The 278,947-nt window shown below is 39.4% G+C and overlaps 10 protein-coding genes and 2 long non-coding RNA genes across 19 annotated transcripts; 7 read left to right on the top strand and 5 right to left on the bottom strand.

Annotated features, from left to right (window-relative positions):
• Window positions 1–21,379: 21,379 nt before the first annotated feature.
• Window positions 21,380–23,097, top strand: LOC144984416 (uncharacterized). Its single transcript, XR_013648067.1, has 2 exons — window positions 21,380–21,512; window positions 21,899–23,097. It is a non-coding gene; the product is annotated as an uncharacterized LOC144984416 (long non-coding RNA).
• On the bottom strand, window positions 21,517–23,765 carry LOC144984415 (uncharacterized). The gene is made up of 4 exons (XR_013648066.1): window positions 23,627–23,765; window positions 22,730–22,910; window positions 22,527–22,657; window positions 21,517–22,345 (listed from the first exon to the last, which is right to left on the bottom strand). It is a non-coding gene; the product is annotated as an uncharacterized LOC144984415 (long non-coding RNA).
• A 37,680-nt stretch (window positions 23,766–61,445) lies between these two features.
• mcl1b (MCL1 apoptosis regulator, BCL2 family member b) lies at window positions 61,446–63,475 on the bottom strand. Its single transcript, XM_004078348.5, has 3 exons — window positions 62,869–63,475; window positions 62,477–62,727; window positions 61,446–62,384 (listed from the first exon to the last, which is right to left on the bottom strand). Exons 1-3 carry the CDS (start codon window positions 63,305–63,307, stop codon window positions 62,268–62,270), a joined length of 807 nt encoding a protein of 268 aa, XP_004078396.3. The 5' UTR covers window positions 63,308–63,475; the 3' UTR covers window positions 61,446–62,267.
• hormad1 (HORMA domain containing 1) lies at window positions 62,658–80,021 on the top strand. Of its 5 annotated transcripts, XM_078932699.1 has the most exons (18): window positions 62,823–62,872; window positions 63,854–64,018; window positions 64,869–64,981; window positions 72,401–72,462; window positions 73,179–73,323; window positions 73,401–73,464; window positions 74,054–74,090; window positions 74,204–74,224; window positions 74,495–74,521; window positions 74,618–74,685; window positions 74,957–75,108; window positions 75,976–76,133; window positions 76,208–76,276; window positions 78,285–78,345; window positions 78,576–78,628; window positions 78,839–78,922; window positions 79,370–79,423; window positions 79,697–80,021. In XM_078932699.1, the coding sequence occupies exons 4-18, from the start codon at window positions 72,430–72,432 to the stop codon at window positions 79,793–79,795; spliced, it is 1,125 nt and encodes a 374-aa protein (XP_078788825.1). In that variant the 5' UTR covers window positions 62,823–62,872; window positions 63,854–64,018; window positions 64,869–64,981; window positions 72,401–72,429; the 3' UTR covers window positions 79,796–80,021. The 5 variants fall into 5 exon arrangements, with proteins under 5 accessions (XP_078788826.1, XP_078788824.1, XP_078788825.1 ...); XM_078932700.1 differs by lacking the exons at window positions 62,823–62,872; window positions 63,854–64,018 and adding an exon at window positions 62,658–62,797; XM_078932698.1 differs by lacking the exon at window positions 63,854–64,018 and having other exon boundaries at window positions 62,735–62,872.
• ensab (endosulfine alpha b) lies at window positions 64,145–71,765 on the bottom strand. Its single transcript, XM_004078347.5, has 3 exons — window positions 71,515–71,765; window positions 69,330–69,452; window positions 64,145–67,000 (listed from the first exon to the last, which is right to left on the bottom strand). The coding sequence occupies exons 1-3, from the start codon at window positions 71,569–71,571 to the stop codon at window positions 66,830–66,832; spliced, it is 351 nt and encodes a 116-aa protein (XP_004078395.1). The 5' UTR covers window positions 71,572–71,765; the 3' UTR covers window positions 64,145–66,829.
• Window positions 80,022–104,643: 24,622 nt separating the features above from the next.
• Window positions 104,644–117,150, top strand: onecutl (one cut domain, family member, like). Its single transcript, XM_004078346.5, has 3 exons — window positions 104,644–105,082; window positions 105,432–106,834; window positions 112,366–117,150. Exons 2-3 carry the CDS (start codon window positions 105,787–105,789, stop codon window positions 112,674–112,676), a joined length of 1,359 nt encoding a protein of 452 aa, XP_004078394.1. The 5' UTR covers window positions 104,644–105,082; window positions 105,432–105,786; the 3' UTR covers window positions 112,677–117,150.
• Window positions 117,151–119,368: 2,218 nt separating this feature from the next.
• On the bottom strand, window positions 119,369–128,441 carry ctss2.1 (cathepsin S, ortholog2, tandem duplicate 1). The gene is made up of 8 exons (XM_004078345.5): window positions 128,292–128,441; window positions 126,525–126,649; window positions 126,286–126,408; window positions 124,289–124,444; window positions 123,142–123,366; window positions 121,434–121,599; window positions 121,235–121,337; window positions 119,369–120,173 (listed from the first exon to the last, which is right to left on the bottom strand). Exons 1-8 carry the CDS (start codon window positions 128,311–128,313, stop codon window positions 120,074–120,076), a joined length of 1,020 nt encoding a protein of 339 aa, XP_004078393.1. The 5' UTR covers window positions 128,314–128,441; the 3' UTR covers window positions 119,369–120,073.
• A 2,006-nt stretch (window positions 128,442–130,447) lies between these two features.
• On the bottom strand, window positions 130,448–143,452 carry ctsk (cathepsin K). 2 transcript variants are annotated; one of them, XM_004078344.4, is made up of 8 exons: window positions 143,288–143,452; window positions 142,011–142,138; window positions 138,496–138,618; window positions 137,704–137,856; window positions 135,735–135,953; window positions 134,614–134,779; window positions 131,310–131,418; window positions 130,448–131,144 (listed from the first exon to the last, which is right to left on the bottom strand). In XM_004078344.4, exons 2-8 carry the CDS (start codon window positions 142,134–142,136, stop codon window positions 131,045–131,047), a joined length of 996 nt encoding a protein of 331 aa, XP_004078392.1. In that variant the 5' UTR covers window positions 142,137–142,138; window positions 143,288–143,452; the 3' UTR covers window positions 130,448–131,044. The 2 variants fall into 2 exon arrangements, with proteins under 2 accessions (XP_004078392.1, XP_020566036.1); XM_020710377.3 differs by having other exon boundaries at window positions 142,011–142,170; window positions 143,288–143,405.
• A 28,294-nt stretch (window positions 143,453–171,746) lies between these two features.
• On the top strand, window positions 171,747–189,036 carry lingo4b (leucine rich repeat and Ig domain containing 4b). Of its 3 annotated transcripts, none has more exons than XM_004078343.5 (3): window positions 171,747–172,158; window positions 185,970–186,071; window positions 186,159–189,036. In XM_004078343.5, exons 2-3 carry the CDS (start codon window positions 186,069–186,071, stop codon window positions 187,968–187,970), a joined length of 1,815 nt encoding a protein of 604 aa, XP_004078391.1. In that variant the 5' UTR covers window positions 171,747–172,158; window positions 185,970–186,068; the 3' UTR covers window positions 187,971–189,036. The 3 variants fall into 3 exon arrangements, with proteins under 3 accessions (XP_004078391.1, XP_011484039.1, XP_011484040.1); XM_011485737.4 differs by lacking the exon at window positions 171,747–172,158 and adding an exon at window positions 184,673–184,793; XM_011485738.4 differs by lacking the exon at window positions 171,747–172,158 and adding an exon at window positions 184,739–184,878.
• Window positions 189,037–192,523: 3,487 nt separating this feature from the next.
• si:ch211-113g11.6 (semaphorin-7A) lies at window positions 192,524–237,188 on the top strand. Its single transcript, XM_011485736.4, has 14 exons — window positions 192,524–193,236; window positions 202,967–203,106; window positions 207,002–207,064; window positions 210,326–210,421; window positions 210,627–210,729; window positions 214,377–214,484; window positions 215,754–215,893; window positions 217,789–217,967; window positions 218,470–218,578; window positions 218,791–218,995; window positions 228,431–228,546; window positions 229,545–229,717; window positions 230,090–230,145; window positions 231,999–237,188. Exons 1-14 carry the CDS (start codon window positions 193,158–193,160, stop codon window positions 232,343–232,345), a joined length of 1,914 nt encoding a protein of 637 aa, XP_011484038.1. The 5' UTR covers window positions 192,524–193,157; the 3' UTR covers window positions 232,346–237,188.
• A 2,324-nt stretch (window positions 237,189–239,512) lies between these two features.
• Window positions 239,513–259,289, top strand: tlr18 (toll-like receptor 18). Its single transcript, XM_004078474.4, has 4 exons — window positions 239,513–239,654; window positions 249,979–250,971; window positions 253,353–254,535; window positions 257,292–259,289. The coding sequence occupies exons 2-4, from the start codon at window positions 249,989–249,991 to the stop codon at window positions 257,745–257,747; spliced, it is 2,622 nt and encodes an 873-aa protein (XP_004078522.1). The 5' UTR covers window positions 239,513–239,654; window positions 249,979–249,988; the 3' UTR covers window positions 257,748–259,289.
• A 647-nt stretch (window positions 259,290–259,936) lies between these two features.
• s100a1 (S100 calcium binding protein A1) lies at window positions 259,937–261,438 on the top strand. Its single transcript, XM_023963844.2, has 3 exons — window positions 259,937–260,054; window positions 260,874–261,023; window positions 261,131–261,438. Exons 2-3 carry the CDS (start codon window positions 260,883–260,885, stop codon window positions 261,287–261,289), a joined length of 300 nt encoding a protein of 99 aa, XP_023819612.1. The 5' UTR covers window positions 259,937–260,054; window positions 260,874–260,882; the 3' UTR covers window positions 261,290–261,438.
• The last annotated feature ends 17,509 nt before the right edge of the window (window positions 261,439–278,947 follow it).

The raw sequence follows: 278,947 nt of genomic DNA, 5'->3' as shown, positions 1-278,947 counted from the left end.
TCTGCATCTTACAACAATAAATACACATTTTTGCTGCAGTGCAATATCTCTTGGGTTGGGGTCCTTGCTTTGAATTGGGGGGGGGGGGGGGTCCTGTGGTAGCATCTTCTGTAAATATGAGTGTGTGTGTGTGTGTGTGTGGTGGGGGGCTGACGTGGTCAGGTCTTCATTTCGTTTCATTTCAGGCTTCTTTTTAAGTTTTATATTATGTCGTGTGCGTGGGGGTCAGGAAAGTTAGGGTTAGGGTTAAAAGGTTCTGTATAAATAAATTTGATTTAATTTGATTTGATGATTAATAAAACAATAACAAACAAAAGAAAAATGATCATGTTCTACTTTCTCTCTTTAGTCAGTTATGGCGGCTTTTCTTTGACTTTTCGTGTCATCATACAGCATAGACAACCTCTTCCACCGTCTCTCCATTAGAGTTTTTGTCTTGATTTCTGTTTTCCCTGTAACCATTTGAAGTTTTATGAAGCTTTTTATGAATGACAAACGTGCAGTACTTGTTTTTGAATCATGTAAAGTTTTCAATAAAGAGTCAAAACTGATCTGTAATTTTAGAGTTTTAGAGCCACAAAAAAAACAAGATTTGAAGATTTAAATTTACGAGATTTTTCTCGTAAATTTTTTATTTTATTTTCGTAATTTTACAGTTATTACTTTTTTCTCGTGAATTTAAGACTTTAAAGTCATGATTGAAAAAAAACACGTGTTTGTAATAAAACTCTGTTGTAGCAATTCACATTTTTTACTGCTTCCTTGATTTTTAGATTTTTAAGTAATAGCAAAATGAAATTTCTAATAAAATATGACAACTATATTTGACTTTTTCTTCTCTAAATAGTTTTGTTTACAAAAAAAAACAACACTTTTTTTCTTTTCCACATGGGGGCAGCAAATGTTAAAATCTGAATTTTGAAAATTCAACATTTTAAATGTCTATTTCTGCATTGTCTATTCTTGAAAATGCTGCAACTGAAGGATAATGTAGACAGAAAATGTGTAAAATCAAACATTTTCACTCCCAGGTTATTGCCCGAGTGATAATTTATTTTGAAAAAGACGGATAAGTAATCTCTTCTATAATCCCATGAAGACCTCATGAATGACGGTTGACAATCCTCTCATAATCTCATACATCTCATGTATGAAATGTTAAAAATGCTATGAACAGTTCAGTCATCTCGTCATCTCATTCCATTTCAATGAACTTCCAAAATTCTCAAGTGAAGTTTTAAAACAATCAGCTGTCAATAATGGTTCTAATATTGATTTAAATATTGAGGGGCCAAAGCTTTTTGCAAGGGGGCACCTAACCTCGCTTGTCCCTCTGTAGTTCGGTCCCTGGTCAGTGTATGAACAGCTACAACACAAAAAATAAATAAATAAATTCCACTTTTGGGGGAAAAACAAACTTTGAAAAGAAAATAAACTGGTTGAAAGAATTTCTTTATTAAAAGGCAGGTTTAACTCTTTCATTTTTTGTTTTACACTCAAACACCCACGCACAAACTACTGACTTTGATTTAAATGTATTAGTCATTGTTACACAGGTTTTCCATATTAAAAGGCTTTTCCGAGGAACTCCTTACCGTTAACGTACATGCACCCACGTCACCCATCAGCCATATATATAGGTGTTTTCAGGAAATTAGGCTGTCAACTGAGAAAAAGAGGAAGTCGTTTTGGAAACAGGAAAGAAAAATAGCGGAAAGTAATATAGCAGATAGGAAAAATACATATCTGTAAAACATGTTATGCACAAAACGATGTATTTATTTTAAATGTTCACCCATCTAGTTGATGTAATTCTATCATACATTTTTTGAACAAAACTGATTTGACCTTTTAGCATCCCTAAATCTATTTTTATCCTGAAAAATAAAATTAGAAAATTATTCAAGCTTTCAAAGACTTGAGTCATTCAGTGACAGAAGATTCAAGGTTGCCCCGTTGGAGAAAAACCAACATGTCAACTTGCCACATGTTGAGCCCCTCATGGGTTTTAGGCAACCATCCATCACATCCAGCATTGTTGTATATTCTGTTTTTATTTACTTTCTTTTGATAAGTGATAAATTAAATAACAAAATAAATAAATGTTATTTTTGGTAAAGTGAACAAATTCAAAGTCCCACTCCGATCATCTTTTGATCTGTTGTCAAAGAGTTCCCAGTGGTGTTTTCCCCTTTCTGTCGCCCATAACTGAAAGCTTTAAATGATCCCGCACTAGATTACTGCTCCTGCCGAGCAATGTTGGAGCCATCCCGCTGAACAGTTTTGAGCCAGATTCCAGCTCAGATGAGGAAAACAAAGACGTACGTGGATCTAGTCGTCTAGATCAAGTGGATGCATCAGAAGGGACCAGAGCAGGTAGCCTGTGGCCTGTCCAACATCCACATCTTTTTCCATAAGTGTTATTTTTCCTCTGCTCCGGATTCATAACGATTTGAACAAAGACATACACAGAAATGTAATTTTCTCACAGAAAATAATAGACTATATGTGATAAAAATGGAAATCAAGTTGACAACAACATTTTCAGACTGAATGATTAACCTTTGCTGAAGCTCTGGGCCACATGGTAAAACTTTTGGATCCAATTAAATGGTTTTTTTCAAACATAATGACTTAAAAGCATGCCAAATCCCAAAGACCGGTCATATGTGATGTAACAATGAGTTTGTTCATCCATCCATCCATCCATCCATCCATTCATCCATCCATCCATCCATCCATCCATCCATCCATCCATCTTGTACAGACATGTTACAGATTCCAGGCGAGACTAAATGGTATCTTCTTTCCGGTCAGAAGGTTTTAACAGATGATTAGAAAATTTCCTGTTGTCGTGCTAGGCTTCAAAGCTCTGTGGCAGGTTAACTCCATTCAACTTTGACCATAATAAATGGGAAGTTGTGTTAAGTTAGTGACCACTTTATTACAAATGATAACACAAACTTGTCGAGAGCAGGATAATAAAATGGGAAATACATTAATCATCATTTCAGGTTCAGTGGAGTTCTCTGGAAGTTCTTTTTGGAAATTTAATGAAAAGGAAAATAAAAAAGCTTACGTAAAAGGGAATGTACTTATTTAGAAAATGTGGGCGGGGCTAGTGGTGGGATAGAAACTTTCCCTTTGAGTATAAAAGGATTTCTTTCTAACCTCAGTAAAGTCAAAAAGGGATTTTCCTCTTTTTTGTGTGGTTTTGCTTCACTCTGGCATAAAAGTCTAGTTTCATTGAAACTAGAAACCCCGTTTCTGATATCAGTTCCCCATTTACTGAAGCTCAGCTTTAATTCTCTGAAATATTGTTCCACCGCGGCTACCTTGGTGAAAGGTCACAGTTGTGTTTAGTGGAAACCAACTTCTTTAAATCATAGTAAAGTTGAAATGTTGCATTTTCTAAAAAGGCAAAAGTTGTATATAATATCACCACCAGGTGGAGTGTTGTGCTGCAAAAACTCAGGCTGTCCTCGCTGCTGTTTCTGCTTTTCTTGTCGTGAACTACGTGCAAGGCGTGCATGCAGTGTTGTTTTTTGAAACACACACAGTGCTGTGTCTTTCTCCCCAGTTACATAATCAGTTTGATACTTTGACGGGATTTTAAGCAATCTAAACGTTCTTTTGCATCTGTTTGCAGAGATGCATTGTTGCACAGGTGTTTTTTTTTTCTTTTGCAAGAAAGTGACCTGTCCACGTTGAAAGGCTGTAAAATGAAACTGTCACTGGTCATAAAGGACTGAAATTGGAGTGTAAATGTATTAAAGGTTGAAGATGAATGCAGAATATGGTTGAGTATGAGTATGAGCTGCGGATGCATCACAAAGGGTGCACTTAGGTCAAAGGTGGATGAGACATCAATGGACAGGTTCCTGATTGTACAGCTAGCAGCTAAGGAGTGGTCAGGTGTTTTTCCATGTCAAATCCTCTGACTTTCTTGCTGTTTAACCACATTTTTTTACCCTTTCCTTGAATATTTTTGCTACACTTTCAGAAAGTGAGAGAAAACAACTGAAATGCACACACAAAGTCTCAATAATGCATGTTTAAAGGGCTGCAAATGTGTCCATAGTGCTGAATTTCTGTTGACTTCTTGGTTTGAAAAAAGAAAAAAAAAAAGAAAAGGTTGGTTCTGAACTTGACAAAATCAGGTTTAGGTTCCTTCTCTGAAATGTCATAATTTTCATAGTGATACCATTTTTTGAATTGTTATGTCTGCTTTATTATATTAAGTATTATTATAGTTTTGTAGCATGATCAGTATGTGGCGTTCACATCTTCTAAACACCTTTAAAAGCCTTTTAGGGTGTCCTGGTTTAACCATGTATTCTTTTACGATCTGGAAAATTGTCAGATAAAATCACCGGAAGTTTTATCACAAGTGATAAGTTTAACTGCTTGCTTCGTATGATTTTAGCTGCAGGATTCACTTTGGAATGCTGATTAAAAATTAATAATTTTAAAAAAATCACCTGCTCTTAGTATATTTGCATCTTGGAATTTTGCAGAAATCTTTGTTTGATGAAGATAAAAAGAGGAACAATGCATATTAAGTTACTTCAGCATGATAGCCCCTGACATTTAACCGTTTTAAAGTTCAAACTGCAACAGGAAGAACAGGAAAGGAATAGCTGCTCAGTTGGCAACCCTGCTTAATAGAGGAGGTGCTTAGAAAAGGCAAAGAAAATGCTTTAATCATTAATGCTGAGGAAAAGAAAGAGGGAATTTCTGCTAGTTTAATAGTAAAAATAGGACACTATAGAAGGAAAACTGTAGCATCGGTCAGCTTGTCCTGAAAGCAGTTATTCGACCGACCCCAGAGCCTAGTGTTTCAGTTTTCAGAGCCACTTCCTAAAAACGTCTAACATGCTAAGAATGCATCAAGTCATTTAAAGATCTGCAGGCTGGAATGACTTATATATCTTCAAAAATTCAAGGAAGCATTTTTTCTAGATGAGTGTGCCGGAAGTGTGGTGAGGTAAAGGAAAAGGAATCTCAGATTCCAAAAATCTAAAAGACGTAAATGATGTTACAGATGGGTGAAGTGTGATCTCCCTTCATAATTTCTTTCATCTAAGGGCTGGGGGAGGAGAATCTTTTAGTTTTGTTGAGACTTTCTGAAATGTTTTACTTCACATGAGGAAAACTGCAGTTTTCTTTTGTGATTAAGTCGGTCCTTCGTTCTAACTCGATTGTGCAAACATTATTTTTTGTTCTGAACTGTAAACAATCACCACAGCTATGCAGCTTGCATAACAATGAACTTTTTTTTGCCTCTGTACATTGTGTTTCCAGCCCTGCCCAGATCCAAACAAAAGCTTATTCTTCTTTTAAAGCTACTTTTGGTATTTTCCCACATGACGTTTCCACCTCTAATAGATCTTTTTAGCGTGTTTATAATTACAGCTCAAACTACTTTCGGAAAGATAATTAAAGTTTCAGCAGCAACGGCTTGTGTATTAAAGATCTGGTTCCACCAAATGCATTTAAAAGCAGCTCTTCTATGACATGAATGTGTCCGCTGGTTTCTTTTTCGTGTCCTGTGGAGACATTGGTGAGTCTTTTTTTTAAAGTACATCTAACTGGACCTAGTCCACTGAGGTATCCAGTTGCACAAAATCACAGCAGACAGCCTAAAAGTGCTGTTTCACTGTAAATGGAGAGAGACAGCAATAAAAATTGAGCTTTTGTTTTCAAACTTTTGTCTCAACATTTTGTGTTTCCAACTGACTCCCTTAATTTCTTTAGAAATTTAAAAAAATTAGTTCAGCCGGTTTTACTTCCTGACCTTGCTCCCAATTTTGCTCTTCAATAACATCCAGTAAGGTTAATCAAACTGTATTTCTAAAGGGTAATTTCCACAAAAAAGAAGTAAAAATACTCAGAACACTTGGGTTGCAGTACATTTGACCAGTATTGTGTCTCTAGGTGATGTAAATAAAGCTGAAAGGAAAACACAGACGTTCATGATGTGGAAAAACCTTCCTTAAAACAGATTAGTGAAGTGAGTTGAGTACGTGGGAATGCTGTGGGTGTTTGCATCTGGGAAAAAAAAACAGATGTTTAGGCATGTTCAGACAGTGCAGATTCCTCATACCTTATTTCATCGTGTGACATCTTACTTGAAATTCCTTTTGATGTGTCAATAAAGATTGGTCTCACCTCAGTTTCGTCAACTGTTTGCCTCTCTTTTTTGGGAAGCAGTGGGTGGAGCTTGTGTGGAAACTCACACACCTGGATGGATGTGAATTGCTCATGGACAACCGGGTCTTTCAAACCCGTTTTTCATTGTCCCTGACGTCAGTATGATTCTGCTTCACTCAATAAAGAATGTTGTCATTATGTGCACCTTCAACCTCAGTGACATAGCTATGTCCTGGAATATCATTAAAATTCCATGTTTAAAGCCCCACTCCGATCAACTTTTGATCCATTTTCAAAGCCTTCTCGGTGGTCTTTCAATTATGATTATGCCGTTTTTAGCCAAAACCAAAAAACCTTCATTGTTTTCTTACATTCTGCAGACCGGCAGGAGTTCGCCTCTGAATGGACTGCTGGTGCAGTGTAAGCCTGCGCCAACATCATCCCTTTGTTTACACTCTCTCCCAGTAGCTCATAGCCCCTTACAACCCCAACCTAACAGTCACAAGAACAGACAGATTGCTGGATCCAAGTGCAGCAGGTTTATTAGCTCAGATAAAAATCCACATAGTTAAATCAGGGTCAGGACAGTAGGGGTCAATAACTGGCATGAAAGCATCAGAGGAGAGACAGGGGTAGTCAGGATCCAGGCGAGAGCCAGAGCAGGCGGCAGGCAAACAGAAACAGAAGTCCAACTAGTACACTTGGTGAGGAAGGTAGAGTGGCACAAACAATACTTTGCACTGAGTGTGGCTCAGTACAGTGCTTAAATAGATTGTGAGTGACTGAGTGAACGACAGTCAGGTGTGCGGCATCCAGGAAGTGCACGCTGGGGTTGCTGGGAGATGAAGTGTATTTAGTACTCTGGAGATGGTTCCTGCTGGTGACCAGAGGGGGAGACAGAGTTCTGACTTCTGACATTAACATTACCAGTGCAACAAAAATAGCAAGCAATAATGGAGCTATCCAGTCGGACGGTTTGAGCAAGCATCTTGCTCAAACCGTCCGACTGGATAGCTTCATTATAAGGACAATGAAGATGTACATGGATCATCAAATGGATGCATTACAATGGAGTGTATTTTCTACATCACAACTTTTTCAATCGACATATTTTCGTCTGCACAACGATTTGAATAGAGACCTACATGTAACTTTAAGCTAAATTTGATTTCTGTGTCTTCCAGAAAAAACCCCACAAGAACATGTTAAAACACACCAAAAATGTGATTTTCACTGGTGTGGGTTTTTGAAAAATGCATGGCTAAAACATATCACAATCCTTTTTTTTACCTTTATGCAAAAAGAGGTAAAAACCTAAATTCTAATTTCCACACATGGGGAGAGTCTTATTTCATGTACATGCAAATACATGTGAGCATGTAGTTGTAGCGTTAAATAAAATAATTATTCTTTAACAGTCAGTTCTGGGAGAGAACCCCTACTTCATGTGGACATCCCTGAGGTTTTTTGCCTGGAATCTGTTTTTTTTAGGAGTTTTTCCTCACAGAGAAGGAGGGTCTAAGGGCAAGGATGGTCAGTTTAGCTTAGTCTTTTTAGTTTAGTAATCAGCTATTGTATTTTAGAACTCATTTTATGTTTTGTACAATTAGTGAAGCCCGTTGAGACAACTGTCTTGTAATGGGTTGAATAGATCAAACTGAATTGAATTGACGTGAACTGGACTTGTACAGTATGTTACTGAGCAGATTTAGCCCAAAGGTCACAGTCTATGGTTATACCATGATAGCATCAGCAGTGATCCACAGCAGCTGCTGATCTGAACCATGTGTGATGTTGTGGATGTGATGATGAAGTGGCTAAGTTTAGACCATCATACTCTACTGAATGCGTGCTATAAAACAAAGAAGACCTTATTTAAAGTACAATGTCAGATATTAGGCCTCGTGATTATCTAATAAACTTTGTAACGACATATTCCGGGCCTTAATTTTCTTACAGTGTCCATATTTAGACACTTTTTTTGCCTTTTCCATTTTCTTTTAGTTATTCTCCTAAAAAGCTTTAGTTTTTACTCATTTTTGCAGTTGACTACCTTCATGCTGACAAATCTTTTCTCGGCCATTACCACATTGGTTTGTTTTTTTCTGTTTATTCCGTTTTTCTATGAACAACTTCACACAAAAGAAGTTCAATTCTCAGAACTATTTGGCCCATTTTTATTTGTGCCAAACACAGAAGGCCCTCCTGTGCCGTCCTCCTGCAGGTTTTGATGTTTTTCTCCAAACAAAGGTGTCATCGTACTCTCTCATCTAATTGTGGATGTCTACTGAGAAACCGCTCCATCAGTTACAACCAGTCCTTACCATCAACAGTTGTTGCTTACTCATGTGTAAAAGGAAGCGGCCTGACATCCTGACCTGAATGGATCCACAGCACGCGTTGAAGTAAGTTATATGAAAAACAGACCAAAGACAGAGTTTTGTATTGGTGGTAATCACTCTCAACTGAATCCATCAGCAGCATCTTCTAAAACCATAAAATCTAAGCATTTTCTATACCAAATTTTATTCATATGCCTAATCTATTGTGGCGTCAGGAAGCGTGAAGACTTGAAATGTTATTTGTTGACATTTGATGACAACAGGTGCCGGACACTGAGCTGTAGCTGCTGAGAAGAGGTAAAGGTCAGACCCTTCAGCACGAAGTCTCTACTTCCAGAATTAGAGCTCTAACAGGGCTACCCCCCACCCCCAATACTCTTACTGTAAAGTTTGCAGGAAGAGCTAAATGTCACAGCTTCACATGAGTAAGGCAACAGAAGGAACTGCCACAAACATTAAAGTATATGACCTGTGAAAGCAGAGGTGACATTTAATGACGGAAACAGGTGAATGAACTTGATGAAACATTGACTCATCAGTTTTGCTAAAATGCTCCCTGGTTCATTTTCAAACCGGGAAAGTCACCAAAGCACCAACAGTTTTTTGCTTATCTGTCCAAACTCAATCAGTGGGTATTTATTACTTTCCCTTTATGGCCAGCCAACCTGCAAAATAAGTAAAGGTTTTGACAGGCAACATCTGAGAGAATTGGAACAAAGCCAAACATGCCTTAAAATCTGTGATTCAGGTCATGTTTTCCACGAATTACGTTCTTAAGGGCAACTGCACTTTAAAGGGTTGATCTAGGAGCTGTTTTGGAATTGTCTGGTTGTGTTTTGGGAGATTTGTGGTAGCTCTTTTAAGTGCAATTTCACATTTCACAAAAGCAGACCCAACTATCTAACGGAGTGACATTTTATGGCAATCCCAGCCCAACACCCTGTTAGACTATCGTAGGGTTAAAACATGCAGCACATATGCTCTTCCTTAAGCTTTGTTCAAACCAGGCAAGTGATGAGCATCCAAGAATGCCCTGAACTTGGGTTCAGCAGGTGCTTTTAGCACATGGTCTTCACACTGGACTGTCACTAAATGTCAAATTGGTGCAAATTTTGCTTGTGGCTTTTTTCTTTCACAGCTCTATTCCAATATATGAAAGATTTGGTGTCCTAGAATTCCAGCCTGGGACAATCGTCAATGATTAATTTCTCCTCCATGATCAGTTTTCAAACATTTGGCACTTCCGTGTTCAAAAAAGGATGCCATCCTTACGTCACTACCAAATCTATTTCCTTGGTGTGTCAAAGTTCAGCTGGTTTAACTTTTGACGAGTTTTCAACGGCTGCACGTTTAATACTTACAGCCCAAAACGGACTTAAAAACTTGCGTTGTGACGTGTAAACGTGAGAGTATTGAACGCAAAAGCCTGAAACGCGGGTTCACATAGACTTTTCAGTGGAAGTGATTGTTTGAACGTTCGTTTCCCAGGCTGGTGTGAACGTAGCATAAGGCTTTTACTAGCAGCTGGTGCTGCTGTAGATCCTCCTACTTAGTGTATTATATAGGGACCACAGGCTACAGCAACTGTCCCCGTCAGCTGCAAACAAAGCAGGAAATGTTTACCTTTCTATTTAGTCCAAAATTTTAAGTGTATTTCTTTATTTTTTACAGGATTTAGTTGTTTAAAAGTACGAAAACATTTTCCCAGGCTTAATCAATGAGTTTTTTTAAGTGACTCATTTTCTTTTTCAAAAAAAGGAGGAAAACAGTCCCAGCATGACTGTTATACTCTAATTAATGACCTGTTGACATCAGTAACAGTGAAAGGAAGGAAATTCCCAACAACAGGCGAAAGAAAAACAACTAACCAATAAAAAACACTCGAGCATAAACTCAGGACTCATAAAGTACCAGCGTTTGCTGTGGCTGTGTGGCTCGATAAAGTTGAATGAGTGAAAAGCTGAATGGAGCCAGACGGAGAGGCATGCATGGCGTTCACGGTCACATGGCGGATCGCGTTTCCTTTGTCTCGAAAGCTTATGGCCTGCTTTGTGGAAAGAGAGGATCTAATTTCCTCCACCCCCACCTCCTCCCTTTGATGTCTCCTCCTCCCACGCTTCATGCCTATCCCCTCTTTTCAGCCTCCCACACACAGACGTGTATTCGCCTTGTGCTTACGGGAAACCCGACAGGGCTGCATGTGGTTGACTGACGCTGGCGCTCTGCCAAAATACCTCATCGAATGAGAGCATGTGGAAAATGTCTGAAACGGTAACAGAGCAGAAACCCCACTTGAGGCCTGTTTGAGCTTTGGGGCCTGAAATAGACACAAAAGCAGAAATATTAGAGCAGCAGCTCATTATGTTTTTTAAACTTTGACATTAAAACCAAAAAAGCAGTTTTGTTTAACACTAATTAGTCCCTGAAATACAACATGCGGACATGTTGAAATAAACAACCTTGACTTCTCACGTCGTTCTCCCTCTTTGGTTCTGCGGGACTCACTGTCATCTTTGTTCTATATTCGGAGGCTGATTTCCTAAAGCCCGCCTCTTTGGACTTCAACCGTTGGCTTCAAATGACAAAGATCCTTATCAAGGCGATTGCCTAGATATATTCGCAAAAGTTCTCCATTTCCTTCAGAGACCCCTAAACATTTGCATAAACTTTCTCTCTCAGATTTGTCATTGCTGCTGCTTTGAACAGTTTCATCTTGGTTAATCAGTAAGTGCAGGACGTGTAAAACAACTTTAGCACAAGGTTACGTATGAAACCAAACTGTGACTGATTGGAAACCAAAATGCAGTCTGAAAATGTGGACGTGTGACAGGAACAAATACCCCCTGGAACAAATCAAGCTCCTAAAGTTCCATTCCAATCAATATTTGATCTCCTTTCAAAGCGTTCCCAGTGGTGTTAATTAACTGTCATTTTCTTAGACAGTTTCTGCAGAGAAGCAGGAGTTCATTACAATTTTGCCTTTGAGTTGTAGGACTGCTGCAGAAAACCCTGCTCCCCTTTCCCTCCCAGATGCTGAGAGATCTCTGTTTACATTCTCTCCTGTTAGCTTACAGCCCCTCACACTCCCATCCTAACATTACCAGATACCAGCTCAGATGAGACAAACAAAGACGTACAAGGAACTTTTTGTCTACAAGTGGAAACATCAGAATGGAGCAGAGCAGGGAACTTGTGGTTTTTATGTCAAAAATGCTATTTTTCTAACCGCATTTTTCCATCTACTCCAGTTTACAACAATTTGAATAATGAATTATACAGAAATTCAATTTTAGTTTTAGCTTAGTTTTATTTACATGTGTTCTCCAACATAAGAAAAATGTCGCAAGAACTTGTTAAAAAGACCCAAAGCACAACATTCATTGAAGCAAGTCTTTAATGAAAGACACTAAATTGACACATAAAACACATAAAATTTAAAAAATTCTCACAGTTTGACTGTTATTTGGGTTGTTTTCATTACAAATATACCTAATACCTAATATTTTCTAATAGGCTCTTACGTATCACTATAATATTAACGTTACTTTAAGTCAAATGATTCTTAATAAAGTCATTAACTACATTCAGAAAAATTGATGTTTATTTCAAGTTAAGAGAAAATACTGTTGAAGGAGAGGTTCTCAGGTTTTATGATTCTACATAAAACAACAAGAAAAGAGCAAACCACAAACATACAAGCTCTGTGAAAGAAGCCCATGCCTTTTTCATTAGCAAACATGATCCGACTCCAGTCTGCTCTAACCACTTTACAAATTACATGAAGTCACACCAGTTTGAGGTCTGTGCGGCTGTTTTTGTCCCGAGCAAACAGGCTCTTTAAGGAACCATCGTAAACTATTAAAAGTAATATAAAATAACGTTCACTTTCTATTTAAGGAAGCAATTACACAACAAAACATGTTTTTAAGAATACTAAAAAAAAGCTTAAAAAATAGAAATATACCTAACAACCTATTGTTATTTTTCACATTTCAATGTCTGCTTGAAAATGAATTGGACAAATCCTGTTTTTCTGTGGGAAATATGATGTGTTTATGAAATGGAAAGCGACACTGAGGCTTTGACTTGATTTCTAGAGAGAAGGTCCAGAGGCTTAAACTCTCGACAAGCCACCAGGCTGCAGTTTTGCAAACCATAATATTTACATTCAGCATGTGACCTAAATTTCCATATGGCCCATCTAACTTGAAGGGAAGTGGGGAGGGGTGGGGTAATCCATCTTAACAATGACTGGGCATCTCCATCTAATTTATACAGAAAAACAACATGTGGCGTAGATGGCATCCCTTTGATTACATTGTTGTGGGGGCTTCTGCAGTCAGGAATGGCGGGGGACCAAACTCTGCCAGGGTACGCCTGCCAGACTGCTCGGGTCAAGGGGGCCCCCTTTCCACACACAGCCGTTTCACTGTTGAAGCGGCGTCCTTTCCTGCGGCCCGGCTGATGTCAGGGCTGAGGAATGTAGAAAACAGAGCACACTGGGGGGCCTTGTTCTCCCGCTCTGAATAGTCCTTGGACAGGATTCAAACCACATGCCACACACAGAGTGAGGGGGGCCACTTGCAGGAGACAGAGGAGCCCGCACAAGGACAGACTAGTGAAAGAATAGGGTAAATAAATATAGTTTAAAGGATGGAATCTTCAAAGTTCTTACATTAACTGTACAAGGGTGGTTTGAAACAAAGAAAACTACTCAGATATACGACCCTTTTTGGTTTCTGTCGGATTTTCCTCTTCACGTTAAAGTTGGTTCAAGGAATTTAAGGGATAAAATGCTGGGAGTGACTGGTAACTCAGCCCATGTGTTATTGTTTTCTGTGTGTTTGTGAGGATAAAGTCCATTATTGATTTTTTTGATTAGTGAGTGCAGACTCCTAAGGTTGTGTTCAGCAGGATGCCTTTATTTGAGCTGACTTCCAGAGTTAACTTTGCAAAAGCAGGCTGGGTAAAAATCTGTGATAAAGGCCGAATCCAAATTCCTTCCCTACCCACGCAGCTCCCCCCTGTTACTCCATTTGTAAGAACATTTGAAGCTCCAAATGTCCAATGTCCAAAATATTTTTTTCTAAGGAGGAGCCTTGGCAACTGAGGGCTGGGTATCCCTGTGCCGATAGGGTGAGCCGTGTCGCACTTGAAGCGTGGAGGAGAATCTCATATCTTCATGTGGGTGTGCTCTGAGTCAGAGACGTTTACATTTAAATGTAAGTGTTGAGTTTTTGCATGACTTTAAAGTTATAAAATCCATGTTATGCACTAACGTAGATGAAGACATCGAGCGGTACTACCGTCCAAATTTGAAGACACTATTTTCTTATATCTCTTGTCTTCGAGGGATAAATATAGTGACGGTAGGGAAGCTATTTGGATTCTGCCCTATTGTGGAGTTTAGGAAATTGTGTAAATCAAATAAACATGTAATTAATAATCAGTTTAATCAATAGCTCAATCAGTTTAAACAACAAACCCACATTCTAAACCAAATCTCTAAATATTAATGAGTTCTCTAAAGGATTGGACCCAAGCCTTCTCAGTTTAAACTCCATAACTATGTCCCAGAACACCTGGGACCCGAGGCCAGAGTAGCTATAAGGGTGGGGGCACATGACACGTGTAAAGGCGGAACCCCAAAAATAACCCTAAACAAACCTAAAAACAGACTCGGAGTGGTTACAGGGCGTCAGGTCTGCAGCAGTAAACAGAAGTCAATTCAATAAACGGTTGCGGTCGCTCCAGACAACACGGCAGTCATGGTCATGAGGTGGTCAGGATGTTTACGGTGGAGGTAAAAATAAACACGGAGTGTGTCTTCCTGCTCTGCAAAACTAAACTGTCATGTCACTATAGTTCATGGTAAAAACTCCACCCACTCCAAGGTATGCTTTAGGTGAAATGCATCATGGGAATTGTGGTTTCTTGTCTTAAGTTGTGTTAGATCGATTAGTTTTAGTTGGCATGTAAACAGGTTAATTGTTGATAAAGTGAATAGCTTAGGACTTTGTAAATACATTTCAGATATGAACGTTTTTTTATAATAATTGTTGTAAAAATTACAGTGAAACCAATATTAAGGTAAACTTGTAAATTACTGGTAGACAAAATATTGATAAATGATTGCACTTAAAATGAACATGTTCTTTGTGTTTCTAGGTTTTAATAAAGTTTCAAAATGTCTAATGTACCTATTTTTTCTGTAATGATGCTGAAAAAAACGCATTTTTGTGTATGTTTTTTTTTAATGAATTTTGTCTGCAGTGGTGTCCATTTGTGATAATTTCATTTATTTATTGTTTTAGGAAACTTTCACTTGAGATTGATAAAGGAGAAACTACATAAATGAAGTATTTGCAGAGGTACAGGTATATAAAATTAGTCAAAGATTGTTCTGTAGTTTTTTTTTCCATCAATATTTTGTACTTTCATTTTCAGTGTATACATTTCTTTAATGCTGCTAATTCTTTTTAAGATTTTTTGTCTGTTTTGTTGTTTTTTTGTTCCAAAGTTTTTTGTCTCACCTCAAAAAGCTTTTTTTATTATCAATTTATTTCCAACACGCAAATGATAAAAATAAAAAAAAGGAAAGAAATCTAAACAACGGAACTTTAACAACAACTAATAGAAACGAATTGTATGAAAATGTTTAACAAATCAAGCTTTGTTTGGGGGTATTTTTCTGACATATTTTTTGATGAGGGGCACATAAAAAAGATTTTAAAAAGTCAGAGACTTCCACATGTAATTCTTTAAATCAAAATCCTTTTTTTCTAGAGAGAGGAAATGTTTATTTCAGAAACTGCCAAACAAACAGAGCAATACCAAAGTAAAAAAGAAGAAGGGAGTTTCAAAAGACACAATAACCCTTGTGCTATCTTAGGCACTTTACCATTGGGAGTTGGGTCATCTAGACCCACTAGACACTGCGCTGAACCTTTTTTCTTCAATGATTTGTGATCTTCACTGGTGTCCATGGATTACATGAAATGTTTCCACCTTTATCCACCTTTGTCATGATAGGAAGAACACGTCAATGTTAGGGTGGGGTCATCTAAGATAGCACAAGGATTAAAGAGGTTAAAAACCAGATTAAGAAATTACAAAACAGACTGAAAGAGAGAGGAGGGAAAAAAAGCAAAACATATCTATGATAGGAGCAACAAAATGAGATCATGCAGAACCAATAGTGATGAAAAAAAAAGGCTTGAGGGAAAAAAAATGAAATGGCGTCTCCCCAAACTGATGCAAACATTGGACCACAATCAAAAGAGCCCTGAGGAGTGACACAAAGCAAAGGCGGGTTCAGCTTTGATTAGGAGTTCTGCTGGAATGAATACGGGGAAAATAAAAAGATTAAAAATGAAGATTAGGACAAGTTAACAAAGTCAAAACAAAAAACTATGAGCTCAGTGAAGATTATAAAGCTTTTCAAAATAAAATCTATTGATATTAAAGCAGCATATCAGCGAATGTGTCCTTTGACTAAATTAAGAGATTTTTATTTCACACCCAGCAACAGAACTGATGTACAAATAAAAACAAAATGACTCAGCACTTAAATAGAATAGACTGTGCATGCCTTGATTGTCCATTGTTTCAAACACAATATAAGTAGACACTGACTCACTTTGAGTTCACCCATGACGCAGAATGGCTACTCACTCTGTATCTTTGGAAGGAGCTACACTGTGGGACTACAGAGGGGCAGCATCAGAGTAAAAAGTAGTTTTGGAGAAAAACTTTTTTAACCCTTGTGCTATCCTATGCACTTTAACATTGGGAGTTGGGTCATCTAGACCCACTGGACAGTGCTCTGAACCTTTTTTTTTCAATGATTTGTGATCTTCACTGGTGTCCATGGATTACATGAAATGTTTCCACCTTTATCCACCTTTGTCATGGTAGGGAGAACACGTCAATGTGAGGGTGGGGTCATCTAAGATTGCACAAGTAAATCTGGGTGATATGCCTATGGATGGCCTTGCAGCACATCTTCAAATGTCCCTGCCCTCTTTTTGCTAATGTGTCATGAGTTGGGTGTGAGGTATACATTCCTGTGCTTTAAAGGGAGTCTTGTCTGACATCTGGCATTACAATTTAGCTGTTACATAAGGGCTGAGTCCAGACATGCCTATTCCAGGCCACTCTGGTCATTACATTCTCAGACTGTTCCAGATAACTAATAATGCATTTGCCATTGCTATGCAGACGTAAACAATCTATTGTTCTTTATGTTTTACTTCTTTGATGCAAATGATTTTTTATGCATTTTAGTGAGCGACAACCTTGGTTTTGCATACGGTCGTGAAATCTTTGGCTTTTAAGGGTTTTAACCCCAGTCAGTGCATCCAAACAGATCAATTGAAGGACATATTTGATCATTATTGGGTTATCAGATTTTTTTAACCCTTTACTATTGAAGCTTTAGCTCCAGTTTTGACATTGTTTCAGCTACCGTCACTCTTCAACCGCTACTAACGTAATTCTAGAGGATTCAGAATAATTTGCTGATTCTGATACAGATAAAAACTCTGTTATGCAACACTTTACATTTGCAAAGCAAAGCTCTACCTTTCTCTGAGTTTTTCCACATGTTCGTCCAACAGATGAGGTCTGACAGAGATTGCTGTCAGACCTCATCTGTCAGTCTGTCTATCTCCACAAAAAGGAGCTCAAAGCTGATCCTTGATGCAGTCCCATCTTCACCTGGACTTCTCCATCACACCTGCGGTATATCTCACCACTGTCTCACAGCTGTCAGACACCCAAATAAATGATAAAAACAGACTTCCTCATCCAAACTACAGCTCCTCTTTACGTTTTGACTTTCTCCAGATCTAGAATACACAAAGCAGTTCCTTCTGACCTTCTCTGTTCTTCTCCAGAAGCATCCTCAAAAATAAATATTATTTATGTTTGTCTTCTTCAGCATGAAACCTGATTGTTGCTCAAAAAGTGCTCATTACTGATCTCAGCCTTCCTGAAACCCACACAGCACTCTTCCTTTTTTTCAACTTCCACCACTTGGCCCTCTGCTCTCCTCTTGTCCTCCTCATCTTCCTCATCATCAGTCATTCTACACACCACCATCCACAGTCACAAACTGATCTTCCTCCGATTACATCGTCTGCATAAGATAGAATCAACTTGTGTGCCCCTCCCTCTAGGTCTTAAGTCACTCTATGCTACTTTCCTTTCAGGAAGCATGAGGTCATCACTGCCATTTTCATCCTCTGAGCAAAGACCTCCAACATCTGTCCCTGACTGAATACATAGAGGGATGGAGCTTTTCCGATTGTCACTTTTCCAAAGGTAGTTTAAAAATTACTTTATTCCCACTTCTTACAGTTTTGCTTCACAACTTTTGAAAGACAAATATATATTTATGACAATATATACATGTTTATTCTATTGAAAATAAGGACCAAATGACTGACCAAGAATGAAGATAATGGAAAACAGTTAATGCCCAGCAATTAATGAGCGCTCACATGCTAATTGAGCTTTTCACCAGCAATAAATCACAAAAACTCTTATTTTCAGATACTAATACTGTGAAAATTATTCACATATGTCATTCCGCCACTTTATGGCAGAAACTGGTGGTGTAGGACCCACCATGAAGGAGACCAGGATTAAACAATGAAGAAAGAAAACAAAAACTTCAACATAAAACAAAGGAGCAGGACAAGCTGGACAAAGCAGCTGAACATAAAACTAGACACTTAAATACAGTGAGGACAATTAACTAAAATCAAGACAGCTGTGGATGATTGGCAACCTGAATCTGGTGAGACTAACATGGAAAACAGCAATCAGACCCAAAACAAGAACACAACTGAAAAACCAAACCAAAGTGCTCAATCTCCACATTTTACCCTTCACTTTTGTTTCAAAGTTAGTCTTGACGTCAGCTGGGAGACTATCTCATCATGAGGGGACATACCTCTGATTGCTGTTGTTCATTTAGATAACAAAGTAGGCCACAGCTTTGTTTTTAAAGACTCCTACCATCTTCTACATTGTAGTTCAGTCCAAATGATGCAACCCTTTATTATGCACAGCTTACAGTCTAAGAAGACGACTGTTAAAAAATGCATGTAAACAGCACTTAAGGCCATGTTGACTGCAGTGGCTTTGTGATTGGTTGATGCAATAAGAAACATTTTTGCTGCTTCCGAAAAAAAAAAGTGGTCCTTACACCACCGAAATGCAACAGAAATCCCTTTTTTAATCCAAGAGACACCCCAGAGACATTCATCAACTGTAGAGGGGGTGGGGGCAACACGCCCGCCCACCAGCTTTGAGTTGCATTCAAAGCATTAGTGGCTGCAAAAGAAAAGGGCTTTTGGGCAACACTTCTGATTCCAAAACCAATGGTTTTAAGGATGTAGGGAGGGATTTAGACGAGATAAATGTTTGTAAGAAGTCTACAACACGTAAACAGCCTGATTTGCATTTGTGGAGACGCATCCACTACAACAAAGAGATGAGGAGTTTAGTTCCAGAATGAGACATCAGCCCACGCGCACAGGAAAAGCCATGGTTTAGTGTGTGACCCAAATGTCTGTTTTTTTTTTCAATCAGAACGCAATATCAGCTTCAAATAAACAAGTTTCGAGTCAGAAAAATTATTTAAGATAGTAAATTGTAAAGCCAAATGCCTCAAAACATTAGCTGCGTTTACATGGACAAAAGTAATCGGAAAGAACGCCTGATCGGAAGAAAAATGTGTCATGTAAACACACCGTACGGAATACTCTGCCCTGATCAGACTCGTTCGATCACGATAGGCGGGTTATGCCGATCGTTGTTCGTGTAAACGGTTCATTCTGATCGTGTGTCACTTCTGCTTTGGTTTAACGTCACGCATAGATGGTGTTTCGCTCCAGAGAAAGCTTAGGAGCTCAAACAGGACCGACTGGCTGCTCTGCGGGGGCCCGGCGCAAAGCGCCACCTCGCTCTCTTCGCCTCTCCCCTCACTTACACCCCTCACGAGGCGGGTGCAGGGAGGGAGCGCTTCATGCCCCGTGACGTCTGGACCCTGCGTGGTCCGGGCTCGGGTGCCGGTGAACCGAGCGAACTGTGTCTCTGAGCAGAGCAGTCGGATTTATAACTTTGTGTTTGAGGGGGAAGAGAGGAGGATGCTTTGTTACGTGTGCGTTTTGTTGTTTTGTTATGTGTGGGCGAATTCGGACTGCGATCCTTCCCGCGGCTCTGGGTTAGCGGCTGCCTGACTTAGGAGAACCATGTGTCCGAGCAGAACTTAGGCCATCAGGTCACACAGCGGCTTTGGGCAGTGTGTGAGCTTTTCAAAGCAGAATGTCGCTCAGTCCTTAGAAACCGTACAAACAATCACGTGGATTTGTGCTTCCAGTCGTGTCCCGACTAAATAAAGGCTGATGTTATTCCCGCAGATTGCGGCTTTTCCCGCATGGATTTTATGTTCATCAAACAAGGCTAATGTTGTTAGTGTGTTAGTCTTCTCATAACCCTGGCTTCTTCCACACAAGTAAAAGCACTGACCACACGGAAAAAAATTTACTGATGAGCGAACAGGTGCTTCGTAATATTCATAACAGTAATAAAAGCACGTTTAAAAGATCGTCTCGTATATTACAGAGCTGCTGCGTAAATGTATATGGCAGCTAGGTTTGTTTACAACGGGGTCATTTCCTCTTCCGGTATTGTCAACACTACTGTATGGTGTCAAAATAGCGCCTAAAGAATTGTGCATCAAAACAGTAAAACCGCGGATCAAAACCCCAAATCTGTGAATCAAAATGCATAAATTGAGAACCAAAACCTATTATTTGCAACATGCCCAAATGATTTATTCCGACCGAAAGTGTGACCATGTGAACGTTCGTTCTAATCGGAAAAAGTTTTTCTGATCCCATGGACACGGTTGAATTTTAATCCGACCATTGATCCGTTCAAGATATTTTGTGCATGCAACCGCGGCTATTGGCGTTTTTGGTCTCAAAGGGCCTGTTCACCAAATACAAATTAAACTATATTATAAACTTGATTTTCATTCTCCACACTGTAAACGGTCCATAAAAGCTTCCTGCACATTCCAAAAGACCTGAGTCTCCCCATTGTGTGGAACCACCTGTTTTTTTTTACGTTTTTGTTGTTTTAATGTATTATTGGAATTCAACTAAACAAGCTCTTGGTCATGTTTGTGTAGGACAATTTTTAAGTCAAATACGTCTCAACTAAACAAAACTTCTTAATATGAGATTTTATGTGCAATTGATTCAACATAGTTCACACAGTACACAGGTTAATCTTCTTTTGGCCCTTCCAATTTACAACCATTAGATGGCGTTAAGTTGGAAAATGTTTGCTTTTTGCTCAGAAGAAGAAGCCTCATGTAGACTCAGGCTGTGTCCGAATTACCGCCCTAACCCCTAACTACTAAAACCCTATATAGTGCGGCACGGACACCCGTGCTCACTAGTTTTCTCTTTCGGGTGTTTTCAAATGGCGCTTGGCACGGAAACAAAGTGGCGCATTACTGCCACGACCTGGTCTGGAGGGGAACTACTTCTATTTAACGCGGAGAATGACACCCATTTGTCAAATTAAAAATATAATAAATATGAACATTTTATGAAGACTATTTATGAATCTGCTGAGTTCTGATCATGGAAAATGTGGCTGATTTATAAATAATAAAATTACAAACACATTGGTGTAGATTTTATGTATTAGTTGATAAATAAACCCCCATGTTATTACTCCATGGCAATATTTATTTTTGTGCCGCTGAACGATTTACGGGCTCTTGCGAGGAGGCATTTTTTTTCTGTAGTTTTCTCTTCTACCTTACTGAAAATAGCTTTAAATATGAATCTGTCCGTGTTCCTGGCAATAATTCAACCGTTTTTGATGGGATCAAACCAAAAACGAGCAGATATGCACCATCACAGGACGGCAAGGAGAAGCAGGCGTCTCAGAAGATTTCCTCTGGAAGCCCTGGCCAGACATGAACAACCTGTGAGTTAAACTTAAAGTTTTTTATTAGTTCAATTTAAGCATTTGTCACTAATTGTGCTCAAGGTTACACAGTCTGCTGGGTAAGAGTTTAAAATTCTTTTTCAACACTGGACTATTAACTGTATAGTCTAACTACATGAAACACTTGTGAGATCAAAGTTTAGTATTTTTTATTCAGAGTCAAACCATATAACTTGATTTAAACAAAAATACTTTAATTTTTAAATATTTATATAAAAATCCAAAAACCCAGCCAAAAAACACGCGATTTTCCAGCATTTATAAATACGTCATAAACTAAAATGTAAGACATCAGAATAAAATGAAACATTAAAAAAAATCAGATTTAATTTTCTCAATGAAATAATTATTTTTCTATTTTCCAGGGTCTTCCACGTCTCTACTGCTTTGCCAACATAAAGGTGTCTGTCGTGGCCCTTCACGCTGACGCTCAGTCCGACACAAAACCAGACCGGCAGACCTGCAGATCGGTTGACCCGCAGGACCATTGAGCATCTGGTGGAGCAGCTTCGGGCTCCTCACACTCTGGGGGGGGGGCACAGGAGACTGAGGTCCTGGTGTTTCTTTTCTGGCTGGCATGTGGCACATCTTACGGTGTGGTAACCAGGGCCTTTGACATGCCACGGTCCACTGTGAGCGACGTTGTCCACAGGACGGCAGACCGCATCCTCCAGCTGATGAGCAGGGTCACCCAGCATCCAGTGGGAATGAACTACCATAAGTCACCTCTGGTTTTATAGCAGCTTGCTTGGTCTTCCACCTTCCAAAAGGTCGTGGGGAGCATTGAGAGCTGCCACTGAAGAATAAAGGCCCTAAAAGAAAATACAGCTTGTTATTTTAACAGGAAGCTTTTTTATTCCATTCAACTGCAGGCTGTAGGTGACTCTAAGCCAAATTTAGAGATATTTTTGTTGGGAATCAAGTTCAAGGATCAGTCCACAGTTCACAGGTTCTACGTAAAAGCCCCATTTATGTAAATCAAACATTACCCACCTGAAGGATCCTTTTGGGTGATGGTGGGTATCCCTGCATTGCTCATCCCATCACGCTGCTGACACCCTACAGAGAACCCATGAGGAATGCGGTTCAGGCCCGTTACAACCAGAACCACTCCAGAACACGCTCTGTGGTGGAGAGAGCATTTGGCAAATGAGGAGGAGAGCAATATTTCTGGGGGCACTGGAAGTAAAACCAACCTTTGCAATGAAAATCATTGCCTGCAGTTCAGTTCTGCACAATCTGTGCATCAGCGAAGGGGACTGCTGGGAGCCACAGATGTTGAGCCACACCAGGAACCAGTAGGACGGGGAAAGTGGCGTCCGTCTGCGAGGACAGATCTCTGCTTTCCTTTCAGCTCCAACTGTGACACACATGACTCTAGAAGACCAGGATTATTGTTAAGATGTATAAAAATAAATGTTAACATAAAACGAAAATGTAAATATGTACATTTGATATTTATATGAAAATCCCTTTGAGATTGTTAAAAATGGCTCAGATTTAAATAATGCATTTAAATAATTCATTTTTGTTCATGCATTTATTAAACAAATTGCAAAAACAACGACGACGTTACATTTTTGAACAATATTTTAAACTCAGGTAAGCTTAACAGACTCTCCTGTCACTCTTTGTCCCTTCGTGCTCTTTCCTCCTCTCCTCTTTCAACAACAACCTTTACCCCAACATGACAACGATTACAGTTTAATGATAAATAAATACAAATCTGATCAAGTGTCTCTCACTCCCATCCGGCACGAGCTAGCCTGATAACAAACAGGCTTTCTCCATCCACAGATGGATCAGATTTTCCTTATCCTCGTCTGTCCCTACATATATAAACACATTTTAAAAATGTGTTAATAACTTATGACTACGGTTAGAACTCACTGCTTTTTGATGTACTATCAACAGCGTTTGTTTTTAGCCTTCAATGCTAATTCGCGCTAGCGTTAGCTTTAGCATTACCGAAATTGATGAGCTTCAAAACAATGTAGGTTGTCGATTGAGGAATATAACATATTAAACAAGTCATCTTACGTATTTACAAATATATTTTACAACATATACAAGATACTTTTAAATATACTTACATTTTTAAGTCCTCTTTCTAGCGCAACCGTCCGCCATCTTTGAATAATTCAAACGCAGTGTATTGTGGGTCACACGCAATGCATTCTGGTATGAACGCAGTGCATTCTGGGCAATATTCGCCGATCGAGTGAGCATCGATCCACACTGGTTTTTCGTAGAGAATTCTGGGAAATTTCTAGTGCACATGATTTTTGAACTGTAGATTCGGACAGCACTACAAAATGGCGACCGCACTATATAGTGCACTATATAGGGGTTAGGGCGGTAATTCGGACACAGCATCAGACTCCAGGGTCTGCACAGTGGAAAAGTGGTTAGCGCCCTTACCCTCCAGCTCTGGTTCAAATCCCAGCCAGGACCCTTCTGTGTGTAGTTTGCATGTTCATTCTACCTGTGTTTCCTCCCACACTCCAAAAACGTGCTTCATAAGTTGATTGCGTATTCTAAATCGCCCCTTTTTGGAAATGATTCATTTGATGTATTTTAGTGGTGTCCATAACGAGGTTGGGCCTATTTTGACATCATCCTCTATATTTAAGGTTTTTGTCATCTTTTCCCTTTTGACATAAGTGGCTCAAATGAGTCTTGTATTTGCACAGGTTTCTTAAGAAATTGAAGCATGGAAAATTTCCATCCAAATTTCTGTACCCAAATCTTTACCATGTTAATAGTGAGTCAGTGAAATAGCACTGACGACAAAGAGGGTTTCTTTTTACAGTTTCATTAGAGCTAATGAACAAGTACATTTTCACTCCAAATAAATGATATGAACAAAGAGATTTCAAACAAAGCAGGAGTTTTGCTGAAAACCATGTTTGGCTGAACCTTTTGCCCCACCATGGACTGGGTCAGGAGGGAGCTAAAGATCAGAGCCAGGAAGACCCAGATTGACATCTCAAGCTCAGTGAGCTGGTTCTGCTCATGTGTGGCTCCATTTACCAAAATTGTTCAGCCCAGAGAGAAGAAAAAACCCATTGCCTTATTTTCCTACTTGAAGAAGGCCATGGAGAGGACTTTCCTCAGAAAACCTCCAAATGCCTGGTGAATTCTTGACCTGCTATAGTTTAAATACAAAACTTACATTACAGGGCGAATAATGCCATTTTCTCAATATAATCATAGACGTAAATCTGCCATTTGAGCAACTTTATTAGCAGCATCCTCGTAACATTAAACAGCCAGTTGCTGAATACACCCAAGTGGAACCTGGTCTGGGAGCAGGAACCACTCTTGGACCCATCTTTGGAGGTGCTTTGGGTTCGTTTCCAATCGGACTGAGCTTCGATTTGCTCTGAGATTCTTCAGTCTGAATACGATCCGTTCCCGCACCGTAGCCAGTGGTCACGTGATGTAAACACAGTAGGAATGTAGCAACCGATGAGAAATGGACAAATATAAAGCAACGATTGTTGTTTTTTCAAAGAAGAAAAAAAAGGTTCCAACTTCTTGTTAGAATATTTATTTTAACACCACTGAAAATGCTTCTTACGTGCTTTTCTGTGCCTCGTGACACGGCACGTGCCTGGTGCTGCTGTGACGTCATCTTGAAATCTACCTTGTAGATCCTCTTAAAACATTGCCATGACACCACACAGGTGAGTCACAGCAAATCAATGTGATTGGATGAATGCAGGCTCATCAAAACAATATTTTATGTGATACACATTGCTTCTCAATAAATCTATATGTCATAAACGCTTATCAGTGGACCGTGTAGTCATCTTCTTGCCAGAAACCGCCCACCCCTGCCAGCATGCCTCCACCGGACCAAAGAAGTGATTAAAAAGTGTTGAGCCTGATGTTGATACTGACGTTCAGAATTAGTCAGCGAAATATAAAGTTTGAATGAACTATACCGACAAGGACTGCAAAGCGCAGGACTTCCATAGTTTCTGCCTCTAGTTGCTTTGCCCTGCCCTGGCAATTCCAGGCCAAGGAGAGAAAAGATCTTTAGTCATGTGGTTTTGTTTACAAGCTTTAGTCCGGAAAAGGAAAGTCTGCTTGAAGGCAGTTTAAATACAAACACAAGGTTCAGGATTTGATCCGGACAAAAGTAAGCAGATGGGGTTTAGACCAGGAGTGTCAAACTCATTTTCAACCACATCAGCATAGTGGTTGTCCTTAAAGGGCCAGATATAACTTATACATGTAACTAAATGTAATGAAAAATAAACATAACAACTCCTTAATGGTAAATTGCTCATATATTTATTTATTATAACTTTATTGTATAAGAAAAAACTCTAGCATAAATCCTTTTAAATTTGATCCTGTCAGGTTAGGTTATATGGACAGTGTTTAAGTCCTAATGTACAGTTGCCCAATCCGATATTGCAAGTCCAATTCCCCCTAAATATGAATAAATACACACCCATTTTTATTCTAAGCAATGAAAAGCTTTTATGCTCTTGCGGGCCACATAAAATGACATGGCGGGCCACATTTTTGTTTACTTTGTTCAGCTGCCAGTGGAGCCACTTTCAGAAAGGAGCAGATGGATTTTCGACATGTGACCGAGCAACTTGACACGCATCAAGAATAAGCCTGATGTGCTGGAGAGAATCCAGTAGTTTTCTAAACTTAAACTTCCTTCAGCATCCGATTATAAAGAAAAGTTCATGATTTTGTGGTCTGGTTCCAACAAGGGTCTATGCTGATGTGTGCTGAACAGGGGGCAACATGGACAGAAATAAGACACTTGACAAGCCACCATTAGGTATCACCTAACCCTTAAGGCCCGTACACACCGGGACGAATATTCGCCAGGCGTTATTCGCCAGCGTTTTTCGCCACGTCTTTTGTGTTCACACCCAGGCGATTTTCGCTGACGATGAGCCGAGCGAACATGCAATTTCATTCCCTGACATTAGATGGCACTTAATGTAAACAGAAATACTCCTGTACACAAGGTGGCGCTGCGCAACTTTACGATTCTTAAAGTCGCTTTTCACTCAGAAGAAGAGAGCAAGTATTTACGCGCTTGTCAGAATCAAACAAAGAAAACATGAATATTTCAAGCATCAGTAGCTCCAACTGGTACTTGGTAAGGGGATATTTAAGAATGTCCGTCATTATTTCTTCGCGGCAGTGTAGACGCTACTTGGCGTCTAACTTCTTCGCTGGTATGTGTGCTCAGAAAGGCAGTTTTGTGTTTGAGCGCCCCCAAGTTGTGTTTTACTGTAACTTCAGAAGCTCCAGACACGTGTGCAAAAGCGCCATTCTCATTGGTCGAATAGATTTCGACGCGACGCGTCGAAAAAAAAAAACGAACCCGAGGCGTTTTTTTTTTTTTTGACGCTTTGGCGCTTGGCGTTTTTTCGCCTCGGTGTGCACACTCACATTGGTGCCCTTTGTTTAGTCACGAGGCGTTAAACGTCGGCGAAAATCGCCGGCGAAATTCGTCCCGGTGTGAACAGGCCTTTACTGTGGAGGCTCTAAGCAGCAAATCCACCACTAGATTGTTACAGCCTCCATATGTAGGAATGCAGTGTTGATCATTTCTCCCCACACACTATGCATGTGCAATACAAAGTGAACATCATGAATGTAACTACAAATCATGCCTAAATATCTCTACCACTACATTTGTTTAATGTTATAATTCCTATTATTGTGTTTTTTTTCTGCTTTAACGCTAGATTTTCCACAAAGTATGATCAATACAGACTCTGTTCTTCTCCCAAAGTTAGGAATGAACTAAAACTGTAGATGAGTGGAGTTGAAAAGTTCCACGGAATGCCAAAATAATAATAATAATAATAATGATAATAAAAATAATAATAAAACCCCGGCATGAAAAAGGGTTAGCTTGTTGACAAGAAACTGAAAAATTGAATCATAATGTAAAACATCTCCTGAGTTTCTCAGATTTCTCCGCTTTACTTTGCGAGAAAGTCAATGATTCTGAAGTTGTTTCACTTCTACAGAAAATATAATACCAGCTGTTACAGCATTGTTTAAATGTGTCATTTCCTTATTAGACAAAGGAAAAGGTGAGTCTCGCTGTTGCATTCCCAATGAATAATTTATATCTAAATGAGCATGTTTAAAATATTTATTGGCAATTGATCAAACAATATGGCACATGACAACAAGAGTGTCTTCTTCTTGGAGCCTGCACATGACTGTAATTTAACACTGTGATCTATGTTTAAATATCTACCCTGTTCTTTACAACCAAATTGCACTTGGCGTGGTTCTGTTTCAAAGGTGATCCTGTGCGTGGGCAGCAGCTGAGAAATGTGACCTGAGGATGAAAGCAAACATGGATGAGATGTTTCATCCTTGCAGGGAAAAAAAAAAGAATCAACACTTTTTGGAGTGTCTCGTGCGTCTTAGGTTGTGCAGTGAGAGATGAAATCTCCACAGCAGTGCACTGACTTCACGGTGACTCAATGCACGCTTTAAAGTCCCAATGGTTGGCTTTGCAGTGATCATGGTAAATGGCGTCTACTAATACAGCACTTTACTAAGGTTTGAAGTACTTCGCAGTCCCAGTTCCATTCACCCATCCACACACTGAAGGCGACTCCACTACTACTGCTGGCGCCAACCACTAACCACCATGAGCAATGAGGGGTTCAGTGTCTTCCTCAAGGACACATGGGCATGTAGAGCAGGAACCAAACATGTGATATTTCAGTTAAAAGGTCGACCGCTCTACCTCTGCACCATAAAGGTAGTAGAACTCATGTAAACAATTAATACGGGTTAAGACATAAGTTAGTGTTGGGTCAGCACAACACAGCAGCTGCTGTGTCAACAAGGATCAGGAGACTTGGATTGAAGGAGTTATTTTACTTCTGAATGTTTTTTTCCTTCAGTCTGTGTCATTGCATTTTCTAGCAACTGCCGTCTTCACCAGAATCTTCTCTGAAAACGTCAATATGCAAGAAGGACCACACAACATGAAAATAAGCTATTTCTTTTTGTGCAGCATCCAAAAGGCTTTCCAGAGACACATAAGCATTGACAGCATCAAAATTGTAAAACCATCTTTTCAGCAGTAAGAAATGGAAAAGAGTGAAAGACATTATTGTTGTAGAAAAAAAGCAAAAGAAAACAGCATAAATGTGAACTGAAAGTAAGATAAACATTTGAACTCATAAGGAATCAGATCCTACAGGATAAGATAAGATAAGCTTTTGTTTATCCCTCTGTGAGGAAATGTGATCATTGACAAGCCACCAAGAAGAGCACAAGAGCAAAAGAACACAGAAATACAATTCAAAAGAAAATGTTCTGCATGTTATAATTACACAGGAGAAGGTATTTGAATATTATTGTACCATGAGTCATAATGTCACCAGCTGTCTTCTTCTTGCAGTCCTGAAACTTCTCAGCGACTGCCTTGTTTAAGTCATCCTAACAGGTTTTTTTTGTTTTTGTAAAAATCAGACGACAGAAGACGTGATGGGGCCTGCAGGAGATGAAGTCATGAATCAGTTTCTCCAAATCTTGTCTGACCATAGAGCTTCTCAGTCTCAATGTTTGACTAAGATGAAAAAAACAACTGTTTCTGGAACTTCAATGAGTGACTGATACCTGGGTTTGAGTATTTGATGTCACAAAGATTTTAGAGTTTACTTTTGGTTTGTTGTCCCTCAGAACTAGGGTCAGTTGTAACATTTCCTGTTTCCCAAAAAGCATGTCGTAACTGGAGAACGTTTGACTCCACCTGGTTTATCTGAGCCCCAGATGTCAAACTCCAGGCCTCAGGGGTCAGTGTACAGCATGTTTTCCACGCCATTGGCGCTCCTTGTCGGCGGAACACGGCTTATCCAGGTGGTCAGCAGTAGATGTGGCCCTGTTTGGTGGCAGAGCTACATAAAATAGTGTCATCTGCATAAATATCATATGAAACATTATGAGTGAACATGATCTGACCCAGAGGGAGTGTTGTATGTACAGGTGGAACAGCTGATGTCCAAGAATCAAACCCTGTGAAGCTCCACCAGTCATGATGACACTAACCATCAGGTCTTGATCTTACAGCGTTCACACATCAGTTTCCATTGGCGCTTCAAAGGGTGTCTACAGTGTTTTTTGTTATCTATTCTCCACTTTGGGCTACTGGTATCAGATCCTAATCTAAGCCATCATCAAGTAATCATCATCACAGTATTTATTAAAATTACCACCAGTTATCCTTATTTGGGGCTTTGAATGTAGAAGTTCATCATCATTCCTAACAATTAAAACAATACTGATCAATTTTGAAGTTTAAAATCTGCTGAAATGTGAACAGCTTTTATTAGTGGTCCTGAAATGATTCAGATCATGATCAAATTACCCTGGACATCATGATGAAGATGACCTCACTGTAAGCCAGGGTCACCATTCTTGACATTTGCTTTTTTGTTTCTCTTCACTTTACGCCTCCAGGCTGCTTCTAACTCGCACCATTAGTTTGTGTACATGTTTATGGGGGGACGGTTTAAAAAGTGGTCATGACGCTCATCATCCAGCCTTCTTGACAGGCTGTAAACAAACAAAAACATCCACATCACGTTTTGCATCATGTCCCTCATGCCATGTGCCATTGAGACAGTAACAGCTCATTATTGTGCACATGCTTTAAGAGGAAACCTTCTGCAAACACCTAAAAACATGTGGTGATGTTTACATGTAAACATAGGAATAATTGCATTTCTATTTCTTCAGTGTTTTCTCTTTCACATCACATTTTTTAAATGCAAATCTATTCCAGTGGTGCTGAATGCAGGGATGCAAATGAACAGTTTTGTGCAGTTCATGGAGCCAGCTTCAAAAAATGACCAAGGAAACGAATGCAGTGAGGCCTCCTGCTGAGCGTCTAGACTGCCTCATCCATCATTTTAGGCATGCTGAGATGAAAAAACAGCTCCAAAACACACTTATCTCCGTCCTGCCCTATCAAACCTGATGCTTTTCTGGAGACTTTCCAGCTGTCGGATGCTCTCCTGCTTTGAAGTTTGCCTGTAAACAAGCAACTGCAGACTGTGTTTGGTGTGGATCCTCGGTGTGATCTTTAGCTTGAAGGTGTGAAACAGGTTTCCTAACATGCAGAACAAACAAGTTGAAAAAACGCCAGCGCCACAGAGTGTGTTAACTTTCTAGTGACAACCTTAAAGAATCTTTTGATGAATGCATCTTCACAAGAACCTGCTTTGGCTTGTTTGTTTGTGCGTCTGCTTTGCCCTGATTACATAGAACTATTTTGCCGATTATCTCTAAAGAATTTTCTTCCCAAATTGTACCGACATTTTGTAGCAATTTATAAAAATCTTATCTAATCTGGTGAAAGATCCTGGGAGCTTCAACAGAATAAAGCTGTTCTTTGGTAGAGTCACATTTGGGGATAGAGAAAGGTATGTGTGGGTATAATTTACAGATTCCAGGACACAAACACTTTAATCACAATAACAATGCAAACAGATGACGCTCTCTGGGTTTTCTTGTGATTTCATGTTTCGTTCCATCAGCTCAACTTGTGCAGAAAGGTTTTTCCCAGATCACGTTTACGAAATTCTATCCACATTTAAAAGAAAAGAAAAAAAAATCAGGATATTTTATTATTAACATTTGCTCATGCAATATTTGAATGCCTAGTTGTCTGAATTATCACTGTACCACAGCTGTTCACTACAACACCTATCATGCCTTGGTTTTTACTTTGTGACTACTTCTGGAAGTATAAAGGAGAACAAGCAAAAAGGTTGTGTAGAACAGCATTTAAAAAAACAGTAATAAACGTAAAATAATATGTAGTTATAAACAAGGATGTTTCAAATAGATCGGGAGGCAGATTATAGACGCATGGGTGGGAAAGTGTGAAAACTATTTGTGTTTTTGGAATAACCCTGCTCACGCACCAGTGTGTTTGCTAATCACATCAATCGTTTACAATGACGAAGGAGTGACGCTGACCTGCCATTAGTGTAGTTTTCATTTGAAATTAAGGTTACAAAAAGGTTATTTGCTCAGAAATGTTAGGTTTAAAACAAACATGACGAGAGTTATGACACATAATTGTGACCCATTCTTTTGACCTACTATTTGTTTAGTTTTTTGATTCATTAATTTTTTTTGTATCTCTGTTCCTTTGATATTTGTAATAAAACATAAAAACACCTTGTTCTCAATATTTGTGATTTTTGCATTGTGAAAAAGACACAATTTACAACTTGGACTTGAGGTATTTGCACAGTTTCTAGTTTATTGTGCCATATAACAGAAAATATCTTTTCTTTACAGATATGTTTTCCTGTATTGCACAATATAACAAAAAATATCTGTAAAGAAAAGGAACCTGGGATTGTACTATCATGCCTTGCCTCTAAAAATTGTTTTAAAAGTAAATTATCAAAACATTAGAGTAGTGAAAACGTTTAAGGGTTACCTGTCCTTCAACACATCCTACCAATACTCATCATTGCAGATGTTTCGATGCCAAAGACGGCGTTCATTGTGCTGATGGATAAAGAGATGCAGCCATTGTTGTTAGAACTCACTCATCAAAAAATAAGGTAATGGGATAAAAGGGTATCAGGGTACTGGATGACAGGTATTGTTTTTTTTTTTTTTTGTGGTGTGCATTCCTGGTTTGAGCCTTTTATTTTGAGTGTACTCTATCATTGAACTCTTGATCCTGTTTCATCTAAAGGGAGACAGCTGCACAAATTCAAGGCCAAATTTAAAACAAACTTCTGACAAATGTTAAAGGCCCACTCCAATGAAAATGGTGTTGGTGTTTTTAACATGTTCTATGTGGCATTTGGAGAACAGATGTAAAGAAAATTTGGATCAGATCTGGATTAAAATTGCGTTTGAGTATTTCTTTATTCAGATCAAAGGGGCAGACAAAAAATAACTCAGTGTTTTCAGACTTCTTGGCAATATTCACTTGTGATCACAGAAACAGATACAGAATAATAAGAAGGCAAAACTTAAAACTGCTTTTGGTCAAAGGTGGGAATTTATGAGGTATGTGTAAGGGTTAATGGCAGTCAAAGCGTGCATTATCAGAAATTACCGCACGCCGTGGAAACCTGAACCACAACACTGTCTAACAGCAGGTGTTGCCAAATTGTGGAGTTTTCTGCTCAAATTGGGCTGCTTTTTTTCCCAATCTTGCAACACTGGAGATCGACAGAAGCTGCGCTCACAAGAGATGCATAAGTAAAATCAAGCTTTTTTACTTTACGTATTGAAGAAAACCTGCAACAAATTATCAATGTCATCACACTATTGATACTATCGATGCTCAGCTCAATCCGCCCATCCCTACTCTAAAGTAATTGCAGTCAAGCCACAATTACTCCCTTTTGTTCAATCAAAAAAGAAATGTTTTCGTCTTCAAAATTGTGTTTGTTGTATGTTGTCTTATTACATTCTGGGACATATCTTTGATTTGCCAGAGGTATGAGTACTTTTCAGCTTGACTGTATTTTGTTTAGTACTTTTTACTTTTATTTGATTAATATCTGAAATTTAAGCTATTCTGGCTCTGTTACAGTTTTTAAATACTGTAGTCGTTTTTTCTTTTTTTCTTCTTCTCATAAATGACTTACAGAAAGACACGCCTCTGACAGTAACAGAGCTTGGCACGGCCAACTCCTTTATTCTGCAGCTGCAGCATTTTCGGTTGCATTTATTCAAATTTATTGGCGAAGGAAGATCCCAATTGTTTTTTCTCTAAAGGCTTTCTTTCAGTTCCAGTTGAACTGATCTCTGCATTGGGGTACTTTCCAATTCACTGAAAAAGCACCAATTGACGGGGCTCAAAGAGTTCGCTAAATGTCCCACCCAGTTTCACCGGAAACTGTCAATTATTTATGATTTTATCTATTTAACATTTTATTGTCATTAATTTCAAACTTGGATTTGTTCTGACGCTTTGCCTTCTTATTATCCTGTTTTCTTATATGAGGTTCCTGAACAGATCACAACAGTCTGTGGTTTCTGAACATAAAGAGGGATTTTTCTGGATCCTCACGGGTATTTCAAGAAGTTAATTTTAGAGCGTCGTGGGCCACACCGGGCTGATGATGAGAGATAACCAAAAGCCACATCTGTAATCCAACCACAAACCTAAAAAGTTGCTTTCAAAAGAACCTGTTGCCCTACCTGTGTCAAACTTAAATGCATCCAAATACTCCCACTCAAGCGGTCTTAAAACTACAATCCTTCAAACCGTCTCTCTATTTTTATACAAACTATGGTGCAATTCCCTGATTTGCAGTGAAAAAGCAGCAGCATAATGTAATCCTCTAAAGCTTTGTTTTTTCTTGAATGTGGGGTTTAAATAAACACCCAAAGGGACCACAATTTTTTAAAACTGCATTATGTGGTGTAAACACGTAATAAGCTGAAATGATGTGTCTTCACCTGCTTTGTGCTGACTATAGTAATGGAGCCCATCATTACTGCCATGGTGTCACCTTGTTTGTGCCACCTTCAGCAACAGTCTGTGTTGATGTTCATAAATGTTTTGAAACTCATCTTTAGGAAGATTTTACTCTGGGCTTCTAGGTAAGTATTTCCTCAGAGTTCAAATTGTTTGAAAAACCTTTTAAAAAAGTAATGCAGACCATTTAAATGAACTTAAATCCTCCAAAAATGAGGGTCTATTTTCTTATGCAAGTGAACTGTTGTGTGATTCACTACAGTGTGAATGCAAAGTGACTTTTCACTTGACCAAAAAGGGTATTAAACCAAAGGAGGAGATTTATGTAAAAGCTATTGCTTTGCGAATAATAAAAATACTTAAAATAAATAAATAAATCTGCCCACTAGTTATCTTATGTTTTTTTTTTTTTCAATGAAAACACTAAAAAAGATATTTGTATAGCATCTACAAATTCTACTTTTGTTTTTGAGGCAGGAAGCCTCAAATTTTGGTTCTCTTGGAAAGTGGTTAATACTTTAACATTTATCATTTATGTATTAAGCAGATATCGTTATCCAAAGCGATTTACAAATGAAATATCAAGCCAATGGCCAATGTCTGTCAGCATATTTAAATAAATATTCGGAATCGTCTTTCTCTCATATAATAGAATGCAGGTGATTCCCGAGTTATTTTGTTTCGTTTTTTATTCCAACACATCATTTCACCAAATTAGTATTCAGTGCGGTGTTGGCAAAGTCCTGTTGTTTCGAGAAAAAGACTGTGGTTCCTGTAAACGCGCTTGGAGCAGACCAAGAGGAAAGTACCTGAAATTCCTCAACGGTCAAAGCCAACATTTTTTTTTTTTTTTGATTCAGCGATCTAACTATTGACTATAATTTTCTTATTAGAAGACAAAAGTCGATTTATTATACAACAAGAAAAAAAAGAAATTGTATCTGAAAAAGAAAGTACCTAATTTACCTCACAATTTAAAGCAGTTAAGCAAGTTTTAATATTTTTTGCATAAAGTCGGCACTTGTTTGGGAATCTTTTTTTGTTCATTCCAGAATTTAGACTTTTTGGTTTATATTTTGCCACAGCATGCCTACAGTGTTTAGGTGGTCAATCCTCTTATTTTTTACTTCAACATTTGAATTAATGTATTATTTGGAATGCAGTATTTGGGATTCAACCAAATGAATCACAAATAATAAAAAATAACGTGAAATGCTGTGGAATCATGTATTTGGGTTGCGTTTCCTTCCTTCCGAGTGCTTTAATCACATTCCCATCAAGCAGCTCAAAACAATATCTAAAGATTTGGGAGGGTCCCAAAGTAATCAACCTGCACAAGCCCACATTTCTTCATCCTTTCTCTGAAGCCCCATGCGAAGTGAGGGGTGCAGTTATAGTATAGCTCATTCTGGAGTTTGGTAACCGTTAGATAACTGTCATCTACAAGTAACTTTTGGGCCAAAGCCCAATTTACCTTAAGCCTATCCCAATTTTTGTAGCCACTTAGAGTTGATCTGTCAATTCAACCAATTTGTGTAAAAAAAAATTCCAGGACCCTTAAAAGGTGTGCAGTCATACATAAAAAAACAACTCACACTAAAAAAATCTGGCCCCTCAGAAACAGGTCAAAAATATTTGCCCCAATAGCAGATTTTCTTCAAATGAGCAAAAAAAAAAACATCTGCCAGTTACAAAGAATTCTTGTTTAAAAAGATAAATTCTTGTCACTTATACAAACAATCAATCAATCATAAAGCTTTATTTATAAAGCACTTTTCACATAAAAGGATAACACAAAGTGCTTTACATTAAGACAAAACAAAATAAATAACATAAAAACAAGCATTAAAATAAACCTCCCACCCCCCCTTACTGATGGGGAAAGATAATGAGAAATAGGCTGAGTAAGAACACAAGATGTTGGAAACGCTAACTTCCCTCTCTGTGAACAGCGGCATAACCAGCCAAATGCAGCATCACAGGTGTGGACCGCTCCACCACAGCTAAGCAGTGATGCAGGTTCCCATCCAGAGCCACAGTGACTGAACAGCAGCCGATCCAGAAGGAGAGGTCCCAACTGAGGTTGTTTCTCTTTCGGCTTTTCCCATCAGGGGTCGCCACAGCGAACGAGTCGCATGGTAAACTTGGCAATGTTTTACGCCGGATGCCCTTCCTGACGCAACCCTCTCAAAGCAACCGGGCTTGGGACCGGCACAGAAGTAGAGAAGGGAACAGGGAGCAGCCCGGAGTTGAACCCTGGTTTCACGGACGGAAGGCGCCGCAAACTAGCACGAGCTAAACCGGCTCCCTGAGGTCCCAACTGAGGAAGCACCGGAAATAAAAATGAAAATGAAAAAGAAAGCATATTGATAAAAGCAATAAACAATAAAACAGTGAAACAAGGTAAATTAAAATTAGAATAACATTAACAATCTATTGTAAGTTCATAAAACAAAATAAAATGGATAAAATAGATAAATAATAATAGAAAAATAAATAAAAATAAATGAAGAAAGATAAATAAATAAGTAAGGTAGTAAAAAAAGATTAGCTGAAAGCCAGGTTAAAAAAATGGGTCTTTAGCCTTTTCTTAAAAACTTCAATGCTCTCTGCGGCTCTCTGGTCCTCTGGCAGACTGTTCCATAAATGGGTATCACAGTGTTGAAAAGATGCTTCTCCGTAGGTTTTTGTTTTTACAGTCGGAATGGTTAACAGACCAGTGCCAGAGGATCTCAGGGTCCGCGAGGGTTCATACCTTACTAAAGGATTGGATAAATAAGAAGGCGCAAGACTGTTAAGACATTTATAAACTGTTAAAAGTATCTTAAAATCAATCCTGAAGCATATGGGGAGCCAATGCAGAGATTTTAAAATTGGGGTGATGTGAGCCCGCCTCCCGGTCCTGGTGAGAACTAGTGGAGTTCTGAAGAAGCTGAAGTCACAACAGTCTCAAACACAACTGCCACCATGTGATGGGGAGGCATCAACAGAAGCTTCAAGATTAGCTGCCACTGCCCGATTCTTTGAAAGATTGTTGGCGTGGTCATGAATGTAGTGGCTCCAGTCAAGCGGCCATCAGGCATCAGTCAGTCAGGTGGGGATGACATCAAAAGGGGTGCGCCACAGGGCAATGGGAGCCGGATCGGCAGCAGCTCTGACTAGATGATGGATTAATATCTCCGGATGGCTGTCAATATCAAGTGTCACCGTCTGCCAGCCGCCTGGTGGCCTAGGGGTATAAAAACTGTCTCTAGCACTGTTCAAACACCACCTCACCCAACAACTTCCTCTTCTTTTATGACGTTTCATCGCTGCCATATATTGAACAAGCGCAAAGACAACTGAACAGGTGTATTCAGGAACTGAGTGAGCGAACCTTACAACCGCGCAGGCGCAATTTTAACCGAGTGACCCCACATTTTACAACAGCACGCTTGCAATCCTAATGGAGCGGTGATCCTGCGCGCTCACTTCACTCCTGTGCGTTTGCTGGGTTTGAGCGAAGTGTTAAGGGGGGGGTTTGTCACTGGGGGCGGTAACTTTTATGTATGATCTGATTGGCCGAAATTTGCATGTCAAATCTGGCGAGGCCCCGGGTGGGACTTTCAAGAGCAGGGGGTGGCTCTTGAGCTGCATGCGGCTCTCTGCCTTTTATCATATTTTCTATACTTTCACAACCATAAGGCACACTTAAAAGTCTGGCCTGAATGGAGCTGTCACCCCAAATATTAATCCAATCGGTGACCTCGCTTCCCTTCGACTGACTGGTCTCAGCAGCTTTGTCCGCCATGGTTGTTGTTTATGCCTTCGTTCTCGCCTACTTCAACGCAGAATTATGACTTTTGTAGCGTATCAAAACGTACGGGTCGGAGACATGTGGCCTGGCGGGTCAGGCGGCGGTCGCATTTAAAAAGATCGGATACTTATCGGATTCAGGACCACATACCCAAGTGGCCTGGGTCACATTTGAAAAGATCAGATACAGGTCGCATAGGGGCAAAAAAATAGGAATTGGGTCGTTTCAGCCTGCAGTGGGAATGTAGCCTTATAAGAGTAAACACAATTAACTGCTTTCCCTTTCACACTTCAAAGCTGTTTTCAAACTGCATCACTCAGACTGTTAGGTCTGTGCTTGAATCAAGTACAATCTAGAGAATTTAGGAACTGAAATCTTGATATATATATATATATAAAAGATGGTGCAGGCGTGTGTAGGCCACACATACATTGTGTTTTAACTATGATAAGATTCACAAACTGCTTCTTCAGCACATGTAATAAACTGTCACAGGAAGATGACTAGAAACAAAGACACTGAAACATTTATTTTCTTCTAAATAATCCAGCACTCTAGCTCATCTCAAAAACATGCATCAAACACTGAGAAATGTGTTTTCTGTGATCCATTTTACTTTGTACACCCCCACAGGGAATGTCCCAAGTATGGCAGATAAGTTGGAGGATAACACCTTTAGGACAAACATAATATATCGAAAGTACGACTGAGGTTTCCAGATGGAGTTTTTTCTATATTATTGTTTACAATCTTCTGGCAGATCTGAACTGAAGGTCTGAATCTCACAAAGCATAACAGAATAATATTTTTAAAATAAAATACAAAATGTAGACTGGAACACTTACAGAACAACACAACCCTCACATGTCAACCCTGAGAATTTCCTGGATTTTATTTTTATTTTACAAGGCTACCAGCTGCAGATATATCAGAGTTTGCAAGGCTAAATAGTAGACACATCCACTGACTTACTTTAAGTACAGATCTCAGTTTTGGCCAGAGGCACACTTGGCAACCTTCACCTCTGCACCACAGCATTTGCAGCACAGAAAGGATTGTGTGTTTTTGTGTCTCGGATAGAATATGGTAAAATATAAATGAGAAGAGGGTTAGCAATACCTCTACCTCAAAGGTTTGAGTCCTTTCCCAAATGTACCACACATGCCCTTGTTACTGTAGTTTGGCCAGATAACTATTTTAGTTATTTTTATTTGTCTTTATTGTGTAATTGGTGTTATTTAAAGCATTTTGTTGCACTTTATTAACATATTAAACCGAAGCAAGCATTTTATATTTTTAGGATTGTTCCTGTACAGGTTGGCCTGATGCTCCGCCTCTTTTCTGTGTTTCTCCGTAGAGCTGTCACAGCTGCCTGTACATCAGGACATTGTTTCAGTGTTTAAAGACCCAATCTGATAATCGTTTCAGCTATTTTCAAAGCATTATGGTTATGCTCAATTAAAAAAAAAAAGTCATTTTCTGGGTCATAGTTTCTGCAGAGCGGCAGTAGTCCATTAGAAATTCAACTCAGAGTTGTGGGTGGGACCGTTGCCACGGTGCAACCCCACGCCCTCTTCCCCTCCCCGTTGCTGAGAGCTTGGAGCAGGGAACTTGTTGCCTTCGTAGAGGTATTTTCTACAGTACAAATAAGATCTTCTTTAAACAGCATTTTTGTGTTTGCTCTTGATTCACAATGATTTGAATAAAGAAATACTCAGAAATGCAATTTTCCGCTTAAGTCTTTTTATAATAATAATAAAAAAACTTTATTTACAAAAATTCTTCTTCTCACACTTGCGCAGCTCGAAGTGCTTAATAAGTCCCTCATCATCAGAAAAATCCCACAAGAACATGTTAAAGGCACTAAAAACACAGTTTTCATTGGAGTGGATCTTAAATAACTCACAAAGACTTCACCGTGATTCAGTCATTACTGATTTGTTACAACTTGAACCAGACTGAGGTAACCATTCAAATGGGTATGTTGCATTTTTTTCTCATTACTTTTAGCTTATCTCCCTATTGTGTAAAACTGTAAATTTAAGTTGTTTGTGGAGAATGAGATCACATCCAGCAGAAAGTCCTGCAAATAACCACAGAAGCATTTCATTATCAATTGCAGCAGGTATTTTCTGCAGAGAGCGAAAGGCAAAGTAGATTTGAGTTGGACAGGTGCCCTGAAAAGGGGCACGGTTCTCTCTGGCTGACAAAGGTGTAAATAAGAAATTGTCGACTAACGAGTTTTCAATCCTTTAAGACACTCCTGCTCATCGTGAATGCTGGATAACTATTCTTTATCTTATGCAGAATCAAGCTCTCTTCAGCTGCCACCCTCCTATTAGTCAGATGAGACTTTTTATCAACATGCGGATGACTAGCTTATTTATCAGTGCCATCGTACCAGAGAAAGATAGGAGAAACCATGCAGAGTTTCTCATTTAGCCTGCAGTTAAAGTGCGTTCCACATAATTGATCAAATGCACACACATCCACAAACATGTCCTCCTGTGTATCCAAGACACAAAAAAAAAACAGGAACGCCCAGATTCCACTTTAAAGACTCTGAGACTGCAGCTTTATCAAGCTATCAAGGCCTTGCTGATTTACTTTCAGTTATAAAAAAAAACAAGGCAGCTCTTCAAAGTCTACTTTGCTTTTCAAAGCAGGGACAAAGGCCGAGGCCCAGAGGCCTTTCTGAAGCGCAGATGGAGCACAGGCTCTTTCTGTTCCTGTTCAAACCTGCAGGCTCTAATAGATTTCAAGCAAACACAAAATCTGGCTTTCTATTATAACCCAGGACTCGTGTTTCATATGAACACACACTCTTGTGTATTCGAGTTAACCTCACACGCTGTGAGTTTTTCTTCTCATCCTATTGGTGTGGGTTTGTGTGTCATTCCAAGTCAACGGCAAAAAGATCAGAACACAGCTGAAATGTTCAACAAAATAGAAAGATTGTTGCAAGATCGAAGACAAAACACATCTAGAATGTTGAAATGAGACTAAAACAAAACAGAAAGGCTTTACTCAGAAAGCTTTTATTACTAACATTTTATCTGAAGGAGCGCCAGATCAGTCAGCTGACGGATGAGCAAACAAATGAGGCGACATCCTTGGAAAACACTGACATCACATCCTGTTCTTATCTGTTTATGCAATCAGGAAAAGGGAGGTTGATGGGAAACGTCCTCCAAAGGCAAACTAATCTCTAATAATTGTGTTTTTGAACAGCTTGGACCGGTTTGGGTCTGGGTAAACACATCCAGGGAACGGGTGTCTGGAAACGTGAGAGCAGACCTTCCTTCAGCTGCAGCTGAACATTACATAAGGACTCAGGCAAGCAAGCACATGGGTTTGGTTTTTCGGACCTTGTGCTTCAACTGTCAAACTTTGAAGATCTAAAGGAGTGTTGACCGTACAGCTGAGGAACAAATACCATTCTGCAATGAGGTGCTCTGTCTGAACGCTCCACTGGGTAATCTTATGCACAGACAGGCGGGGCAGGAATAAGTCACAAACCCAACCACATGCCAGGAATTTTAATTACTGTAGGCAGGCTGGATGATCAGTTCTTTCAATATCACAGAGAACACAGATGTATTATAAGGTCTTCCTTTATGTTCTGCCTATAGATGCTACATTAGAAAGGGTTGTGGCTGCCATGATTTGTTCAAGGGGTAATAAACTTGACCTTTTGCTTGTTAGGTTCTTGGTAATATCTGATTAAGGTTGTAAAAATAAAAATGACTGATTATGATTTTATATTTGATCTAAGATCTTTATTATTGCTCTGGGATGCCACGTTCACACCGGGCTGCGTTCAAGTGTCCACGTCCAATGAAAAGTCTATGTACACACGTATATGTGCGTTTTGAGCTTCCACGTTCATGCATAGCTATGAATAGGTCTCTTTTTGGGCTCTATGTGCAAAATGTGCGTTGAACGTGCGTTGAAAGTTAAATCAGTTGAACTTTGACCAATCAGGGACCAAAATTTAGATGTGACGTATGGGTGGTGTCCGTTTAAGTTCACGGAAGTGCCAAGTGTTTAAAAAACGATCATGAAGGACAAATTAATAATTGGAATAGAGCTGTGAAAGAAAAAGGCTGGACCAAGATTCCCAAGATTTGCACCGCATCAACATTTCGCATTATACCTCTTCCAACTGTAGGTACATGCGCTAGTATCCTAAAAGCGCGTTAAAGAACCTGTGTTCAGCGCATTGTTGAATGTGCGATACATGCCTGGTTTGAACATGACACCAGTCAGACAGCAGAGGTGCCTTACCCTGGTTCTTCAAATCAATCCTGCTTAGTTCACACCTAACCCTGCTCTACTTGATTACCTGGATCAGGTGTGTTCAGTCAGTAAGTCTGAAATTCCACGATTCAGCCAAACAGTATACAGCCACATCAACTGGAAAACCAACAAGGTGGTACATTTTACCCAGCATGCTGGGTAGACCTTCTGCAGACATTCTGTGAAAGGTGCAGAGACACCACAACTTTCAGTTAGCGGGTCTGAGTGCGATCACACTCATCCTGAGAGAGCAGAAGTGTTCAATCATTGGAGGGTTTGATTTTCTGCTGTCACACAATCCTTTTCAGAGGTTATGATAATCTGCTGATCAAAACCGTTTTAAATGCAACTCAACTGTTTTTTTTATGAGTCACACACTATATCAAAGCATAGACAGTATAAAATAGGGCACTTTGACCCAACTCATATTTCCCTTACCCTTAGGGAATTGACTAAGTCATTAGAAAAGAAAACTTTAAAAAGAAAGAGTTTTGTTTTTGTTTTTAACAAGAAAGTCACGAAAATGTTGTGTTGTGCAGAGTTGAAAGTATAGGCTGTCACCATCCACTCCCATTTTTTACTCAAAAGACAGTATTTGCGTGAGTCAAGTCAATTTCACAATGATCTCGTCCACATAGAAATCCGAACTTGTTTTTAAGCCTTAGTCACCCTCACAAGTACAGGGAGGTTGACACATAAGGGGTGCTGCAGGTTTCTGAGTGGTTCCGGGCTAGTAAAGGGTCGTAAAGTCCAACTCCAATCATCTTTTGATCTATTTTATATGTTTTTTTTTCTTCTCATCCAATTGGTGTAGGTATGTGTGTCATTCCAACTACAGGTAAACGAAACACAGCTGAAACAAAATAGAAGAATTATTGCAAAATCGAAGACAAAACACATCTAGAATGTGGAAATGAAACTAAAACAGACAGGCTTTACTCAGAAAGCTTTTTCACTGGCACTTCATCTCCAAGTCTGATGGATGGGCCAACAAATGCAAGAAACAACATCCTTGGAAAAAACTGCTCAGAGTACAGGGAGGTTGACGCATAAGGGGTGCTGCAGGTTTCTGAGTGGTTCCGGACCAGTGGAAGGTTGTACTTGATGGTTTTATGGTTGTAAAACATGTGATTGAAAGAAACACCCTACAGGACACTGAATGGTTTATAGGTGGGGAGGATAATTTCAACTCACAGGTATGGTTTTAAACAGCCATGTCATTCTTGTAGGTTTCAGGTGTATTTGACTGAAGTTTAATAAATAAAAAAACTCTGTTTTATCAGCAGGATTGAATTGATTTTTCTTTTTTAAGAATAGGTCCATGAAGACTTGACAGATTCTATGCAGCTGACCAAAGTACACGAGAGGGCCAAACCTTCCATGGGTGTTCTGAAATGTTTTGGTCTTTACGGGATCGTTTCAATCAACACCCCACACGGTTTTCTGTGATGAAACTTAAGCTTGTTTTTTACAGAGGTTTTAAAGACCAAAGGGGATTTTTTCTGAGTTGAAAACATGAATTGTTGTGGGATATCATATCTCCCCAGCTTGGCTCTTGGGTTCAGAGTGAAACTTGTGTGGGAGTGCTCAATACTATCCGCTCTGGGCTTTTCTAAGCCATAATATGAAACCAGGACTTTTTTTTTTCTTTTAAGAGTGTGGGCAACAGAAAATCTGAAGGAACGCGCAAAGCAAGAAGTGTTTTTCTCAGACTTCAGAGTCGGAGCTTTAATTCAGACAGATGCCTGTGTGGGTTGCAGAAATTGGCTGAGGTCACACCAAAAGCACTTCAGGTGTCAGATGTTTGTTTTTTCTTAATTTTCCAGGTGAAGCGGGGAAATTTTGGAGTGGAGGCTTATTAAAAAAATGATGCATTTCTGGTAGGATTTGAAACCATGACAGGAAAGTAACAGACTTAGAACGACGGCACCGCAGAAAGGCAGCTGTTCGTAAGCAAAGACCCTTGCTGCAGAAGCACGTTTAACCTCAGCTGGATGCTACAGAGTGTGCTTGACACGTGGCTTGCTTACATGACACTGCTATGAAAATGGAAACCCGTGTGGGTCATCATTGTTTCCGGGTTTCCAAAGAATATCATCCGATGTGTAAACATTGTCTGAGTATGTTTTATCAATGCAAAAACCAGTGTGGAAGCAGTAACTCTACCAACTTCTTCTTTTAAGTCCCTGTAAGACTCACACAACCTTCAAACTGAAACCCAACACTGCTCCTGCAGTCCTTTCTCTCCTGCAGTGGAGCCTCCTTAGGGCACATCAAAGGACCCTCTGCATTCCAGCACACTGAGCTCACGGTTTTCTGGGCTGCCTCTGAATTCCAGACATCACTGAAATCTAAAAAACTTCTACCGGTACTCATCGGGTAAATGCGGTCCTGAGGCCCAACTGCAGGCTCTAAAAAGCTATAGTTAAACCACCAATGAAAATGATCTGCACAAGGACAATGGAGCAAACAAACCTGTGAGGCTCGAGTTTGTTTTGGTAACAAAGACCAAAATTGCTGCAGGATTCATTTGGAAATTATGATAAAGTACAGAAAAACACGGAGCATGAAATTGTGTTTAAGACTGACAAATGTTTGTGTGGGTTTTTTTTTTAACAGACATGGAGACACACTCATTTTGAACTGTGTTTCTCCTTGCTGCTGTCCTTGACCAGACAAACTCACTATCTCCATTTGCAATCCCCTCATCTTCTCATGGGAATGTTCTCTCGAGACTGCTTTGTGCCTGTCTCACGCCTCTCACCTTTCATTTCCACAACATGAGACAGCTTCAGTCAACATTACACACAACCCCAACCCGATTGCTTCACATCTCTTGTCATTTGCATATATATAAACATCTTAATATTATAAATATGCAAGTTTCCCTCTCTAATGAAAAAACTAAAGTAAATGAGTTTCAGAAGAAAAGAAGAGATAGTTTTTTATGCTTTACACACTTTACACGCTCATAGAAATTCACCTCGAAACAACATTGGTGAGTTCAATCCCTTTGACTCTCTTTTTAGATGGATTTCTAAAGCCTCTGTAAATAAAAAAAAGAGAAGTGTCAGTGACTTGCTGAGGGGCTCTCCTAAGGCAGGACGATTCCTCAGAGACACCTAAAATGCTGCGCGCTGCACCTTCAGAAGCAAACGCAGCAAGAGCTGTCGTTTGTTCGCACAAAGGTCAGATATCATATCAGATTAACCAGTCAGCAACAACAGAAATCCAAAATCCACCTTGCTGTCACAAAATAAACTGAATGACAAATAAAAAACGAACAGAAAAACATTTTAAATTGAAAAAATTCCCCCTGAGAGGAGGGTGGGGGTTGAACGAGGTGATAGCAATTATTCACCCAGCAGTTGTACGTTGGAGGATGTAGTTTATAGTTTATTTCCGGTAAAACACTTTACAGTAAATACATGAACGGTTTCCTGCATGTGGGGGTAGCTTTCTGTGAGACCACCCACGCATTTGATTGACAATGTAATTCAGGAAAAAGGTAAAGTTAGTAGAAACGTAAACAAGGTGATCAAAGGTTTTGAAATAAAACCAACTGAGGTTTGTCAGTTGCTAATACAGCTTCACTTAGCAATTGTTTTAAAAAAGGTTTTTAATGGAAGCTCTGGCATAGAAGTGTGGATTTTATATGTAAAGTAACATCTTACTACAGTCTTACTAAAGTGATGCGAGAAATCATTGATCTGTTGGGGGTAGTAATATCTGATGTCTGCATCAAGGTCGAGTCCCAACCTCATCTTCCTGTTTGAAGCCACTTTAAAAATGAAAGTAACTGTAGCCAGTTCCGGTAATACAAAAACCATGTTGGCAGACTTATGACAAAATTCTATTTGAATATGGATTCAACATACAAGATAAAAAACTGTGAATCTTTAACTTGCCTCATTATATACATTGTAGTGGCAGGATGGCTCAGTTGGCTGCGTGTCGGACTGATGCATGAGAAACCAGGGCTTGGTTCCTTGGACAAGACCCTTCACAATACTTTCTAACTATGTTGCCACAAGGTGGACCCCGAGTCTGGGTCTCCCTGTGCTCGTCCCCAGCCCGGGTAAAATACAGAGTTGTGTCAGGAAGGGGATCCAGCGTAAAGATCTTTGCCAAACAACCTGTACGAATCAGTGAAAGCTGATTCGCTGTGGCAACCAATGAAGGAATATGCCGAAAAGTGATCAACAACATTATACATATTTTATTTAAAATCAACAGGGAGCACTATGATTTGTAGGTAGCTGCTGAATATTGAGCTTTTGACCTACCCCAGTGGGCTTGTTCCAACCACTGTCAGGCCGATTTGACCCGATTGTTTGAACATTTCCAGGAATGTCAGGGATTCTGTGATGTTTATGGAAACCAGGATGTCAAACCTGCCTTTCTTGTTACCAAAGAATTCACAGGACAAAGAATTGATTTACCAAAATAAAGGAATCTTGGAATATCTTCTCAAAATGTCAGTGTTCCAGAAAAGTAAAATGAAAAATCACGAGGAACTGTGTCAGTGACGGTGCTCATTCTTCTAGGTGACATTGTAGGGAAACTTTGGCGCATTTTCAATAAGGAAGATCTACCTTCTCTTCAGGTATACTGGGTCTGCTGATTCACCATTCTACACACCACTCATCAATTAATCTTCACTCTAAGCCAAAAGCTAAAGTGCTCACTTCCCTCACAGCCAATTACAATCAAATTCCTGCCTTTAAATTAGTTGAAGTTTGTTTATCCACAATCCTAGTTATTTCGCCGACCCGCCTCTGTCCCGTTTTCCTCCTGGCTCTTCGATTTGGCCCCATTCGTCTGGCCTTCACCGCCATCAGCGTCTGGGCTCTGGGGTCTCTTCACATGCTCAGAGTTCATCACAAACATGCAAGATGTATGCGGCCCAGAGCCCAACTGCCAAAAGACTACTGACTGTCCACGTTGCACTATTAAATCTTTCAATCACACTCTCAGTATCTCTCCTTATTGAAATAAAGTTATTCAATGTTTCACCAGTCAGACTGATGAAGCCACTTGGATGAGAGGTGAGAAATTTTAACAAAGAACATTTTTAGTCTTGTTGCCATGACTCAACGGCAAGACACCAGCAACTGTCAATGGCGGAAAACAGGAAATACTGTGCCAATTGTTTTAATGGCAGGTGATGACTAAACTTCTCATGTATACCTTCTTCTTGACTTCCTTGTTCCTTAAACATTGAGTTAAAAATAATCAATATAATTAAAGTTTAGCCTAAATTACAAAAGGGGTTTATACAAATATACACCTTGTGTGTCAGAAGATTCATAACCCCCTGTTGCAACAGTAAAATAGGCCCAACACAAGAGGCCTTCAGCTCTCATCGGTTTGCTCAGCTGTTGGGCAGGACGAGTTTAAAAAAAAAACATTGAGTCAAGAAAATTTAAGTAAACTCAACGAAGGAAGAAGAAGCCTTTAAGCTTGCAGCACCAGCTAAATGTTCCCAGAGATAATATTCAGCATTATTGGGGTTGATCCCAACTAAATTAAGAAAATCCTTCAAAAGAGTTCAATCTACTTTGGAATATTTGTTACATGCAGCCCGTGGCAGCAAGAGGAGTGTAAACAACTGCAGAGATACCCTGATCATGTGACACTGGTTGCCAGTGGCAAACATGGTGCAGCTCATATGCTTGTTTCATGCCTCTGTGAACCAAATAGTACGTGGCAGCTCTGAGTGTGTTTGTTCATCAAGAGGCTAACAGCATTAAATCAACCCGTCAGCTTTTCTGTACTTTTGACGGTCTGCAAAGCGACACGCAGGTGGTGTTTGTGCCAAAGCTGCACATCCATTTTGTACTCTTTCACACTTCTGTTAGTCCGGATTTCAGGAGCAGTTGGGTGTTACAGGAAATGGTTTAAATCATAGGTAAAGAATTTTGCAAGAGCTTGTTTCCTCTTTGTGGGTGAGAAAATATTTCTGGAATCATTAAACTGAAAGAGCGCACATCTTTCCCTACGTTTCACGTGTACTGCCGCTTGCATGTCTAAACCATTTGCAGGAGATGACACGTGCAAGAAGTTGTAATCAAACAAGGAAAGGGACTTTATGGAACGAATAGGTTAACTACATCCCACGCAGTCATTTGCAAAGTATCTGATAAAGCTTGATGAGCTCTAGGTTCTTGTGATGCAAAATTCCAGCTCTTAAGCCACACTTTTGACCTTTAAACCCCATGCACATTATGAGTGAGTGATTACACAGTGGGAGATTTATAAATGTAACTCTACCAAGAACATTAAGGTTTTTCACAGTTAATTTGCACAATTCCTTAAATGATTGGATAGTATTGAAGCTCATTTGTCTGTATTCTTGTGTTTTAATGGTAAAAATGTCATCTTACAGTTCAAAACTTTTCTTTCAAAATCAATCATTAACCACTTGTCCAGAAAAACCAAGAATGCTTCTTGGTTTTCTAAAAAAGATCGCAACCATTCAGGACTGGATTGAATCACAATTCCTGCAATTAATTTAAGCTGTTTTGATGTTTTTTTTTTTTCTTGCACATTAAAAAAACATGTTTTTTTTATCTGCTTAGAAGTGCAAAGCATGCACTGTATTTATGCAAAAAGCAATTCTAAATGCTAACTTGCAGAAATCCTTATTTCCACAGATTAAACTTGACTGCACCTTGACTTTTGTACATCAGCCACAAGAGCCATGCCAGAGACCCATGTCCAGGACCATGAATTTTAAACAAGCGGAAGGAACAGAATGAGGACCATCCAGAATGCAACAAAAACTCAGGTGGTTTTTAAGGTGTGGGAGTAATCGGAGAATGAGGAGCACCTATGCCGATTGTAAACAAAAAAGCATTTCCCATTCAGCAAACAGATAACTAGAGGCGAGCATGGGTAAAATACAAAAGAGCTCATAGATCCACATACATGGCTTTAACTTTTTGGATCATCCTTTTAAAACCTCTTCAAAACATTTACAGCTGATGAAGCAACCAGTTCCCAATTTTACCTGCATGAACACCAAATCTGAAAAAGTTTAACCTGTCAGATGGTGACCCTGTGATTAAAGTATTATGTGGTGTGTAAAACTGAAGTTTTCTTGTTTACAGATTATAATCAGATTTCTAAATAATGTACTGTCATTGTCAGACACCATGATGATGCACTGTCTTCTCTGGCTTCAACTTTTATCCTGGCCAAGAAATTGACCACTATCTGGTTTGTGATATGTTGCATCATGTTCTCAATAACTCTGCGGCAAAAACACAACGTCTCAAGATGACAAGTGAAGCCGCATTTGGCCCACACTGTTTACAGACTAGACAGAAAAAAAACTGCTCAAAAGTCATTTCTTCCACAGAAACCATTACAACCCACGATTCATTCTTTAGCAGCCCTTTTAGTTATAGGTTTGTTTGTTTGTTTTTAATTCTTGATAAATGAAGTCGACGAAGGTTCCTATTTATCTAGGTATGGTTGTCTTGTATTACTTGTTTTTCCCTCTGAGCTGCCATGATGGGTGAATGTCTCTTCTGCGAGATAAATAAATTCAGTTCAAGTTGAATCACAATATTAAAATCTTCTTTCTAGAAATGTTCACCACTCATCTAAGTGGTTTCCTCCTTGAAGAAACAGAACATTTTAAAACAAAACTTGCACTTCCTGTCTGTACACATCTTATCTGGAGGATTAGGTCCAAATCCCAGTGACTGTTTATGAGAATTGGACTGAGTCAGTGTGACGTCACCCATAGAAAATGGCTCATCTCCGGGTCCAATGAAATGAATCAGACGCCATATTTTCACAGTATGGATGCCGCCACGTTGGAGCCAAACGCCGTCAGTAAGCAGTGATCGCTCCATTTCAGTATGAGTCATTGTTTCTATGGAAACCACTCCGGCCAATTGGGGATGAGGTTGTTGTACATTCACAACGCAACACTTAAAAGCGGGCTACACCAAATCTGTCAAACTAATTAAACGTTGGGCATGGGAACCAGCGGACACCGCCTACTTTTGTTGAGGCATCTGATTGGCCAGTTTATAATATGAATAACTTGTACTAAAGAAAGAAATATCATGACAAATGAAATTAGGATTAAGAAGAACTTGTTTAAAAAAAGTTACAAAGCAAGAATGGTCATTCTGACAAATAGAATGACAGCAATAGCCGTTTATTTCTCTATTGAAGACTATGAGATTTGGGCTTCTTGGAGTCGGCCGGCACTTCCTGTTTGGAACACCAAGTGGGTGAGGTGTCACTCAGTCCAGTTTTAATACCCAAATATGAACACATTACAGCTAAGATAATCAAAAAGACCTTTTTAACTGCTTTGTTTTAACCTGGATTTTCCATGTTTTTGGTTTTTCTACCTAAACACAATTAAACAAGAAAGCAGTTTCATACCTCATGTCCATTAGTTTCTACTAGGAGTTTTAAGAGTTTATTGATTTAAAACAAAGAACAATGCACAAAACAACATCAGTCACATGAATTGTGAAAACACATGTTGTGCCAGGTTATAATTTCCACCTGTAGTCCCTACAAAATTCAGAACAGGAAAATAAGAACAAGTAAAAGCAAAAACAAATAAAATGGTTAGAATATAACAGAGTGGGAGGAAATTGTGGTCTATTTTTTTCCTTCAGCATGATTTTTGTAAAAACAGCTGAAACATCATCAGATTGTTGGGGCTGTTTTCAGCTGTGGATTATCACAGATTCGGGTTCCATGCTGAGTATTTACAGTAGGATAGTCCAGATATATGTAACCCAAAGAGCGCTGAAAGGAGAAAAATCCTACATTTGCAGTTCATTTCTTTGTTATTTTCATGCCATTTATAATACTTGAAAAGGACATGTAATCTTATTGTCCTGTGAATTCTTTAAAAACCTTCAGAGGATGTTTGGGGACACCTCTGATCTTCTTCTAAACGGCTAAACCTCTTTGCTGATGTTAAGCAGCTTTTCCTGAATTCTAACAATGCGGGATTAAAGTGATAGGTGGGGTTAAGTCATTGCCGGATACTTCATATAACCCATTTTCCTATAACACTAATGTCTGACATCTGAGCATTCATTGCAGAACTTGAGAGGATTATTTTTTTTTTCATATCATTACAATAATGCAATGTTTTCTTTGTCCTCAACGTTTCACCAAACAGCTTCCTTCTGGCAATACGAAGGCGGCAGGCCAGGGCTGGTAGGCCTCTTTTGTGTCTAAAGTTATCAGCTGAGCTTTTATTTTGTCTTTGTGCTAATCCCTTATACCGTCATGTATGGGGGAAGATGAAAGCCTTTAGCCCTGACCCAAATTCACAGACAGACCTTGAGACAAAACAATAACTTCAAAAAAAAAAAAGCTTCTAATTATGGTTTCCATAGGTGTGCACTCCCACTCTGGGGAACCCCGCACTCAAAACAGTCATTTCATTGGCTTTGAAAAACGCTTATCAGAGCCTTGAAAACATCTATCATACTGACACCAAGCAGGAGGATCCAAAACGTGTAATTAGAGATTCTATGCCCAACCTTAGCAGGCTGAAGCCATCACAGTTGCTGTTTGAGGCTGAAGAACGGCATTACTTAGTAGTATAGGAAAGCTGCTTCTTTCCATCAACTAACGGAGCAGTGGTCCCCTCCCTCTCCAATCATATTTTGATCTGTTGTGAAACTATTCCCAGTGGTCTTTCAATTATGTCTGGACTGTTTTCAACCAAATTTCTCTAAAAAAAACTGTCATATTCCAAGACATATTTTCTGCAGAGTGGGCAGGAGTTCATCAGAAATTCACCTCCGAGTTGAGGGCGAGACATTTTGCACCAAAGTAAGCCTCCGCTGATTTTCCATCATCCATCTGTATACATTCTCTCTCTTGCTAGATTACAGCCTCTCATAACGCCAACTTCACATTAGTGGAGCAACAAAAACGATGAGCAACATCGGCGCCATCCAACCACACAGTTTCGAGCTAAATGCTAGCTCAGGCGAGGAAAATAAAGACGAACATGGAGCTATTTGTCTACAAGTAGATGCATCAGAATGAAGCGTTACAGGGAGACTTTGGCCCGCACATTTCTCTTGCTGTGCCACAAAAGAGAGTTTTTTCAAAAGGCATTTTTTCATGATACATTTGAGTCAAGAAATACTCAGAAATGCAGTTTTAATCCTAAATTCTTTTGTATATGTCCTCCATCATGAGAAAAGTGCTACGAGAACACGTTAAATACACACATTTCATTGTAGTGGGTCTTTAAAAACACGTGAAACAATTACAAATTATAACAAATATGTTTACATAGAATTTTATTTTCAAACACAGAAATGTAATCTCACTATATTTGGGTGAAATTTAACGTCCGCCGTTTATCTCTACGTTTCAGTTTTTAAGAATTGCTTAAATCTTCAAAATCTGCTGCTGAAACAGCACAACTGCATGAATGCAGAATGTGCTTAGTCTGTAACAAGTCAGCAAGCAGCACACGTCCTCACTGCTGGCTCTTGAGTCTGCATCTGAAGGTTAGAAACTGGGATGATTGATTCACAGACTGTGAAACCTAAAATGAAAACAATTTCTACAACTAATCAGAGGACGGCCACGTGAAAATGTTTGAAAACCAGAAACTCCACTTTAGTAAATCATCGACAATACATGGACACAGCTTTACTGAAGGCAGGGCATGGTAGTGACTGAAGATCATGGGAACCACTACCTTCTGGGAGTGTTTGGGGAATTCTACCTCTGGCAGGAGAAATTTCTCAACATTCCCTCAAAAAATATTTGATTTTTTTGCGTCAGCATTGTTTCAATCACATTAGTGGCTCCTAAAAGTAAAACATGGGGAGTTAGGGTTGGGATGTAGTGGAAGAACACCAACCAGAAATGACAAATGCAGTTTCTACTTGTAAATCAACCTTGGAAATGTTTCAAAAAGACTGAAAGTTTGTAAGCACTAGCCTACTCTTTATTTAGAAAAACTTAAGCCTAAAACAACTGCACTTTTTCAGCTTTTGTTTTAAGGGTTTGAATGCACGTTTTTGTGAGATGTGACAAGAAAACACAAAAGAGGGGATTTCACAGTTTTTAATTTATATAATAACTATTTCCCCCTTTCATCCATATACTGTATCAATCAGGAATGTTGTCTCCTTTATAACATTTTTAGCTTGTAGTCTGAAGGAATATTAAAAAACAGACAATTTTAACCAGTTTTTGCAGGTCACGGATGACAGAAAAGAACCATATTCTATGTGATTCCTTATGCTTGGTGGGCAGCAGGCGGGCTTCTGGTGTTAATGTGCACTTTATTATTCTTATCATTGGAAAGCTAGCAGCAAGAAAGCTTCAGTCAGTTAACAAACAACTAACTTCACGAGTTTAAATGTAACTGTTGTCAGCTGTAGAAAATATTTCTACCTTGAAAAGATGCTTTTTCTCATTTAAGGTCAGAAATTATTTTTCACTTGTTCTTATGATTATTTAAAACAGAGGAAAAGTTAAATCAGTACCCTAAACAGTGGAAACATTTGCAAAATTAAATTGTAAATGTCTTCTCTGTATTCTTCCACAGATGATATATTTGTTAGGCCTTACACTTTTGTTCCATTTAGTATTTCTTGGTCAAAAGCTTTGGTTTTTGTTCAATTACAGGTGTGTTCACACCTGGTTTCAGTCATCCATGAGCTCAGCTGCTTTGTGTCAGTTATTCAGCATCTGTCTTTGTGACTATGGTTTTCAGCTGCTCACGGGTTTGTGTCATGAATCTGGGTTTTTTTCTGCTTAGCTTCACATTTCTTTTTTATGACAAAGTTCATCATGGTTCCTGTTCACGAGCTAAATCTACTGCAATTGGGTCGTCTGAACCACAATTCATGACAACATTCAACTTTCGGGAAAAACAAAGACCTCTTTAGTTTAAGAAAATAAACCATTTAATGAGAGTCTATTTGAGCTAACTTAAGGCAGAATAATCAGTTGCCAAAACAAATGTTTGACAGTGAATTTTACTTTCTTTATTCCTAGAAATCCCCCAATGTAACAAATTCTCAGAGAAGATTCTAACTGGAAAAGAAAGCGAATTTAAAATGACCGTTATTGGAAAATGGTTCAAGCTCTAGCGTGGAGTTTAAACTTTGAGCTTTGTTTGCTATCCTTGTAGCCATGCCAAACCAGAATAATGAATGATCAAGCAGGCCAACTATGACCTCATCTAAAGGATGACTCGTGGTGTTTGAACCAATCTACGGCAGAAAAACTGTCCTGCTTCTCAGTTTGTGGCTTTGCTACTTTTTCCTGCGATACTGCTGAGCTTTTGCTGGTCAAGCGAGGGAACAGGAAAAGGCTGTATGTAACTTGTCAGCTGACAATGAGATCATCACTTTAAGTTCCCCGAGTGTCACCCCTGATCCGAAAGACGGTTTCGACACATATTTTGTATTCAGACGGTCCAAAAGTCCAGACATCATTTGATCGGAGATACGTGATTGCAAATGAAATGAAAAAAAAATTGGTCATATGAGTTTCCCCCCATACGCCGAGCTTGTCCAAATGACCACATGAACGGGTGACTATCAGCCACCATGTAGCTGTTTTTAACCACAATGACTCCCATTCATCCGAGTTCAATGGCTTTTGGCGCTCCGGGCAGCACAAATTGTTGTGTGGAATGTCGTAGACGACAGGCGGCAACAAACAGCCATCAATGCTCGCCAAACATGTGGCCTCCAAACAAAAGGTGAAGGGTGGGGGCTGGGCTGACAAGCTGTAACTGAAAGTGACCATTTGAACCCCCCCTCCTTCCAAATCACCTGATGGTTTTGTTAGGACGCAACAACATCACACCTCAGAGCTCTTAAATTAAACAAGTTCAGACCTGTTGGAGGCTGACCCTGAAATACCAAAAGTCAACAAAAAGCGCAGAAAGTTACTGCAGGTCAACAAAGACGCTCCGCAGCAACTCTGTCACAGTTCATGGGTGACTTAAAAAGGAATTGATCACCAGCTTCTCAAGTGTTTGTCATCCAGTTATTGTTTTACAGTTCCTTAACAACATCAGCAGTCAGTAACGATGTGTCCATGCTGTTGGTCAGTCCGGTTGCCTCACGACCAAAAGGAAAATTTGCTGGGGAGTTTTACGTGTTGGGAAACTCAATCTGCACTGTTTCGACATTATTGACAGAAGGCCAGACTTACTCAGAACTACTTTGATCGTTTCTGTGATCAAGAACACAGTCACTATAACCGAGCTGTACCTGCATGTCAGACTTTCAATGGACCAAAGTGGCCGCCCTTTCGCCTCTGGACTGAAGCACGTCTGGCAACGCAATCAGATGAAGTTCGTAATTAAAATGAACAAAGCAAAGTGGGCTGTTGACATGTTTTAGGTTCATTTTTCAAATGTTTTTATTTAACATCACCATCTTGACTGATCAGCAACATAAAAAAACAAGCTATATGTGGAGAATGAAGGAGAAAAAAAGAACAAGAATTATTGCTCTGACACTGTTTTTTATTTTAGATTTCCCACATGAACTTTTAATGTAGCCATGAGGGGTTTTGGATCTCTAAGGAGATCCAAACAGGGGTATTGTGGAGGTGAACAGGGGTTCTATTATATTTTCTGTATTCTTTTTATTATGCATTTAATGGATTCTATATATGCATGTATGTTTTATTGCAGAAAAATGCTTGATTCCTGCCCTCAGCAGCAGATAATATGTGCCGAGGTCACCAGTAGGGGTCTGTTTTCTTTCTGTACTGGAGTGTTTATGGAGCCACGACACCTGCGATGCAGACTAGACAAAAAGACACCATTCTAATGATGTATTTTGTCTGTTTTCATTTTCCCTTACTGAAGAATAAAAATAAAATAACCTTTTTGCCTTGAGGACAGGGAGAGCGGACAGCCACAAAACCTAACAGGTCGTGGTTCTCCACCTCTCTACTTTGGCAAAAGGTTTGAAAATTCATGCAGACTCTTGTGTGTCTTTTCGTTTCCAAAACTGCACATTTCATTTTTGGACGTCCTGAACCATCCGAATCTGCGAAGGCCGGACGAGACGGCAACAGGGGGCCCAGGGCAGGGTCTCATTGTGCCGGCCCCAAGCCCGAATAAACACAGAGAGTTGGGTCAGGAGGGGCATTTGATGTAAAATCATTACCAAACCAAATATGCAAATCAGACCTATGATATCCATTCCGGATCGGTGGAGGCCCGGGTTAACAGCGACCGCCATCGGTGCTGTTCACCAACAGGGTGCTGCTGGAAATTGGACTATTGTTGGTTGAAGAAGGAGAGGAGGAAGAGAGAATAGGAAAGTTACGACTGAGAGTAGGGACTTTGAATGTTGGAGCTCTGACAGGAAATGGATGCAGTGAACGAAGACATGAGGGTAGCTGGTGCTAGAGTAGAGGATGCAGACATGATGCAGAAAAAAATGTTTTTAGTTCAAGGATTTAAATGTTAAGACTCCCAACTTGTCTAATTGGATCAACACATTATTAAATAAAAAACCTATTCTGTTTGCAGCCTCCAGGTTTGTTCCCTGGTAGAAGTTTGCATCTCTTCTCTAGCAAAGGAGTGTATTCAAATTTATAGTAATGTTAGTGTTGTATTGTCTTTTGCACCAAATCTTTTGTAGAATTTAGAAAAAAAACAACTAAGTCCTCTCATTCTATTCTTTTTTTTGTACTTTGGTGCATAGAAAGTCTGTGTAAAGCACATCCAGATTTGGTGCACATTTTAAATAAGGAAGACCAAAAGCATAAAAAACTGACCGAGAACCTCCCTGGCTCTGAGTTTAAATAGCAAAATGAATAAACATACTGGGCGAGCTGTTCCACAAACACTGCAGGGCTTTGGGGTTTGTTCTTCGACAAATATCCGGCTACTTCCTTCCTGTTGGTAATGAGCCGGGAATTTTGCTGGGAAGATCCCGCCCCTTCTGGACAGAACGCAGCCTTATTGCTGAACTGGAAAGCATCCAGGAGCCAAGAGTAGAAAGAACACTCTGTGCTGAGAAAGAGCAAACAGTCAAAGCAGCGTCTGCTTGAGGAACATTTTTTCTTCTTTTCACAGAAGCCTGGGACATGTGGTGGCTCTAAATACAGCAACGTGGACTCACAAGCACAAGGAAAATAAGCGCTGGCAATGTGTGGCATCTATTGTGAAAACAAAGTTTGTCACTTGCTTCTTGCAACATGTTGCTTGAGGTAATTTGAGACTTTGTAAACCTGCTTCAGCCACTCGTCGTCTGCAGGTACGTTCAGTAGATGTATCAACTCAACAAGTCCATTTAGAAAAAAATTCTCATGTTTTGCAAAGCAAAGTCCCTGACCAAGTCAACGATGGAAATAGTCACTCCTTCCTGTAAATTTGCATGAGTTTTGCATGTGATTTTCAGATATGGTGAAAGAGAGGGAAGAAAATCAAACATCATTTTAATAAATATCAAAGCCATCACATGGAAAATGAAGGCATTGAGTGGAAAAGGGAAGAGGAAGGTTGTTGCTTAATAATATCTGGAATCTTTGACCTACAGCACCCAAGTTTAGAGACAGGCAGTGTTTTCCTGTGTTTGCTCAGTAGACAATGGAGCAAATTTATTTATAAGAGAGGATGCTTGCTGAAGATACGTGGAGAGGGTCCAGAACTGAGCTCTAAAATAAAACTGGGAACTTGCTCAGCTGTTAATGCTGCCATCAATGTTTTGATCGTGTTAAACCTGATCCATTTTTTTATTTTAAGACCCACTCCAATGAAAATCCTTTTTAAAAAAAAAGTTTTTGTAGAATTTTTCTCATGATAGAGGACATACATACAGAAAATTAAGCTTAAAATAACATTTCTGAGTATTTCTTTGATGCATCCACTTGCAGACAAATAGCTACATTAAAGCCTTCATTTTTCTCGTCTGAGCTGGCATCTGGCTCAAAACTGTACGGCTGGATAGTTCCAATATTGCTCGCCATTTTTGTTGCACCACTAATGTTAGGTTGGGGTTGTGAGGGGCTGTAAGTTCACGAGAGAGAGTGTGTAAACAAAGGAATGATTGGAAATGAGCGCCAATAGTCCCACACATCACTCAGAGGTGAATTTTAAAATAAACTACTGCCACTCTGCAGAAACTGCGTCCATTCATTTTTGTCACAACTGATAGACCACTGGACAAGCTTTTACAATAAATCAAAAGATGATCGTAGTTGGACTTTAAACTTGATGCATTTATTTAAATCCATAATTCCTGTCTGAACAGGTTTAATCACATGAGAGATTTTTCACTGGTCTAAGTCCATTTTCAAGATTGAATCAGAAGTCTTCCCCTACCCTTCCACTTTCTCCCTATCCATCCAATTGTGGGGCCATTTGGAGGGATAGGGGTGTCCGAAAAAGGGGAAGCCCTTCAAGTACATAAAACTGATGTTATTTTCCGAGCGCTGGCAGATACTTGCTAATGTGGATGAGCGGCGACTATTGATGACGTCATTGAGCGGGAGTAAAGTCTGAATTAGAAGACACTAGGGCTAAATGTAAAGGTGGGGAGAAGCTGTAGGAGAATTCAGATTCGGCTCAAGACTTTTAGTCAAGTTCAAGAAAAAGGAATCAGATGGAGCACCTGGGACTGGCCAAATCTTCACTTGGTTTTCTTTCACTCTGCCGCTTTGAGAGTTGGGTTTAACCAACAAAAGAGCTTCACACCCATAAAAGCTGTCTGTTTAACCCTTGTTCTATCCTAGGTACTTTTACGTTGGGTCATCTAGACCCACTAGACAGTGCTCTGAACCTTTTTTCTTCAATGATTTTTGATCTTCACTGGTGTCCATGGATTACATGAAATCTTTCCACCTTTATCATGGTAGGAATAACACGTCGATGAAAGCATGGGGTCATCTGAGATAGAACAAGGGTTAACTCTTTAAGTTGTTGCCAGCAACGCCTAAAGAACACACGCTCTTTGACATACTGTAACTCTAACAGTTTACGCGATCGTGAATCAGCGGATTCTGAAAAGCGGCCATTCACGTAGACTTTGTCGTCAATGTGGCAAAGCTGTGACGTAATGTATTGTATAACGGCGCAAAGTCCCTTTTCTCTCTATGACAAAATCATGATGAAGTGTTTTATGTCAGCACAACGCTGGTTATCTCTGCTTCAGAATCCACTGGAATTAAGGTTAACTGAGTGAACGGTTGAAGAGTTACGGTAGTCGGAAAGACGTCAACACTGGAACTAAAACTCTGTCTGACGTTAAAGGGTTAAAAGATGGCGTGGTTCTGAAAAGAACTTTGACCCCCTGTTTGCGGCTGTTGTAAAAATGAAAGCACATGGTTTCACCAACAAAAAGCAAATTTACTAGCCAACTTCCAGTCTTAAACCATATTTACTATGAATGGACCTGTTTAGCTCAGAATGGTATGGAATGGAAATCTTGGGTTGTTTGAAATGTAGCTGCAGCATTTAAGGCAAAAATCATTGTGCAAATGTACATTTAATGATAAAGACTGGAAACATCTGTTCCCATAGCCTTGGAATGGTAACAGAGAAAGTAACTGCGTCTCCACTGACAGCCACATGTCACAGCTCTGGACACGCACGAGCAGACGACAGCCGTGCTTTGGTCATCGGACGCAGAATAAAGTTTCAGCAGACAGGATGACTCCTCCTGGAGGGGAGCGTGACATATCAGCCAGCGGGTGGAATTTGATCTGGCTCACAAAGCAGATCTTCATGTTCAAGAGTTCAGACTTAGTCACAAATAAATGGGAACCATTTGTCCTTTGCTCCAGATTTATTTTAGAACCCCACCCCCAACTCAATTAAAGCAGATGGCTAGATTGATGTTGACAAAGCAACACTTTGTTCAACAGGCAAAAGATCATGAAAGTTCCCAAAATAAACAGAAGTGATAAGTGTCCAACACAAAGACTATAAAAAGCTGAATTTCATTTTGGATCTTCAGACATGATTGGTCACTTTGCAAAAATGTTCTTGTGTTTTAAAGCAAATCAACAGGTCTGCATACTTTCTGTCTGTGTGGGATCAGCGTCAATGCTGCAAGGCCAAAGAGCTCTTCCTTCCCCGTCAAAAAGCATCCTCATTTATGGCTGACTGGAATCTAAAGGAGGCTTCCATGCACACACAGGAAAAACCACAGTGGGAGACTGCAAATGCACGCCTCTCCATTTTGCACACGTAGTTTGCAGGCAGCTGCAGCGACTGATAGTTTCCGTTTGCCGATTCCATAGAAGTCAGTCGCGTCATAGATAAAGACGAGCCCGGGCCCCAGCTAGTTAAAAAGTGCAAGGCTACAAAGACGTATAAGTCAGTAATTACTGTTTGGGACCCAGCAAAGATGCAATAACCCCACAAGCACATGATCTAATGATTATTTACAACAATCCCCTGAAACATTTTAATCATGTTTGCTATGACATTCTTCAAAGGAGGAAAAAAAACAACCTAAGGTTGAACCGTCATGTGATTAAATTACACAGAAAAGCTCAAACTAAAGGCCAACCTTTAATTAAAAAGTCCTTGGAGCTGAAAGGCCCCATTTTTACTTTGAGAACTACAGGCACCCAACTTTCTAATCTGACAAAGTTGGTCGTCTTTCATGCAGAGCTGCTGCAAGCTGCAAAAAGTTGAGCCAATCTGCTGCATATCAGGGTGAGAAATTCTGAGAATTTAGGGCTGCTCAGTAGAAAAGCGCAGCCCAAGTATTCCTGTGCGTCATTCAAGTTCCCAGAAACGGTTTTAGATTAAGGGGTGTGTTGTTACTAAGCAAGGGGAGAAACTTGCAACCAATACCGAGCCAGTCTGACGCATTTCCTCCTATCTCGAGTTGTGAAGTCTGGTAGAAGCAGGAAGTCCTTTAAAAATGGCCATCATATCTGAAATGCCAGAAAAGCCACATTTTCGTAAAACAAAAGATAAAGCAACAAAGCCGAATGACTTATCCTCATGGCCTTTGATAGGTGAATGCATGGAATTTTTGGGCAGCAGACTTGTTTAGGTTTCGTAACCGCTCCTTAAAAACACCCACGTTCAAAAGAATGCGAGTCAAGTTTCTGCAAAACTGCATTGCTCAAACTAGGCACAACTTTGATCAAATACTAATCATTTTAAGTACTTCTTTACAAAATCATTCCTGCACTTGCTAAATGCTGCAAACAAAACCAAGTAGAAACTAAAAAGTTTGCACACGATTTCAGCTCATTTCCTTTTCCAGGTTCATTTGAGTTTTTAGGCTAAAGCTGAACATAGGGATCCATAAGAAGTTAAGTTTTAAGTCTGTTCTCAAATGCATTGAAGGATTAAAGATGCCTAATCAAACCATTTAACATGTATCAGCAACAAAAGTAAATTTATTTACACACATAAATATACAAATATTTATACATAAATATACAAATATATGATGTATGTATATATACATAAACATATACATATATATATATATACACACACACACAATTTTAAAAAAATAGTTGTATGTAAGGTGCAAATAGTTCCAAACTAATCTGAAAATCTGCTTTCTGCACCCATAATCCACTTGGTGGATAAGACAAACTGCTCTATGACATTGCCTCAGTCCTTTATGCCCCTGTGGTGTCACAAACACTGCAGAGGGGTAACTAGGGAGGTGGCTAACATACTGAGCAGCAGGAGCAGACAAGGGAAGGCCAAGTGTGGCTCATCACCTTGGAGAGGCATGAGGAGTGTTCGTCCTGAAGCCCGATGCTGTGACAGGATCAGAACACACATCTCCCCCTGAGAGAGGCTTCTTCATCATAGAGGCAAAGGCTTCAAACATGTTACATAGGAATCATTAAGCAAGACAAAATTATGCATTTATCAAATCGGAACTAAGATCTACACGTACGTTTCAGCACAAAAATAGTTTTATTTAGGTAAACAGTGCTAACAAAAGTCAATCAAGAAGTAGAGGGCGAAACTGTATGCAAGGCAATGGCTCTGCAGGTTGAGATTGAAAATGTCCATCCATGGTCAAAGCAAAAAGTCCAGAATGGGAAGGGTTTGGTATCCGTGCTGGGATCTCTGTGTTGCAGTGGTGCAAATCACCGCTCCTCTTTCATGCGACTTAAAAAAGAAGGCCATATGGAGACCATACAAGATGATGTGGAGTCCCAAATAAATTCACCTACTAAGCTGGGCCAGTAAAGCCCCAACGCCAGCAATTCCAAGGAAGGCCACCAAAGTGTTCCTGACTGTCGTTTCTGGGTCTGAAACGCGAAAGAACTCTACGAAACCATCCTGAGGGGGAGAAAAAACAAACACCATCAGTGGTTCTGAATGCAGAGGGAGTCAACGTGGTTATGCAACCGCACCATGAAGCAAACACTCACCCAGGAGTTGTTGTTGACCAGCCAGTTCCGCTGCTCACTCAGCAGGTACGTGCAGATCTCCTGACTGACCAGGTCCACGCAGTGACCTCTGCCCTTTTCCTTCAAGGACTGACACACCGCCGCCCCGAAGGCCAGCAGGCTGACGATGCGGCCCCAGTTGGTGGTCCCATCCGCAAAAAGGCTCTTCGCTACGCTGCTGACAAATGACATATCATCCCCCTGGTCGTCCAACGACAGTCTGACGATCATACCTGTGTGGAAAGAAAGTCGAAATCAAACTTAGTTTGGGGCCTAACGTCCAGAAGAAACGGCCGTTTGGAGGTTAAGCTCGTTACTTCCTCATTCTCTGCTAGCCAAACTAAAATGGCCTCGTTCCTTCCTTGTGAACTTACCGTTGTAAGTAATCTTGTGTTTCTCTAACACGTCGTTCACCACTCTTTTCGCGGTCGACATGTATTTATTATCCCGGTGCCGATACTGAGAAATTCCAACAAAGTTCCTAAAGAAATTGGTGAGGAATTCCGTGGTGTCCTCGTTTAAAGCGTCGATTCCCGAGTTGTCGCCGGAAACGCTGGCCTCGCACTCCAACTCCGGGGTGTTGGGGAGAGAGCCATCGTCGTCGACGTCGTGAAACCTCCTCGCGGAATACTCGAGGTCCTGCGGTCTTTTGAGCTGATCGGACGGGTCGGGGTTTGCCACGTGAGAGGCTAATGTGGACGGCAGAGGCACGCGCGCGGACATCTCTCCCGCTCTGCTGCCGAGGATGTGTCCCGTAAATCCACAGTTAGACGTGATGTAGCTGTTAACCATCTGTTTTTGCAAAGGAAACATCTTCTTCGTTCGACCGTTTGCGCCTAAAGAATGAGTTGGAGTTTGTCTGAATTTAAAAAAAGATGTTGACGTGAGTTTGTTTCGTGGCCGAATCACATAGTGGGCAGTCTGTAAGCGGAAGTCTTCGGAGTTGCTGCCCTTCTTTAAAGCAGGGCAGCAACTCCGCCCACACTGTCGGGTCCGCCCACACTGTCGGGTGTGGGCGGAGTTAGCAGGAGTTTAGGGAGATGGATTGTTCCACTTTTCTTTCAAACTCAAACTGTCAAGGATGTTCGTATGTAAAATGATGTAAAAATGTAGTGTCCAGTATTTAAAAATAGAAATCTAACAAATAAAAATTATAATTGTGGGATATGCTTTTGTGTCAAAGTCAGGTAATTCCCCAAAATTGTTTTTAATTGCAACAATTTGCCAATAAAATATTAAAGATTTTGAAAATATTTCAATATAAATTATTGAATAACTTAAAAGCTAAGTTATAGGTTTTATTACTTTAGAAAAAAATAAAGTCTATTACAGTCGGATTTCGTGCTATTTTCTTCACAGGTTTTTCAGCTGAGGCTGTCGAAAGAAAAACCCCTTTTTTAACAGAAAATTTCCACTCTTCGTGTAAACCAGAAGCACCTGGAAGTTTCCGCCTGTTAAACATGTGGTTTGTACGTTGCTGCCCTCTAGTGTTCAGAAATGGTCACTGCTCCTGTTCAACTTCCGGTTTGTCTGAACGCAACACTTCACCCACATTAAACTGATTTTTTACTTTTAACTTTTTGTTTTAAAGTTGAATGTTTTGAAAGAGCATATAATTCAAGAACAGATGTCAATAAAGAAAAACAAGAATATATTAATGTAAAAGTTTATTTCAAATACTGACAAAAATCCTCTCAGCTTTTTACCACACATGTGAAACAGGTAACCCCTGCATGATATTTAGTCTTAAAATCATTCTTTCACTCACGTGAACCCACTTCATTTATCTTAGAAGGAAGGCTTCTCTCATTTCCCTGCAATTACTTTGAGATGGGATGAAATGTAATACCATTAAGAAACACTTTCTTGCCAAACAAAAAAGGGGAACCCCCCACACAAGGTAAAAGCAGCACAAAATGTCATATTCTGGCACGTGTTCTTTGCAGCCGAGAGACACCTTGTGGATTAGGCGGCTTGGAGCAATTTCCTCACCAACTGCCCATTTTCAAAGCCAGTAATGCAGTAGAGCTACTTTACATTTGTTTTATAGCCTGTTTTAATTTTGTTTTTAGCAATATTTTCCTTTTTCTTCTTTCCAAATGCTGGCGGTTAAACCAAAACATATTTCTCAATGAAAGTGTTAACTTGACATTTCATACTGAAATAAGAAATATGATTGAAAAATGCATTTTGAAAATATAGCCCCAAACCAAGCAGATTGACGTAAGAGCTGCAGAACTGAGACACTATTCAAAGAGGTGACAGAATCAAGAAGATTGGTGTGGGTTTTTCTTTTCTTTTCTTTTTACAGGGTAATTTTTTTTGTATTTGTCTTTAAATCAGCAGCATTTACACTTATTTTCATATGATACAGATTCACAGAGCCTCTGCGATACACCAGGATACAGCAGAAGTAGTGTTAAACCGAGAGGAGAGAGGAACCATTGAATCGGACGTGGCTCTGACGGTGAACACATCGACAAGCAGGTCTGTGTTGAGATCTATTTACAATCGCTGGAGTAGAGAAAAGCATTCCAACACCAAAACAAAAAAAACAAAACATACTTTCACTTCCTGAAAATTTGACACATTTCAAGGTGAAACTGCAAAAATAAAGCAGGAATCCACCTTTGACGTAAGAAAGACCGTTTCTGACTCATGTGACAGATGAGCACATCTCACACGTCGCACCGGATGTCATTAAGCGTCATAAAAATGCTCCAATAAACACCTCTCTCGTCCACACGGTTTACCTTCAAACACCTGTCCGATCAAAGTTCAGTCTCTTTTTTGAGTCACATCGGAGAATTGACTCTCCAGAGCAGATTTATGACACAGGAACCCTAACAGGGAACCGAACAACTGATTTATGTCCTTTATCTTGTGGAGGCCTGAGAAAGATGGAGTCAAACACGAAGCATTACTTCCCCCACGCTCAAAATTCCTCTGGTCAGTCACACAAATGTACAGACCAATTTTCTTGAGACTCAAATGAGCAAACAGGGGTGATTGGATTCCTGCTTCTGAGGAGCATGAAATTCTGTGGATGGTCATGAAACCACCTACAGCCACACGCTTCAGCTTCCACTGTGACTTATCGGAACACGAGTCGGATGATTCCAAGGTACCAAAGGGACGTTATGGGCCTGATGCCAGCTGGGAGAAATCTGGAGGACTGAAATCCTTGACTGTCATGCAGGACTTAGCTGTACTAGTTCTCTCAGGCGGGTTACCGAGCACCAGGGCTGATGACCCATCACACGCTTACATGAGAAGACACCCCACAGAAGGCTGCTTCCATCCATGATAAATCTTTCAGACACACACATCTTGATGCAACCAACTAAACTAAGACTGAGCTCAGACACTTGGCAGGACTTCCAGTCTTTAAATAAAACACAGGGACACACTCGGCTAGCTCCAAGCCCGGGGAGGCTAACACGAGTGAGTGTGAATGGATTGTCAGGACAGCAAGAAGCAAAGTGGAGGAGGAGGAGGAGGAAGGCTCGACTGTGGACACTTTGGGACTCTTGCGCTCCTTTCTTCTACACAAATGCTCACCAAGGGAAAGGAAGTTAAAAATAAAACATTTTCTCTTTGTGTTTTGTTACAATCATGCAGCGTATTTAGAAAGAGGAGCGGCAGACACTCAAAACAAAAACAAATCCCCGTCTGGCTGAGCTGCAGCAGCTGATCAAGTTCTATTTGACTAAGGTCACTGGAGCGTGAAGTAGCATTATTAAAAATGATCTTGCATTCTTCTGCCAACAATCGAGGGTCAGCCCATCATCCCCTCTTAAACCAAACCGGTGTTCCTTACTGACTGAAAACTAGGAATCACACACCAGTCCTGTCCTGAAACGCAGACCAGAGAGACTGAAGAGAGTTGCGACCATGGTTCCCAACTCCATAAATCACATCGTTTTGGTGTCATTCAGAATGCAAAAGAGAACAATACATACTATACAGAATACAAAGTGCATTAACATACCCCACCCAACCCTGCCTGATGACACACACACCCACTATAATGCATCTTGGACCAGTGAAAACCAAGATCTGAGGAGGGGGGCAGTCGAGTGTGCAGAGGGGGCTGGGCTGTGCGTGGCAGAAAGGCAGAGAGGGCTGCGGCCTGGCGGCGACGTAAACCTCCACCCCACCCCGCTATCATACAAGCAAAATGGAGTTTTTTTATTTTTTACTTTTACAACTGTCCGATATGTTAAAGCCAGTGATGCCTGGGGATGAAGAGGGAAGCAGAAGAGGGAAGAAGGGAGGAAGGGATGTTTCCCAGGAGGCCCAGGAAGGTTGAGGGTGACCCTTGAAGGATGAAGGCTAGCCCGCTAGCTTGCTGGTCACCAAGGATGACTTCCTCTGCGGTAGATCCTGCGGCGTGGGGATGTGATCTCCGGTGACGAGGTTCTTGTCCGGTCCCGCCACAGGAAGTTGCTTGTTCTTCATCTTGGCCTTGGCCATGTTGTAGTCGCCCGAGTCGAAATATTTTTGCTGTTTCAAACACAGAACGACATTCTCAGTGTGTCAGTCGTTTGTTCACATAAAGGCACAAGCAAAAGCTTGGAATGAAACTTTTGGATGTTTCTATAATTAGAAGTAACAGAAGGTGATGAACAGAGAGCTGACAGATGTAAAACCACTAGAGGCGCACAGCCGTCACTCTCCTCTGTGCTCCTAAGTAGCACCAATTTCAAATAGACTACATCGTTCCATTATGCAATTTAAATCAACAATAACACTTGGCATCCATTCCTATCAATTGTTTTGTGTATTTGTTTTTCTGTATACTTTTCTATTTTCTTTACTATGTCACAGAAGCAAATTTCCAACTCAGGCTAATGTTAAGACTGAAGGATTTAACAATTAAAGCAACTTTATGTTAGAATATTTGGCTCCTTACTATAGAATAAAGTAGACGTTGCTAGATAATTGTATCCCATTTAAAAAGATGTGTCTAGAAACGTACAGAGAAAGAAAGGCCTGAATGCTTTGCTGTTTAAAAAAACAACAGACATGCAGAAGATACAGAACATTATACTCCATTGAGGTCATAATGAAGAAAGCGTTGCTTTGTTTCGACATGTTCAGTTTTCAGGCACTGATGAATTAACAAAAAATAAAGAGATTTGGTTAGAAACAAACAGCATATCTGTTTTATTTAACTGAGAAAGGGACTTAAATTTGTTTAATTTTTGTGTCAATCCTTTAGTATTTTAGTAAGTACAGTGTTCCCTTGCTATATTCACAGATCACTTTTCCCACTCTTCTTTTGTGGATTGTATTTGCGCAATTTTGTATGATTTTTTTCCTCAACAGAACATTGTGTTTTACTTCACGACTGGCTGTGTATCAATAGCTGCGTTTACATGGACAAAACTAATCGGAATGAACGCCTGATCGGAAGAAAAAAGCGTCACGTAAACACGCTGTTCGGAATATTCTGCCCCGATCAGACTCGTTCGGATTCGAAATTTCTTTCCAATTGAGATAGGTGGGTTAAGTCGATTGTTGATCCGATCGTTGTGCATGTAAACGGTTCATTCTGATCATGCTTCACTACTGCTCTGGTTTTACGTCATGGATAGACGGATGTTTCGCTCCAGATAAGGCTTTGGAGCGCAAACAGGACCGACCGGCTGCTCCGCGGACGCCCGGTGCAACACGCGGATGCCTCCGTGCTCCGCCCTCGCCTCTCCCTTCCCTTCGTGGCCCCCGACGTCCGGACCCTGCGCATTCCGGCTGCCGGTGGACCGAGCAAACTGTGTCTCTGAGCAGAGCAGCCGGACTTTGAGAGCTTTGTGTTTGAGGGGAAGGGAGGATGCTTTGTTACGTGTCCGCTATGTGTGGGAGGCTTCCGACAGCGATCCGTTCCGCAGCTCCAGGTGAATGAGCTGCTGAACTCAGGAGAACCGTGTTTCCTGGTAGAACCGTGTCTCCGAGCAGAGCTTGGACTGGTGGCTTTGGGGCGGTGTGTGAGCTTTTCAAGGCAGAAATGCAGCTCAGTCCTTAGAAACACCAAACAATCAACATGGATTTGTGTTTCCAGTCGTGTCCCGACTAAATAAAGGCTGATGTTATTCCCACATATTTACGTGCAACCAAGATGCAGATTGCTGCATTGCCCGCATGGATTTTATGTTCGTCCAAAGCTATTGTTAGCCTTCTCCTAACTCTTCTTCCAGCTCCGTTCCACCACAAAAAAAGCACTGACCACACGGATTAAAAATAAAATGATGAGCAAACAGGCGCTTTGTGATAACCATAACAATAATGAAAGCACCTTTAGAAGATCATCTTGTATATTACTGAGCTTGTAATCATTTCCTCTTCCGGTATTTTAGAGAGAACTGCGCATGCGTGGCCCATGTAGACGTTTGTTATAATCGGAAAAGGTTTTTCTGGGCCCATGGACACGGTTGAATTCTAATCCCATCCAAACATTTTGCACATGTAACCACGGCTATTGTCAATCAATGCTGGGCGGTTTCCTCTGTACAGAAAGCATTCAGTTTGTCAAACAATCTTGTTTTGTGATCTAAAATATCCGACTTATTTTTCTACAAAGGTTTGAACTTAAACAAGAGGCAAAAGAGTGAAAATGTTAAAGTATGTCTGAAAAAAGGGGATAATGTGTGTAGTGAGGAGTTTTACAGCCCTGTAATTATTGTAAAAAAATTAAGTTGACTACTTTTCAGATTTTATATATTGCGGTTTATTTTTACTGTAAACATTTATAGCTGGAACACCAAAATAATTGGTGAACCATCTCTTCAGGGGGTCCACAACTTAGTGGTTTGACTGAAAGCTGCAGGTTACCGACCCCTTTCTGTAGCCTCTTCATCAAGAAGTCGGAACCACCAGGTTTCTGCCCCAGACCGGGGTACTTGGCTTTCAGCTTGGCCTCTTCCACTTTCACAGGGTTTCCATTCTTCTCCTGTGAGTCCTGCAAGCACAGGAATGGACTTAAAACATCTCCAAAAAACAGACTACAGTACTCAAGGGGTTAACTGACAAGAAGACATTTCAAGCACGACAGGAACAGATGTGATGCGCTGTACACTCTCATTTATGGCCGCTCTGCAATTTGAAGAATTTAAGCAGAAACACATCTTAGAAGATAAGTTGAAGACTGAAAACATCTTTTTAAACGCATCACTTCACAGTTAGGTAATGCAATTACAAAAACAGAGCAGGACAATAAATGATTAGAGCTAGTAATGCTTCATAAAAGCACGAGTCATTAATGTTTCTGATGTAATCTGTAAAAGAATAGTTTTAAAGTACATTTATTAACTGTGAAAACAGTAACACAATCAGAACCTTTTGCGTCACAAAAACTTGACAGCGACAGGCAGCAGGTTGGACCCATAAATCTGAACATACCTTACAACAATTATAACAAATATTTTGGCGCAACATGGTTGCCTCAGGATTCTGTTTGTCACAAAGACTGACCCCGAAGAAACCTGAAGCTGACATAAGCACAACCTCGGACAACGTTTGTTGTACATTGAAGAGGCATTTTATATTAATATTTTTATACTTTTTCTGAAAAAAAAATCTGTGGGAGCAGTTGTGAAATGAACAAACAATTTTAAAGCTATATAATAAGGAGTAATCATCCCAGCTAAAGCTGCCAACTTCATAAAACTAATAAAGCCGTTGCTTTGGCTTCAGATGACTAATACTGACCAAACTGGTAAGGTGCCATTCTAAGCTGCTGTCAGGTAAACACTCAGGTCACTCATTTAGGCAACGCCCTTAAATGAGTAAATCAAGAGTTGTGACAAGAAGCTAAACATACAAACATTTACAATTAAATAAAACACAAATTAGTAATGGATTTCTGCACAGACATTTTTTAGCAATCCAAGGATACAAAGGTCTGCTGTCTTGTTGAAAGAGACCACAAGTCTGTTGTAAAGCCTGCTGGGACAGGGATAAAATGTGACTCAGGACACAGAAGCTGATGAACAGTTTCCCCTAGGAGGAGGAGGATGAACACTGATTCACTTCTATAAGCAAGTACTTTAAGAGCCGCCATATCTGGTACCAGTGGAGCCGTTGCTTCAGCCTTTATGTTTACATTTATAGTTTATGGGACTGGTCAGCATTCAACTAAATTTTATTAAAAAGACTACCTTCAGTCCTGGCAAGTCTCACCCTATTCTGTGCATTTATTTTTTTGAAATGAAAAACAGATCACATCAGATTTAAGCTGCATTTATGGTCCCTTAAATCCCGGCATTTCTCTTTAAAAAGATATTTAGACTTTATGCAGAAAAAGCGGTCAGAAAAATTACTTTTCTACGCTTTAGTGTGTGTGTAATTCTTCTAAATAGGCTCGATTGTGCATGTCCATTGCGTGAACGTTGCAAAATTTCATACATATCTTCTGAACCAAGTACAATAATAGAAAAGCCAAACTAATATGTACTAAAACAAATTGATTATGACTTGAAAACTGGATCTAGGAAAAGAACGATGAGGTCATATGATGTGTTAGTGGCAGTCCCTAGTAAATACTGCAGTTGGTCGGTGCATCGGTGACAAAAACATTGGAAATCTGGAAGCCATGAAGTGTTCCCAGCAAAACCTAGGGAAGTCAGTCTCGATTTCAAATCATACCTTGTTTAAAAGCGAGCAATATTAAATCACCAATATTTGAAAAGCTTTACCAAGCCACTTTTGGAGAACACTAATGAGAGCAATTATTAGGCCTGAGCTGCTGTGGACCGACCAGCCAATGACATGATCATAAAGCAAGGGACAAAACAAAGTGACACATGATGACGAAATAAACGCGCACACTAACAGCGATAATCAACACAAATGTATAATTTATTGCACTGCTGGTCATAGTTGCGCATGTCTTTCCAGTATTTCTCATTAACCGCTCACAAAACAGTACACATAAAGCAAACACTTCACTTGAGCTAGCCCATGTTAGCCACCTCCAGCTATGAGCTAGCATGCTAGGTTAGCAGTCTGAGAAGAATCCCCACCTGTTTTTCGTCTTCATAATCCACTTGTGTGTCCGAGTCGAGGTTTTCTGACGACATTGTCTTTATGTGATGCACAAACAGGTGTCCTGTTTGACAGACAAGTCGACGACTAAATTTAACGAGGTACCGTTAGACGTACCTGCAGCCGACCTAATCCTGCCTTTCTGAACGCAACTGCTCCCTAACAAAAATGGCGTAACCGATTGTGACATCACCGCACGAGAGGCGGGCGCTTCCTGCGACCCACAAATACAGTAACCAATCAAAACGTTGGATTTGTTTGACATCGAACCAATAGAATGAAGCCGATTGCAGAGGGCTTTAAGATTGACATGCTGTCGTCCAATTAAAAAAGGGTGTCTACACTGCATTGCGTCAACACAAATGACCTAAACAACACAGAAACAGGTTAAAAGTTTATTTTAGTCGCTCAAAAACATATTTTTAACATATTATTTTTTGCATTTTAGAGATCTGGCAGAAATTTATGTTAATTTTGGTATTATGTTTTCTTAAAAACGCAAGACTAATTTCCCGCTCTGTGATTGGCTTAAACTGGCCGTTGTTTTTCAATCAACCAACAGCAAAGGGAAGAGGAGCGATTCAATAACGGTATCTATGTGTTTAATTCAATATAAATATTTGAAAACGCATTTAAATATGACTATAATATATTTTAGTGTGAAAACTATATTCTAGTATTTTTATTTAGTGCCGTATGTTAAACAGATGCTAAAGCATTTTTGCTAATGGGAGTTAGCTTAAGTCGTAACAGCTTTGCAATAGAAATATAATGTTGGATTTTTTTCTGAATCATAATGGCTTTGCAAGAAAAAAAAGTCTTAATATAAGTCTTCCTTACACAAGTAATCTGTTTTGTTTTCAGACTTTGATTTTCTACAGCAAAATCAATCAATGGCTTTTGCTCAACGAGTAAAGTCATCACAGGTAAACTGAACACGTGTTTTTTAGCATTAGCGCCATTAGCATATAACAAATAAAACCATACACATATGTTCTTCCTTTGTTTGTATTTAGTTATTTATTTTTCCACATAATTGTTTGTTTACTATTAATAACAGCTTAATTAAATGCACAGTTGAGGAAAACGTGGCTTGTAGGAGTTAAAGCTGTAAAAAATGTATACAAAATATAATATAATGTATCACATTTACATATTAATCAAACTTTTCCTAATTTTTCTTTACGGAAAAATTACAAATGTTAGTTTATTTTGCTGAAGCCATGTCCGATTGTAAATTTCATAAGAAAAAAAAATATAAAAAATTTAAAAAATCTATCTATCTATCTATCTATCTATCTATCTATCTATCTATCTATCTATCTATCTATCTATCTATCTATCTATCTATAGATTTATATATATATATCTATAGATCTATATATATATATATATATACACACACACACACAAACACATCAATAATGGATATTTTGATATAGAATGAGATAGAATGTATAATAGTTTCTTACTATTGTATGATTGTGATATAAATCATAAATAAAAAATGAGAAAGTAAAATAAATGTAAAACCTTTACCTATATAGTTTTTGGGCAAATAGTAGAGGTAAAAAAATAAATAAAAGCTTACACAGGGGAAAAAAATGACACTCTGTTGTAATCATTTTGCTAACTCTTACAGGTGACTCAGTTGTTGCCAAATGAGGTGGTCACCGAACAACAGTCAATTGTTGTCGTGAAGAAGCTTTTGGCCATTGCAGTTTCTGCCATTACATACCTCAGAGGGATATTCCCAGGAAAAGCCTATGGGACCAAATATGTGGAAGGTTTGAGTCCATATAACTTTTTCCTTTAGTAGAGTTGCTTCTTTTCTGAAAAATTATTTTGTCCTTGTTTTGTACAGATCAGCAGGTGATGATCCTTACAGGGGGGCGGAGCTGTCCCGGTGCTGATCAAATAATTGATTGGTAATCTACAATAACTCTCTGCTAGTCAAAGCTGCATGCCTGCTTTGAGAGAAATTAAGAGTAAAGTGGATTTAGCCTGTGGATTTTTGCTGAATATTGTAGGGTTTTTTGTGTTTTTAAGGAGGTGGTTTTTATATAGTTTGATTGATTATTTACAACACAATAGACGCATTATAATATTCATTTATGAAAGGTGGTGGAAGCCTTTAGTAATTACATCACACATTTTGTGTTTCAACAAATCAATATTAATTTTAAATGGAGAACGGAGTTGAGATTATAAACAAAGTTCAATTCAGATTAAACCCCTCACACTGTAAACTCTTCCAGCTGCTATTGCTAGTTTAAAAAAGGAAGCACCACTGCACTTTTATACTAAAAAGTATCTCTTATTAAGGATTGTAGCTAGCGCTGGCTACTCAGCACAACTGGGCTAAAAAGTCAACATGTGTGTCTTCATATATGAACTAAAACTAGACGAGAAAAGGTTTTTTTTTTTTAGATCTTTTTATGTTTGTGTGTGAAGGAAAAACAGACATTTTGGCATGTATGCCATCACAAAGATGATAATATTGATTTGTGTTTTCAGGATGCAAGGCTGCTTTGATGCCATCCAGAAGAAATTTGTAAGTCAAGCTCTGTTTTCCATTGTTAAGATTATGAGTTATGTTGAGATTTTATGCTTTGAAATCGATCAATGCATTTGTAACAGTAAATAAGTAAATCTCTTTTTTTTTAGCTGCGGACAGTCATCATGTCTGTAAGTATTACATCACATATGCACATATGCACATAGTGATAAAGTACCTATATTTCCAGTTGCGTGTGTGGGCCTGAATTGAGATAAAGTCATCAGACTAAGAAGTCTGCATGGAAAAATAATGGCAGCATATAAAAAAGGCCTGCAGCCCCCCTTCACTTCATGACACTTTTAAAACAGGGTTTTATGGCATTTTGTCGTCTTTTATAAAATCCTAATAAATCCAGAGATATTTGCAGCGCTGATGTTTTCCATTTTCTTTTTTATTAGATTTACAATGACCCAGAGAACCCCCAGGTAATCTTTAGAGTGCCTCCATGCCAGAGGGAAGATCTGTTGTTGGGAGTTTGCTAGTTTGTGTACCTTGTCTGCCATATTTCTCCTCTTTTTCAGAAAGTGACTGAGTATTACCAGTTTAGGATCCAGTACACTTCAAACGGAGCTCATATGGATTTTGAAAGGTACAGTAATGTAAAGGAAAGCCACCTGAATTCACTCCACTGCTGTTTAATGATTGTCCACTTTGACGCCATTTGTAACAAGTTAAAAATTAATCTAAATTTCTTTTAATGTGTTTCATGTTACCTAAAATCTGGGAAAATCGAGCATTCCCCCATCAATACAGAATGAACACACCTCTGCAATAACTTTGTTTTACTACAGCAGTCAACTGCACAGCCGGAAGAAGAAAAATGTGTGAAGTTTGATCATTTTGATCTATTTTTTAATCAGCAACAGCAACCAGAAGTTGTCAACGACAACGTATGGAAACACTAAGAAAGCCAGCATCCTGCTGGTGAGGAAGCTCTACACCCTGATGCAGAACCTGGGCCCTCTGCCTGAAAACGTTTGCCTCAACATGAAGCTGACCTACTATGATGACGGTAAATCACACAGAAGTATGAGGATTCCTGAAAGCCACTTGGGTGTTGCTTTCCAAGGTTTTAAGACAGACTTTTATTTTGCTGGTGTTCTTATTCTTCCGGTATTCTTTTGTCTTTATCATGTCAAAGGAGGCAAAAACAAGAGGAAAACACCGGGACTAGCGTATCAAACTTCAATTTGTACCATTAATCCTTCTAACACTACAGCAGGGTGTCTGAAAAAATGTAATTCATTTGAAATTCTGCTCAGTTTTTTCCCCAAACTTCCATCTTCTAGATAGAAGAGTCGAAAGTTGTAAAATGTTTTAAAGCGTTCCAAAAAGGACATATTTTTTTGGTGGACCCCAAGCTCCCTGCTCCGCTCCATTCTGATACATCCACTTGTAGATGACTAGATCAATGCACATCTGGGTTTTCCTCATCCGAGCCGGCATCTGGATCAAAACTGTACGCTCCAAAATCGCTCACCATTTCTGCCCTCCTTTCCAATCATCTCTCTGTTTACAATCTCTCCAGCTAACTTAAAGCCCTTCAAACCACTTACTGGGCACACTTACTCCCAGCAACAGTCCTGTTCACAACTCAGAGGGAAATTTCTGATGAATTTCTGCCGCTTTGCAGGAACTATGCCCTAGAAAACAACACAGGTTTTTTGCATAATCACAATAGACCACTGAGAACGCTCTTACAATAGATCAAAAGATGAGTTTCAAGCAGACGCACTCCTGTCCTCCTGGTATTCCTTTTTGTGCTTCAGCTTTAAATGGACGTAGAATCTAAACTCAGCATTTTAATCTTTGTTTTCAGTTTTAGTTTGTTTCCAGACTGTTTGTCTGTTGTGTAAAAGTGTGCGTGTTGTTTTTCCAGTCACCCCTCAGGACTACCAGCCGCCCGGCTTCAGGGAGGCTGAAGGCGACGTTCTGGAATTTGAAAAGGAACCGGTCAAGCTGACCATGGGTGAGGTGACCACCCCCTTCCACTGCGTGAAGTTTGACATGGCCACAGAAAAGCACAGACTAGAGCAGGTACGCCTTTTGCATAGGAACTCACAGTGTGCAGAGTTGGTGCTGCATCAGCATGATAACATAAGCTTCTCCAGGTGGAGGAGAGCATCTCTGTGGAGGACAAGTGGGTCATGAAGATCGAGGAGGGCGGAGTCCTGACAGAGGTCAGCACGCTCTTTAGACATCAAACCTTTTTCCATATGAATATTTAAAACATTTGGTTGTTAGATAGAAAGATATATACTTTATTGGTCCTGAGGAAAATTGCACGGCTGTCATTTACTCATCACACAGGAATCACACTCATAAAATAATAAAGCATTAGGGCAAAAAAGCATTGTGCAGCACATAAAATGAAATAACAAAAAGAAACACACAAAAAACAACATGAATCATTAAAAAGTATTTAAAAATGAATAAGAGATACATCATAGAAAACCAGATTTAAAAAACAGTTCAATGTTTTGTGCAATGTTCAGCTCAACTGACTCACTAACAGAAAACATTTACATCAGATGCGTGTTTGGCAGGACACTAGTGGGTGGCGGTTGAGCAGGTCGGCGGTTTGATCCCCGCTCCCCCTAGTCAACTGTCATTGTGTCCTTAGGCAAGACACTTCACCCTCCCTGCCTCCAGTGTGGCTTCAATGCGTATGAAAGTCCTGGTGATGGTCAGAGCCACGCCTTTGGCTACATCAGTAGCGTAGCATCACCAACTGTGACTGAAGAGCGTATATTCTTCTGGATATTCCCATATTCTTCCTGGTGGTCTGGTTAATGCCTTGCATGGAAGGTCTGCCCCCATCGCTGTATGAACGTGTGTGAAAATGTGCTTTGGTCCTTGAATGAGGTCGGATACAACAACCTGATATGAGACCACAATGTTTACCGCTTCACCTTGTCGACTCTTGTTTGTACCGTCGTTTTCTGTTTCCCAACTCTCCACTCCTCTTCTGACGTGTTTGAATTTGAAAGAACTCTTTGTCAGTCAGCATTTGACTGTATTCTCTAGAATAGAAACCTGTGATGGGAAAGCTTGTAAAAAGAGAAGTGATTACACAAGAGTTGTCAGTCTCGTCGTACTAGTTAACTTCAACCGTTTGTTCAGTTAATCTCTGTGACCAAATGTTTCCCAGGGATTGTTTTTCCAAGTCTTTCACCATGATTCAAATCACTCTGCTTGCTTTTATTGCTCTGAGCTGATCTAATCCCTGTTATTGAAGTCCTAAAATGTAAGCAGCACACATAAAAATATGGGTATACTGAAGACAGACACACGACAGAGAGGGAAAATGAGGCCTTTTTCTTCAGAAACAGGTGGAGAGTAATGCTCCAAATAAACAGTATTATTATCCAAAGTAAACCTGGCTTTTTCAGAAGTTTTATTTTCTGAAATGTGCTGTGTAAAAGTATTTGCACCACCAAAACTATATTTTCACTACATAAAAAAAAGCATAAACATGTCAATAAATGAACGCCAGGGGGATATTCCAGAAAGCATGTTTTTAGCTACCTTGACTTTAACCCTGAACTCTGGCTGAAATCCACCTGAACTTGCTTACTCTGGGTATTTCGGTTCCAAAAGACCGGATATGAGTTGGCGTAATTACGCTCGACTTGCTAAACCTGGGTTAATGCACGTGCACGGCAAGTACATAAAGCTGACTGAACTCAAAAATAATTATTTATTTTAACTGACGCAAATAATTAAGTTATATCAAAGTAAAAAATGTATCTTTCCAACATCCAAACGTGGTCTTATCACCCTCTCATGGTGGAAAAAATATTATCTGAGCTTCTTCATCCACTAAATCATCTTCAAATGGACACACCATGCTGCTTCACCTCTCTGTAAACAAACTAACCTTCAACTAAACCTGCTCCAGACCAGGTTATGTTCAGAGGATGAGTTGCCATGGCAACTTGACATACCCTGAAACACACCTCTGTTTTTGGAACCGAAAGCTGAGGTTATCCACTTCCTTAGCCTGAAATTTACCGTGGTAACTAGCATAACCTGCTTTCTGGAATACCCCCTTGGTGCAAAAGAACAGTTCAAAGCAGACTGGAGGCTCACATATCATCTCTGGATTTTTTGTTGTTGGGATCAGGTTTGACATTTTCACTGTAATGTTCAAATATCTATATTTATATATATTTCTTACCTTTTTAGAGTTATGTGTCCAAAGAAGATGAGGAGCCTGACAACAAGAACACAGAGATGGACATCGATGGTAAATAAGGATTGTCTGTGGACCAGTTTGTCTTTTTTCACCATAAAATAACTGTAAATGCCTAAAAAAATATTCCTAAATGTTAGTGGATCAATGCAGACATTTAGATTTATTGTGCAATAAAATAAAGGCCACATTTTAACTTTTAGATTGACATACAGTGAAGGAATTTTGAATTTCATTGAAGAAGTTAATTGATGGATGTAATTGTGTTTTTATGGGAACTGAAGAGAATCAGATGATTTGTCCAGAGAAGATTGAAGCCAATGAAGAAGCCACAGAGGTATGAACACAGAGAACAACTGCTTCAACATAAGGTGCACGTGTTACCAATCAAATACCAGTAATTCAAATCTGCTGCAGCAGCAAGTCGGTAAAAAAGCTCTCATCTTGTTGCAAGCAACTAGATCTTGAGGCCTTTTCATCCCTGTTCAGTGGCAGCAGAGCATAAAAAGAATCTTAACAAATGTTATAAACCATCTCTGTTTGTCAGATGGACACTTCAGTGAAGAAAAGCTCTGATCTGGAGGCGAACCTGAAGTGGACTAGGAGTGGACGTGTGATCAAAACCACATCGGTCTGTTAATATCAACCCACTACTGACTTTTCCCTTTACAGCCAATAAGAAATGAATCCAGGAATACTTTATATTTATAACTGATAATGTTTGATCCAAAAGTTTCCTGGATCAAAAAAGACAGACCGACGGACCTGATTTTAACACAATCAGCCACAGAATTAAAGCCAGGTTTTGTTCCTTTGCACTGAGGATTCTGAGCTCTCAGGATGTTCTGATACTGACATCCTGCTTCTGGACTGTGAAGGATCAGCTTTCTTTCTTTCTTTTTATTTCTTGCATTGAGGTGTTCAAGGGTTTTCTTTGTCCTAGCAAACACTGTTATTTCTGTCAGTTCTTATCACGATGAGGTTGATTAGTGCCCATAAAAATATAGCTTTTTATAGGGAATGTTTTGATGAATTTATTGTTGGGCCTCCTAAAGACATATTTTATCGTTTGGGGCAGGAAGCGAAGTTGACTGTGGACACCAAGCAGGCGAAAGCAGTAAAGGACAAAACGGTGAGAAGCTGATGAGTTATTTGTTGGTTTAAATGTGTCACATAACCTTTAAGCGAGTTTGGTCAAGATTTATGACGGAAAAGCAGAGCCTGGAAGTAAAAACAAAGCGTCCTCCTCAGATCCAGGCTGAGTCCTAAAAGTGGAAAAACGCGTGGGAACGCCGCAGATGAGTCACCTCTGATCATCTGCTTTCTTGCGCTGGGATGGTGCGTGCTAGCAGACACATGAAAGGCTGTATTTCACTGAGCAGGATCGTTTCTCTGCCGCTTTCAGGTTTCTCAGTACAAAATCCTCAGCAGCCAGGAGTCTGCAGACGACTCTGCGCTCAAGAACAAGAAGCGCAAATTCAGCGAGCCCAAAGATCGCTTCTGACCTGACTGCCAGCCCGCGCCGGTGTCCACCTGTTCACATGGTTTTGTGTTGGAAACGACTTTGTTTTGGTGGTTGACAAATGTAGCTGTTTCATTTGCATGATTTTGGAGTTTTTAAACACCTGTATTGCTGGAAAAGGATTTTATAAATAATCAGATGTTTGATTTTTAACAGTTAGGTTTGTTTTGAGTTTCTGCACATTTCAATAAAGTGCAACGAACAGTTGGATCTGTGTTGTGAGTCAGAAGACACGAACCTCTCCAAATCTCAAATCAGGTTTCTGCACAGACAGCATTATTTTAGGTTGGCATGGAATGGAGAGAATTTTATGGCCTGTAGGTGCCGCCTGCTTTCGCCGCCCCCCATTGACCCGCCCTCGCTGGCTGACACCCCCCATCTTCCCCCTCTGCCCCTGCCACACTGGCCATGTGACTAAATTGAAATTTAAAAATAGTAGATTTTCTGCTGGTTTTGTCTCCAACCTTTTTTTTTTCTTTTCGGTCGCCTGGGGGTGACAGACACATCCATGTGATTTTTAGGTTTCCTTAGCAACAGAGGTTTTTGGTAACCATGTTTCTAATATGTTCACATTGTATGTCATGCTGAGTCGCTGAGCCGTTGTATTACATTTTCACAATATTTCCTGTCAAAAATGTGTTAGCAACAGGGGAGCCGCAGCTTTGTGAGCTCGCCATGGTCACGCCGTTCAAAATCTACAACTCCTAATTCCGAATTTTGTTTTCCCCAAGTTGTTTCCCAATGAGGCTTGATGAGTTAGGAGGTAAGGGATCAAAATTCCTAGCAGTTTAAATTTGTAGCTGTTACTAAAGGTGTCTTTTTTTTAAATTCTAAATGGGGGCCTCTTCCTGAGGTCAAAAGGGAAACAAAACCTTAATCGTTGAAGACGTAAGAAGACGATATGTGGGTTCAATATTTGAGAGAGAAAAAAAACTCAAAATGTTTTCTTCATATTGTGGGACAAAGTGGAAATTGCCCAAATATCCACTTTGCGACATAATGGTCTCCAAACCGTATCACATTATAATTTCAGAACTTCCTTTGGATATTCCTGACATGTTTGTTTTGATTTCGTTAGTGGATTCTGAAAAATATTGGAGATTTTGGCTGCATTCTTTTTTTTTTTTGACAGAAGTGTTGTCATTGTTCTTTGGGGGAGGGGTCGTTCACTATGTGAATTTTCTTTCCCTCACCGGGTACTAGGTGTGTGCAGATTTTGGTGAGTTTTTGAGCCTATAGTGAGGAAAAAGTTTGGCTCAAAGGCGCAGTAAGAACAAACATTTGCAAAAACAATCCCCTCCAGGACTGATAGAATAACGTGAATTCTTCTCAGACCCACCTGACCCATCTTGATTTGCATGCAAGGTGCCGTAAATGAAGCTGTTAAGTGAAAGTGGATTATATCTGTACACAGTGACCTTTGAGCCCAGATAAGGGGCCCGTCAGCAGCCTCCCGCCCGGCAAGCTGTGTGCTTTTAATCTGCCATTGTTTTTCTCTGAGAGAGGGACATTTGCTGATAGACTGCCTTAACCCGCCGCGGATCAATACGGCAGGAAGCCTTTGTGATGCATATCCAAGCAGCCCTCGCCACACATGTCTGCCGCCGGCCGGAAGGGGGGCAGAGAAAGACAGACTCCATCAAATCGCTTGTGCTGCTCATCACATTTATTCCAGCGTGTGCGAATGTTTTATGAGGGTTCCTGAAAAACAGGAAGGCATAAAGCAGAGAGATCTCAGTGTTGTATGATAGAGGCCCCACTCTCACTGGTGCTTCGGTGCTCTTTATGAGCTGTGAAATGAATCAGGGTTACCTAACCTCAAACTCTGACTCCAATGGCATTTTGCAAGAGTTTCTATTAATTTAACAGCGAAGGCTTCTCTGAGTTTTTGATAAATGTTGGTGTGCAGCGGCGGTAAAGGCTCCTTTGCAGGTGCGGTCCAGTTTTCTTGATAACCAATATCTTGGTTGTGGACATTACGGCACTACATCACAGAAATAGACTTAGAAATTATTCCCAAATGACAAACTATCTACAAGCGCTTTGAAAAACGTGCAATAAAATACACTTATTGAGAGTCTAGTGTTCAGGCGGGGTTAAAGCACCAAAGATGGAGAACTTTTAATCCTCCTAACAGGGAGCTTTCTTTTCACGGTTGCGCCAAATTTTACAATTCTCAGAGAAAACAAATCTAAATTGCCATTTTGCTTTGCCTCCTTGTACTCAATCCCTCACTCAGAGCCCGGGACCCTCCATCATTTCTGTACACTCACATCGTCCAGAAATGAATTCTGAAATTTAATTCAGGGACACACGTCCAGAAGCCAGTGCTAACAGATCAATCAGCTGCTCAAACAGCAGCCGGGGTGCTTCGAATGCCTCTGCAGACCAATCACCAATCTAAGTTCGGCTCGTCCGAGTCAGTGGGGCCGAGGCGGCCCCGCCTTTGGGAGGCGAGATGCACCGACAGGCAGACAGACCGACAGACAGCAGCCCATCCCATGGCTCCATAAAGATTAAAGCAAGCTTCTATGAGAATATAGTTGCTCTGTGGTGATTGTGCCTGCAGGGCCTGTGGCCCCCAGAGGGTGGAGGGGGATGCAGGGGTCTATAGCAGAAGAAGGAGGAGGGAGGATCGGAGTGGACATCCAGCCCGGAGACCGTGACCCCTGTGACCTTGCCAGAAGGGCAGCAAATGTTTCCGAGCTGATTAGCGCAACCCCAGAAGAGCACCCTGCTCACCGTTAAGCCTTTGGAACCAGGGAGTGGGCAGATGCGTTGGAGGAAATCCACAGAATTTGTCACTCAGAGCCTTTCAAGGAAAAAAGAAGTTAAATTCTCAGAAATAAAAAGGACGGAATTCAGTCGTGGAAGAAAGATTCTAGAAATATTTCACACTTCAGGTGTTCTCAACTGTTCTAACTGCTTGACTTGTTTGGACTTTATTCCAATGTAAAGATTTTTATTCAAACTTTTTTTCAAAAGACACTTAAGAAATCTGAATAAGAGCAGGAACATCTCTTAAACCAACAACTGGTAGACAAATGGAATTTTATCAGGAGACATGACAGATTAACGGGTTTTTATTTCAAAGTATTGGTTATTTTGCCACCAAATGAAACATAGGAATCATTTTTATTTTGTTTTTGAAAACCAGAACAAATGTGAGCTTTTTTGGTGAAGTCACACAGATTTACTCCAAGCTTTATTATCAAAAAAGTATCAATATTAATTTACAAAAATGTAGCTCTATAAAACATTAAATTGCAATAATTCAAAAGAAGCTGAAATTGTGTGTAAAATATGTTTTCCCTGACAAAGAATTTTTATTTGTAGAAAATAACAATAAAAGAACCATATTAACAAAAATGTAAAATTTGGATGTAAACCTTAAAACAAAGAGGAAACATTAAAGCAAAGTTGCATAAAAAAACAAGTTTTGTTCATGAATCAAATTTATTTCAGATGAAAATACTTTTTAATAATTAAATGAGAATTCCTAATGTTGCAATGGTCTGCATCAGTCAATAAATGTAAAAGTCAATCGGGTTAATGATTAAAATGCTGCTGGAACGTTATGCTTAGTGAAAAAAAAAAAAAAGATTTTAAAAGTCCTTTTTGAACCACTGCTGCAGAAACAGGATGGAAGTGCCCCGAACAACCATAAGGGGGCGACAAACAGCCACAAATTGGTCTGTCGGATGAGGCGCCACAGATGGCTCCTCGCTCCAAAAAGCATCCTCTGCCTCATGCATGCCTTAATGAGCTCACACAGTTGGCCTCACACTGTACCAATTTAAAAAAGCACGCTCTCCTTGTGAACTGCCAACGCTCGCCTATTCAGCCTGTCTTTCCAGAGACACTGCAGCCGAGTCAACAGTATTGATCCGAGTACAGAATGATAAAAGGAGGGCAGGCTGAGAGCAGGTGGTAGTGGGGCCAGCAGATTCGGGGATTTGGCCGCTCTCCGCGCATGTATGGACAGTGCTACTGTGCGGCGCGGGGACCGCTGCACCTACTCTAACAGATGCTCGCAGCAAAGGGATGTGTCCCCATTGTGATCCGAGCGGACAGCTGAATTGTTTACCACCAAAGGCCTCTTTTCTTCAGCGGCAGGTCGGTGCACAATGGGACCCCCACCTCACTGACACACTGAGGATTTCTGCAGGGGGAGGGGTGGGGGTGAGTGCCGGACCCAGTAATAGAGAGTTTGTAGGGTGAGCCTCTGTGTGTAGCCCCTGTTTTTCTTTTTCTCTGCTAAGATGGACCTCTCTGCGCCCCCTAAAAAAAAGCCCCTAAAAGTACCTCAGGGCAGGGGTTTAAATGTCACGCTTGGCCATCAGAGCGCCCAGCCCCCGGCTCGTGTCTCATGGGGGAGGCACGCCAAGACACAAGATGAGGGACAGAGGAAAGCTGAGGGGAGGGAGACACTTGCTTTTGCCCCATTGTCCATCGCGATAGGCATGAGCTGCTAACTGACTCCAAATCAAGTGTATCCTCTCACCACGCGTCCCGGACTTGTCGTGCGCCTGCTCAAACACAAAGGCCCCTCTGTGTTTTCAGTTTTTTTCTGCAAGCATCCATAGGTGAATGGCTGCTTCGGTCATGCTATGTTTGACAAATCAGCTTAAAGAAAGCCGCGGTCCAACTTCAGCTGGCGACCGGGCGCAAAGATAAACACAGTTTGTCATCCTGAGATGCTGCACTCCGGTGAGTCCTTATGTGACAAAATCAATGGGTCCTTTTGCACCCAGTCACATAAGGGGAAAATTCCAAATGTGGGAATGAACAGACAGCAGGCGGATGAGGTGTGAGGTGACAGACTGCCCAGCTGAAATACAAGTACAGGGAGAAATTTACGAGCTGCCGTCCAACTTTATCCCAACCCAAGGTCCTGCCTCATGCTTTAGCCACCCCCATGACTGAGTGTTTTATCTTTCTATTTGTTCTAAATAGTGGCACACTTGACCTTGAAGGAAGATGTGTGTGTGCTCGCAGTTTGGCGGGGAATCATCCCTCCTGTCAGGGACAGCGGAGTGACCTTGAACCGCGGCGGCGCAGGCGCAGCTGAGTGCGCAAACTCATTTAACTCCCGGCTTTGTTATCGACATGCTGTAATTGTTAACATTATGGATGATGAACACCTACCGACTGCCTTATTCCTGCGATATGTCGCAGTGCCGTGCGCACTCGGGTCAGCTGCTCAGGCCGCCGTGGCAGCGCTGACAGTCAAGCCGCATCACTTAACTTGTTTTCAGTCCAGTCATGGCGACAGCTCATCCAAAGCCGGCAAAGCACACACAGGGGTGCTTAAGAGCATACATCACTTCAGTCTGCTTTTACACCTTTTTTTATCCTTTTTCAGCACACACTCCTCTTTGTGCGCTCAGCAGCACTTAACCTCTAGCATCAGCTGCTCAGGCATCTGATTGGTTTTCTGTGTATTGATTGGTCCTAACGGACGGGTTTACTGTAGTGTCTGAAAAACAGAATTCACACCATAGGAAATTAGGATGAACAGAACTATTGGGTTTTTTTGTTTCTTTTGGTTTTCAGCTGAGGTCACAAGTGCTTAAATACTTTTATTCCCCAATATAAATGTTTTTTTGTTTTTGTTTTTTGCACTGCCCTACAAGAACCAGAGACACTTTGCTTCACATCATCTCAGTGTATCATTGAGAGGCTGCCTGCCAATCGCTTGGCTGGAAGTTCAAATCCCAAGTTTGGCAAACATTGCATCCTTGGCAGAGACTCCAAACCCAACTCTGGATTTATCTGAAAAAACAAAACAAAAAACACTTAATCACTTTGCATAAATACTTTCAGCTGAATAAAAATAACATTTTTTATGTTTTACTGGATCAAATCCCATCTGAGCTGCTTCTTTGCAAATTCCCTGAAGCAACTGTAATATGGAAAAATGTAAAACTGCACATAGAATATGAATCCAAATGCAAAACAGAGATGTTTAGGGAAAAGAAAAGCAACATCGTATCTCACCAGAAAACGTTATGGAAAATCTGCAATAAGATTAACAGCCCTCTGAAGATTATTCAAAGTGGTACAGGGCTCAGTCCAAGAGGAACCACAGGTTCAGAAAATACTGTATGGTGGATGTGCCAAACGTCTGAATCTGTCACATCTTCAGGTTTAAAAACCTAAAGACGTCAGGTTTATCAGACGAAAAAAAAAACAGAAGAATATTCAGACTTGTTCACTCACGCTTTAACATGTCTGAGTCATAGAGGAAGAAAATGTATCTTTAAGTCTTTAAGAAGTGATACGTTGTTTTGGGGTAAACGTGAAAACAAAAGAAACTTCCTTTCGATTGAACACCAAAGAATCAACATGAAGTAGAAATAAAATGATTGTGATGAATTCTTTAAAAATGATCTATCCACAACAACAATTATCCTCTATTGCAGCATTAGAGGGACAAATACAATATTGAAAAAAATTCAATTCAATTCAATTCAATTTTATTTGTATAGCCCAAAATCACAACAACAGTCGTCTCGATGGGCTTCGAAGTAAAACATGAAATCAAAAGGATCACGAATACAAAGAGTTCAATAGGAAAATACTAAAATGAACTAACAAACTGACTAAGCTATACTGGCATCCCTGCCCTTAGACCCCCCTTCGCGGTAAGGAAAAACTCCCAAAAAAAACGGATTCCGGAAAAAACGAAGAAACCTCAGGGGTGCCCACATGAAGGAGGGATCCTCCCCCAGGACGGACAGGCGATTTACCAGAAATCTTAGAGAAGAATTAACTTATCTAAATCTACAACTACATATATAAAAGTCCAGCAGACGAGCTTCATCCAGCCGTGGTTGTGGGGACAGTCAAAGGCGCGAGTCGAGCCGGAGACAGGAACAACAGCCAGGTGTAGGAGCAGGAGCAGAGACGAGGTACACGGTCAGGTACAGAGCAGAGACGAGCCAGAGATGAGCCAGAGGCAGGATCCACAGCCAGGTGTAGGAGCAGGAGCAGAGACGAGGTACACGGTCAGGTACAGAGCAGAGACGAGCCAGAGATGAGCCAGAGGCAGGATCCACAGCCAGGTGTAGGAGCGGGAGCAAAGGCGAGGTAAACGGTCAGGAACTGGAGCACGGATGAGCCAACTGGGGTCTGGAAGCACTCCCACTCCCCAGGAGGGGAGAGGAAAAGAGGGACAATACATGAATCGCACTGCACCAAACAGAGGCATGGAGAACTAAATGATAAATTATGATCAAGAATAGAGGAGAGGAAGGGTAGAAGTAAAAACAGGAAAGAGGACAGAACCCCAGTGCACCATAGTTACCCCAGCTTCAACTTCTAGCAGCCTTTTAAAAGAAATAGTTATTATTAAGTTTAATTTAAACAAATTAACATTAAGTTAAATAATCTCTGAATACTAACTAGTCTGACAATAAGCCTGTCCAAAGAGGAATGTTTTCAGTCTAGCTTTGAATGTAGAAACTGAGTCGGCCTCTCTTACATGAGCTGGGAGTTTATTCCATAAGACAGGGGCTTGGTGACTAAACATTGCATTCCATCCCTTGTTGTATTTTGCCATAAAAAAAGCAGGTCAAACTTTAATATTCTCCATGTGAACAGTGCAATTTAGCACTTTTACATTGAAAAGCACTGCATTTTTAATAAATTACATGTTATTGTTTATTTTAAGGCTTAAAAATAATGGAACAATAAAAAAAAACAATATATCAAACCAGTCAAGTCATACATTGATTCGAAAATCAGGAAAAATAGACAAAGATTAAAGAGCTATCTTCTGGACAGTGTAACTCCTAATAATAAATACATTTGCAGTCATACATGAAGTACACAGTCACATTGGCTTCTTTAAATATAATGACATCAATGAAGAGCTCAGACACGTAAGCTTAGACTTGTTTTGAATCATAAAGTATTTACTATGTTGGTCGCACAGCTATCCCATCCGAATTCCCCAAATGCACAAATTGCTGTTAGCTTAGAATCTTACAGAATATGTATGATTCCACACTGCAGGCGGTTACTGGAAATCTTTGCATCCATGTGTCTAGCGAGAAACTGAAGTAAAACTCTTCCTTCAGACTTAATGCACTTTTCATATACAAGAGTTTTCAGAACAAGCCTGGAGTTTGATCACAAACCGCCGTAGGAAGAGAAAAAACTTTGGCACTTCTCCTCTTCACCCTTTGTGCTTCTTTTACGGCCTTGGGAGTTTGACTTCTGCCCTGCCAGTGTTTTCTCCTCTCCGGGCTGAGGGTTTTTCATTTAACCAAGGTGCAAGGGCAGCCACTTCTCTCCCCTTCCTGCATCCACCATGCACATACAAATGCGGATTTCCAATTCAGCTATAGAGCAAGATTAGCAGCATCCAACACCCCAAGGCTGGCTTAAGACAGCGGGGCAGACGAGCAGCAGTGTTGGTGGGATGCGTGTGGGAAAGAAGATCCCGTAAGACTTATGTGAGGCCGCTGTGGATTTCATGGATGAATCCTCAAAACACACATGAGGTTGTTTAGGATGAGCTCGACGAGGTGTCAATTTGTGCTCAACCTGAGAACCTCACACATCCTTAGACATGTACCTGGTTTAAAAAAATAAAGCTCTTTAAGGAGAGAACCTTTGTTTTCTTTGATTAAGATAACCAAAGTTATTTCTTCTCACTTTTCGATTGGCAAAGTAGTCAACTTCTCACTCCAATATTTTGATCGAAGCGTTCCCAAAGGTCTTTTAATTTTAAATATGCTGTTTTTAGCCAAAATGAAAAAAAAAAAAAACAGTTGTTTTCTAAGGTATAGTTTACCTATGAGTCGTGGGAGGGACTGTTGGCACGGAGCAACCCCGCCAACATTTTCCAACATCCAACAACCTAGCATTATGCGTGCAACAAAAAGGATCCATATGCCAGCTCAGACAAGGAAAACAAAGACGTCACAAATAAGCGGTTTTTCAAAGGTCATTTTTTTTTGTCTGCTACCAATTCACAACGATTTGACTCTGAAATGCAATTTTGAGCCTAAATTTCTTTACATATGCCCTCAGGAAAATATCACAAGAACATGTTAGAAACTCCAAAGAGCATTATTTTCATCTGAGTGTGTCTTTAAACCCAAAAAATTCAATTCAAGTTTCTGTTTTAGAACAGGAGAATGCTTTGTTGGCTCTGATGGTGAAATAAAGTTTATTTATTCCAGATGTTTTCCCCTTTGTGCTCCATTCTTCCTCAAACGATTGGATCTAATCCTAAACTAGCCACACATTTGTACTTCAATACCTGTACAACTCTGATGCAGTGAAAGTGAATCAAATTGGCAAAGATGAAATTTACAGAATCTGTCAGTGTCCTGGTGTCCTGGCTGTGCATGGAAAATCCACAATTATCTGATTTTTCCATCAGATGGATTTGCTTTGATGAAAAATTGGGCATTTTCTTTTTCAGATTGAGAAAATTCAGCTGTGAAATGTTGATTTTGACTTTATTTTGCAAGCAAATTTGCTACCATAGACAGACGGGAAAAAGAAGAACAAATATGATCACATTTTTTATTGTTTAGAAGCTCAACAGGCTTCTCAACATGTAGATCTGCATTAGCTAAACTACAGTGCTAGGTCATGTGTGTCATCTGGCCACAAACCTTAAACGAGCCCATCAGACCGATCAAGGGTCCAGGGGAAATAGAAACCGCTACAACTGACCCAAAACATGCGGCCCAACTACATCTAAATTGTGGCTGAATTATTGATACAGTGGCGTTTGCCGCTTTGCAAGTGGGGGCATGAAAGAGAACCAACAAGGGAAGGGTCCAGTAATTTTATATGTGAGCCTCAGGGCACATTCCTCCCAGTGAAGACCAAACATATTGACATACGTGTGCAGGGGGACAGACTGTATATAATATCAGCCAGGCGCCAGGGGACAAAATGGACAATGCGACACTTCATATGGACTCAGCCTTGATGTGTCTTCCATTGTGATCGTCTTTCTGACTTATTTGCTTGGATTAAAATGGTAGCTCTCTTTAGAGAAGTGCTAAAACAAATCTCAAGTAAGGAGTCAAGACGTTTAGATGGGTGGATCAGGGGGGGTTATAATCTGCTGACCATCAGCGAACTGACCGTCTAATTTCTCTAGAAGTGCCCAAACGCCTTTGTGTTCTCCATGCACTTTTATTTCCACCTCTCTTGGAATTGTGATGACCGTGCCTCGGGGCGACAGAGACACCTTGAGGAGTGCCCACCTTTAAATCCGCTGCTCCATGACTTCAACCATGACCTCTTGCTTGAGGGATCCCTCAGGCGAGATTTAAACGAGCTCCCCCAGGCCCGCAGCGACTCCTCCATTCATCGTTACGTTCTGAAAGCTATGAATTGGTCATCTCTGATGATTACATTTGAATAGAAAGGAGAAGATTTGGATAAATTGGAATGAAACGTACAAATGTGGGTAAATGTTCCGTGACATATATGTGTAACAAGAGAGGCAGACCGAAGAGAAGGTTTTATTTTGAAGTGGCTGTGACAGGAAAGCAGAACAAGGGCCCCATGCCGTGTCTTTTTTTTTTCTCTCTCTTTGTCTTTCTGTTACTCTTACTGTGTTTATTTATCCGCCTAATCCAGGTTTCCTCCTCTCTGTTTGACCACTTACATACTATCACTTACATTCCTACTGTTCTTTCTTTTCTGCAGTTATGGAGGACGAATGGCGAGAAAACCATACAATATACAGGCTATTGATCCACGCCCATCACTGCAGAAAAAAAAAAATCGGTACAGGGGGGGGTGGGGGGGGTGGCGGCGGAGGGGGACTGGACACAGCGATCGATAACCTACTCTATCAGCCGTTTCCATGGCAACCGGTCGAGCAAGGACAGAGGGCTGCCATGCATTTTGCACCTGTCTATTTCATATACCTATTGTGATAATGAAAGTGTCAGGGAAACAAATGCAGAGGTGGCGTGGGGGTCTGGCCCAGCATCAACTTTCACAATTCAAGGAATTACGTAAAGGTTAATAGCTTGCTGGAAATCCGTGGTGAAAAATGGGGAGGGGGGGGGGGGGGTATGAGGAAGGGGGCCAGAGGTTTTTTTTTTTTTTTTTTGGTGACCTCCTCCCCTTCTTCCTGATGAGGGCTGAAGGACGTTCAGAGGCAAATATCTCATCAAGTTGAACACAAACATCCACGTGTGGTTTATTTTTCATAAAAGATGATGCTGGCAGCTGTTTCCTGACATTAGAGAAGGCGGCTCTTTAAGGGTGACCCCAATTTAAAGGTTGAGCAAACGTTATCGCGAGGATTTCTGAGAAACACTGAAGAGCCGGACAGATCCACAAGCAGGAGTGAAGACCTGCAGTGAGGTGAGAGTGGTGCCATGGCTGAGGTTCACCGAGGCTGTCTTCAGTTCAAAACCCGGCAGGCTGAGTCAGACAGACTGTCAGGAGAACTTGACACCCAGACCACCTCTGTCTGTCTGAGCATGCGGGCATTGAACTTCCAGCCCCTTCAAGGTCCAGGCTGGCTCCAGAGCCATGGCGCTAAAGTGGGTCCCCCCTTAAGTGAAAGGATGGGTGTCATGATCTTGTCCCCACGTTGATCATGAACCTTATTGATTGCCAGTTGCAGTTACTGCTGAAAAGGCAGGATTGGGAATGGAGGGGAAAGAGTGGGAGGGAAGGCAGTCGGCTGTGGCTTGTTGCTGCGCTCTGTACCCTCGTTCAGGGTGCCGTGGTTTCTTCAGAAAGGGTGGCTTGGAACAGCACACTCACTATTTTTCCTTTTTGCCTGTCTGTGTTTATCACAGCGGCCACGAATGACACAAACGCAGTGGATTCATGCAGGCGGCATCAGAACTGAACAAGCTGCACCAATGTAGGTGACACAGCGGTCGTCCTCTGGCACCAATAGCGAGGGTTTTGTGGGCCGTGACAGAAAGTTATTGACAGGCACGTGGCACTGCAATGTTGTTCAGGGGCCTCAGGCCACTGCCCTGACCTTTGACACCCCATCTATGCTGTGGCCTTCATTGTTATGGAAGAAGGAGGAGGACACAGGGTCGGGGCGGGGTGCTGGATGACCCTTTGGCTTCGTGCATTTGGATCCTCCCTCCCCCAGTGCCTCACCGTCCAAACCCTCCTCCCTTTCCCCTCACTCCACCTTATGCCGATCAATGACAGTTTCATGTGGCTTCTCTGGGCCTGCAGTCACGTGTGTCCTATTGATTTATCGACATTACTCCAGGCAAGTGAACCCAGAAGCCCCCTCTCTCAGTAGGCAGCCAGGCTCCAGCCCAGAGGAGACGTACCTCCCTCTGCGCCGGGTGGGCCCATGCCAAGTCATCCGACTGTACCGGTCTGTGAAGGCAGCGGCGCATTAGCCGCACACAGCCGAGCAGCGTTTCAGTCTGGATGTCACTGAGAGCGCTTTTAAGCTCCAACCCCTCCCTCTGCTAGTCTCTGCCTATTCCCCACTCCTCTGTCCTGTAATGAGGACAATGAGGGAGACACCCCAGCACTCAGATGCATTTACTGTCGCCTCCGATTTCCAGAGGCGACCTTTACACTTTTATGGGTAAAAGCTTCTTTTCTTTCGTCTGTGTTAATGTCATGCATGTGTGGACACAGCTCATCCTTGTGCTTATTTCTGTCATTTACCTCTATTTTACAAGGGGGGGGGGGGTCTCAGACCGTCCCATCCCGTTTGCACTTTGCTCCCCTCCCCTCAGGGCTCTCCTGTGTCCAGTGAAAGGCCATTGGATTGAGGCAGGGGAGGAGTAGGGGGCAGCTGGACACTCCCCGTGGCCTGGATGGAGAGGAGGTGGGGGGCTTTAGAAGGAAGCAATCCAACACCATTAGGATGGGACTGTGGCGATGGCAGCTGGCCCTAAAAAAAAAGAAAAAGAAAAAAGGATGAGGGGGCTCAGGGATCAGTGACCTGGCCACACTGTCCAGCTGGGGGGTCACTCCACAGCCCACATCCAGCCACGTGCTGGATGACCATCTGTGGATCTGGTAAGCCCCCAACAGAAGCAGAATCATCTCCTTAGTTGCAGGGACGAGGAACCACAACAAAACAAGTCAAGAAGTCTGTCAATGTGATATGGAGCAGGGGGGTGGGGGTGGGGGGGCACAGCACATCTGCTCCTTTTATAAACACTAGGACAGTGTGCACCTCACAAGTTCTCCAGTCAAAACGTTTTCAATGGTCTCTTTAACATGTCCTTGTGGCATTTTTCTGATGATGGAGGACATGTATAAAGAAAACTAAGATTAAAATAGCAATTCTGATATTTCTTTGTTGAAATTGTTGTGAATCAGGAGCAGACAAAAACAACGCTGTCTGTAAAAGCCTGTGACATTGAAGGTACATTCGGCGAGCCACAAGCTCCCTGCTTCGCTCAATTCTGATTGTAGAAAATAGACCCATGTACGTCTTCATTTTCTTTGTCTGAGCTGGCATCTGGCTCAAAATTGTACTGCTGGATGGCGCCAATATTGCTCGGGATTTCTTTTACACCGCTAATATTAGGTCGAGGTTGTGAGGGGCTGTAAGCTAGTGGGAGAGAGTGTAAGTAGATGGATGATAGGAAACACTCACTCTGCACCAAAAGTTAGCAAACAACTCAGAGGCCAATTTCTAATGAATTCCTGCCACTCTGCAGAAACCATATCCTAGAAAACACACCGGAATTTTGATTTTGGCTTTAAAATGGCGTAATAATATGGTAATTAAAAGAACACTGGGAATGCTTTTAAATGTGCTCAAAAGATGATTGGAGTGGGATTTTAGCCACATATTTTCCAGAATCCTTTAAACATTAAACATTTTTAATGACTGACGGTTTAAAACCATTGACTGTAAATGAGAACTGGACTGAGTAACCCCTCCCCCCTCGTGTTCCAAACAGGAAGTGGCTCCAAGAAACCAAACTTCCATAAACTTCTATTGAGAAATCAAGAGCTATTACTCAGTCATTATATTTGTCAGAATAACCAATCTTGCTCTCCGACCTTTTTCTTGACACTGTCTTGTTAATCCTAATTTATTTTTTATAGTTATTCAAATTATAAACTGGCCAATCAGATGTTTCAATGTCAGAATGTGGTCTTACGTCGAAAGTTCAAAAGGTTTAACTGACAGATTATCCTGAGCCTGCTTTAAGTGGTAGGGTAGTAGTGGTTGTAGAGGTAGTGGGAGGGTCTTATATAGTCAGTAAGGGCATTTGGAGCTGTAGTGACATCCAAACTTGCTGTTTGAAGGGGGTGCACGGGGGGGTTAAGTATCCCTCCGCCGGTAGGGTGAAGTTTACATTTGAATGCAAGTATTGAGTTTCTGTTATGGCATGACTTTTTATAAGTTATGAAACCAATGTTATAATGTATATTCTGAGCGCTGGCAGCTATGCGCTAACCCAGATGACTGGCAAATGGTCATGATGTCATCAAGTGGTAGTGAAGTCTGGATTTGAGGACACTATTTTTTCCAAAACTCTCCGCTTACAGAGCTAAATGTAGGAGTAGGGAGAATGGGTTGGGAAAGAATTTGGATTCGGCCAATGACGCGGACCAACTCGGATCAATCACTGCGTACTGTTGTTGTCTGGCTCTAACCCGGCAGCATCAATAACGTGACCAAACTGCGCTTGAAATGACTTCATTTGTTTGGAGCCGGAAGTCAACCATTTTCTATGTGTGACGTCATACTGTGTGCGGTTCTCATTTAGAGTCAATGGCTAAATGGAGAATCTGTTTGGCATCAGTTTCTGCTGCCAAGAGTTGAACGTCCACATGGTAAAATCACGTTGTTTTAGACAACTCGTCACTGGTTAAGGTGCCAAATGGATCACAAGAGAGTCTTTAATCTAAAATGGTTGTTTTCAGTCTTGATTCAATCTTTTCCAATGTTCCCTCCTCTCCTTCATTGCGCTCTTTTTCTGCCTCAAACTGTTTAAGGTGATCAAATTTGGCCCATCCTCCCACTGTGGTTAAAGCGGGGGATCAAAGGTTCCTGACCCCACCCCAATCTACCAAGGAGCCATTCACTATAAACAGAGGTTCTACTAAATAGATTTGACCTTTAAGGTGTTTCTATGAACTTAAAGATCCCTTTTTTGTTTTATCTTTTGGATCCTGTAATGCCCTCAGCAGGCGTCATTGTTCTGCTAATGAAAGTGATCTTTGCACTTGTGTTTGACAAGCTTTTAATTAGATTCACATAGACCCAGTGTTGAAAATAATGCAAGTAATGCAGTGGTGGCATTGTTTCACTCAGAAATGCAGCTGAAAGAAATTCATAAATGTGTTTTCAGGAGTGGGGTAGGGGGGGGGGGGGGGGGGACTGCAATTGCACCTTCTATATAATCTTTGGTCAGCACTTCTTCATGGCCAACACCATGATGGGAAAGAAATCCTCCCCTGAAATTTGATTAATCGTTGTGTCTCCACCTCTCAATCCAAACATTGGTGGAAATAGAGGCTGGTTGACAGGACAAATTCATCAGCCATGAGAGCTGCGAGCCCCTGGCAAGCAGAGGCATTTCTTATCCTGTAACAGGATATCCACATACAGAGAGGTGTGGAAAACTGAGAACTGCATCATCTTCATTTGGCCATAACAAGGGAGAAAGAGAAGGATGGGGGGGGGGAATAAGTCAGCCAGCCAGCCAGCTCTGTAGGTTGGGCTGTATCGATTGATTTCCCAATAGCCTCTGGTCCATGAGCGGCGAACCCTGGCCTCCGTTGCTAGGTGACCACACCATCCAAGATGGAGAGAGGGGTGATGAAGGGTGACAGCAGCTCTGAGGGTCAGCAGGGCCACTGGTCATTCTGCAGCCCCTGTGGGACGCTCCGGACATGCAGATACTGAAATGAAACTGGACCTGAGCTGGCAGCGGGGAAGCAGAGACGCAGGAAAAACGGAGAGAAGAGACGTGTCCGCCTTGTTCGTTCGACACGGTGCTGATCAATGCTCAGTCAGCAAACTCTGTTGTAGCTATGTGTGTTCATGACGCAAAATACAACAAAACAAAACTGGAAAGCAGCTGTTTTATGTGTTGTGTGATTTTAAAAAAACAGCGTATTAATCAGATATGAAAATATTGATTTGACCAGAAAGAGAGGTGGATTCACATCTCCACAGAGTCCACCTTGAATTATTTTAGCTCATGCAACAGCGGACTGCTGCAACAAAGATTAAAAATAGATATTTGTGCATTTCCTTTTTTAACCTCCCTACTAAAACTGCTCTTTAAACAGAATTAAAAGCATCTGTAAAAATGTTTTTGTTTGTTTTGTTCACATGTGACGTCTGACGGAAGACGTGTTTTTTTATTTGCTCTGCCTTTATTTTTAAACCCCCCCTGAAAACAAGCTAAAATCCGGCTTCACACAAGCAGGATAAGAAAAACATGAACTGGTAATAATCTATATCACATATTCCACAATGATACATGATGCTGTGGCGCTTTTCTACATATCGATTGTTCCACTGCACGAGTGAAAAATGATACAGAGGAGGGAAAAAAATAAATAAAAAAAAACAGGAGAAGAGTCAGGAGGAGGAGGAAGAAAAGATGAGGGGAGGTGGATATAAACTGGGAGACAAATGTAAAAGGATCCACATTGCTCTGTTACACAGAAAGAGAAGTTACCAGAAGGCAAAAAAAGCAGCACAGAAGGGGGTGGAAGGGTGGTGTGTGTGTTAGGGTGAGGGTCATGGGGAGAAACCCGTTCAGCAGGGCCCTGAAAGGCCACCTTGCTGCTGCCTGTATTGTTCCTAAGGATTTCCCTTCATCCTGTGCCATGCCTCTCATGTCCTCCTCAGAAGGAGCTCCAGCGTTTTCATGTCTGTTGGAGTTCCATGTCCTGAGGAGAGAGGACTTGTGCGTCTTTGTGTGTTTTTCTCCATCCTATCTATTAATAATATTGGGGAGTTAGAGAAGTAGATGGAAGTGGATGTTTGCTTTAGTACAAGGAGAGATGCTTCTCTGTTTGCAGCCCTAAGCTGTTTGAGTATTTTGCTTTTAAATATTCCCCTCCCCTGTGATTTCAAACTATCTTCTGCCCTCGAGGGCTGCCTGGACCTCCCTGGCCAAATATCCACATACCTTTAACAGCAGCTGGCAACTGATTTATTTTTTTATTCTTTAAACGGGCCTTGCTTGACTGCAGGAAGAGTGAAAAAGTGAACGCAAAAACATTTAGGAATTTTAAGGAATCACTTTTCCCTATCCACCTGGCATGAAAATCACTAAGCATTTAGCTTCTTTTCTGCTTTAATCTCTTGCAAATAAACCCAATTGTATTTCGTTTTAACTCCAGAGCTTACGATCCCTGTTTTTTTTTTTAATTCCTACTTTCTAATTAATGTTTTTTCCAGGAAGGAAGAAATTTATTCCCCGAAATGATCAGTTTGTCCATGCTTTCTTAAAGCTGTGAAAATGAATCACAGGAATGGATGTCCCTGTTTGAGTACATGAGTAAATGTTAGAACCACATTGGGGCAGAGGAATACAGAAAACAAGATTTCTGTTGCAGCATCTTGAACAGATTCACTGCAAATATGTAGGTAATAGGGCTGTATCGATTAATAAACTGAATCAATGAAGCAATTAATATTCCTACAATCCAACCGGGTCAATCTGTCTGTTGTTCATTATACCGACCTATACCATTACAAAATCATTTCAAAATGAAATAAATCGATTATATCGATATTGGAAAATACCATTTGGATTGAGGAATGGTCGATTTATTTTACTATAACATAAAAATGACAAAATGTCATCACAGCGGACAGCACACATGTGAAGTCAGCAAAAACTGATCAGTCCATCATTCCCAACCCAGTCTCATCCTAAAATGTTCAGTAGCTACGTTTGTCCACATGGACAACTGTCATTCCTGTCTAAAGTATGGAAACACTTTGAATTTAGCAAAGACATGTGACCTTACAGTGTGTTAGACTGTTCTCAGGATGTTCCCTTTGGATTATTTGGATGTATAAAACAACAGTGGGCTGAACTTTAGGAAACTAAAACGCGAATGGATTGGACATTCATTCTTGTTTACTTGTTTGTTTGTACACATTGTTAATTTACACTTGATTATTTCGCAAGCAATACAAGGAATCTGGAAAACTTCACCTGCACTGTTCAGTGCCAGGTATCTCTCTCTGAGTCACACTGGTAGAAGTTTTGGTGATAGATTTTAGTTCAGTGGATGAGATCGTTCAAAATGAACCAATACCAACCATGAATCCTTATAGGAATCAAATTGATGTTAAAATGAATTATTACACCTCTAGTTGGTAGATAAATGGTGACCTTTAAAAGATGTGTTTGACCCCCATTTTGAGCACCAAACTACATCATTTTACAGAATCACCTCACACAGACATGTATATTTGTAGCTAACAATATGCCATTTATACTGATTCAAAACGTTCTAGTGTTTTTGTCAAATTTTGTGTCTAATAAACCTGCCTCATAAATCCTTTTCGATCCGTCAGTCATTCAGAGAAAACAACGTCATCATCAACAGTTTTAAAGCTCCTATCAGAGGAAAATGGCTGAACTACCACCAAGGGCCTCTTAACCCCAAACACTCACTGCAGTGTGTTTGTGTGTGTGTTTAGCAGTGTGGAGCGAGGGGGAGGTGAATGAAGATCGTATCAATCGCCAGGCCAGGCCATTGAATGTATTGATTAGTTACCTTTCTTATTAACATGCTGATTAAAGGGAGAGAGGAGCGGGGAGAGGGAGAGGGAGTCAAATAGAGGAGGACGAGGGAGCTTGCAGGAGCACTCCTCGCCTCGCCGCCGACGGACAGATGGGGAGGAAGCAGTGGCGCCGCTGAGCAGGAGGAGAAAAAAAAAAAGGAGATGCAGAGTGGATTTTACCAGAGCAGCAAGGAAGGAAGAAAACAGCCAACCGCTGGGAAAGAAGGGGAGACAGGGAAGCGGATGCCAGGAAAAAAGGAGGAGGAGGAAGAGGAGGAGGTGTGTGTAAGTGAGGGTGGGTAGGTGGGGAGAGGATGCAAACATTGGAGTCGACCTGACTGGAAATTCAAGGATGGAGAAAGAGAGAAACCCTGCTGCCTTTGATCCCCCTCTGAGTTACACAGGCTGACTGGCTGGAGAGATCGACACACACTTTTCTCACATTAACTCACACACACACACTCCTGTGCACACCTGCATCCTCTACTGCACACACACACTCTTGTGCACATCTGCATCCTCTCCTGCACACACACACACACACACACACACCCACACACACACACACACACACAGAGACTAGCAGGCCTGGATGAAAGCATGCATTAGATAGAAAATAATTGAGTGTTTGCATGGTCAATATGCAGATGCTTCTAAGATGGCGTTTTCGTTAGGGAGCTCTTGAGAGGCTCGCCAAGACTTCCTGAGCGCTGCTTATAGCCAGAGATGACCGGAAGGTGTGGAGGCCGAGATGGAGGGAGGGAGGAGCAGAAAAAAAGCCCTTTATTTGTGTCAAAGAGCGTGCAAACGTCTGTCAGAGGTTTTCTCGCATGCGGGCAGGCTGAGTGATCATCTGAGCCGCAGCATCTGATCAGAGGCTGACATTTGCGTGGGGTTTCGCCTGGCAAAGCAGCCCAAGCGCTTTTGCTGCGTGCTGCAATTTGGCAGCAGCTAAAGGAGCTTCATGAGGCCGTGAAGGTGCGTGCTCCCTGCAGGCTGTGCATGCATGCACCAAAGACCTCATACGTCTGTAGCTCTTTGCAGTGTGTGACCCGTGCGTTGAACTCCCTCTCATCTGAAATTGGCAAAGAAGATGCCTCATATTTCACGGTCAGAAAAGCAAACTGAAATGATAAACCTTTTGGCCTACAAAGTAAATATGCTAATTGTTTACTCTTTCATTTAGCTGCTTTTTCCAAAAATACTCAGAATTAATCTTTTGCTGGTGGTTAAGTTTTCTGTTTGATGTCATGTGACAGCCTCCAGCCTCTCTGCCCTCCTAAAACAGGCCTGTATTTACAATTCTAATAGAACAACTGGATGGGAATCAGATGAAAATCTGAGCATGCTCAGTAAGCTCACTTGATCCATCAAACCAAATCAACAAATGTTTGCAAAAGTTACCACACAGATTCAGCAGTAACTTTCAGAAAGTGAGTCCTAAGAGATGGAAGAGAAAAAAAAAACTTAGTTGCAACTTGTCGACCTTTGCACTCCTTTGTGCCGCGTTCTGCATAACCTCTGCGCTCCTGCTCGGGCCACCAGACGCCTCCATTTGCATAAAGAACGAGGGGCCAATTAAGCAGAAGGATTTTTGCATTTTATATGAAAAACAGTTGTAGGGCAAACAAGAGGCTGCTTAAAATGCGCAGATCGATAGAAACCAGGGCGCACTAGGCAGGATGCGCGCTCACGTGGCTGCAAAACGTGCACGCCTTCTTTTAACATTCAAAATATTTTTTTTAACTCTCTTAATTTTGCTATAAGTAATACAACTGCAAATAATGTATTTTTCAATCATTGTTTATCACAAATTGAGTTTTGGTTATTCAAAGAATATGAAAACCAAGAATTAGAGGAGTATATGCTGCACAATAATTATGAAATCGTGGCGTGCACGCCCATTTCTACAATCAGATAACAATGCAACCAGTGTTAATCATTTTATAAGTTCCTTGGCTGTGTGTTATGGGCGCCTAAAATTACATTTTGTTCATTTGTTTGCATTTCTAGAGTTTAAAAATATGTTGAAATAATACTTGAAAAGGGATTTTAGCTCGAACTGGAAATGTAAAACGCGAGGCAAGAAGGTGGTGTGTTTGCAGCGTGCAGGCCACACGCTGCTCATGCAGATAACCTGCAGGCCCGCATCACAGTTGTCTGCAGAACATTCCACATTTTTGCAAGCCTTCAAGGAAAAAATGTTCATCTAAAAAAAAAAACATTTCCCTGCATCATCTTTATCTCTGCCATTTAACGTTGCGTTACAGAGTCCAATAATGAGAGGCTGTGCGTAATTATCCCCGCATCTGGTTAACGCAGTCCTGCGGGTTAACACAAGCGGTTTAATACCTTTCCATCCACGTTCATTTCTATCGTTTTATCCTCATTAATACATTTGTATTGTTTTTTTTTTTTTTTGCAGCTTTCAGTTTAGACGCAATCTGGCCAACATTAATTCAGATATTGATTGCTCACATAGTGATCTGCGTAGCGCCAGCTCTGTGATAATCACTGATTTTATCGATTGGTCAGAAAAAGGGAGTTGACAACAAGAAAAAAGAGGAATAGAAAAAAACTGTGTGGTCTCCAAAAACAGGAAGAGATTTCTACATTTTTTCAATTAAAAGAATAATTGGAAATGTTACTGATTTTCAATGGACATAATTCTAATCGTTTATTTCAAATCCAAGCTTATAGTCAAACTCCATCTTTTTAGCCAAAGATCTGTTTTTGTGAATTACTAAAATAAATTCAATGATGTCAGAAAACACTACAATTAAAAATATATTTTATTTTGAAAAAATAAAATTTTCCAAACATTCCTTATGCTTATTATGTTAGAGCTTAAAATGCAGTCTATGCGACATTAAATTTTGCAAAAACGTTTTCCATTTTTTAAACGTTGTCTTTTTTTAAGCAGACTTTTCTTTTAAATCAGCATTACTGAAGAAAATGTAATAAATTCTGTTATTTATAGCTGGCAAAAAAAAGTTTAGAAGAAGCTTTAAAAGCAAATAATCCCACCTGAGCTTTAACCAATCAGTTCATTTTTTCATTTTAATGGATGAAGGTGAATTACTGGTTTTGGGGAGGTTTTTGAGTAAGTTAAATAAGAGTTAGATAAAAAAAAAAAAAATATATATATATATATATATATATATATATATATATATATATATATATATATATATATATATGTATATATATATATATATATATATATATATATATATATATATATATGTATATATATATATATATATATATATATGTATATATATATATATATATATATATATATATATATATATATATATATATATATATATATATATATATATATATATATATATATATATATATATATATATTAGCCAAATTATTGTGGTGGTTGTTGCTTTCAATGTTATTATTTGTATGACCGACTTAAATCCTCTGTTGACTACATGCTAAATGTAAGTTTTGAAATGTGCTAACTTTTGTATTTTCGTGCAGTTATGCGCGCAGAAACTGAAATTATAACAGGTAAATGATCTTAAAAAATAAAAATAAAAAGTTCTTGTTCAATCAAAACATTATTTTTTATTGAATTGTCTAATTAAAAAAGGAACTTCTGTCACTTCAAAGCTGCACGTTAGTCCTAGCTGCAGTTTTTTTATATTTGATTTACGATCAAAAGTAAACTTTTTTGTTTGACTGTTATTTATCTGTATGTTTAGTTTTAAGGGGAATATGACTATTTATTTCATTTGCAAATGTTTACTCTGTATTGTTGATTATGACAATAAATCTTTTTGAAAACTGGACTAGATGTGTTTTCTGATTTTTTTCAAACCTCTGTTTTTTCTGCAGACGAGGGGACAAGGGATGTTTTAGAAACTCATTTATGCATCATTTGCGTTTTGAAAATGGGAATTATGATACAATACTTTATTTAAATGATCTTCAGATGAACCCCTGCGTTCATTTGCAGCAGGAGCAGCGTTTTAATTCCACAGATGAGCCTCGTGCGCGGCACAGAGCATCATCACAGACGCAGGCTCACTTCCGTTTTTGCTGCTTTACGCACAGGCGTCGATATCTCATTGTACCTCCAGATTCATCAATTACAATTTCGCGATAAGTGAAGCGATTAAGCCGAATGTTTTCCTCTATTTTTCGTCGTTTTTAGTGGGTGTGGGGGGTTGATGAGGGAGTTCCTGTTTCTTCAGTTCCTGTTTCTTCCTTCTCCATGCTGCAGATTGGGGTGTTTGGAGGCCTCCGACGTTCACGACAGAAAAAAACAAAGCAAAAACATTTTCTCTCTCCTGCCTTTTATGATTGTGTGCATATTGAAAAGCATCGTGGTGGAATCTCGGTTGCTCGTGGAGGGAGGGGGGCATTTTTCTTTCTCTCTCTCTCTCCACTCATTATCGATGCAGAAAACAGACCTTTGGCTGATTCTCCTCATGCGTGCGTGGTCATTTTGAGGTGTTTGTAATGCTCCCCTGACCCTTGACCTTTTTATTGTTGGCTGCTTGTAGTATTTGTCGTGCAGCCGGGATGAGGGCATCAGTTAAAAGGCTAAAATGTAAACACACTCAGGTTTAGATTAAAAGCTTATTCTACAGCATGTCTGCAGTTAAACGGCTGAAGCTGAATTCCTTCTCCGTGTATTTATTGCCTGTGTTTGGTAATGGAGGAACTGAAGATCCCACGTTTTCCTCCTTCCTGAGAGCATCGGCTAAATGGCTGAAATGTAAATGCTTTGCTGTAATGCTGCTGAGGAGAGTGACTGAGAGCAGCCTTAATGCCTCCAATCCTATTATTGCTGATCAAGAGATTACAAAGTTGATCTAATAAATCGAAACGATATTTTGCATCATCTCTCCTATGGTATTGGAGACGCTGTCCTTGCGTGATGCTGTGGACGTCCTCGCGCGTGCCAATCTGCGGATGTTGCAGCCACAGAGGGTGAACTTTCACCCCGACCTCTGATGGACCTCGTGTTTTCCTTGCTTGTAGCCGTCGAACATTTTCTATCAGAAGCCACTCGCCACCAATGCGCGCATCCGTCCGTGCTGGCCGCGCGCGGGGCGGATCGATAGGGCAGCATCTGTTCCGGGAAGCCGGCGGTCCCACACCGCGCGGCGCTTCGCTCTTTCCAAACGCAAGAACTGCTCGTCTCTAAAAAATTAAACTGACAGTGAGATGTGATTAGTATGCGCGCTGCCTCCCTGCTTCTTGTCTGTCTCGGAGGCCCGTGCTTGCGCAAACATGCACGAGCAAGCCCGTGTATGCGCACACAATAGTATCCACGCAAAACACTTCCAATTAGATTTTGGACATTAATGCGCACAAAAAAAACGCTCACACTTGCGGATGCCTAAGCTCACGCACGCGCCTGGGCCTGCCGTGCGCAATAGCAGCAGCAGGTCGAGGGGTCTTTTGGAAATCAAAAGGGAGTCGCATTGATTTGACTGAGGGACTTTCCAGAATGAAGTGTTGGCGGTGAGTGAATGGAGCTGAGTGCTGATTAAGAGGCGGGCAAAGCGAGGCCGCCACTTGACAGCATTTATCCTGAAAGGTGAGGTTTACATTTGTCTAAAACCAACAAGAGTGGGACAAAAGGAGAGAACAACACACGAAAAAGCTCCCACGAATGAACACTTAGAAAATTAGGCTTTTCGCGCAATATTGGAGGTTTTCACTTTTTATTCTTGAAATCATTTTTTCATTTTACAATACATTTCTTAAACTTTGCAGATTAAAAGTAGTTTTTAAGATGTGACTTAATATTTGCTCCCCGTTTTCATCATTTTTTTCTATGATATTGCTGCACACTGACAGAAGAGGCATTACATGGACAATCCGCTCTGAAATGCATCGATCAGCCGCGATAAACAGCAGAAATAGCAGCATGTCTGCACATAATTCATGCACGCAATCAGCTGAAGAAGGCATAACCTGTGGGGTTATAAGGGAAAAGGGGGAGGAGGGGCTTAATTCCCCCCCCCCCCCCCCACCCTCCAGCCTCGTCCCCCCCCCCCCCCCCCCCCCGGAGAGAAAGGGTTAATTGGAGAAGGAATTTCATCGCACATCTGTCAGATTTTTAAGGCCGTGACGCACTGTGAGCAGAGCGAGGGAGAGAGAGAGAGGAGGAGGAGGAGGAAAGGGGAAAGAGTTGGTGGTGAGATCGATGAAGTGGCAGGCAGAGGGAAGAGGAGGAGGAGGAGGAAAATCTCACGAGATAATGAAAGAAAAAGAGGAGCGCTGCTAGTGCTGAGCGGAAAACACGAGGAGAGACCCGGAGATTTTTTTTTCGTGGAGGGAAACAAAGACCCATAAATTGAAATAACGAAAAATACTAATAATAATTAAAAAAAAGAACGTAGAGGAAGATAAAGCAGAGGCAGAATTGGTTCCCGCGGATGTTTTTTGCGCTCTGGCTTCGGTAAAGGCTGCACCTCGGAGCGCAGTGGAGCGGTTGGGAGAATCTGCAGGACTGCTCAGACAGAGAGATGCTCAGAACGGACGACAGCCGCGGACGCGCTTTGAGACGCGGATAATTAAAGGTAGGATCTCGAATCTCTTTCAAAACCCAAACATTTTCAGCCCCACGGATCACGCGCGATAGTTATAGCCTCGTGGATCAGAACAACTCGGATAATTTGGTGCGTATTATGAAATCTTAACTTTGGGTAAACAACGCACTAAAAGAAAATAATTTTTATGATCAACGTGTTTAGAAGTGTGCCTCGAAAGGGGGTGGGGTGCACCATGGGCTTCTTTCATTGTTGTTTACAATTTTTTCTGCGCAAACTGTTTTGCAGGGATGCTCAAATAATTGTGTTTTCCTTTTATTAAAACAGCCACGGAAAGTTGAAATGCAAAGATTAATCGCGCCTGTCTCGTCTCACGCAGGAATTAAAGCGAGGCTTCTGCCGTGGACCACAGCTGCGAACCAAAGACGCACGCGGCGTGCAGATGCCCAAGTGAGAATACAAAAAGAAAGGAGGAAAACCCCAGTCACGGGGCGCGATGCTGCTGCAAACTGCCTTTTGGGGAGTTTGAGGGACTTTGAACACACTACTTAACGTTATCAGATAATTAATTAGACACCCCATAAGCCCGGAAATCAATTAATTCACAAATCAATAAATCCATAGTCTGGTGTAACAAGAGACCTTCCAGACTGTTGGTCTGGCTGTTCAACAACATTAACAAGAGAAGAGCACAAGAAGGCAGGAAATAAGCTTTTTATTTGTTGAAGTTTAAGATGGATGGGGGTCTAGGGGAGATGTCCCTGCACAGCCACGCTGATCTGGCCCACAGCCAGGACGGCAGAGCCATGCTGCACTCCCGGGACCTTTCAGCCGCCTTCCCCAGGCCCCCCCTGGGGGGGTCCTCCATGTCTCTGGAACTGGATCCCCGTCCAACCAGCTTTGACCACTCCATGTCCGCTCTAGGCTACAGTGGCGACTCCCCGTCCAGCTCCAGCAGCACCTACACCACCCTGACCCCCCTGCAGCCCTTCGATGACAAGTTTCACCACCACCACCATCACCACCACCCCTGCCTCCCCGTCAGTAACGTCATCGGGAGCTTCACCCTCATGCGTGAGGAGCGAGGCCTTGGCACCAACTTCTACAACCCATACGGGAAGGAGGTGGCCATGTCCCAAACCCTCTCACCCCCCTCTGCTGGCTCAGGCCTGAGCCCCGCCATGCACAGTTATGGCAGTCTGGGCAACAGTCCCAATGGGAATGGAGGTCAAATGCTGCACAGCGGCTATGACGTCCACGGAGGAAGCCTCTTCTGCCGGACATCAGATTTCGCCAGAGAGATGTCCCCCCCAGGCCTTGGAGGAGGTGACGTGTCTGTGGGCCATCAGCTAAACAAGATGGAGGCTCACCAGCACACCCCTAGCCACCACCCTCACATCTACACCCAGCACTACCAGCCTCACCACCACCCCAACCAGCAAGCCTCCAAGATGGGCGATCACCTGCACTCGTCGTCGTCCGCCTCCTCCTCGCCCGGCGAGGGTATGCTGGCAGGCTCCCAGGGTGGCGGGGGCAACGGGGGAGAGGAGATCAACACCAGGGACGTGGCCCAGAGGATCATCACTGAGCTGAAGAGGTACAGCATCCCCCAGGCCATCTTTGCTGAGAGGGTTCTGTGTAGGTCACAGGGCACCCTGTCTGACCTCCTGAGGAACCCCAAGCCCTGGGGCAAGCTCAAGTCTGGCCGGGAGACCTTCAAGAGGATGTCCCGCTGGCTGCAGGAGCCTGAGTTTCAAAGGATGGCCTCACTTCGGCTGGAGGGTAAGATCTGCTCTGTGTTTGCCTCACACATGCTTTTTCCCTCACATACAAAACACACACAACTCCCCTTCTTCTTCTTCACAAAAAAGTCTCCTCTTCTGCAATCAGTATGCAGGTCAGGCTGATACACCAGGAAAAGAACAAGCATCATACTGTCCACTCCTGCTCGCACTGCAAGTGCACCACTGGTTTGTTTGTAGCCTCATCAGCTATTGATAATAAGAACTCAGCAGCACATTGAGGCCAATTTGAGCAAGAAAGGGCCATATGCTCTCCTCCTTTGTTTACTTTGCTCCCAAACAGCACCTATTGATTTGTACAGTAGCAAAAAAAAAAAAAAAAAAAGCCACAGACATTTGCCCTCTTCTTAAATGAACCATGAAGAGCAGCGCTTGGCAATTTAATCGCTTCTGAGCCCACGAAATAATTTGCGCAGATATGCCGCTCTGAAGCAATTGATTATTGTGTGAGGTGATTTATATCTGCTCAGTGTCCATCTCTAGTTGAGTTGGCAAGATACCTGATGCAAATGAGGCTTGAGCTGTTGCCAGGCGTCTTTTATCAACGTCATCACTGGGGCAATTACTGCAAGGCTAAATACAAATGTTCAGTTGGCAGCAGCTCCTTACAGGTCTGTGGGATTTGGAAAGTAGGTGGTTTTCACTTAATTTTAAGAATTCCCTTTTTGGCACAAAAGAAAGTAAAAATAGAGATGGGTTCAATTTTTAGGCACATCTTCTGCCAAGATTTCCTTTTTTTTAGGATGATTTGCTGCAGACTTGATTGTATTTATTCAGATTACACAGAGTAAAGATTTTTGTTTTGAAAGGCACATTGTAACCTGCTGCTTGACATTTAATATTCTTTGGGGATGTGGATTGAAGACATGACAGCACGCTGTACAGTGCCGTGTTACAGTGTTGTCCCCCCACGGGGACCGAGGGCCCATCTGATACACAGAGCGCAAAGAGAAATCCAAGTGAACACAGTAATATAAGATGAGCATAGACGAGTGTGTGTGTGTGTGTGTGTGAGGGTTCAACGCTGCGGGGGTCTGTGAGCTGTACGTGTGTGAGAGCCTGCCCACTTGATCACCGCTTCTCGCTCTCTGTCAGCAGCTCGACTGATTAAGCCCAACAGCACAATAGGGTTCATAGGTAATGATTGTGCACTCTTGCAATCCCTTCACAATTATTGATCTTTGATTGTTCAACTCTGAGAGCACATGTGTACATCCTCCATTCAGCACAACGTCACAGCAATCACAAGAAAATCCCTGAGTTATCTTCAGGGTTTGTTCTGCCTAAAATGCTCTTTGATTGATCTAATCATCAGCCTCTGTATGCAAGTTTTTGTGTGTTTCCATGATAAAGGAGACATTTGTCTTTTTTGGGCAATCTGCTTTATTTAGCATCTTTACAAACATTATTTTAACGGCTGCAGCAGCCAATCAATCAAACTCATAAAATATTAAAGCCTACACCGAGAAGTGTGCTAGTGTTTGACAATGCTTCTGTGCTCCCACACAATCTGAAATTGCATACTTAGTAGTTGGCAAAGCCGCAATTTGGACAGCTCGGCACTTTTCTACATAACCTACTTTCCGAAGGGGGTTGTTGTGATTTTTTTTCTTCCCTGGCCAGCCCCCTTTTGTTTAATTACAAGCCGTTATTGATTTCCATGGGAAAGAGCTTTGCCCACACACACCTTGGCCGCATCGGCAAATCGAGACTGGAATTAGAATGCGGCGCTGCCCCCGTGCTCCACAGTCTGAAGACAGCTCTCTGCTTCACGCCTCAAGTTTTAAGATGATCCTCCTTAATGCAGCACTCGCCTAAATACATAGAAAGCCCTTCAGAATCCGCCACAAGCGCCCTGCTATTTCCATAGCTGTGTCTCTGCTGCAGAGCTCTCTGCCAAAGCTGAGTAATTATGGAATGCACTTGCTGCCATTTTGTCTTTTAAATAACCGTCTGTCAGCGGAGACACCAACTAGGTGATCCCTCAGATTCATCTGCAGCGAATCGTGTGTATGGATTACTGCACTGAATAAGAGATGCATCTCAAGCTCGACCTGAGGCTGTGGAGGAGGCAATCAGGATTTAGTTGGAGGAGAAGAAGAGCAGGATAAAGACCACACAGCCCGAACACTTAAGGTGGAGTGGGGAGGGATCAGAGACTATAACTTTAAAGATGATGGCCGAAGCCCTTGACTAAAGGTCTGAATGAAAAAGAAAGGTCAATGCGGCTGGCTGCACCACCCCCGCCGTGATGAAAGCCACAAAGCCTTGTCCGTCTCTTGCTGCGTACATTCGGGGGTGAGAGGCGGCCTCGGAGGTCAAAGCCGGCCCGTTTGCATATCAGGAAAGCGACCGTTGGCCATTCCTCGCCTGATGTTGTTGTTTTAATCGGACTTTTGCAGCTTCCCCCACAAACGCATACACACTCCGGCGCTGAAGGGGTTAACCAGCCTCTGTGGGTCGAGGAGTCTGAGCTGCACAGATTTAATCAATAATTTCTATCAGCCCCTGGCCCAAGAAATCAGTGGGGGGTGGGGGGTTGGAGGGGGGGGGGCAAGGAAAGGACAGGGAGGGAGGGAAGATGTGGGGGTGTTCAGCCTGTAGTTTCATATGCCGGGGGGTAGGGAAAGGGCTTTCGATCACGTTTCAGCAACACGAGACAGGGGCATACATCATGATTAGGGGGCTGTTCCCACGATCATAAGAAGCCTACAGGGGAATATTTATGTCTCAAAGAGTAGCCCCAGTACCGGGGATTTATAGCATGGTAATTGTGAGCCTTTTACACATGATTACAGCATAAGGAAGCATTTACTTAATGCTCGGCGTTATGATCGTCAGTAAGGGAGAGCCGGGATGGGATGGAGGCGGAGGAGAGCAGCGGCGACTCCTCCAACTAGCCGTAAATCCACAATACAAGCAAGCTGGCCGCCACTGTCATGTTATGCCTTTCAGAATTACATGAGCTGAGCATGCAACTCTGCACGCCTTCAATCGGTTCAGTCCAAGCTCCCAAACCAGGCTGCAGTTGGTGTAAAACCCATCAAAAATGCAGATTTGGAAAGCTAAATATTCATAATTTCAGTTGCCGCCTTCATCAGTGAGATCTAAACACTATAAAAGTGACAAATCTTCTGTGCAAAGGTGTGAGATTTACTCAAACTGCACAATCTGAGCTGCATGTTGGAGTATTGGAGGCCTGGAGGTGAGCCGCTGTCGCACAGCTCCCAGCGTGGCGTCTGATGCTGCTGTTGTGACGGCACTCGTGTGGAAAATGGGAAAGGCTGCAGTAAGGTCACACTTAAGCACTCTGCTAATGAAATTTGCTGCTGTGAGCTTGAGGAGTGAAGAGGCGGTCATACAGTAAACAGCAACAGCAGCCCTGAGATGTTTCTCAATAAGAAGCTGTAAGGCAATCAATTAAACGTGAGAGAGCTGCAGGGCGAGCAAAGGCAGTGTTGCTGCTTTATTGCATGGATGCTTGCTGCATGAACATGTGTACTGAGGGGTTCACTTGCTCATATTTGCACGAATTTAAATCATTTCTGGCATCACACACCTCGTTTATTTTTTCGCAAAAAAGTTCCTTAAATTCCCTCCAAAATTAAATTTTCGATATTTCCAATGCTTGCATGTTTCTGAAAGGCTGAAAGCAATTAGGACAAATTGATTTAAAAAAAAAAAGTCAATAAAGGGTGTATAACATCTGTAAGAGTAAAGGCCCTCACAGGCAGTCACTGCCTTTATTTGTGTGTTGTTGTGCACGCCCTGCTGGGTTATGTGCTCACACACCAGTGCTTACACTTTAAAACTAATCTGATACCATCAGCAAAACAGCCGCCTGACAGCCACGCAGTGCTGATTGAAGCCTTTTAAAAGTGTGCATTTAGGTAATTGCACGACTCCCCACAAATATGTTTTAGTCCACTTAAGGCTTCTGAACACCGGGAGCAGTGCAGACTCGGCGTGTTTCCCTGACGTATCCTTCCCTAAATAGAAAATAAATTAGTTCCACCTAAAGTGATTATTACTCACCGGCTGCCGCCACATGTAAATGACTTTTATGAGAAACTAATGATGTTGAAGTGTCTGCTACGGTAAAATGGAAGCAGAGGAAGTGGAGGGAGATGGATTGAGGAAGGATGGGGGGGTGGTATAAGGAGCTGGGATGTGGTGGTGGTGGTGAGGGGGGAGTTGGCTTGGTACACAAAGGCAGAGGTTGGTGTTGTGTTTCCTGTAAATACAGAATTACAGCGTGTTGGAGGTGAAGGGTTCAGCGATGGATATGCAGAGAAACACACAGCCGCAATTCAAAACGCTCGTGTGAAACTCAAAATGGAGCTGAGCTCAGCCCACACACTCTCTCCTCTTTGTTGCTGAACCAAACTGGCTGTTTTTTCCCTCCCATTTATTTATTTATTTTTAGATATCAGACTATTTCATGAGCAAATATTGATTATATAATTGGGCAGGCTGCCTTGGCTACAGTGGTGTTTAACCCAGACCTTGGGTTTGTAGTTTGTGATTGATGTGTGCGAAGCTTATTTAAAAATAAATAAATAAATAAATAGAAGGAAAAATAATTTAATATCCGTCATGTCAAAATAAAACATCAACATTAAGACTCCAGGAAGAAACGATGAACCTTTACATCCTCTGTGGACCAAAGATTCAGAGAAATATGAATGCTAAAGACGGGTATAAAGGGCCATCCCCTGATCATCGTTTTGCTAATTTACTGCTCATTTCTTTTAATTAACCTGGTTTAGTTTATTATTTGCTTGAAACGTGTACATAGCCACATAAACTGTACTACATTGTTGTTTTGCTGTAAATAAAAAAAAACGTTTTATCAAAATGGTCAAAATGAAAATGTAAATAAAGATAAATTGAAATATATTTTCTTAGTGCTTTCAAATGGTCTTATCCAAGCAAAAAAAACAAACAAAAAAAAGAAGAATTCCTCTTTGAAGATAAAATGTATGCCTTAAATAAAAAATAAAAAAGTAAAGTTACAATAAAAAGGAAGCAAACCCTTACATTTGCCCTGGCCCTTTGCGATTTTATTTTTCCTTTTCAGGCTTTTTTTTCTGGAAAAAGCTCTGACGGGTATGTTATTGCTTTCTGCAAAATGAGACATTTACAGTTCTGCTTATTTTTGGCAACAGAATGTCTTTTTGAAAACAGACTTGATGAATTCTCCACCTGAAATAACTAAGGACAACTTCCCAAAAGTAGTTGAAGGGAACAAAAAAAAAAAAGCGTCAGCCTCCAGCTTCTGGCTGGCAGCACCGTGTGAAAAGCTAAACATCTTGATTTTCCTGCTGCAGAATGAAACGAGTTGCTGATTCATCTCTTTCAACTAATCAAAGTTGCTTAGCCAATCTGTTTTCTTTTAACAAATCCACTTTCCCGCTCTTAATCCATTTGTCCTAGTTAGGCAGCCAGTCTGTTAGCGAACCTGTTTCACTTGTCCTTTCTCTAATTTACCTTCTCTTCGCGTGTCTGCAGCCTGCAAGCGCAAGGAGCAGGAGCAGAGCAAGATGGAGCGCAACCAGGGCCCAAAGCGCACAAGGCTGGTCTTCACAGACCTGCAGCGGCGCACACTTCTGGCCATCTTCAGGGAGAACCACCGCCCCACCAAGGAGCTGCAGGTCACCATCTCCCAGCAGCTGGGCCTGGAGCTCTCCACCGTCAGCAACTTCTTCATGAATGCCCGTCGACGCAACCTCAACAAGTGGGCCGACGAGGGCCGCCCTTCCTCCACAGGTTCTTCGGGCTCCAGCGCCTCCTCTTCTGCAGTGTCCTGCAGCACTGCGTGATGTTGGGTGGCGTGTTAGTGAGGGCGCTGAGGGAGCAAGGAGGCACATAGACTGGTCTAGGCAGAGATCAGCCGTAACAAATGTCCTCCTCGTTACAGAAGGAGTGACAGAACAAGCTGGCATAGATGATTTTATGGAGAAGAGGAAGAAGAAGGAGCATTTTCTAAACCAAAGTTGATTGCCTGTTTGAAACAAAGCAGAGCGATGCCTAGGGTGAGATGAATGCGGGATAAGGGGTCCTGCTTGTATAGTCGATGGTGCAAAGATGATCTGACTCAGAGAGGGAGTCACACCTTCACATCAACGCCATCTCATTGTGCTATTTTGAGTGTTTAGATTAGAGCTAATGAGGGTTTAACTAATCAGGAGGACCCATATTTTAATGTTCCTTCAGATTTATTGTCATCTCTCCAAGCGTGAAGAATCAAGAGATGCCATTTGCTCACATTTGGAGAGCTCCATCGTATAACTTTTTAACCAAAAAGTGTTCATCATCCAAAGACATTAATCTTTATTAGTATGATTTCATTTTTCCTCAAGAATCAAACCAGAAGAAGAGGAAAAGCCTTTTTTTTTCTTTTTAAACATTTTTTTTTTATTGTTTTGAGAACCCAATTCTTCTTTTTGTGTTTCCATGGCGATGGTTCCCAGGATGGCGCTGCTCCAAGTTTGGAGCCCGGAATAATCAGGAGGGTCCTGTAGCGTCTGTGAATCCCAGCTGTCAATCATTAACCATACACAGGAGCGTTTCTGTTTGTTTCCCAAAATGGCCCCCGCCTTGAATGAATCAAGAGGTTTCAAGGGGGGTAGCTGCAGTGCATCTCAACGTACGCCAGGACAGAATCAATAACCACAAGTGGGATGCAGAGCCGGACTTGTTGGTGCAACCGATTAGCTTTAAGACTCTGACGGAGCTTCAAAAATAAAAGCTCGACGGCCATTCAAAATCAAGCGTAGAGAAATACAAAAATTAGGGAAAAACCTTTGGGGAAGAGGTTTGCCTGACAGTGTAGAGTTACATAGTATTTTTTTCCAAGTCATTTCCAAGTAACTGTACACACCTCGGCTCCATTCTGAAGGCTTTTTTTACAGATGTCTAGAAAATGGAGGAATGTGATTCTTTCTGCTCTTTTTGTACAGATTTCAAGCACATCGCTCTATTTATAGAAACGTGTTGTAAGCGCGGGGCAGTTTGTTTTAGCCCTGCTGACGTACAAGGTCATTTTTTTGGTCCACAAAGGAACGGCTTTAACACGCCTCCTTTTAGCCAACACTTCAATCAACCACAGAATGTTTCAAATGCAATTGTTGGTCTGATCATCCTATTTATTTCTGCCTTTGTGTATTTATTGTTTACCAGTTGTTGTTTTTTTTTACCCTCCCTATTTATTTGGTAATTTATTTATGCTATCTATATACTGTAAGTATTTATTTAATAATGCTCTGTATGTCTGTGTGAAACTGAAGACTTTTTTCTGATGGGGACTTTTAGCTGTAGAATCCCATCGTAATACCAAAGATTAACATTGCCTCCCTGAATGTACGGCCTGAATCCCTAAACCCAGAACTTGATCCCCCCCCGATCCAACCCGTGTTGTTGCGTATCTCTATCTTAAAGGCCTGGCCTCCTTGTTTTTGGGTTAATTTTTGGTTGTTTTTTTGTAGAATAAGGGGGAATTCCTGCAAATGTCTCTGCTGTCAGCTCTTAATGCCAAGGCCTAAGCTTGTTTGAATGTTGTGATAATATATATTAATTATTATTAATACTATGAATAATAATGACAATAATTATGATGTGGCATCCCATTGTTTCACAAGTTGCTTGTAAAGTTTTGTTCAGATTGATGCCGCCCAGCAGAGCGCGTCACCCGTTTGGAGACCCTCCGAGGTCGAGGTTGAGGGCGAGTCTGTTAAGGTCGCACGCCGACATGCCTACTGTGTCTGCTTGGCTAAAAATGCATGGTCGTGATCACCATCTCCCTCCTCCCCAGTGCAGTGCAGACGACTCTGTCTACTTCCGCCTCAGTGTGACCATTGTCCACATGCCAAGCTCTTCTGCCAGTTGTCTCAGTTCCAAGATGCTTCTAATGGTCAGCCTCTACAGCTATGTGTGTAGTTTAGAGGGATCAATCCTGTTTTCTTCTAAGGGTTGACTATTTTAATCTGGTTTTATGAGACGTTTCTGGTTTCGTTGAGACCCTTAATCTTTAGTATTGTGCCTCTGATGCTCAGATTTGGTTTTGTTCTTAATTGCTTTAATGTCTCAAATGTTGTAGGGTGTTCCTCTCAACCTAGAATAGTTTTGTGGATCAATTCTGGGAGTTTTTTGGAGGTTTTCTGAGGAGTTTGCATAGCACAAATGGTTCTTTTTTATTGAAAGGGAATTGTAAATCAAGTGCCAGCCACCCGGGCTCTCGCTTTTAGGCCCAAATGTAAGGGTTGCCAAAGTGAAGCGGGGAAGACACGGTTTCAGTTTCTGTCTAAAAATGTTCTCTTTTTTTCCGTCTTTAGCGTTGGGTGGGGGTGTATGCCTATAGCCCCCTTCACAACATGGACTTGAAAGATGAGCGGTCATGAAAGAGGCCATCGACTTTTTTTCTGACTTCAAAAGGCGAGACTTTTTATTTATTTATTTATTTTTTATCCCATCTCCTTTTCTGGGCATCTGGTCTGAGGCCTGCTGTTGGCCAGACCTGTGGGCTTCAGGGGGCACTCAAAAGGGTGGTGGTGGTGGTGGGGGGGAGATCAGAGAGGACGGTGAATCATCCAGGAGGAGAATGGTGGTAAAGTGTGTATGTGTCGAGGTAGAAAGGGAGGGGTGGTTTGTTGTTTGAGGAGGTGCTGGAGTTGTGGGGCATGGAGCTGAATTAAACTTTAATGAGTAACAATTGTAAGCATGCTGAGAGCAAAGAGGGGGGGCAGTGGCAGGGGTGAGCTGTTGAGTCTGTAGAGGGGTGAAAAAATTAAAAATAAAAGAGCTGGGAGGCTGTTTTGTCGACCCCTGCTCATTGTATCAAAGCTGAGGTGACACCTTTCAGGCTTCCCTTTGTCTCTCTGACTGGAGGCCTAAAATAGAGACAGCGCTTTTTGTTTGGAGCCACCTTCTGCTCCATGTCAAGCAGGACAGCTCTGGCCTCCCTGTGAGGAAGCAGGAGGACAAGTGACTACATTTGGGAGCTGCAGGTGATCTGCGTAGCCATTTTTAGCCTGCGGCACCCCCTAGTGACTTGACTCGGCGGCAAGCATGGCAGCTGAGCAAATATTCAAATGGCTCAACTGGAAACTGATGTATTCTTTCAGAATAAAAGCAAAAAAAAAAAAAAATTTTTTTTTTTTTTATGTCTAAAAGGAAAAATAATTAATAAAAACCAACCAAAGATGGAGAAATGGGTAACTGCTGAATCATCATGTATTCTAGGTAGTTTTAGCAGTTGACTGTCAGACCTACCGTAGCACTCAGAGGATTCAAACAAGCACCAGTGGGATTCCACGTGCTGATTATTTATGTTACATAAAACATGGTTGTGTTGAGCTGGAACTGAGAAACTGACATTGGGCATTGTCTACAAATGGAAGTCTCTTGTCTCTGTTCTCCCAGTGTCTCTGTGTCTATCCCAGCGTTCTCCCAGTGTGAACATGAAGACTCTACCCATCTACCTCAACTGTGTGAGATGTTGTGTGGCAAAGATATTCCTTAACCAAAGAATCCGTCCTGTCAGGGTGTCCGTTTATCTATCTATCTTGTCTGTGCATCCGTCTCTTCTTCATGCCTTTTGCTCCAAACCAAATGTGCTGGAAACAATCTGTACCAGGAGCCGAACAAGGCTCCCGTCCAGCCAAAGCTTTACTTCAGCACGTTCGAGTCCCATTGATCCATGTTCTGTATATAGAAATCATTCTCAAGACCAAAAAAAAAGGAGGTGACAATCCAAGCAAGGAGGATCTTGCTGTAATCAACGTTGCCTGCTCCTCATTTTGCAAAAGCAAGAATTCCCTAACTTGCAGAGAAAAAGCCCAATAATTCATCCTGAAATGAAAAAGGTCAGAGGAGACAAAAGCTATTTTTCCACATTTGTAAGCCATCCCCTACCATCCCTGTTATTTCCAGATGTTTAGTGTAGTTGAAATACTGTTTGATCCCACTGTTGTAAGTAGGAATTTAAGAAATCCACACAGAAAGCTTTAAAGGGGGACGAGCTGAGGCAAATGTTTGACTGAGTTTGAGTTTTCTCAGCTTGGACTCGACCCACCGTGCTTTACCGTGCCATTCTTGTCCAAATGTGTTAGACATACCAATGAATGTGGCTAACCAACCAAAGGCTTAAAAAAAAAAAGGTACACAACACTTTAAACATCAATCATGGTGGGGCATTTTGTATCAACAACTAAAGAAAATTCCTTTGAATACCTCATGTGAAAATTGTTTGTTGTGATGTTGCACTAAAAAAATAAAAATGACTCATTTGTAACCCAACACTGTGCGCTGTCTATTTTATTCTGACCTTGTTGGAAGAGTTTCCAAGGAGAACCTCTGAGCTTTAAAGTTCAAACGCTGACGACATTTCCTGAAAATCCAGATTTGTCTTTGTGTCTTCTTAAATGCACATTTTAGTCTAGTCACTGTGAGATAAATAAGCAAGTTTGGGTGTTTTAAAGCAGGAAAATAAGAAAAAAATACAAACATTTTACTCAACAGAGTTGACAGTTTTTTTTTGTTTTTTTTTTACTTTAACCCCTTGGCTATTGATGCAAATGTGCATCGAACCACTTCTGCTTCAAAACCTTAAGAACCCATGGTGACATCAGTGTGACAGAAAAATATCCGAAATGTGTTTTGTGGTCCATTTGCTTTGTAGTATATTCTACAAAATTTTATTTGGGTCTGGGTTCTTTGGGGTTAATTTAGCATTTACTGTACATGGAATTAAAAACATTGTGATCTTTTTTTTTCATAGCAGGAAATTCATTCAGGGGTCAAGGGGCTAAGCAGCCAGACTTAGCTTTGAAACTCACTCTAAATCGGGGTGCACACACTTTTTCGGCATGCGAGCTACTTTTGAAATGACCAGCACCTTGCTGGTACCAGGTTGGACCCCCCCTTTTGCCTTCAGTACTGCCTTAATCCTTGATGGCATAGATTCAACGAGGTACTGGAAACATTCTTCAAAGAGTTTGGTCCATATTGACATGACAGCATTGCGCAGTTGCTGCATTTGTCAGTTGCACATCCACGATGCCAATCTCCCGTTCCACTACATCCCAAAGGTTCTATATTGGGTTGAGATCCGGTGACTGTGGAGGTGTACCTAATCCTAATGCTGGAAGTAGCCATCAGAAGATGGTAGACTGTGGCCATAAAGGAATGAACTTGGTTAGCAACAGTATTCAGGTAGGCTGTGACATTGTAGCCAGGTTCAAATGGTACTAAGGGGTCCAAGTGTGTCAAAGAAATATCCCCCACACCATTACACCACCACCACCAGCCTGAATTATTGATACAAGGCAGGATGGACCCATGCTTTCATGTTGCTGACACCAAATTCAGCCCCTATCGAAGCAGAAATGGAGACCCATCAAACATCAACGTTTATTAAACCTTCTATTGACCAATTTTGGCGAGTCTGTGTGAATTGTAGCCCGTTTCCTGTTCTTTGCTGACAGGAGAGGCGGCCGGTGTGTTCTCCTACTGCTGTAGCCCATCAGCCTCAAAATTGGATGTGTTCTTCTGCAGTTGTAACCAGGGGTTATTTGAGTTACTGTTGCATTTTCATTCTCCTCTGACTTCTGACATCAACAAGGCATTTCCACAGAACTGCTGCTCACTGGACATTTTCTCTTTTTCAGAGCATTCTCTGTAGAGGGTTAAAAAATCCCAGTAGTTAAGCAGTTTCAGAAATCCTCATACTAGCACCAAAAACTGTTCCACATTCAAAGTCACTTCAATCACCTGCATGTGCAGTGACTTCTGTATAAGAGGATGTTGGATTGGCCATTCTGCATCTCAACTGACCTACTTCACAGCGAGTGTGATGACTGGTTGATAGCAAATTTTTGAAACTTTTTTAATCGATTTTTTTGATGACCCACAATGATGACATATCAGGAAACCGAATTCAGTCTTCGTATTAATCCATCAATTTTCAGAATCAGCGGAATCCCTTTCGGGGTCGTGGGGCTGCTGGGGCCAGCAGCTACTGTTGGGCGAAGGTGGGGTTCATCTTGAACAGGATTAGTCTTTTGCTGGGACACACACTCACATGCACAACTAAGGACAATTTAGAATAACCCATTATGGGTGGGGGGGACCAGAGTGCCCAAAGAAAACCTACACATGCACAAGGAGAACATGCAAATGCCACACAGAAAGGTCGCAGCTGGGATTTGAAACCGGACCTTCATACTGAAAGTGCTCACCACTGCCCCATATTTAAGCCCATTTCTATATATTTGTACAATTAAAAAAAAAAACAGTATTTTCTTAATTAGCTTATTTGTAGGGTTGCCAATTAAAAAACAGAAATAGCAGTTTTTAATTCATTTACTTTACGCTTGTTTATATGTCACGTCATCCAGTTGCCATACATGTATGTATTTTATTTCAAAAGTATTTGTGACCTTCCCACTGAGCAAGGGAAGGTCGCTCAGTCTGGCGTCTTAGAAGCTGCTCTGAGCCAAAGAATGAAACAAAACAATTTTTATTAAAACAATTTTTATTTTTGAAACAAAAAACAAAAACAAGATGGCTTTCAATTTTTACAGTATTTAAATCCCTTGTTTACACTTCGGTTAGGAAGCTAAATTGAGGTTTTATTTCTAAAAGTATTTTGTTAAATTTGCAGACGTTGGATTGAAAATGCATCAGTCCAAGAAGAAAACAAAACCTCTGAGCAGCTATAGCATACAGTGTGCTAGCACAACAGCATGTGGACAGGATGTTTACTAGAGAGATGGGTATTGATTTTGCCCTTCCGTCTGTCCTAACATGTAAACGCTGAATTGATCAACAGGTCAATTTCCTTAAGAGTCAATGGGATCCTTTCAGACAGTTTTTATGGCAGGATAAACCCACAAACTGGATCTTCCATTCACGTTGTTCACAATCTGATTAAAAAGGTAATTAGCCTACAAAAGGCTGGACTTACTGGTACACTGATAAGAAAATATACCATACATCAATGTGAACAACTTCCTTAAAACTCCACCTTCCCTTTTATAATAAATGTTTGGAGGCATGCAGTTACACAACAAAACTTATTCAGAATTTGCAGAAAATATAGTTGGTGTGATTCCAGGAGAAGCACCAAATCTGATGGTCATAAACGTTAGTATTTAAAATTGGTAGTAATCTAAAAGACAAAGCATTCATTGGAAAATAGCTTTCCTTTAAAACAGAACAATCACATGATGGGATAGCAGCCGTACATAGCGATGCCACACTGGTCGTTCTTGTTGCGCGCCATCCGAATGTAGCCCTGCTCCCCGAAAGTGGTTCCCCAGCTAAACATGTAAAGAAAAGAAGAAAAAAAAAAAAAGAATGCCAATGTTAATCAAATATACATTTACTGACCAAGAATTCTTATTTAAAAAAAAAAATAATTTCTAGTCATTAATCCATGTTTTCTCAAACTAAGATTTTTTGCGATTGAAGAGCTTTCTTGATGAATTAAACTTTTTAATGCTCAACAGAAAAGCTGCTAATTTTTTTGGAAACAAGGGACTTTTTACTTTCCTAAAATTAGGTTTTTGCAGAGCAAACAAGGAAAAAAATGGAATGCCAGATGTAGCAGGAAACACTGAATGACAAATTTACAACTTACTACTTGGTAAAGTAACTTTGTTTCTTTAATGTTTGGATCTTTAAGCCTTTTCACATTCAGATACTAGAAAGTGTCTCAGTTTTCATGACTTTTCAAAACTTTGTTTTTAAGGAAAATTATGGTTTGGTAACAGAACTAAGGAAAAGTTTATATGCAAGTAACTTATGTTAGTAGGTTTGAACTTTATTTTATTTTTTTTATGTTTTTTTTACTGTGAATCAGTTCTTTTGAACTGCTGGAAAAATAAGAAAAGTGTAAATAAAAAAAAATGTAAATAACATAAATAATCTGACAAGATCAAGTTATCATGATTCTATGCATTTCATTAGTACTTCAAATAATATTGTATTATGTATGTAGAATGATCAGGGAGTTTATTCAGCAAAAAAGGAAAAAGATTAATAAATAATAAAAATTTGTGATGCATTTTGTGCATTTAGTGAGCATAAATGAAACTGGAAAAAAAACTGACTGACCCACTGACCCTGATTCAATTTGTTATGTACCAGCAAAAGAAAAAAAGTATTTTTAAGCAGAACATATCTGAGCAGAACGCACAAACTGAGCATTTTTTTTGCTGATGTGCTGAAATTCTCACATCGAACTTCTCAGTTTCACTTCTGATTTCTCCCCTCTCCCTGAGTCAGAGCGGACCGAGCGACCACAAGCATTGAGGAAGCGCTACATTCTAGTTTATGAAAGAAACGGCTGGAGACTTTGATGCGGCGAAAAGCGTCTCACCTGTTCTTTACCAGCCAATAGTCTTGTCCGTTTAGTGTGCCGTAGCCCACAGCCAACACACCGTGGTTCACATTTTGGGAGCAGGAAGAATCATCGTAAACTCCTGCAGTCACAGGAGTCATAAAGTGATCAGAAACATGAAATTAAATGAAAAACAAAACCAAAACAAACAAGGAAACAAGCTGGTGATGTAACCTACCACTCCTGTAGAAGGCAAATCTGGGTCGGGTGGCATCAATTGCCACTGAAATGGGTCCAATGGTGGCAATGGCCTCCTTCAGAGCACCCTCGTCTCCCTCAGGCAGAAAGCTGTATTGGGAGCAGTTGGCTGCTCTGTACTCTGAGCTGTAATGGCAATTTTGCGTCTGGAGGTAGAAGGAAAAGTAAGGTTAGAGCAATCAATACAAATGCAACAGAAACAAAAATGTACATAAAGTCTCCAAAAAACTATCAGACAGGCCTCAAAGTTTCCTTTTACCAACCGTTGCCTACATGTTACAGGTGGGAATATTTGTCAATTCAGACAGTTTTTACTTATTTTTGATTTGAACCACAACTAGAAGGTCAGAGCAGGAAATGCTGTTCTTCTCCATACAAACAGCAGCTGAAGCCTGGAGGACAAACATGTTTGTCTGCTCCAATAAATTTACTTCTGCTCCAAAGAAACATTAACAGCAGAGCACTGACAAGTGGAAAAGGTGTAGTTCTTTACTGCCTAAAGGAACTATGTAGCAGCTCACACATTTCCAGCGTTGTGTCAAACACGCATTCGCTCTCTGCAAAGCTTGCTTTGCTCTATTTTTTGTTTGTAGAAACAGATATAAGTTCTGCAGCAATATTTAAGAGTGATCAGCTCATTGTCCCATCACAGCATTGAGCAAAACTCCTGAAAGATCCATGGTTCCTTCTGGGAGATCTGCACGTTCAATTATTTCAAAGCTTGTGGACAGAATTTTACTGCTGCCTCTGCCTCAAAAAGCTCAAAAGATCCCCAAAAGTTGATTTTTTTGTAAGACATTATTCAATCTAGGGAGTCAAAGGTAGAATACCAAGTGTGGTCTCACTTGTGAAGAAGTTCACAAACTCTAATGCAGAGGTCTGCAACTGTCTAAAGTCACACACAGCTCCTTTGTGGCTTTAAAAATGCTAATATTTGAATAAATAATGGGTTTGTAGTTTATTTAAGTTTGAGTTTAGTTTTGTCATCTATGTTTAGATTTTTAACCGAGTAAAAAGCTTATTTTATGGCCAATGGTATTTGCACACATTTACGTGCGACCAAGCATAAAAAAATAAAAAATGTTAACGTTGGCCACACGTAATGCATGCGGCCAAAATGCACATGGCTGCCGTGTCCGCATGTATTTTAAACCTAAGCCTAACCGTAACCCTAATTGCACACAAATAGCCACTTCCTGTTCATATTGTCAATGTGGTTTATTATTCTGATCTTTTGATGCACAACAGTGTCTAGCTGCCACTCAGAGGCAAAAATCATAATGATAGAAAAAACACCGTCTTTGACTTGACTTTGTTGCCTTTTTAATTCAAGTAAAGACCCAGCAGGGGGATTTTATTTGATACTGGGATATTTTATTTTTAAAATGAACTTTCCTGTCAAAAGCAAGATAAAATTGTTATAATGTATGAAGATGAATGTAAAGCCGCCATCATTTAATAATTATAATTTTTTTGACAAGCTAAATGGATAGCTTAATAGCCACAAAACCATAAAATTTGAAATAATGTAAACGTGCTTGGGACTTAGTGGCTCTCACTGGGATTTGGTCAGTAAAAAGTGGCATACATGGCTCTTTTAGTGCTAAAGGTTGTAGAATCCTGCTCTAATGTCTGTTTTCTTCCTAATTTCATTGGTTGGTGTCAAAAACATTCATCAAAGGACTCACCACTCCTACATAAGGGTAACCAGCGTCAGAGTCGATGCCCTGGTTGTCGATGACATATTGAAAGGCTTGATGCATGAAGCCTCCATTGCAGCCATGGTTACCATACTTTGATGAACAGTCCACCAGATTTTGGGGACTGAGGTCCACCAGCTTTCCTGTCTTCCTGCATAGCTGGCCTTCCAAGGCGCCGACGGCACTGAAAGCCCAGCAGGAGCCGCAGGAGCCCTGCATGGAGGAACATTAGCCACAAAGTCTGAATTTAGGAAAACATTTTCATCTCGAAAATACACAAATAATTAAAATAGAGGCTAAACTATTAAGATTGACTTTTTTTTTGATTAGAAAATAATCAGCATTTTGGATTCTTCTCATCTTTAGAAGTTTGCCGTTTTGTTCTTAGCCTGACATTTAAGAAACTGGCAGGTTTAGACGGTTGTGCTCTGAGTCATGCAACTGAAACATGTTTAGACAAAAATAGACAGCAAGGCCAGTGGAGTTTTACTTCATATGTCAAACAAAAAGGTGATTTTTCCAAAAAAAGGAATACATTCGTTTTATTTATTTTTTCTAAAAAGGAATTTGTTGTTGATCCCATTTGTTCAATTTTTATCCCAGCATTGATGCAGCCTTGTTCACTAAGAAATATATTTCAAGATGACTGAAAATACAAAAAAAAACTGACAAAAATAAAACATAAATGCACAGAGTTTTTTAAACTGGAATAAACTAAACTAAGTAGAAAATATTACTGAATTGTGTTTTAAAGTGAAATATTTCAATGTTTTCAAATGGAATTATAGTGCAGCACATACATAACAGACTCAAATGTTCTTAAATGGTCAGCACAGGAAAAATGTCAAAACTTCTAACTAAATAACTCCCCCGAAATCCTGAAGTTAGCGTAAACACTTCAAAACACATTTCTGTTTCCCACTTTTTGCAGCAGACAGATGCAGAGATTTCCTTTTTCCACCTCAAACCTTCTGCAGTTTGCTTTGCAAACCCAGAATATGTGAATTTTGTTGTTATGAGAGCAGGTGAGTGGGACTTTAAGGCATGATGCAGTTTCCACAGTTGACATTTTTCCTTTTTTTTAAATGAAAATGGGTCATTGCTGAAAACAAACTGTTTGACTTTTGTCTTCTACCTGCATTTTGACGCTTGTGACACAGTTCTTCTGCCTCCAGTCCATCTCGTCTGGGATATTGTTGGACCCCGAGGCTCCAACAAAGAGATGTGGCTCCCTCTTGAGGTTGGTGGGGGGACGCAGCGAAGCAAATTGCTGAAGGATCTCCTCTTGTGTCTGTGAGGGAACAGTTTGGAAGATATTTTTAGGGCAAAGAAAACAGTTTAGCGTTTTGTCACACAGTGTACAGTGAATTTTATCCCAAGTTTGACTTAGAAAATGTGACAGCTTTTAGTAAACGCTTAATTTAGTGGCTCAATTCAATTATGTACCAAATCTTTATTGACACTATTTTACTTACAAACGACCTCTTCCATCATTTGATTATTTTTTTTTAAACAGATCCTGTGGAAAACCTCTTATTTAAAAGATAATTCATGTTTGTTCCTTTCTTTAAGGTTATAATTAGACTACATAAAAGCACATGTATACATTTTAAAAACTAAAGGTTTATCGCCAAAACCCATCATTGGGATTAATCATATTTTTAGGTTGATAAACTTTTTTCTAAGCTCAAATGAGCTAAATTTGGAATTGTTAGGTATTAGAAAAACAATAACTTAAAAAAAGGTGACAAAAAAAGCTTTCTGGGTATAAGTGATCATTTGTAAAATTAAAAGCACATATAAGAACAAGAAATTATTAATTCTAAAGGGGAATTCTAAAAAGGAATGTAGGCGCTTGCTTTTCTCTAAAGATGCTTAAAGTGTTTACTTTAAAAAAAGATAAAATTGTGCATGTAGTCCTTTGCTTAGGCTTTGGTATAAGAGTTGCATAAATATCATCTCAGATTTACTGCCTTTGATAAAATATGCAGCGGTACAAAAGGGTAGAAGTATCGAAGTCAGTCAGATAAATAGAAAAAATAATTTTTATTCGAGCGGAGACAAAGTTTGATGACTTTATGATTTTTTAGAAATCAGCCATGTTAGAAACCCAGATAAAAGAAACAAAACATTTGTTAAAACTTCAACAAATGTTTACCCATTTACTGTAAAAACAGCAGGTAGCTCAACTCTTCCCTTCTTGTGTTCCCAAATAAAAAGTAGCATTGCTTCCTGATATGAGCGCTGCCATGTTGAAACCAGAGCCGGAGGCAGCCGAGGCATTTTCTATTAGTCATGTCGGTTCCTTCATTGTTTTTACGGTCTATGGCTCTTGCATTGCTTTAATCCTTCATCATGTTACAAGTTTGAGCATCAACTGCTGGGTTTTAAGTTTAGACACGTAGGTCTGTCCTTTAAATCAAACTAAAACTGCAGATTCAAGAAAAAAAGAAGAAAAGTGGAAAAAAATATATTTTTTTCCTCTGCAAGGATTTTATTTTTATTCCAGAATAAGCAAACAGGCAATTAACAGCACAAAACTAGATGTTGTAGGTTTTTTTTTTTGTCTTCATTTGCATCTAAAAATAACTTAAGGCGTTAGTGGTTTGCATTATAAAGACTAGTGTTTAATCATGCGGAAGTGCTTCTATATTTACTTTTTTTTTTTCGAAGCCAAATGAATACAAGCAAATAAATACAAGTATTTATTAACTATACACTAAATAGACTTTATTCAACAACACTTTTGATTTATCACCTTCCAGATCAACAGTTGACTCTAATGTTTCCTCAAACTGTGGTTTACCTTTCGGTATGCGATTCCTCAAACTATATTAAAGAATCGTTTTGTTTTATAGGGGAAAACATCCTTTACAGTGCAGCAGAGGAAGCTGGATTTTCCAGAACTTAACAGTTTTTTTCTTTTAATTGGCTTTTTTCCCCCTCATGTTTCTCTTCCCCAAGTAATGTTCCTCTTTAGTTAACTCAAACTCCACTTGGTTAAGCTTCATTGTGTCTCAGTATTAAGCCAAATGGTAAAAACCTCTTTTCCTACTGAATTTTTAAAACTGTGTCTATTAATAAAGTGTTTTTTGTGAATCAATAGGCCATGAGCGAAGGAGAACGTCTCACCAAGTCTCCCATGTGGTTCATGCTCAGATCATAGGTGTGGAGGCCCATGGAGTACTCCAGGTTGTGCATGGTAATGAGCATCAGGTTCCTCTCCCACAAATCCCTGCGGTGCACGTCCTCCTCCTCCATGCACACAATCGCAGGAAGAGCACATGAAGTCAAAAACCAGTCGGCTCCTGCTAACCTCACATATGAAGCTACAAGTTTCTGCATGCAGCTCGTTCCCTTTGTTGGCATACTTCACTTGGATAGTGCTTGCTGTGCGTCTTCTTCCACAGCTCCCAGTGGATGTCCAGCCGGCTGTCAAACGCAGAAGCTGCTCCCACACACAGGGAGACGAGCAGCAGGCTCCCCAGCACCGCGCCTGCACAGAGAGCAGGATGTCATCTGACCTTTGATGAGGCGCTTGTGGGCGCGCATGGCACGAAAACAATCGGCAGAGAGATCAAACCTCCAGCCGGCAACCATTCACTGTTTGCAGTTCACATAAGCCACAGGCGGAGCGCCGACTCGATGGAGACGCACCATGAACAAACTTTTAACGCGTTTACTTCTTCAGAATCATGAAGTTAAGAAACCCAGTCTGAATAACGATGGAGGAATAAAAAAGGCTACATTCATGCTATAAATGATGGTAAAACCGAGTACAGCGATACCACAACTTAAAGCTTTTTCAAAACTTGGTAGAAATAAGTATGTTGACGCCACTTTAAAGTAGCAAAAATTTAAATAAATCTGCCCAAAAGAACAAAAATACAGCAACAAATACATCCATGAAAAGAGAAGAGGGATTTTTAGAACACACTGCAAATTATGGCTGCACGACATGAGGAAGACTCGCTTTATGCGATATTAGTGATCAATATTGCAATGATGATGTAACTTGCTATACATGAACAAATGGTGAGTGCAAATTCTGCAGAGTTTTTGGCGAGGGTGACAAAGGAAGAAAGCAGAACATTGAAAACAATCAGATCCTTGCAGGCCATCTTTAGGTCGTAAAACTGATAAAAGAAAAAAAACAAAAACTGCTTAACTGACGCTTACGCAACCAAGAGAGGACAAAAAAAAATAGAGGCTAACGTTAAGATATCATATGTAATGTCCTCCAGCGCCATGATCAGGTCTGAAGATGACAAAAAAAAAACGCAGAATAAAAGACTTTAAAAAGCCCAAACAATAAAATCAAAACACAAACAGGAGGAAAAGTTCCCCTAATCTCCACATCTACATAATGTGGACGGAAAAAAAGTTCCTGTTGCCTCATCTGCATGAGGCAAGTCTCATGACCAGAACTGCTCATGCAGGAAGTACAGGTGTGCCACCGCACGCCATGAACTGATTGGAGGGTTCTGTTATGAGGGTTTCTACAGTGAGGGGGGGGGGGTCCTTCAATCTTAAAAAAAAAAAAAAAAGACTATGGGAAATGAAATACTTCAGAAAAGTTATCTTCATTGTCAACACAATAAAGAATGGGGAGTTTGTGGCACTAAGACCAGAATGCCACAAAATGTTTTGTTGTTGTTTTTTTTTTTTTTCACATGAATGGACTTTTATTTCCTGGAATTCTTAATCTGGACCAGTTGGCTTTAAGAATAAAATATGTCCTAAAAAAAGCATTTTTATCATAAATAAGGGAAGTCTAGACATGAAAGGAGAAGAACAAAAGGTTTAAACACCGACCGTCCAAATCACAAAAGTAAAGTCAAACTTTTCAAATAAATTTACCAAAGTGATTTATGGTCAGTAAAATGAGAAGTTATTTTGAAGTTCAAAGAAGCAAATTAAAGTGTTTTAAGACGGGATGAAACAAAAACACAGACAAACTGCTGCAGTCTGAGTCTCTGAAGCTGATTTCTTCGGAAACAGGAACGAAAGTAAAAGTTAACGCGCTCTCAGATCTGTTTTTGTTCCAGGTTTAGGTTTTAGAGTGACGCGTTCGTCTTTTTAGACGCAAAGAATAAAATGATCATCTGAAATGAAAGGGAAAAAAACGCTGAACTTGCCTCGGTTGGTCATCGGACTCATCGCGTTCGGTTCTTCTCAGCTGTACTTCCTCTGAGCGACCTGCCGCGTCTTTATGAAGACAGGCCAGGGTCACGTGATCTGGCACTTCTGCTTTCAGAAAGAAACCAGTTTAAGGGCCGCTGCTGCTGCTGCTGAATCTGCAGCTGAAATTAACTGAAGAGACTGAGGCTGCTGCTGAAACTGCTGCTGCTGCTGAGTTTGGAATCAAGGTTGAAGCTGATTTTCAAAAGTATTTCACAACAGCCTGGAGCAAAGACGCAGCAAAGTGATTTAAGGAGTAATAAAACATAAAAGACAGTCTTTTCAGTTATACAATACCAAAAAGGTGTAGTTTGTAATAAATTAAAAGCAAATTTAATAAGGTTTTTAAAAAAATGCACGGATAAGGGAATTTGAAGTAAAGCGTAAAAGTTTCTAAGTTCAAAAAATATCCCAACATTTGTACTTTTTAATTAAATTCAAACAGATTCAGAAGTATTTTGCCAACAGCCTGGACAAAAAGCAAAGAGAAAGTAGTCTTAGGAGAAAAAAAATAAACACAAAATAAATTTGACGCTTTAAAAATGACCCACATTTGTACTTTTTTTCATAAAGCAAATTTTAAACAGCATTTAGTCAACAACCTGGATCAAAAACAAAGCTAGATAAACTTTTAGACAAATAAAACATAAAAAACAGCCTTTATGGTTTAAAAATAACCAAAAATGTGTACTTTTTCAAGAATTTAAAGCATACAATTATTTAGCCAACAACTTGAAACGAAGGCAAAGCTATGTAATTTAGAGAAAATTCTAACAAAAAGTAGCCCAACATTGTACTTTTAAATGAATTTAAAGCAGGTTAAAAAATAATTTAGTCAAAAGCCTGTACCAAAAGCAAAAGCAAAGTAAATTAAGAAAAAATGAAACAAAAAACACAGCATTTTAAGGAAAAAAACAACTAAACTATTTACTTTTTACTAGATTTACAGCCCAACACACTTTCTTCTGTGTGCATGAGCTTCACACCTGAATGTGTAATGTTGCTAAGCTGTTTAACAGTGGAACCAAAATGTCTTCTCCTTCCTGAATCCTTATTGTTATTATTATTATTCTTAAAAAATCTGGTTAGATAGAAAAATAGATTGTTCCACTGGGCTCAGGGTCAGCAAATAAAATGTTTTCCTATTGTCAATTCAGAGCAAAACTCTAAAGCTGCAGAGGGGGACAACGATCTTCTGCAGAGAAATGTGCTAGAGAAGACTTAAAGAAATAGATCGGATCTTTGAAAGTTTCGTGTCGTGCTGATTCAGCATTTTTACCTCACCAATCAAACAGTGCAACAATTAGTTAGTCGCGTTTTGAATAATTATGAACATATATACACTGCACAGGAGACAAACCTCCAAAACAGGACCAAGTGGAGGAGATGACAGAGCACTGATGGTTTTATTTAGAATACTTGATGAGATTCTTCCAGTTTATTAGTGTTGTAGCCTGTTTGCGTTGTTTGTTGTTTGCTTTTAATTATGTCGTTTTTTTAACATTTAAAACCATAAATATAATAAAGTAGATCATTTGTATTTCATCTTTTTCCTGACTGGATTCTGCCTACTTGTATCATGCCTCGGTGGGGGCTCTTGAGTTTTGCAGACGGTGACAGGGAGTAGGAAAAAGTATTTTTAAAACCGGAAACTGTAAATCAAAACTTCTAAATAAAACCACCTTTTTGATAAAGAAGCCAGCGAGTATTTCTTGCTGAAGCGACTTGGAACCCACCCTCCTCCCAAAAAAGGCAATTGTAGCCGAAACAAATAGTTTCCGTAAATAATTGGCATAGTTGTAGTCCAGTACTTTGGTTATGTGTTTGTAAAGTGATTTTCATGGTTTAAGTGTGTATCATTTTTTGTAATACATGGCATGCCATTGAGAGGACTGCAATGATAAATGTGACCTTATTGACCCGGAATTTGACAAATTCAGCTTTTTTGATTTGTGATTTAAACCTTAAATTAGAATCAATTTCTATTCCAAGATATTTAAATTCTGACACAACTTTTTTTTTCCAGCCACAAAAACATTTATAATTCCTTGTAATTGTGAGACGAATGCGTTATTTTCTTAATGAAGCCAACACTCGATTCAGATTCCACACGTTCACCTTCAAAATCAAAACCTTTATTGAGTTTTGTTAGAAAACATCCGTTTACAGTTGAATCATTAGAAAAAAAGTGCTGAAAGGAGCAAAAACAACCAAACACATGATCAGGAATGAAACACACAAAAGTGATGGAGTTGCAGAAAAGGAGGAGCTCACACTGCCCAGCAATGTGTCTGCTTTCTGTGGATGTCAAACCAAAAACAGGGACTAAAAGAGTAACTACTTTGGAAAAACTAACAAAAGTTTTCATGGTGGCGTTTCTTGTTTCTGGGGCTTCCTCCTCCTCTGGATGTAGAAGAAACAGTTTTGTGAAGCAGATTTTGGAGATCATGTGAAATACCACAGGGGTCCAAAGTGCTGACAGCATAATGTCCTGATCCAATATTTTAAGAGAAGTTGTGACCCAAGGTCACACAACTGAGTTTCCAAACCACACTAGTACAGTGGAAACGTTTTCAAATCATCTGTTCAAGCCTGGTGATGCTTTTTCATAGTGGTTTTGAACTCTTCACACATTTTCTCTGAGGGGAAGTAGTCCAAGCAAAGTCCCTCCATCCTCTCTTCTCTCGTTCAGATCTCCACACGGGTCCGCTCACATGACGGGGTAGCTGGCAAGGTTGGCGATGCCGCAGACGTTGCCACGGTTACGAGCCATCAGGACGTAGCCCTTGTTGCCCCAGGTTTCACCCCAGCTGCCAGGAGGAGGTAAGGATGGAGAGGTGAGGCGCTGATCATCATTAGGATCAAAAAAGCATTTAATCAGGTTGATGCCCCCCCAACCCACCCCACAAAATGAAAAATGACAGACATCCAATCCCCACAGGCAGAGTCATCGCATGATGGTCTTTTGACCCCACCTGTTCTTCACAATCCAGAACTTCTTGCCCTTGGCGTTCACTCCGTAGCCGACCGCCAGCACGGCGTGATTGATGTCTTCTTTGTTGCAGTTGCGGTCGAAGTAAATACCTGGTCACATGACAGATGAGTCAAACTTTGAGCTGCAGCCAAAGAATAATCTAAAAAAAATCTAAAATTTACATTTGGAAATAACAATATGATCCAAAATAAGTTTAAAGTTTCTGTTCAAACTTTTGCATCATGAGGTGTTTAAACCCCGTTAAGCCCACAGCAAAAAATAATTGATTTTAGAATTAAGATGTTTTTTAAACTCTTTGATGAAATCTACAAATGCGTTTTTGCAATACATGTAATCTTATAAGATATACAGTAGATAGCATGAATTATGATACATTATTTTGCACAAAAACTTACAAGCGTAATTTTGAGATGCTAAAATATTCACACGAGTGTTCAGGAAAAAAGCACTGTATTTACCCAACGTGTCATATTTGATCCACACATTTTTTAAATGGCTCAACTGTATAAAGAATTATTTGACACATTTGGTTGTCTTGTCATTCAACAAGTGGTCTTTTGAAAAATAACAATAGATGAGTTTTCTCACCATAAAGTTTTAAAAATGAGCTCAACTTTTTGAGATTTCATGGAAGCAGCGATTTTGAAATGGCCAGGAACGCTTGTATCAAATATGATCAGAATGATTATCCTGGGTTTACAGCTGTGTCATGAAAACAATTCTAAAGTACTTGGTTTGGTCTGTTCAAGTTTCTTCTTCAAAGCTAAACTTTTGTGTCAGGTTTGGATTTGTTTTGACGATTAAACTCAGTAATTTTAATTGAAGTGCCGGAAAAATGTTTTTTTATACTTGAGAAAATATATCTTTTTTTTTTTTACATCCATTTATTTTGATTTGGGGTTAAAAGTAATCCAGAATATCCCATAGATTTCTTGGTTTTTCTAAGTTTCTGTCTTTATTCTGATGCCATTGGCCGTGGACCCCGTCTCTGGCTCGTCTCGTGCCCCCTGCCGTCCCCCAACTCCATCTGAATGTAGCCCATCTGCTGGACTATTTTAACATTTAGTTGTAGAGTTGGATTACTTTTTCTCTAAGAGTTCTGGTACACCGCCTGTCCGTCCTGGTAAAGGATTATTCCTTCATGTGGACATCCCTGAGGTTTCTTATTTTTTCCCCCAGGAATCTTTTTTTTTTTTTTTTAGGAGTTTTTCCTTACTGAGAGGGAGAGTCTAAGGGTTGTGATGCCCAGTTTAGTCTATTTAGTTCAGTTCAGCCTATTACTATTGAATTTTTGGACTTCCTGTTCTTTTTGATTTCATTTTCGTATACAATAACAGAAATGAAGCCCGTTGAGATGACAATTGCTGTAATATTGTATGGAGTGATATTTCTGTCACCCTGTTGCGCACAAAACTTTCAAAGTTGCACATGAAAATGTTAAATATTTGCTTTTCAATTATTTTTTACTTTACTTTCAAATTTTTTTTGCTTTCAAAAACTTTGTTTGCGTTTGCAAAACATGTTTTCGCATGCATTGTTCTCCAATCTTGCCTTTTTTCCTATCTTTGATTTTGCCGACCACTCTGAGCGAGACTTCGCGTGATAAAACCGCCACAGCCAAAAAGGTTTCCACATGCGTTGTGCGTCATACCACTTTTTTCTTATCTTTGATTTTGCTGACATTAATTTCAGTTTAGTACGCCAAAGCTGCCATCAAACTGATTGCTGCTGCTGATTGGTCCAGATTCTAACCAATTGAATTGCCACATTTATCTAACATGGTGTCTGCTACCAAGGCTCAGAAACCAAAGCAGCTCTTTTTACCCTCAATTTTGTCTCTTGGATGAAGACGTTTTCATTTTAACAATAATTCAAACTTTCTTTCTTTTTTAGCATTGATTATTTTTCTTAATTCAGATTTGTGTATTTATGGCCAAGGATGTCCTGAAACTGTAAAGTTTATCTGCTGACATTAAATCAACAGGTCTGTGTGTGATCTGTGAATCCTGCAGAGCAATTATTGGTAAAAAAAAAAGTGTGATTTTCTTTAAGATCTGTTTGATAGAACAAAACAATAAAAGATTTAAAGCACATATTATTTTATGCTGCACAAGTGTTTGGGAATATGGAAGCGATTGTGTAGCATAATTAAAAATAAAAAAAAGTCAAAACCAGAAATGCTTTTTCATTTTCAAAAAAATGAAGCTGCATTATTTTTAATTATGCTACACAATCGCTGCCATACAGGAATAGATGAACAGCAATAATAAGCAAAAGAATGATGGCTCACAGCAGACTCAATGTATTTAACAGAAGAAGCATTTTTAACTTTTATGTTAATTTTTACACCGTCTTATGTTTTAGAACTCGTGAGCATTTGTCCAAAGTAAAAAAAAAAACTCATGAAAGAAATGCTATTTTCTCTTAATATTTTAACATTTCTTAATTAAAAAAACAATAGTTCAGATACAACTCTTTAAAAAAGTGTTACTTCCTGCTGGATGGAGTCGGAGCTCAGACGTTTTTTTCTGCTGCAGACATTTTAAACACGCTGGTCACTAAATAAATATTTTAGCTGCTTTGCTGCTCCTTCTGAGAGAAACGGGCCAGAATGGTTGAAAACGGCAGAATCCCATTAGACCAGAACATACACAAAGTCCAAAGTCCATGTCTGCCTCCAAGTACCGTCAACATGAGACAGAGACATCTGATTGGTTAGAATCAGCAGGTTGTTTGATGGCAGCTCAAACTGAAACTAATGTCAGCAAAATCAAAGATAGGAAAACAGTGATATGACACAAAATGCATGCGAAAACTTTTTTGGCTGTGGCAGTTTTATCACGCTAAGTCAAGCACAGACTAGTCGGCAAAAAAAGTGAGATTTGCCACAATGTATGCGAAAATGTGTGTTTTGCAAACGCAATAAAAGTTTTTGAATGCAAAAAAAAAAACAATAATTGAAAAGCAAATATTAAATATTTTCACTTGCAACATAGAAAGTTTTGTGTGCAACGTAGTGGCAGAAATATCACTCCATAATATTGGGCTACATAAATAAAATTGAATTGAAGCAAACTCTCTGGGTCTCTCTTTTCTGTCCTTCTCTACTGGTAAACGGTGTTTGTCTAGATTCTTTACAAATTTGGACAAAACCCATTGAAGAAATGGGCATTTTCAACCACTTAATTTAAAATAAGCAGAAAGAAAAGTTAAAATATGTCCATAAACATAACAATGTTTATGTGAATGTAAATGTTTTGGGGCAACATCCTCTGCTCACACACCTTTCTGGTAGTACAGGAAGCTGTTCTGCGAGGCATCAATGCCCACGGACACTGGACCCGCTTTGAAGAGCGCCACAGCCAGCGCGTGCTCGTCTCCCTCTGGAACCTCCTTGTAGCCTTTGATTTGAGCTGCCAAGCCTGAAACGTTGTAGCGGCAAGGCTGGTCCTGCAGGCCACAAGGAGGAAAAGAGTCAGAGAAAAAAGGTCTACAAAAACCAATTCATTGGAACTCAGGAGAAGTTTAATGACACCATGGTTAAAGGGGTGTGAGGATAAAATAAGACGGGTCAAAATATACTAAATGTAAAGCTTTTAAAGTTAAAATGCAACAGTTAATTTGGACTAACTAACAAATTAAGATTTCACCATCACACTTTACAGCGAGAATGCATTTTTTAAAATCATTACTGAGTGGATGTACTTCCTTAAAATGACGTGTTGGAAATTTAGTTCCTCATACTTTCTGCTGAATCATGATCATCAAGCTGCTATATGGTCAAAATGAAGTGACTGTTCAGGAAAACAAAAACTCGTGATAGGCCGGGTGACGAAACAAAGGAACTCTTCACCACTTTGGTTTCAGTCTGTGTCTGCAGCCAACAGTTGACTTCTGGAAAGTTTTACGCAGAATAAAAAAAAATCCCAAAATTCGTACCAAAACTTCTTTGTTCTGTTTCTGTTTATTAAAAGTACGAAGGTAAAAAACTTGCATATTTAGGATGCCTAAATTGGAATATGGCATATAGAATGTCTGAAATTACCCCTCAACTATCTGAAATTGCATGTATTTTACTTGACTGGAAGATGACTGTGAGCCCCTCAGATTCTGCCCTTTGTATGTTTGCAGCTAAAGTCTGCAAGAGGCTGGTTAAAAAAGAAGAATAAAAAAAGATCAAGTGTGGGTACAGACCACAAAAACAGGATGCTTGACGAGTCGAGTTACCTGTGATGCTCCAAAAGGAGCAATTACTTTCAAAAATACAAGGATTTTTTCAAGCCGCGATGGTCAGAACTCTTGATTGTTGAAGTTGTTACAAGTAAAGGGGAAAATAGGAGTAATCTTGAGACTTTTTTATGGTTTCTACTTTAATGAGGTCAGTCTGACATTGTGGGTTTCTTACCTCTCCCATGTAGGGGTAAGCTGCCTCAGAGTCGATGCCCCCATTTTCCTGTACATATTTGAAAGCGTTGGTCATGTACCCGCCCCCACAGCCGTCGTTCTCAGTGACACAGTCTACCAGGTTCTGGGGACTCAGGTCGACGAGGTTGCCAGTCTTTTTAGCCAACTGGCCCTCCAGGGCTCCTACAGAGCTGAAAGCCCAGCAGGAACCACATGAACCCTGTCAGGAAAAGCAAATGGGGATGGTGAGAGATTCACATTGTAAAGAAATTTACAAAAAAAATAAGTAAATAAAACTGCCTTTATACTGATTAAGATGTTAAATACAACACAGATGTATGCTTACAAACATGAAAGACCAACAAATATTTAGTTAAGCAGACATTCCTTGAATTTGAACATAAACTGTAGCTTGAATTAATGAAGGATAATTAGGTGACCAATCCAAATGAAAAGCGTATCGACATCTTTTTAATTATTCAACCAGCATGAAAGGTTTATAGGGAAAAATGTGCATCAAATATTGAATATGCATTCTTAAATATGCCCAGTAGATGGCAGACTTGAACAAGTTTAGGAAAAAACTTGTCACTTCTGAACTAGCACAGAAATGCCTGTAGGGTCCAAAACTTCTTTTTTCTTTTTTTTTTTAATCGCTGAATTAACACATTTTTGGTGCTAACCTCTAAAGATAAAGAAGTGCTTAGATGAGCATAAAAGCAAGAAGGGTTTTGCAGAGGGAAGTAATGCAGATTAAATTACATCCGCCAGGGGGCGACAGACGTCGACACAGGAACTCTGTTGGTTCGCTGTTGGTTCGCCTTGTGGTCTCATGTCTGATGTTTTCTTTTTTAGGATTTTTTTGACAGTTGGAGCCAAAAACTGGTCAGTACATTCATAGAGAGACTGTCTTCTTATTTAATTAACGTTTAAATGTAGAGAAAAATCAACAAATTACAAGACTTTTTACTTTTGATTATTAGTAAGAGATTGTTTTATCTAAAAGTAGAGGCAGATAATGCAACAAAAGATTCTTTAACTACAACCGTTAAAGCTGTTCTGACTTTAATATGTATTTTTAGTCAGGTAGATGAATTAAAATTGTTTTTAAGGATGATCCTGATCCTGAAAAGAGCATTGATATATTTTTTGATAAGGCTATTCATATACTTTTTGCTGGCAATACGTTTTGTCTCACTGGTCCCTAACGGCGATGTTTCTGATGTAAAAATCTGTTACGTATTCACATTTTTAAAAACAACTTTCATTTGTCTTAATAGAGCTGAAAATCTATTTGTTTTGTTTATTTTCTAAGTTAGCCTGTTTACAGCTTTGGGTAACTTTAAGCTTCTTGGTTGAATAAGTAGTTGCAGATCGATCTAGAATTATTAGAGAACTCTGTCTGTCATAGAAAGAAACATGAGAAAGTTAACATTGTATAAGATGAAATTTAAAATAGAAGAAACTTCTTGACGGGAGTTTAAAGTTGTACATTTATGAGGATCAAAAAGTTTCCCCTTTTATGGTCCACCTTTTATTTAACTATCCTTTAAAATAGAACTTTCAGGGTTGTCTGCTCACATTGGATCATAATAATCATTAGGTTAGATTTAGACTTTGAGCCAAACATAGTAAAAAACAACAACATTTGTTATTGTCAATTTGCTTTGACAGTTGTGTCATTTTTAAGCTTTGGTTCAAGCAGTTACGGGCAGCTTCTGTATGAAAACTGATTTATTTTCTTGATCAAATAAAGAAATACATTTAGTCTCTTTAAGCTTCCAAACATCTTGTTACTACTTTCAATTTCCCGGACACAAACTGACAGACACAACAGCATCTTGTTTTAACAAGAAGCATTTTCCCAACCAGAATCTGCATCCAAACTCTGGTGGTTTCTGTGCTAGCGTTAAAAACAAAACAAAAAACAGAGCAGACAGAAACAAGGACGTCTGGGTTTGTGCTCAGACCTGGTTCTTCACAGAAGTCACCATGCCCTTCTTGCGGTAGTCGACAGATTTGGGAAGTTTGATTAGGCTGCCATCCGTTTCCATGGGAACTCTGGGCTCAGGGTTCAACGGCATCTGCAGACCGGTCATCCTCTCCACCACCTCTTCCTGGGTCTGTGAGCAGAGGGGCAAGTTACACTCGTAACCATGATGCCTTTAAAATTTATGGCAAAGCAGTTGGTTTGAAAAAAATAAGTAAAGATCAAACAAAACATTTCGAAAATTAGGTAAAAGTTTTACTTTTTTGCTATGTGAAAAACAATAAAATGTGAAAAAAAGGTAAATGCAACAAACAGAAAATTCATTTTTCTGCGAGGGTCTGAAATAGAAAACCAACAAGGAACAACATTCTAATGACTTCCTTTAAAAAAAAATGTTTTCGTCATTTAAATTTAGAACCTGTTTCCAGAAAGATGAATCCACCCTTTAACCAGAAAGTGGATGTACATTTACTCTCATTATGAAGCGCTGCATGTTTTGACTCGCTGCTTCATTTGCAGCATGTTTTGATCTTCATGTTAAAACAGCCAGCGCATGTGCAGCGGCGGATGATTTAAACAAGCTGAACATCAGAAATGCAACTCAGTGCACGTGTACAGGAACTGCTTTTCTGGGGCTTTTTTTTAAAGATTTGACCAAAAAACATTTCTTCAAGAAAGTAACCAGCCACACATGATTCCATTTGTTAGTTGGATAAAAATGAACCGAGGCTCAGTCAGCCACTTTATCTAAAGAGGAGATGAGGATTGTCACCATGTCTCCGAACTGGTTCATTCCCAGCGTGTAGGTGTGCATGCCCAGAGCCGCCTCCTGGTTGTGAGCTTCAATCATGCGCAGGTTCTTCTCCCAAATGGCCCTGCGGATCCCCTCTTCCTCCTGAGGCAAACAAAAGGTGTCAAATCTTCCCCTCTGAAACCAAACCGGAGCTTATCCTTCACTCTTTAAAAGATAATCTTATATTTCATTATTGATTTTTTGTTGCTGTAATAATTTAATAATTCATGTCCTGCTAATTAATAATGCAACCTTTTTTCCTGTAAACTGAAAACTCTCATTGCATATTTAAAGCTGCTCAACTGGATTTTGACAGATGTTGCCAACAGTTTTTCCTCCAATCTACATTTTCCAAATATACAAGTGTTTTTTGTACTGCCACATGCCTGCCTGCTACATTAATGTAAGTGATCACAGGACTTATAGGTCAGATCCACATATGGTTAAGCTCCCTCTTTTATGATTTTGACCCAAATAAACTTTGTTTAAGTTCCAAAAAAGTTATTTCATCGCGATAATTTGTTATTATTTAGTCAAAGATCTATAACATTACTTACATCCTGTGCATGAACATCTGTCAGGAATCATCTGAATAAACTTCATACATTATAATTAGAAAAAATAAAACTGTTATCAGTATAATAGCTAATTTAATTAATTAGGCCAATTTGAAGGAAGCAAAGCAATCTTTTCAGAAGGCTCATATCGAAATAAGAGTATAATTTCTCCTCCATTCACCAGACTTCTTCACTGATGTCTCACTCCCAAATTTAGATTCATGTCTCGCTTGAGAACAGGATGCACCCAAAGGGCTGGGTTGCTAACTCGGGGAAACTCAGGGCTCTGATTAGGCTCTTTTAACTAGGAGTATAACCCTAATTTCACTCATTATATTCCCAGCAATGGAAAATGCAAATGATGCAGGACGATTTTGGTTCTATTACTGTCATGGATCATTGAAAGGGGAAAATTATGAGAAGATGTTGTAGGAACGTTGGTTAAAACCTGAATAAAAAACAACAACAATGCCTGTCTGCGGGAATAGAAACAAAGATGCAAATGAAGCTACAAAGAGCTTAGTAAGTCTTAAAAAAAAGTAGCCACGTGCACGTCTGACACACAAAAACAGCTGCGGAGCGCTGACCTCTAGCTGGAGGTTAGTAGCAGAAAAATCTGGCGGATGCTTTAGCAAGCACTCCTGTGCGAAATCTGCAGTTTGCAAACCAAACTCCCTTCAGTTTGCTCAGAACTTAAAGAGAAGCATTTTTCACAGCAGACAGAACATTTTAGGATCAGGAAGACCCAAAAAGAGGACGTTTAAGGTCAGTTAGAGAGGAAAGGAGGCATCCTTTGATGGAAATTTCTGACACCTGCTTCATTAAACATCATCAAAACGAGTTAACATTCAAATCAGAGAAATAGGGCAGTTGCAAATTTCCCTCAGGGTTTCCACACAATGAAACGATGATTACAAAGAATTTTTAAGCAGAGCTTGCATGGAAATCGACTCCTCTGTGTTTCTGGTAAACAATGAGCCGTACTAAGGGTTATTTGTGTTTGTTCTGCTTTATTTTGTACCTTGGAGGAAATTGAACAGATGGAGAAAAATCTAAAGAAGTAGATCAACCAGTTCTGAACTCAGATTTTTGTTTGTTTGGTTGGTTGCTATAATTTCCTGTGTGCCTCTTTTATCCTGGAGTTACTGTTGTTCTAAAAAAGCTGTGAGCATTTGTTTTTTTTTTAATAACCTTCAGTTCAGCTCTGATTGATGTAATCAGAAAAAAGAACATTTCAAAAAGTCATTCCACAAACTCTTTCCCACTGATCTGGTCTGATCTTTTTCTTTAATTGAATCCATATTCTGCATCTGACACAAGAAACCTTCAATTCTGAGTATCTCAATACGCTCCCCTGGGCTGCCAGATAGAGATTTTCCCTGACACAGAATTTGTTTTCCTCAAGTTTTTCTGTTGCAAAAAACGAAAAAAAAACCATGCATCACCGAAGGCACATGCTTTTAGAGATGACCCAGATCCTCAAACACTAAAAGCATCACCATGGCAACCAACTCCCATGGGAGTTGTAGACTGCAGTCTACAAGTTGAATAGAAATGCTTATTTTTACATAAAATTTTTGATACATATTAATTTGTCTCGTCCCTTTGTTTTTTGTTTTGATTATGAGAATCTGCACCTTCTCACCCCCCAAGCAATTAATCACAATATTTCAGCTAAGCTTAATTGATTCAAACGGACACACTTTGTTTTCTTTTTCAAATTAATATAAAAAATGGAGTTTTCATAAGCCTGAGTGTGAAGATCTCGTGATTAGAAGGTGGGATGAGGATGACTGGATGAGTCAGCAGGAACAGGTCTGCGTTCAACAGATGAAAAAGAACATCTGGCTGTAAAGTTGGCTCAGGAACACGGAAAGCTCTTTACAGACTTATGCATTTAGACAGAAAAAAAAAGGTTACGGCTGGTTAAGGAGTTTGGTTTTAGAGGAATAGTTTAATCAAACTTCAAGAATTTTTTAAATTGATTTTAGAAATAGAAAGTTAGAAAAATTTGAAAATTGGGTCAAGATCAACAAGTTCTTGTTAAGTGAAAAGAAAACTACATTTATGGTTTTTGGTACAAATGAAGACAACATTAAATGTCCTTTTGATGGGACAGAAAGGGATTATGAAAAAGTTCCTTTGAGTCATTATAGACCATTGGCTAAGCAGGACAACACATTTGTAGCTAAACAAAATATCTAAAGCTGTTGGTGTATTCCACAAAACCTAAAGAACTGCTTGCCGATTCAACAGTATTGTAGTAAAATTTTAAGAAATATCAACAAAAAAATATATATTAATCATTCATTTAACTTCCAAAAAGAGCAATTACAGTTATAAATAAAGTTGGTTTTCATGAATCTAAAATTAAAAGAATCAAGTCAGTTAACATTTTTAGATATTGTACATTTAGGATTGTTGGATATTTGAATTTTGTGTATTTTAAAGTAGTTTGCCCTTGAGAGTTTTGTGAAAGAAAAAAAGAACATAATACAGTACAAGAACAAAGTATAGTTTGAGAGGGATTCTTATGTCTGAATCATGGAGAGCAACAATGTAGAATGAAGATGTTCTGTTTTTGGAGCAAAAAAGTTTGACTTTTTTGGATGTAGATCTGAAATTTATGAATTGAATGTTCAGCCCAGTCAATTTGAGTTAATGTTCTGTTATTGTTTAAATAACAGAAAGACCACATAAACCTCAATCAATACAATCCATTTCACAAAAATAAAGTTTCCTTTCATAAAAGACAATAAATCTTGGTTTAGATTTTAAACTAAATCCTTAAAAACATGATTGTTTGTTGTAAAAATGTAATAATGCACCAAAGTGTTTAAATTATTTGAGGAAAGTGCATGAATTTGTGGATCTTTTCCATACATTCCCTCTATTCTTGCCTTCATTGTGTCAGGCCACATTCAGACAGGCACTCACCACGGTGATGTATTCTTTTGTGTGTGTCATCTTCCACTCTTCCCAGTGGGCATCCAGAGTGGTTTCATCCATCTGACTCATGACGGAGGCCGACAGAAGCAGCAGCACGCACGTGCACGACCACATAGCTGGAAAAGAAAACACTGACGTGGGACCTTTTCTGGAATAAAGTTCAAAACAGTGGATGTTTATGTAAACTTGGATCGAGTCTATCGATTAATATTTGCATACAAGTTGTTAACGCTAAATTGTTAAGGAAGAAAAAATGTACGAAAATGTTTGTTTAAACATACAACACCTTTAAGAACCGTTTCAATTTAATTAGTGTGGATTTCATGTGATGTTTTCTAATATTATGTCATCTGGTTTATGACATTTTTCCTCATTCTGGTAACTGAAAACTAAACCTGTTTTTCTGGATTTTTAGGGGGTTTCAATAAACAGAAACTATGAAAGTTTTCATGAAAATCCAACAGCAAAACACAGGATTTTTAGTTTAATTCAAAGAAAACAGGTTTGCAGATTGTTTTTTTTTTTAAATCACAAAGTTTTAGTTCAGGTTTACCAAATGTTTCTTCTTTGCAGCTCTCTGCTGTCCTGCTCAGTGTTTCACAGTTTTTTGTACCTAATTTCCATTTAAATCATTTGCTGTAGCATTTTTCCTTTTTTTCCAATCTAAATGTTTTGACTGTGCTCAGTAAAAGCTACAGACTGTGGATGTTCACTACCTAAGACTGAAAAACAACAGATTTGAATGAAACTGAAAAAAGCCATCTGGTTTAACTTTAGTTGAAGTCTCGTATGTTAATAATTATCAGAGCTTTGTTCTGGTTTGTATGAGTCAGGAGTTTCCTCGTTTTCGTGCCTTCCTGCTTCATACTTGCCATACCTATAGTTTTTTTTTCTAGTGTTTTCTTTTTATTGTTTTTTTAACGCATGTACGTCAATGTACCCAGCATATTTCTAAATGTTTCTCAGCTCCGTTTCTTTCCAAAATGTACTTGATTTTGAAATAGTCAAAATGATTCTTAAAGCTTTAATGTTTTTTTTTTTGAGGCTTTTAATACATTTTGTTGATTTCTCAGAGCTTAAAACCTGTGTGAATACACCTGTATTATTTTTACCTGTAAAAAAACCAAACAAATCAGAGACAACAATGCATCAACGTTGGCTTTTACTGTCGGTTTAGCTGTAAAAGTTTGCCAACCTTTAACACAAAAGACTGCCATAAGTGAAAGTAAAGCTCCACACTAACACAGACAAGTAAGTAAACTTACCTCGTGTTGTAAAGTACAAAAGTTGCTAAAGTCTAAGTCTGGTGCTCGTTTTTCTGCTTCTGCAGCTGAAGTAGGTCAGTGTTGGTTTTTATTGTTGAATTTTAGGGAAGTATGAGGAAAACTCGGTTCTGGGTGGAGTTTTTTTTTTTTTTTTTTTCCATGCAGGAAAGGAAATGACATGTGGTTTTACTCATACAGCCCAGAACCAGAGGAGGCATCGGGTTACAAAAATGTTGGAAAACTTCAGAGGAGCAAAAGCCTCTGCTGCAGAACGGTTTGGTGAATGGAAAATTATATAAAAGATTCTCTAAACAACAAAGTTATAAAGCTGGTTTCTATTCATCTTGAATTAAAAAAAATCCACACAGAAAACCCCAGATGCTTCACATATTAAATAGAAACCAACTCGTTCATTGTAGTGAAACAGACTAAAATGCTGCGCACACTAAAGTTAAAGTTTTAAAAACAGAATTAAAGCTTGTTTAATGGATATAAGTGGAAAAAAAACCATCGTCATTGTGCCGAATTCAATGAACCTGTTGTGCTTCTATACATATATTGCACCAATAAAGCCTAAAATAAAAGTCATAAACAATTTAAGGGGTTTTCCTACTTCTATAGATGTTAAAGGAACATTTCAAACCCATTTTATAGTTGTACTTTTTTTCTTAGTTTGGAAGAGACATTTTTACTTTTGCAAAGGAGAATGGTCTCAAGTTTCTAGAGAAGCTGTTTTCTACTTGGCATCTGTAAAAATAGGTTATATGAAGTTGATAAAACGTCTCTGAAAACTACTTCATCCAAGATGGTTCCATGCAGAAAGTTTTTATTTGAAAGGGCCACCTGGTAAAAAAATGAACAATAAAAATAAAAAGTCTGTTGTTTTTAAAAACGTTTACTGTTTAAAAAAAATTCCAGTGAGTAGAAAAAGTAAAGTTTACTAGTATAGAACTTTTTTTCCAGAAAGAATCAGAGTTTTTCAATGCGGGTCTAAACGATCACCAGACATCTGCCTGAACCTTAGATTGTTTCAGAGAAGAACTCAGTAACTTTGTAACGTTTGCAGGATTTGACAGAAGAATCTTTTAGGTTTGGAAAAAGCAAAGCAAAAAGTAAAGAAGAGTGGATTTATAAAGTGCTTTAAATAAACACAAAAGAAAAAAATATATAAAGTGGCAATAATATACCCATGAAATATAAAACTTGAAATAAAACATTATTTAAAAGATAGGATTAATATTCAATCACAAAATCTCTTAAACAAAGCTCAGTAAAATATTTTTTAATCTGAGTTAGTGTTCCCCTCACTACAAAAACTGAATTAAAAGAACGTAAAAAGACACTTGTTTTGGGAAAAAAAACTTATTGTTTTCTGTAACAATTACATCCATTTAAATTTATTTGACTCAGTCAGGCTGGATCACTTTTGTAAAAAAAAAAAGTAAAGTAATTAAGAAAAAAGTTTTATTATTAATCAAAGCCACTTGTTTTCAGATTTTTATGTAATATCTGAAATAAAGAAATACAGAAATAAAGTCAGTTTGTGGATTGTTAGTGTTTTAGAATGAGGCCTCACAGACAAGGGAGTGCTTTGGGACTGCAGCATCAATGACAGAAGAGTTGGACTCAGCAGACTTCATCCCAATTCCCACCTTGGAGCCAAATTAAGTAAAATAACAGAAAGGCAATGTGGTCTTAAGTTTAGACACTTCCGCCTCGTGCCAGTCATGTGTGTGTGCATAAACATGTTGCGTGACTTCTTTAGTCACACAACAGTCTAGAACATGGAGTCACTCCTCTAAATATAACGGTTTCCTTTGCGCCTCACGTCTGGTGCACGGCTGCATAGAAGTAGGTTATGTGACAGGATGTGAGGACAGTGGAAGCAGTTTTACCAAAAAGGTTTTTTATGATTACACCTTCATCGCTTCATTTACAGAAGAGGTATACAAGGCAAATTAACCTGACAATTACTTATTTCAGTTTCTCTCATCGCTTGTAATGTTTATGTAAATTAGTTTGCTCAGCATAGTTTATTCAATGCAACGAATAAAAGTATCTGCTCTGCAAAACACAGAGAAGCAAAACAAAGAAAAACTAGAGCATAAACTAAAAAAAAAGTTATTTGAAAAAAGGAAGATAGCTACATTTTATAAGTTATTATATACATTGTATGAGAGAACTGGACCGAGTGAGTGTGACATCAGCTATAGAAAATGACCCACTTGATCCGATAGATCAGTTTATAAGCTGAATAACGTGTACTTAGGAAAATTATCATGAAAAAAAAAAAAATGGATCAGCAAAAAAAAAAAAAAGTTAAAAAAATAAAATACGGCAGCAGATCAAGAATGGTTATTCTAACAAATAGCTGTTTATTTCTTCACTAGGATTTTTATACTTCCTGTTTGGAACGCAAGGGTCAAGTAGAGTTTTTGTATACAGTCATTGGTTATATCTGAGAAAATGTTAATACACAAATATATGTATGACAAAAGTAAAACGAATTTTCTATTTTACTTTAAATCACAGGGCTGCACTGTAGCACAGTGGTTAGCGCCCTCGCCTCAAAGCAAGAAGGCCCACGGTTGGGGGACCTGAAACAGAACGCCAATGGGGATCCTTTTCTGTGTGGAGTTTGCATGTACTCTCCGTGCATGTGTGGCTTTTCCCTGCGGACTCCGGCTTACTCCAACTGTCCAAAAACATGTTTCATAGGTTAAATGGTTACTCTAAAGTGTCACTTGGTGTGAGTGTGAGTGTGCGATTTGTGACCCTGAGACAGACTGGCGACCTGTCCAGGATGTCCCCTTCTCCGGCAGTCCCCGTAACCTCAGTAGAGACAAAACGGGTTTAGAAGATGGAAAAACAACGTTGAATGTTTCCATGCAGATTTCACAACGTGTTAAAATGTGTTTCAGGCCTAGAGGCATTCTTGTGCAAAACAAGATAATTATATTTACCAGACAAAACAAAGTTAGGAACACACTTAATAACTAGTCTCACTCTGATCATCCTTAGATCTATTTTCCAAGTGTTACCAGTGGTCTTTTAATTATAATTATGCAGATTTTAGACAAAATAAAAAAAAGCCTGTGTCCTTTTTTTAAGACAGTTTCTGCAGAGCGGCAGTAGTTCATTATATATTCACCCTGAGTCAGAATCAGACTTCCTTTAATATCATTGTACACTAGAAGCTTGTTACAATGAAATTTCTGGTGCTCTCCAGCTGCTTGAGCAAAATAAATTAACATGCATATAAGAATAAAATAGACAATAGAAAATATGTGGAACTATGGATATATACAATTTTACAACTTACATGAATTGCACATGAGCGTTATTGCACTTCCAGACTTAAATATTGCACATGATTGGTATATGGTTGTTACAGTGGTTTATGTTTTGAGTGTGAGTCTTTTGGGGTCTGCTGGCATGGAACAACTCTGTCTCCCTGCTCCTCCCAGTTTACATGCTCTCCCGCTAGCTTACAGCTCCTTGCTCTCTCAACACGGTGCAACAAAATCACAATTTTCATTGGAGGGGTCTTCAAAACTCCAGAGATGCAGAAATGAGGTGCAATAAGTGAAAAATCAATATAATTGGTGTTCGTAGTGGAATCATGTTTAGGATCACCAAAGTTGGCAATGTCAAAGGCCCTACACTAAGCTATTCTAAGCCTAAAATAGTAATCAAAATCCATGTATATGATAATATATTACCTTTGGAATACTAAAGAATTACATTTTTATGAAATAGTTATTTTCGCGAGCTACCTGGAAGTAAGACGACTGGATCTCTGAGGCACCGCCTTTCGCTCCTTTTGGGTGCCGCCCATTTTAGGACGTCAACCTAGAGCCAGCCTTGGCAGCATGTCTGCTGTTTGCCCACAAAAAAGAAAACAGCATCCAAACTTTTGCAAAGATGGTTGTGCAAGTAAATGGAAAGCGTTTTTGCCAAACACCGCTCGCTCCATCAAGAAAGTGGGTGTGTGTGTTAGCCTGGGGGCGGTGCTGGCAGTGCATACAGTTCCTGGAAGGGCCTGTTCCTCATTTATCTACATCACAATATGAAAACCCGCTCGTTTTTGTCAGGTGGTAGGGGCTGGTGCTCAGACTGCAGGTTTTTAGAGGAATACTAATGCCTGAACGGCTCAAAATACCCCTTTCGGGTTTCTTTTTGTGAGGATAAAACATTTTAATAAACTTAAAAGCTCAAAATTAATTTTGCCTGACGTAGGCCCTTAAAAGATGCAATTTGTTTCACCAGCTCACCATTTTGATTGTGGTTTGGATTGTCTGCCATGTTTATTCAGTAGACGTATTTCATTTGAAATTTTTTTTTTTTTGTGGTTTTAATGAACTTGTTTATTTTGGCATTTGTGCAACAGACATTTTGTGCTTGCTAGCAGGCACTTGGCTGCTATTCGAAAGTCCAAGTCCTGACATGAAGTCCCAGCGGCGCTGGAAAGGAGGCGTTGGATTTCCAAATAATTTCTTTTTTTTGAGCATTATGGAAAATGTAAGATTTCAGTCTAGTAAGACAGTCTGACTTTAAACTCATGATTATACTGCGTTATAAACTCAAGAATGCAGCATTGCGTTCATTGGAACACACCTCTAAGAGACTAAACATTGGAGACTCAAAATGGAAGTAGGAAGGATTATTGTGCTCGTTACCTTTCATTTAATCAGTGTTGGTTTTAAAAATTAAATGTTGACTCAAAGACCATCATTAGTTTTTCTTTTTTTGGGATTCTCTTGTAGTTTTACACTTTGAGGAATGGCAGTTAGTACACCAAATATGGGCACTGAAATGCAAAAGGGAACTTGATGAATCCCATCTGATTCAGCCTGTGACTTTATCTATTCTTCCTTAAATGTAGGTCTAATGATGCTGCTTGGGTTTTACTGCCAGGAAAATGCATTCAATACTCCAAATAGCCAGATTAAATAAAAAGATTATTTAGATGCAGCTCTGTTTGTTTCTTATTTGCTTGTCCTCAAGGTCAACAGTTCTGGGTAGCGTGCAGAGACCTCTCTGGTGTATTAAGTGCAGCGCCGGCAAGCGGCTCCGGGCATCGGCTTTCAGTGCTGACAGCTCTCCATCCATCTGAGCATCTTTTTATTTAAAACACAAATGTTTGAGCGCTTGCTTTTACAATGCAGCCTGGAGAGTGCTTCTCCAGCTCCACCAATGTATTCCTCCCCCAGGTTCTTCCTGGACCACTTTAGATAATGAGACTCAGGAAAGGTATGGTCTCAACGGATCCATCATGCGGCACCCACCCCCACCGCTTTTGCAGCTGATGAGAACAGCACTGTGCAGGCGGCCATGAACTTTGCATCAACAAATTAATTCATTTTCCAACAATACATGTTATAAGTGAAGCATCATTTTACTGTGAAGTCTTTTTATTTTACTCTACTACTTCCTCTTTCTAATAGGCCCCTTCTGTTTCCTATGCATCATCGCTGCAACTCACCACTAAAGTGGAAACAGCTTGGTTCCCAGATTGCACTGCTCCCACTGTATGATCAGACAGCAGACTCAGCATCATGGGGTATCAGCTTCCTGCTATTGCAAAACCCATTTGGCCCAGCAGAATAATCTTATATCACAGCAGTGCTGCACTATAGGGCAAATCGAACGAAAGCTCGCTTTCTGTGGGCTTCAATACGGCTCCCCCCAGGGAGCAGTTATGCAACCCTAATTTCATTCCCTCTTGAAATTAATTGTGTAGGCACAAGACATCCTGGAGCATCCAGAGCCAGTCGGAGGGTCCGCCAGGCTCCAAATCCCCGCCTGAACAGAGTACTCGTTACTCGGACCACTTCAGAGATTAGTGCAGCAGACACCGAAGAGGCTTTAAAGGCTTGTTTTGATTCCAGTAGATTAAACTGTGTTGTCCTTTTTTATTTATTTTTTAATAAAATTGTTTAAAGACAGAAAGACATGTGTTCACAGTAGTGATATGCAGTTTTATTGTCAGAGCCTCATCTGTCTGCGCATATGAAAACACGTGAGGAAAAAAAATGATAGGGTTTTTGATCAGAACACCGTTTCAAATTTTTTACATGCAAACCTTTTTTTTTCCCCCCAGCAGTGAAACCTTTGACATTCAGGGAATTGCAGTCTAATCCTTAGAAATCACTGTGGATGACAAAATGAACATTAAAGCTGCAGATGTTGACCAGATGAGAATTTAAATCCTCTGTAAATGTTTTTCATTTAAACACTACAGCTCATTTAGTTTTAATTGAACTTAAGAGAAGCTTGTTGGCAGTTTTCAGTCTGCAGGCATGTCCAGCAGCCTGCCTCATTCTACTTTCAAGTCCAGCAGTCAACCAACCAATGGCTGTGTTTTCCTGAGTAGATTAATACTGCATATCATCAGCCACTTCAAACTGTTTTTATTTAAAATCCCCAAATAAACTTCAACTTGGGGAAAATGCATTTCAGACACTTAAAAGGCATTTTGCAGTTTTTTTCTGTTTTCAGTAGATTCAAATGAATCATTTATGCTTTATAAAGAGATAAATTAAAAACCACAAATTGCCAAAATAGCTCAGTAACAAAAGTTTTCTCAATCGCTCTTTGAGGCCATTAACATGTGACTGAATATGAACCAACATCTAATTTTCTTTTGGTTTATAAAATAAAGAAAAACAAAATCAGAGAGGCAAACATAAACCTCTGAGCAACAGACAGATCAGAGGAATCTGGAAGAGGCCAACTGAAACCAGTGTGGTATTTATGCTGAGAGTCAGTCAATGAAAAACCAGCCACAGCTGTGATGATCTTAAATTCATCTCAGGTGTGTCCATGAGATAAGAAGTAGAACAGAACACTGTCAGACTAAAAAACTGAACTAAATGAATAGTCCAGCAAGTTTGTAATAATAAATAAATGCAAAACATCAATCTTTATAGTATAAAATGAGAAACTTAACAAACACACATCTCAAGGAGTACAAATTTATTTTTTTGCCTATATTTTGTGCTGAGGTCCAGCTTCCCATTCAAATGATTGCATATTTTCATATTTATTTGTGGACCTACAAACACCCAAATATACATGTTTTATTTTATTTTATTTTATTTATACCTCTGTCTCATCATTTTTTATTGCGGTGCATTTGCACCTACTGTGCCCTAATCCTGCAGTGCCTTGCACAAAATGCACAAGAACCTTAATTTTCTTGCTGTACTCTTTTTTGACTTTTTATCTGTTGAAATTCAACAATAAAAAAAATAATTGCAGTTTCCTGAAATATTTATTTAACACTTAAGTATGCAGTTTTTAATCAATCCCTTATATTGAATTTATTGTGATGCAGAAGCAATTACGATTACTTTTAGAGAAGCTGTGAGCTTCCAGGCTGATAACTGCTCCAAAAGAGCTGGACCTTAGCTTTTAAAGAGTGTTTAATCCCCATCCCAGCTGCAATGTTTGTCCTGTGATGGCGGAACATGAAAAAGGCAACAGATGGAGAAGGTTTTCTTCGAGGAGTTTAGGTCAGGACACTAATGCTCTGTGAGATCTGAAATTGTTTATTTTTTAAACCATCTCAAATGAAACAGCTTTTGGATGTCCAAATGTTTACTCATATACCCACTAAATGGTATTTGGAGCTGCTTTAAGCATTATTTAAAGCAAGGGTGCCCACAGTTTTTTGGCATGGGAGCTACTTTTGAGACAACAATGTCTTAAAGCTCGACACACACACACACACACCCACACACACACACACACACACACACACACACACACACACACCCACACACACACACACACACACACACACACACACACACACACACACACACACACACACACACACATATATGTGTGTGTGTGTGTCTGTGTGTGTGTGTGTAGATCAGAAACTCTATATATAGCTATATATATATATATATATATATATATATATATATATATATATATATATATATATATATATATATATATATATATATATATAGCGCTCGGTTGGTAAGGTGCAGGACTGTCATTCGGGAAACCAAGGTTCGATTCCCAGGGCGGAATGAACAATTAATGGTAATGGAAAAATGGCAATGGAAATGGGGCAATTACCATAACAATGACGGGCAATTCACATCACCCAGTGAGGGGTCCTTGGGCAAGACCCCTAACGCAAATGCCTACCTCACAACATGAGAGACAATGAACTGGTGCTGAGGGACCCGAGCACCCTGATGGAAAGTGGGCTACTGGAACAAGACGGAAATGGACTAGATGTGAGAACAAGGTTCTGTTAGTATGCTACTACTCAAGTAATCCCACACAGAGGGGTTACATGCAGAGAATGTGGAATGAATGGATGCTTCAAAACCCACAATCAAGGCTAACTGCCAAATAACTGGTAGCCCAGTGCTCTAACATCCACAAACGGCAACTCCTATCACAACTTGAGATTGAAGCGATACAATACAATGCCACGGCAGAGCCAGAACAACAGGTCAGAGAGGAGGTTATACCACACTCCCACACTGAGATTGGGTACACAGCCCCAACAACCACAATTACGCTGAGCGAGGCAGCAACTGACCTGGAAGACATTATTGTGTCTACAATGAACATTAGGTAACCCCGACACCAGCTACAACGGTTAAGTGATGTACCGCCTGAACGTCAACTGGAAACTGTGAATGAAGCATTGAGGGCAATTCCTACCACAACGATCACAGAAACCAATGAACTGGTTCAGCATCGGCAACTCGGAAGGATGTGAGTAAGCTGACAGAAGCTCAAAGAGGTACAATGAGAATGCAAGTACCTAAGAGATACAGCCAGATGCCCATACCTAAAGTTCTGGAAACTGCCAAACAAAGGCTCCTAGCCTTGAGCAGCCGCCTAAAGAGGTACACAAGAGACAATGAAGCCAGACGAATAAACAGGCTCTTCGCAACTCAACCTGCAAAAGTGTACGCTCAGTACAGCACCAAGGCTAGAAACTGAACAGTACTGGAAAAACATATGGAAGAAAGAGACATAAGCACATAACAGCAATGCCCAGTGGCTGGTCTCTCTGAGGAAATAACCTAGCAACCTCCCTGAACAGAATCCAGTAACCATCACAGTGGCAGACATCCAAGAAAGAGTCTCAGGCATGAAGAACTGGACAGCACCGGGCCCTGACATGATACATGCCTACTGGCTAAAGAAGCTTACTGCACTCCACGAGCGCCTGGCAGCACAAATGAACCAGCTGCTAAGAGATGGGACTCACCCCGAATGGCTAACAGAAGGGCGAACGATCCTGATCCAGAAGGATCCCTCAAAGGGTGCAGCCCCATCCAACTACCGGCCAACAACCTGTCTCTCCACAACATGGAAGCTCATGTCAGGCATCATTGCAACCAAGATAAATAGGCACATGGATCAATTCATGAGCAACACACAGAAGGGTATTGGTAGAGACTCCAGAGGAGCCAAACACCAACTCCTGGTCGACAGAACAGTCGCTCAAGACTGCAGGTCACGACACACCAACCTGTGCACAGCCTGGATTGATTACAAGAAGGCCTATGACTCAATGCCACACACATGGATCACTGAATGCTTGGAGCTGTACAACATCAACAGGACTCTAAGAGCCTTCATAGGAAAATCAATGAAGCTGTGGAAAACCACCCTTGAAGCCAATGGGAAGCCACTTGCACAAGTGTCCATCAAATGTGGGATATACCAAGGTGATGCTCTGTCCCCACTGCTGTTCTGCATAGGTCTGAACCCCCTCAGCCAAATAATCAACAAGACTGGCTATGGATACCGACTCAGAAATGGGGCCAACATCAGTCACCTCCTCTACATGGATGACATCAAGCTATATGCTAAGAGCGAGCGTGACATCGACTTCCTGATCCACACCACCAGGATCTACAGTACTGACATTGAGATGTCATTCGGGCTCAAGAAATGAAGCCGGATGGTGACAAAGAGAGGCAAGGTAGTCCACACAGGAGGGGTCTCACTCCCAGAAGGAACAATAGCAGAAATCGAGGACAGTTACAAGTACCTTGGAATTCCGCAGGCAAATAGCAACCTGGAGCAGGCAACAAGGACAGCTGCAACAGCTAAATACCTGCAACGAGTAAGGCAAGTCCTAAGAAGCCAGCTTAATGGCAAAAATAAGACCCAGCAATAAACAGCTACGCACTGCCAGTTATCAGAGACCCTGCAGGAATAATAAAATGTCCAAAGGAAGAGATACAGACCACGGATGTTAAAACACGAAAGCTCCTCCCCACGATGGAGGGTTCCATCCCAAATCCAGCACCCTGAGACTCTATGCTAGCCGCAAGGAAGGAGGCAGAGGACTAGTGAGCGTAGAAGCCACTATCCAGGATGAAACATCCAAGATGCATGAGTACATCAAGCTCAAGGCCCCAACTCACAGTGTGCTCAGTGAATGTCTCAGGCAATGGAGAGCAGAGGATACAGTGCTGGAGGACAGATCCTCATGGGAGGACAAACCCCTGCTTGGTATGTACCACCGGACCATAACTGAAGTGGCTGATATCAAGAAGTCCTACCAATGGCTGGAAAGGGCTGGCCTACAGGACAGCACTGAAGCGCTCATCCTGGAAGCTCAGGAACAAGCCCTGAGCACCAGAGCGATAGAGGCTCAGATCTACCACACCAGACAAGACCCAAGGTGTAGGTTGTGCAAAGAGGCGCCTGAAACAATCCAGCACACAACTGCAGGATGTAAGATGCTGGCAGGTAAAGCATACATGGAGAGCCACAATCAAGTGGCTGGAATAATATACAGGAACATGTGTGCAGAATATGAACTGGAAACCCCAAGGTCAAAATGGGAAACACCTCCGAAGGTAGTAGAAAATGAGAGGGCAAAGATCCTGTGGGATTTCCAGATCCAGACTGATAGGATGATAATGGCGAACAAACCAGACATTGTAGTGGTGGATAAAGAACAGAGGAAAACCGTTGTGGTGGATGTGGCAGTGCCAAGCGATGGGAACATCAGGAAGAAGGAACATGAGAAACTGGAGAAATACCAGCGACTCAGAGGAGAACTGGAGAAAACATGGAAAGTGAAGGTGACAGTGGTGCCTGTGGTAATTGGAGCACTCGGGGCAGTAACCCCCAACCTGGAGGAGTGGCTACAACAGATACCTGGAAAGACCTCAGACCTCTCAGTCCAGAAAAGCGCAGTGCTAGGAACAGCTAAGATACTGCGCAGGACCCTCAAGCTCCCAGGCCTCTGGTAGAGGACCCGAGCTTGGAGGAGAAACCACCCGCGGAGGGTGAGAGGGGCGTTTAAATATATATATATATATATATATATTCATTCATTCATTCATTTCATTCAAAATGAATGAAATGAATGTATATATGTATATATATATATATGTATATATATATATATATATATATATATATATATATATATATATATATATATATATATATATATATATATATATATATATATATATATATATATATATATATAAATGTAAATACGTGTGTCCAACAACAAAATGCAACCTCGGATGCACTTAAAATACGTGCAGGGAATGCAGCAATGTGCCACTTTCTCTTCTCCCCGACTTGAGCTTGTGCACTCTGGATGGGGCACATCAGGACTGCACATAGTCCGTTGTGACAACACAATGGCTGATTAATTCAAACAGAACGTCTTTGCGACAAGTAGACAGTGATTTAAAAGAAGAAATACTCAGAAATGCAAAAATGAAATGATATCTTGTTACATTTGTTCTCTTTCATAAGTAAAATGCCACCCTTACATGTCAAAAAACACGATTTTCATTGGGGAAGGACTTTAAGAAAAATAAAAAATCTGAAACTGTCACAACATTGTTATTACTTTTTCCTCAAAACTGTGTTAGAATCTGATACAAACTTAAGAACTTAAAAATAAAAAACTGTGAAGAAGGTCCATCTGTCCATGCTTTTACCATGGAAAGTAGTCTTTGTTACATAAGTGTGAAAAGTGCTTTATATATATATATATATATATATATATATATATATATATATATATATATATATATATATATATATATATATATATATATATATATATATATATATATATATATTAGTTTTTATTTAATTTAATTTAGTTAATTTTTTTTCAACGTTTCCATCCAATAACTGTTTTACTTGTTTTTTTATGCCATTTGGTCTTTTTTAGTGTTTTTTTTCTGTTCTGAAGTGCCTTTTAAATAAAGCTGCGTTACATAAAGCACAGAAAAACGCACAAATTGCACTTTTGCTTACAGTTTTGAGTCAGCTCTGATCTTTTAAAAATCATTGAGATTCTAGTCGTTTTAGTTCTTATATACCTAGCGTACACCAAATATGAACTTCTAATTCTAGACTGCAGTGCATCACGTTTGTCTATATTCCATGCAATAGATCAAATGTTATCAGTGGTATTTAAAAAGCAAATGACTGACGGCTCAGTGCAGTTTATTGTGAACAAGAGGAGATTTTCACCACAGCAGGAATCATTGCAAAAACGTGAATTCTGACCTCAGGTTCTCTGCGGCTTACCATTTTAAGTCTGCATTTAAGTCATAAATCAGATTATTTCTTACCAGAACAGTGTGTTCAGTCACATGATCAGCTCATCTGGGTACAGAAGAGCACAGAGAGCGAAATCTTGTATTTACACAGAATAGGCTTACATTTCCGTGCCTCCTCTGATAAAAACTTAATTTTTCAGTTGGAGTTTTCTTACTCTGCACTGTGCTTTGAGGGACTCTTCACAGCGCTATATTTGGAAAACTCTGACCCAGTTTTTTCATATTTTAGTTCAGATCAGCACCAAGAACCAAGACATTCTGAGATGGCATGTCATCACCAATGAGGTCCCTTGGAGTTAAGGAAATCCTCCGCAGCCCCAGCCAACACTTTAACTGATCGTTCCGTCTGTTCATCAAGATAATTGCTTTAGAAAATAATGGTGGAGTTACTGACGAGATGAAAACATTCAATGTATATAAAGCTTTCTGTTATGTGTAAAACAATCTTTTTTTTTTAAACTGCATTAAGACTAAAGGAGTGACTTTTGCACACACATTTTGTTCATAACTTAAAATTTATAAATCAAGAATTTAATTCAAGAAAAGGAAATAGAAAATCACCATGGCAACTTGCACAAACTTCTTATGACAGTTTTTCCAAAGTTTTCCAAAGTTAGATGCTTCTTGCGGTCATCACAGCTGTTCAGCAATATTGCATTATGTTTCTGCAGTGCAACACGTCTGGATTAGTGAGGCAACAGTCTGAGTAGAATTTCTTATTCCCTCTTTTCAGACAGTCTTACCACTGAGCGAGTAGATGCATTAATATGTCAGCCATGAGGACAGAAACTCTCCAGCTTGTAGCAGCAAACCTGAGAAAGGTTCAGTTTCTGACTTCTGTCAATACAGAGGAGCAGCTTTCTGCTCTGAACCTGTTCAACTTTCTGCATGGCATAAAAAGTCCTTTTGCTGAAACTCCTTTATTCTTTCTTAATATAATCTCACACACCACCACTCTTTGCTTGAGTGTTTTTCCTGGCAGCAATTCTGCAGGTCACGCTGCCTGATGTTCAAAATGTGAACAGTTGGATATTCGAAAAACAAGGTAAAAGGTAGGTTTCATTACATTTCTGAGCTTAGAAGTAAACTTTAGTAGAACTTTAGTTTAGCTTTGTCACCGGTGGTTTAACTAACTCTGATGAATACTCAATGAATGAATACAACTTTATCAACAATGCCATTAGGGTGCCACAATACTTTACAATAAATGGCAAAGCAATGAAATACATACTAGACAGATAACAAATAAATAGAATAAGTAAAAAATAAAACGCTACCAACTGCTGAGTATTAAAAGTCATTCTAAAAAGACAAGTCTTCATTTGACGTTTAAGATCTGATCTCATGCGCTGCTCTGGAGGAAAATGGTTTCATAACTGTGAGCAAAAACATGAAGAGCTTTAAAAAAAACAGAAAAAATTTAAAATTAAAGACCCACATTTTTTAACTAATGTAAAAGTCTTTTCACTGGTCTATTACTATTTTTAATTTTTTTAACTTGTCCTGTCCAACAGCAGAGCAAGCAGATCCGAGATGAAGGCCACTTGTGTTGGACAGATTTTGCTTTTACAATAGGGTTTTTTTTTTAACTTTTCCTGTCCAACAGCTAGGCAGGCAGATGAGAGCTGAGGGCCTCTTGTGTTGGACATATTTTACTTTAACAAGAGGGGTTATTAATCTTCAGACAAACCAAAGGTATGTCTGGATAAACCCCTCTTGTAATTGAGGCCAAACTTTATTAATTTCAACCATGTTTGAAAATCTTTGGTGTTGGACCGGACGGAAAAGGAACGAAGGGAAGAAGAGAGAGGGATGTTAGAGAGGGGGGGGTAATAGTGAGAGGGGGGGTAAGACCATGAAGCAGCATAGAGCAGACAGGTTTACTGGTTACGTTATGGTTCAAATGTAGTACAAAAAGGGCGGGGCCTGTCCACACACACTCGAATGTTATCAACACACCTGTTAGCTGCAAAAATGTCCACATGTCAACATGTACACAAAACAGTGTTCACAAACGCATACCTATGCCTTTAAACCAACTAGTGTGAAATCTTTCATTCATTCAATCATGCAAACTATTAGTGCAAAGGTGAGCTAACACCTGTGCTCAGGTGAGTGTTTATGTTCTTCTAAAATGGATGGTGGAAGGTGAAAAGAAGGAGGAGGAGCACCCAGCCACCCCCAGACCCCCGCCGCAGCAGCAGCGGCAGGCGGAATTCCCCCAACGCCACACGGGAACAGGCAGGGAACAACCGCCCCCCGGGCGACCAAGACCGCCACCCAGGCCAGGGCCAGCAGGACCGCCGCGAGGCCCCCAGAGCCAGAGAGCAGGGAGGCGCGGAGGGAAAGAGAGCGCCGCCCCAGCCCAACCAGGAAAGCAGCCCCCCCGCCGCGCCGGGAGAGCCCAACGCAGGGCCCCACCGGAGAAGGACGCCCACAGCCCCAGACGAGCACCCCACCACCACCCAGGAGTTCCGGGCATCCCCCCGCCCCAACCCCAGGTACGAGCCAGGACCCCCCAAGGGAGACCCGCTCCGCACTCCAGGCAGCCACCCACCCAGCCCACGGTTGGTCCAGGGAGGAGCAAGGCAGGGGCCCGCCGCCCCCGCCCAGGAGGGGGGAACCCCAGGGAAAAAAGGGGGCCCACAAGGGGTGTTGTAAATATGGCCCGACCAGGCTCGGCCACTGTTGGAAGTTTGGCGGGGCCCAGCGCTCAGGGGCAAGGACCAGGACCCACCCCCCAGGGACACGAACACCCCCGGCTCAGGTGTAATGTGAACCCCCCCACCGCGCGGAGAGAGCACCGCCGGGCCCAGGAAGCCGGCACCCAGGGGACACGGCCGCCGTCGCCAAGGGGCCCGCACCCCCCACCAGGGAAGGGGTAGGGGACAGATGGACCCAGGTCCCACCTTCCTTGCAAAATGTGTGTGCGTGTATGTGTGTTTGAGAGGGTGTGTGTGTGCATGTGTGTGTGTTAATGTTGGAATGTATATATTGAAGGGGGAGGGGTGTGTGTACTAAGGGGGGTGCAGTTAAAATTGGCGAGTAGGGCACTAAGGGGACATCTCCTGATTACTCAATAGGGGTTTATGGATCTTCAGACAAACAGAGTTTATATTTGCATAAACCCCTTTTGTATTTGAGGCTAAGCTTTATTTATGATAGTTATATTTGCATGCATTCCTTGTTGGACCGGACGGAAGAAAGGAAGAGAGAAAGGAATACAGTGGGATGTTAGAGATGGGGGATAAGAGTTTAGAATGGGGGAGTGGGGGGGGGGGGTCAATAATACAAAGTCAAAACATAAGAGTGTCATGAGCAAATTGCATCACTTAGCTCACACATAAACAAAATAGTCTGAACACAACTATTTACAGGTTTTGAGTATATTCATACATTATGATAAAAGATTTATCTCACAAGACTTATGCACACAGACAGGTACACAATAGATTTGCATTACCAATATTCTTGAAGAGAGGTGCAAAAACCAGTGATGAAAGTCAGGTAAGGAAAAAATCCCTGAACTTTTCTTTGAGCGATATGGCGGGCACAGAGCGAAATTTTGGAAAAATACGTGGTCTTAGATGCATTCTGGTGTATTCTGGCAGCTAGTTATTCACTTCTTTATCAAGAAACTAAGACTAATTGGAGCATCATGATTTGTCATTCAAACCCCTAGTTTGACTCTCCATTAAGGACTTGCTGGTCCCAAAAAAGAATTTGGAAAATTGCTCAAAGTAACACAATCCTACAATCTATGCTTTTCCTTAAAGCTGCAAAACATACAATTGCTAAAATATAGTAACATCAAAGCCCCAAATGGCAAAAAGAACACCAGTAACTATGATATTCTATGAAAATACCTCAGTTATTTATACATTATTTCTGCTTTAGAAATGACTGATGTACAACATCCACTTGCACTGTTTTCTCAAACTATAATTACATCAAAATATGGGATCTGCTTTAAACTATAATTCTATAACATAATACATCAATTCTTTAACACCAATACTAAGTAATCTGGGAAATATCAAAACAAACATAAAAAATAAACTAAATATTGTAAACATTATTTTTTAAGGGAGTGCGGGTCCAAACCATCAAATACTTATAATTAATGTCAACTATACTGAACTAAATCATGGTAATTAGGAAATACAAATAAATTAGATAAAGAAATGTATTCAAAATAAAAACTGAAACTCAAAACTAAAGTTGAAATTATTTCAAAATGTGGTTTTGAGATTATTTTACACAAAGAAGTATTTGACCTACACTACCTTAAAAATCTTTTTTTTCCAGCCAAGACCACTTCAATTTGTTTTTTATCGTCTTCTCACAACTGAGGTCGTGACCAGGCTCAATAATGACGATGCCTGCCATTATTTTAACACAAATTTGATCGCAAACTCTTCAGATGTGTTTGTGAAAGTTTAGCGTGGGTCCGCCAGTTTTGGTCTCTAGGGAAGCAAGTCACGCTGACCACGTGGTGCAGACAGAGCCAATCAGACCCATCGACGCATCCGAAAGCAACTAAAACGTCCCGTCATTGGTCAATTAGGCCCGGAAGACGAGAGATGGCCACGACCATAGAGGAAGCGATCTGCGGAGAAATATAGAAAATAAAGCTAAAATTAGCTGATTTCAGACCATTTTTTAATCCGGAAAGCGATTTGTCCGTAGAGATCAGGTCTTTATTTCCCGGAAAGTACGTTCGGTTTGCTCAAAAACCCGGATTTCCGGGAATTCCCGGAAGACTTTCATCACTGAAAAACAATACCCATGCCCAATACTTGAACGAATCTGTGCTTCTTAGAGTGTACCCTGATCACACTGAATGCTCCTGCAAAGGCAGAAAGCCCGGCACCCCACACCCCTGAGCCAGGGGTAGGCAGCGTAGCAACCCGGCCGATCCGGGCCTCCAAGAGCCCAACTGTCAGATAAAGACCAGGGAGACGGAGGCCAAGGCCCGGCACCCCCCGGCCGAGGAGTAGAAGGAGCAGATAGCGTGCAGAGCCGGAGCACCTGCCTGGGGAGGGACGGGAAGGACCTGCCCCAAGACCCACCCCAAGGTGCTCCGGGCCTATACCCATTGTCCCGACCGCTCGAGACCTACGCCGGCGCCTAGACGAGAGGCACGCCATCGCCCGGGAGTCCTGAACCCGCCCCCAACGCCAGAGGCAGCCCGCACTGCATCCCCTTGCAACCTGCCTGCCAGCCCTACCGCCTAGCCCTAAAATGAGGGAAGCAGCAGAAACCAACCACCTGACTGGGAAGGCGGACACGGGACCAGGGCCAGGGGACGGTGAGCACCTGTATGCAAGTTCCAATTACTGATGTAAATGTAAAAGGTTACAGAAAAGAGTACACGATTCAGCTTACAAGAAAATGTATAAGTAGATCAGATAAGCTTCTGCTGCGGTGACATCTGTGCTGCATGCTCGTCTGTGCAGACCCTTGACTGCAGAGCTCCTGCATCTCTGTCACGTGAATTTGAGAAAATTATCAACGAATCCACTGAAAAACTGGCTTTAAAACAAAGTCATTCACGATTCTTGCCATCTAATCTCTTTCCATGGCCTGGATGCTGTGCATCTGTGACATCCGTTGATGCACACATGCACTATGATGTTTAACAGATTAACGTTGATTCTAAGCAGAGAGAGAAAACCCCTTTCATCACACGCCTGCCAAAGTGAAAGCCCATTTCCCAAGCATGAGCAGGCAGTACACATTCATAATTTTTTCAGAGGTCGATCTGTTACATGCTGCTGCATCTCCAAAGCCCGCTCTTTAGGGATTATCAACCAGCGTCAAGTTTTCAAGACTTCCCTTTAATTAATAATTTCAGATGAGCTTTACACAGAATCTGCTGGTGTGCAAAATTTAAATGAGCTCCAGGCTTGTAGCTTAAGTGCCACTCTTTGTTGCAGGGCTAGTGTTTTAACCCCACAGACTACAGTGTGGATGTCACTTAGCTGAACTCTCATTAGAGGCAGCAACAGCTGAAGCCTTAACCTGGATTTAGAGGCTAAATGATCTATTTATGCTTGTAGGAGCTGCTCAGTGGAATGGCTTTAGCACGACCTTTAAAACCAGTCTGTTGCAGATTCCATTCATAAACACAGAGATTTATGTGGGGGAGTTTATGGAGATCTAAGTGACAGAAGCTTCAAGGCTTTAGACACAATCTGTTGAAGATCAAATTTCATAGAAACGTCTTGCTAGTTGTTGCAACCGTTGGCAAAAGACTAAACATCATTCAAGAAGTAATCTTTACTGTTTCTTGAAAAAGACGATTTGAAAATACAAGATTTATTTTCCTTTTAAGCTATAATTGGATAATGTCAACAGTTCTTTATAGGTAAGATGGCAGATGCCTGGTAAACAATTTATCTCCAAAGCAGCTGCAATGTGACCATTAGTTTAAAAAGATCAATCTCTGAAGGACACGAGTTTATCACAAGCTCTTTATGACAGCATAAGAATCCAACGTCTTGTAACAAAACTATGCCAAGTAAGATTGTCTGATGTGAAGGATGGAGGAAACAAAAAAAATACAAACTTGTTTAGATTAGAGAAAAGGAAGGTTTTGCTAAAAAAAACTGGCTGGGAAACATAAAAGTCTAAAAGTTTACAAATGTTTTAAATTGTATATTCTGGTCAGCTTATATTGCTGCCACTCAAGAAGAACAAACAAAAAATGCATCCCATAATAATTTTAAAACTTGCTTCGAATTAGGATTTTTAAGTGCTTTTTTTTTTAAGCCCAAACAAAATTTGGTCCCATTAATTTTTCTGACAGTTTCACCCTCTGTGATGTCATAGTTTTTTTAGGGTGAAAATTCATTTTCACTATTTGGTGCGTGCAAAGTCTTTGAGTATGTGGCAGGGGGTGAAATCTTTGCTCAAAGGCGTGGTAAGAAAGAAGAATTGCGAACATAACCTTGTCCTTGCAGTCCAGGACTGCTGCAGGGCATGATAAAAAGCGATGTTAAAGCATGTTAAAAAGCATGTTAAAGTTGAATAAAGTGAAACATGTGTAATAGTTCTTAATGACTCTGCTTTAAATTTAATAAAAATTATGTGTTGTATTTTGTGGAGTTATATTTAAAGTTTTAGCAGCCCTTAAATTGTTGAGGTCATTTGCCTTCTTCTTCGACAGTTGGAAACCCAAAGTCCTCTTTCCAGCTGAAGGAACTTGGTTGCTGGGAGGGGAAGAGAGCTATGAGGCCCAGCTCTGTTCTGCGAATGGGGGTCATTTGATTAAACAGACTGTCAGCGTCTTGGCTCTTGACTTTGTACACTTTATTAGGGTCAGTGCACCTCAGATTTCAGTGTCATTGATTTCTGCCCTAAAGAGTCCTTTAATGAAAAACACATTTGTGATACAGAGGTAATAATGATTCCAACTGGAGAGAAGAAGGCCGTAAAGCAGGTCCATTTGCATGGATATGAAAACAATGAAGGAATTGTACAACAAACCAAATAACGTGTCAGAAAAAATCTCATTACACTTCTGTCAAACTGAAGAATCCGTACCTAGTAAATGAAAGAATGAAGGCCTCCCTGCCAAAAAACTAGGACGTCATTACTTACCAATCGAGAATTAACGTCAGAAGAATCTGCACACAGTTCACAACAAGACGCAGCTCTCCTTTCTTTGTCAGTACTGTTGTTTCTTCTGGTGGACAAAGGTCAGGCTTCATGATTTCTCTCCTCTAATTAGCTCCAATTCTCTTTGTTCGTGTCTGACAACGCACACCCATCTCCAGAGGGTTCCCATCTAATTAAACTCAAGGGTAAACAGTGCAGCCGACAGACAGATCTTCATATGTAGATTGTCAGTTTTGCTTCAGGCAATGGTGTGCTTTCCACAGCAGGTAATCGATGGCAACCCTAACTGACACCACTAAATAAACTGAAGTGATTCTGAAAGGATGCTTTCACAGAATTTTATTTTAATGCATCTTTTGAGTTTATTCCAACAACACTCAGGTCAACTTCTCTGACAGCTGACGGTAAAATGAATAAACCTTCCATGCAGTGAGGACCGGGTCCCGCCAGACAGATGCACTCTTGTGTTTGGAAATGAGGAAGGGGCCCTGCTGTAATCAGTCAACCAGAGGCGATGGGGATTAATTAAAATGGAAAGTGAGGTTGATCCCTGGACCGGCATCACCTGCTGGGAGCCAAATTGAAAACTCAAAGCCTCCTGAAAATCTACTTATGGCATAAAAAACAAACAAATAAAGAAAACATGTTAGTGTATCGTGGAAAAACTCCTCGCCATTTCAATTATTTCTAAATGGACCTTTAAAAAACACACTTGATGCTTAGATAGATAGACTTTAAAAACTTTAACCTGAGTAAATAAAAGTGACCATGTGAGGTTTCAAAATGTAAGTAACAGTTAATACAGAGAAGGCTTGGAGAGGACGGTCTTAAAGAAGCACTCCGATGAAAATGGGGTTTTTAACATTTTCTTGTGGCATTTTGTTGATAATCGAGGACATGTATAAAGAAAATTACGCCATAAGTTGCATTTCTGAGTATTCCTTTATTCAAATTGTTGTGAATCAGGGGCAGAGAAACATACTGTTTAAAAAAGGTGGTATTTGTTCTTATGCTGGGCAGTCCACAAGTTCCTTGCTCTGCTCCAGTGCTGATGCATCCACTTTCAGACAAATAGATATATAGTTGATAGATCCATGTATGTCTTTGATTTCCTCGTCTGCTTTTTTTTTTTTATACACTGTATTTTATCCCACGAAGGGAAATTCTTTCTCCGCATTTGACCCATCCCCTTGGGGAGCGGTGAGCTGCAGCCGAAACCGCGCTCGGGAAGCAGTAGCGTTAAGGGTCTTGCCTAAGGACCCTCACTGGGTGATGTTAACTGCTCGCCATTGATATGGTAATTGCCCCCAGTACCATTGCTAATTCCCCTCCGGGAATCAAACCCTGGTTTCCTGCGTGGTAGATTCCCACCTTACCAACCGAGCTACCCAGCCGCTCAAATTTATTTATTTTTATTTTCTTTATTATTTCTTCTTCAAATTTTTCTTTTGTCCTTTTTTAACTTATCCTGACATGAGAGATGCCAAAGAAAAATTCCGATGTACCGCATGTGCAAACGGCAATAAAAACTTGAATCTTGAATCTTGATTTTTATTTTAACAAATTAAATCGGAACCCTCACTAATAGCAAATTCCAGCCGACATTCCTTTAATAAGCTGTTTCACCTCTTTATCATTTAGAAAAACAATATTTATTTGTTTAAACACAACTAATTAAAGGTTTCACATAATTTAACTAATATTTGTTGCCATATTTTTTATATTATAATGAATAAAATGGGTTGGCCATATCAAAGATCAAAGTTATCATGGAGTTTATCTTAGTAATTATTTTCTCCTCATATTTTTTTAATATATATTTTAATCTACACACATATAGTTTTGCATTGATCAGCAATACTGACTGATACACAGTAAATAAATCTATACCTAGTATTTGGAGATGAAAATTCTTTTTTTTTACTAACTACTACGTTCAAGTTTTTATAATACTGAAATTATTAAAAAAAACTTTATGCCACGACGCCGGAAATAAAATGGGGCCTGTGTTCATAAAAAAAAGGAAAATGAAATATCTTACCACCCTGCGACAAACTGGCAAACTGTCCAGGGTGTCCCCTGCCTTCGCCTACAAGTGGCCGGGATAGGCTCCAGCAGCCCCGTGACCCCGAAAGGGATAAAACGGCAGAAGATGAATGAATGAATGAAATATCTGACCTTATCTGGTGTCATAGAAGCAAACTTGACATAACATTGAATTCGAGCTCCTCTGTGTTTCTCCTTCCAAAAGCATGATTGTGCACAAACAGGCCAGCACAAATCAGCATGTGGAAAACAACCAGAAAAGACCTCAGAGGTACACTAATTTAAATAATAAAAGTTGTGTTTCTATTGTTTTTGTTGGAGTGTTTTTATTAGAGGTTAAAGAGGATGTTCTCAGCCTGAGGGTATCAGTGATCAGCCAGTAATGAGCAAGCTGCATGAGCCCACGGCAGCAGTTTAAAAACGTTACAAATCCAGACACCAAGTTTTGTTCCAGAACAACAAATGTTGCATGTTAATGTCTATATCTTCAAATACTGATCCTTGATTTACTTCTTGCAAATAATAAAGAGGTTATTATGGAACTTATGACATTATGAATCTGAATTAGAAAAAAACTCAGCACTGGATGGTTTACTTAGACTCTCCATCCTTTCACATAGTAAAACGCAAGCTATTCTCCTTAATCCAGTTTAAGTCAAGTTTTTAAACTTAATTAACCTCCAAAATAACAAACTTTTCTTTAGCATTGTCCATCTTGAAAAAGCCTTGGTTTTGATAATACCTTTTTTGTATTTTCCTGTTTCTGTTTGGATGCTCTGACAGAACCAGATGCAAAAAAATCCAAGGTGAGGCGTTTCTGCAGGGATGACTTTGAGTTCAGGGGTGACGCTGATTTACTGTCAGGTTTCTTTTTCTTTTCTTTTTTTTCCACATTTTTTGCAAGATATCGAAATTTTAATATCTGTATTTAGCAATTGATGAACACCCCCACAAATAGAGAAAACCAAGCGTACAAAGGGAGTATGTTTTTGAGAGTCTATCCTCAGTTTGATGATGATGAGTGTCTTCCGTTGTATTGCCAAATGTATTTACTAATCTAATGCTCAAGAGGGTTCCATGAAAAGCTTTATAAAATGGGTTTCCATAGCTGAGCAGTGGCCTCTTAGCCTTCCATCAGAGTGTGGCACTCAAACAGTAGAAACAAATCATTCTCTAGAGTGAAAATCCAGTTTTCCATCCAGCAGATGAGTCTAGTTTGGGGGTTTGGCCAGAAGAATGGCTTGTCTAACTGCATTGTGTTAAGTATAAAGTCTGGTGGGGGTAGTATTATGGTGTGTTTTCGAGAACTCTTGGAGGTAGAGCTTATTATTGAGCTCTTTATCAAACTCAGGCTTCAAAAATGGCAAAACATGCTAATTTTTTTTCTAAAAACCTGCAAGTGTGATGAAACAGCATCACAGGGTGAAGGAGAGTGCTTGAATGTCCCTAAGATACTTTCATTCTTTCTGGCAGTCTGTTCTGCTGCGCTGTATCTCCATTTTCACACACACTGAAGTAAACATGTATTTAACTGGTCAACACCAAGACGGCAGAATTGTACGTGTCACTCTTATCTATAAGGTTGCTGAATTAAAATCTTTTGCTGTGAAGTACAGAAAACTTTCACTCACTCCCCGTTTGGTATTTAACTGTAGCTCCGCCCACAATATCTAGGAGGGTGAAATGATTGGCTGGAATTGTACAGCAAAACTTCATAGGAGACAAGTGATTGATTTGTCCAAAACGAAGCACCGACATCTAAATTTTTTATACAACAGGTAGTACCGTATGCGTCGGTACCAGTACCAATTTGAGTTTTGATACCCATCCCTAAGTGCCAATCACAACACCACTGTGTGGTCTCAACTTTCTGAAATAGATTTCATTTTATTTCGAAGTTTTAGAATATCTCTAATAATGTTTAAATCCTTCTCAAGTTCTTCAACTGCTGTTGACTAAAATAAATAGTTTTAGCCTCTGTCTTGTTCCAAAATCCATCAAAAACCTAAGCGGGAACTTGAGTGAAAGTGATGTAATCTCTTAGAAGCCCACCATGCAGAAGTGATCAAGTGCTGGAAATAACTAATGGAGCCTGAAAAACAACTGTGGAAACTAAATAATGCAAAGTTTTCTGGGGTTCATCCAAGGACTTCCATATTTGCAATGCGTAAGGAGACAAAAGCAAATCAATCTATTCATGTACAAGAAAGAGAACAAAATACAAAGAACAAAATTTCACAGCTGGGGAGTATAAAGGCTTTCATTACGGTCACCAAAAAGGCTTTTCATGAACATGAGTCATTTCACTCTTTCCATTATTTAAACACATTATGTGAAAAATAATTTCTGTTTTTAATCCGCTGTTGTGGCAAAAGTTCAATGCAAGACATATTAATTTTAACCTCAACGAAAGACAAAAGAAACACATCGGTTATAAAAGGTGGAGAATTCCTTAAGAAGTAGAGGCACACAAACGTTTTTTCTGCTGTCAAAGTGTTTGATAACACATGGAGAAAATGGCTGCAGTGTCTAATTCAGGAACAATTTGGCTCATAGATTTGACATTAACCACAAGAACATGGACAGCTGTAAAAGTCAAGAGAGTGACCCCCCCACACACCCCACACTTAGATCTGTCAATCTCCATCAAAATCAAAGGGATTTTGTTTCAGAAAATTGTTCCAGAATGATTGTGGTTTGTTCAGCTTTGTGAACATCAGTCGTGCTTTTGTTCTCTTTTAAGGAGGAGCCTTTCTCCTGACAAACCACCTCTACTTGTAATTTGTATTAATTTGAGCTCTTTTTAAATTCTGCAGAAAAATATCTTCTTTCAGGCTGATTTTCTGCTCTGATTTCATTAATACTAATGTTTTTTTTCCTTCCCTCTGGGCTGTGCGAGGATACACACCTGAGAGCTTCAGGGTACCAAACTTTGGCATCACAGAAATCTCAGCTAATTGTAACGATCAGCTCATCACTAACGGGGTGTAACCTTTAAAAACCCTGCAGAAGCAGTATGGAGCGACTCACCATTTCCCACACCTTTGTAAATAAATAATGGGACAGAAAAAAAGACTGCTGCTCATCAAATGTTGTGTTGCCTCACCTTTGATTTCCTTTTGTTTTCATATAATAATCAGAATGTGATAAAGTGTTAAAAAAATGAGTTTATTTATTCCCACCCTGAATCTCATGATATTTTATGCATACATTTTCAAATATTTAACATTTTTCACATAGACACAAAGTAATTACGGGGAAAAAAACCACATCATGTTACCATGTGTCATAATTGTATTTTGTCACCTTGTGCTTCTTGTTTTCTAATTTTCTTTAAAAAATATCATTTTGTATATTTTTTTTAAATTGTGTAACATTTTTCTTGTTTTTATACTTTCCTCTAAGTTATAGCACAACCTCATTCCACAGACAGAAATGCATTATTCTGTTGTTTGATGTCCTTTTTCTTTCTTAGTAAATGTTATTCTCTTTCCTTAAACAGTTTTTTATTAGGATCATGTGGAAGTAGTTTTTAAAATATTTTCATTGAATGTTATTATATCTGTAACCTTTTGTAATTTTGATTAATTGAATAAAATACTGGGGGGTTCATAATATCCCACTTTGGGAATCATTATCATGGCTCGTTTTTGTAATATGCATAGAGGCTGTGGGGTGGTTTTGCACGTGTTTTCCCATATAGTTGACATAAGGCAATGCTACAATATAAAATATTCATTATGTACAAACAAATGAGGAGACACTTGGTTTTTGCTATTGATGAAGTAGCTTGTAAATACTTAATTATTTAGGCTTTTCATGCATAAATACAAATAAATAATCCCATTAAAACCGGTTCTTCGTATTTAACTAACAAGTTCAAAGAGTTGTGTTTAGGGCCATTCGGTTTGCCAATAACATATTTTCTACCATTCACTCTTAGATCCACCAGTGGTGAGCAAAAACAGGACCATCATGGGGGGCTTAATGTACATGCAGAGATAGGTTTTGATAAAGGGGGGGTGTTACTCCCTAAAGCGGTGGAGCATCCTCATCTTCATCGTTTCCAGCCGCCCATCAACCCAAAGCTTTGGCTAACCTATGCATATCTGCCCATCTCTCCCTTCAATCTGTGGTACTAATGTAATGTCCTGGAGGCATGCCAGCCCTCACTCAGAGTGACAGATAAAAAAAAAAAAAAATCTCAAATCCCCTCAGAGCTGACAGCTTGAGGATTTTGCCACCCATATTATTATTATTTGCAGATCCAGGGCTCTCAATGCTCGAGAAGTTACTTTGTTGACAAAAAGCAGCTTTTATGCAGCCACCTGTTACAGTGCATATTTTCATTTACATACAAAATATAGATCTAAGTACTTTTTTATCTCAACCCTGCAGAGGAAAAAAAAACAGTGGGTATTAGGAAAAGAGAAATTCATAATTTAACAGTGTTGACAGTGCATTGATATACGAATGCAAGGCACCCTATAAGAATCACTGAAACCTTAATGATAATTAAAAAAAAACAAAAAAAAAAAACAAGGAACTTAAATAAAACTAAAGAAATTGAAGTTAATGACAAATCTGAAATGTGAGAAAAATTGGATCTGGCAATAAAAGACAAAAACCAGTGGCTGAACCAGCGGTGTGCAACCCTCAACACTTAAAGAGACATTCGGGTGGATTTCTTACTGAACACAATCCAGTAGGAGTCACAACGTCTCACTTTACCCTTAACAAAAATAAGAAACTGATTTTTATTCATGTTATTGTTACTATTATGATAAATGTATTTACAAATGATATTTGCATAAATTAAACATTGACATAAAGAGATTTTTTTAATAGGAAAAATTTTTTTAAACTTTTTTTACAGGTTAACATGACTTCCTTTCAAAATAAAATACAAATTAAACATCATTTTGTCTCCATAAAGCAAGTAGTAAAATTAAATAAGAGACAATAAAGTGACCCTTATGGGGTTTTTGGACCATGTGGCAACTTAAAATCCTTGAATTTTGTTCAGTTTCAGACAGTCCACCTTATGATATGGTGCACCTTAACTATGAATCTGCTTACTGACCTCAAATTGATTTTCTGGGGTACACGGCCCTTGGATTGTTGGAGCATTTGGTGCGGTAGTCAGGAGCAATACGCTTTGTGCTTCAACTCTTTGTGAATGAATTCAATTGAGTTTGACTTATCTGACTTTGTTGTCTTGCTTGATGTCCCTCTAGTCTGAGAAATACAATACATCCCTTTTTTTTAATTATAAACTTTTCATTATTCTTCAACCAGAGAGCCACAAAGTAGGGGTGAAATGTGACTCCGGAGCTTTAGGTTACAGAGCCCTCGGCTGAACCCATTTAGTTTCTTGAAACAGAAACAGCTGTGAGAGATAAAAAAAAACTGATAACCAGAGCTAAAATTAAAACTTGACTTGATCTAAAACACATACCATGTGTTTTATGTGAAAAAGAAAAAAAAATAACATTAAACATTAACCTCAATAAAATCAAAAAAAGCCTGAAAGGAATATCAGACATGTTTTAAACTTTGTTTATGTCTGATCAATTTAACTTGTCTAACCTCATTCGGACCTACTGGGAACATCTTTGATCTATTTTTAAAGTGTTCCCAGTGATCTTTTATGAACTATTATGCTTTTTAAGCCAAATAGATTCTGCAGCGTAGCAGTAGTGAGTTGCGAGCTGACCGTTTGCACGACCAACTCTGCCCCCCTTCCCATTGAGAAGGTAGCAAGTGGTAGTGGCCCCTCCCAGTGTGTCTACGTCACATATATGATCTTTTCCAAACAGTATTTTTTTAGGCATTAACGATTTGAATAAAGAAATTCTCAGAAATTCAATTTTGAGCTTAATTTCATATGTCATCATAATCAGAAAAATACAAATAACCTGTCAAATATACCCAAAACACAATTTCTTTTATCAGTTTGTCTTTAAAGAGCAACAAAATGTCATTTGATGTTTAACTTTACTATTTTTAAAGGTCAAGTTAAACATCAACAGGAGTATTTATATGACCAACTGTGAAATCTTTACCAGACCAAACTCTTTTGTCAGTTTCCATTTAAGTTTTTACTCTAAAAGTTAAAGAAATTGTGGATTGATAATAAAGCGTCAAAAGGCTGCATTGTTTGGTGCAAATGTGACATTTCGTCCATCGCAGTTCTCCAGGATTTAAGGTAGAGCGCCGGACGCGCTGGCGCTCCTCCCGCGCCTTAAATCCGCAGGCTGGCGCTCCATCTGAGCGGCGGCGCGCAGTGCGCAGCATCAGCAGCGGCGCGGTCATGGCGCAGCAGCTTCTCCACAGCATCCCCACACACAGCCAGGCATACACTGTCGACCTGAATTATTTCAGTGGCGCAACTATTCCAAAAGTCCCCGAGGCGCTGGGAAGAAATTTATGAAGGAGGGCGGAGTAAAAGTGCGCCACTCCGGAGCGACAGATGCTGGGAAAGTCTTATTGGTTGTGGGCAGAAGAGGAAGAGGAGGCAGAGAAGAAGCGTCCTGAACAGAGATGAACACTTCTGTCTGTTGGAGATTAAAGAGCCGTCCTCTCTGAAAGCCTTGAATGGTGAGTTTGAGTCCACATTTGAACGGACCAAGTCCGCGTAAACACTTTCTGCTGCTCTCTGCATCTGATATGACCTGTTTGATTCCGTAACAGTAACAAAAATGTGTTTAAGTTGAGCATATATTTGCTAAAACTGTGGCTGAGTTGTTTGTTTTGGAATCCTTAATCCTTTTCATGCTCACACTGAGCTAGAACCAGCTGTTGTTTTGCTTTAATCTGGATTTCTACAAGACAATTTTTTTTATTCAGTTTTAAATGGAGGATATCTCCGTTTTCAGAAAACATTACTTTTTTATATAATTTAATCACATTTAATGGATCTGAAGTGAAAATGAGTGTTTTTTTTATTTTATATTTTTCAGTATGTGTAATGAAGGACTCCATTTTATACTTTAACCAAGTCTTAACTTTAAATCTCACAACAGCAAAGGCCAAAATAGTGTTAAAATAATACTAACATTATTTTTGAGTTGTTCGGGAGATAGTTCTAGTGTAAACAGGTTTATTTTGCAGCCTGTTGTCATAAAATACCTTCAAACTGTAGAAACATCAAAAATTGAAATGTTATACTTGCCACCTTGTTGTTTATGCCACCTACATTAGCATCTCTTCAAATCTGTTGTTGATGTTTCGTGGAGTGACAGCCTCCGTGCCAACAGTAATCCTCTGGATAGTTTGTTCCACAAACCTAAAAAGGGCTGCAGCAGCTTGTGTTTTAACTGCATTTCTAGCAGCTGCAGCTTTCATGATGGCGTGACAATGAACGCACCTGTTTAAAATTCAAACCTGCTTTATTCTCCTGCTAATTCGGATAAAAACTCTCTCCATCGCTCTGAACGATCGCGTCAAACTTGGCTCTGAACAGGATATTGAGCCTGCGGACTGATAAAAACCCAGAACGCAGGTTTCACTGAGGCTGCAAAGGTGAACTCAGAATAAAACCATCAGCTCCAGCCCCCATTATAATCAGCACACATTCGCTGAAGCTCAGGAGGAGCAGATCACCACCAAGGGAGCCACAAGGATTTGACACTTGGGATTTTGCCAAATGGATCATTTAATCAGAGGGCATTTAACGCAGAGGAAGTGTATGAGTCTCACAGTGATTTAGCTGCACCGGTTCCTTCAGCTGCTGCTCCACATTTTAATTGATTTCTGCCTTAGGGAAAGAAGTTTGTGGACTAGTTTTGTGAGACTTTATAACAGTGTTTTCTTTACGTTTTGCTGGGGGTCAATGCTCGTTTTGAGGGGACACAGTTTGTTCTCTTTTGGTATTTTCAAATGCATTTATTTAAACTTACTGAATACCTGGGATCTGTTTTGGCATCATACGCTAGAGAAACTAGGTTAATTTTCAGAGAAACTACACTTGCTTGGGTTTAACAACTCCAAGGTCATTCGGACCCAATGAGTGAATCTGAGTGTTGCTGTTGCCGTGCAGGGGAGGACACTCCTAAACAGCTGAGTGGAGACAGAGCCGGGATGCTCGTCCCCATGGCACTTGGCTGCACTTGCCTCACTGATGCTGAAGCAGTTTCAGTTGTTTCATTACTGCTTCTGCACACCGTGTTCACTTTTTTCTCTTTTATGCAAGTTCTCATGTCCATTTTAAGCAATTTCCTCACAATATCAAGTGTGAAAGTGACCCAAACAATGAAGAGTGTTCAGTAGCAAAAGTGACAAAGTACCTTTAAACAATTGCCGTTTTACTCATTTGGAGAGTTTCTCGTTTTTTTTAGAACTATCTAATAGTTTAGACTTTAGGAAATAATAATGGACAAACTGACTTTAGCATGACAGAATAAAAAGGGGGAAAAAAGACTTGACTGGTTTGGATATTGTCTTTGGCTGTTTGAAATGACAATTTAAAGTTTATTTTTGTGTTGTTAAGATCCTGTTTGCTACATTTCTTTTTTGGTTTCTGTTGTTACTGTTTTTTGTCTCTAAACTATTAGGTCTTGCTTCTTATTTTATTCTGTTACATTTTTGTTGAGCTTCACTTCCTGTCTGTGCTGTTGATTCTTTTGGACTTTTGTTAGTTTTTGCTTCATTAAGTTTGTTTTTAAACTTGAAGGTTTTAGTTCCATTTATGGAAGAGCAGCATTTTTCTCTATTGGCATCTTTCTTTCATTCCACATATGGTCTCTTTTAACACTAGTATGGCAGTCATTTATTATAAATCTAGAATAATCTGTGCTCATCGTTAGATTTTAATTCTTTAGTTGCATATATTCAGATGTGTCATTTGACCTAATGGTTTGTGTAGATGTTGCTTGTTACTGCGATTGCGTGTTTTTGTGCTTTGATCAGTCTCAATTCTGGCTCCAGGTTTGGTTTTGTTTGTTCTCTGCGTCTGCTCCGTTGGCCTTTTCATCACTTTATTTGATCCCTGCAGTTATTAGATGTTCTCTGCCTGTTGCTCTCATTGTATTTCCTTCATACTTTCTTTTGAAACTTTGACTTTGTAGTTTTTTCCGCAGAATTCTCTTTATTTAGAGATTGGATTTACATTTTTTGTCATCTGATATGTATCCTGTTCCACAGTTATTCATAGTTTATTTTCATATGCGACTTTCGTATGAAAAAAAATATATTAATCATAACAAGGTTATGCATTTTTTCTTAGCGGACATTTCTAAACAAGATTTAAAGTTTTTTGAACTGTAATAAAAAACTTCAAAAAATGAAAGTAGCTTGCGCTTTACCAGCTCTGTCCTTTCACCTTAGCTGTCCTTACTGAAAGAGTGCAACAAAAATGTGTGCCAAGCTGTTCTTTGGGAGGATAAAGAGCAGACTCGTTTTGAAGGGCAGCAAAAAATTACCGTCAGTAACATGTTGCAGATATTAATCCTTACTCAAAGCACTAAAGTCTGAAGTTTTTAAGCCGAGAGACATCTGTCTCCTAAAAGCCACACGTGTCTGAACTTATTGTGTCGTCGCAGAGTTGCCCTCTCTTTTTGTGTGGATCAGGTGGAGCTGAGTCTGTCACCCGAACACGCAGCTCCCACCCCTCCTTTCACATTTTGGGTCTAAACTTCTATGAGATTATGCTCGGCACTTTACTTATCCTTAATGCTGCAAAGGATAAATCTCTTAATTTCCACATGGGGTCTGATCCGCAGGCAGTTGTGTCTTTTCATCAGTCTCAGCTGCTTTTGCAGGGATTGCACATGCAAACATCTATCCAGGGCAGAATCTGTAATGCACAGCACTTTTGAACCCGGTGTGCAGACAAGCAATATTTAGGCCACATCGTCATTTGAAGGGGGGCTTGTGGCTGAATGGAAAGATCAGATGTGCACTGCCAATGGACAGTCAGGAGTGAAAGCCAGTGGCCTGGAGCTTGTGTCAGCATTAACTTTGTGATGTTTCACCATGAAAAGCATCTTTGCATTGCCGGAACTTCCTTTCATGCTGCATGTCTCCTTTCATGTTACTCTCCCTTTCAACATGCATGTCCTCTTTTTATTTGTCCATTTATGTAGTTGCCTATACCAAAGCCTGTTCCACATTTGAAACCCAAACTGGGTTAAGAGCACACACATGCACCTTTGATAGTTTTTTTTATTTTTTTTAACTGACCATAAGGAAAAAGTCTTAAAGGATGACGTCCTTTTAACCTCCCTGCTTTCATAAAAGAGCAAAAAACAGCTGCTTTCAAGCTTTTTCTCTGAAAACTGTCAAACGAAGGACACAAACATGGAAAACTGAGTTGTGCTTTCATCATGCTTGTGTGTTTTTAACAGCCTCTGGGCTTTCTGTTTCACTCTGTGAAAAACTATAAACAAGCAAGTGTTTGTTTTTTTTTGCTCTACCATCACTGGAAATAAAAACCTAATATTTCTGGCTGTAGTAATTTCTGGCGCACAGTTTGTGCTAAAAACTGAACCTCATTGCCTCATTATAGATAAGAGAAAATAAAAATGCTCGACATTAAACTAGAAATCCACACAGAAAAGACAATTCCTTCTACATAAAAAGCAATTTTTGAATCCCCAAAAAGCTTCTTAAACTTTCCTGTACCTCCTGATTAAAGCTTCATGCCGGGCGCGTCATTTCCACGTGGAGAATTAACTTTTCCATCAAGCCCTATTTTGTCGTTAATCCCACAACAACTACTTTTTCTTTCCACAAGTGATTGCAATTTTGCAAATGTGTGCAGGGACAACTAGGCACAAAAATGTGCCCTAATTTTACAATTCAGTGCACGAAGACTACAAAGCCAGACAAAAGATGCTCTTTGAGGACATAAAGGGATGATGATGGCAGTGGAACACAGCCAGCAGTGAACAGCAACCTCAGGGCATTTAACTCACCACACAGTTTGGGCGTCGACATCTCTAAACTAGCTTTTTCCTGTAAAACTAAATCATACAACCTACATTTACCCACATTTATTAAGCATGATTGATTTTTGTTAACTTTGTTAAAAGCCGTTCCTGCCAGAGTTTTTTTTATCAAAGAAAAGTGTTATTATGCCGCACTCTTCACTACTGTTGTTGCCTTATGATTTTTTTTTAACTTTTTAAAAATTCTAGTGTTTATCTCTTTTTAAATGAGCCACAGATCATTTATTTTGTTATGAGTAGCTTTTAATCTAAAAAATATATGATGTTGGGAAAGAAAGAAGGTGAACAGCTTTATCACCTTAAGAAATTCATGATTTCACTGAGTTTTGCAATTTACTGTTTGTAGTTTTGTAGTTTCAGTTTGATTCTTGAAAGGTTAAAGAATTTATAAATTACGATATATGAGAACAGAGTCTTAAAATTACGAGAGAGAGAAAAAAAAAGAGTAAAATTATTTTAAAAAGTTGCAAAAATTAACATTTTATGAGAACAAAATCGGCCTGATAAATTTATGTAATGAAAAGTCATAATTTTACAAGAAAAAATTCATTACATTTTTGAAAAGATTTACAATAGTAAAGCACATTCAGCAAAATTCTTTCAATAATTAGCAGCATGACCCCTTATTTGAAAAGGTAAATGTACCATTCTATTTTTGAAAAAGCATGTCTTTTTACTTACGACTTTTTGAAGCGAAAAACCATGACTTCTCATGAATTGTTTAATTATTTTTATAACTCCGTTTAAAATTGTCTCTTTTTTCAATCATAATTTTACCACTTTGTTCCAATATTTTTTTTATTTTTCTTTGTTTTTAGTGGCCCTAATACTCTGTCATAAAAAAAAAAGTTGTTTAATAAGCTGTAATATTTAAAATTGGCCAAAAACTAACACAAAAACAGAAGAACATTTGCCATACCTGGGATCAAACCCATATCTCAAAACAATGCGATTCAGCAGCTAATTTATTTGTCAAACCTCATCATGATACAAACCAGCGACTTTGGGCAGAACACAAGATAAGATGATAGTTTGACAAATAATCTTTAAAAAAAGAAAAAAGTCCATTTTTTTTCTCCCCGAGTTGTAATATATTTGAAAATTTAGCACTTTTGGGGCTGTCTTGATTTATGCATTGGTTCCATGCGAAGCATGCTTCCTTTTCTGACAGATGGAGAGCAGGTGGGTGCTGTCAGATTAGCAAGACGTCAAATAGGGAAACTTTCACCTGAAACACTGGAGAGATTATGGAGATGATTGTTTTTCTGTGAACCAGAAAACTAAATAAATTACTAAGTTAAATCAATGCTTCCTATAGTCCTTGTATGTAATCTCCTTATAACATCTGTTTTGTCACAGCTGCATGTTTATTTGACTTTTTTGTTTAACAGTTTTCAATAGACAAAAATATATTTTCTTTTATTTTTTCTACTGTTGAATTTTTTTTCTGCTATGCATCACTTTATCATCTTTAATTGGGTTTTCAGCTATAATTAAATCATAACTTACCGGTACTTTTTTTTCACAATCTTACTAAATCTTGTGTCCCATAACTAGATTCCAGTGAATTGATGAGCCACTTTTTAATTTATTGTCTTTTTCACTTGTTTTTGTTTAGGAATGTCAAATTTGTGGAGTCGTCTGTCCTCCTTCAGTCGACAGGTTTCATAAGGAGCTGATTGTCATTGATTATTATGCACGTCGCCCTAAATTATTGAAAATTTCACAACACGTTTTTCACAAACGACCTGTTTCAGGTTAACCGCCTCCCACTAGTCGGCTTGCCGTTAATGCATGACCCTGCGTCATCTCTCTGATGTGCTGCGATGGATTTGACGCATCCTTTCTGCTCAATGAGACGACCTAATTTGTCACATCACATAGGCAGCGCACTGAGACCAATTCCCTTCCCTCATTTATTTGTGCTATTATTAATAATGCAAACGGTGCACTTTGCACAGCTTAACTCAGAGTTTTAACCCCCTTCCCATCAGAATGTGGAGTAAAACGGGACTTCAGCCATTGCACTCCCCGCATTATTAATGGAGGTGGTATCTCTGCTCCATTTTACCTCACATTGCAACATTAACTGTGTTTACATCTGTTTCTGGGGCCACATTTCCACAACTCCAGCGCCTCCAGTTTAAACCATCTAGTCTTTTCATCCAGCTGCTGCTCTTTGCTAAAAGTTAAGTGCTGAGTGTTTGCAGCCCACAAAACCAGGTTAAAATGTTTTCATGCGAAAAGTAATTGGGTTTCCCAGGCAGAAATCCACTTCGAGAAAAAAGGTTTCTATAAACTTTTACGGGACCAACATTTCCCATTTATGTGACATTTAGGCTTTTGTAGGAAAAATGTTTTTTATCTGATATCTACGGTAACTCTGAAGTGTTGTAAAACCAAACTAATTTCCAGAAATCAAAATAAAATGTTAAAAAATTAAACAAATAAGAAATTGCAGATAACTTAATATCTGTAAATTCAAAAAAAATAAAAAAATAAAAGAAAAAAAAACTTTCCAAGTGTGATTTGTGTGTTTCTTTGGAATAAAGTAACCAAAAAAATTGACATTTTCAAGTGACATAGTTCCTTAAATGTCGTGTAAACTACATATCTAGCAAAAGCAAGAATAATAATCTGACAAAGGCTGCAGAAACTTTCAGCAAAGAGCAGCAGTTAAAACGCAAAAGAGCAAAGGCAGAAATGTGGAAACCTGGAAACTGCAGCGATTTCCCCCAGAAACCAAAGTACATGTAAACTTAGTTTAAGCTTCCCATCTGTTTTTCAAGTTTAAACTAATTTATAAAAAGCAGAGTTCATAAAATCTAGGTTGAATAGATCTGCAGAAAATTTGTTATGAGAAATATTTCACACACAACTTGAACTAATATGGTTATCAAAGAAAACGCATTTGTTTTTATTCGAGGACTACCTGGTCAAAAGTTGGCACAATTAGAACAAAAAATAAAAATCACTAAAAGTCATTTCTACTGTTTGCATAGATTACGTAATGCAGTCAAACATTACATTCCAATGCAGGACTACAGATGAGATTATGTGGTGGCAACAGATGTTCAGATTTTACCTGCACACAGCCTGTTCATCAGTCATTAGATAATCATTGGTTTCTTTGTTTTTTCTGAATTACGTTTTTTTTAGGAGTTTTTCCTTACCGCGAAGGGGGATCTAAGGACATGGGTGCCAGTTTAGTTTAGTCTGTTTAGAGTTTTAGTATTATCCTGTTGAATTCTATGCATTTATGATCCTTTTTGATATGTTTACCTTACAATTACTGGTATGAAGCCCACTGAGACGACTGTTGTTGTGAATATGGGCTATAATTGAATTGAATTTTGGACTTTGAATTTTGCATTTGGCTAAAACCCAAAAGACACAATAACAGAAAAAAAAAGGACTAGAGCACTGACTTTTTTATCCTCCCCGTCCTGTTTACGGCCAATATGAGTTACTGCAGAAACTTCACGAGCACACTGAATTCCTCAATGTGTTCCTATGCTGCTATTATGACCTGACTTCTACCATGAGGGACCTCTGTGGGGTCTGGGTAAAGTGCAGGCTAAACCTCTCAAGATTTATTTACCGGTCATTAATTTACAGGTGAAACATAAAGCCTGACCTAAACTAGTCAGTTTGAAGTCTAGTCAGTCAAACTAGTCAGTGACATTTTCAGTTGTTTTAGCCACTCAAGTGTACTCATTTATTTGGGCTTTTTTTTTGGGGGGGGGGGGGGGGGGGGTTGTTGTACACCAAATGAAAAAAAAAACCTCTTCAAAAGACTAATAAAATTACTGTATAGAAAAGATTGAATGGTATGCTACGTGGAAAACATTTGGGAATTCTTTGGAAACTTTATGACAAAGGTGCTTTTAATGGAATTAGAATTTGAGCAGCATCAGGTATGCAGAAGTGATGTAAGTGCCTGGAAGCAGTTTGTATCAGAGCCAAAAGTGCATTTTGTTTTCCTAGTTGCATAAAGGCTGGACTTCATTGTTTGTGCATTACTCTGTGAATTATATAAGCATGATAAACAAATCAAAGGACACAGTGTCAGTTACAAAATATGCAGTTAATTATAGCAGTGTTTGTTTCCAAGCAAACTACTGTGTTGAACTGCTAGTGATATGTAATTTCACTTCATTAAACTATCGTTCCATGTCTTCAAGTATAATATTTTTAATTTTAGGAACCCAACAAAGTCTGTTGCCATATATATTTTAAAAAATTGCAAAAGAATTGCTTCCCTAATAGAAAACAAACTGGATGAAGTCACGAATCCGGAGATTGAACATACTTGCATTTGGCCTGCTTCAAAGTTAAATAAAAGTCTCCCCAACACCAAAAGAACTTCTGTCCAAGCAAAATCCTAAGGCGTAATAGATCTTTCATTTTTGGCTCCGTCGCAGAATACTGTGAATCTCTGCTGCTGATTGGCTGGAAGAACAAAGGTCAAATGAAAAGTTTGATTTGCCAAAACTTGATGGGATAACTTCATATTGAAACTTTTTTGCCCTAGCAGTTCTGTCTGCATTTTCAATTCAAATTCAACCAGCTTCTAATACTAGAACAAACATAAAATCTTCGGGGGACTTAAAGACCTACTCCGATCATCATGAAAGCCATTTTTAAAAGCGTTCTGAGTGGTCTTTTAACCATATTCCCTTTTATATCTAACATTGTTTTCTAGGACATGGCTTTTGCAGAGAGGCAGTATTTCATTAGAAATTCACGGAGCCCTTTCTTTATCTGAACGATATTTACACGCTTTCCCACTAACTGCAGCCACTCACAACCCCTAACGTCACCCGTGCAACAAAAATGGCGAGCAATATCAGAGCTATCCAGCCGTACAGTTTTGAGCCAGATGCCAGCTCATTTTCTTTATATGTTCTCCCTGATGAGAAACAAATGGAAGCAAGGAGAACTGCATCCATCCAGTCTATGGGAATCAAACTCATAACCCTCTGGCACAGAAAGATTAATCGACTTTACAGGTGATAGCAGTAAAATAAAACAATAATACTGCTATCACCTCACATCAATATCGATTTTTGAACATTTTTTAAAGTATATATATTTGAAAAATTGAAATCAGTTTTTGAAATAAAAACGATTAGTGGGTCTTACAGCAGTGCTGTATCATATTCGCTCTAAGCATCACCCCATGAGACCATCACCTTTGTTTTACCTTGAAATCTGCTGAGTCAGTGTCACCTCCTTGCCCGCTGTTAAGTGGCAATCATGCAGGATCTCATGTACATGTGTCAATGCAGGATTTAATTCCACAGCCGCAACACAAAGCCAACATTATGCTTGCACTTTTGCAACTTCAGTTGTCACCACTTTTCCTGCATTCTGCATCCCATGCCTTCACTCCATCTTGTTTACAAAGCGTTTCCCAGAAAAGTTCAGAAGGGGAAAGATGATCATTTTCCCGCTGTGCAGTCGACAGTTGTTCAGCCAGAAAACCTTTTAAAATTTGGCTCCTGCGTGCAGGAGGTCTTGGGGTCAGTACAGAGTCAAAAAAACAGAAATTCTCGCAGATTCACAAACTTTTCCCCACTAAACCTGCTTTTGTCTGGTTCAAACACACAAACTCTGTGATCCCTGTTGTTATCTCCAACTGCTTTAATTGGAGATTTGAGCCAGGAACTTTCCTTTCTGGGTGTAATCTGCTAAAAATAGCACCTTGACAACTGTCAGGACAGAGCGGGTTGGCAAAGCTTGTCCCTCTCAGGCTGAGAAAAGCCACCAAAAACAAAGACTGTCAATGTTTGCCTCCCCAAGAGGTCCCATTGCTGTTTTCATGCACCTGTTGCCATGAAAGTTTTGCCTTAAGACGTGGCCTCAGTAATTGCTTGCTGTCTGTCACAACTTGTCACATTTCGCCTCCAGTTGCTTGGAAACAAGGAGGAGAATCTAGAGCCGAGCAGAAACTGTGCTTTGAGATCCTAATGAGAACGTGTTAGACTTTGAAGACATGGACAACCGCGGCGTCCACTTTGCTTGATGAAGCAGAACCTTGTTGATCGCTTTAGCAGCTTGTTGACTCACATGAAGATTTGAAAAGTCTTGTTTGAGCAGATTTTCTGCAACACTTGACTGTGCTCATCTGCACCACAGGATCCTTATTGTTCTAACGTCCCGCTCTGATCATCTTTTGATCTATCTTAAAAGCGTTCAGTGGTCTAGTATAATTATCCCCGTTTTAGCCAAAATAAAAAATAAAAAAAGGCTTTTTCTAGCACAGTTTCTGCAGAGTGACAGTAGTTCATTAGAAATTCCCCTCTGAGTTGTGGATGGGACTGGAGCAGGGAGCATGTGGCCTGCCCAGAGTATTGTGTACATCACAGATGTAACCCGTTTCAAATGGCATGTTTTCATCTGTTCCTGATTCACAACAATTTAAAATAAAGAATTACTCAGAAATGCGATTTTGAGCTTAAGTTTCTTTTTATATGTTCTCCATCATCAGAAGAAACCTAAGAACAAATTAAAAACAGCAAAAACACAATTTTCACTGTAGTCGGCCTCTAAGAATTTCACTGGGAGCTGGCTGAAATGATAATGCGAGAACCTTTGTTGTCACCTTTATGAATGTTGTGGCAGCTGGCCAGAAGTGATGGAAAAAGTCTGACATCAACTTCGAAATGGGAAAGTGGGCACAATACAGGGAATCAATAAGTTTTATTACTATCCGTCAGATTTCCTCCAGCAGAAAAATATAAAAGAAGCATACATCCAACAGACTTCAACTGAATTCTGGCACATGAGGGTTTATTAGGTAAGAGAGAGGATCAGACAGGCTTTGGGAAGGATGTTGGTCACTTGAGTTTGGAGATTATTCTAATTACATCCATTCTAGGGATGCAACGATTCACTTTTCCCACAATTTTTGGATCACGGTTCTGTTTCAGTTCAAAAATGGAGTTAAGTTTTACTTATAAGCAAGTAAAAATGAATCAATATATTAAATGTAGCACAACACATGTATGACACTTTTAGTTTAAAAGTGGAGTAAGGATGAAACATTTCTCTTTACCCAAGATTTGGTTCAATAGTGCATGCAACTGTTGGACTTTAAAGATACAATTGTAGCATCCCTAATCCATACTAATATAAAAACAAGTCTTTCAGAAAGTTATGCAGAGAGAGGCTTTAATTTTATAATGGCAAATAAAGACTAAACAACAGCATTTTTATGTTTTGCTGATAAAATTACGTGTTTGCAGCCACAAAATGTTTCCAAAGGTTGAACAATTTTAATTAAAACTTGTTGAAACATAAATTATATTTTATCACAATGTTTAAATTTAATAAATTTGAGAATATTTGCTTGTGGAAACTGCACATTGGAATTCCATGTATTCCCAGATTGCAAATCCACCAAATTCTGAAACCACGACGGCGCTTCGGTGTCCCAGACAACCGCAGCAACAGCTGTTGGATCTCTGCTCATAACTGCATCAGTTTTAGAAACCCAGGTCTCTGAGTGATAGAAAATATGTATTATAATTACAGCTGACATATGAAACCATGTGTCTCTCCACTCATGGTTGGATATAAACGGAAAATGAAACAATTAATTTATTGACTCACTTTCTAATTTGATGTATGGGGTCAGGCCGGGTCTATTTCTGTTGGCTGTGACCTTTCGTGTTGCTCTCTGAGGTGAGCAGGGACTGAGATTCTGGCTTCTAAATGGTTGAACTTGATGAGCCACCAGCCAGACATATCTCACACCTGCCAAGGTCCGTCTCTCACAAAATTGGGGGAAGAGTCGGGTCAGGGCAGCCAAATTTGACCCATCCAACCTAAAATTTAGTTTTGAATTTTTTGGGTTTTTCTTGTAACTAATAAAGAAACAGTCATCATGACACCCTTAAAAAGTCTAGTAGAATTGATTTTTAACAAGCCACTGGGAGGTTTTTATGAAATCTGAGATTATGAAATCCGAGAAAAATAATTCTTACAAGAGTGGGAAAAATTGAGAAAAAAAAGAGCATTTCAAATGATTGAACTTTTACTTGTAAAACAAATAACTGACCAGCTCATTTCCATGCTTTCATCCATTTTTCTGCCTCTGAAAAGTCACTCTAGTGCAGCCTATGTGAGCTTAAAAGCTCCCACCCAGCTGGTGTAAGAGCAGTGTACATTAAAGAACAGAGGGGAGAAAAAGACTGTGCAGCTCTGGGGCTCCTGGTAACTCTGACAGTCAGAGGAGAGGCTGCAGCGAGGGCGGCTGCACGCACAGGAAAACATCCGATGGTGAGCAGTGAGGCTGCAGCTGCACGAGTGGGACTCTGCCTTTCTGTGCTTTGGATTTTTGCTTTTCAAGTGTGGGAGCTTTGAGGTCTGTGTGGGAAGATCTGTCATCTTGGGCAAAAGGATGTGTTTCTTGAAGCTTTGTCTCTTGCTTGCACTGGAGAGGAACTACATAATTTACATTCTATCCGAGCACTTCTGTCATCAACTTCTACAGCTAGACCGCGACATAAATACAGAATTATGTCATATTTTATCATGAAGGATTTAGCTTGTATTTTACTGGACTGCTGGTTTATTTCCCACTTTATAGGATTGCTGTCTACTTTAAAAATGTCTAGTTTTTTTGTTTGTGTGTGTGTGTTTTTTGTTTTTTTTCTAAAACTAACATGTAGCTTCGTTACATTATTTCAGCACGCATTTTCAAGAAAACAAGTCCTAAATACAGATCAATACGTTAATTTCATATTTGATGGTAAATCTAAAGCATGTCTTCCACTTTCGGCTTCTCCCATCAGGGGTCGCCACAGCGAACGAGTCGCATGGTAAATTTGGCAATGTTTTACGCCGGATGCCCTTCCTGACGCAACCTTCTCAAACCGGGCTTGGAACCGGCAGAGGTAGAGAAGGGAACAGGGAGCAGCCCAGAGTCGAACCCGGGTTTCACGGACGGAAGGCGCCGCAAACCAGCACGAGCTAAACTGGCTCCCAAATCTAAAGCATGTACAAGTAACATTTTTTGGGACATAGCTGCCGTGATGCTTTCAAACTAACCAATGTTTTAGGAGATGTTTTTTTAGCTCGGAAAAGCTTTGAAACAATTCTGAAATTCTCAGTGCATGTAAAAGTTGAGGCTCCATGCTGAAAACTCCAGTCACTTTGAGGGTGCAGAAAGCTGCAGCCAAATGAATCTTTAATGAGTTACAGTAGGAAAGGCTGCTCAGAATGTTTGTGGGTTTTTTTTATTACTCTATGCTTGTTCCAGTTTATCATTAGAGAAAGTCATGCTCATCAAACACATGAAGTGAGTGTTTTATGTCTAAGAAAAGCTGTAATATCTGAACGCTCTGTCTCTGTTGGAAGCAAGAAAACTTTTATTTTATTATATTAAGTTTTCATGTCTAGAGAGTGTTTTGTTATTTTTATAAGCATTTCTTGTTTTGTCTCTTTTCCTTGCAGGCCAGACTGAAAAACATGTCTAAAGAGGACTCGAGTTAAGTCTGGTTTCAACTGGTTTAAAGTGCCTCTGGTTATGAAAATCTGCGCTTCACAACTCAAATGGTTTGTTTTGACACAACAATCCCTTAAAAAGTCAAATATTTTGTCTAATAAAATATGTTAAATGGTTCATTGCTGCTGTCTTCTCAGATGTTTGTGGAGTCCGTTGTCCGATGGGGAACATGGAGCATCCTGCTCCAGTTCGGGCTCGGTGTATCTGCAGGAAGCTGTCCTTCACGCTGCGCTTGTCGACCTGAAGTCAGAGAAGTGATCTGCTCTGGCAAGTATTTGAATTCGGTGCCAGAAGGCTTTTCCAATGACGCCAGACGCTTGGATTTATCCCGCAACAAAATAAAGACAGTAGGACGGCGCCAATTCTCTGGCCTTGTGCAACTTCAAGACTTGGACCTCAGTGATAACTTAATCTCCATGATTGAGGTGGAGGCTTTCTTGGGCCTCAAGAATCTCAAAACTCTTCGAATCAAGAATAACCGTCTCAAGATCCTCCCAGTCGGGGTTTTTTCTGGACTCTACAGCCTTCGTCTCTTGGATTTGAGCCAGAATGAGATTCTGGTTTTCTTGGACTACACCTTCAAGGAAGTAGCCAACCTTCAAACGCTGGAAGCTGGTGAGAACGACCTCGTCTTTATCTCCCAAAGAGCTTTCTTTGGTCTGCAGAACCTGCAGGAGCTGAACTTAGACCGCAGCAACCTGACCTCCATTCCCACAGAGGCGCTAACCCAGCTGCAGAGCCTCACAGTGATCCGCATGTTTCGCCTCACCATCTCCTCACTGCCCAACAATGCTTTCCGAAGACTGCCCCGTCTGCGTACCCTCCAGATCTTAAACTGGCCTGCGCTGGACACAATTGCAAGCAACAGTCTAATTGGTCTAAATTTGACATCACTCACTATCAGCAGCTGCAATTTGACTGCGGTTCCTTATGCAGCACTTCGTCACCTGGTGTACCTGCGCTTCCTGGACCTGTCCTACAACCCCATCACTGTTATCCAGGGTAACCTCCTAGGGGACCTTCTGAGACTCCAAGAATTACATCTAGCTGGGGCAAGCCTGCTACGAATAGAACCAGGAGCCTTTAAGGGCCTGTCCTTCTTTCGAATGCTTAACGTAACATCCAACATGCTCACTACTTTGGAGGAGAGCGCTTTCCACTCCGTGGGGAACCTTCAGGTGTTGCGTTTGGACGGGAATCCCCTTGCATGTGACTGCCGGCTTCTCTGGGTGATGCGGCGCAGGCAGCGCTTAAACTTTGACGGCCACCAGCCCACCTGTTCTTCTCCTGACGCTGTACAGCAGCGCGAGTTCAGAGACTTTTCTGAGAAGGAACTCGTCAGGCTCTTCACGTGTCGGCCGGCTCGTATTATGGACCGCAGGCCGCAGGAGGCGAGGGTTGAGGAGGGCACCACAGTTCTCTTTTCCTGCAAGGCTGATGGGGATCCATTTCCAACCATCACCTGGATCTCCTCTCATAAGAACACAGTTTCCCCCACAGGAAGAATCAGAGTTCTACCGAATGGAACTCTGGAAGTCCGCTTTGCCCAAGTTCAGGACAGCGGCACATATCAGTGCTTGGCAGTCAACGCTGCAGGCAATGACAGCATGTCTGTTGGGTTGTATGTGAAAGGGGTCCCTCGTAACAAAACGACCCCTTTCTTTCTGGAAGAAAGCTGGGTCGAGCCCCCAGACCTCCAAAACGCCAACTCCTCTGCTCAAATGGCCAAGCCATACCCATTTGATGCCAAGACGCTGATCATTGCCACCACTATGGGCTTCCTGTCCTTCCTCAGCTCGGTGGCCATCTGTTTCGTCTTCATGTTCTTCTGGAGCCAGAGCAAAGGTCAGATCAAGCACACGGCAACGATTGACTTTGTTCCACGCTCTTCTGTCGGTGGAGGAGGGGATGGCGCCGATGGCGGCAGGTTTACCATGAAACTTATTTAGACCAATCGAAGGAAGTTTCTGTGAATTTTTCTGCACTATGAACTCACACTGCTACTCTGGAGATGGACACCTGGTATCAAAGGCTTCTCCAGATGCCTGATCAAAAAGAGTTTCTTGCTCCTGTGCCAGCCTTCTTCTACTTTTGTAGCTGAAAGTTACATCCAGGCATCTTCTCGCCTGTGTTTTGAAACTAATGATCGTACAGTCCTTGGGGTGAACATCATTATGTAGACAGAGGTGTCTCAGTTTGTGTACATTTAATTTCAGTAAACATTGAGTCAATATGCATCATTGGTTTCTTTTATATAAAGCATGAACTTGTAAAAAATGAATTGAATACATTTTAGTCTTTGAAGACTAAATCACAGTGGTAAAAGACAATAAGTGCTGTTTGATCATCCATGTTGGACTGATAGACTTATTTACTGTCTCTGCTTTGCCATATTCGACCCTTTTACACAAATTCTGCTTTGGTTTTAAGACTTTAACTTGTGAGTAAAGCTTTGATATCCATGTTTGGAATAGAATAGCCAAATATATTCCTACTCTCTTCCTAAAATTTAGACACTTTAGACCTTTTTAGAATGTTAAGGTTTGGAAGGTTTAGGCATCTGTGTTAGGTAGCCATGTAAATGGCAATGTATACTTAACTGTTTTATACTTTTACAAGTTTTTTTTTTAGATCAACTGCACCTTTCCTTTTGTTATTTTCTGTCTCAGCATGCTATGATTTTATATATATTTTGTATCCGAACGAAACGCTGAAAACTATGTGCCTCACTGACAGTCTCACCATCGACAGAGAGAATGCTGTCCTTGATCTGCGTTATCTTGTAAATATTTAGGTCAAGGTTGACTTGTGTCCTACGTATATTCTATAATTTTATCCAGTCCTGGGGATTAGTGTCACTCACATATGCCCGTCTTGTATACCAAACTGAGTAGATGCATTAGGCTGTGTACAAAAACACTTAACCATGCCTGAAATGAAGTTGTGCAAGATTGACATAATTGTTTTTTTGCTGTAAAATATTTTCATGTTGTCATTAAATACCGGTTTGAACCTGCTCTTGTTTTTTTCTGAATGTTTTTGTATCTACAAAATATCATTACAGTAGATAAAAACAAAGACTGAAGTTCTTCATTTGTGAGCTTCAAACTGAGGGAAGATTTTCTTTGTGAGAAATGACTGATTCCTTTTAGTGAACCAAATGCACATGTTTTGGTTTTTATTTTCTGTAAATATGACAAAGTCCAAAAACAGGTTTAATAGGTTAATTTGTTACTCTAAATTGTCCGTAGGTGTGAATCTGCCTAAGTGTGTGATATGTGGCCCTGCGACAGACTGACGACCTGTCTAGGATGTAGGATAGGCTCCAGCAGCCCCATGACCTCGAAAGGGACAAAACGGAAGAAGATGAATGAATGAATGACAGATTGTGAGATTTAACCTGCAGAAATATACTCTCAGTTTAAACTCAATTTATCTCGTATTTTCAGGTCTCTTTCATTGCACAGCTCTGAGGCTGAGAGTGAAACTCAGCAAATATTAAACCCAAGCGCTACCATCATTTCACTGTAGAGGTTGAGAGACTCAAACGAATTCACTGAACAGTAGATAATTTTGTTCGTGTCATCCCCAGAATAACCCAGAAAAGCGAGGAGGGGAAAAAAGTGATTATCACGTGTATGAGCAGAGATTTAAACCCTTTTGGATTACCTCGGCACGTCTCAATCTGTTATATAGGTCTGTCTGGTGGGTGCTATCCTCCTGCCCAGCCTGGCCTGTCATATTATCTATTTTAATATAACCATTTGCTCCCATTGGACAGAAAGCCAAGGGAGGAGATTAAAGTGGTGCTCCGAAGCCCCTCCCATATCCCATGACTGTCATACACCCCAAAGAATATTGTGGTCTCCTCACATCTGCTGTCAGTAAACTTTAATCCGTTTTTCCCAGAAAAAAATTAAATTACAGCTCAACTAAATCATTAAAAATAGTATTTTTTCTTATTTTATTAATTTTATTATTGCCCTTTTAACCAAATTACTCAACTATGGAGTCAATAAATACAGTCCTGAAAGACTCACCAAAATAAAAAAGGTGTTTTTTGTGTTTTTAACATGTTCTTGACATAAATAAATAAAATTAAGCTCAAAATGACTTTTCTGAGTATGTATTTTCCAGATCATTGTTTATTTAGGAGCAGATGCAAAAATAGTGATTGAAAGAGAGCTTATTTGTGACATAAAATATGCCGGGCGGGCCACAAGCTCCCTGCTCCGCTCCATTCTGATGCTTGTCGACGACTCCATCAATGTCTTTGTTCTTCTCATTCGAGCTGACATCTGGCACAAAACTGTATGGCTGGATAGCTCCAATGTTGCTCACCATTTTCGTATTTTCAAGTAATATTAGCTTGTGGTGTAAGAGGCTGTGAGCTAGAGAGAGAGTGCATAAACATAGAGCTCTCAAGAATGGGGAGGGGAAAGGGGGTTTGCTTGCTCCACACCATTGGTCCCGCCCACAACTTGAAGGCGAATTACTAATGAACTCCTGCCGCTTTGCAGAAACTGTGTCCCAAAAACGAACTTTTTCTTTTTTTTACATTTTGGCTAAAAACTGCATTATCATGGTTAAAACAACAGGTCAAAATTTGATCTGAGTGGGACTTTTAATAGTCTACACAACTGTAAAAAGTTAAATCCATTAATAGTTCAAATTCCAGCATGAAAAGTGACATCAGAAACTTAATTTTTCCCTATGCTTAATGCAAATGTCTTGTTTACGCTGATCTGTGTCAGGATCTGCGGAGTAAGTTTTAAATTGGACCCAACTAGGTGAAAAACAATCATTCTCATCCTCATTCTCTGGATTCGCCGTCATTAGTCCCTGTGATCTGCTGATGTTCTGATTTAAACCCGGCAGTTGTGCTGAGAGCACAAACTAAATAGACTCATTAGGTTTAACAAGCAAAAGCCATTTTCCTCAATCAAGTGTTTTGTAAGTAAATCAAAGTGAAGCCTAAAGCCGTCTGACTGCAGATGAAAGAGGGTGCTTCAAGGTAAATCCCAATAAGCTGAAGCTGTGTTCACAAGCAGCTTTATTGTATTCTCTGTCTTATGCTTAAATAGGAATCGCAAAAATGTACTTTATAAATATTGAAAACACAATCTACTAAAGTTTCATTTACAGAAATGTAAGATTCAACCTGGGATTGCTGGGATGTTGCTCTGATAGATCTCCTTGAGTTTTCTGTGTTGAGTTGTTGTCTCTTCCTCCTAAGGTTCCTTCAGTTCAGGTGAATTTCCTGCCAATCAGCCACAGGGATCTCTTGCCTCTGATATTTTTGGCAAAGTGTGCACAAGGTCCAAGTCCTGCTGGGAAATAAAACGCACCATCTTCACAAAAGTAGTGAGCAGTTTGAAGCTAGAAGTGTTCAGAAACATCCTGGTAGATGACAGCGTTGACTTTTAACCAAATAAAACACAGGAAATCAACAGATACAGTTGAAAAAAATGTTCATGAAACTGAACAACTGAAACTTTGTCTTGATCAGTCTCAAGCAGCTTTCTTCCTCCAGATTCCGAGATATTGATTTAAAACAACCAAAACTTACAGATTTTACATGGATCTTACAAAAAAAAAAAACTGAACAAATGACATATCGTCAGGATATTTTTGTCCGCAGCCCAAGTCTGACCTTTTTGTTTCAAAAGAGACCAATCAGAAGGAAATCTGAAACCCACTTGAAATATTGTGCATGGCAGCCAGGAATCACAGGCAGCCCACCTTTAATCTCCACATCATTTTGAATTTGATTTAGCTTTTCTCTCCATGAATTTGTGTATAAGATTTTAATGAAAATCTAAAATCTATCCTTTAGGAAAAGTTGTATTTTATGAATCCCATACTAACATATATGTATGTATTCTATCCAATAGGTCATCTTAATAATAAAACATCAGCACACTGAACCTCTGAAGTGGGAACAGGACGTTCAGATGCAATGATGTAAGAAACATAAAGTTATTGTGAAAACCAGTCGGAAAACTCTGCCTTTGCTGCCATCTAGTGGTGAAATGTGGGAAACATAAAGTCAACAAAACAAAAATCTCTGAGGATTGAAGTCTTAAATCGACAAAGCATGTAATCCCAGTTATACACGGATAGAAAAACGTTAGTTGGGAAGGGAAAAACATTCTGAAACTGCGTGGTGGACTGCAGATTGAACGTTTATGCTGTATTGTGTTAATCTGTTCCTAAAAAAATAAAACAGGGATCTGGTCTTAAAATGACCAAATAACCGAATGTGACTGAAGATATTAAACTTATGGTTGCTCAAATTTTCAGCAAATACAAACACTTCAAAGATCAGATCTGAATCGGCTTCAAATGATTGATTACAGAGGCAGTTCAAGCTATTTTAATGCAGATCACGTGGGTGGATTTCTGCTCGTTTTGTCGTCTGTGTGGCATCTGAAGTGAATGAGAAACCGGAATGCCTCTTTTTCTCCCTGATTTTTAGAGTAACATCCTGCTGATTTATTCCACTCCATGGCGCGCTGCTCTGCAGAGAGCTCTCATAAAGGCGCAGATGAGGCTTTGCTCGGCGCCTGCCTGCAGCTATAATTTTCCTGTGAATGAAAAGAAGGCATTTATGAAGCCTCTCCTGGCGGTTATTCCCCATTCACGCTTCTTCATATTTGTGACTTTTAATTCAAAAATGTGAGAGTCGAATTCATCTTACACTCTTGAAACAGATGGAGAAACGGTTAATTTGAGGTTACTTTGGATGCAGTTACATCCAAAGATTATACAAATTTAAGAAAAATAGAAAGTATAAAAACAGTTAGATGTTTGTTTGGCCATCCAAACATAAAATCATCTTTTCAGCAACAGGTATGGGGAGCATAATTCATAATCGTGGATTTGGAATAACACGAAGTCAATGTATTCATTTTGCTCCTGCAAAGCATCACTCCCCCCGCTGCCTGTCGTCTCCCTGAAGCCAGACACCCCAAATGTTATGAGCCCCTGGAACCTCTGGAAGAGCAGACGTATCTGGGAGCAGCGGTGGTTGGCACAGCCTATGGGACACAGCAGATCGGGGAGGGACCTGAGTGGAGAGAGGACAGGACTTCAGACGGAGCGCATCGTGGAGAACAGCAGACCTCAAAAGCAAGATGAATTCGTTGGTCCTCCTGGCACTTTTGGCCTCGGTCGTTGCGGGAAAGGCGCCCAGGCTGAAATTTGTGGTGCACGGTAAGCCGCCGTTGGTTTTGTCCGCATGTTTTACTGCTCCGTTTTCTGTTCTGTGTTGAGCCTTGGAGTCTTGGCTGGAGGGGGTGGACAGATGATTGGATTGAGCATCTTGGGGTTGATGCGCCCCTTCATGGTTGATCTGCTCTTTTAAAGTGCGGGTGTCTTCTCTTTGCCATGTACTATGAGCGCATATCAAGCCTTCATCGGAGAACTGCGTCCCGATTAATCTCCCTAACAGACCCTCCCTCCTTCATTTGAGTTGTAAATTACGCGCTCCAGCATCCAGGCCTGCAAACATAGTCAGGTGATCTGAATGAAAACCTGGAAAATCTGTGAGACCAATAAACTCAGTATGTTTTCTGTCCATTTGGGTCCATTTAGTTTTGTATGCGTAAATATGCAACTTTCTTGTTTTTTCCTTTTTGATTCCCATTTATGACACAAGTTCTCAAAGGCTCCGATGTCTCTCTGTCTCCGCGTCAGACGCACAGAGGGATAATCAACCCCCAGGCGTTCAAAGGCGACCTCTCGTCCTCTGAAGGAGGAGGGGGATCATGGCGTCTTTTTTTGTCCTGCGAAGGCTGCGGCTGTCATCGCCGAAAAGCGTCGTTATTGTGAAATATCGCTCTGTAGCGGTTGATACAGTCATTGTGGCTCCGCGTCCTTGCGGAGCTGCAATGCGGGACACGTACAGCTGCTTCCCACTGCAGCAGAGGAGTCGGGAGAGCTCAGCCTCACAGTGGAGGGAAAGCACGCACAGCTGGACGCGGGCTTCAGAAAAGCAGACAATGAGGGGACATGATTGGGGGAAGAGTGTGGAGTGGAAAATTCCGAGCACAGACCCCGTTATCTATTCCACTCACGAGTCCCCCCCCCCCCCCCCGTTTTTTAAAGTTTATTTATTATTTTTTACACCCCACACAAATCTCTAATGTATTCAGCAATCAATAGAGGTGTGGGCTGTTGTCAAGTTATCTGAATCGCTTCTCTCTTCGTGGTGGAGCTCAAGATGCCGCTGGTGGACGTGCGTGTCATATCAATCAAACTGTTCTTATAGAATTGCTGACTCCGGGACAGGAAGACGTTCAGGGGATTTGGGGGGAAAACAGGAAAGATTTTTTTAAAAGCTGGTTCAGGACCTCGGACAGCTCCGAGGTGTTCCTCAGGAAGTTAGCATTTGGAGACCTTTTTTTCACCTTCAGAAAATCGAGCTTGGGGTTTTACTCTGGTGTTTACACCTGTTGAAATCCTGAAAAAATGTTTTAAATTTTCTTCTGCTATGTTAAATTTAATCAAATGAAACCAAGGTTGTTTAAAAACAGTTTTAAAACAAGGGGATTCTAGCTTTGAATGGGGTTATTTAGAGGCTTTTTCTTGGATAAAATAATCATTTTCTGTTTCTTCTTCCACATTTACAACAAGATCAAGGCACAATTTTAAGCGACTATAAAGGGAACTAAAATACAATTCAATTATAGTCCAGCCCTTGAGACATACATTACCAATTTGATTTGTGTGGTTAAGGTTCTTATGAAGTCAAACTAAATTCTCATGTGCCTTATACTTTATCGCCAGTTAATGTTTTGTGACAGATAGGTGGTGGGCAAAACTCCTGGAGCAGAAAGTCTCAAACAAGTCCAGAACATTTGAATGTTTAGTAACAGAAACACATAGACCAAGTACATAAACTGCACCAACAATTTTCATTGGAAAAAAAAAATGAAGTTGCTTTTTTTCTGCCTTTTTTGCTGCATTTTACCCTTCTACAATTACATCAGTTTCATGTAAAATATCTAAAAAGCCAAATTATATTGTGTTTGTTGAACCACATTTGATCAGAAATCTAAACAGTTTGGCCTTTAAACGCAGGCTGCCTCCTCTTTTACACCTGATACACACATTTTTGACACCATTTAGCATTTGGAATCGTGATTCTGCCCACATGCTGAAGTAAAGTTCAACAATCACTCAATTTTAGATTTAATTTGGCCATCATCCTCCCGAGATAACTAAATGACTCTTTAGCATCCAAGGAGCTTCATATTTTGTTGTCTGCTGCTCCCATGGCAGGGAGATGTGTTTTCTTGTATTGTCTGATCAAACCTGTCTTATCAAAAAGCTGCCTGCTGCTACTGGAAAGGCAGTGACAGAATCAGAACAGTGCCACTAAAGCCATCATTTAAAAGCAAAAGCAGCTTGCTGGAATGAGCTAAAAAGCCTCAGAGCTGCTGCTAAAGTAAATGACGTCTTTGTTGAGTTGGGTTTTTTTGCTGCGAGAGGCACCTTTTGCATCACAATTACTAAAAGTGTTGATTTGCATAGCTGCGGTTGCTTTTATAATAGTTTCTTTTTTTTCTCATGTATTAGGCGTTCGTGTATTTGTTCAGGATTAAAAACAGGACCGAAGCTTTGTGCTTTTCATTTCTTTTAGGGGTTTGCTGAAAGGATTAGGATTTGGATTATTCAATGAATAAATGAAAAAAAAAAGTCAGCCTCTCTTTACTTTGTGAACTGAATACATATCTATGACCTGACAGTGATATTACAAGAAAAACAAAGTCCAGAAGGAACAAAAAAACAAGAACATGGCATCCTTCAAAGCCCATCTAGACGACTGTTGTTGTGAATTTGGGCTATACAAATAAAATTGAATTGAATTCTTGGGTGAAGACAGTAAAACATTTTCTGAAATGTGTTTTTCATTTGGTTTGATGGAACTAAATGGAGAAATCTTCAATGGGTTCTTGATCACTGAACTTTGGCTCTGCGTTTTTTTTTTTCTTCCAGTAAATGCCTTTTCCTTTCAGACTAACCCACCAAAGTTGCTCTCCTTTCCTCAATTTGCATATTTCTGCCTTTAAAAATGACTCACTAATTCAAAATGCTTTTACTTCTAAGAACATGTGTCTGTAATTGCCTTTTAATTAAACCTTTTAATCAGGCAAGCTAGAGAAAATGAGGATGTTTGTCTTTGTTTGTGCTCAGCTGACCTTTTGAAGATTCAAGGGTATGGCCGAGCACAAGCGATTGAATGTCTGAGAGAAAAAGAGAAAGAACAAATTTAGGTTTGTGAGAACAAAAAAAAACACACTTATGAATCTCTACACTTAAAGATGCATTCCTTGTTCTGTTGCAGCAGACCATATTTTAAACAACCGTTTAATTATTATAACCTGTTTCGAACCTTGAGGAGTACGACACCTGAATTTCTTTTTTCTGCATCTGTTTTTGTTGTCAATGAGTGAAAGCCTTTGGAACAAAAGACTCCTCTGTCTTTAGAATGGAGGATTGATGATGACTCGTCCCCATGAAGCTTGTCGTGTAACTCTTGTGCTATCTTAGATGACCCCACCCTTACATTGACATGTTATTCCTGCCATGAAAAAGGTGGATAAAGGTGGAAAGATTTCATGTAATCCATGGACACCAGTGAAGATCACAAATCATTGAAGAAAAAAGGTTCAGAGCACTGTCTAGTGGGTCTAGATGACCCAACTCCCAATGTTAAAGTGCCCAGGATAGCACAAGGGTTAAAAGTAGATTTCTCCAGAGATGGATTTAGTTAAACACAGACATGCAGCCCTTAACTTCTTGTTATAGCACACATTTTTTTTCCAGCTGTTTATGGAAGAGAAGTTGAAGAGTTTAATGGTTTTTACAGCTTTCAATTAACACGGATGTTTGACTTTGAAAAGGTGGAATAAAAGAATCTTCTCATCATTTGTTAAATAATCACAGTATTTCTGGCAACAATTTTGATCTTATTTAGAATAGTTTTTAAAGTTCTATGATCTTCCAACCATGTCATTTTTAGCCAAAATCCCAAAACCTGTCATTCTCTTTAACAATTTTTCAGCAGAGCGGTAGGAGTTTCGGAAATTCCCCTCTGAGTTGTGGGTGGGACTGTTGGCAGGAAGTAAGCCTGCGTTCATTCCCCTTCATCCCTTTGTTTACACTCTTTCCTGCTGGCTTCCAGCCCCTCACACCCCCAACCTAAGATTACCAGTGCAACAAAAAAGGGCGAACAATGTTGGAACTAGGCTGCACGGTGGCGCAGTGGTTAGCCTTCTTACTGTGAGGCCTTCTTGCCTCACAGCAAGAAGGCCTCAGGTTCAAGTCCCGGCTGGGGGAGATGAAAAACTACATCAACAGGGGATCTTTCTGTGTAGAGTTTGCATGTTCTCCCTGTGCATGCGTGGGTTCTCTCCGGGGTCTCCGGCTTCCTCCCACCATCCAAAAACATGCTGCATAGGTTAATTGGCCAATCTAAATTGTCCCTAGGTGTGAGTGTGAGAGTGAATGGGTGTGTGATTGTGGACATTCTACCCTGCGACAGACTGGCTACCTGTCCAGGTTGTCCCCTGCCTTCACCCAAAAGTGGCCGGGATAGGCTCCGGCAGCCCCGTGACCCGAAAGGGACAAAACGGTTAAGAAAATGAATGAATATTGGAACTATCCAGTCGTACAGTTTTGAGCCAGATGCCAGCTTGTTTGAAGATGATGAAGACAATATTGGATTTATTTGTGAATGATCGAATGAATCTGAATGGAGAGGAGCAGAGAGCTTGTCGCTTAAACGTTTTCAATCTGAATGTTTTTTTATCTGCTCCTGATTCACAATGATTTGAATACATACTGAGAAACACAGTTTTTTTAAATCAGAAAAATTCTAGATCAATATTTTAAAAACACCAAAAACACAATTTTTATTGGAGATGGTCTTTGAGTCAAGTCTCTTTCTGTGAACAGATATCAATAAAACTGGATTTACCAACAGTTTTGGTTTAGACTATGAAACAGATGTGGGAATATTTAGTTAAACCGTTTTCTAATAGTTACATGTTTATTTTGTAACAATATAATAATGAGCACAGAAAATAGAAAAAAAGATGTGTTGCTGCGTTCACTTTGTAGATTTCATTTTCCCAAACTTGAAAGAGTTCAATGCATCAAAATGATAATATGATGATGTGAAGTGAAACTATAACCTGCATTGACAAGTTTCCCTTTGGTCTTCCAACAAAGAGAGCACAATTTTGCTCAAATGAAGTGGATATTAGATATGAGTTTAGTGAGTTTGCTAGAACTTTACTAATAGCAAATGATGAACTAAAAACTTTGCTTGTCCTCTCTCTGTGTGGGGTGGGTGGTGCCGGGCCTGGGGTGTCGGCGCCTCCGGGGGTGGGCCCCTGGGCTGGGTGGCCCTGGCCCCTTTGCTGGGGGTGGGCTGGGGGACGGCTGTTTGACCACCGGGGGACAGTCTACCAGCTGTCCCCAACTTACCCCCTTCCTTATATAACCTCATATTAGGGTGAGGGGGTGGGGGGTCTAGCCTGCGATGCGCCTTGGGGGGGGGGCTACTTGGGAGTGGCCCCCCTCCTATGGTTGCCGTATGGAGTGGGCCCCCCCTCTTTCGGTTTTATTTGCACCTTAGACATGTAGGGTCCTTGGTAGGGGGGGTGCTTGGACATCACTGCAAGCAAGCAGCAGATGTCCTCCTGGCACCCTACCCGCCAATTTTAACCGCACCTTAGACATTTAGGGCCCCTTGGTGTGGAGGGTGAGGGGACATCACTGTGAGTAATCAGGAGATGTCCCCTTAGTGCCCTACTCGCCAATTTTAACTGCACCCCCCTTAGTACACACACCCCTCCCCCTTCAATATATACATTCAAACATAAACACACACACATGCACACAAACACCCTCTCAAACACCCATACACGCACACACATTTTACAAGGAAGGTGGGACCTGGGTCCATCTGTCCCCTACCCCTTCCCTGGTGGGGGGTGCGGGCCCCTTGGCGATGGCGGCCGTGTCCCTTGGGTGCCGGCTCCCTGGGCCCGGCGGTGCTCTCTCCGCACGGTGGGGGGGTTCATATTACACCTGAGCCGGGGGTGTTCGTGTCCCTGGGGGGTGGGTCCTGGTCCTTGCCCCTGGGCGCTGGGCCCCGCCAAACTTCCAACATGGCCGAGCCTGGTCGGGCCATATTTATAACATCCCTTGTGGGCCCCCTTTTTTCCCCGGGGTTCCCCCCTCCTGGGCGGGGGCGGCGGGCCCCTGCCTTGCTACTACCTGGACCAACCGTGGGCCGGGTGGGTGGCTGCCTGGAGTGCGGAGCGGGTCTCCCTTGGGGGGTCCTGGCTCGTACCTGGGGTCGGGGCGGGGGGATGCCCGGAACTCCTGGGTGGTGGTGGGGTGCTCGTCTGGGGCTGTGGGCGTCCCTCTCCGGTGGGGCCCTGCGTTGGGCTCTTCCGGCGCGGCGGGGGGCTGCTTTCCTGGCTGGGCTGGGGCGGCGCTCTCTTTCCCTCTGCGCCTCCCTGCTCTCTGGCTCTGGGGGCCTCGCGGCGGTCCTGCTGGCCCTGGCCTGGGTGGCGGTCTTGGTCGCCCGGGGGGCGGTTGTTCCCTGCCTGTTCCCGTGTGGCGTTGGGGGGGCTCCGGCTGCCGCTGCTGCTGCGGCGGGGGTATGGGTGTGGGGGTGGCTGGGCGCTCCTCCTCCTTTTCACATTCCACCATCCATTTTAGAAGAACATAAACACTCACCTGAGCACAGGTGTTAGCTCACCTTTGCACTAATAGTTTGCATGATTGAATGAATGAAAGATTTCACACTAGTTGGTTTAAAGGCATAGGTATGCGTTCGTGAACACTATCTGTTTTGTGTGCATGTTGACATGTGGACATTTTTGCGGCTAGCAGGTGTGTTGATAATATTTGAGTGTGTGTGAACAGGCCCCGCCCTTTTTGTACTACATTTGAACCGTACCGTAACGATAAACAACCAGTAAACCTGTCTGCTCTATGCTGCTTCATGGTCTTACCCCCCTTCCCCTCCTATTATCACCCTCCTACCCCCCCCTCTCTCTAACGTCCCTCTCTCTTCTTCCCCTCTTTCCTTTTCCGTCCGGTCCAACACCAAAGATTTTCAAACATGATTGAAATTAATAAATTTTGGCCTCAATTACAAAAGGGGTTTATTCAGACATACCTTTGGTTTGTCTGAAGATGAATAACCCCTCTTGTTAAAATAAAATATGTCCAACACAAGAGGCCCTCAGCTCTCATCTGTTTGCCTAGCTGTTGGACAGGACAAGTTAAAAAAAAAAAAAAAAAAAAAAAAAAAAAAAAAACTTTGCTTGTCCTTTAAACTTGGATTATACACAAGGGAAAAATTTACAAGCAGAGTCAGAACCATTTTGTTAATGGTTAAATGCTGAAAGCTGTGTGACATTGGATGGTTGTGAAACGGAAAATCTGTAATAAGCATAGATTCTATCACACCAAACAATCAATGGGGTTGCTTTCGCTGAAGCCAGCATCTCTTTATCCATTTTCATTCCTTCATGGTTAACACGCTTCTTTCAAGTTGATAGTCCAAGAAGCTACACAAGGCTTTTGTACAGCTACACTTTTAATAGGGTTTCATCATGCCATTTTTAATAAGTTTAACGTTTCTTCTTGTAGGACTTTCATCATTTGGGTGTAGCTGATGTAGCGGGGGGTGAAAGGGGGCGTCAGGATCACAAAGATAAACATCTTTATTTAAGCTTCACCAATTATTAATGAAAATTAGTTTCAAGGACAACGCTTTGCAGACAAAATTTGCCTTTGTTAAGAAAATAAAGCAAATCTTAATGTTCACTTGTTGCTTTAATGTTTCCCCCAGTCAACAGCCACATAGGGTTTTTCTGGGGTACGTCTCATTTCCTTGTGAAGAACAGGCTTCATCAATTACATTCTTGTCAACAAGGGAGGCTGCTGTTTCCATAGAAACATAGTGGGTTGGCTAGCAACCCGTATCACCATTTCTCTCTTCATTCTGGTTTTGCTGTCGGACTCGATGTCCTTTTCTGTGCAGGGATCAGAGATTGGAGAGTCTGCATATTTTTGTAGTAAACCTTCATAAGAAAGTTTCTGAAAACGTCTGCTTTAGTTTGAAAAAAAATATATACAAAAGTTATTTTAAACCAATGGCAAAATAATAAAAAAAAACTGGTGATCCTCTGGAGGGTTTAAAAGTCCCATTCACTGTTCTCAGTATGGGCTCTTCTTTCTAGAGGCAAAACAATATGTTCAAGGAGCTGCTCACAGCATTCTGACATTGCTCCACTGAGACTCAGGTAACAGTTGGTGTGTACAATAGCCTTACTGACATAGACAGAAAAAAAAAAAAGCCTCCGAGGATTATAAACACACTCCAACAAATAATCAGACTCATCCAGCCCACACTAACAGATACTTTCATGCATCCTCCGTAGAGCAGCAGCCCCCTATAGGTCTCATCCCTGTCATCATCTGTTCTCTGTGTCTCTGCTGGAAGGTGTTACAGGGCTCTGAAAGCACCCACCAAGCCAGGAAAACAGCTTTTTCTGCTCAGAGCCAAACATGGCATACCAGAATTTTTACATCTATTGCCTCTAGACCAAGTCTGCAAATGTCTAACAATAATCAATCATTTACTAATGGGAAATATAAAAAGAAACAATCAGCAATACTCAGATTCCTCTTCTCTGTCTGTACATTGACAAATAGTGAGAATGTGGATGAGTCAGCTGAGTCTAAATGAACGCAAGACTCTGCGCTTGTGGGTTTTTTAGTTGCCGTCCACAGCGAAGGAAAATCTGTGACAGGAGTTGCCCACATGATAAAGCTAACATTTATGCTCCCACGACATGCCCTTTTCTTTTAGCACCCAAGCTGTGTGCTGCAGGCACACCGCTTGACGCAAAGCTGAAGAAAAGTCCTCTTGTAAATGAAAACACTGTATTGCCAAAACCCATGGAGACGCTGACAGAGGAGTAGAAACAGACTGCTTGCTGGACTTTTGTTTAGCTGGAAAGAGCAACTCCATCAAAATCTGGACCATCTTTTTAAAGAACCACTCCAGTCATGTTTTGATCTATACTAATTTCTTCCCAGTGCTCTTTAAAATGATGATTATGTAGTTTGTAGCCAAAATGAATAAAAAAAGAATAAAAAAAAACAGTTTCTGCAGAGCAGCAGTAGCCTCTGAGATGAGGGCGGCACTATTGGTGCAGAGTAAGCCTTCCCCTACGTCTCGTCATCTGTTGACATACTCTCCCAATAGCTTAGAACCCCTCACATGCCCCAAGCTAATATTAGAAGTGCAACAAAGATGGTGAGAAACGTTGAAGCTTTTCAGCCGTACAGTTTAGAGCCAGATGTGGAACACAGACATACATGGATCTAGTCGTCTACAATGCATCAGACTGAAGTGGAGCAGGAAGCTTGAGGCCTGGTCAATTGTACGTTCTGTCACAGACATACTTTTTTTTCAAACAGCTTTAATTTTTTGTCTGCTCCTGATTCACCACGACTTGAATAAATAAATATTCAGAAATGCAATTTTAGCTAAATTTAACAATACATGTCCTCTGTCATGGGATTAATGCCACAAAAACAAGTTGAAAACAAGAAAAAATTTATTTTTATCAGAGCGGATCTTTAAATGACTCTTGAATACTTTTTTTTTATGCAGTATTCTGTTGTTGTTATTAATGTTTGCTCATTTGCATCGGATGACCTAAACAGCTTTAAGCCATTTACTGTTTTACTTTTGGTTTTAAAATTGTCTTTGAAATGCAGCAGCTGAACTGCTTCACCTTTTTGACCCTTAGTCATATTTCAAAATTTTAAACTTTGCTTGCCAAAAACATGTTTTTAACAATTAAAAAAAACCTGCTGTCTGTTGTGTTCTTGTCCTCAGGGCCCCCCAGGTTCCACTTCAGCAGACCTGAGAACTACATCAGCATGTACCACCAGGAGGGGAGCGACACTCTGTATGTGGGGGGCCGAGCAGTCATCTATGCGTTGAAGTTCACCAACAGAGGAGTCTTTGACGTGCAGGTAGAACTCATGTTTTTCTTTAGCTTAAAACACAGGCAGCATTGAAGCAGCTGTTAGACTGTTTCCTCTTCTGAAAAGCCTCAGATTAGTAGGTGGATCGATAGCACTCAAGTGTTTGCCAGCAGGCAGATGACTTAGAAACAATCAACAAGTGGAAACTAAACCACACACCTCAGGTCCCCTCTTTTAATCATAAAGTAGGGGCTTAAAAAAAAAGAGTATATATTGATGTTATGAAATAAAGGGGAGCGCTCAAATTAAGGTTAGCACCTTGCTTGATATTTTGAATCATTGAAGAAATTAAATCTTCTCTATATTTTTTTCAATTGAATTTATTTTAACTCTTAACTTTTGTCTCTGGGTTTTATCTCGTGTACAACCTGAACTTACAATAGGACTTAAAGTCCCACTCTAAAAATCTTTGGATCTATTGAACAAGCGTTCCCAGTGGTCTTTTCATTATCATTATGTAGTTTTAAGCCAAAAAAATAAAGAAATAAAAAGCTGTTGTTTTCTAGGACATAGTTTCTTTAGAGCGGCAGTAGTTCATTAGAAATTCACCTATGAGTTTAAATCAGGATTGTTGGCATGGACTGGAGCAACAATCGACAAGCAACAAGCTCACAGCTCCCTTCACCCCCCACCCAAACAACATTGGTGCAACAAAAATGCCCAGCAACATTGGAGCCCTCCAGCCAAACAGTTTTGAATCAGATGCCAACTTGGACGATAAAAACAAAACTCCGGAAGCAGCCCCACCCCCTCTTCCCCTCCTCATTCCTGAGTGTTCGGAACAGGAAGCTTGCGGCCTGCGACAGCGTATTTTCTACATTACAAATATGCTCTCTTTTAAACAGCATTTTTTTTGTCTGCTCCTGATTCACAATTATTGGGGTAAAGAAATACTCACACAAAGCAAGTTTGAGCTGAATTATCTTTATACACATCCTCCGTCATCAGAAAAATACCTCAATAACTTGTTAAAAACACAAAAACAATTTTTTTTAGCAGAGTGGGTCTATAGGGCTGCTGAAATACAAAACTACAAGAAAAATGAGTAACACTCTCATGACTGCCTCACAAGTGTGAGTGATCCCAGAGTGTCAGCTCTTTGTTTTCATTTCCAAATAATTTGCACTTCAGTTTAATTAGTTTCCAACTGCATTCAGCCACACCGTAAGGAGGAGCGTGTTCAGCAGCAGCTCCAGTCAGAAGGTGCTGAGACAGTTTTAAAATGGACTCAGAACATCTGTGTGGTTTGGTGACAGAAATCCAAAAACCTAAAATTTACTTTGGCTGCTGTCAAAATGACTGAAAGACCACTCTAAGGCCAAAAAATAGAATTTGAAAAAAGAAAATTCAGGATTGATGGTTTTTCATTTAACGAATGTTAGTTTCTTCATTTTTTGTGATGTTCAGTCTCAGTTTAAGCGTCTTCAGAAAAATGTTTTTGTTCCAGGAGTTGAAGGTGGTATCAAGCAGACAGTGACAACTGGACATTTTATTTCAAAAAAATTTAATAAACCCAGAACAATTTTCATGAAGACTGTTGTTGCTGTTTTTATTTCAGACACACTGTCACTCATTTGTTTCTAAAAAGTACACCCCTGCATATTCTGAAAACATTCTTTGCTCTAAACCTCTAATCTTTTCCCTAAAGCAATTTTTAATCCTTGTTGTGCCCAGTCCCTGCTTTCAAGAGCTTTTCAGAAAGATTTTTAGGCATTTCGAGGTAAGAGGACTTAGTCAAACCAAGCCCCAAATCATTTTCCATCCCTGAAGGAGGGAGTCTCTTACGTTGGATCACAGGGAACATCTAAAATGACCCTGTAGGTCAGTGCAAACACTATGCAATATTCTTTCATTATTTTTAGTTATAGCTGTAGCCTTTGGTTTTTAACTCTTACATTTTACAATCAAGTTTTTTTAAAGAAATGCAATAAGAGATTAGCACCATTTGGATTTATCTAAATTAAAATGAAAGTAATTGGATTTTTCCTTGACCATTCTACTGGTATATTAATGCTTCTATCCATTAGGCTGCAGATGAACTACTTAGAATTTTCTGTTTGAAAAAAGGTTCAGCAAAGAAAACACAAGCCGGTGAATATAACCCCCTGCTGTTTCTGTTGCTATGAGCAACGGTAACAGTCAAGCTGCCATCTTTGCTGCGAGGGCGACATGCGAGTTAAAGAGGGCAGAGACTCGTGATGGACGCCTCACTGCTGACCCACAGAAGCAGCTGAGATCCAAGGCAGATTGTGGAATCTGGAGCATGCAAGCATTAATGAAAGTGCACTTGAAATCACAATGTCAATATAGATTAGACGGTGCGGGCAGCTGATGGGTCCGCTTCAGACATGCGAGGAAATCCTGTTTTGTGGAATCAACTCTGGGTTATTTCAATGATGACACAAATAGAAAAATCAGCAACCACTGATGTGTCTTGGTACTATGAACCCGTTTGGATGTGGTATATTTCCCCCAGCTCATTTTACAAGAGCTTAAAGAGGAGAAAGATCAATTTTTACTGTTAAAAAGCAGAACAAAAAGGAACAGCTGTATGCGCTGAACCTCCACTCTGGAAGGACTTGTACGTTTTTCAATAATCCTACATTTAATTATGTCCTGCAGCAGCCCTGGAGTGCAAGGACCAGATTGTTTCTTTCCTAGTACGTGTTCTGGTAAAAATGTTGCTCCTGCCACATCAAAATTTGCAAACGCCTAAACCCAGTGAAAATGATTTTGGGCAAAGTGAACAACCCCCACCAAAAATTAAAATCACAATGGGAGAACTGTAAAAAAAAAAGGTAATCAGACCAAAATATTTCATAGGGCTCAAGAAAGATTTAAAAATCATGTAACGAAATGAAAATACGTGTCTAGGATATTCAAAGGAAGTACTGAAATTATGGGATGGCCACAGGACCTATCTGGCTTGGTGGGCATTTTCTGGCAAAGTGTGATGTTTGGCAATTTTTTTACATTTTTGCACAATGTAGAGAAGTAAAACTTTTGTCCTCTTGAAAAGTCAAGTTCAGCCTACAAACACGAACAACATTTTAATGACTTTGGAAAGAGGCCACCATCTTAAAATAAAAAAAAACAAAAGCTCCTTCTAGGGAATTTCATCTCTTATTTTACAACTCCAAATCCATTTAGGAAAACATTGTTGGTTTTAAAGTTTTTTTAGATTTTGACTGTCAGCATGGCGAGCTTGCATAAGTGACGTTCCCCTGTTACTCGCACATTATTTTTACCGAAATATTGTGAAAACTTAATAGATGAATCCTTGACTCAAGTTGAATGAAACAATAAGACATGATGTGAACACATTAAGAATGTGGGTGCAGTTAACAAGAAATCTCTGTTGCTACGTAAATCCAAAAGTACATTGACCTGTTTGTCACTCCCAGGCAACCCAGAATTAATATGGTTGCTATGGGGATAAAACCAATATGAAAAATTTAAAAAAAATCTGTCATTTTGAAAAAATAATTAGTTGATTTTTTTCGTGTGCAGTTCTGACCAAGATGACAGAGGAAGAGGAGGAGAGTGAAGGGTGTATTTTATGACCAGTCATCTTAACTAAGTTTGAAATATCTTGTTTACCATTGTCAGAAATATTTTTGCTTATTGTGATTGCTTGAAATAAATTAAATTCAATTTCACAAGAAATGAAATCGTCAGTATTTCCCATTTCAGAGATCTTAACAGATTTTCTTTCAGGCGATTTTTGTGTCTCTTTTTTACATAAAGCAGATTATTGTAGGAGGGTTTGAGAAAATGTTGTGGAGAAAAACACAGATTTATTATATATTTGCTTTTTAAAAATTATATTTATGCAAAAAGAGAATGAATCCCAACCAAAGAGTCTTTTTTTCCCTCTCAACAGATTCCTGTGGCGTCTGATCAGACTGCGATTGACACCTGCAGGGCAAAGGCTGCACCTGTAGAGGTAAGAACGTCCTCTCTGTCAAAACTCAATGGTTTTGTTTCGGAACCATGCTGCTCCTCATCGCCCTCATCTGTTGTGCTGCAGCTTCCACCTTACACAAGAAACAGCTACAGCTTCATTTCAATTCTGAAGGATTTTAAGAGTAAAAGAGATTAGATACAATTACTCAGGAGAAATCTTCACCTCCAACTAATAAAGCGAGCATTGCAATTCAGTGAGTAGGTAATTGGAATAAACAATTAAAATAAATCCATAGAGAGAGTGCGGCAGAGTTACAATCAACCACAGTCTCTAAACTATAATACGCTAAAGTAAAATATATTTTAAATCAACGTTTGATTATTTTCCACTGTAGAAAATATGTTTTCTGCTATACTGCAGTCCTCTGTCTAAAAAAAAAGGTTTTAGACTAAAACCAACAGAAAATTCATTAAGCTGGTTTGGTTTTTCAAAATAAAGTAAAAGAAAAAAATTTAGGAGGAAAAGGTGTTAACAAATGAGCACTAAATGGCTAAAGTTAGTGTTTTTTGGGTTATTTTATTGACTTTTAGTGAATCACAACATTAAAACCTATGGAATGTGACATATTGACGTAACTGTGATTGTTAGAACAGACACTATAAATTTTCTTCTTGTATCTTCCCATATAACCTTGAAGGTCTCGTTTCAAACTAAAAGCAGTAAATCTGTTAAAATTGTGCATTGAAAGTGGATTTTTCTTTGGAAAGAAATATCCAGGTGAAAAAAAAAAAACACTGGAGCAAATTTTGAGCACAGAAATTTAACACAAATCTCCAGGTTGGACATATCTTTTTTTTCAATAGCAGCAACCATGTTTTTAATCCCCAGAAAATTAGTTTTGGTGTTCTTCCATTTTGGTTCTGTCCTGCATTTTTCTAATTTATACATTTATTATGGTGTCCCAACATGTGGGGGGGGCTAGGTTGACAGGATCTGAAGGAAACCACTTGATTTTATCTTGTTTCAGAAAAGATCAATGCGTTTTCATCCTTCCATTTGACTAATTTTTGATTGAAAATGTCATTATATAAAGCAGCTACACTTTTAAAACAAAATAATGCCTTGTTTAAAAAAATCAAATCTTGTTTTTTATGATAAAAAACAAAAGAAAAAACATTCTGATTACTTAAAAGTGAACTTGCTTAATTCAAGTCAGAACCTCTCAGCTAATCATGGTATCAAGCCTGAAACCAATGTCAAATGGGTTTCTGATGTAAATGACGTGTTCAGGGGCAGATGGAGTCTTGGACCGATCAGCCGGAGGAACTCTCCGAGTAAGCAAAACCAAAGAGGCTTGAAGGAGGCGCGCGAATCCCCTGATAACACACAGGCTGAGCAATTTTCCGTGGAAGAACTCCAACACAAACTCACATCAAGAATGAGTCACAGATGAGTCAGCAGAATAATTTACCTTCTTATTAAATCACTTAAATAATTTATATTTTCAGCTTTTCTAGAAGAAAAAAAAGAAATGTTTAGATACAATTAAACTCAACAGTACTTTTATATTATCCCTTTTATATCATAACTGCAAGATCTTTTTTGGGGAGAATTACACCCAACCAGCTTCACGTCCACGTTTATTTTTCTCCTCTTTGTCCACGTCAGCCTGCAGAGTTAGAGAAGCACTGCAGAATATAAATCATAACTGGCTGCCTCAAAGTGAAGCTCCCTAAAAGTGATGCAGGCAGACCTTCTGCATCCAAACCAAACAGCTTCTATGATCTTTCAGTGTTTGAATATAGAGCATGTTTAGAGCTTAAATATATGATAAAAAAAAAAAAAAAACCTGTCTCTGCATATGGGATAATCTGGAGAAAATCAGGCTTTAACTTCAAGTATTGCACACATTTACACTTTTTCCAGGCAAAAATAACTATTCGGAAACAAAACTTTCTTTTTCATTTAAGCCAGAAATTTTACACCAAAAATAAAATTAAATAAAAAAAACCCAAAACATTTGTTTTTTCAACTTCATTGAGAACACATATAAAGAAAATGAAGCTTAAAAATTGCATTTCTGGGTATTTCTTTATTCTAATTGTTGGAAATCTGGAGCAGATGCAAAAGAGATGTTTGAAAAAGCTTTCAGCAGAGACGTAGGTGCAACAGTCAGGTGGCCACAAGCTCCCTGCTCCATTCTGATGAATCCACTTGAGGACGACTAGATTCACGTATGTCTTTTTTTTCCTCATCTGAGCTGGAATCTGGATCAAGGCTGTACTCCTGGATAGCTCTTATATTGCTCCCCATTTTTGTTGCAACAGCAATGTTAGGTTGCGGGGTGAGAGGGGCTGTAAGCCAGCGGGATAGTGTGTAGAGCTAGTGTGTGAACAGACAGCTCTCAGTCATGAGTGACAAGAAAGGGGGGTGGGGTTGCTCCACGTCAACAGTCCCTCAGAGGACAATTTCTAAAAAAAACTATTGCTGCTCTGCAGAAACTATGTCCTAGAAAACACCACTTTTTTTTTTTTATTTTGGATAAAAACGGCATAATCCTAACTTAAAGATTAGTGGGAACACTTTTGAAATGACTCAAAAGAAGATCGGACTTTAAATATTACTTGGAACAAATAGAAATGCAAACCAATGCAGGCTTGAAGACAGATACCGGTAAATGAAATTCTAGCCCACACAACCGCCTATCCAACTGCCCACATATCCACCTACACACACCTAGACAGATTGCAGCACAGGATTGTAGGTCTGATCTCCCAATAAAAGAAATAAATCTAAAATTAACAACAATAATTTCATTTGAGAAAATAATCTGTTTTTTTGTCAGCAGACCTGAATGTTGAATAAAGACAACCGCTTAGGGGTTCAGCTCATTTTCAAGCAGTTTGTAGCATGTTGAAGTTCATTTTACTTCATAAATAAGCAATCCATTTGGAACACTGCATCTTTTTACTGCAGGTCTGATCTCAAGTGTGCCTTCTGCCAAAAGGACTTCAGAGTATGGGATGGTTTCCAGTGTCCTCTGAACAAACTCATTTTCCTCACTAATCTTCTTTGTGTTGGGCTCTTGGTTTTTTCTTTCCTCCCAACACTTCTGCTCCCCATCTTTGTTTTTGCATTTCAGAACACTTCTCAGTCTTTCCCTTTATTTAAATTCACTTTTTTGCATGCATTTCCTTTTCTTTCTATAAATGTTTAGCCTTGTATTTTATTTTCATCTCAGCACAAGATCTTCCCATGTTCCTTTCCTTTTGCCTCATGTTTGCCTCTTTTCTTCAACAGCTGGAGTGTGATAATTTCATCACCGTCCTTCAGAAAGTGAATGACACATTCATTGTCTGTGGAACAAATGCAGGAAGCCCAAGGTGCTGGATGCTGGTAAGCTCACTTTCCACTTGTTTTACTTGTACTAGCGAAGGAAACTTAAGATTAATTGATTGTTACTCTTCTGCTGTAAAATTAAGCTGGGAATGCTCTTTACCCACAAAGGATATTAGCGGTTTTCAGCAGATACATTAAAGTTGGTTTGGAGGAAATACAGAAGTTTCTTCCAGATTCAGTTTTTCCCATTTTCCTCCTGCAGGTTAATGACACCGTGCTCACAGATGTCCAGGGAGGCCACATAGCGTCTGCCTCGGACATCTCACCGCCTTATCCCTCACAGAAGTTCATCAGCTTGCCTGCAGGTAACACACATTACAGAGGAAGGACAATTCTTGTGGCTGAAGTGCTTGTAAAGGCAGAGTGAAACATCCCTTACTGAGCTGCTGTCACAGAACCTGAAGGACGTCAGCTGCAGGCAACATGTTGCAGCTGCAGCCGGCTGACCCATGCGTGGGTGAATGTCGAGGGTCCTTCAAGGCTCTCATGTTCGTTCCATTTACATTAGATTGTTCTGCTTTTTCCATCTGTATTCAGGACTGACCATTGACTTGAGCATGTGATGTTTTAATGAAACCTCTACAAGAAAAAAAATACAAAACATCGCATCTGGAAGATTTCATGCAGATCTATGTGACAGACCCTCAATTCATTCAAACCAGGAAAAATTCTTACTTGAGTTTATTCCACCTTTAAAACACAACCTTTGCTTAAAATAAAAGAAACTTTAAAATTTGACAAAAGTGAGATGAATTTAAAAGTTGGAACATGTCAGAAATAGGATATTTCAGAAACCTAAACCCCTGTGCAAATTTAGTCCACTTTAGAGGAGAATTAAACTGAACTCGTTAATTCTAAAAGCGTGTGGACAACAGGGGTCCGATGGAAATGAATAACTCGTGACAAACATAGTGGAAACACTGTTTACAACAGTATTTCAGAGTATTATTCGATTATTTAATTGATCACATATACACCAATACTTTAATAAAATGTGGTTAGACACTGTTTTTTTTTTTTTTTGTGTCCAATAAACATTAAATCTGAATTTTATAGTTCAGCCATTTGACCCATCAAAATTATGTTTCATCTGTTGCCAAAAATTCAAATACAACAATCTGTAAGACAAAATAAAGATGATCGTGGTACCAGATGGGGAAATGATCCCTTCATCCCTCACAGGCCTCGATTACAAAAGGGGTTTATTCAGACATACCTCTGGTTTGTCTGAAGATTCATAACCCCTGTTAAAATAAAATATGTCCAACACAAGAGGCCTTCAGCTCTCATCTGTCTGCCCAGCTGTTGGACAGGACAAGCTTAAAATGAAAAAAAAAAGAAATTATCACTTCAGGTGAAAAAAAACAACCATTGAAACAAATAACAGACTTTCAAAAAAATAAAATAAAAGTAAAAGCAGAGGAGCAAAACAAGGTAATTCAACACACACACAAAAAAAATAAAGTAAAAAGACTCTTTCAACACGTTCTCGCATACAAACAAGGTATTCATACTCTAAACCAAGAGTAATCCTGACAGAGAAGACCAGGAAACTGAGTGGTTTTATTCAAACTGAGGTAAAGTGACAATTAGGATCAGGTGTAGTGATTAAACTCAAACCAGGTGTGAAGACTTTACAGAGAACAGAATAGAGTATACAATAATTTCCCAGAAAAAGAGGATATTGGAAAATACAAAATATGTAACATGCAGAAATAAACAGAAAACATCCAAGAGGTGAAATGATAAAACAAAATACTGATCAGAACAGAGAATCTAATAGGAGTAAATTAAGTAGTTTTCAACTCAAGTCTTTTGAAAATTATCTCATATCGCCCTCAAAAAAAAAACTTTCATTAGGTCACATTTCACATTCTGAAGCAAAGGTACACGAAACCTTTTTATGAGCTCATTTATGTCAGGAGCAGCAAAGTAATGTCAGAGAACTCTGGGCTCCCAGAACCAATTTTTTTTTTTTTTCTCTAATCATCTTCTATCAGTGTCATACAAATCCTTTTAGAGACACATGTGACAATGTTATATAGATGAAGCCTTCTGTAGAATACATTAGCTTTCAGGTTCTGAAAAGCGCTGCAGTTGTTTTTTCAAAAAAGAAAGAAAAAGGTTATTTTCTCATAAATGGTTCAAATGTTTCGTCTTTAGTTTTATGGTTGAAATTTAAATATCTTGAAATACATTAGGTTTTTGACTGCATTTAGGCCCGTTGTCACATATTTACGACAATAGGCATTAAGAGGTTAAATAGGTGTGTACCAACAAAAATGCACTAAAAATGCTGAAGTTCGGGGTTTCAGACTTAAAAAAGAGGGTGAATTTGAAAAAAAAAAAAAAAAAAACAAGTCCAAATTTCCCTTTAAATTTCTTTTCCTAAAAAAGTTTGAGGGTTGAAACTCATTACTTTATTTTTGTCTACACATCTCCCATAACTTTTTATCTTTTGGGTGTTTTTTTTTAGTCAATGAAAACAAACAAACAAAATAAAGGATTGTATTCATTTATTGTGGCTTGATTCAAAAATTAAAAGTAACTTAAAATAAGATACCCCTACATACACATTTAAATGATGCAATTCTAACTACTTGGCCATTTCTGTACTTTTACATACAACACATGACACATTGAATCATTAAAGTTAGGCAAAAAGAGTCTTTGTTTGCTTAAGAAGAAGTGGAAGGAAGGACATTTATATAACCCCCCCCCCCCCCATTAAGCCTTATTGTACTTATTTTTTATGTAGTTTTCAAATCTTTTGTGTGATTAATATGTTACGAAGGCTAATTTAGATTTAAAAATTTAAGAAAAAAATGGTAAACCTTTACAATTGCATAAAACCTTTTTTTTAAATTGGCTATTTCTTGTTTTTTTATGTAAAAACACATTCAAATTAAAGTGATGAGTTACATTGAAAAGTTACTAAAAGTACACATTTTGCATAATTATAAATTAATCTAAAGAAAGCACAAAAATGTCCTGTATATTTTTTTTATTAAAGCAGAAAATAAAAATTAAATGGGTAAAAGTAATTGTGTAACTTTTTATTGAATGTTTACATTCATCCCCCTTTTCTTGTTTTTGTCCCAACTGAGTTTAGTTATTCATAGGACTCATTATTAGTTTGTGCACACCCTCAGCACTGTTGTGCATTTCATGTCAACACAAATCTTCAAACCAGACGCAATGTTTTCATTTGCCATCCTATGAAAAGCCAAACGCTGAGCGGTGTAATTCCTCTGCTTCATGATTGTGACAAATAGAACTTGAACGCCTCGCTGCACTTCACAGGAAATTCAAGTATTAAGTGCCTGATTGTGTATCACATTACCTAAACATGGCAGTTTGTAATTAACCTGACCTTTTAGTAATGATGCTGCACCTTGAGAGACATGTAGAGTTTTTTTTTTTTACCTGTTTAGTGCGGATGTTATGTCTTAAAAGACGCTTAAATTAGTCAACGGCTTCTTTGCGCTGCAGGATGCTCCTCCAGATGAGGATCGATTGCTGATGCAATGAGGGGCCTCTTTGCTCGAGCTGAGCGACATTCAGTTAACGACCAGTCCTGATTAAGATGCTGCTGCCATAACACTTCCTCTCATGCATTGCTATGGAGACAGCGCTCTAAGAGGGGGTTTTAAGAATATGGTGATTGCTGGCCGTTCATTGGAGCTGCTCTGCCTTGATGTCTTCTTTGTGCTTGCTGCTCTTTCTTTCATTTTCTGCCAAATTTCTTTTGGGGGCTTCCATTTTCCTTTGTCCTCACTTTTTCCATCTCTGTCTGTTCTCTGAATCTGCCTCTCATTGAAGCCTCAGTCAGTCCCTTTCTTGTGTCACTTTAGTCTCTCCTCTCAACCTTGCACCCATCCTTCAAGTGCCTCTCGTGATTTTTTCTCTTCTCACTTCCTTCTCATCCCTTCTCTCTCTCTGCCCGTCTCAGATGGGAGTCTGTATTCTGCTATGTCGGTGGCTGGAGGTCAAAGTGGTTCAATTCGGCGTACGTTTGGCCCCCAGAAACTCCTGAAGACCGAGAACGTTTGGCTGCTAAGTGAGTAGGAGGAAAAGCAAGCAGAAGGCATACATGCTTAAACTAACACATTTGGAGATGGTGGGTGGTGGTGTCCATAAATCATCTGTTTACAGTCCTCTGAGAGAGAAGCAAGTAAATCATTATCAGCTTAGTTCACTCTAGTGTTCTTTGAGTGTAAAAGCCCCGTAGTCACAACTGGCCTTACGGGTGGATACGGGGTGTCTGTGGGGGGAAAATTGTCAAAACTGTACAGGACACACAGGTGGCCTGCGGGAAATAGCAAGGCCATGGACCGCTCACAGACAAAACTGTTCATGGACACTTTTATCTGTCACTGCGGCAGACAGGTTATAGCAAACACTTATACAACACGCAAGGGTAAAGTAAGGGTGAAAGTAGGTGAGACGCAGGCGCATTCTACAGATTTTTCATTTGTTCCACACACTCCAAATAGTGTGGACTGCACAAGAGGCCGGTTGATTGTTGTTCAAGTGCTAAGCGGGGACTTCCTGCTGGCTTCTTGCGTGTGACCTGGTTGTTAGAAAAAGAGAATATTCGGCAATCAGACAATAGTTTATGTCGAATTTCTATGGGATCATGTATCACCTGCACACCCGTACGTGCAACATTCACGTGTGATCAGAAGGAGTCAACACTCACACCTTACAGCGTAAGGGCACCCTACAACAGCGTACAACTTACATCCTCCTTACTTCACTACACTTACCACATACACAACAATTGCACGTTCCATTTGACCAAAAAACAAATTTTCCACCATAATTTGCAAAGAATATATTTAAAAATCAGACAGTGTGATTTGCTGGATTTCGTGTCATTTTGTCTGTCATAGTTGAGTTATACCCATGACTAAAATTACAGGCCTTTCTCGTCCTTTTAAGTGGGAGAACTTGCAATATTGGTGGCTGACTAAATACTTTTTTGCCCCACTGTACCCTTATGTTTATCTTTAGTGTTCACTACAACCTGACACCCGCAGCATGCCCATAGAAAAAATGTGCATGAACATTTTTGCCTCTCTCCAATTCTAACAGTTCTAGTGGGCAACTTGTGTGTCCTGCACAGTTTTGCCTATTTTTTCACCCTGCAGACAGCCCGTATGCACCGGTAAGGAGAGTCGACTAAGGCTTTGGGCTTCAAACCTCCTAATTCAGTTATGACATTTTCTCAGCTTTTAGGCTGAAAAGTGACACCTAAAAATTGCTATTCTTATTATCTCTGTCCACAGTTAAAAAATTCAAGACATTAATTAAATCTATTTTCCAGATCCTCAGTTTGCAGGTGCAGCCATAATCCCATCTTCAGAAAAGTACAAGGAGGAGATCTACTTTTTCTTCAGTGAGTTCAACCAATCAGCCAAGATGGATGAAGAGCCGTTCCGAGCGCGCATAGGCCGAGTCTGCACGGTGAATATGACAAATCTACACATAAAAAGCTGAAAACTTCCTGGATTCTTAAATTGATTTAGTGCATTTTTAACACAACAAATGACACCACACCCTGCCCCATGACAATAAGGGTTGTGACATTAAAGGTATGATCTCTCATATTAAATTTAGATGATGCTAAACGAAACTGGGCTCAATAAATGTTAGCAACTGTAGTAAAGTTTGGCTCTCTACTGGGTCCAGACATTAATCCACGCACCAACCAATGACAACCCCCCCCTCCAAATGTGGCTCCTTTCAAATCTAATACAATTTAAACAATAGATTTTCCCTCAAAGTTTCAATGAAGAAGACATAACGCAGCATGCACCAATAAGATCCATGAAACCAAACTATAAATGCTAATATTTGGAGTTTTTTAACATACAGTAGGAGTCAACGCAAAACTCCTCTGTTTTGCAACCTGCCTCCAGTGGTTCTTAGTGGGACTGCAACCTTTTGTACATCCCCCATGATTAAAATTCAGGACTCTAAGGTGGGGGCTTTCTTCAGCTCCATGATTAAGAGCAGTATGTGGGTGGAACTGATTCTCAGTGTTTACCCCATCCTCAAAAGCCCTGCTGTAGTGCTCCACTGACCCCAACTGCTCCACGGGGTGCGGGGGGTCAGCAGCCATTGGTGAATCTGTAGCTGTGCTGGACAGCATCCTGATGAGAACAGCATCAGGGTTTGATAAGAAAAAAGAATATTCTACTCCCATTGGACTTCTCCGAAGTCCGCAATGGAAACACGGCTGTTAAAATGCAACTATAAGAGCTATTTTACTACAAGGTTGTCTGGATGTGTGAATTCATGTGCGACCAATGTGCAGTTTGTCATCTCAGTGTGGAAAGTCCTGACAGCACAGTAAGCCTGAACAGCCACACCTGCAGCTGCTGTACATTTTTTATTTACATTAACAATATCCAGTCCTTTGAGTTGAATTGGGAATAATTGCAAGCTCCTTTCACACGTATGTATGTTTTTTTGATGATTGAGAACTCTTAGATTGCTTTCAATGATTTTTATATTCAGTTTTGAAAATGTTCTGTTTTAAGGTAAATTTTAAGCTCATAATAAATGTTGCTGCAATGTTTTAATAGAAAACGGTTAAGAGGGGTTTTCTAAATTAGCCATTTATGAATGGAAAAAAAAAAAACCTGCCTCTGCTATTTATTTCTGACAGATTGACTAGAACAGTTTTCAATTTAAAAAGACAGAAATCAAATATAAATCTGATGTTTCACTTTTATAGAAATAACTTTTTTCATCTGATTTTTTTAGTGGATCATTTTAAATACTTCCGTTACTGTCATTTTGTGTGTACAAGATCATCAAGAGATTCCTCTGCAGATGTTAATCTTAAACTGGGGAAGTGAGAAAATTACTCTAATTTATTATTATTTTTTTTTTCAAATATGGAAGCTGACGAATCAAAATGATTCACAACAATAATATCTTCCAGACAAATCTTTGCAAGCACAACAGTTATTGCATATTACTTTACAAATTGTGTTTTGTGTCTCTACAAACGTAAAATCTAAATTCTAAAGCACAACTCAAGAAGCATAAAAATCTCTGGACAGTTTAATGTTTATTAAAAAGAAAGCAAGTGTGTGTTTTTAGCCTGAATGTTCTACCAATTTTCCAGTTACAGCACAATTAAACACCAAATATGCAGATCTGTGTATCTGCAGCTCCTTCCATCTGAACTTTTTGCTCACAAACAATGACATTGAATTTTAATCAACTGTTTAAATAAATAAAAACCTCAAAATTAAACAGTCCCATCAAAGTTGCAGAAAAGTACCATGGATGAAACAGGAGAAATGATTTGTGGTGTGGCTTGGTAACATAATCCACATCATTTCCAGGTGGACGAAGGCGGCATTATGCAACTACTACCGAACTCTTGGACAACCTTCATGAAGGCACGTGTGATGTGTGGTGCAGGAAACACTCAACAGCAGTACAACAATTTAAAGCAGGCGGCGGTGGTGACAGCCCAGGAGCAGAGGGCTGGTATCATGTATGGCCTTTTTTCCAACGCCTGGTAAGCTGCAGCTTTTTCTGAAAGCTACCATTAATTCCATGTTTTAGAGGCTTTCATCTTGGTTTATTGAAAATCCGGGGTCCTAATCACCACACAATACATATTAAAGTAATTTTAATCACTAAAATGTTATTAAAAAGAAAATTTATTGTTTTAATTAGCAGCCAATAACCATATTGGATTAAAACTCAAAATAATTTAACACATACTTTTAATCCACTTCAGTCTTTTACAACATCTGTGTGTTAAGGTTTTTTAAATGGCTGTGAAACTTAAAGCAAAAACAAATTTAGTATAAATAACTAACTATAAATTTAGTATTTGTGTGAAAATGTGATAAAAAAAATCCTCAGTAACTACACCATTAGATCATTCTTTAAAATATTCTTGAATTAATATCAGAAATAGGCAATACGTTATGAAAATTCTGTTTTTTAGCAATGACCACTGATTCTGCTCTTTTTACAAGTGTTTAAGTTTGTGTTTTGCCCTTTTTTTAAAGGGGAAAAAAAGTGATTTGTGCCTACTCCATTGAAGACATCAACAAAGCCTTCTCCACCTCTCGATTGAAAGGCTATAGCAGTCCATTGTCAGGCAATCGCCCCGGAATGGTAAAAATACTCTGCTCTTTTTTCTCTTTGTCTCAGTGCTAGAAATCTGCACGAGTCAGCCTATAATTATACACCAAAAAAAAAGACTAAATTAATAAAATGCCTATTTTTTCAAAGGCACAAGTTAATGAAAGCAATTAGCAAACTCTTTGTGGCCTCTTTATTCAACAGCTCAGCCGGCTCTGAACGGATAATTCCTTTTGTCTTGTCAGTGTGCCCGCAAAGGAAGCATCTCAGAGCAAAATCTGATCAAAAACCTCGGGGTGATCAGATACAACCCGGAAATTGAGGACGTGATTCGGCCTGTTGGCGTGGCTCCACTTGACCTCCCGACTGATGACGAAATCACGCACACGCTGGCGGACATTACCCTCGCTGTCAACGATGAGCACTACACTGTCCTGTACCTGGGAACAGGTGAGAGCATTCAAACAGTAGTGGGCCTTTTATATAAACAACACAATGATATAACATTCATGAAGACCAGTTAAGAGACCAGAGCAAGGAGTACAACACAAAAGCAGACATGAACGCATAGAAGAGGCATGCAGTTTGCAGACACATAGAGGTCATATAGGAAAAATTGTGCAAAAACTCTTGATTTACTTAAGTCAACACATATTTTGCAGATTCAAACTATTTTCCTGGTTTTAAAACGAGGTGTGTTCAGGGGAGTTATAACATATTGTATTCCAAGTCTATGCATATTTATAATAACTATGTGATATGGCAATTTCATGCAACATAAATGGCAGTGGTCAAGTTTTATAATATAATTTATTATTCTTGTTCTTATTTTCTATTTTGTGCATTTACTTTTTTTATATGAGTGCTTGTCATTTAAGTTTAGCACATGCCCATTTCGCTTGGTTAACATACAGTTTTATTAATTTTATTGTTTGTGTTTAATATTTTATTTCTTTACCACATAGTCTTTTTCTGTTCAGCCTTGTCTTCAATTGGTCGTTAACCTGTCGCTTCCTTTTTTCAAGCAACATAAACATAAAGAAACATAAACATAAGGGTTTTCTCTATCAGTAAACCATCACCTAGTTTTGGGTTGATTTTAATCAGATACTATATTCAACAACAAGCAGGCAAAATGTAGGGACAGAAACAAATGCATATGGGAAAAAAAGAAAGAATCTTATTTCTTATGCATATTTAAGACATTAAAATATACTTTTTTCTATCCTTGGTAGGATTTTGTAAAAACCCTTAGTGAAAACGATGGATTAGATCCCATGTGTCGACCAAACAGTTGGGATTCTATTCCATTTAAATTTAAAGTCTAACAGCAAAAACAACTTTTCCAAAAAACATCTTGGAACTACATCAACATTTTCTTCCACTAATTAACATAGTTTTTCCCAATTTAAAACTGAATCTGCTCCAAGAAAAGCAAATTTATCTTTTGTTTTTTTCCAACAATTGAAATTTCACTTAAGAAGATATTTGAAAACTGAGACGATGGTCAAATCTTTTTGTGCACTTCTGTGTTGCAGCAGCTCCTGGCCTTGATTAGATTGTTTCTGTATCTGTTTTATGAGAGCAGTTCATCAGAGGCGCTGCACAGCCTACATCAGTGAAGTAAAAAATTGTGTTGTGCCTCAGGGACATCACCATGGCAACAAGTCCTGTGCCTTTGCCCTGTATGTATGAGTTTTCCAAGCGATGAGTGAATCATCCTTCTTACGGTGGCTCTATGCGTGACACGTATCTGGCTTTTCTGGGTTGGTGATATATTTAGTGGACAGGAAACAAAGTGGATTGAAAAAATAGACTGATAGTTTTTCACTTTGGGATTTTTTTAAAGCTGTGTCAGTCATTGAAAAGCTATGAACAGCTACGGCTCTCTGTGGTGACCCAAAAGGAAAGTGGAGCAGGTTAAGCCACACTGAGACCAGGTGGACAGGCGACACTGGAGATTTGATGTTCTACAGCTACAAAATCTTTCTCTCCTATGGAAGTAATGTTCATTTTAGATCAAAGACGAAATGTTAATTAAAACTTTACCTTTACATTCTAGAGATAAACATTTTTTGCAGCTTGTGCAAAGTCCCATCAATATGCAAAAAAAAGTCCCCAGCCTTTTTTGACTTGTTTAATCCCTGAACCTCATTTTTCATATTAGTTATAAGTTGATGGTTCTTTAAAAAACAAACAAAAAACTTGAGGTTACCTGTCAAACAAAAAGGAAAAACATTGAGCTAATCATAAGTTACAGTGGACACAAGTGACAGTGAGGTGAACACAAGTGTTGTGAATACTGTTTGTTTTTATCTTTTCCTATAAATACAACATGCTTTGAAACACTCATTTTCATTCTAAACTTCATAGAAAATGTATGATTTCTATTTATCAACAAAATCAAAGAAAAATGCCCATCCCGTTTAAAAAAAACAGAAATGATTTTAATGAGGTCCAAAGCTGACTGGTGCTGTATCAAGTCGTCAGTTTTATGGGATTCACATAAGCTCTGATGAATCACCGTTTAGTGTAGTCTGAATCATCGATGTTGTACAAGTTTGTTTTAAAGCATAAAACAATCACAGTCTTTAAAGCCAACATTGACATTTTCTCAGCATTGTTCAGGGATTCACAGAAGTCAGAATGATTCTTTTTATTTATTTATTTTTGTCTAATTGCGACCAAACTGTACATTCAGACTCATCCATTTTTTTTTAAATATATTCTTGTTTGGATCAAAGGTTCAGCTGGTAATGTGCCGATAAAATCAACACCCACACTTGCCATTAACCGTTCCCATGCAGACTATTACCATTATGGATGACATGCTTTTCTACTTCATCTTTGCACACGACTTGGCAAGTGCTTTATTTTTCTGTTTTGACATTATTCTTCCTTTGCCATTTTGCAGTGTTTCTGTGCATGTTTATTCCATTACTGATGCTTTTCAGCTAGAAAGGAGGAAAGAGTCTTTGAAGCAGCTCGACTCTAGAGGCTCCGAGATAAAAAGGTCACCTTGACGCGGCTGTTGAGGAAGCAGAAAACATTTTTAATTTGTTGATCTTTTATCATAAAAAAAACTAAATTAGAGATCCTGATCATGTCAGTCTTAGATGTTTAGAGGAGAAGCATTTGAAGGATAAAAGAACAACCTGACCTGATTAAAAGACAGTATTACTAATACTCCTAATTTGCAGAAATAGCACCCTGCAGCTACATATAAGCTTCTCTTGAGGGAACTTCCATGTGAAACCTCAGGTAGTTGACAAACTGAATTGTTTCTTCTGACTAACTAACAGTGGATAACATTTTTTTTAAAGTGCTTAGCTAATAACATCTTCAAAACTGTATCAAAAATGACACATTAATGGCTTATTTTTCTAAAATAAAATTTCATTTCATTTTTCTTTTTGAATTAAAAGCCTATTAAATAAATAAATATCATTAGATTGTTTTTGCCAAAGATTCAGTCAGGGAATTAATATCAGTCTTTGACTTGTTAATAGGTCACATGCAAACATTAAGGCTTTTATTTAAAACGTTTGTGGCTTTAAGGGAAAATGTGTATGCTTTCAGTGTGGAATCTGGCACATAAATTAGGATGATTATCCTTTATGCAAAATTATCTAGGAGTGTGGAGATGTGAGATCGCAAGGCTTCCTCAGATTTACTAAAGTGCGCAAATTAGAGCATGGCTGCAAATTACAAATAACTCTGGGTGTTCCACAATTGCAGTAATTTACAAGCAACCATCTAATTTGAGTAATGACCGACGCCGTCTGCCAGCAGCACGCCTCAACGCCAAAGGAAAGATGTTTTCATAATCAGGACTTTGAAGCTTAATAGTAACAAAACCACAGCTTGTTTCTTGTAAAAGCACTGTAAAAGCAAAGGATTTTGATGCCATTTGTCGCCGATATACATTATTGTAATTCTAATCGTGTCTTGAAGGTGAAAAAAATACATTTTAGATGAGAAGTGACTAATTCATCTAATGTTGGGTTTGAAATTATCTGAAATAGCTCAATGATCAACTCAAAGCAAGATTGTGATATATTTGTTCATTTAGCATTGCGCTTGTTACATATTTTTTACATTTTCTTATACAGTGTATATAGTTTGTTGCAAAATTCACGTGTTTACTTCTCTTTTAAATTTCTTTTGGTTGTCCCTTATAGGTTAGACACTAAAAAAGAACATTTTAAAATATTTCTCATGTCAAAAGATGGCACCCAACATAAATCTTTTTTTCTTCTTCTCATTTTAAACAGCAAAATGTTAATCCATAAATTAATATTCATCAGATATTTTCCTGCATCCTGGTAAAATGTTATGGAATATGTCAGAAATATCCCTTTATTACCATTTAATGAGACAGGTTTGATTCTGTTTTTTTACAATGAAAAGTAACCTACTGTTAGCCTTTCCCAATTATGCACATTATTTTTTAATCTTTGGACAAAAAATAAATAAATAACTGTACTATAATTAATTATGCACTGAGGTTTATGGATGCAGTGAACAAAGACATGATATGGCAGAGGATGCAGAAGACATAGAAATAAGCTGAATCCATGTTGCAACCGCTGAATAGAAAAGCTGAAAAGAACATTTAATTACACTAAACATTGCTATTTTATAATTTAGGTCACAAAAAATAGCAATGTTTAGTGTTTTGAATTGTTTAATAAAATGTTTAGTTTACTTTTTATTCAAACATTTCAATATTGCTCAGTGGGAAACAAAAAGCAACATGGGCTTTATGAGATCCAAATGGCAGAAAATCAGCAGCATTTTTTCTATCAGACTGTTCTTTGTTTGAAGGATGTAAATTCGTCACTAAACCAAGCATTCCTCATCTCCTCGAGATCCTCTGATCTTTATTCGGTCACTGCTAGTGAAATGATCACCAAGAAAAAACCTTATCAGGGAGCTTTGACATTCCACTCATCATCAAAAACATTCACAGGCTGAAAAAGAGACCAAACCTGAGCTTCATGAATACTAGATTCTGCGTTTGCATCAAGGTCTCCTGTGTCTGTTCTAAAGAACAGAACAGGTGAAGTCAGAGTTCTGATGGTGTTTGTTGAAAATGAATTGCATCATTCTGCCACCACAGCTCAAAATACTGATGACATATTTGTTTGTCTCAACCAGATGAATATTGGTTACATGCATTGCTCAAAATAATTGCTGAACAAAAGAACCAATTTCCGTTTCTTGCTGCTTTGTTTATGGAATTGTGTTGAATATAGGATTCTTCTGCGCCAGTGTGCCTCTTTTTAAAACCTACAGGTATAGCTTTCACACACCCACACACTTGCAAATGTGATGTTTTGTGAAGCTGATGGGAGAAATACTGTATGTTGGTCAGACCTCAAGTCCCTGTTCCACTGGACAGATAAACGTGTTTACTTTATTTTATTTTTTATTTGATTTTTGTAAGGGCAAAGGTTTGTGAAATTCTTCTCACAATTTTGAGCTCATTGATGAAAAAATGCAAGATATGCAGCAAACCTTTACCAAGTTACCAGCAAAAGATACTCTGGTGTCCTTTTAAAGACCAGCTCAGATAATTTGTTGATCTACTCTGAAATTGCTCCCAGTGGTCTTTCAATTGTAATCATTCCATTGTGCAGCTAAAAAAAACTGTGTTGTTTTCTAGGACATAGTTTCTGCAGAGCTGCAGCAGTATATATCAGAAATTCACCATTTACCCTGCAATTTATCCAGTATGCAGGGATTTCTTTTTTCATTTTTATGCTCAAAACGTGTTATATTGAAACACAGAGATCAGAGTGAATCTTTTAAGCCCTGAGGGACTTTCCAGCAGGCACCAAAAATAATAAATAGACCTTCTAATTCAATAAAGAACTATCTCCTTCAAGCTTCTTCAAATATAGACCATAGCTGCATTATATGGGAATCATGTGCTGCACTGCATGTCCCCTAAACACGCACATAAAAATGTAAAAAATAACAGCTTTTTTTTTTTAACTATGAAAATAGAAATGTCATTATGTTTGCATGGTTTGCAATGTACTGGCTTCAGCTCCATTATTCCAAAAAACAATCAAATAGCAGATTATTTTGGTGCACATTTGTACTGCTTTGTCATACTTTGACTTCCCTTTTTGCAGAGGAGGAAGGAAAAGGAGACAACGGATATCATGTCACTGTTAACTGCAGCAATGGACAACAGAGGCACAGAAGTCCCTGCTATTTTGGCAGTTTAATTACAAAAAGAGAGAAACAACAAAGTGCAATAAACATAAAGCCTGGGCTCTGCAGAAAATTAATGAAACGAACCTTAGGGTTTATGTTCTGTTCTGTGATTTTTACAACCACCATGCAAAACTCTGAGTCCCTTTCAAGAAACCAGCCTGCATTCAGGCTAAGGAACCACCCTGTATTCAGGCTGCGTTTGCTGAATCAGCCTCTTTACCCTGACCTGTAGGTGATTCCAGCGTGAAAGCAGATGTATTCAAGCGTATGTGAGGTTAACTGTATTTCTGAACCCCAGTGTTTATTTGGATCTTTTCGTGACCACTCCTGAAGTCTGACTGTGTCTTAACCTTTTTTAAACAGCAGATCTGGCTGGTATACCTGGAGAAACGAGCTCAGACATTAGTCTCCAAATCAGATCAAAGCCATGAGGAGGAGGGCACTAAAAGGACATGTCCAGTGTCTGTTATCATTTCTAAGATGCCTGGCCATCAGGGATTTTTGCATGTAAGAGATAGAAAATCTCCTTCATAAAGAAAAAATAAGGTTATTATAGCTGAGAAGCTCAAAGTGTTTGTTGCATCAGAGCCCAGAGGAATCACTTAGGAAAAAAGCAACAAAGGAGAATTAAACTGAAACTGGTCCATCATCTGAGAAGTAGCTGTGAGTCAATGTCAGACAGAGAACCGTGAAGGAGTCTTGAGGATGTCAGTCATGGATATAAACACGCAACAATGCACCTGCACGACTACAGGAGAATTCTGAAGTTGCATTAAGCCAATTTTCTTGTCTATCAAATCAGCTGTAGAGGTGGGAAAAAGTGGCACCTGACTGGTGAATCTCACTTACAAAAGTAAAGCAGATCTGGTTGGCAAAATATGAAGAAAGAAGCTGAAAACATGGGAAATTTTTCCTGTTGGCTTTCTCTTCAACCAGAAAAGCTTTTTACGGCGCTGCTGTGCACATGCAAAGAGGCAGTAAAAAGGTGTTTATGTGTTCTCCCAGTTCTGCACCTGCATAAGTGTAGCTAAAAGCAGATTTACTCTGCAGACTCTCTGTCACGATTGCAGCAAAGCGACCTCTTTACCCTCAGCTGGTGCCTTTTTGTTGATGCACTGTTGGGATGAAAGAACAGAAACAACAGGATTTATTCTTTAAATCTATTTTAAAAGTATTTCCAGAGGACCTTTAATTATGATTAAGTTGTTTTTAGCCAAAAGAAAAGTTTGTTGGTGCCTAGTATGTTTTTGTATGCTCCTGATTCATGATTTAAATAAGGAAATATTAATAAATGCAATTTTGACCTTTATTATATGCCTTCCATCATCAGAGATGTGTCACAATAACATGTCAATAACCCCAAACACATAATTTTCATCTAAATTGGTATTTTAATGGTAGATTAAATTGTAATAATTCAGGATTTGTCCATTGAAGGAGATATGAAGCAATCTGAGGACGAACGAAGTGACAGCAAGAAACTGCTAGTCTAAATATAACTACAAAAGGGCCTCACGAAGGTGAACTGCATTAGAAAAAAACAAAACAAAAAAACATTCACTCTAATTACTTTATTACTGTCAGGCCTTTAAGGTTTGATGTAAAACACAAAGAATGTTATGACGTTTTCTGCTGGGGGGCTTTCAGTTTGATAAGTTATTGTTTGGACAGGAAGGAGTGGTTGCTTGCAGCCAACAAAAGCATTATTGTTAGAGAGAACAAATATTAAGCTTTGACACCAAAAACCGTCTTGAAGAAAAATCTGAAATGCAGAGAAGAGCGGAAAGCTGCAGGCAGTCAATGAGAGTGACACCACATTCAGCTGTCTGGCAGTGTTGAGAGAAACAAAGCTGTGACTCGGAGCTAGAATAATGACTCATCAGCTTTCAAACAAAGGTTGCATGCACTCCTGACTCACTGAGTCCAGCTAAATCACGCTCATAAATTCAGCAGGTTTTTTTTTTTTTTTTTTTTTTTTGGATGTATCTGCTAGTATAAATTCATTTTTTAGAGAAAAAAAGTAGATGAAAAACCTCATTTATTTTGAAGTAATTAACAGCAAGCTGCTGTGGAAGCGCCCATACTCCGCTGTGCAGAAACAAAATAATGAATATTTAAGCCAAAAACAAAGACAAAGCTCAAAAAAAGAGAGAATTGTGATTTTACGGTTGAAAGACAATGTATCTAATTAAAACTGCTGTGTTTTTTTTTTTTCTCAGTCTATTTTTAAAGAGGCAGTGGGAAACTAAATTGCTGACAAAACCTCTTGTTCTCATGCTATTTTTGTTGCATAAAAGACAAAAATTGTCTTGGTTTATGTGGGGACTTATACTCATTATTTATAATAAAATATTTTAAATAAAACTATGTACATAGACGTAATACTTCAATAAGTTACAGATCTTCAAAACTTTGTCCTATATAAATCAAATTGGGACATAAAAGTTATAAACCTAACTGACACTGAAGAAAATTCCAGGCTGGGTCTACAATATACAAACTTGTCACCAAATATCCTTTATGCCATTTTCATAAAGAAACACCAGTTCATCTTATTTTGTTTCTCTAGGTTTTTGTTAGTTGCATAAAACAAAAATGAATGGAAAACAAAAAAGTTTACACATCACACGGTGAGGGTTAAGGCGACACAGGATTACAGACTTTAACATTTTTTGTTAAATAAATATTTTATCATGAACATGTGACTGTATCTAGAGTTTTATTCGACCAAGCTGCTAAAGTTTAAGCATCAAAACAATGAAAAAAACTAAACCAAAATCAGTTTTATATAGTCACATTGAAGGTGGGAAAACAAGTCATACAAAATGAAAATAAAACAATATTCCTATGATTTTTATGATATTATTTTGTTATCAGATGTTTTTAATCAAGCAGATTATTTAAAAAAACCAATACACTTATATGGTGCTTTTTACCTTGATAAAGGCCCAAAGCCCTTTTACCCCAAACGCCGGGCATGTGACACACATTGATGATGTTCACACTGGACAAGCAGGGAGGGCCTATTTCTTCTTTTTCTACTGTTTTTAGCTCATGTCCACAACCTACAATCTTGTGAATCCTGCTGCAGGCTTTTTCTTTCACAGATCTATTGCAGTATATGAAAGACTTGGTGTCATAATTTCAGTCGGGCATGAACGGCAATTATTAATTTCCTTTGAATGGTCAGCTTTCAACCAGTCGGCGCTTTTGTGTTTTTGAAAAGGATGCTACCCATAAGTCACTACAAGATCTAAGTCCCTGATTGGTCAAGGTTTTAGCTGTTTGAACTCTCACCACTTGTTTAATGGCTGCACATTTTGAGCGTAGAGCCCGAAAACAGTTGTAGAAACTTCCATAGCTATGCGTGAATGTGAGTTTTAAACATAAAAGGCTGAAATGCACATTTACGCGCGTTCACGTAGACTTTTGATTAGAAGTGGCAACTTGAACACGGCGGTGAGAATGTAGCTTTACATTCATTCACCATTCCAAACACACATTCACACATGAAGGCAGCTGCAAAGGGTGAAACGGGTAATGCAAAAGTAATGAGACATTTTTTGGAAATTCAACATAAAGCCCTACAAAGGAGACTTTTTTTTGCCTTTTCTGACTTTCATTGACATGATCTTCTCCCTCTTTTCTTTATTACAGAACAGGGCAAAGTTCTCAAAGCTATTCACACCAACCAAGAGGTTTTCATCATTTCTCAGTACTCGCTGTTTCACAACGAGGGGCCTGTTCTCAACATGGCTATTGACTCCCAAAAGGTATGACTCATATTGTTGCAATCTGCTGTAACAGGGTGTTTCGGACACATCTGTGCTTTTTTTTTAACATTTAAGTGCTTCCTTCAGTATAAGCAGTTACATTAAAAATTATTTGACATAATCTGATAGTCACTTATATAAACAATAAATAACATAAAGTTTGGCAGAAATAACAAATAAAAATAAAAACTGCGTAGTCGTTGGAATGAACAGGACCACATTGGAATTAAAATATATCAGAAAAGTCTGTTATTATTTATAATAACTTATATTATAATATTCCCTGTAATCCTTGATCTTGAACAGCTATAAGAAAACTAAAGCTTTATTAAACTAACTAAAGCTTTTAACAAAGGCTCCTTCCACATGCGGCGGGAGCGTCAGGTTAGCACACTTTTGGAAACAAAGATGGCGTATGCAAATTTGACATGGTTGTTGCGTTAGGTCAGGTGTAAACGGACAGTTCATTTAAATTATATGCACACGAGGAACGGGGAGGGCGGGGACGTACGTGGTATGTAAGTGTGCTAACCCCGTGGCTAGTAGTAATCCGTAGTGATCTGTTGTACCACGAATTTGTTCCAAACATGAACAAAGCTTTTTACAGTTATATTGAATTTTATTTTGATCTGTCATATTCTTTTAGAGCATGCCTTGCGGGCACTTTAAGTGGTGCTTGCGAGCGACCATGCGCCCGTGGGCCCTGCATTGGTGACCACTGTGTTAGACTTTTGAAAACCACATCACATAGCAACAGATATGCCATACTAAATCCAAGGGGAACCATTGACAAAACTATAGTAATTATGCTAAAAATAACAGTATCAAAGTGATGGAAAAAGAAAAACCTGAACTGAAAATAAAGTATCCAATAATATATTTTCAACCAAAAGATTTATTACAGAATAGACCTGAAATGAAATTAAAAAAAAGAATTCTAAACTGATGAAATGTATTTTTTTATCATGAACTCACAATCTTTGGCATTCGTTCTTCAGGGACACTTGTATGTTGGAACAGCCATGGAGATTCAGCGGTTGCCACTGGCTGACTGCAGTCGCTATGGTGACACATGCAGGGATTGCATCCTTTCCCGGGATCCGTACTGTGGCTGGGACAAAGCCAGGAGAAAGTGTGTCACCATTCCGCCCGGATACAACACGACGTATGGGTAAGCCTAGAGCTGACGTCACCTTTTTACAGCTAATGCCTGCTTCCACGCCAACCAAGAAAGGGTTAGGCAGGGCTCACAATGACATGCAATATACTGCATATATATGTAACTTTACTCTTTGAATTAACAATTAATTAGGTAAATCAAAACAATGAACACAGACTTTAAAATTTTTCTAGTTTGCTTGGTTTTAGATTCCAACAGACTGAGTTAACTGTTCACATCTATGAGAATGACAGGAAAACTGGCTTGTCTTCTTATTATTTTTGACAAAGCTAACACAGGATGCCTCGTCTCTGATCCAGCAGCTCAGTTCCCATTTCTGAAATGATTTCCCCCAGCTCAATGTGCCTCTCCTGTCCTCCGCAGAACACTCCTACAGAATCTGGACCAATCCAACTCCTCCGTTTGTGGGGAAGCTGCTGGTAAGCCATTATCTTCCCCCTCCCACACTCTACATATCTTAATTAAAATGACCAAATAGGGAATATTTTTGCACAGCTACATTTAAAACGATGATTATCATATAATTGAGCTAGATTATACATCTAAAGGACGCATTTATTATAGAATGTAAGTAAATAAAGCATAGTTTGCACAGTATTAAAAAATCTACACATCAATATTTAAGACTTTAACAAATATGAATTCTCTACAGACAATAGGCTTGAGCAAAGATTTGTTCTTTATAGACTTCAAGACTTGACCTACAATTCAAACTCCAAAGACATTAAACTTGACCAGGGACTTCTCCTTGCAGACATGAGACCTGGGTAAAATTTCATCCTTTGGAAACATGAAACTTAACCAAAGACTAGCTCTCTGGAAACTTTAGACTGGACTTGGATGTGAAGTTTTCAACTTTTCCTTTGTCCTTTAACTTCAGGGCTTTTCCCAATTTTTCTCTTCATATTAGGGGTGTAATGATTCATTTTTCCAACAACAAAAATAATACAAACTGTTTATGGTGCCTTTCTAGGCACCCAAAGTCGACTTACAAGTAAAAACAAGACATAAACAATTTGAAATCATATCAAACTAGTGGCTGACAATCCGATTCAGAGCCGATTTTGGTTCATTTTAAACGATCCATTTCACTGACCTTATATGGATCCAGGAGATCTTTTGCCAACACTTCTACCAGTGTGTCTTAGAGATAAATATCTGGGTACTGAACAGTGCAGGTAAAGTTATCTAGATTCCTTGTATTTCTAGCAAGAAGATCAAGTGTAAATTAAATATTTGTACAAACAAACAAGTAAACAAGAATGTCCACTGACATTTCAGTTTAGCCCACTGTTATTTTTCAACATGAAATATATTGGGACGGATGTGATGCCCTTGGTCGTTTTTACATTATAGTCAAATAAACAATAAATACTGTGCCTCAATCCAAATAGTATTTTCCAATATTGATTATCGATTTATTTCATTTTGAAAGGATTTTATAATGGTATACATCGATTTGATTATCAATTTGCCTCAGACAGATCGATCTGGTTGGATCATAGGAATATAAATTAATGAATCAAGTAGCTTTTATAACACTCTTACTCCATATATTAATTGGCTGCAGGTGAATGCAGCAAAAAAAAGTACGGTACAGTCCCTCCACTGACTATTTTCAATTTTGGGTGCAGTCCATTACATTATTTTAATAATTACCCATGAGACCCACTTTGTCCTAGCCACTTGATTTATAATGGCTACATGTCACTGCACGCTGCATTGTCTTATTTTAAAAACTCATTAGGCTGTCATTCCTATTCCTCAGACTTGAACTGGATTTCATTGACCAGAGAATAGCATCACTAGGCCTTCCGTTAACAGTCTGAAGAATGGCAACCGGGATTTTTCTTTCCTTCAAAAAGGAAGGAGAATGGGGCTGCCTGAAGGCTTCTCCAGCTCTTTTTTTCCCCTTAATAACTTCAAAATAAACCCAGACAAAGACAGCAGGTTCTATGTACATTGTATTAGTTTGATTTTACTGCTTTATTGAAACAACATTGTCTCATGTTTCTCCATTGTTGTGAAAAAGTTTAATTAAAAACAAAATGGAGATGTCACGGTCTGTTGAGTTTTGAGGCTGAATTCTAGGGTATTAAACTGAAACTACTGCGGGTCACAGTTTTGGATGGTGTGCAGAATAAAACTGTTTAATTAAAAACTGGCATTTGTGACCACAGTGAGCCTAAATGCCTCCCAAAATAAAGAAATCTTTTCAATGTGGACTTATTTTGTATCACTTACACACAACTGTCTTTTGCCCCGTGTGCAGCTCTAAAGCAGCGTCGAACTTCGCCCAAGGAGGTTGTGATCCAGTCTAACACCTCCGTGTTTCTGCCCTGCCCTGTGCGCTCCTTTCACGCCTTCTACCGCTGGGAGAAGGACAACTGCATCAAGAACTACCCTTGCCTTTTCTCAGGAGACTTCTGTGTCCTGGGGCCTCTGGTTGACACACCCCTGAAGGAAGGTGTCTTCCGCTGCATGGCCACTGAAGATGGCTTCAAGGTGGAGGTCATCTCCTTTCGACTGGTGAACGACGGCAGGCTTTTGTCCGCCTCCATTGCCTCCACCTTCGGGCTTTCCCTGCTGCTCGCCGTGGCTACCTTATGGCTTCATTAACCACAGCTAACACTAACGCAAACTCCCCGTTCATTGACGGCTCCCTCTGACAGGAGCCACTGTGTGGAGGTCAGGTTCGCATAGCATTGATGTAGATGGTTGGGTTTTACAGGGACATTTCACCTTTTCTATTTGGGTTTTTAGAGAAAGTCACCTGAACAAGGGAGTAAAAAATTTATATTTTTAGCTTAGCAGCGTATCTGCAGCCGCAGCTGTCTTAATTAGGTAAAAACTGTTCTAATTCACACATTTACACTAAAAATGTAACTAGGAGGTTTTGTTTGTGAATTGTCGTCTTTAAGTCATGACTTGATTCAACCATAATTAGGTGCTTTGCGAACCCTTCCTCTCAAAATAAGAAAACAAAAAGACATATCTGATGACTTGGGCTACAAAACAATTCCAGGCCAATTGTTTTTAATACTACTTCTTTCTAAATTGAGTTGATTGTGCTTCTTTGTGGATATATATTCTTAGTAATGCGCTACATTCATCCCCGTTATATCTCATCGTTATAGCTCAGTAACTTAGAGAAAATGTCTGGTATTGAGATTTACAAAGCCTTAACACTTCTGGAACATAAACTCCTAAGCACAATTTTGCAGTTGAAGCAGACTACTGCAGACGGGGCTGGACTTGGAGCTGTGAGATTAATGCAGCTGAGTCCAGCAACATGGCTGGGAGGAAGTGTCAGCTAATTGACAGGCTGATGAACATCACTGTGTCCCATCACCTCTTTTCAAGAATAAGCAGTTTCTTGCCTATTTTTTAGCAGATTGAATTGGGATTTTTGCTGCTGTTTTCAGTTTTTCTTTTGACGTGCCATCATCCCTCCTTTTCCAGAGCACGTACCAGACCCTCTGAGAATCTTAGTCCAGATTACGCTTTGAACTGTTCTCTTTTTGTTTAGGTGGGCTGGTGGCATGTGTTACATGATACAAAGGAAACTCTGCTTTTTTGAGCCAGAAGTCACAAACAAGGTGCTGTGCTCTAATGAAAGAATAATCACAGTACCACCGGGCTACATGAAACCACATTTTGTAGTTTTCCCTGGCAAAGAAATATATTATTAGATAGCTGGAGTATGTTGTGGATGTTGTTGCTCTGCAGGTGCTGACTTCTGTCGTTGCGTCCGCATTTGTGATCATTTGTCTTGATGGGTTATGACATTGATTTGCCATAGTTTGAATGTATTGTGTATTTTTGCCTGTTTTGACTTTCCTGGGCTACATCAGCATGAACAGACAACTGCTGCATTTTTCTACCCCTTTGTTCTGTAAAGCAAAAAAGAAAAAAAAACCTTAAATAAATTCAAACGGGAAGCTTCATCATATTTGCATTTATCCATTTAGAGGGCTTGAAACAGAGAGGAAAGGCCTCACATTAATGCCTGGTACCCATCTGCATCCACAAGCTGCACTGGGATTGCTTGATTTGAAACTGAATGTCACCCAACTAACATGCCTTTAGCATAATCCTTTAATTTGATCAGAAATGAGATACACCTGAAAAATAAAAGACATAATATAAGGATGACAAAAGGAAGCTGAAAAATCCAGAATGCAGAGCAAAGCAGAACTGGAGGGATGAATTAGACGGTGGATTAGCCTTTTCCTCTAGAGCTTTGAGAATTATCATTTCCTAATGGTACATAAATCTGTCTGAGATGAGCTTTCCACAGTGGCAGAATTGTCATTAATGGATAATGAGATGACAGAACTGGTTTGCGTTGTATTGTATTTAAGAATTTAATTCACACGGTGAGGAATGGGGGTGTGAGCTCCCGCAGGAGACATGTGACACTATGCCTTTTGCTTAGTTTTCCTGTTTTCTGGGCTATTTGCTGCACCACAAGAAACAGTGTAAATGTTTTTTTGGGAGATTTAACTCTCCAAGACTTTTTATCTCTTTATCTCTGTAAGACTCTTCACCATTATTACATGCATCTTCTTTTACATATACGCACATGCAGTTTCAGCAGATTTACAGGAGATCTGTAAGTCTTTTAATCACAATTTCTTCATTCAAATTCTGTGATCACATGGGCATCAAGAGCAGGACTTTGCTAAGCTTCTTAGTCTTCGCTTTTTAAACAAATTCACAGAAAACTAAAATAAAAGAAAACATCTGTGTTGACTTTGTTGCTAAGTCCGAGCAGTTGTGCAGATATTAGTGAAGGATATTGGCGATTTAAACCTATTGCTTTGATAGATTATCCTTGCAAGCATACTAACCTGACCTTGGCTAATTTAAACTGTAATTGGCTAAAAATTATTGTCATTGATTTATAATAATTAGCTTCTACCAAAGTTTCCCTTTGGATGGAAAATATTACATTTATTTGTGAAAAGTGTTATTTTAATGTGTTAAAACAACTTTGAAAATGCTCATAATCAGTCTAAGGCTGTTTTTCACTTGAAAATCAGCAGCCTTTCTAAGCCCCCACCTTCAATACCCAGACTTTAAGCAAACCAGGAAGTCGCTAATGTTGTAGTTCCCCCCAAAGACCACTAGAGGCTGGTTTAAAGGGGATCCTTTTTCTTTTATTTTGTTAAAATATTTAGTTAACTCAAATTATTATCATCAAGAGTCTGGTGACAAAAACCTGTACGATTATTTTTTTCGGGAGATTTTTTGAACAACAACAAAAACAGATTTTTTATTTTTTTTATTTTTTTTGCTATTTTAATTTTATTAGAGGTCAAATTTGTGCTTTGCTTAGTTGCTACATTACGATTTTCAAGTTGATTAAACATTCTCACAAGCCTTTATGACCTGAAATGACAGAATTCTTAGTTTTTGGTCATGTTGAACCTCAGTGTGACAAAATAAAAAGCAACTTTAGCTTGAACAATACAATAAAAAGCAAATTTTATTTCTTGTTTAGGTCATTGTACATGCTTCTTTTTTTGTCATGTAATTTTTGTTTTAATCCATTCTGAAAAGCTTTTTTCCAGCTATGTGTAATTTATTTTCATGTGACTAAAGCTGCTAGACGTACAGAAGTTCAGCTTAGAAATATTAATCATTAAGATTTAAGGGACCTAAATCTTCCTTTGAGCTGTTTTTTTTTTTCTTCTCAGCAAACATCACACTGCTGGAAACCGTTCTGCGATCATTTTCAAACTTTGAAGTTGTTAGTGAATTCCTGTAGTTTGAGACAGCCTTAAAGTGATGTCGCAATACTTTGTTTCTGTTCAGTCATAGATGATTATATAAAAGCGTCATTTTATTTTGAAAACCTACTTCTGCCACCAGGTACATTAATGTAATAACTATAAATTACATTCCTTCAGAAGATGTATTCTCTGTTACCCATAAACACACAATGTTAGTGACTTTTTTCGGCAAAGTCTTGACGCAGTGAGCCAGATACATGGCAGTGGAGGTGACTTATTTTAAGCAGTAGGTGTTGGGCACCCCAGACAAGTGGAATCCTTTTTTCCCAGAAAAGAAGTGCTGTCCTATATATACACCAAGTTTCTCCATGAAATATTTATTTTCATAAAACAGATAAGGCAGAAAAAGAATGATTCCCTGAAATGATAAAAGGGGTTATTTCCATTTACTAAACAAAAACTAAACCACAATCAGTGAACATCACACTTTAGCTGCAGGTAACTCCACATTTAACAAATCCATAGTGTTCAGAACCATCTAAAACTGGTGGAGCTTCAGGTTGCGCTGTAAAAAACATTCTTTTCATGCAGCCACCAACCCAAGTGTGTCTGAACCATAATGCACAATTTTGCCTCATAGTAAAAAGAAATTAATAATTTCGAATGAATAAACCCTGCAGTCACACATTTGTTCTTCTGTCTGTTTAACTTGTCAAATTTAATGGAAAAAAATCATTAATACAGAACCAGGTTATCTACTGTATATGTAAAATAGAAGCAGGAAGACTTAATACAAGACTATAAATGACCGTAACGCTAATGAAATAGGAGTTGGTGATCTGTTGGCTCCATCATTAAAACATTTTTTTGACTCAATAAATTGACAGTTTTTGACAGAAATGCTGTATCTGAGCCACAGGAACACAGAGGTAAAAAAAAAAGAGATTCTCATGAAATATCACAAATTTACTGACATGCAATCACAATGGCAGATGAAACTAGATGTGATGCAGTTGAGCAATAACTCACAAACTTTGCACTGTTTGTGTGTTTTCGTCCCTCCTATGTTACGTCAACATAGGAGGGAGGTAAAATGTTTCAATAAGTAACCACTACATGGTTTAGGGTTGAAAGCAGAGCAGGCTAGGTCTCCCTCTATTTGTACTGTTTTTCCCTGCAGCACTTCTGACACAAACACATGGAAATTCAGATTAGAATTTACCCATCTTTTCTTCTTCGGAGACAAACGCCTCTCTGTCCAAGTCCTTGATTTGATCTGGTTATTCCCATAGCATCCAAATCCAAACGTGCTTATCACACACACACACATCATCCATGGTCACCTCGTCCAGTAAAGACTAATTTCCTTCAAAGCCAGCTTTGTTTCCCTTTTGGAAGAAGATCGCTGTACAACAATCACAGTTGTGAGGCAGGTTGCTGTGTCGTTCTCTTGTTGGGTTTTGAGTGTCTGTACATAATATGTGCCCACAATTCTGTGTCTTGATATATATTTACTTTTATTAGTAACATGCCAAACTTTAATCTATGAAAAAAGAAGATATTTATACTGTATTGTTGCCATGTCACTCTAATACCAACTCATAACATGTATTTTTAAATAACAGATATCTAGAGTGCATTAGATATTCATGTAACAAATTCATATGACATGCGTTTCCCTGACATGTGACAGTGAAAATTAATAAAATATGAGCATTAAGGAATGTATGGTTTGTCTTTCTCACCAAATACCTTTTGAATTAACACAAATGTGAAGCACTTAAAACACATTTGCTTGTATTTTAGTCAAAACAAATTAATTTTTGATGAAAATTGCATCTTCGCCTTTATTTTTGATACATCTGACTTGCACTATGTTTTAATAAGATAGCATTTGCCTTCTTTCTTGACTCCTGGAACAGAGGGGTTGTAGCGCCATCTGCTGGCCAAACCTAAGTCCCCTGTCAGGAATAAAGCAAAGCCTTTGCAGTCTCTTCTGTCTTCCTCAGTTTTATCAAAATGGTTCAAGAATGTTGTTTTATACCTTCTTTGTTCATCGCTTGCCAGCAATGAGCCCAAATTGCATAAGCAAAGACAATTTTATCTTCCCACTTATACGTTTGTCTTGGAAAAAAAAAAAACACTCAAAGTTGTCAGTTATTTTACTGAAATATTTATTTCCTATAAAGCGGAGGTGAGGACTGAGAATTGTATGCCTGCGTGTTTTCCAATATACCCTCTGACATGTTCCAATTTGTTGGACACACCTGAACCAGGTAATCAGCCATAAGTAGGGCAAGATAACTAGAAATCATGCAGACAGACCGGCCTTCAAGGCTCGGTAATAGCCCACCCCTGTTCTAAAGGAACAAGCAGTAATTTATCATGTTTGTTCTGAACAACTGTGGTGTACAGTAAAATGAGCTAAATAGCATCGGTTGAGTCAAGCTGAACAGCATCTTTCAACTTTCAAGCTATGATGATTTTATGTGTGTGCGGCTCTGTGATACATGATAAAAAAAAAGGCAAATGTGTTTTGGCCTGCATAGCTTATATTTCTGTATCATGAACCCCAATAATCTAACTTATTTGTGTAAATATTAAGCCTTAAACAAGTCAATGTTTTAACAAAATGTGCTTTTTTTTAACCCACTCTGATGAAAATGGTGGTTTTGGTGTTTTCTAACATGTAATTGTGGGATTTTTCTGAAGATGAAGGATTTACTTTTGATTCAAATCTATTAAAAAATGTGTTTTTTATGTAGTGAAATGATTTTACCACAACGCAGTGGTGTAAATGTTTCTCTTTCAGCTTTCACGGATGGAAGATGCCGCAAACCAGCATGAGCTAAACCGGCTCCAACACAGTGGTATACAAATAAAATAGAATAAAATATAATAAATAAGCATTTAAAAAAATATAAATCTGTAAATCATCAATCTAGCTGTTTCTACAACTCACACTGATGATTGATATTTGTTTAATTTTATTTTTCCGACATTTTTTCACATTTTCCTATAAAAATGTTTTTCACAGCAAACAGTTTCAGGATTTTTTAAAGTCCCACTCTCATCATCTTTTGAAGTATTTTAGCGTTCCCAGTGGTCTTTTTAAATATGATAACGCTGTTTTCAAGCTGAAATGAGAAAACTTTTGTCGTTTTCTTGGACATAGTTTTCTGCAGAGCGGCAGGAGTTAATCAGAAATTCCCCTCTGAGTTGTGGGCGGAACTTTTGGTGCAGAGCAGCTCCGTTCCCTTCCCGTTGCTAAGAGTTTGGAGCAGGGTGCTTGTGGTCCACCCAGCATATTTTTTACTTCCCAAATAAACTCTTTTCAGATTCACATCAATCTCAATAAAGAAATAATCAGAAATGCAGTTTTACCCCTCATACATGTCCTTCATGATCAGGGAAATGCTACAAGAACACAGTAAAACACCAAAAACATGATTTTCATAACAGTGGGTCTTAAAAAAAAATCAAATGGAAAAAAAACAATCTGCACAATCGTGTAAATTAGAATTTGAAATTATATAAACTATCTAATGTTTTTATGTGTCTATTTTATAGGAGTTTAAAGAAAAACTGATCTAGAATTCAGAAATAAAGAATCTTTTGTTTTAATGGTGAATTTCTGTGACAAGTGATCATATGGATGCGAGTTCCTGGGAAAACAATGAGGCTTTTGTGTTCACAGTCTTCCCTGAAAAACTCACTCACGTTTTCTTTATCTACCTGTTGCTCAACCTCGCAACAATTCCCGTAAGCAATTGTGCATGCATTTCTTTTTTTCTATGCTGACCAACATTCCTCCCATGACTTCATGCTTGACTGCAATCTGACAGCTTCACAGGAATTTTTATTGTCTCGGAGTTAATTATTACTTCAAAACAAGTGTCAATAGAGCTGAAGCAGTGAGATTGTTCCATAATTTCCCTTTAGGAATAAAAAAAGCCCCAAATCTGTACGGAAACACCCCCACACACACAAACACCCACACTGAAGGAAGAGGGATAGAAGGAAAGGCAGACGCCTACAAGGGGAGGGGGGCAAAGTGGAATACCAGTCACAGGCAGCCCCATCCAGCACTGACTCATTTCCTACTCACAGCAGAAGACAGCCCAGGTCGACTTGTTTTTATAATTCAGTTGTGCTCAGCTGCCAAACACAAGTCTGGATGCACGTCTGAGGTGAGTAGCACTTTTTCTTTCTCAGACTCTCTGGGTGTGGAGACTAAAAATCCCACAGTCCAGGCCTGTTTGTCTAATCATCTTCAAAAAGCATTGGACTGCTAGAGTTCAGAAGTGTTTGAGAGAGGCAGATCCAATAATTCAGCCTGAAATATTTCCAGTTTTAAATGGAGCATTGGTGTTGCACTAAGATGCTTTCAAAGTAGATCAACATAAAGAAGATGGGTGTGTTTCAAGCCTGGATCAGCATACTGCCCCATCTTAATTACAACCATTCACTTTTTAATCCTCTTGTATTTTGGCAGTTTTCCACGTGGCTTATCTGTCTCTGAACCATTCAGCGGGGTTCACTGAGGTCATGAGGAGCTTGTTTTTGGGTCCTTTCTCCTCTCACATGGGCTTGTTTTAAGAGAAACTAAACAATTAGGATCTAAATATGGATTATGTGCTGCTTTTACTACAATCACAACAATTCTGTGTGCTTTGGCATGAGTGTAACCACCTCTATAAAAGCAGAAATTTAGGCTTTCTACTACATGGTAATGAAATGTTTAATGACTGTTAACAGCCCAAATGAGGAAACATGTCAAGAATAATCTGATAGTATAGGAACTGTTGCTGCACATCTCTGTGAAGTGGTAATCAGAACCAGCAACACTTGTTTTCATAATTCACAAAAAGAAAAAAAAAACACAAACAAAGGGGTTTCTGTCCATGATCAGATGTCAGGCTGTTAATCAAATAACAAAAACCAAAATGATGTTATTATTGTATTAATGTGCCTAAAACATCTTTAAATTCAGCTTAATTTTTGATGGCAAAATATTCTGTTATCTGCCTTCTTTATTTAGGTTCAGGCTCATGGTACACTCTCTTCTTGGAGAAGCAGTGCTGTAATGAAGTACAATATAAAATTCCCCCAAAATATCCCACAAACCGGTGAAAAAATGTCTTTTAATACAAATCCTGTTAGATTTTTTTATTGCAAAACCTAAAAATGATCTGCTAAAATGTTGTTCATTTAAAACTACATTTGCTTCCCTTGATGTGTGGTTGGAAGCAAAAGACTTTTTCTTTGCTCCTCATTTCAAAATCCTATTTTCTTAAAGGGTGCACTTTCTTCTGTTCACTTTTGATTTTTATTTCAAAAAAGAAAGTCAAAACTCTCCAATTTATAACTTTATTAATACTGTATGTTTAAAATAAACTTGACTTCAGAGTTGAAATGAAAGAAACTTTAGTGACCAACCTCACCCAGAGGAATTGTGTGCATGTCAGCATAGTTGGATGGGGGCAAAGATGGTTTTGCACAAGAGAGCCAGATTGATGGTAAAAGTAAACTCTTACTTTTTCACTTCCTCTGTTGGATTTTTTTTTCAGGCTTTTCTTTAGAAAACTGTTGACAAAAGCGCTTTGTCTGTTATGACATCCTCGGCTCGTTCGGTGAGGGGTCAGTCACCGCTGGATAGTGGTCTAACCAGAAAAAAGGGTTAAGTTAATGGAGGTTAAGATACATTTAAGACACGTATGTTTATGAAACACCACTTGACACATCATTATCAGAAAAAGTATATAAAAAAAAATAAAAAAAAAGGCAAGTAATAGAAATTGCATCCTAATTTATTTTCACTTGTAATTTACGGTAAATTAAGTCTACAAACCAAAGGATCAAAAAGTTTCAGAAGGTTTATAAAGAAAACTTGTAGTAACCACATTGACCTTTTTGTCATAAACGCATTACAAAGAAATACAAAATTGAATTGATAAGACTCTGTGAGGCAACACTTCTTTGTCACGAAAGCTGAACAGTTTCAGAATGACGGGTGTATTTTGCACTGTGAAGAAATGAAGAAACAGGTTTTAGTCCAAATAATGAAGCAGTTCCTCTACCCTTATATTTTTACATTTTCCTTGGCAATTTTTTAATGTTCTGCAGAAACTCTTTCAAATCATTTTTACATGTTTTTTTTTCTCACACTCCAGGGAATCACATCAGTTGCTTAAATGCATTCAAACATCCATGACTTTTAAAATGTTGATAAAAGTTGTGATACAATGGACAAATGCAAACAAACTATGAAAGAAAAATTGAGAATTACTGCAAACTGTTCAAGTTTTGTTGCTTTTTATTTTCTATAAACATGTAAAAGTAAATATTTCAGCGCAGTGGAGGGATATTGCTTTAGATGAACCTGTAATAATGAGTTTTTAGAGTAATGTGCAGTTTAACCCTTGTGCTATCCTAGGCACTTTAACATTGGGAGTTGGGTCATCTAGACCCAAGACAGTGCGCTGAACCTTTTTTCTTCAATGATTTGTGATCTTCACTGGTGTCCATGGATTACATGAAATCTTTCCACCTTTATCCACCTTTGTCATGGTAGGGAGAACACGTCAATGTAAGGTTGGGGTCATCTAAGATAGTAGAAGGGTTAACTGAGATGGTCAACTGACCTTTGTTGCTGCATAAGCAGAAAGGAAAACAAAGAGTTATGAGCACCGCTGAGTTTGATGAGAACTTTATTTCAACCTTGAATTCTTACCATCTTTTGACAAATTGAGGGTTCTTAACTATATGCTAGTGTTTCCACATGAACAACTATGATAAAACTCAAAAACAATCAGTGCTTTTGCTTCCAGGTGTGCAGAAACACCTTGACCTTCTGAGACCCAGACTTGTCCAAGAAGTGACTGAAACAAAACCAAACAGACTGAGATCGAGGAACAAACTTCTCATCAGAGTGAAAACAAAGTATTTTAATCTGATTAGACGTACATTTCTAATAATAAAAATGACTTGAAAGGTACAACTTTGAGAAAAATTCATCACGTCAATATTCACTCTCTCTTAAAATCTTCTGTTGAGCAGCACCCACAATGCAGTGGGCCTTAGAAAGGAGTGACCACAAGGTCCACCTACAATCTGAAAACCCTAGCCGTTAAAAGAGAAGTTTGGTGGCTGATCAAACCTAAAAGATAAAAATCGATGTGGACTTTTTTAAAGTCCATCAGCAACAAACACTGTCAAAAGAATTTACCTAAACACGAAGTAGACATTCAAATGTTCTTCACTGAAATAATTCCTTTATACCAATCAAATAACCGAGGTTTTCATATCAAAAGTTATAAGGTCAAAAACCAACAGAGCAAATATTTACCAGGAAAATGATTTTTCCCTAAAACCCTGTCTCATGTAAAAGCTTTAAGGCTGCAACTATAACTAAACCAAATATTGTCCAATTCCTTTAGTAAGTGACCTTACTTGAAGACACAAAGAACAAGATTATCCTGGTGTTACTAAGTCACCGATTACTCATAGTTTAGTTACTAGTTACTTAAACGCCTGGTTTCACAATGCAGCTCAGAAACAATGAATGGAGAAGAGCCAAACCAAACAGAATTTTTTTATTTCCTAATAACCCGAGACTTCTTCCTTTCTTATCCATCAGGTTTTAGCCTTAACAGCTTTCAAAACATTGACTCTTAAAAACCTAAAACTCCTTTTCTATTTTACCTTCAATGGTGAGATAAAAAGAGTAGTTTTCAACAAATGAGATTTGCCTACACTGTGATCCACTTACAGAACAAATAAACCATAACAGCTTGAACATCTGCAGCCCCCAGAAACACTGAAGCTCTGTTCAAATCCGCTTAAACTATTAGCTACCCCTAGAAAGCATGTCTGAACTGGGTAATGAAAAATATTTAGAGCACAATGACTCGGTAAAACACGTTTTCATGTAGGCATACCAATTAGGGAGCAAGGTGTAGGATGTCAGATCTAATCAGTGTTGGTTCATCAAACCCACAGTAGCTGAAAACACCTCCTGATTCAAGCAGAAGTGGTTTTTGCTTCGACTGTAATCTGCAATACTTAAGGTCTTTCACGATAAGCACATCTCATGAATTTCAGCTTCTTTCTGTCACCTTGTTCTAATTTTTATTTCAAAATTCAATCAAATTTAAAACAGAACTCCATAATTTGCCATTTAAAACACTAAAATGTTTTAGTTTAGAAGCAGAATTTTTGTTGTTTTGACATCATCTTAGGATTTTAGTCTAACTGGATGACTTCTTGAAAATGAACTGCTCAGCCGTGAAAGGATTGAGCAAATTCTGAAAAAAAGCAGGGTCTGTCTTTGAATGTAAAATTGCTTAAGCAAAGTATTTTTGCAACCAGCTAATTACCTTAAGCCTATATGTTACAAATATACCTTAAAAGGAACCAGTTCTAATGAACGAAAAACAAATGTTGATGTTTGTCAGGAACAAAATTATAATTTAAACACGTTGAGGGTAATTGTGGAGGATGAGCGTGCTGACCTGCAAATCTAGTGCCTGCAACATCAGCAGAAGAGCAGCTGTGTTTGTGCACAAGCAGGTAAACACCGAACCTCATTAAACCGCTGTGAAGACCAGTTGTTGCTGTAACAAATCTGCTTTCGGATACATTTGCAGGACTGCTCTGGAGCAGTGGATGCTTTACTGGCAACATGTCAATGAAACAACTTAGCCACCAAATATTGAGCGCAGGGTAAACAGCAGATGCCGTAATAAAGCTTTGAGCTCTTAGAATGACGCTTTAAATGTCGTATGCAGAGATATCAAAGGTAAAAATCAATGATGGAAACATGTTTTTTTTGTTTTTTTTTCGTTTTTTTACGGTTTTTGTCCTTTTCTCTCTTCAAAGAGAAGAAATCATGTTAATCTAAGAGAATTATGATTAAAAGTCCCACTCCTATAATCTTTTCAGCTATTGTAAAAGCAATAAAAATTGCAATATTGAAGCTATTCAGCCGTATGGTTCTGAGCCATACGAGGAAAACAAAGACGTTTGTCTGCAGGTGGATGCATCAGCATGAAGCAGGGAGCTAGTGAAAAGGCCAGCATATGTTACAAATAAATTCTAATTCAAACTGCATTTTTTGTCTGCTCCTGGTTCGCAACAATTTGAATATAGAAAGACTCAGAATTGCATTTCTGAGTCTTTCTTTATACATATTTATCATTTATCATCAGAAAAATGCTGCAAGAAGACATTAAAAACACTAAACACAATTTTCACCTTCAGGTTTTCAAAAGCACCATGCTGAGTTGTTTTTAAATATTTTTTCATGTAAGCACTAGTCCTTTAACACTTTTTCTAGGTGTATTGTATTTTTCCCAAAGTTTCATTTAACAGACAACTTCTAATTATTTATAAACCTAAAAAATAGATCCTTTTATCTAGAGAGGGAAACCCAAGTTTCAATCACTAGGGGGCAAAGCAGATTAAGAGAGGGCTTGTAAGGGGAAGAAGATTGTATTAGACAAGTTGACTCGAAAGAATCATTGCCTTAGTTGTCTATTTATGACAACAAACATGTTTAAATTTTTGCCTAAAGATGTCCTGGATCAATTTTAGGTCAGAGAATCGTATCGTTCTAAGTGAACCAATATCAACTATCAATTGCATTGGCAACCACAAATTATGATATGAATTGAATCATTGTGAAAAGTAATCATTGCATCCCTAGTTCTACATTAAATATCAGGTTGTGGCAAATGGAAAAAAAGTAAAACAATTCATAAGGGCTCCTTCAAATACCTACAGCTTATTTTCCTCATGATTTTCTAGCTGCATTCCTTCTTGAGCTCCTTGTGCTTTTGTACAAAACAAACTGTTTACAGACCAAGTGCTTATCTGTAGGTGACTCAGGTGCTGACAGTGTCATTTTGGTTAACTTCCGTCATAACATTTGGGACTGGTACAGTTTATGAGGCTTGCTTCTGTGAAATAAAAGAGGAGGATGTCACTGCTTTCTTCCCCTGTAGAGAAACTGTTCCAGGATGAAGTGCCAGTTTCCTTCTCTATATAACTTTCAGGATTAGCAATGTTACAGTTCTCATGCAGATGTTTAACAACACATGTCTGAAGCTCACATGGACTAACAGCAAAAATTTTTTCTACTAGACATATTATCTTATGAGCTTTATGAACATAACATTGACTCTTATCTTGATCTTAGAAAAACAGTTAGTGTTATCAGCAAACTGAGAAGCTCAAAAGGACCATAAGATATTCAGCAGCAGTGAGGATAACATTTTTTTGCACAAATCTAAAGATGATAAGCGTTGCAGGGAACAGGAAGCTTTATTCCTGGGTTAGAGTATGAGTCACACAAGGAGGTCTCAAGTTAACGTCCAACCAGGTGAAAGCCATAAACTCAACCACAGAAGTTTGCAAACATGCTTCTATTAAAAAATAAATAAATAAAAACAAGATCTTTTTTTAATTTATTTTAAAAACCTTCACGTTTGACCTTTTGGGGTCATACAAACAGACCGTGACTGATGTGATATCCAAATTCCGTCACAAGTCCCTAAACCTTTATGTCATGCGGGACTATCTAGTGCCCTGGATTTTAATTCAATTTGGACACATGATACAACTTTTTGGATTTTTTTTAAACAGGAAAAATGTCTTCACCCATTTGGAGAGGTAAAAACCTAAAATGATTCAACATTTTACGGAGACCAGACCAAAATCCCTTCTTTAAAGGGCAATAAGTAATGAGTGAAGAAGGAATAGGCAAACAACCTGAGTTTTTTAAGTGTCAATCTTTGTTGATGATAAAAACAAATATATCTTGAGAAGGACACAGAAAAAAAAAAAAAAATATTGGTAAATGGCTTATGCTTATATAGCACTTTACTACCTCCTTGGAAGGCCCACAAGTGCTTTACAGTCACAGTCCCATTCAGCCATGCACACATTCACACTCCCCTCCCGAACTCTACACCAACTTATAACCACCTGGAGTAATATGGGCTTTAATGTCTTGCTTTGACACATGGGCGGGCACAGACCCCGTTATTTTTCAACTAGGTCAACCACTTCACCTCTGCACCATGGCTGCCCTATTAACTAAAAGTAGAGCTTATCTCTGTTTTTACTTCCGTTTATTATTAAAAAATATAAAAAATGTTATCTTTCAACTGTTAACGTTAGCACTTCATATCACTTTTCTTAAACAAGTGAAAACACAACTTTAGTCTCACATTTTGTCTCAGCTGAGAAACTAAGATTTATTTTAGTTTTCATGGACTTTTCAACTTTTCTAAATAAATAATATTGTAAACAACATTTATAATCAAAACACATGAAAGCAAACATAGGGTGTAAACAGTTGTTAAAGTAAATTTTCATTTGCAAAAAAAGAAGAATAGTGCAGTTTTACATTTCTTAACATCTGAAAAAACCTAATCTGGAATTTAATGAGCTGCTGAAATACTTGTCATTTGTCTTAAATGGATTGAAAAAAATACTTAGAACATTGCTGGTTGTAATTGTATTAATTTCCTTCATATCTACTGTGATTGCAATAAAATCCTTATTTTAATACAAACTAATTTGAATTTTTACTTTTTTTTTACAATTCACTTGAAAAATCTGTTAATCTGGCAATTGTTCAAAATATGACGGAATATCTCACAAACTACTAATCTATTCTAATCACCAATAACTAAAGATATGTAGGAAAAACACATATGCGTTTATTTCGAGCATGTTACTATGGCACGACATCAAACTGTTTGTTTAACCGATGTCATAAAACTTTATGGTTTCTCCACGTGGACACTCAAACTGTGTGTAATCTTGGAGTATAAATGCAGCCTGCAGGCTGATGTTGAAGAAAGTGTGTTTGCAGCCATGAATGATCAAACTGGGTGAGTGCGTTGGAGTGTTGCACTGTGTTTTTGGTGCATCTATTTTCAATTTCCATGAACATTGTATTTTGTGCTGCAATTAATTTGCACCACTGGGGTAAGAATTACTTCTAGGATATGTTAGAATTAAATGGACAGCAGCTCCTCTGTCTGGTCTTTACAGTTGCAATAAGTATGAATGTTTCTCATTTACAAACAATGTCTGCTGACCTCCAGGTGGTTTGAACATGCATGATCTGAGACAAATGATATGGTATGAAATTACAGATGAACTCTACGCTTCTATACAGTTCTAATTAAAATAGATTTATCTTGTGTGTTTTTAGTTAACCAGACAAGCATACTCTTCCTTTTCTCGAGTTTCCACTATTGGCCAATTGTTTATTTTATTTACACATTTCCAATTGTAATTTTATTTTTGCTTTATTTCATTTATTTTTTTCTTCATTTTATTCTTTTATTTTTATTCCTCTATTTTTGGGCTGCTGGTAATTGGAGCTATACCCAAATTAAACAAACAATTAAAAAAAATGTGGAATTAACTTTAAAGCCCAGTGGAATATTGTACGCTTGATTCAAATATTTAGAAATTAGAGGTGTCCAGCTCGATAACTCCTTCTCGACACGGCATCCATTTTTTTTTTAACCGGAAGGATCGCTCGGTAGTGATTCGAGTACCCCAAAAAATGAGTAACTAATGTAAAAAATGTGTTTTATATATATATATATATATATAAGTGTATGATATGTTTTGTATTTATTCCTTCCAGACAAAAAAACAACAACAGCTGTTTACAATTCAAAAATTAAATTACTTACATTTCTTTTCCTTCTCCTTTTAAACAAATTTAAAGCGAATCAACACAAAACACTGGAACCACAAAAGAAAATAAAAGTTAAAATGTGCAAGCCAAAAAAAAGACTTTCATTCACTCAGGTTGGCTGTTTAAATATCAGCTTTAAGGAGCTGATGTGCCCCGTTCTGGAGAAAATTCTTTCATGTGTCTGTACAGGTTGGTTGTTGAACTGTTTTTTTATTTAATTATTTTCCTTCCTGTAGACTTTACACTCTTATGGTATTTTATTATAAAAAAAAAAGTCCATTTAGTACTGTCACTGTTTTTCGTTACGTTTTGTGTTGTTCCCCCATCGCACTCTCAGTCTCTTCCTCATATTCGTTCATGTGCTGCTGCGTGTGTAACGCCCCCCCCCCCCTTCTCATTTATGAGCGACACATCATTAGTAAAGATGAACGTGATCATAGTTGCCAATAGCATATCCAAAGCTAACATCACAAAGCGACACATTTGCCTCATCAAATAGTTGTTATACCATTATCCAGATAAAATGACAATTACACACCTTTGATCAAGCATTTTAGAAAAAGACAAACACTGACTGAGCTTTAAAATCTTCTTGAAGTCATTATGTATTGACGACGTGTGCTCTGATGCATTACCAACAGGCAACCAGCAGATGTCACTATTTCTAACTAAAAAGATCCGAGCAGAGTGTCGATCTTAGTTGTGTTGAAGTTGGTCAGTGCTTCACGGGGCTTTATTTTGGCCATTACTATTAGAAATGTAAAATATAGAATAACGCAGACTGAAAAACGTAGAAGGAAGAAGTATTATTGGAGATGTTGCAGACAACCCAAAATAATCCATGCGCTTGAAGCAACTGTAGGTTTTGACCATCACACAATTAAAGTAATTCCAACGAAATCTGAATCAGAGCAAAGGTGCTCATCTCTGGGTCAGAATCAGCTTTTTTACATTAATTTGTAAAGTAAGTAAATCAATAAACTTAAACATGAAGAAAACCATGGAGAAACAAAAAGTTGACAAAGCAGAACAGACAATCTGAAAACCAGACACTTAAGGGAAATTAACTGAAATGTAGATGGCTGTGGATCATGATTAACCTGAAACTGGTGTGCAGCAACTCAGAACATGACCAAAAACATTTAAAAAAAAAAACTTTGTGTAAGGATTGCAAAATTTTGTTTTTTAGTTTAAAAAAATGTTGGATTTATAACAAAAGTTTGAGAGATATGGTAATTTACAAATGTTAACACTGGATCTACAGTTCTGGTGTTAAATGACTTAAAGACCCACTCCAATGCATATTTGTGTTTTTGTCATTTTTCACGTTTCTGTGGCGTTTTTTTGATTATTGAGGACATATATTAAGATAATAAGAAGTATTCTTTATTCAAATTGTTGTGTTTATGGAGCAAACGAAAAAATGCACTTTACAAAAGAATGTGTTTGTGACTTAGAAAATATGCTACGTGAGCCACAAGCTCCCTGCTCCGAGCTCTCCGCAGAAACTATGACCTAGAAGTTTTTTTGTCTTGGCTAAAAACGGCATCATAATCTCAATCAAAAGACCACTGGATACACTATTAAAAGTTGATTGGAGTGAGACTTTAGGAACAGAAAGGATAGTACAGGGAAAGTACTGTACTGTAGTGCAAACCTGAATTTTGTGCTAAATTTGATCATTTACTCACGGAAAAAAATCAAAAAAAGTTTTTGTTAGAAATTAACATTGCTACTGTATGACTCCCTTGTAAAAAAGTGAACAGTAGTCCTGTTTTGTTTCATTTCAGATTCATCACAATGATCTGTGCTGTTCTTATGTTCAGTGGGCTCCTCATGGGGACTCTCTCATCCCCAACTGTATTCCCGACCTCATCTTCCACTGAGAAAAAACCCTGCCGGATCTACAACAATGGCCGATCTGCAGACTGTCGAGGACAACAACTTTACAGAGTGCCGCCAAGACATCTTCCCCCCACTCTTGAAGACATAGATCTCTCCTACAATGAAATTAATGCTGTCCACGCCTCTGATTTCCAGCATCTCCCGCGCCTTCAAACTCTTCAGCTGCAGTACAACAACATTTCGCACATTGACAACAATGCTTTTCAAAACAACACGTTACTGGAGCATCTTGACATTTTTAATAACTCCCTACTGGAAATCCCTACAGTAGCTTTAGAGCCTCTTTTCAATCTAAAAAAGCTTTTTATGTCCAACAATTTATATAAACACGCCACTTTAGCCGACAGTTTCTCCAAGTTTGTCAAACTACAGATACTGTCTATGGGCGGTCCTTTAGTTATGGGTCTAAAGAAGAAGGATTTTTATCCACTCAAAAGTATCAAGTTACATACGTTTGCAATTAAGTGCTCCTCCAACCTCAGCTATTATGAGCCTGAAAGTTTAAAAGTCGTACAAACAACTATAATGGGGTTTGATATGGCAGTTGATCAGTTGCCGAGTGCTCTCCATAACATGCTACACGATCTAGCCAACAAGTCATTCCAAGTCATTCAGTTTCGCAACCTCTTTGAATTTACATACTACTTAGGAAAGGATGACATTTTTCAAGGTTTGCGAAATGTTAAATCCCAGCAGCTCATTTTTCATAGAGGCAAATTTAATGAGAACCTTCTGAGGATGGCTCTGATGAACTTACAAGTGACCCCCATCAAACGGCTGAGGCTTCAGTACATCGACTTCGCCCGTTCACCGACATTTGTCGACAGTGGCGTGGGTTCCAGCATCACAAACCTGGCACTCGACAACTTGGATCTTTGGTAAGTATTTTAGAGCCTTTTGTTTTTGTTTTACTTCTAAAATAAGTTCTCAAAACATTAAAGTAAAATTCAACCCTTGGGACTTCAGTTGTACTCATGCAGTGACTTTAAACATTAATAACAGTTAACAAGAAAAAGGAAACTTTTTCTGTATTTGAGCAGATGTTCAAGGAACATTAACTGCTTCCACACATATATTGGGGTAAATTTGGAGTTCCTGCCCTTGACTGGCTTTTGTCAAAATTTCCAGATCATAGTATGTTTGAAAATACCATTACTTTTGAAAATACATTTCAGTCTCAAAAGTAACATTTTAACAAGTCTGAATTCTCCCAGGGGTTCAATTTAACCTTTTAGAGTCCCCCTCTGATGAGATTAATGTTTTTGAGATTTTGACGTGTACGTGTGGCATTTTTCTTATAAAATAGAACACATCTGATAAAAAATATATATTGTTATAATTAATTATCTCTCCTTTTAAATTGCTGTGAAACTTTCGCCAAGACACTTTGTTTGAATTCCTGAGCCATTGTCACAATGGATCAGGAGCGCATGCTCATTGCGCTTTTTAAGTGTGACCAATGCTGGATTGTGTTGTTAAAATTAAACTTAAAGTTAAAGTCCCAAATGTGTTCTCCGCATTTGAGTTCTCTCTCTGGCCGAGGCTTGCTGTCCAAAGAGGGTGAAAATAAAAACAAGAAATAAAATCAGGGAACCTTTTTCATTATTTCCTTAATGAGAATAAGAACAAATATCATAAACTTCAAGAGCAAGCTGGCTCCCCATCCCGTGGCAAGTCTCTGTCTGGCCGCCTGCTCGCCTCCCAGGAGCCGGTATAGTGATCCCAATTGCTCCAGCTCCATCAGCCCTGCGACAGGCTGACTAGGGTGTACCCGCTTTCGCCACACCCGTCACTCAAATTGTGCCACAGGACCTCAGATTGTGTTTGTACCATTGAAATTGGCTCCTGGTGTGAACACAACGGTTACCCGTAATCCTAAACTTAACCCTTCCTCTGGGTCTCTGCAGCCAAGAAGAAAGTTCAGCACTTGTACATATTTGGAAAATTACATGCAAATAGTCACTCTCTTTCTTGGATTGAATTTGCAAGTGAATTCAACAGTCTACATGCACTAGCATCAAATCTCTTCTGAGCCACAGCCAGTGCTTGTTGCTGGTGCAATGCAGCTTTAATTATAATGTAATTTGAAATATTTTTCAAGGGCTTATCATAGTTCTTTTTCGTGTGTTTTTTTTTAAACAGCAGGATCTGGTACACACATTAGTTTTGTTATTCTTCACATTGTCCAAAAAGTGTTGATTTGGAACCAAAAAATGTCCCTTATCACCGTTTCTTTTTCGCTATAAAGACAAGCTTTTGAGAAGAAAGACTGTCAGTCGGTGTTGTTTGTGCCCCCCCTTGAATCAAGATCTACAGTCATGCAAGACACAACTATCATCATCCGAAAGGGGGGATCAAGGGCGGGGCAACTCAGCTCAGCACCAATGGCCACGCCCAAATAGATAGACAGACAGACATGAAAAATGGCTTTTTAGGATATTTCAGTTGTGGAATTTTGGCTAAAAACTTCATAATCATAATTAAAACAACACTCGGAATCTTAAAGAAAAATTGTAACAGGGGGACTTTAACACCACAGATGTTACGGACGACACCTAAATAACAAATGCTCGTTAACATACCTTAACTCTTTGTTTACGCGATCAATGTAAATCAGCCAATTCTGCTTGGGAGATAGGTAGTTTTGCACTGATATATAAAACTTTATTAATGTAAGGTGTTACATAATGGCGCAAAGCAGCTTTTCTCCACAATAAAATTTTCTGATCTACGTTGATTGGGTTCACACTTTACTACTGTAAAGTGTTGCATATCAGTGTAAGACTGCTTTTTTCTGTTTCAAAACCAGCTGGAGTTATGTCAATTGTGTAAACAAGTGAAGATTGGGGCAGTCTAAAGAATGTTGCCTCTAAAGCTAAAGCTCTGGTGGTAAAGGGTTAAAAGCAGAAAAAAATCCTTAGAACCTTGACACAAAATATTGTTTGATCTTTTGGCTTGCAAACATTTTTAATGCGGAGGTGGTGTGGTTATTTGATTGACATATGTATCATGGTGTATGATAGATCAATTTGGTGCACCATCAGGCAGTTACGTTTTTTGACTATTTTCATTTTATGCCAGAAACAAATGTAACTGTTATGGAGATTATTTTTCTGAACACTGGAAGAGACTAAAAAATTAAATGTCAATCTAAAATGTAAAAGATCATAAAAGACCTAAACCAAAATCTGCACAGTACCTCTCTTTATGAATTCCTTCCAAAAAATTGCCAAGTTCTAAACATTAAACTCTCTCGTAGGTACATCAGCAACCCTGACATCCTGCGGTTTGACTGGCGCTTCACCTGGTTCAAAAAAATCAAGCACCTGTCCATTCAACATGTGTATTTCAATTCAGTACCTTGTGACTCCTGGTCAGAGATGGAAGGACTTGAGATACTGGATGTGTCCAACAATCGACTGCAGAATGACTATGTCTTTAACCAACGCTGCGATTACAGTGGCACTATGCCTAATCTACACACCTTCAACATGAGCACCAATGACTTGACAAGCTTGAAAGATTTGTCATCTCTAACAAGAGAGTTCAGCCGGATGCAAGTGTTTGATCTCAGCAACAACAAACTGGGGTCTACCCAAGAGAGGGAAGACTGCATCTGGAAACAGAACATCACTCATTTTATTGCTCACCACAATCCACTAGGAAGCAATGCTTTCAATTGTCTGCCAACCACAGTACACTACTTGGATCTCTCCTACTGCAACCTGGACCAGTTGGAAATGACATACTTCAGAAAAGCTACCAACCTGAAACACCTCCTGCTGAGTGGAAATAAAATCAAGTTCATTCCATCTAAGTGGGAGAGTCTCTCCCTGCAGTTTCTGGCTTTAGATGGGAATTCCTTTGGCCTGATTAGCAAGGAATCCTTCCAGCACATGCCCCAACTGTCTGAGCTTAGTGCAGGAAACAACCCTTACCATTGCACTTGTGAGCTCCATGCTTTTGTGGAGGACACATTGTCAGAGGGAAAGATTAACCTCACAGACTGGCCTTTAAACTACAGATGTTACCACCCAGAGCCTTTTCTCAACACTTTCATATCCAAATATTTTCCTGGCAAAGTTGCCTGTGACATTCGATTGGTTATCACCATCAGCGTTGTTGTTACGGCAGCAGTGATAATGGTACTTGTGCTGATTTGCTACATTTTTGACCTCCCATGGTACACTAAAGCCACTTATCAGATCATCAGAGCCAAATACAGAGCTCACAAGGAAAAAGCAGTGGGGGAAATGGAGACTTTTACCTACCACGCCTTCATATCGTACAGCCACTCTGATGCTGACTGGGTCAGGGACCAGCTCCTGCCCTGCTTAGAGAACAACAGAAACCCCTATCGTCTGTGCATTCATGAGCGGGACTTCATGCCAGGAAAATGGATTATCGACAACATCATTGAGAACATTGAATCCAGTCGCAAGGTACGGAAAAATATTTTGTAATAGTGTTACTATTAAAAGATAATTTTATGAGAAGAGGAACTTGGTAAATGTGTGATATTCTGCCAAACTGATTATTTTCCTCCTGATAAAGGACATTTTTGATTAATCAAGTGACGCATGCCTTACTGTCAAACATTAGGGCAAAAGGACTAATCAATGGTAGGGCCATTGTGTTTATGACAGTCATTACAGAGTAGAACAACAATAGAAGATGAGTTTAAATCAGGGATAAGCAATTCCAGGCCTCGAAGGCCACATCCCTCTATGTTTTCCAACATACCCTGCTTTGACATGTTCTAATTGGATGGAGACACATGAACCAGGTAATCAGTCATGAGAAGGGCTTGGATATCTGGAAATTATGCAGACACTGCGTCCTTTGAGGCCTAGAGTTGCTTATCCCTGATTTAAATGCAGACACCAGCTGAGGGTCTGTAGCAGTTTGGTGCAGGACCATAATCCAGGCTATCCTGGACATAAAGGTATCCAGTTTTAAAATTTTTGAACATTTATAGAGAAAATATTTAAAGCTAACAGGTTTTTTTTCATATGATGTCAAACAGAAAAAAGTAATTGTGTTTTCCTTTAAGGACAATAGATGGAAAAGAGATGTAATGGCAGTTTGCGCCGCACACTGTAGATGTTGGTGACAGTTATTTTTAGAGAATTTGCAAATTACTACTAGCAACCATTAGTCATTAAGGCTATGTTGAAGCTATGTTCACATCCCCCTCGGTAAGCGCATTTTCAAGCAACCCCTTCCAATGAATGGTCTATGTAAAGTCTATGTATATGCGTGTTCATGCATTCCGACGCAAATCTTGTTCTTGAGGTCTATGTGTGTCATGCGCAGCCCTTGAACGCACATTGAAAGTTTCACCAGGTTATACGTTGAACAATGAAGGACTTCAATTAAGTAGTGACAAATGGATTACATCCTCTTCAATAACCTGAGGTGCCTACCATTTGAAAATTTATCATGGGGAAATTAAATTTGTCAGGAAGGATCTTGAGGACCAACCCAAAAACGACAGACCCAGGAATGCAACTTAATATTTATTGGGCTGAGGAGACTGGGGAGCTGGAGCTTGCAGTACTCGGAATAGGCACCAGAGGGCGTTGCAAGAGGTGGGAGCCGACAGCAGGCTGAGAGGAGAGTCGAAAAACAGTCACTAAAGGCCCGTACACACCGGGACGAATATTCGCCAGGCGTTATTCGCCAGCGTTTTTCGCCACGTCTTTTGTGTTCACACCCAGGCGATTTTCGCTGACGATGAGCCGAGCGAACATGCAATTTCATTCCCTGACATTAGATGGCGCTTAATGTAAACAGAAATACTCCTGTACACAAGGTGGCGCTGCGCAACTTTACGATTCTTAAAGTCGCTTTTCACTCAGAAGAAGAGAGCAAGTATTTACGCGCTTGTCAGAGTCATACAAAGAAAACATGAATATTTCAAGCACCAGTAGCTCCAACTGGTGCTTCGTTCGGGGATATTTTAGAATGTCCGTCATTATTTCTTCGCGGCAGTGTAGACGCTACTTGGCGTCTAACTGTCTTCAGTTTTGTGTTTGAGCGCCCCCAAGTTGTGTTTTACTGTAACTTCAGAAGCTCCAGACACGTGTGCAAAAGCGCCATTCTCATTGGTCGAATAGATTTCGACGCAACGCGTCGAAAAATAAAAAACGAACCCGAGGCGTTTTTTTTTTTTGACGCTTTGGCGCGTGGCGTTTTTTCGCCTCGGTGTGCACACTCACATTGGTGCCCTTTGTTTAGTCACGAGGAGTTAAACTTTCGCCGACGAAATTCGTCCCGGTGTGAACAGGCCTTTAGAGAGAAGCGAGAAGGGGGGGGGTCGAAGCATGAAAACCTTGACTGAAGAAGTCCTCTAGAGGCCAGAACCGGGGATGAGAGATTCTTGGGATGGATCCGACTTGGAATAGCAGTCTTGTGGAGAAAAACACGGAGTGAGAGCGTCGGCTGACGAGCAGGCAGAATGCTTGGTTTCCTGAAGCGTGACAGGTAAGTAGATGTTTGGCTTGAGGACCTGGAGTGTCAACATAGACAGGGCGTGAGGTTAATAACTTGAACTTCAGCTCAAATCACAACAACAAGGCTGGTAGTCAGGCAAAAAGGCTAGACGTTCCGGCAATAACTGAGACTACGTGGCAGGCTTAAACACTGAGGCGTACAGGTGAGGAGAATCAGACCTGATGAGCGGCCGCTGAGAGGGAGGGGCAGCGGCAGTCATGACAAAATTAATACTTGGCTGGAATTTTTTGACAACAAGTCAGTCAAATAGAGCTGTGAAACAAAAAGCCTAGCACAAGGTTTGTGAGATTTGAACTGCTTTAGTATTGAGTAGCAACAGTCCAGCATGCACACCATACGTTCCTACATACCGGCCACGTGTGGCACATTCAAGAACACGCTGTATTGGTGTCATATAATTCCAGCCGGGCAGAAATACCACAATGATTAATTTCTCCTTTATGATTATGTTTACAACAGTTGGAACTTACATGTTTTGACAAGGACGCTACATTAATGTCAATACCAAATCAGAGTATCTGTCTCTGATTGGTCACAATTCAGCATTTGCCTTATTTAGCGTCAAGAGGTTCAATTGTTTGAACTTCCAGAACGCGGTTAATGATTATAGAAATGAGTCAAAGCTTTTTTACATTTGTAGAAATATTTCATTCTTCTTCTTTTGTTAATTGTTTTTCCTCAGATCATTTTCGTCCTTTCCCGTCACTTTGTCAACAGCGAGTGGTGCAACTACGAGCTCTACTTCGCTCAGCAGAGAGCGATGGGAAAGACTTTCAGTGATGTCATCCTTGTGGTAAAGGAGCCCATTGATCCAAGTTCTTTGCCCAGCAAGTACTGCAAGCTCAAAAAGATGCTGAGCACCAAGACGTACCTGGAGTGGCCGCAACAGCCAAACCAGCAGCAGTTTTTCTGGGCACAGCTAAGGAGTGTTTTGGGCAAACCCACTGAGACCCAAGACAGGCCGCACAGCATCAGGAAAAGAAACTCAGAGGGAAGAATTTCAGTAATCGGGCCTCCAGTGGAGAAAAATATGCCAAAAGAGGACATGCCTGATGCAGACAGTAAAGATCTTGAGTTTGATGAGGGGAATGGTATTGAGCTGTCAAACCTGAGACAAATTCCCATCATGGTATTATAATATGAGCATTTGACAGTTGATGCCCTCAGCTCTGCTTTTCCTCTGACCAAAGACCATCAATTAAAATTTGTGTCAGACGGAACCTCCTGGTGGATGATGGAGCACCATATTAAGACTTCTGTGGCAAGTTCCTAATAGGAAGATGGTCTGTTGCATTCTTGCACATTGGAAATGAGATCATGAATGATAATTTGACTTAAAGCTAAACAAAAAAAACAAAAACTTTAAATGTAGGGACTCACAAACAATCCTCAATAGCTGTTTCAACTACTTTAGCTGCATCAGTTCTAACATTGATTATCTGAAGGTCATGTGAAAAATATTGTGACTAAAACCATGGTACTACAAATTTAAAAGCGGATCTGTTGTTACAGAAAAGTTATCACACATTGATCATTTTAAATCTGAAATAGGAATTTAGGTGGAAATTATAGGGAAATACGTCTGAAGAAACCCTATTTTTTTTTGGATGGAAACATAATAAAACAATATTTCATACAACTGTTGTAAAAGTCCAATTCTAGTTCTTTCTAGTAGAACATCGTTGTTGTTGTTTTTTTAAACTCTACAATGTTATATATCTTGCACTATTAAAAAAAAAAAACTTATTTCTGTACCTCAGTCAGACAGACAGGTCATGGAGAAATTAATTTAAAAAAAAATGAAACTGGGACATTTTTTGGTGCTTTCCCTCCAGCTTTACTGTCCTCGCATTTATTGTCGAGTTATACCAATGAAGAAAAGACAAATGCTGTAAATACATTACAAACCAAATCTCAATAATAGCTCTTATTTCTTTTCATTTCACACTAGGATCAGTTTTAGTGTTGACCACTAGGGGCTGGCGATGTGCTGACATATCTCCAAAGATAACTGCTGTGACCATGAGCTGATATTTTCTTCACACGTACGCAGCAAAACATATGACGCATTATTTTATAATGTGTAGAAAATGAAATCGGATTTCAGTAAACAGGGATAATTGTGTCTGCCAAAAGTACATGTAAAGTATTTTTTTTTAAATACACTTTGTGTTTTGATATTTTTGTGCCCTGAATAACTGAGATGTATTAAATGTTTTTATTAAGTTGTTTTTGAGCATTGTAAGTAAAAACAGATTTTTTTTTCTTGATATGGAAATGTTCAAGCCAGTAAATTAAGTTTTTTTCTTTGCTTCAAATGAGATTTCTTGGCTTACATGGACGCATGTGAATCAGGTCTGCTCTCTTTGTGTAAAGTGAAAGAAAAAGAAAGGCGATGAATGTTGAACAACACTGCCGTATATGTTGGATAAAGCTCTATACAACAGTCCCGTGCAAATGTGAATTGCTCCAAGTAAAAGATGACTTTATTTCTTCCTTGAAAGGTATTGAACAGAGAAGTTGATGATGTTCAAGGGGTCATTTATAAGCTTCAAGTAGAATCCCTGTGTGTGACAGCCACCCCTAAAATGATGACCATACATACTCTTAATGTAAAGTGATATCAAATGTTGATTTTCAACAAAAACTGTTAAAAAATTTAAAAAGAGGTGGAACTTTCTGCTTTTACAATTATTCTGTTGTACTTATAATATGCATGATCCTGAAGTGTTTTATAACCAGCCAGAATAAAACAAATTATGATAAAATATGTAAGATATATACTGAACATATGATAACACAAACAATCTAGGTGCATTTCTAAGCTTACATTAGCCCTACAGAGCAAATGTGTTCATGCATTGCAGTTTTGCATGTTTGAGGCTATAGAACACAAACGTTTGACTAAATGTCTTCACCGTATGTGATGTTATGCAGGATTAGTTCTGGATATCAGATGAATGGCAAAGCTCCCGCAACAGATTAACCAAAGAGGATGCAAATGTTTAAAAACTTTCAAAGACTCCATGCCATGTTGAGATATTGATGCAAAGCAGTTTCAATGACTGGCAGGACTGTGCCTGAGTTATGAAGTCAGTCAAAATGGACTTTTAATAAATATGGATATCTGTTTACTAATGATCCCCCCTAAGGCCCTCACATTGAATTAATAAAGAAATAAGATAAATCCTCACATAAATGTTATAGGGCCAGACATTTTCTTCAGTCGAAATGATGGCTGTGCACTTTTATAAAGTGTTGGGATGAAAACGTGCAGTTTTGCAGACGAACAGGTGACCTCCTTACATGGACATGCAGCTCGCCTGCTTTGTTTGAGGGAGGCGCCATCTGATCCAGCTTTGGGTCCGCAGAAGCGCTTATAACAGATGTGGTGAGAGTCGAGCTGCAGCCACTTTGATCAGCACCTGTTAGTGACACAAACCAGGTGAGTTCTCGCTCTCCATCTGTTATTTCTTTTTAATTTTTATCCAATAGTTTTGTGCACAGCAGGAGGTTTCATGCTGACTGATGTTTTTTTTTTTTTTTTTTAAACAAGTTTTGTGCTTTAACATTAACTTATTCATCCTTTACCACAACCAGTGTTGAGTGATACAATCATCTTAGGTATGTGATATATCTCTAAAAAGTCATGCTAATTTTGCATTTATTGCATCAAATGCTTTATTCATGTGGCCTCTGTAGGCTAACAAGAATCCTTATTCTCTGAAAGTTATGATTCATTTTTTTTGGAGTTATCAACCAGTTTAAGGGTGAAGCAATTTGAGAGAAATGCAACCTTGGGTTCAAAGGGTTTTGTGTCTCCCAGGGGTGTTGTATGCAGGGGGGTCAGGTCTTTGTCCTCGTGCTATAATGCAAGTGGGAGGTGAAACTGCCCTCCCGCATCCACTTCTCGGGTATCAGAGATTGAGGGCAGGTGGAAGCTTAGAGGTTTAAGTTTTTTTTTCTTAGAAACATCTCTGATGCAATTTGGGTTAGGGCACCTGTTGCAGACATTGTTTTCTATATTTTCTAGTTTTCAATCTTACTTCACAATAAATGCAGCGAACAAGTGCACAGTCACTCCACATAACAGTAATGTATTGTTTATAAGCAAACTTATGTCAGTGTAGCATATTTTAGCTCCTTCTAGAGCATTTTTTGCTAAAAACTTTGAACAAGAAAAAGTTACAATCTGAGCTTCTCTTGCAGATGGAGGCAGATTAATTTCCTTTACTTCTTAAAATGTTCTTTTCTTCAATTGCAGGGTTGCAAAATGAGTGCCAACCTGCAAGGAGCCATGGAGGATCTCATCACAGTGTTCTACAAATACTCTGGAAAAGAGGGGGACAAGTACAAGCTCAACAAAAAAGAGCTGAAGAACTTGTTGCACGAGGAACTTTCAGAATTCCTCGCCGTGAGTTTCCAACTAACAACAAGAACCTACTTTTATTATGTGCTCAAACATGACAAGATTGAATGAATCACATTAGGAGAAATAAAATACAAAACTGTCATTTTTAGGGTCCAAATGAGGCGAGTGTTGTGGAGAAGATCATGACCGACCTGGATGAAAACAAGGACGGAGAAGTTGACTTTCAGGAGTTTGTGGTTCTGGTCGCTGCCCTGACTGTCGCCTGCAATGAGTTCTTTGTGGACAGTATTAAGAATGCCAATAAGTAAAAGGGAAACTGACAGTCTCTGTAAAACATCTGAAAATTCAGCTTTTTAATTACCCATAAAGAAACACACAGTCCTATAACTATTTAAATATTAGAAGCTCACGTTTGCTTAAAGTCACCAATCCTAATAAAGCTTTATGAATACCTGGATACATTTATGAGGAAGTGTTCATCATTTTATAAGTCAAAATGAGTGAAGCTGATTGGCTAAAAGGTGCTAAAAGAAGCTGTGACTGCCATCTGTCTGTCATTTTATTTTTACTCCTGTTCCAACAGTGTTTTTCTTTAAGAAAAACAGCTTGACTAACATGTATCTTTTAGAAGGGAAAACATGCATTTTTAGGCAAGGCTGCACAATAAACAATAAAGATTAGAATCAGGACATTTTGAGATGTACAGCTAGAAGTGAAAGAAAAGATGAAAATGATTCCAAAAGCAGAGACGTGCAATGGAGCAGCAGAGCTTTGCTGCTGATCTTTTTATTTTGAAATTAGAAACATTTGAAGCTGTTATTCTAACTGAATATAAACTAAATTTGTTTCAATTTATTAAAGCTTCAAAACAATTAGAGGCATTACTAAAAGACGCTCTTATCTCCAGCCCAGAGTGGGATTCATTTTTTCTGGAAAGCTTTTTGCTCCATCTCATTTATTATTTATTTTTACATCTTCTCCAACAGGCTGAAATCCATTAATAGACAAATGCACTGACTAAAATCATTAAAATCATGGAATTTTCATGTAAAATTTACCAAATCAATATAATAAACAATAAATATAATAAAATAAGATATGACTCAAAGTGCAAAAGTCAAGGTGAGGACAGGAATAGAGCTGGTCAGAAAGAAGACATTTTCCTGCTGAATATTCCAATAGTTTTTATTGATACAGTGGTGGACAGAATAGTTGGTACCCCTCAGTTAAAGAAAGAAAGTCTACAATGCTCACTGAAATGACTTGAAACGTTAAAAAGTAACAATAGATTAAAATTTATAAAAAAATTAATAATCAAAATCAGCCATTACTTTTGAGTTGTTGATTAACAGAATTATAAAAAATAATAATAATAATAATGAAATAGGGCTGGACAAAAATGATGGTACCCATAACTTCATATTTTGTTGCACAACCATTTGAGGCAATCACTGCAATTAAAGGGTTTCTGTATTTGTCAATGAGCCTTCTGCACCTGTCCACAGGTATGTTGGCCCACTCCTCATGAGCAAACTGCTCCAGTTGTCTCAGGTTTGACGGATGTCTTCTCCAAATGGCATGTTTCAGCTCCTTCCACAGATGTTCAATGGGATTCAGATCTGGGCTCATAGAAGGCCACTTCAGAATAGTTTAACACTTTTCTCTCAGCCATTCTTGGGTGTTTTTGGCTGTGTGTTTTGGATCCTTATCCTGTTGGAAGACCCATGACCTGCGACTGAGACCAAGCTTTTTGACACTAGGCAGCACATTTCTATCCAGAATGCCTTGATAATCTTGAGATTTCATTTTACCTCGCCCAACTTCAACACACCCTGTGCCAGATGCAGCAATGCAGCCCCAAAACAGAACTGAGCCTCCTCCATGTTTCACAGTGGGGACAGTGTTCTTTTCGTTGTATGCTTCATTTTTGAGTCTACGAACATAGAGCAGATGTGCCTTACCAAAAAGCTCATCTGTTTTGCCTCATTTGTCCAAAGGAAATTTTCCCAGAAGCTTTGTGGCTTGTCAACATGCATTTTTGCAAATTCCAGTCTGGCTTTTTATGATTTCCTTTCAACAGTGGTGTCCTCCTTGGTCGTCTCCCATGAAGTTTACTCTGGCTCAAACAACGACGAATGGTGCGATCTGACACTGATGTACCTTGATCTAGGAGTTCACCTTTAAAGTCTTTGGAGGTTGTTCTGGGCTCTTTGGTTACAGTTCCAACTATCCGTCTCCTCAATTTGTCATCAATTTTCCTCTTCCGGCCACGTCCAGGGAGGTTGGCTACTGTCCCGTGGGTCTTAAACTTCTGAATAACATGTGACACTGTCGTCACAGGAACTTCAAGCTGCTTAGAGATGGTTTTATAGCCTTTACCTTTACAATGTTTGTCTATAATTTTGTTTCTAATGTCCTGGGACATTTCACTCCTCGGCTTTCTGTTGTCCATGTTCAGTGTGGTACACACCTTTTCACCAAACAGCAACGTGACTATTTGACTCCCTTTAAATAGGCAGACAGACTCATTATGGGTTTGAAAACAGCTGTGATGTCAATTAAAGGACATACCTGAGTTCATCATGACCCGCTGGGCAATTAGTTCTGTCTAATATGGAGGTAGCATCATTTTTGTCCAGCCCTATTTCCTTAGTTTTTTTTTTTTTGTTAAATACTTCTGTTAATCAACAACTCAAAAGTAATGGCTGATTTTGATTATTTAATTTTTTCTATCAATTTTAATTTATTGATACTTTTGAACGTTTCAAGTCATTTTAGTGAGCATTGTGGACTTTCTTTCTTTAGCTGAGGGGTACCAACTATTTTGTCCACCACTGTAGGTGAAACGAGACAGAGTCCAAAGGGAGCTGCTTACGTCGCAGCAGATCATTAGACGTTTTCAATATTATTCTTATCTTTTTTAAGCTTCGAAAGTTGATTACAACGTGCACAAAAAGTCACCAAAACTTGCAAAAACATTCAACCTGGAGAAAAGTAATCTACTTTAGAGTGAACAAAATGCACTCCATCAAATATTAGCCTCTTGTTTCCCATTTCTAAAATCCACTCAAAGACATCAGTTTTACCCAAACAAAACTTAAAAATCATCATGGAGGTGACTCGTGGCCTACAGGACCAAGCAATTAAGAAAAGCATTTAGAGACGTGGTCCACTGAGTCTAAATGTAAGTTGTGTTACAGTTTTTCTCAGTTGCTTTAGTACAATTCTCAGATCAGAATTGAAGTTTGCAAATACGTGTGTGCATTTCTCAACACAATTTGTACAAACAGCAAAACACTATGGATTTATTGCAAAAGCCTGTAACTGGCTCAAAATCTTTAGTTCATCTTTCAAAACTAAGTCTTTATGTCCTTGAACATGTCAGTGCCATCAGAATGTCAATTGTGTCATTGTCTACGAACAAGACAGTCAAATTACTTAGTCATGTTGTCAGTATAACTGTATACTTTAAAGGCAGGTTCTGATATAAACTATGGCTAAAGTTTTGATGACAATTATTGTAAAATGTAAGTTACACCTTTTTTGTTTGATTGCAAGAGACTGGACAAGATTCACATTTACACTTTTATCGTTCATATTGTAATTTGTTGACAGACCATGTCATACCAACATAGAAAAAACCCACTGCAAACAGTAACACAAAGGGAAAAAAAAGATAGGACAATATTCTGTACAAGAGTACAGGCAGTGCAGTAGGAATTGGTGTGGTCTTCCTACACCTCTTGCTGTTCCTGTATGTTAGTTGGGCCACAAATTCTCATCCACATCACAGCGACCCCGTCCAATTCCTTGTCCTTCTATTGTCAGACATAGAACATTGTGTTGTGATTCACCCATATACAGTATATACTTGCCGGTTGATTGTCAATGAGATGAACCTTTGTTAGAGGAAGTCAAGTCACCTGAGAGCAATTTACCAATTCAGGACAGATTTAGACAAAAACATATAAAATGGAGATGTATAGAAATATGTTTGTCACATTATGACAACTTGGTCAACCATTTTGCAGTAAATGACTTATACGATGAACTAATGACTAGGTGTTTTGAGGAGTAAGACTATTGCACAGTGAACTATATAACACATTTTGATCAACATGACATAAACAATTGATAATGTAGCAAAGAGCAGAGAATTGTACATAAGCATTTGCATGGATGTACCAAAGCAATTGCAACTTGTTCAAAGAAGTGAGAAACTGCTTATATGATGTGCACAAGTGACATCATGATGTGAAGATTGAACAAATAGTTTTGGGAATTTCATTCTGATCTGAGAATTGTACTAAAGCGACTGAGTGTAAAAATGAATCTGATTGACCTTTGAACTTGAGAAAGTCCTGACATCTTGTAAAAAAACAAACAGCTCTTAAATAGTTGTGATCTCTGCTTGTTTGTGATTTTATTGTACATCAAATGCCTGCAATAATTTTTTTGGGGGGGCGGGGGGCGAAATTTTACCTGGCGTGGCAATGGTGCTGTCAGTGAGGTCACAGGTACAGTGCATTTCCCACAAACTCTTAAACAAAGGAAGAACATGAAGCTTAGTTCGGACATAAATCAAAAGGTGAGTTATGACCTTCTCCAGGGTTTCCTGAATCCCTGGTTTCCAAATAAAACAAAAAAAAATGTTTTGTACATCACCACAAAAATCGATCAATTTTTCACCAGCTTCAAGCTACCAAAAGAAAGTTAATGTGGCTGGGGCTTTTTACCTGGACCATGGCAGCAATGTTGACCCAAAGGCTCACTCAAGGTCATTTTCAGACACTAAACTGCATCTTACACATGCAGGATCGTTGCAATCCAAAGATGAGTCATGTCGCAGTTTTCAACCTGGACTGCTTGAGGGCCTAGTGGGTAAACGTGAGTTAAATGCCGCAAAATATTTACAAGGAATGACCAGCATGGAGCCAGCAGATGGAGCCAAAGACTATGAAAAACACTATGAGAACCAGCTAAACTAAAGGAAAAGGTCATAAAAGCTGTATCAAATTTAGTTACCATTCTGAATAAACTTAAACATGAAAGTAAAAAAAAAAAAGTCTCTGTATCTATATGTATTCAATTTATCTGTGGGAACCTTTAATGGTATATTTAACATCCTAGCTGCAGGAAGGACAGGTTTCGCTGCAATACATTGTCTCAGACACTGGACATGTCATTGTATTTATTGAATTTTAGTGTCATTTATCATCTGTTTTATTATTATATGTTAGTTTTTTAGATATAGTAGCAAATACATTTCCCTATTGTCGGATTAATATTCTATTCTATTTTACATAAATATGCTAGGTTTTTTTTTCCAAATGGAGAAGAAAATTGAGTTTTTACCAGAGAGGAATGGTAATTGATTTGTAAAAAAAAAAAAAACACAAATTAGAAACTGTCAGGGTTATGACTTTTTCCTTAATAAAGAAAGGAACCACACATGGGATGAGAATTTTTGCAAGACTTCTGCAGAAGGAGAATCGGTCTGTCACAGCGTGAACCGTCACAGAGGAGTTCTGCCTTCCTAGTGCATGGAGCCTCTCTTTATTGAAAACTGAAGGTTGCAGACATGAATGTGGTTCATTTAATCAGGAACAACAGGAACATCATATTCTTGTAAAATCAGAACTTTTCAGGTCATTGTTTTCTTACTGAAAGATAGAACTGAGACAATCATATAATGGTGATTATAGCATGTAAGTAAATGATAATTACATAACTTCAACAGAAACCTTTTGTTGAGAACACAGGTGGCAGAAAGAGCAGGTGTAAGTATTGCTGACAATGGTACAGATCACAGAAGAAAGCTGTGAGATACCGGACAGTCAATGACAAGATTATTGTGGGAATTGAACCAAAATTCTTGGTTTCTGGTTCTGCCAGTAAATCATTTGGGGTCAGACTAGACCACCGGCTGAAAAACAAACCTCCTGTTGGAACTCTGAACACATGGATCGTCAAGAATTGAGTTGGGGGGGTGGTTTATTTTTTGTGTTTTAATACATTAACCGAATATTAACAGAACTGAGTGGAGTATGAGTTTTGTTTGACCAAGTCCAATTTCTGTTAAATCAAATTAGATTAGCGGTTACAAATGTGCGTATGTGAGTGTTTGTCTCACAACCTGTTGTGAGGGATTTGACCATCACCTCCTGTTTGCTTGACAAACTTTGTATCTGCAGGTTGGGGAGGAGGCATCATTAAGTCCTGGTCCATCTAGAACTGTTAGCAGTCCACTCATGCATGTACAAGTGCGACTGGTAAGCAATGTGCCGGCTTATTGGAAGTGAGAGTGGAGGGGAAATTCAATATCCTGGTTGCACGTTTGGGGGCCCAGTTCAGGGAAAGTGTTTGAACAATCACATACAAAGGTGTACACTTTGATATTCTCAGTGCAATAAAGTCATATTTATGGAAATTGTTAAATTCAGTCAACCATGGCCCCTTTGCTGTAAACATGATAGTGTGCATGTGCAGATGATGGAGCAACGGCTTCCAGACTTAAATCCTGTAGAGTTAATTTGAGATGAACAGAGAAAAGTGACAGTAAAGCAAATGTCCACAAAACGAATGGGGACTTCTGCAAAACACTTGATTCTTGAAAATCCTTGGTTTACTACAATTAAAACGATGAAACAAAGGTGTAAAACCAGGTAATACTAATATGGGTCTAACATTTTATATTTACTTATGATCATAAATACTAGCACAACTCTACTTGACTTTTGGAAAGTTGCAGTTTTCAAACGGCAAACCAAAAAGTAAAAGCAAGTTTTCAAAATTCCAATTCATTTTTAGGAGGGCATCTGCCTGTTTGCTTACGAGTTGAGCTCGTGTGGAGGGGCAGACTGTGTACCGATCCAGTTACCCATTGACAGACTGATTGGGTCATTTTGTATCAGGTTGATTCTTTTGTTCAAAGAAAAATGTTTTTTTCCTGTTTCAGAAGCTCAGACAATAAACGTAACTCCCCCCCCAGAAAAAAAAAAAAAAAGGATCTCCAGTACGAGCTCAGAAATTCAATAAAAACTGGAAGTTTATGTTTGCTTGGAAACAAGGGGTTAGTCACTCCAATTTTATAAAACTTGTAGGCATCAGGGAGTGAGCACAGACCATCCTGTGCAGCACTTTACTAGAAAATTATTACATTTTTCCTTTTTCTGTGGAGGATTTTCTTCCTATGGACACAACCGTTTTTGGTGTAAAAACAATAATAATATATTTCAATTCATTTGCGTGTTAAAAAGTCAAAATATTTGAACTTGATTAGTTTTTGGTGAAACAAAGTTGTGACTCCCGTGTCCTGGCTATCAGATGATTCCTAAAGTTCTCTAACAAGGAGTGAAAGAGAGTTATCAGTCCATCTCTGCTGTTTGCCCAGTTTCTCCAGTGAAAGATGGACTTGGACAAGCAGCGATAGGACTCTGGTCAATGTTTACCTCTCACCTTTCTTATCAAGCTGGAAGTTTATTCTTCACCCAGACATAAAGCCCCCTGCCTCTCCCCTCACTGTTCCCCGTTTCCTCTTTCTGAAACATCAGGCTGTTGAGTAACGGACCCACTAGGACACAAAGTCAGAAGTACCGGTAATAAGCCGCAAAAGCCTAAAACGTTGATGACATTATGTTTCACTCTGCAGCAGGTGGAGCTCAGACTGCGTGTCTGAGCTTTGTGCTCACTGCTACTGACCTTTGTCAGAGGGGTCAACCTTAATCCAAAATGTAACCAAGACCGACTGTGTGCTTCTTATCTATCTTTTTCTCTCCAACTGGCAACTCCTCCCTCATTTGTTTCCTTCCAAAGCAGGTGTTGCTGCTTAGTCAAGAAAATCCACATTTAAACACAGAAAACTAAACATACATTTTATGTTAGTTCAGTGCTTAAGTGGGTTTTCTGCACATACTGAAAGAATGTGAAGCAGACATACAGTATTTGTTCAGAAACAGTTTGACCAGGTTGTCACGAAGTCATGATGTTATGAAATGAAACAAAGAAAAATAGAGTTTTTCTCCATTTTTCTTTAGTAAATACATTTGTCCTAAATCTGCTATACACCTTTTTGGACAAAACCTAAACAGCTTCATGTTATTGTAATCATATTTATGACTAATATCAATCCCCAATGAATCCAGCATGTGTTAGCTTTTCTATTTGTCTAAGTTCAACTTCATAGCAACTTTTTGTGTTTTCCTGTATGAAACAATTTGATGTAAAAATCTAAACAAAAACAGTTGAAACAAAACAACAATTCATATCATAAGGGTAAAAAAAGAAAAAGATGTGCGAAAAGTTAAGAACTTTATTTAAAAAAAATTATTTCCTCCTTCTTTTTAAAGTTTAGATTCTTTTTGAAACAAGTATATAGTTATAATTTTATAACAGCACATTGTGTGTTTATATGCATGAAAACAGGACATTCAAACCCCCCCCTCAAAAAAAAAAAAGCATACATAGGAAGTTATGATATAAACTGATCTGTGTGACAGACAGCAAGAAAATATAACAGGAGGCCTGTTTAAAGTTGAAAAAAATTATTTCAAAAAGAAAAAAAAAAGAAAAATGGTCTGACCAAAAATTCTAATTTTAAGAAAATGGTATGTTGCTATTGAGAAAACTTTCTTGATAGGATCATTTTGGTAGAAAGTTAGCCAATTATACTTGAAAAAGTTTTTTTTATTTATTTAGATTAATTTGCAATGAATTCTAGCTCACTTTGTGCCTACCTACCAATATAAAATAGTCTAAAATGTGCAAAAAAAAATGTGGTTTTAATGTCATGAACTTTTATTGACTGACACATTTTCAGATTTAAGTGAAAACCAAAAAAAACTTTACTAACTAAACTCCACCCTGAAGAAATAAAAGTCATGGGCAGGTTTGGTGTCCTTTCACATGATTGCATTACTTTAGTCAGTAGTGCATGACTCTTCCAGTATTGTGCATACCTGTAACTATAACAAACCTACGCTTTGCCTCATGCAAAAGTCAGAAACAAAAGGTTGCCGTTCAACTGCAGACAGAGAGTCCGCCTGCAGAGCAAACACACATGTAAATGGTTCTGACTAATGGCTCATCAAAGTCCCACTCAAAGCCCAGATAGCACATGTCCAACCAAAGAGAGAAACTATGCTTTTCAAACTGTACAGGCACCACCTCCACATGCGGTTCTAACCCAGTGATTCACATTCAAATAGTTGTGAAATAGGCGAGAGTTGTAATTTTAAACATAAAGCATTAAGAAGACAGGTGATTTCGGAGTGAACATTTACCAGAAACAAAGATACAATTTGTCATAGGTTGTAAAATGAAACAAAGAGAAATAATAGTCAAGCCACTTTCCAGTCTGACTCAAACAGGTTTGATTCTTTGTACTTACCTAGTCATTGTGTTAAATCACAGTCTGGTGAATGTCAAAGAAGAATCAGAATGAGAAGGAAAAGTGATGTAAGTGACTCTGTACATGGTGGGCTTTTATGAACTAGTTTTGTGAATTTTAAGGCAAACCTATATAGTTTTTTCCCCTGTTAAGTGGAAAAACGCTGTTTTACTTTCCAAATGAACAATATGTTTCTATTGACCTTGCAAAGACCCACAGAAGACAAATAGTCAACCTGTTTCCAGCAGCAACACCCTGATCCACACGTTTCAATGCCTTCATACCAGCCTGATGTTGTCAGGCTTCAAGCACTAGCTCTGCTGGGGTGACTGAGAGTTCATTTCAGGCTTTTTACTATCATATGTGTGCACGAAATGTGGACTTGAAACTCAAAACACAGAAGCTGAAGAAGTTTTTCACTTAAAACAGCTGAAACGTGTGAGGTTTATCAGTTAGAGATGAGCCGCTGAAGCATCCCACTCTCTGTCATCATGGTGACCGGTCACCGCAGCTCTTGAGCGGGGCAGGGTAAGGACACCAATACCCCTGGGGGAAGAGGTTTTTGTGTGTTTGTGTTCAGCAGAGATGATTTTCGGGGAGGGGTGTCCTTAAAGACTGATGGTGGCTGTCAACCCACTCCAGCCCTTGCAACCTCTGTTCGAGACCTACGCTGCCTCGAACCCAAGCACACGCTCCACATTACTGTGTATTATCAGGAATGGAGGCCATCCTGATGATGATCTTTGACCCCTAGAAAGGGGATCCGGGCAAAGGAAGTTGAGAGGAAAGGTGAAAAGGGGAAATGGAGGGTAAGTGGACGCCAGGCGCCACATTATGCCTCATGTCAATCAAACGGACACCCAAAGATGCTCCGCCCCACAGCAACATGGGATCATTCATTGAAAGTCACCGAGCACAAACTGGTGCTTCAAGAAGCACCCCAGAGGTCAGAGGTCATGGTCCGTCATTAGCCTCAGCTCCAAAATTCAGTTGAGCATGACGTTATTAAATTATTTTTTTTTCAGTTAAGTCGGCCTGGAAGAGTGCCGTTTACGGACACAAGATCAAATTTTAAAGTTTTCAAGAACATAAAGTTTGGAACAAAGCTGAAAAACTGCTGATAAAAGCAAAAACAAGTGACACAGCCAGAAAAAAAATCACAATGATGCTAAAATGTGTGATTTTTTAGCTGAAGAAACTGTCTTGATAGAAAATGGCGGTCCTGATAATTCTGTTACACAATTACATTGCAAAATAGAGACGACAGCAGGCAGAGAAATTATTAGACGAGGTTTAAAGTAGGATCTGCTGAAATGTCAAATAGTCGCTTGCACAGACTGCCTGTGGAGAGAGCAGCAAAAATCAAAACTCAACACCAAAAAAGAGTCAAAATAGTCTTGAAACCTGTACAGGGGAGCTGCTGTGGAGCCTTGGTCACCTGCGATTGACTGCTATTGGGTTTAAGCCACCCCCGCCACTCTTACCCTGACCACTTGGTGTGGGGTTTTATTGCAGCTCCAGCTGGGTCAAGGCTGGGTCGCCGCTGAAGCCCTAATGACTTCCTCCTAATAAAGACGTAATTTATGAATTCAGCGCTTGGCCCCTGACCAGCAGGTAACCCCGACACCCGGGCGGAGAGAAGAAAGACGCCAAAGCTGAAACGATGAGCAATCACTTCAAAAATTGATGCAAAATCTTTATTGATCAGACAACTGAACTGAGGTGCAGCACCGTCATGAAATGAAGCAGATGATCAGTGTTTTGAAAGACCCACTCTGAAAAAAATTGTTTCTTTTTGGTGTTTGTAAAATGTTTTGTGGCATTTTTCTGATGATTTAGGACATAAGAAAATTAAGATTAAAACTATTTTTCTGAACTGCTTTTCTGAATGAGCAGCAGACGAAAAAATGCAGTTGGAAAAACCTTTTAGCTGTGACTTAGAAACTATAATCAACGTGCCACTAACTCCCTACTCTGCTTCATTGTAACCCTCGTGCTATCCTAGACACTTTAACATTGAGAGTTGGGTCATCTAGACCCACTAGACAGTGCTCTGAACCTTTTTTCTTCAATGATTTGTGATCTTCACGGTTGTCCATGGATTACATGAAATCTTTCCACCGTTATCCACCTTTGTCATGGTAGAGAGAACACGTCAATGTAAGGGTGGGGTCATCTAAGATAGCACAAGGGTTAATGCATCAACTTGTAGATGACTAGATCCAAGTACGTCTTCGTCTTCCTCATCTGAGCTGACCTCTAGCTCAAACTGTATGGTTGGATAGCTCCAATAATGTTTGCTATGTTATGTTGGCGGTGTGAGGGGGCTGTTAGCTAGTGGGACAGCGTGTAAACAGTTGGATGATGGGAAATGGGGGATTACTTAATGCTAACAGTTCCGTCCACAACTCAGAGGTGACATACTGATTCACAACAACAAAATCATAACTAAAAGACCACTGGGAACACTTGAAAATAGATCAAAAGATGATCAAAATGGGACTTCAAACTCAGCCTTATGTTAGACATTATACCAAACTTAATGGCATCCAATTGCAATGAGGCTGACCGACAACTTCCAGCATTGATGGATTATAAATCTAAACATCCATGACCAGTTCTGATCATCAGCTTGGAGATGCATCATAATTCCCAGACCAAACTAATATCCTCTTCTGCTTTGTAAACAGTTGAGTCTTCAGGGTCGTATACAGTATACACAGTATACTAACTTATGCAATGTTTTCATTGATGACTTTGTCTTGTTTGCAAAAGATGTACCTTTATTAAAAAAGCGCTTGAGATATTTCTTTAAGAAAAAATACAAAACATGAAAAGAAATGTACGACAAGGGAGTATGAACTGTGATCCAGAGGAGCATTATCCTAAAGAGCGGCGTTCAGCGAGGTACCACCTCCGCTGGCTGATAATTCATCAGAGCCACAAGCTGCCGACAGCCTCGCCTGAAAGCTGCAATGTCTTCAAGTGTGTTTCAGCAACATACTTGGAATCCATGATTCACTGAAAACAAGTGCAGAAAATTCAGTGAAATGGTTTTACAGGAAGGATTATGTGACATCATAATGCGAGAAAACACTCCCCCATCAGTACCACCCACACATGCATGTCACAGTGCTGAGTGTAAGTTCTTACCCTTAACATACATGTATGTGAATACCTGCAGGACCACCGGCTTTGAATCTATCCATCCATCCATCCATCCATCCATCCATCCGAACGTTGAAAGTTAGACCAAAGGGCAGGAGGTGCCACACCCTAATTGTTGATTACTGCACGAGCTTCATTTAACAAAGACTTTGACATGATTTGTATATAGACAGCTATCCATTTTAAAGATACATCTAAAAAGCAAAGTTTTTAAATGTATTTGACTGAGCAGTCATCCACTAAATACCAGAAGGATCGCATTCACACCAGAAAAGGAACGACAGACTCCATAAATCCAGACATAAATAGTCAAAAAAGTTTCAAATGACCCTAAATTATTTTAAATTATTTCTGCTGAAAAAGGAGCAACAAAATATTAGATAATGGTTCACAGGAGTCATACTCTTTAACATCTAAAGACTACAGAAGCCAAAGCAATCAATTCGTCACATTTTACATTTCTGTTACTTTAAAACATCTTTAAACCTCACAAATTGTTCAAAAACACCACTTTAACCCTTGTGCTATCATATGACCCCACCCTTACATTGACGTGTTCTCCCTACCATGACAAAGGTGGATAAAGGTGAAGAGGATTTTAGGTAATCCATGGACACCAGTGAAGATCACAAATCATTGAAAAAAAACGGATTCAGCGTACTGTCTAGTGGGTCTAGATGACCCAACTCTCAATGTTAAAGTGCCTAGGATAGCACAAGTGTTAAAAGTATGTCATTTGAAAACATTTGAACTAAATGTCTTCTGGTCTTCTGGCCACTAGATGGAGACAAATTCCCAAAAAAACGGCCGACTTTGCTTACACTGAAGCATCGGTCTGCATTCCAGTAGATTGACAGAACATGCTGCTTCATCCTGAATAGGATGTTTAAACTAACTAACAGATTACTGCTGAATCCATGTAAGCGTTATATTCTGCAGCTAGAAAAGCCTAATCAAAATATTAATGTGGTAATTTATATTTCCTTTATATTTATATTTCCTAACAATTTTTTTTGTGTGTAAACCATTGAAGCAAAAACAAAAATATAACGAGACTCGAGAAAGAGAAGGAAACGAAGTTTATAACAAAAGAGAAAGGGAGAACAACTGAGGAAGAGTTGAACAATACACATGATGAAAACAAGTGAGGACGTGGAAATGGAGAGGCAAGAAACAGGAAAAAATGAGTGAAAAAGAGGGGGAGTGAAGGGAGGAAAAAAAGAAAGAAAAAAAGATAAAAGTAAAGGAGGAAGAGAGAAGGGAGAAAGAAGGAAGAGAGGGGGACAGCATCTGTTTCCTGTCTGGAGTCCAGCTGGAGGTGGAACAAACGACAAAAGAAGAAGAGGAGGAGGAGAAGGAGGAAGTACTGGCCAGGCCTGAGAACCTGTTTCACACACACGTGCAGGCTTCCTCGGGGAAAGAAATGACTCCAACTTCCTCCTCCCTGTTTTTATTTAGTTCATTCATTCATAATAGTATTAAATAAAAGATAAAACTCCTGATAGGTGAAGAGCCATTTCACAATTAACAAAAAAATAGGCACTATATCTTGGAAAGTGCAATCATGTGTCCCTTTACTGAGTCAAAAAATCCTGCACTTTTCTTTGGAGAGTAATAAAGCGTTGTTTCCTGAGAAATTTCCATCCATGAACCATAAACAAAGATTTACCCACAAAAGTAAAAGATTAAGCTCCTCTGCCAACCCTCCCATGAGTGGACTTTCCATCTGCAGCAACCCACTTCTTTGTAATGCTTAGAATGTTTTTTAAAAATCCCAATCTCCGACTGGAGGAGCAAATGAGCATTTCATTGTTGTTAACACAATCCCAAAACTGCACAAATCACTTTTGAAGTTGCTAAAAGAGGCATTTATCCTACAAGAACCACTCTGCTGCAAACTCTGGTTTGCAAAACTCACAACTCCTGGCAGGATGTTCTCTGGTAGAAAAAGGGGGGAATTGGCTGTATTTTAAAGCCAAAGGATTTGGGCAATTTGCAGTCACTGAGCTGCTCCTTAACTCATTAAAAACAAAGTAAAACATGGAGTCAGTGGACCGACCACTAACTATTGGCAGAAACTCAACCAGGCTTCCAAAACAGCAACAAAAAATGAAAACAGCTTTTCAGTGGCTCAGTTAAAATCTAAACCCCGTAGAGAGACAAACTTATGGCCAAAATCATACGTAAGTCTTTATTAAAATTTTGGCAAAAAGGCAGCTTAATCACACATCCGCTGTTTTTCAAACAGTTTTTTTATCTTCTGATTCACAACTATTTATTTGAATGAAGAAATACTCAGAAATACAACTTTGAGCTTCGTTTCCTTCACGTTTTCCATTATCAGCAGAAAATGTGTAACCTACAAAGAAAATTTTCAAAAACAATTTAAAGTACTTAAACTTTAAAAGGATGCAAGACTTTCTCATTGCCAAAATTCAGAACAAAAAAGGAAATATGTTTTTCAGTTCAAGGAATCAGGATATGGAGCAATCAAAAACAATCAACTAAAGAAACCAAAACACAAATAGTCTTTTAAAAAAATTGTTTAAAAAGATTTGTCAAAATAAGAAATTCAAACAAATTGTTGCTTAATTCAAGGTACCCAATTTAAGTAAAAAGACATGAACCTGCACTGTCTGTGTAACTTAAAAAAAACAATGTTTCTTTCTTTCCATGTTTCTAAGTACGTATGTAAAAGGGACAGAAAAGTAAGTTTTTTTCTCTGTGTTCTCTGTGTTGTTTCTTTTGTTTTATGGGAATGTAAATACAATAAATTAAGAAAATGTTATAAACCACAAAAAACATGACTTTCATCAGAGCGGGTCTTTAAATCTGAAAAAAAAAACTAATAGTTTTATGAAAACACAATAACTTTTTTGTGAATGAGAAGTAAAGAGATTCCCTAATGTAAATGGAGGTGAGATTTATTTATTTTCTAATTGCATCTGTGATGGCATGAGTGTATCTTTCAAAGTGGCTGGGAGGTGTTTAAGTCCTAGTATTGTCACAAAACTGAGCGTGGCGAAAATGCGTCCTCCGTGATGGACCCATATACCTTTAGGGAGCAGTGAGCTGCTGTCCCAGCCGCGCTCGGGAACCGTTTTGTTTGTTCCTCTCACACACTTTTCTTCCTGGTCCTGGCCAGATTTAGACTTCCTGCGCTGAGCTATTCTCAGAACACTCACTCTCTCCCTATGACACACACATAAACCCACGAGTATGCATGTATGCTTCCATAGGTGTGTGTCTTTCAGTGATTTATTTTATAAGTGGTCATCAAACAGTAGTACGTCTGGATTTGGAAGACAGAGTAAATATTGCAGCTCAAAGCATGGAAGACTTTTTTTACTCAAAGCCTTGACAGTCCAAGTGTTGTTTCTTTTGGCCTTCCTGTTTACCATCATGCATTCAGGTCCTCCCAGGGATGAACGTACAACCCAAAAATCTGTTTTTGGCGATGCACCAACTCAAAGTTCAAACCAACATCATTTTACAACCCCATTATGTTACAAATATTTTGACATTTCATTTTTTTATTTTTTTGTTATACATTTGAAAGCACAAAAAATTTCTGAAGCCTCTTTTTTATCTTCACAGTCCATCAGCTGCCTCAGTTTGCTCACACAAAACGTGAATTTTTGTCGTCTTGTAATTGTGGAAAGTTGGGCCACATTTTTATGAAGTTTTTGACTTGTTTTTCCCTGAGCTGATTGAATAAATTCACGATAACCTTTTAACCTTTATTCCAAGTCCGATTTTTTTCAAAGTCCAATCATTTTAATCCACTGGCCAAAAATCAAGGGAAGACACTCAGTTTTAAGGTTTTAGAAAGTATTCACCAATACAAAAGACCATAAAACCCCCAAACGATATTAATGCTAACATACTGAAAAATCAGAAACATTTCCTGGAGCTTTAAACCTCATTACTTCAAACTAGGGAACTGAACAGTGTTCGTCTTGAAAAGAAATATGATGCAAATTCCCAGTTTCTTTTTAAAAGCGCTCTGAGACAAAACCTGAGCAAATTATGGGCAAGAAAGATCTAAAACAAACCACTCTCTGATTGTCTGATGTCCTCATTTGTAACAGTGAGGCGGCTCATGAGAAGGGCGCACTTATCGCTTGAACAGCCCCAACAGGGTCCTTGCAGGATTTGAGGAGTTGAAAAAATTGAAAACACTCACAACCTGTCAGTCAGAGCATGGCATTAAGATGTGCAAGATTAACATTATTGCTCTTCGGGCTCACCAAGCAGTCTACTGCTTAGCAATGTCCTTGCGGCGACCTGCATGGCTGGTACAGGTTTTCCCATTTTTCGCCCACAAGGAGGCCGAATGCCCCCTTAAGGGCAGCTGTGACTAAAGCCAAAGTAAATGTGAGAGATGACAATCAATGCAGGCTGTCTCGCCACTAATGTCTTCTGGTGAAAATTGATATTCCATGAAAAATAAATAAATAAAAAAAGCTAAAAATATTCTCTACAGGGATCACTGTGTGAGTGTTCTGTGTCTTCAAATTGCAAACATGGGTTCCTCTGATTTCAGCTGCATTAAACGGAATTAAAAAACATTAGAACTCCATTCAGCAACCTCGACCTAACCTTTTGTTTGGTCTTCTCAGACTTCCCCCAGCAAAAGGAGCCCATGGGGAAAGCAAGTTAGAAGTCAAAAAAAAAAAACCATTAAAAGGAAAATGATAAGTTTTTCTTTGCACTCTTCTACTCAGAATCAAACCAAATATCAGAGCACGCTTTGACATTTCAAATCAGGTCCATGACAGACTAAAAAAAAAGACGTGTTATGTGCATTGAGCTGCAGTCTTGTAAAAATCTGAGCACAGTTTGTGTGGAAATGTTGTCCACATAACAAGTTACCATTCATCTGCCTTTGATACTTTATAGAAGAATTGTGAGAAAAGTAAATACCTACTGAAAGCCAATACTATGTCATACAAAATTTTAAATGATACATGTTTTAGAAGTTAGTGCACTTTTTAAACAAACTTAAGTAACTCAAGTTGGAAAGACACCAGACAACAGATGATTTAAAAAAAATAAAATAAAAAACACCACAATCAAATATTTTGGCATTCGTGGAGCAGCAGGCACTTGATAAGCAAATTTTGTTTTAAGGGGATGGATTTGAGAACTTCCACCCACGCATGAGAGCTATAAGAAAAGAAAACAGAAAATATTCCAAACGTACAATTAAAAAAACACTTTATCTGATGTGCTGAAGATCCATTTGTGTCTTTTTTAGGTCTGCAACTGGCTAATGTGGGTGGGGGTATCAGTCATCATTGTCCGTAGAGACGGTAATTACTTTTGGGGATGTTTGTGTGTCTGCAGGATCTTTCAGCGACAAAACATGAAACCACAACAAAAAGGCCACGCAGCTCCTGCTCCGCTG

This window comes from Oryzias latipes, chromosome 16 (assembly GCF_053564925.1).
Source record: "Oryzias latipes strain Hd-rR chromosome 16, Olatipes_Hd-rR_3.1".
Taxonomy (NCBI): domain Eukaryota; kingdom Metazoa; phylum Chordata; class Actinopteri; order Beloniformes; family Adrianichthyidae; genus Oryzias; species Oryzias latipes.
Note: the sequence above shows the minus strand (reverse complement) of the source record. Positions and strands in the feature narration are given on the sequence as shown.

Bases quoted from the DNA above. Each gene is read 5' to 3' on its own strand.
- ctss2.1 (XM_004078345.5), bottom strand. From the start codon at position 128,313: ATGAGTCCGATGACCAACCGAG. The intron at 121,600-123,141 runs GTGAGTCCTTTG...TTCTACCTCCAG, and splicing joins GTTACCCTTATGTAGGAGTG to ACGCAAAATTGCCATTACAG. The intron at 121,338-121,433 runs GTAGGTTACATC...CTGTGACTGCAG, and splicing joins ATTTGCCTTCTACAGGAGTG to GAGTTTACGATGATTCTTCC.
- onecutl (XM_004078346.5), top strand. From the start codon at position 105,787: ATGGATGGGGGTCTAGGGGAGATGTCCCTGCACAGCCACGCTGATCTG. The intron at 106,835-112,365 runs GTAAGATCTGCT...GCGTGTCTGCAG, and splicing joins GGCCTCACTTCGGCTGGAGG to CCTGCAAGCGCAAGGAGCAG.
- si:ch211-113g11.6 (XM_011485736.4), top strand. From the start codon at position 193,158: ATGAATTCGTTGGTCCTCCTGGCACTTTTGGCCTCGGTCGTTGCGGGA. The intron at 203,107-207,001 runs GTAGAACTCATG...CCCTCTCAACAG, and splicing joins GAGGAGTCTTTGACGTGCAG to ATTCCTGTGGCGTCTGATCA. The intron at 215,894-217,788 runs GTGAATATGACA...CATCATTTCCAG, and splicing joins GCATAGGCCGAGTCTGCACG to GTGGACGAAGGCGGCATTAT.
- mcl1b (XM_004078348.5), bottom strand. From the start codon at position 63,307: ATGTTTCCTTTGCAAAAACAGATGGTTAACAGCTACATCACGTCTAAC. The intron at 62,728-62,868 runs GTAAGTTCACAA...CTTTCCACACAG, and splicing joins ACACAAGATTACTTACAACG to GTATGATCGTCAGACTGTCG. The intron at 62,385-62,476 runs GTGAGTGTTTGC...TCTCCCCCTCAG, and splicing joins TGGTCAACAACAACTCCTGG to GATGGTTTCGTAGAGTTCTT.
- s100a1 (XM_023963844.2), top strand. From the start codon at position 260,883: ATGAGTGCCAACCTGCAAGGAGCCATGGAGGATCTCATCACAGTGTTC. The intron at 261,024-261,130 runs GTGAGTTTCCAA...TGTCATTTTTAG, and splicing joins AACTTTCAGAATTCCTCGCC to GGTCCAAATGAGGCGAGTGT.
- ensab (XM_004078347.5), bottom strand. From the start codon at position 71,571: ATGTCGTCAGAAAACCTCGACTCGGACACACAAGTGGATTATGAAGAC. The intron at 69,453-71,514 runs GTGGGGATTCTT...CTGTGCTTGCAG, and splicing joins ATTATGAAGACGAAAAACAG to GACTCACAGGAGAAGAATGG. The intron at 67,001-69,329 runs GTCGGTAACCTG...TGTTTGAAACAG, and splicing joins TGAAGAGGCTACAGAAAGGG to CAAAAATATTTCGACTCGGG.
- tlr18 (XM_004078474.4), top strand. From the start codon at position 249,989: ATGATCTGTGCTGTTCTTATGTTCAGTGGGCTCCTCATGGGGACTCTC. The intron at 250,972-253,352 runs GTAAGTATTTTA...ACTCTCTCGTAG, and splicing joins CTCGACAACTTGGATCTTTG to GTACATCAGCAACCCTGACA. The intron at 254,536-257,291 runs GTACGGAAAAAT...GTTTTTCCTCAG, and splicing joins ACATTGAATCCAGTCGCAAG to ATCATTTTCGTCCTTTCCCG.
- ctsk (XM_004078344.4), bottom strand. From the start codon at position 142,136: ATGTGGTCGTGCACGTGCGTGCTGCTGCTTCTGTCGGCCTCCGTCATG. The intron at 137,857-138,495 runs GTGACAATCCTC...CTCTGCTCACAG, and splicing joins TGAACCAGTTCGGAGACATG to ACCCAGGAAGAGGTGGTGGA. The intron at 135,954-137,703 runs GTCTGAGCACAA...TTTTCCTGACAG, and splicing joins TGACTTCTGTGAAGAACCAG to GGTTCATGTGGTTCCTGCTG.
- hormad1 (XM_078932700.1), top strand. From the start codon at position 72,430: ATGGCTTTTGCTCAACGAGTAAAGTCATCACAG. The intron at 73,324-73,400 runs GTTTGAGTCCAT...TGTTTTGTACAG, and splicing joins TGGGACCAAATATGTGGAAG to ATCAGCAGGTGATGATCCTT. The intron at 76,134-76,207 runs GTACGCCTTTTG...AAGCTTCTCCAG, and splicing joins AAAAGCACAGACTAGAGCAG to GTGGAGGAGAGCATCTCTGT.